The sequence below is a fragment of the Carcharodon carcharias genome, chromosome 7 (genome assembly GCF_017639515.1).
Source record: "Carcharodon carcharias isolate sCarCar2 chromosome 7, sCarCar2.pri, whole genome shotgun sequence".
NCBI classification, from domain to species: Eukaryota; Metazoa; Chordata; class Chondrichthyes; order Lamniformes; family Lamnidae; genus Carcharodon; species Carcharodon carcharias.
In genome coordinates, this window is record NC_054473.1 from 152865960 (window position 1) to 153084099 (window position 218140).

Sequence of the window (218140 nt, forward strand, 5' to 3'; positions counted from 1 at the left end):
GTTACAGTTACAAGAAAGGATCATTAGCCCTGCAACAATAACCTCCTCGCGAGGCCCTTAAGTGGGCATTAATTGCTGATTAAGGGCCTCAAATGGGCCACAGGTGGGCAGCCCACCAACCTAACACTTCCTCCATCGTGCACAAAATAATGTAGGGGCAAGTAGGCCGGTGGCAAACACGCTGACGATGGCATGGCACCCTATTTTAAAAGGTACCACTTGTCTGTTTCCCATCCCCAAATGGCCTGTAAAATCCAGCCTGTGGAGTTAGCAACACTTTTATTATATATCTATCCATGTATAGAAAGGCACTCACTTTCCCAGATTGAGCAGTAAAGAATCAGAATATTCATGTAACATTCAGGTTGTAAAAAGTTTTGCCCAGAAAGTTGCTGTAAGTGTGAGCTGTTAATGGTGCAGTGAGGGAAACAGAGGAACAGTGCATCTCCTTAACCAGTGAGATTAAAGAACTCAGAAATAAGAGTGGGTGAATTCAACGTCAAGTCAAATGTCAAATCAGAAAGTGGGAAAGAAAGCGTGGATTGAGAGAGAAAAAAGAGACAAAGGAAAACAATTAGTTTAAAATTTGACATTTTCAAAATCTAAATATTCACAATCTAAAGGAATGAGATACCGCACTTAAAATAGTACACTTTTTGGGCAAGAGAAGTTGATTGTCAAGTCATTAATAATTCTGATGTAATTATACTGTTAGTTACTAGACTTAACTGTGGTGAATTTCATGGGCAATTAATTTGCAGCAACTTCATGAAAATCATGGGGTGGTTAAACATGAGATCCTACGTTTGTAAAACTAATGGCGAAGTGTCATAAATTGTCAAGCAAGTTGTGGTGATTTTTAATTCATAAGGTATCTCTTCCTCACTGCAGGCTGTTGGCTGATTTATGCATTAATACTGCCTACATCATTCAGGTGCCTTATTTCAACTGCAAAATCTGGCCCATCATAATTAGCACCTACTTTAAAAACTTCTGTAGAATACTGCAGGATACCTCAGAATATTCTACTTCCATACCTACCATTAGGCAGAGTGACCAAAGGCTCAGTGATAGTATTCCAGCCCCACTCCAAATAACACCAGCAAGCAGGAAGATCAATTACCATTGTCAAAGAGGCAAATTTAAAATTATGTTCTTCAAAAAAAATTAATATACTAAAGCCAGCTCTACTTTTAAGATAATTCATTTCAGAAAATAAGCAAATGTTTGTTGACAATTTTATGTTTGCAGGCATTTGAAACAAACTTTAATTGATTTGATAACTGAAAAGTTTTGGAACAAATCAATTTCAACTGGTAAAGGTTTCACTTTCTGTGAATTCTCAAACATTCTCTGGAGAATTCACATATTTTTGATTTTTCAATTTTACTTGCTTTTGTGTAATTTATGATTTTTTTTTTAAATTCATTCATGGGATATGGGTGCCGCTGGCTAGGCCAGCATTTATTGCCCAACTCTAAGTGCCCTTGAGAACTGAGTGGCTTGTTAGGCGATTTCAGAAGGCATTTAAGAGTCAACCACATTACTGTGGGTCTGGAGTCACATGTAGGCCAGACCAGTTAAGGACAGCAGATTTCCTTCCCGAAAAGACATTAGTGAACCAGATGTTTTTTTTTTTAATGGCAATGGTTTCATGGTCATCATTAGACCTTTAATTCCAGATTTTTTTTTTATTGAATTAAAATTTCACCTTCTGCCATGCTGGGGTCCGAATCCGGGTCCCCAAAGCATTACCCTGGGTATCTGGATTACTAGTCCAGTGACAATACCACTATGCCAGGTGTAAAATATGCAGTACAAACATAATGTATAACATTTCCCAAATTGACTTATTAACCAGAAAAATGAAAACAAATGTCTCTCAAGTATTGAGCATGGACCTTTTTAATGACAGTAGTAATCAGTCAGTTCTTTGATTGCTGCTGTAGAGCCCTTTGAAAACCCCATGTAATTTAATAATGCAGATTCCATTGTAGCTTGGTAAAAAGGCTTTTGAGATTTTAGAATATCCAGATGAAGATGGAAGAATTGTTTTCGGGTTTCAAAATAGTCACGGTTATTTTCTTCGTCAAAATTATGTTTCTTTCTCCTCAGTCTCTCATGCCTAAGTTGAAAGATGTAGAACTAGTTTTAAACCCTAATGGACTAAATTAACCATATTATACTTTGGGCTTCTCCCAACCATCTTTATTCATACTGACAGTTTCCATAGGCAATCATGAAAAGTAATACTGTACTTAACCCACACTGGCACAGTAAATCATTTTCAAAATTGAAACTATTTGGGAAAACTTTTGTCCTTCTTAGAATTTCTTTTTCAGAGCCATCTAATTGTAACTTAGACGGTCATAATGTGGTTGCTTCAACTCCAAAGTTCAGCCTAAGAGACCATGGCTATAGTCTGTACCAATGAGTCCTAATGACAGTATCAGCATTGCTCAAGATCTGAAACAGATAATATATAAAGGTTTATAAAGGAAGTTATGATAAACCTGTAGAAAAAGCTTGGTAATTTTCAACTGGAGTATTGCGTTCAGTTCTGGGCACCACACTTTAGGAAGGATGCAAAAGCGTTAGAGAGAGTGCAGAAAAGATTCATGAGAATGATTCCAGGAATGAGGAAGTTCTGTTATGTGGATAGATTGGAGAAGCTACAGCTGTTCTCCTAGGAGAACAAAAGGTTCAGAGGAGATTTGATAGAGGCATTGATTGTGCCAAGAGAGAATTTCTATCACAGAATTGCACAATTAAAACGCATATTGAATCTTTAACATAGCTGCACTTCACAGAAGCAAAATCAACAAAGAATGAGCCAAAGAGAGATTAGGAAAGCTGACAAAAATCTTCATCAAAGAGGTGTATTTTAAGGTTATAAATGCTCAAGGGAAAGAGAGAAATACAGAAGCTGAGAAATTTAGTGAATTTTAGCAGGAGGATTCCAGAGTGTGGAATCTTTGGGGTGGTTGTAGGGCTAGAGGAGATTACAAGAGAGACATGGAGCCTTGTGGCTCTGAAGAAGGATGAAAATTTTCTAGGTGACTGGGATGAATATAGATTATAAAGGGCATTGGTGATGGCTGAGTGGAACTGTTGTAAGATGATATGGTATCAGAGTTCTGAGTAAGTTGAATGTTGGTATTTTTTTCCTCTTTCTCCAGTATTAAAACTGAAGAAAACTACTCTGCCAATTCTCTTCTTATCTATTACAATCTCACCAACATATATCTTTAATCACAGAATTGTTACGGTGCAGAAGGAGGCCTTTCAGCCCATTGTGTCTGCACCAGCTCTCCAAATGAGCATTATGACTTAGTGCCATTCTCCTGCCTTTTCCCTATACCCTTGCATATTATTTCTATTCAAATAATCATCTAATGCCCTCTTGAATGCCTCAATTTGACCTGCCTCCACTACACTTCCAGGCAGTGCATTTCAGACCTGAACCACTAGCTGTGTGAAAAAGTTTTTTCTGACATTGCATTTGTTTCTTTTGCAAATCACTTTAAATCTGTGCCCTCTTGTTCTTGATCCTTTTAAGAGCAGAAACAGTTTCTCCCTATCTACTCTAGCCAGCCCCCTCATTATTTTGAACACCTGTTATGACACAGCAGTTGGTAAAGGCTGAGTTATTTAAAATCCCAGAGGGAAATTTTAAACAACTGTCATAACCTATATTTTCAATTGGTATGTTCTGAGTTATAGCTGTAAATTCAGGAATAAGACCTGAAGCAGTCAGGTCCAGTTCTCGAGATGTTTTTATATCAAACTAAAGGAAACATTTATTAATTTACAACAAATTAAACACATACACATGGCTACAAATTACTACAGTCATAACTTTTAACAAATTCCCAAATTAATCTCCACTAAGGTAACAATAACCAATAGAATTTAAGCAGACACCAGGCAAAGCATTTTCATCTTACAAGTTCAAAATGAGGTTCCTTTCAATTTGGTTCCTTTGCAGACAGTTGTAAGCTTACAGGCTTAGATCTTACATGCCTCTGACCTGTACACACACAACTCCTTTCAGGTTATACCCAGCCTTCCACTTTGAATGTAAATTTTCATTGTATCACCCTTTGAACCTCTTTCATAGTACCAATTTTATTAGTAATATAAACATTGCTTGGTGTCTGCTAGGTGCAACATTTCACTCCCACTCTTGAATGCTGTATTCAACAAAATGCAAATGTACCTCTACCTTACTGTTTACTATTCAAGTAAACTACTCTAAACTACTTTACATCAAAGCACCCAGACTAGCTGGCTTTAATCCAGTTAACACACACATAGATGAAACGTCTATTTAAAAAAAAATAATTTCCAATAGCATTATATACATTAATATCTCTTCCTGACAATACCTCATCAAATCTCCTCTAGGCCTTCTCCAATCTATCTTCTTAACTGAAGCTTCTCGTCCCTTGAACCATTGTTGTAAACCTCTTCTGCAATCTCTCCGATGTGTTCACATTCTTCCTAAAGTGTGGCACCCAGAACTGTACACAATACTTCAGTTGAGGACTAACTAGTGTCTTAGACAAGTTCAGCATAACCTCCTTGCTCTTGTACTCTATGCCTCTATTAATAAAGCCTAGGATACTGTTTGATTTACTAACTGCTCTCTCCACTGTCGTGCCACCTTTAATGACTTATGCACATTTACACCCAGATCCCTCTGCTTCTGCACACCCTTTAGAGTTGAAGCCTTTATTTTATATTGTCTCTCTATGTTCTTCCTACCAAATGAGTCACCTCACACTTCTCTGCATTGAACTTTATCTGCCACCTATCTGCCACTCCACCAACTTGTCTATGTCCTTTTGAAGTTCCACACTGTCCTCCTCACTGTTTACAATGCTTCCAAGTTTTGTATCATTCGCAAATATTAAAATTGTCCCCTGCACACCAAGATCTCGATCAAAAATATATATCAGAAAAAGCAAGGGTCCCAATATCGACTCCTGGGGAGCTCTACTACAAACCTTCCTCCAGCCTGAAAATTATCCATTAACCATTACTTGCTGTTTCCTATTACTCAGTCAATTTTGTATCCATATTGCTACTATCTATTTTATTCCATGAACTATAACTTTACTCACAAGTCTGTTGGGTGGCATTGTATCGAATGCTTTTTGGAAGTCCATGTACACTACATCAACAGCATTGCCTTCATCAACCCTCTCTGTTACCACTTCAAAACACTCCAGCAAGTTAGTTAAACATGATTTTACCTTAAGAAATCCTTACCTTAAGAAGCTCTTCCTAATCAGCCCACATTTTTCCATGTGGCTATTAATTCTATACTTAATAATTGTTTCTAGAAGCCAGAAGGGTGGGAGGGTGAGCTGTGAGGAGGATGCAGAGATGCTTCAGTGTGATTTGGACAAGCTGAGTGAGTGGGCAAATGCATGGCAGATGCGGTATAATGTGGATAAATGAGGTTATCCACTTTGGTAGCAAAAACAGGAAGGCAGATTATCTGAATGGCTATAAATTGAGAGGGGAATGTGCAACAAGGCCTGGGCGTCCTCGTACACCAGTCGCTGAAGGTAAGCATGCAGGTGCAGCAGGCGGTAAAGAAGGCAAATGGTATGTTGGCCTTCATAGCGAGAGGATTAGAGTACAGGAGCAGTGATGCCTTGCTGCAATTATACAGGGCCTTGGTGAGACCACACTTGGAATATTGCGTGCAGTTTTGGTCTCCTTATCTGAGGAAGGATGTTCTTGCTATAGAGGGAGTGCAGCAAAGGTTTACCAGGCTGATTCCTGAGATGGCGGGACTGACATATGAGGAGAGATTGAGTCATTTAGGATTATATTCGTTGGAGTTCAGAAGAATGAGGGGGGATCTCTTACAAACCTATAACATTCTAATGGGACTAGACAGGGTAGATGCAGGAAGGATATTCCTGATGGTGGAGGAGTCCAGAACCAGGGGTCACAGTCTGAAGATACAGGGTAGACCATTTAGGACTGAGATGAGGAGAAATTTCTTCACCCAGAGTGATGAGCCTGTGGAATTTGCTACCACAGAAAGTAGTTGAGGCCAAAACATTGTATGTTTTCAAGGAGTTAGATATAGCTCTTGGAGCGAAAGGGATCAAAGGATATGGGGAGAAAGCAGGAGTAAGCCATTGAGTTGGATGATCAGCCATGATCATAATGAATGGCAGAGCTGGCTCAAATGGCCTACTCCTGCTCCTATTTTCTATGTACTCTCTAAAAGCGAGGAGTTTGTTCTTGTGCATGGTTTCAGTTTTGGTGTGCCCTCATTCCACATCAAACAGAAAGAGGTATTTGTTGAGATTGAACTCCTCTATCCCCAGCTATCCTGCCACAAACCAGCAGCCACTGAAGACATTGAATCCTTGAAAGCATGCCTAGCTGATCTGGCGCATACTTATTATGGGATTGCGAATGACTTGGCTGATTTTCACATGCATCGCAAATGTCTGGTAGTGTTGCAAGTCCTCAAGGCCAATCCAGACAGACATATTTGTAAACTCAACAAAGGGACTGGAATAGTCATCCTTAACAAGTGTGACTATGGCAACGATATGTACGCCATTCTTAATGATAGGTCCAAATTTGTACCCATTGGATCTGCCGCTCGCGTGTCCAGACAGCCTTGCTCGATAGCAAGCTTAAAAAAATGCTTATTCTGTTGAAGGGTCATGAGGACTCGAAACGTCAACTCCTTTCTTCTCCGCCAATGCTGCCAGATCTGCTGAGTTTTTCCAGGTAATTCTGTTTTTGTTTTAAAAAAAATGCTTGTTGGACTTGTCTAAGAGCAATGAGCTGCCAGTTCATATATGTGATAGGATTCGTCCTCTCAGTTCACTTCACCCACATATGTATGTGCTGCCCAAGACACACAAAAGTAATGTCCTTCTGCATCCTATCTTATCTATGACCAGTTCTGCACAACATGAATTGGCCAAATGGTTGGGTGAGTTGCTACAACCAGTTTTGAGCAAGTTTTCCACATACATGGTGAAGGATTCCTTCAAGTTTGCAAAGACCATACAGAACTTGCATATCAATAGCAATGCTGTGTCAATGCACTCATTTGACATTGCTAGCCTATTCACAATTGTACCACCCAAGGAAGCCATAGACTTTTGCATTGTGGCACTATATAGACTCTCCACCATTGCGTGAATCAGTAGTCATTGAACTTATGGACTCAACAATTCACATGGTTGAGTTCAGTTTTAACAACACCATTATCATGTATGCCCAAATACATGGTGTTGCCATGGGATCCCCTCTAGGCCCAGCTTTCACAAATATCTTTGTTGGTTCCACGAGAAACACATCTTTGGTGGAATGACACCTAACTTCCTACCCCTTGCATATTTCCGATATGTAGATGATACATTTACTACGCCCGTAACTTCTGGGCTCTGGGGGGTTGTAACGGGGTGGGGGGAGTGGGGTGGCTACCCAAAAGATGCACTGGGGAACCTCCCCAACCCCCCAGAAATCCCCAGGTAAATATTGCCTGGTAAGTGCAAACTTCTGTTGTGCAACTGCCCGACAATCGGAACCGTCCAAAAGTGAGATTTAAATCACAAACTCAGGATGGTTCCGACTGTCTTACAAGAATAGTTTCCCAGAAAAAGTTAGAAGAATTATAACTATTTCTAATTCTAATTCCTGGGTAACAATAGTAATGGCCCCTCCATGGGACATTCCCCACAACCCGCCCACTGAAACCCCTGACCACCTGACGCCCCCCGCCACTGACCAGCCCCCCTGGCCACCCAGACCCCACTAACAACCAACCCTCCCACTGACCGAGCAGCCGACACGACCCCGCCCCCACCAACTGAAACCAACCTCCAACCCAACGACCGAAGTTCAGACCCAATATTTCAATCCACAGCTGCATGTAAGAACTGCCTTACAAACCTTAATGGGTTCTCTTGATCTCCAGAGGGAGGACTTAGCAATGGAGAGGGAGAAGGAAAGAGACAGAAAGTATCAACTTAAAAGGCTGGACTTTAGAAAAGAGACCTCAGCTGCTGAGGGTGTTTCTGATGATGAAAAGACCTTCAACCTAAAACAGTGGGGAGATGTTTAAATTTGTGCAAGCTCTTCCAAAGTTTGAAGAAAGAGATGTAGAGGCGTTCTTTATTTCATTTGAGAAGATAGCTAAACAGATGAAATGGCCATAGAAAAGTAGAGCACATGAGAAGTGGATTATGATGCAGCAAAAAAAGGCTATTTTGAGTGCATATGAGTTGGTTCCTGAGGCATACAGGCAGAAATTTAGGAATATAAGGAAACAGCCTGGGCAAACTTATATTGAGTTTGAGCGAGTAAAACAAAGTGATTTTGACCTATGGGCATTAAAAGTAGAGGCAACATATGCAGCTCTTAGAGAAGTAAATATTTTGGAAGAATTTAAAGAGCCAATTCCTCCAGTCGTGAAAACTCATGTGGGGGAACAGAGAGTTAAAACGGTAAGACAAGTTGATAGCTGATGATTCTGAGTTAGCTCATAGATCTAAACATTTTTTTCATCACTCTTTTAAATGAGAAAAGGATAGAAAGTGGGAAGGTGAAAGGAAGGTAGGAGTGGGCGGATGTTCCCAGGAATTTTTTTTCTCAGACTAAAACTGAAGGTGCTGAGGGTAGAAGTGACACTCGAAAATTGAAGTGTTTTCATTGTAATAAAGTTGGGCACAAAAAGTCAAGGAGCAGAATTTTCTGGGTGACGTGTGGGAAGTGGGCCCCGCATGTCGGCGTGTAAAATGACGCACAGTGACATCAGGCGAGCATCCCGATGTCACCACGCGCCATCGCGATATTTTGTTCAACGCACACCTGCCATTAATTGAAACGGGCTAGTTAAGGCCCTTAACTCAGCAATCAATGCAGATTTTAAGGCGCCTGTACGATCTTTGGCTCGGCACATGGGCGCAACGGGCAGGCGGGTAAGTGGCTTTTTTAGTAAAACTCATCCACGGGCGGGATAAGAGGGCTCAGTGGGGTTGTCAATCTGGTTTGTGAAGTATTTATTGCAGAAAGTGTTTTCAACTTGCCTGTGTGATCTGTAGCAGTTCAGAACGAATTCCAGCAGCTTTCTGTCTACTTTGAACCTTCAGCTCAGCGCTCTGCAGTCAGGAATCTTTATCGGGCCTGCAGCTTTCCGAAGGCCTCCCTTTAGCCTGGGTATGGGTTCTGACATCTTCAATGGAGGCAGCTCCTCTGAAGAGGAAGGGAGGGCTAGAATAAGGAGGAGGCCAGGAGTGGACAATCTTTGGGAGCCATCTTTGGGAGTACAGGCGCAGGCACAAGGGGCGCTAGGTCAAGAGGTGGTCCAAGGTGGAAGGGGTCGCAGAAGACGCCTCTATCCTGCTCCCAGAGTATACAGTCGGAGAAGCAGCTACCTCAATATGATTGAGGTGCAGTGCCGAAGGAGGGTCCGACTACCAAGGGAGACAGTCAACTATATCTGTCAGATGATTTTGGCCCTGAGATCTCTCCTAACTGTGTGGATGGACACCCCATACCAGTGGCTCTGAAGGTCACAGTTGCCCTCAACTTCTATGCCTCTGGCTCCTTCCAGGGCTCGGTGGGTGATCATTGCGGTGTCTCCCAATCAGCTGTCCACACTTGTGTCAAGCAGGTCACAGACACTCTGTTCAGGTGTGCATTGACCTTCATCCACTTCCACTGCGACCAGGCAAGTCAGGCACAGCGCGCCAGAGGCTTCACGGACATTGCTGACTTCCCCTGTGTCCAGAGTGCAATAGACCGCACACATGGCCATCAAGGCACCAGCAAGTGAGCCCAGTGCCTTCGTCAACAAGAAGGGCTTCCACTCCATGAACGTGCAGATAGTGTGTGATCACAGGATGCTGATTCTACAAGTCTGTGCAAGGTACCCAGGCAGCTCCCACGACGCCTACATCCTCAGACACTCCCAGGTGCCGAGGCTCTTCAGTGCTCCAGCCCGGCTTGATGGATGGCTGCCCTCAGAAGGTGGCTCATGACGCCTCTCCACCATCCAAGAACAGAAGCTAAGCAGCGATACAATAGGAGCCATGGCTTCACAAGGGTTGTGGTGGAGAGAGCCATTGGTCTTCTTAAGATGCGCTTCCAGTGACCCCCAGCTCATGTCTCTGAGATAGTGGTAACATGCTGCGCTCTGCACAATCTTGCACTGGAAAAGGGGGATGCAGTGGATGCAGGTGCACACAATGACTCCAGCACTGATTCAGAGGATGAGGAAGCACAGGGGAATGATGAGGGGCTGAACGCTGACCCAGCACTACACCAAAGAGGCAGGGGCACCCAGGAGATTTTAATCCAATGAACCTTCAGCTAGCTCCACACAAATAGATCTGCAGGACCAGCATTGCCTGGCGCATCCATACGTGGCATTTAAGCGCTACATCTGCCACTTCATCAGCTGCAACTAAGGGCTTTGCACATAAACCTCATTGTTCACTCAAACACTTATGACATGTCTGTGAAACATACAAATACAGCACAAAGGAGCCACCTTCAGCCATGGTAACACATGTGGATTTTATTTTGATCCATCATATTGTCCAACAAAATGAATCCCAAACGTTTTTACAACTCCAAAAAATAATAATTCCCTAATCTAAGGCCAACACAAAAGCACCAGTGAGAAATCTGTGGTGTGCCTAAGGTGCTTTATGCTTACATTTCCCAGTGCTACGTCTTGGTGCCGTCCCATCGCTCGGAGTGGCTTCTGAGACAGCCTGCTGACTCTGCTGTCCTATTGGCCTCAATGACCCTGGCGGACATCCTCTGGCCCGTGGAGCCCGTGCTGGCCTCGCCTGGGAGGGAGTAGCCAGTTCCACCGCTGGCATCTCCTCAGTCGTTGCAGTCTCAACGGATGCAATGGTCACTGGCAAAAGGGCGGAGGAGCTGCTACCCTCATCCGGAGCGCCCTGAGAAGAGCCTGCCGAGATGACAGGCAGCTGCCGCACCAACATAAGGTTGCTTCGGACCTCCCTGCTCACCATAGATGGATGGGTTCCAAGCTGGGACACTTGGTGCCCAGACCATCTCCCACATTGCCAATGACCAGCTGTGGCCACTGGTGCTGTGAGGGTTTGCAGGTCCAACCATATCCAGGAGAAGCTGGTTGTTCTGCTGGAAGCCCCTCTCCAGGAGAGTCGCCACTCTCTCCATGGAGGAAGCATTACGCTCTGACATGAGGCTCATGGCATCACTCATGCTCCATATGGATTCCTCCACCATGGACACCAAGCAAAGCATGCTCGCATGCAACACTCCTAGATGCTCCCGCACACCCAGCCGCAATTCCTGCAGCTGCTGCGTCGCGGATGACTCCAGAGGCATATCATCACGGCCCATCTCAGCATATGCCTGGTCCCCTGCAGTCCTCCGGTTGCTGACGCCATTGGCACTCTCTGTCTCTGCCATCTCTTCCAGCAATTGTGAAGTGCCCTCTCCACCCTGCCCTGAGACATTAGCCAATGTTACAATTCCCACCGATGTGCTAGTCTCTGCGCTGATGCCTGCCTCAATGAAATGGTGTGACGCAGGTGACAGTTCAGGCCCCTCAGGTGTGAGAGGGGGCATCTGTAATGGAGCCTGGTCGGCAGCCTCTGATGATGAAAAAAACAACAAAGACAATGGATCAGTAAGCGTCCAAACAGTGACACACTTCATCCCTTTCCCCCAGGCTCATTATGCACTCAACCGAAGGAGACGAGCATTGGTGGGGTGGCAAATAGTCAGGAGGAGGCCCAAACATTACAGGTGGATACAGACAGGCTGGTCAGATGGCCTATGGAATGCCAAATGGAATGTTACATGGATAAATGTGAGGTGATGTACTTGGGCAGGACAAACAAGGTACGGAAATACACGAAGAATGATAGGACTGTGGAAAGTAAGGACAATTAGAGGAACTTTGCTGGGCATGTTGACAGGCCCGTTATGGTAGCGGGACAGATACATAAGGCATTTAAGAAGGTAAATGCCATACTTGCCTTTATTAGCCGAGGAATAGAATGTAGAAACAGGGAGGTCATGTTGCAAGTGCAGAAAATGCTGCCGAGGCCACAGCTACACTTCTGCATTCAGTTGTGATCAGCACTTCACGGGAGGGATGTGATTGGAGTGGAGTGCGCGCAGAGGTCGCTGACCAGGATGCATGCTGGTCCTGCTCCAGCCCACACCCTGCAGCCTGCCCTCCTCTGGCCTTCCGTCAACAATGGCCTGCTGTGCAGACCCCCTGTGGTGCCACCTGCAGCTGGCCGTAGTGAACAGCTTAAAGAAGGCTGCCAGGTCTTTTTTTAAACAGACCGCCAGTAGGCCATTGGACCCAGCAGTCTCTACATGCCCACCACACGCTTAAGACTCCCACTCTCCACGGGATTCGGAAATGCGCTGTGCAAAATGGTGGCATAGCGATCGGGTCCGCGGCTGCCTGCCTCAGCACCAGCTCTGCCTGCCTAACGGAAAATTTTGGCCAATGTGTTGGAAATTACAGGAAAAATCTGTTGCAATTATTGGGATGCAGATGCAGAAAAGTTCTGAAAGTAGAAGTACTGTGGGTTCTGAGGTTCAGACACAGGAAAAAACAGTGGTTTGTGTACAGGTAAAGCAGGAAGAATTAGTGATAGGTAAAGAAGTGTGAATGTGTTCACAATTTACCCAAGAGAATTCTGAGGGGCAGGTTGCAGAAATGTTTAAAGATTTTGTATGTAAAGGGGAAGTCTTTCCATCTGTACAGGGCAGAGCAGGTAAAGATATTAAAATTTTAAGAGACACAGGGGCTAGTCAATCTTTACTGTTATGGGATAGTGATATTTGTTGTCTAGAGGGCATATTGCAGGAGCAGTTGATAATAAGTGGGGTTCATGTAGATGCTAAACCTATTCCATTGTGGAATGTAAATTTAAAGAGTAAGTGGAAAACAGGTGAGATGATTATTAGAGTAGTGGAAAAATTGCCCATTGCAAGGGTTCAATTTATTTTAAGTAATGATATTACTGGGTCACAGATGTGGGTGATGCCTACGGTAGTTGAGCAGCCTGTAGAGGTGTTTTCAACAGAAAGAGAATCCTCGATTGTTTCCAAATTCAGTGGTAACAAGATCACAAGTTCACAGTTTGAAAGAGGAAGAAGAGAAAGTTAGGAGGCAGGGAAAAGGTGTCGAAGTTCAATTAGCTGACATTGTTAAGATTGTTCAGGAAGAAATAATGGAAGAGAATGCAGCTGAAGCGTTTAGTTCAAAGCAGTTGGTAGAGTTATAGCAAAAGGATCCATGAATAAAACAGTTATATCAGACAACTTGCTCAGAAACAGAGGCAGAGTATATTCCAGAATGTTATTACCTTAAGGGTAATGTGTTAATGAGAAAGTGGTGACCATATCAAGTTTTAGCAGATGAAAAATAAATGGAAGTGCATCAGATTGTTGAAAACAGCTCATGAAATTCCAATAGGGGGACATTTAGGAATTAGAAAAACACAGGCAAAAATACAAAAACACTTCTATTGGCCTGGATTCTATGGAGATATTGTCAAATTCTGTAGAGCGTTATACATGTCAGAAGATAGGAAAAATACAAGCAGTGATTAAGCCGGCACCTTTAATTCCAATTCAAGCATTTGAGGAACTTTTACTAGGATCATGATTGATTGTGTAAGGCCCCTCCCTAAGACTAAAAGTGGAAATCAGTACTTGCTGACAATAATGGATGCATCTACAAGATTTCCTGAAGTAATATCTTTGAGAAATAGTAGAACAAAGAGAAGTGTGGGAGGGTTGACTTATTATTTTGCAAGATATGGTTTAACAAAAGAAATACAATCAGATCAGTGTTCAAATTTCATGTCACAACTGTGTAAGGAATTAATGAACAGTTTGAGGATAAAACGGTTAAAGTCAACAGCTTATCATGCGGAGTCACAAGGAGCTTTGGAAAGGTGACATCAAACTTTAAAAACCATGATGAGAATGTATAGTCAGGACTATCCACAGAATTGTGATGGGGAATTCCATTCTTGTTATTTGCTATTAGGGATGCTCCTAACGCATCGGCTAGATTTGGTCTTTTTGAATTAGTTTATGGTTATGAGGTAAGGGAACCACTAAGGTTGATTCATGAGAAATTGGTGGGTCAAAATTCAGAAATCACTCTCCTGGATTATGTATCAAACTTCAGAGAAAGATTGAACAGAGCATGTGAGTTAGCTAGGGAACATTTAAAGATATCACTGCAAGTGATGACAGTGAAGGCAGATAGGAGAGCCACACCTTGCAGTTTTGTGCTGGGGAAAAAAGTGTTAGTTTTGTTATCAGTACTGGGTGACTCGTTAAAGACAAGTTTTAGTGAGCCTAACAGGTTTGAAAAGAAACTGAGTGAAGTAAATTATTTAATAAATACCCCAGATAGAAGAAAGAAGCAGAAGGTGTCTCATGTAAATATGCTTAAAAAGTACTTTGACAGGCAAGAGGACTAAAAGGAGGTGTTAGTAGTGGTAGATATAGAGAAAGAGGTAGAAATGAAGGATTCTGAAATTGACTTTCCTCTAATTAAATTTGGTAATGAGGGGGTACTTAAAAATTGACATGTAATATTGAGTTACCTTCCAGACAAGTGTCAAAGTGATTTGGAGAAGTTATTGCAGTCACACAAAGCTATTTGTGGGAATAAGCTGAGGAGGGTAAATTTAGCTACACATGATGTGAGTGTAGGAGGTTCATCTTCAATAAGGCAACATTCTTATAGATTAAGTCTAGCAAAGTTATCACAAGTACAGAAAGAAATTGAATTCATGCTTCAAAATGACATAATTGAGTCTAGTTGCAGTAACTAGAATTCGCCTGTTGTGATGGTATCGAAACTGGATGGAACACAAGGAGTGTGTGTGGGCTATCGAAAGGTGAATGCAATGACAAAAGTGGATTCATGTCCTATATGATGGTTAGAAGATTTCATTGAGAAAGTGGGACAATCAAAGTTTATTACAAAGATTGACTTGCTGAGGAGATATTGGTAAGTACCATTATTGGAGACAGCAAAGGAGCTATCGGCTTGTGTGACACCAGATGGACCTTATCAGTTTAAAGTCATGCCATTTGGTATGAAAAATGCACCAGCAACATTTCAACGACTGACAAGTAAGGTAACTGCAGGACTGAGTAATTGTGTTGTTTATATTGATGACTTGATTGTTTTCAGTCAAACGTGGGAAGAGCATTTACAACATCTGGAAGAATTATTTAATCAACCACAAGAAGCTAATTTGGTGATGAATTTAGCTAAAAGTAAATTTGCAAAAGTGCAAGTTACATATCTAGGCCATGCCATTGGACATAGTAAGGTGGCTCAGAGATGTGAAAGTCAAAGCTATCATGGGTTTCCCCATGCCCACAACAAAACAAGTTTTGAGATTTGAGATTTCTGGGCATGAGTGGGTTTTACCAGAAATTTGTACCAAATTTTAGCGAAGTGGTTGCTCCATTGACTGAACTATTAAAAAAAAAACAAGAGGTTTCAGTGGACACAGGAGTGTCAGAAGGCATTTGACAGTTTAAAAAATTGTATTGACCACGGCACCAGTGCCCAATTGTGCCAAGCAATTTAAGTTGGCCATTGACACAGGTGATACAGGCATTAGGGCTGTAATGTTGCAAGAAGATGAAACTGGAATTGAGGAACCGATAGGGTGTTTTTCACAGAAGTTGAATGTACAATAGAGAAAATATTCAACGATCGAAAAGAAGATTCTGAGTCTGGTGTTAGCATTGCAGCATTGCGAGGTTTATGTTGCAAACAATTTATCAGAAACAATTGGTTATCCTTTAACATTTCTGGACAGATTTCGAGACTGAAGTGCAAGGTTGTTCAGATGGAGTTCATTACTGCAACCATTTAATCTACAGATTATACATGTGGTTGGACGAGAAAATTGGACGTTTAAAACCTGGACACTGGACTGAAATGACCTCTGTTAATACCAAGAAAGTAGTGTTATTGTTATTATATAATGTTATTTTAATGCATGCATCTGGTAATGTAACAGTGTGGGTATATAGGTAAGTATAGTAGGTAGCGTAAGATGGGTTAAGAAATGAAGCTGTCTTTTTCAATTATGATGGTTCATTTTCTCATAAGGAGGGAGGTGTTATGGAAGTATAATTTTCATAATATTTTTCTGGTTTATTGTAAAGTAGGTTTATGGGGGGAGGGGTGTTTTATGTGTGTGTGATTTAATTACATTTTGTAGCCAAGCAGAATGCAAGTTGAAGTTATCAAAAGCAGTAAGGTGTAAAGGTACATGCTAAGTAGGTAAACATGGTTGGGGTCTTAGCATGTAACAGGAATTTGCATTTTTAGATAGATGAAGGGAGGTTTGAATTTCAAAGAGGTTAATGAGATTATTGGCAACATGAAAAGATTCATATTATGAGAAAAGTAAAGTTCCAAAGACATATGGAAACAATGGAATTTACATATTAAAAAGGGAGAAATATGTATAAAGGAGAATAAGGCTATGCATCAGGAAAAGACATTGTAAGATTCAACAGAAGTGTGTGAAGTCGCCTTAATGAAGCCTCCAGTATTTATGCATAAGCCTGCTATCTACAGAAACTGAAGCTGGAGAAAGTCATTTTGAGTTCCACTGCCCATGGTATTGTGTTAATTTGTTGGATCTCTTTAAAATCTAGGGTAGAATCTTCGGCTTGGCAAGCAGGGGTGGGGTATAAAATGACGCGGGGGTAACGTCAGGCATGCATCCCAACGTCACCACATGTCATTTAGATTTTCAGTTCAGCGGGCACGCAGCCGAGTCAGCTATGCACCCGCCGAACTGTCAAAGGCCTATTAAGGCCATTTAAAAAGCCACTTAAGCAATTACCTGAGCTGACCATCCAACCTTAAGGTTGGCGGGCAGGCAAAGAGCCCAAGCAGCCTTTGCATTTTTCATGGAACCTCATCCACAGGCAGGATGAGGTTTCATGAATGATTTTAAATTTTCACAAAAATTATTATTAAAATTAATGCATATGTCCCAGCTCATGTGACAGTTTCACATAAGGGAACATGTCATAAAATTTTTTTCATCACTTTATTAAACTGTTTAAACATGCGTGAAAGAGCGCACTCCCGATTCAGGCAACCCACCCCGCACAGGAAGCACACAGCGCTTCCGGGCACATGTCACGCTGGGTGGGCCTTAATTGGCCCACCCATGTAAAATGGTGGCGCCCATGTCCGCCTCTGCCCTTGAACAATCCCCCCTATGGGGAGAAAATTCTCCCCCTAGAATCTATTTTTGGACCATTGCCTTAAAGGGGGAGTCAGGTTAATTAGGGATTTTAGGAGTTATTATAGTAGTAATTTGTGGTTCTATGTATGTGCTTGAAATCTTCTCTTTTGTTAGTAAATATTTTAAATTAGTTTAAAAAAAATCTCTACAAGTCTTGGTGGACTTATTACTTCTGAATTCAGTGCACACATTCAAAATAAATACAAATTGCAAAACCATTGTGATAGTGTGATCAAGTTTCCCTCATGGATTTGATCTGCCTGGCACACATCATTTGCTGCATCATGATAGTGGGTTCTATTACAAGCCTACCTACAGTGGTCAATATACACATTGGGATTCCTACAGTTCCACGCATTGTAAGATTTGCCTTAGCAGCAACCACCTGAGCCATTTGCTCACCGTGCAAGCTTGATGCTGAAATAGGGCACATCAAAGCCATCCTGCAAACTAATGGCTACCCTGATCAGATCATCACTCACTGTATTTTGCACAAACTAATGAATGGGCCTACTTTTGGTCCTGAAAAGTGCCCCGTCTACCTCAGATTACCCTAGAATGGTAAGATGGCTCAAAAATTTGAGCAACAGGTGAAGTTAGCCTTTCATGCTGCTACCAAGCAGTAGTAACACAAGTGGCATTCACTACTAACAGGATGCTGCTGTCAAGCCAAAAAGATGTTCTGCCCATCACACCAATGAGTAATGTGGTAAATGAATTTCAGTGCCAGTGTGATGCTATGTCCCAAAGACTAGCAGATCATTTCAAAAGCATATCCCTTTGGCTGTTTGCAACAGGCAAAATACTGATCATACCCAACCAGCCCGTGCTTGCAAAACTCGATACATTGAGTCTAACATTAGATGTGATTCTGCGATTGAACAACATTTGTTAAACAATCCTGAGTGTGCTAAGAATTACACTTTCAACCTATTTAAGATTATCAGTTGGGCTCACAGTGTAACTCCTTACGCATGCTAGAAGCTACATATAATAATGCACAGGGTCCTGTCCTTTGAAGACAGAAAGGACACATACACACATTGTGCCTATTTCAACTAAACAAAATAGGTGACAGCCATTTCCTGATACATTCCCAAGGGCAACACCTTTACATTTGGAGTCAAATAGACTGCAAGTTTGAAATCAAAAGAAGCTAGGTGCTTGACATGCTAATGAGTAAACACAGATGCTGGCTTAGCATGTAAGGTGTGAAGAGATTTGGATTTCAAAAAGGATCTTAGTCTGTTTACAACTAGCCAGATAAGTAAGGCTGAGGAATGTGTTTATTTTTCCCCAAAGGTTACTGACAATATTGGCAACATGACATTTTTATATTTTGAGGAAGATACAGTTTCAAAGACATATGAAACAATAGAATTTACATATTAAAGAGAGAGAAACGTATTCAAAGGAGAATGTGTCAGAAGGCCATGTAACATCTAACAGGAATATGTGAAATAGCCTTAATGAAGTCTCCAGCATTTGTGCATCAGTCAGCCATATAACGAAACTGAAGTTGGGGAATTTGGAATTCTACCGTCAGGTGGATATTTTGTTAACTTGCTGATTCTATTTTAAATCTAAAATCTATTCTGGATTGTTGTCTTAAAGGGAGTGTAATTGGGAGTCAGGTTAATTAGGGATTTTAGGAGTTCTTATAGTAGTAAGTAATTGTAGTCTTATGTATGTGCTTGAAATCTGTTACAATTTGTTAATAAATATTTTAATTTAATTTTTAAAATCACTAAAGGTCTTGGTGGTCTTATAACTTCTGAATTCAGTGCACACACCTCATAATAAATACAAATTGCAAAACTGTTGAGATAGCAAGACCAAGTTTCCTGCGTGGATTTGGTCTGCCTGGCACACATCAGCTGCCACGTCATAACAGGTTTGAATTTAAACAAAGCTTGGCAGTTAACTGTAGGTTATCAGCTAACGGGTGAATTGTCCATGGCAATGCCTCTACAATCAGAGCCCATTTGCCAACCAATCAGCACCTTCTTCTCATGCAGTAAATAAATTGTTGTCCCTTTACAATTTGGTATTTTTGAGAATGTCCTGATGAGTGCAAGACAAAACACTTCAACAACATGGGTCTTCTTTCAGCAATACTCAAATTATGTGGAAAGACTGAAGAAGCTGGGGATCTCCTAGAGAAGAGATGAGTTAGAGGAGACTTGAAAGATGTTCAAAATCATGAGTTGTTTCGATATATTAAATAAAGAGAGGTGATTTCCAGGGGCAGAAGGGTTAGTAACCAGAAAACACAGATTAAAGGTGATTGGGAAAAGGACCAGAGAAGACATGATGAAACTTTTTTTACAAAACAAGTTGTTGCAATGTGATCTGGAAAGCATTGCCTGACAGGTTGGTGGAAGCAGACCTAATAGTAACATTCAAAAGACAGTTGGAAAAATACTTGAAAGAAAAAATATATAAAGCTGTGCAGAACAAGCAAAGAGGTGAGATTAATTGGCTAATTCCACAAAGAACCAGCACAGATGCAATGAGCTGCAATCATTCTATAATGTATACAGAGATAGAAGATGGGATTCTGGCCTGAAAATGCAAGGGTAGGGGTAGATTGTTTCAGTGGCAGATCGGCTGCAATAGGGACAGAGGAAGGTTCTATTATTTTGGAAGTAACTGGTCATTGTGTTGGAGAGAACGTGGGGGCAACAGCTCAGCTCGGGATCAATTAGGATGCCAAGGCTGCAAACTGTCTGGTTCAGCCTAAGACAATGGCAGAAGTGGGGGATTAGGTTGGCGACAAGAGGATGAAATTTCCAGCAAGGTCAAAGACAGTGGCTTTGGATTTTCCAATGTTTACTGGAGGAAGTTGTGGCTCATCCAATACTGGATGTCACACAAGCACTCTGACAACAGAGGCAGTGCAGGATTAAGCTGGTGAGGTAACGCTGGGTGTCATCAATGTCAATATGGAAGCTGACCTTATGTTTGTGGATGATGTCACCAAGGGTTATTCCAAGAATAATTAAGAGAAGCAGGCCCAGGATAGATCCTTGGTGGATTCTAAAGAAAATGGTGCCAAGGTGCAAAAACCATTGCTGTAGGTAGAGATGTCTAGGCATCAAGGAAGTAAGCACAAAATCCAACTTGACAGGGTACTTCTTCAGAGCGTACTTAACTTGGGGAATTTGATGAGTGGAGGAATTCTGAGGGAAGAGGTGTTGATCTGTTTTTTTTATGCAACAAGGGGGTAGGTGATTGGTTTTAAGGTTTTATTTCCTCTAAACTAGGGCAATAGTTTAAACTCAGACCAGGAAAATATAAATACTGTATTAACTTATAGCTTAACTAGTTATAACTACAAATATTGAGTAAAGACTTTACTTAAATGAATAAAGTAAGGCTAGTCTAAGATATGGCAGAGCAAGTTGTGTGTCTAGACTGCAAAATGTGGGAATTTGTGGACAGTGAGACTGTCCTGAGCAAACATATCTGCAGGAGATGTCTCCATATTGAATCGCTCTAGCTTCTGTAGTAACTGAAGGTTTGGTATCTCCTGCTATCTATTAGGGGTCAGGTGATATTCTGGGAGGCTCCCACCAATGAGCCCTAAGCACAGGCAATCTGGTGGGGCTTCCTGACGAAAGTCCTGATCGAGCATGTAGCACTTGAAAAGTTCTCTATTGGTTTCTTGTTGAAACCTGTCCATTCTGTCACATCATTATAGAGCCATTAAGCTGGAATGCAAGTTGAAGAGACTCCGACACACAAGGGAGATTAGACAATTTTCGCCAGAATACAGTCATACCCCAGAGGAAAACACAGGTTCAGGAGGGTGTGACTGTTGGGGAGTTGGGTAGCAGGGATTTGGCAGAGGTTGAGAAGGAGGCCCCTCAGACATTGGTCCAGTCCAACAGGTACCATATACTCATTACCTACGAGGACAAGGAGAAAGCAGGGAGGACAACCACAATTCAGACCACAGCACCATGACTCAGGAGGCTGTCCACTAGGAGAGAAGAGCAGAATAGAAAAGTGGTAGCAATAGGGGCTCTATAATTAGGAGGTTAGATTGCATCCTCTGCAGCCAAGAATAAGAATCCAGAAGGGTGTGTTGCCTACCAAGTGCCAAGGCAAGGGACATCCCACAGTGGCTGGAGAGGAACATGGAAAGGGAGGGGCTAAATCCAGTTTTTCTGGTCCCTGTTGGAGGAATGAGGAGGAGGTAATGCTAAAAGACCATCAGGAGTTAGGCTCTAAAAAAGCATACCTTCAGGTTAATAGTCTCTGGATTGTTGCCCAAACCATGTGCAAATTGGCATAAAAGCAAACAGATCAGGAGAATTATTATGCAACATAATAATTGTTGTGGCAAAAGGGGGGTTCTTTCCATTTTTCACTAGCACCAGATCTGGGACAGGGAATATCTGTACCGATGGGGTGAGCTCCACCTGAATTGGATTGGGATATGTGTCTTAGTGGGAAGAGTAAATTGGGAGGTGGCAAAGACTTTAAACTAGTAAAATGAAAGGAGAGATCCACAAGAAGTACAAGCAGTCTAAATGATGTTAACAAAACGGGGAAGGAGACCATAGGAAAGAATAAAGCAAGGGAGAATATTGATAGCAAGAGAATAAATAGAGTTATGGAACAGGAGTCTAAAAAGACAATTAAAGTGAGAGGAAATCCCATTAAAATGAATTGAACTATCTGAACAGCAATACACAATGTCCAGAATAAAGCTGGGACCTGGAGGCGATCATGCGTTGGGAGGAACCAGTTATCACAGAGATTACTGAGACATGGCTACAGAAAAATCAAAACTGGAAATCAAACATTTCAAGGTATAACATATTTTGGAAAGGTAGGGGAAAGGGGAGATGGAGTAGCTATACTTATTAAGGGTAACGATGCAGAAATGGCAGTAGAAAAGATGGACGCAGCTATTGACAGGACAAAAATAGAATCCATATGGATAGACAGAAAAGATAATAAAGTATCAATCACAATAATAGGTGAATTCTGCAAACCATCGTATAGTGGAAAGGGTCAAGGAAGAAATATGCAAATTATAGGAATTCAGGAAACAGCATTGAAGAAATAATAACCATGGCGAAGTTCAACTCCCCTGATATTACTTGGACAGAATAGATGGGTCAAGGGAATAAGGGAATGGAAATCCTATAATGTGTACAGCACTCCTTTCAAGCCCACTAACTCAAGATTTGCTCTTGGATCTAGGAATGGAGAATGAACCAGAGCAATAAGTGAAGTAAAGGTCGGGGGACATCTATGCAATAGTTGTTGGGAGGGTGTTGGTTTCAAAACTATGTGCCTTAAAGAAGTCCTTGTCATTTTCAGTAGGTTAACTTTAAGTCTTTATTAACTACTAGAACTATTTACACATGTACAGCAAAGGGTACAGGCTAGGAATTATCTCCATGTTTAGGCCTTTACATCTCTGCTCAACACCACACTGACCACTGGGTCCGGGTCATATGCCTTCTTATATCACTGTGTGGGCAGTACTGTACCCAGTCCCACATTAACCCTGTATGTGCCAGACCCTTATATTACACCTCCCTGCAAGTCTTTATCTAATGTGTATAGAGTTATCCTAGTTTACTTCATGTCTTACATTGTTATCAGCCTCAAGAATTTACATTGTTGTTACCACATTATTGCTATTACTACATTGTTGCTACTACTGTATTAGCATTATTACAGCATTCTCACTACCCCATCTCCCCCCTTCAGTTTACAGATCTGGCGGTCTGGAGGCCTTTTAACCCTTCCAAATCTCGGTTGCCATTCTGTCGGAGGAGTGGTAGGGACTGTTGTTTCTGGTTCTTCCTGTTGGCTTGGAGGTTGGACTGGCATTTGGGTACTCTTTCAATCTTTTCTTCCATTCTTTCATGTTGAACTGCACTTGGTCAGCTCGGCTGTTGCGTTGATCAGTGGTTGCTCCTGCTCTAAATACTTTCTTGCAGGCTCGACGAACGTTGTGCTCATCTCTGTGTCACTTCTTTCTTTTCCACTTTCTACGTGTAGGCCGTCTTGATGCCCTCTGTGGCTGAGGAAGAGCATTTCTGTGGCAAGAAGGTTTAGCAGTACACTTACCTCTGCTTTTTGTTATCGACCATGGGTGACTGCTACCAGGTTCCAGCATCTCTGGTAATCGTGGTGTGCTGGCTGGGAGTTGCAGTGTATGCACAGGGTTGCAGTGTTGACCAGATTACTGTCTTGGGGGTGGAGTTAGGGGCTTCTCAGACTGCTGATCACTCCCTTGTACCACTTCCACTGGAGGCATCATGGTTATCACATGGATGGTAGGCTGGTCTTACCACTGGGGGTTTTCTGAGACCTGCAATGAGAACGGACAAACCTGTTCCGCAAAGAGAGAAGAGAGTTCAGAGCTGAAGTTCAAGTCCGAGTCCGAGTAATCTTTAGTGTTTGCGTACTTGGGACCATGCAGTTCTCGTTGGCTAATGACAGTGGTTGCCTTGACATCCTCTGCCCATCTGAAGGAGGTCCAAGGCTACACAGGCATACTGCTCAGAAGAGAGAAAGGCTGGTTATGGATGACATATATCAGCATAAAGATCTGTTTGCCACTTTTGCCACTATAGTTCAATGGTTCGAGGATCATGTCAATGACTGGAAATCAGATTCCTCCTGCCCTGTAAAGTGGAGTGTCCACCATTTGAAGCCAGAAGTCTTTGAGACTCGGTTCCTTGACTGACAGGACTGTCATGCTGGCACCTGATTCCAACTTAAAATTTGTTAGAGACCATTGACAAAGATGTCTGCATTCCAGAATGTGAAACCACAATCTTTGACCTCACCCAAGAAGCATGGCTGTGTCTCTTCTGGGTTTTCGGCCTCAACCTCGTGGATCACTTTTAGGCCTTTTGTGAATTTCTGGGGTTTTGACTTGCACAGTATGCCATGGTGTCCAATTCTGTTTCAGTGGAACCATTGGACTGTAGTCACAGGACACTGATCTCTCCTGTGAGAGCACTTTGCACTGCAGCACTGGCAAGGTCGTTCTGCTGGTCAGTTCGGGAAATGCTTTCCTTGACTTGGAGTGTCTCAGCGTGTTTGTGACCTGATATGCTGGACTGAGGGCTGGCTTCTGTCCCATGTTTTAATCTCTCCCCTTAAGATTGTCCTGTGCTGCTCACAGAGTTCAGACAATCTAACTATCTGGATTGCTTCTCCAGTGTTAGATCTTCTTTAGCTTGTAGGAGGTCAGAAAGTCTATCATCCATTATATCCACCACTATTCTGAGAGACTTAAATAATTAACTCTTTTTTTCTTATCTTAGTGGCTCCATCTTAAGTGGGAGACCCCTTAATTTGAACCTGTGCCCCCTAGATCTAGAAATCCTCTCAGCACTGCCCCCACTTTTCATCACCTCTCATTCTTTTAAACTTAAATGAGTATAGGCCCAACCTGCTAACCTTTCCTCATAAGCCATCATCATCTCAGGAATCAGCCTAGGGAATCTTTGAACTGCCTTCAATGCAAGTTATAGCAAGACTTCACTACTTTTATACACCCTACCCCAGGCAATAAAAGGTGACTTTCCAATTGCCTTCTTAATTACTTGCTGTACTGACTTTTTGTGATTCGTGTACAAGGACACCCAGGTCCCTCTGTACTGCAAAATTCTGCAGTCTCTCCCCCATTTAAATAATACTCTGCTTTTCTATACTTCCTGCCAAAGTGGACAGCCCCACATTTTCCCACATGATACTCATCTGTCAAACTTTTGCCCATTTGCTTAACCTATCCATATCCCTTTGTAGATTCTTTGTATCATTCGCGCACATGCTTTCCTTCCTATCATCATATTGTCAGCAAATTTGGGTACAATAGTCAGTCCCCTCCTCCAAGTCATTCATATAGATCGCAAATAGTTGATACCCCAATATTGATCCCTGTGGCAATGCACTAGCTAGTTTGCCTACCTGAAAATGACCCATTTATCCCAACTCCCTATTTCCTGTTAACTAGCCAGTCCTTTATTCATGATAATATATCACCCCCAACACCATCAGCACTTATTTTCAGCAGTAACCTTTTATGTGGCACCTTATTGGATGCCTTTTGGAAATCCAAATACACTACATCCACTGGTTCCCTTTATGCATCCTGCTTGTTACATCCTCAAAGAACTCTATAATTTGTCAAACACAATTTCCTTTTCAAAAAACCTTGTAGACTCCGCTTGATTGTATTACGATTGTCTAACATCCTGCTAATAATGGATTCTTTAATAATGGATTCTAGCATTTTCCCAATGCAGAAGTTAGGCTAAATGGCCTATTATGTCCTGCTTTCTTTCTCACTCCTTTCTTGAACAAAGGTGTTACTTTTGTGGTTTTCCAATCCACTGGGACCTTTCGAGAATCTCGGGAATTTTGGAAGATTACAACCCATGCAGCAACTATCTCTGCAGCCACTTCTTTTAAGACCCTAGGATGCAGGCCATCAAGTCCAGGGGGACTTTTCAGGCTTAAGTTCCATTAGTATTCCCAATACTTTTTCTCTAATTATAGTGATTGTTCTAAGTTCTTCCCTCACTTTTGCCTCTAGATTTTCAACTCTTCTTGGAATGCTTTTTATGTTTTCTACTTTGAAGACTGGTACAAAATACTTGTCCAAATTCTCCGCCATTTCCTCGTTTCCTATTATTAATTCCCCAGTCTCGCCTTCTAGGGGATCAGTGCTCATTTTAGCTAGTCTTTTCCTATTTTATGTACTTGTAGAAGTCTGTTGCAAGAGGTCTTGCAGAAGTTTTACTGTCTGTTTTTATATTTCTTGCTAGTTTTCTCTTTACTATAAAATTTTAAATTAATCCTATCTCAATGCACATTACAAGGTCCAAAATAGCCTGACACCTGGTAGATCCCAGAACGTATTATTCTATCCCAAATGCACTCCATGAACTCGTCCTCCAGGTTACGTTTATCAATTTGATTTATCCAATTGAAGTGAAGTTTAAAGTCACCCACAAGTATTGCAGAGTCTTTCTTGCAGGCCCTGATTATTTCTTGATGCTATGCCCAATATCAGCCTAAAGATATTACAAACTTTAAGGCTATTCTTTTAAATGGACACAACAGCTTTTAAAATGACTGGAAAATTGTAGTGTGAATTGGCAATATCAGTTCCAGACAGACCTGAAACTCAAGCAAATACCTAATTAAAATATGGACATTCACAGTCACTTGTGAAATTCACAAGTCCCTTTGTTAAAGATAAATTATCAACAGAACAAGACTATTACACATTAGCCAACTCATCTTTCTACTTCACTCTGGACCATAAAAACATCGAAACTCAATGTCTTTCTGAAAGGCCTTCAAAAGGATAATTTAAATTGAATGGGGTCATTCAATTACAAAAACCATGGCTGTCTCAAAAGCTCTCAATATGTGAAAGGCCAAGACACGTGTGAAAAAAAACAAGTCACTACCTTTTTTTGGAAGAAGGACTTGAACTTGTAATTGGCCACATGATTTAGGAAGCCGTGTTGGTTACCTGTTCTTTCAAAAAAACAGCAGAAGCTGTTCAGTTCAGAAACATCAGAACCAATACCATCTGAAACACATTGAACCAGCTGGGAGACCAAGAGAATGGGTGTTTTTTTAAAATATTTTGGGGAATATTGTGCTATTCTGTAAAGAAGGCTGGGTGTCTGTGTGTATGTATGATTTAATTAAACTGGACAAGAGATTGATAGGAGGTTGTCTGGGGGGTTTGAAAACACGAAAAGGATAGATGTATTAAGTTTGAGGTACAAGCAAATAGGTTAGATATAACATTTACATTTTTAGATAAGTGGAGAGTTTGAATATCAAAGGGGAATCAGAGGTTGAAAGTAACATGTTTGTATCTTGCAGGAGTTTCATAGGTAAATAAGAACATAAGAAATACGAGCACGAGTAGGCCATTCGACTCCTCAAGCCTGCCCGCCATTCAATAAGATCATGGCTGATCTGCCCCAGGCCTCAACTCCTCTTTCGTGCCAGGTCCTCATAACCCCAACTCCCCGATATTTCAAAAATCTATCTACTTCCTTTTTAAATACTTTCAGTGATCCAACCTCCACAACTCTCTGGGTTAGAGAGTTCCAGACATTCACTACCTTCTGCGAGAAGAAATTCCTTTGCATCTCAGTTTTAAATGAGTGCCCCCTTATTCTGTAACTATGTCCCCAGTCCGAGATTCCCCCACTATCTCTTCAATGTCTACCCTGTCAAGCCCCCTCAGAATCTTGTACGTTTCAATAAAATCACTCCTCATTCTTCTAAACTCTAATGAATAAAGGCCTAATCTGTTTAGCCATTCTTGATAAGTCAACCTCTTCATCCCAGGAATCAGCCTAGTGAATCTGTTTTGAACTGCCTCCAATGCCAGTATATCCTTTCTTAAATACAGGGACCAAAACTGTACACAGTACTCCAGATGCAGCCTCACCAACACCCTGTACAGCTGTAACAAGACTTCCCTATTTTTAAACTCCAACCCCCTAGCAATACAGGCCAAAATTCCATTTGCCTTCTTAATTACTTGCTGCACCTGCATGATAACTTTTTGTGTTTCATGCGCAAGAATGCCCAGATCCCTCTGTGCTGCATTTTTTTGGAGTCTCTCTCCATTTAAATAATAGTCTGCCTTTTGATTTTTCCTACCAAAGTGCATGACCTCACACTTTCCTACATTGAATTTCATCTGCCAAGTTTTTGCCCACTCACTCAACCTGTCTATATATATCCCCTTGCAGATTCCTTATGTCCTTATCACAACATGCCCTCCCACCTATTTTTGTATTGTCAGCAAATTTGGATACATTACATTCTGCCCCCCTACCCCAAGTCATTAATATAGATAGTAAATAATTGAGACCCTAGGACTGATCCTTGTGGTACTCAACTAGTTAGGTTTTTCCAACCTGAAAAAGACCCATTAATCCTGACTCTGTCTTCTGTGTGTTAACCAATCCTCAATCCATGCTAATACATTACCCCCAATACCGTGAGCTCCTATCTTGTGTATTAACCTTCTATGTGGCACCTTATTGAATCCCTTCTGGAAATCCAAATACACTACATCTACCAGTTCCTATTTATAAACTCTGCTTGTTATATCCTCAAAGAGCTCTAGCAAATTTGTCAAACATGATTTCCTTTTCACAAAATAATATTGACTCTGTTTGATTGCATTTGATTTCTAAATGTCCTGCTATTTCTTCCTTAATAATGGACTCTAGTTTTTTCCCAATGACAGAAGTTAGGCTGACTGGCCTATAGTTTACTGCTTTTTGTCTCCCTCCCTTCTTGAACATTAATGGATTTCCAATCCGCTGGGACCCTCCCGGAATCCAGTGAGTTCTGGAATATTTCAACCAATGCCTCCACTATCTCTGCAGCCACTTCCTTTAAAACACTTGGACGCAGGCCATCAGGTCCTGGCGACTTGTCTACCTTTAGTCCCATTAGTTTGTCAAATACTTTGTCCCTCGTGATAGAGACTATTACAACATCTTTCCTCCCATTAGCTCCTTACTTATCTGATATCTTTGGAATGTTTATAGTGTCCTCCACCGTGAAGACCAATGCAAAATATTGGCTTAAATTATGTGCCTTTTCCCTAATCCCCATTATTAATTCTCCAGTTGCATCCTCTAAGGGTCCCACACTCACTTTAGCTACTCTCTTTCTTTATATATACTGTAGAAGCTCTTGCTGTTTGTTTTTATATTTCTTGCCAATTTACTTTCATAATCAATTTTCTCCCTCTTTATTAGCTTTTTAGACATGCTCTGCTGGTTCCTAAAAAATTCCCAATCTTCTGGCCTACCACTGGTTTTTGCTGCTTTGTATGCCTTAGTTTTTGATTGGGTACTCTCCTTGACCGTCTTTGTTAACCACGGGTGGTTCGTCCTTCTTTTTGACCAGGATAAATTTTTGCTGAGCGTTATGAAATATCTGCTTAAATGTCTGCCACTGCTCATCCACTGACCTTCCCCTTAGTCTATTTTCCTAGCCCACTTTGGACAGCTCTTTCTTCATACCTCTGTAATTGCCCTTATTTAAGATGAGAACAGTGGTTTGAGACCAGAGTTGCTTGCCCTCAAACTGAATTTGAAATTCTACCATGTTGTGATTACTACCCCCTAGAGGATCCTTAACTACAAGATCTCTTATTAATCCTACCTCATTACAGATTACTAGGTCTAAAATAGTATGTTCCCGATAGGTTTTGCAATGTATTGCTCTAAGAAACAATCCCTGATGCAGTCTACAAATTCGCCTTCCATGTTACCCTTGCCAATCTGATTTGTCCAATCAATATGCAGATTAAAATCACCCATGACAAATGTAGCATCCTTCTTACACACCTCCATTATTTCCTAATTTATACTTTGTCTTACAGTGAGGCAACACTTCGGGGGCCTATAGACAACTCCCATTTGTGACTTCTTCCCCTTGCTATTCCTTATTTCTACCCAAACCGATTCCACATCATGATCTATTGCACCTATATCACTATTCACCACCGCAGTGATAACTTCCTTTATTACCAAAGCTACCCCACCTCCTTTTCCTTATTGCCTATTTTTCCAGAACGTCGAATACCCTTGGATATTGATTTCCCAGTCTTGGTCACCCTGCAACCACGTCTCTGTAATAGCTATCAGATCATATCCATTTATTTCTATTTGTGCCATTAACTCATCTATCTTGTTACAAATGCTGCATACATTCAGATAAAGAACCATAAGCTTCAACTTATTACCATTATTACTCATTCTGGTTCTAATTTCTGCTGCACTCTTCTGCTTATATTTTCTGCCCCTTCCTGTCACACTTTGATTATCATTCACTTTTTCACTATCCTGCACCTCTGCTCTCTCATTTATTTTTGATTTTTTAAACTTTCCTTCAATTGAACCCTCCCCCCACCAAATAGTAGTGGGGCTATTATATTTTATTGATCCAAAAGCAAAGACAAGTTGGAAGCATGAAAGATCTTATATTTGGAAGGGTTTGAGTTTCAAAGAGGTGGGAGAACAATGGAACTGAGATGAAAGGGGAAAAATGGTATTTCAGAGTTGCTGTTGAGCTGGGGCTATAGAGATAGGTGGAGATAGCCGGAGCTCAGGGCTAGGAGAGGATGCAGTTTGAATCACCCAAGCAGTCAAGCCAGAAAGGTCTTGGGCTGCCCCAAGCAGTTTTATTCTGAAGTGGATTCCACCACAGAGTGGAAGAGGGCAGAGGTCATGTGGTATACCTTACTGAAGCTACAGTAGTTTGCCCTGTATAATATTACTAGATTTCATAGTAGACATCTAAAAGGGAATGCTGCCTGAAAGGTGTTTATTTGTGGGTTTGACCAAGTAGGGTATTTTTGGGGGAATGTTTTGTCAGACTAACCTTAATTATGTAACTAATCCTGAGTGCTTAAGTTTTCTTTTATTTTTGTAAACAAAACTTGTACTTTTAATTTTTAAAATCCCAAAAGTGCCATCGTACCTCTTATTGCTGAGATCAGCATGTATTTTTCTTGTTTTCAGAATACACAAACAAAAGGTTATGGCCAGTAAGCTAAGCTTCCCTCTGGGATTTGGTTTGCACAGCAATTAACACCGGCTGTGGTCATAACAAGACAAACACGCAGCCAAGGAAAAACAACTATACCTTGAAAGTGGGAGAAGGATTCTCCCCCAACCTGTTCTATCTTCCAGTTCACCTGAGAGGTGAACTGGCAATTTAATTACAGGGGCTTCACTGCTTACTGAGAATCCTCTACTTTACAATACCTCCACTCCAGCCAAGGCAATAATCCATCTATGAAGCTATAGGCCTGCTATGAAAGAGACTGAAATAATTATTACTTGTAATCATATTTTTTTTTCTTCATCTGTATGTCTTTGTGTACATTGTAGTGTGTCTGAGATGTTGCATTTTAAACCTTTATTTTAAATTCACAAAAAGCTTGGCAATTCTCGAAATATTTAAATTGGAAACACACTAACCTCACATGTATATCAAAAATATTTTGATCACAGACAATAAGAAAACACATACCCTCTATCCATGACAATGTATATTCTGTCCTATTGTATGAACTACTCCCACAAGTGACTTCTTTCCTTTGCTATTTCATATCTCCAGTCAAACTGATTCTACTCTGATCCAAGGTCATTTATCACGATTGTACTGATCTCATCCTTTATTAACACAGCTACCACACTTCCTTTTCCTTTTCTCCTGTCCTTCCGAAATGTCAAATAACTTTGAATATTCAGGTCCCCACCTTGGCCACATTGCAACCACGTCTCTATAATGGCTATTATATCATACTCATTCTCATACTCTATTTCTGCTATTGATTCCTCCATCATGTTGTGAATGCTGCAAGTATTCTGACAAAAAGCCTTTAATTCTGCCTTTTTACCGTTATTGCTTATTTGCTGGGGCAAACTTAGATATACACTCTATTCCTGTCTGTCACGCTCTGGTTACCATTAGCTATATCATTACCCTGCATTATTGCTTTATCCTTTTTCTTTGAGAACTTTCCAAATCTCGCTCACGTGAGCCCTCCTCCCCCACTATTTAGTTTCAAGCCCTCTCTGGAGTCCTAATTATACGATTTACCAAGACATTGGTCCCAACATGGTTCAGATGATGGCTGTCCCAACAGTACAGCTCCTTCTTTTCCCAGTATTGGTGCCAGTGCTTCATGAACTAAAATCCATTTCTCCCACGCCAGTCTTTGAGCCACATATTCAACTCTCTGATCTTATTTACCCTATGCCAAATTGCTAATGGCTCAGGTACTAATCCAGAGATGATTAACTTTGTGGTTCTACTTTTTAATTTAGCCCTAGATACTCATACAGCTGCATTTTCTGGTTGGCGAGTAGGGGGCGGGGCCCGCTCACCGACACATAAAATGACGTGGGGTGATATCAAGTGGAACTCCTGATGTCATCCCACGTCATTTACATTTTCAGGTCCGCAGGGGCGCAGCCGAGATGGGTGCGCGCCCGCTGACCTGTCAATGGCCTATTAATGCCATTAAAAAATTAATTGAAGTCATTAGTGCACCTGCCTGCCTAGCCTTAAAGTTGGCGGGCAGGCCGGGAGCCCTAGCGGGCTACTGAAAAAGCATGAAACCTCATCCACTGGTGGGATGAGGTTTCATGAGGGATTTTAAAATTTCAGCGTGTGTTAAAAAAGTTATGAGCATGTCCCAACTCATGTGACGTGCCACATGAGGGGACATGGCAGTGAAATTTTTCCTCATCTTTATTTAAAGTTTCAAGTCTGAGCCGATCTCTCTGAGGCAGCACTTTGCCTCAGGGAGATCTGTGCGCTCTTTTGTGCGCATGCACTTAGGGAATCCACCGCCACCACCAGCTACAGCTGAAATACATCACCTGCCCTGCCATTTTTATTGTATTTTATTTAATTAATTAAGTTCAGAAATATCTCTCAATTTTCTGTAATTATATCAAGTGTTTTAACTAGATAAGCTATAAATTTAAAGCAATACTTATATCTCCCCAGCACTCGTTTAAACTACTGCTGCCATTTAGAGAGAAATAAAACTTAAAGCTCACCAAACGCTCACCTATCTGCTCACCTAATTAATGCTTCCGGGCTTCAGCTCTCACATCCCATTCCTGGGGCAGAATTTAGCCCTTGGCTGGCGGGTGGGCCCCACTGGGTCGGAGGCGGGCGGGCAGCCGAACACCACTGCCGAAACAGGGCCCGCCACCATTTTGAGTGGGCGGCCTGCCCGACAGAAAGCGCTATGCGCTTCCTGTTCTGCGGGGGGGAAGAGAATCCCCAACTGTCAAAGAATCCCCAAAGTGCTCCCTGAGGCAAAGTCCTGTCTCAGGAATTTTAGTGAAAGGTAAGTAAAGTCAAAAAAAAGAGACGTTTTAAAATTAACATGTCCCCCTTGTGATAATGTCACATGAGATGAGACATTTGATAACAAACTCATAAAGTTTATTAAATTTTTATAAAAGGTTAATGAAACTTCATCCCGCCAGTGGATGAAGTTTCATTAATAATCTACAGGCCGCTGGGGCTCCTGGCCTGCCCGCCAACCTTAGGGTTGGCTGGGCAGGGCATTTAACTATCTTAATGAGCCTGTCAATGGCCTTAATTGGCCATTGACAGCTCAGCCGGCGGACAACTGATTTCGCTGTCCGCCCAGGAAGATATCGGGGATTCCTTCCTACATCATTCCGTGTCATTTTCCACTCGGCGAGCGGGCCCCGCCCCCAAATCGCCGAGGGGAAAATCCTGGCCCTGGTCTCCAGCTCCGTCTCTTGGACCATTCCTTTTGTATAAAAGGTCAGAACAGCACCTCCTCTCTCACTGCACTGAATTCCTCACTCACCAAATTCCCAAGCTCACACTCTGATTCAATTTGCACTTAGTCACAAGCTGCTATTTTTGTGTTTGCCTGCTTTGTGTGCTTAGCAAAATCACCTGTATTTATACTAGCTGAAATTCTACAGTGATCTGTCAGCACTACTGGCTAGAGAAACAAGTTCTAACTAGCTACCTAATGATCTAACTGTAGGTGCCCCTCCATTTGGAAGTTTGTTTACCCCTGACTAACACTGAAAGAAACTTAAATGCTAAATGCAAAAAGGTTAATGTTTAAAATTAACCCTTAAAATTCCCTTACTCGCCAGGTTCCCAAGCTCATACTCTGTCTCAAGCTGCACTCAGTGGTGAGCTGCTATCTTCATCCTTGCTTAGATATGCAGTAGATTTAATTTGTCTGGATTTTCAAAAGGTCTTTGATAAGGTATCCATAGTAGACTAATGCTCAAATGCTCACCTATCTGCTCACCTAATTAATGCTTCCAGGCTTCAGCTCTCACATCCCACTCCTGGGGCAGAATTTAGCCCTTGGCTGGCGGGCAGGCCCCACCTGCTCGGCAGCAGGCGGGCAGCCGAACCCCGCTACTGAAACAGGGCCCGCTGCCATTTTGAGTGGGTGGGCCAATTAAGGCCCGCCCAGCGGCCTGCCCGACAGGAAGCGCTATGCTGGAGTCAGGGAACAAGTGGCAGAACAGATTGCTGGCTGGCTTCAAGATGGAAAGCAGAGAGTGGGAGAAAAGGGTAGTTATTCAGAGCAGCAGATGGGAAGTGGTGTTTCACAAGAATCAGTGCTGTTCTCAATTTACATTAACAATTTGGACTTTGGAATCAAAAACACAATTTTAAATTTGCAGATGACACCGTATTAGGAGAACTGATTATTACTGAGAAGGACTGCAAAAAATTGCAGGAGTATATTAATATGTTAGCAGAATGGACAAATAATTGGCAAATGAAGTTCAACACAGATAAATGTGAGGTATTATATTTTGATAGGTAGAACAGAGAGATCACTTATTACTTGGAAGATGCAAGTGTAGTTGGGATAGGGGAAAAAAGGGATTTCAGAGTACAAATACCTGTACACTAATTACTAAAGGTTGTGCCACAGGTTAGCAAGGCCATAAAAAAACAAACCAAACTCGAGGCTTTATTCCTAGAGGGATATGAAAGTTACGCTAATCATGTATGAAACCTTGGTTAGGCCATTTATGAGTGCTGTGTACATTTCTGGTTACCAAATTTTAAAAGGATATAGAGGCGCTGGAGAGGATGCAGAGAAATTCACAATGATGATACCAGAAATGCGTGAGTACATATATCAGGAAAGGATTGACAGGCTGGGTCTCTTTTCTTTTGGGGAAAAAAAGGCTGAGGTGTGGCTTAATAGAGGTTTTTAAAATTGCTAAATGTTTTGATAGAGTGGATACAGTGAGAGTGTTTCCATTTGTGGGGAAAAGTATCATAACTAGAAGGCATCAAGAAATCCAATAAAGAAATCAGCAAAAACTTATTTACACAAAAATTGGTAAGAATGTGGAACTTGCTACCACAGGGAGTGTTTGAAGTGAACTGTATAAATGCGTTTAAGAGGAAACTAGACAAGTATATGAGGGAGAAATGAATTGAGGGTTACAATATTAAATTTAGATGAGGAGTGATGGCAAGTGGCTCAAGAGGAGTATAAAAGCTGGCATGGCCGAATGGTCTGTTTCTGCACCACAAATCCTATGTAATTCTATGCTAACTGGAAAAGTAATTGGAAACAGATGATATACTTGGGCATGTCAAAAGTTGCAGAGCTATCAAAGAGGATAGGAAGGATAACGTACCATGATCACAAACTCATAAGGAATTTGTGACTTTGGTTAGGGCCATTTTGTGAAACCTGATTGGATTAGGAAGTTCCACATGGACAGGCATGGATGTGGGAGGCGACAAAATATTCAACAGCTTTAGCAAGGAAAGGGAGATTGAACCTGAGATGGTCCTTTGCAAGGATGGTGAGACCGACAGTAAGTTTGGAGAAGGGGGTGATGACAACAGTTGTGAAAGAGAGGGGAACTGTTCCTGAGAGGAGTGAACTATTTGTGACATCAACTGTAATGGGAATGAGGAGAAGTGGTTTACTGGTAATAAGATAATATAAATAGGAGAAAGATTTCATAAGCTTGTAGAAGGCATTAGAGGAATTGAGATAGAAACTAGAAAGGAATCTGGGTTTGGAGCAAGGGGAAGGGAGGGGAACAGCAGATGCTGTAGAATGATTTGGTTTCAATATTACTGACATCAAAATCCATCAACTCTTGATATTTGTTGTAGGAAGTAAGGGAGGAAGGAAAGAAAGGAAAGAGGGATTTAATGAGACTGCTAATGGTGGAGAATGTAAAGCCAGAAGGGTTGTAAGATGTTGGGCGTAGTTTGGTAGGTCTTATTAAGATATTCGTAGTCTTAGGTGGTTCAATAGTAAGTATATATTAACTACTAGAAGCTATATACATAGGTACAGTAAAGATCCAAACTAGGATCTGTCTCCATGCTTGTTTCTAGACACGGCTCTGTCCAACACTACACTGACACCAAGGTGTGGGTCATGTGTTCTCTTACATCAGTATGTAGGTGGTATTGTACTCAGTCCCACGTTAACCCTTTATATGCCAGACCATTATAATACAAGAAGTAGCCCATTCAGACACTCATGCCTATTCCACCAATCACATCAAAGCTAATCAGTACTTCAATTACCCACCTTTTGACTCACATTCTTTGATGCCCTTAACCTACAAAAATTTATGGACTTCGGTCTCGAAAATTAAAGAAACTGGAAGTTATCTTGGATAATCCTGGAGTAGTGGGTAGTTGTGGAGGAGTCCTAAAAGAACTTGATGTAGTCCACCACAGATCTGGTGATGGATGGCTGAACCAATTGCATAGCAGATTTACTCAAATTTCTACTCGTCGGATTTGAGAGGGCATTGCTGTGGGCAACATCAGGCAAAATAATCAGGATTGCACAGAGTAAACTTTTTGCTGCGAATGAGAGCATGAAAGGTGGACATGAGGGAATGATTGAGTAAATTGACAACTGCAGGAGTATAATAGTGAACAAAGACAATGCAGTTGTGAAGAGTTGTTTTTCCAAAGGCATATGAAGAAAGAAATATGATTGTAAGGGGATATGGAGATGTGGATGAAGGAGGATCAAATCTGTGGTCGTCAGGGTGACCAACCGTTGAGGAAAAAAAAGGAACACTTGCAACATGCATGACAGCAGAGGGTGGGGGTGGGGGGGGGAATATGGGGATTGTGGAGGGAAGGGAGGAATATGGGTGCAAGGGGGGTCAGAAATGTGGGAGAAGGGAGGGATGTGTTCAGAGCATCCAGGTAGAATCAAGGCAACCTCGTGTGTCTGCTGCCATTCATCTCACAGAACATGTACAGTCCCGTTCCACACATTCCTTTTCCTCCTAGTGGCCAACAGCCACAGTGTGCATGCTCGAAGGAAAAACAAAAAGGTATGAGACTCCCAACTTCCCTGGAAAAATGGGACAAAAGGTGTCGCAGGGAGAAAATTTATGGGACATGGACAATTGGTAAAAATAAGGGACAATCACAAAATATGGGACGGTTGGTACTAAATGGCATTATCAGTGATCAAGACCACTAGAGCATAAAGACTCCAGGAAATGGCATGGCAAAGTATGGCCAAGAACGTAGAGGGAAAGCTTTAGGGAGGATGGGAATACAGTGAATTCAGAGGAGAGAGAGTGAGGGAACTGGCATGAAGATTGAAATCACAAAGATACTGCCAGGAGAGCCATGGGGTTGAATCTGAGAAGTAAGCAGTGAGGGTTTTCAAGGAGAGACAAGAGAAGCAGAACAAAGTGAACTCCTGAAAGGAGTAGTGGGTACCAGACTAAAGGTAGAAATCAAATGGCGCTTTGAGTTAGGTGGAAAATATAGCTGGGTAGAGAAGCTTCAATAAAGGGCAAGATGCTGTGATCAGTATACTGAGCTAAATCAAGCCCAGGATATCAATATAATCATCCACAATAAGATTGGGGATGCAAGGGCCATGTTCACAAGTGGACAGACATTTGGAGGGGATTGCTGAGAGGGGCAATGACTGTTGTGTTTTGGCTGATACCATTCTGAAGAAAGATCTGCATCCACATATACAGATCCGTGTGTTTCAGGCATTTTCTGCTTTGGTTTCAGAATTTTATACCTATTTTACTTTCTGTCAGCATGAGTGCGCGAACTCACAAATGCAAAAAAAATTTATTTCCAGAAATTAGTTAATAAAATCCAGTCTAAGTTTTTACATCTTGGTTCAATGAAGATTTTAGAGAATGTATATAGAAATATCTTGCAACCTGATGCAGGATTAAGCATGTCCAAAACAACCCACTTATCTGCTTAATATAAAATATTACATTACCTTTTCCCCATTCCTTTAAGTCCAAATGAAATGTTGCCATACTTATCAGAGTGGATTTTGCCCTTTTTATGTGACACAGACGATTTCTTGTTCCTCAGGAGAAATCATTCAGAAAAGATGCACCAATTTGAAATGTTAAATACAGTACTGAATTATTTTTCTTGTACTTGTTTAGAAAAGTATGAATTCTATGACAGCTCATTTACATTGTAATCTGGTGCTTTATGAACAGATAATTTGCAAATACTAATAATGCACACTATGCATTTATAAGTATATAGCAACAAATAGAAAGTCACAGCCATGTTCCTGGGGCATTAATAGTAACTGAAAAGGGTTCTATGGTTGTGTTAGTACGTTGTGTGGTACTTAATATAAGTATCACATTAATTAATAGATTCCCTGATCTATTAATAATGATGCAGTGTGTTAGCATTGCATCAATTAAGCAAGGCACAAAACTAGGGAAATAAATAAAATACATTTCCAGGGAGGTAAACTATATTTTGTCATAGGCCAGGATTTTACCGTCCTGTGGCATGTCCCCGGCAGATGCGGCAAGCTATTTAAATCTCCATTCAGTTCGGCGGGACCGTATATCCTGCAGGGTGGGAGGGGCCGTAAAATCGTGGCTGTAGTTTCACCATCACAGATGCTTAAGGTTAGTGCAATTCCAAAGAGTAGGTTTGTGGAGGTAAATTGCACCACTGTCTTTTTTAACGTATTACTAGCAACCTCTCTTAAAATAAAAGCAATCCAAGGGCCCTTGCCTCTAATGGAGAAGGACTTCAGAATGGTACTGATGCCATTTTCCACTGATTCTTTTCATACTTAAGCTTTTTACAATTTTAGAGAGAGGGGAAGGAAGAATGATCATTTAACTTCCACTAATTTGTTCTTTCTGGTGCTGCTAGGAAAGCATCATGTCATTATCAGAGATCACAATTAGCACTCATCATGGTTATAATATTGCAAACTGCCAGCTTCTTAATGTATATGGGATGTAGGAAAAATTTATAAAACACAGGTAAAAAAAGAGAATAGCCAGTCATCCTCCTGCTTAAAATATATTGCAATCTATACAATTCAAAGCCTTGCAGATTAAATATGTTGGAGCATAAAAGTTAATCTGGTGTATTTTCTGATTTGCTCAAATAAAAACTTTTAATTTAAGGGAATGATTTGCTCAAGTATAGACAGATGTGAAAAGATAGCAATTAAAAAACAAGGTATCCACATCAACCAATCAATTCAATTTTCTTCAAAATTACCATCTGGTGACATCAGCTACAAAGAGGACAAGAATAGAGGCGCAGTCAAGGAATCAAGAGAAGCAGCATTTACTGCTCAGGAGTACACCATCAAAGAAGCGCAAATGGCACCTTACATAGAGGCAAGGCTTTCTCAGGGCCATTTTTTCATTTCCCTAGTGCTAGAGTTGCTGATCTCTGGGAGCATTTGGATAACCTGATGTAAAGTGAGTTGGGTCACATATTAGTACAGATGGCACAATGGATAAAAATCATGTGGTTTGCAGGGTATATGAACATAGGGTAGGAGTAGGTCATTCAGCCCCTTGAGCTTGCTCGGCTGTTCATGGTTGATCTGTAACTCAACTCTATGGGCTGGATTTTACAGCCCCAGCCATATGAGTTGCAGGCAGGGGGCAGCTAAAATGTCCTGCCTACCCTCCCCACCACAATTTTACAGGCGCTGTGGGAGGTGCAGGTGGCTTGCCCATTGGCCAATTGAGGCCTTAAGTGGCCATTTTGCAAGTGGCGGGCTGAGGATGATGACAGGTCAGAAACCCAGCAGGTAACAATGCTCAAGCTTCAGATGAGAAAGGAGGGAGTCATGCAATCTTTATGGGCCCCTGCTTTAATTGGAGGCTGCCTCCAAGCTCCAGATATACCTACGTCCTCCTCGCCTCCCTCACCGGGGATAGTAATTACCCTGCTTCCCCAATTACCTTGCATCCAGCTCCAGCAACAAATGTTGTGACTGCACCATCCAATCGATTGGCCAGCAGCTCTTGGAGGCAGGATTTCCTTCCCCAGCTAGGGGTGGAAGTCTGGCCTCAAGGAAATTAACATCTCAACTTTATGACTTAGCGGTGGGATGGCTGCAACTGAGTTAAACTAGCATTTAAATATGATTTTTAAACCATTTTTAAATTCAATTTATATAATGTATTGAAATTCCTTTCCTTACCAGTTTTCCATTTGTTTAGTAAGAAGGTCTGGTGAGATGCTGTTGCATAAGGGAGAGAATTAGTGGTTAATTTACAAAGAAATACAACAGCTCTACAAATCAGAAATAGGCCATAAGGTTACACGGCCCAACTGGTGAATGCGGGAGTTTATGCTCCACGTGAGCCTCCTCCCATTTCCCTTCATCCACCCCAACTATCATATTATTCTATTTTCCTCTTACAATTTGAATACACGGAACTCACCTGATTGCTTCATGTGTTAAGTGTATTTGTGTAACATAGCAAGGAAAAATTCAGATCCTCAAATCTCAATGCCAGGGCTCAGCATATATATGTATTATTATATATGTATTATTATTCCTATCCTTTGAAAGGAGAAAGAAGCAGGGAAACCCTTGAAGAAAAGGGATAACCAAAGGATTTTTGAGATGGCTTTACCCTAATCACAAAGTGGCAATCAGACTCAAAGTTGGTGATCTGAACTGACTTTAGGTAATGCTGGCTAGCCTATATGTACACAAACTTCCAAGCTCAGAGACTGTAATCTATCCAGCCTGATATACAGAAGGTAAAATTTGGATTTTTCATTAATTTATTAAAATCATGATCTCATGAGTTTCAAGGGCTTCTTCTGAAACTAAAATGCCATTTTTTACAGTTTTACTCAATCCTGATGTGATTGATGCAGATGGATTGTAGTTAATCATGTAGCTTTTTCTGTTCTAATTCAGTTTGAATTAGTCTTAATACCTACTATTAAATCATACACTGAATGGTCAGTATGTTGGGCGGTGGCCTGCAATACATTCAGTTGCTAAACAAATCAGTGATGGAAAAAATAAGGAGCAGCAGTGTTGTTGCCCCAATCCTGCCCCAGTGCTGTATTCTGAAAAAGAAGCCAGGTCCTCAACTAGAATGGTAGCATCTCTTGAGATTCATGGAATGAGCAGTCATTTGTTATAATGTTAAGGGTGACAGAGAATTAGAAAAGCATGATAAAAGAGGGCACAAGAAATAAAATGGCAATGAGAGAGAGAGAAAACAGAGAGTGGGGGGACTTCATTTTAAAAAGGAGGTTTGCTAGTGCTGTTGGAGAGGTTTAAACTTGATTGGCAGTGGGGTGGGAACCTGAGCGGAAATTCAGAGGAAAGTAGAAAAACTGGCAGTAGGAAGTGGAGAAGTATTAACTGATAAGGAGGATATTTCAGAGAGTAGTGTTAAGGTAAATAGAATACTTGGAGAGTTTGATAGAACTAGAGTAGGCTATAGGACAAAAGTTAAAAAGCCTAAATCAGAATGCACGGAGTATGATTAATAAGATGGGTGAACTACAGGCACAGGTTGACAAATGTAACTGTGATATTAATGCTATAACAGAGACCTGGCTCAAAGAAGTGCAGGACTAGGCATTAAATATTCCTGGGTATAAGGTACTTAGGAAAGACAGGAAGGAAAGAAAAGGGGGGTGGGGTGGTAATGGCAGTTTTGATTAAAGATGGTATTACAGTATTGGAAAGATGATGCCACAGAGGGGTCAAGGACGGAATCTCTCTGGCTAGAGGTAAAGAATGAAAAAGGTGCAACAACATTGATCGGTAGTACATAGACCACCAGCTAGTGGAAGGGATGTAGAGAAACAAATTTGCAAAGAAACTACAGAGAGGTGCAAGAATTCTAGAACAATTATAATGGGGGACTTCAATTTTCTAAATATGGACTGGGATAGGAATTGTGCAAAGGGACAAGAAGGGTGAGAGTTCCTGGAGTGTGTTCAAGATAGTTTCCTGTATGCTTTCAGTCCTCACTAGAGGGCAGGCACTGGTTCTGGGGAATGAGTTGGCCCAAGTGGATCAAATAACAGTGAGATAGTATTTAAGGGACAGTGACCATTGTATCATAGGGCAGAATCTTCGGGTCAGCAGGTGGGGCAGGCCCTGCTCGCTGACGCGTAAAATGACCCGCGGTGATGTCAGGCGTGTTTCCAGACGTCACCGCGCATCATTCTGATCCTCAGTTCAGCGGGCACTCAGTAGAGTCGAACATCAAAGGCCTATTAAGGCCATTTCAAAACTAATTAAAGTAATTAATTGAGCTGCCTGTCCAATCTTAAGGTTGCTGGGCAGGCGAAGAGCCCAGGCGGCCTTTGCATTTCTCACGGAACCTCATCCATGGACGGGATGAGGTTTCATGAAGGGTTTATAAATAAAGTTCATTGGCGCTGGAAGTAGACCTCTTCATTACAGCAGGAACTGATTATCTTGTCACTGTAGACTACTATTCTGACTGCAGGGAGGTAGACCAGCTGACTTCAAGGATGACAGGAGAGATAGTATAATGCTTGGAAGCACACTTCAATTGCTACAGCATTCCAGACATTGTGATGAGTGACAATGGCCTACAGTTCACAAGTGAAGAATTCAGCAGCTTCACAAAGGATTGGAAAATTTAATGCTACATATCATCTCCGCACTATCCCCAGTCGAATGGAAAGGCTGAGGTGGAAGTGAAAGTTGGCAAAGGAATCATCAAGAAATCGAGCAAATCTAGCACAAGTGTACATGGCAATCCTCAGCTGGAGAAACACACCAACTGAAGGAATGGAAAGCAGTACAGTCCACGTGTACCATTAAGAGGCTGGTACAATTTACCGACCAAGTGTGCAATGCATGCATAGAGACTGAAGAGAATAACAAACGATTTGTTAATGTATGAGAACAGTTATAGCGTACACATGATACAGCATGCAAAGTTGTCAGTTCATTATTGAAATTAAATGTATGGGTTCTGAAATCCAATCATTACGAAATGTCTACCTGGCTTTCCATAGTCATGTGGCCTCTGCCATGAGGGAGTGTCTAGGGGCAGCCATGTTACATTCAGTTCAATAAAGACATTACACTGGAAAGACTGTAGTCTTTGAACTTGTAACAGAGTGGGATAGGAGAAGTTACAGTATAGTACAAGACCAAAGGATTTTGCCCTTTGGGTTGGGACCCAGGCATTGGGGTCAATTAGGGGTCACCACAGAGTTTTGAGCAAAATCTGAGCCCTGCCATTTTCAAAAAACTCTCTCCACAGCCATCAACAGATTTAGGGGGAATTAGTAGAAGCTCTGCTCCAGAGTCAGACAGCGAAGACCAGCAGTATCAGACCCAGAATCAGCAGGACTGTTCAAGCACTCTGGTAGACATGGGAGGCCAGGCAAAAAGATGAGGCCAAAGATAAATTTAAGGAAAAGTTTTTTTTGGAAAAGGATTTCCTTTGCAACAAAAACTACTTTAAAAAACTGTAAAAATATTATATAAAGTCACTGAAACCTCAAGAAGCAGAAGTGATGGTAATTCATTGCTAAGAAGAATATAGAGTTTGCTATAGCCACACCATGTAATCACAGGCAGACTCAAACAAAGCTTTTTAATCAGGAATTGTACATAACCATAGGCTCTTCTGACTGAAAAATGAGTGCTCTAAATAGGAAAACCTACAGGAGTCAAAGGAAATTAAGGAATGTTTACAGATGTCAAGAAAGATCAATTTCAATCATACATAAGTGGAATAGAAAAGATGAATCCAGAGCGCTGTTAAACCATGACTACAGGTTAATGACATTTAGGTAGTAAAGGGGAAAGCTTATGATGTATGTTGGTGAGCATTTCATCAGGAAAAGAGTGATTAATGCCTGTAAAATGTTCCAGGTTGGTTAGTGGATAAACGAACTTTAGGATTATTCAAGATGCAATAGCAACCAAGTATAATCAGGGAAAAAAAAGTAAAAACAGCTATCCAAGGAAACCAAATAATGCATAGAACATGCAGCAAAATATAATTATGCCCCTTTTGCCAGAAACTGAAACTGTCAACTCTCTTTCAGAAGGCACTTGAATAAACCAGGTTCCAGGACTCCATGTGCCCATTTTATTTGGGTGACATGCACACTTTTGTTTGGATCTTGTTTTAAATCACACAAGATTTGGCATGGAACTTGGTTAAATATTCAGCAAACTGAATGGGACCTTCCAATAATAGGGCTTGTTTTTTAACCCAAATCATTCAGTGCAAAATTTGGTGGGCACCAAATCAGGCATACAACATTGTGCATCCAATTTTCCATCTGCCACCAGCCAGGCTCTTACTTCCAATGGGGCATCATACAATTAGTCTCATTATCTCCTTGTCTGGGTCACTAAGGAGAAAAAACATATCAGAGTTTCTTTCTGGCAGGTTAGCTAAATAATAGCACCATGCCAAAATATAGAAACGGGAAGAAGAGATTAGTTGGACATGTGTGATCTCGTTTGACATCATGGGGGTGAAATTTCACATCAGTGGGCACTAGTGCGTGACCATTATACACCCTACAGACTTTACACCAAAGAAAAATTGGCGAGGTATACAACAGCCAATACTCATCAAAGTTGAATTTTAACCCCATTTCTATGATAAAGACAGATCATGTTCTTTACTCAAACTCTTGAATTTTATTTAGATTCAGTACATCTTAGATGTATGCTCTAATGTAATAAAATTCTTTACTTACTGGTCCATTTTGAAGGAAATATGTGGTTCAACAACTCGATTAGCAGTAATTCTACTCTTGTACTCATAACTGATCACCGAAGGCTGTGACAGACAGAATGAAAATAAGATCCTCCATCCTCACACCTTTTTATCCCCTTATTCCAATATTCATTTTTATTTTTTATCCACTTATTTTTACTTTTATTTATTTTCATTTTTATTCATTGTTTTATCCCCACCTTTTACTCTATTTTCGATCTTTTCTCCCACCACTGTCCCCTCCCCCCAACTCACCCCTACTAGGGCCATCTGTCACTGGTTCATGTTGTTCTTTCCAGAGTGCCTACCCTTGTCCAGCTACTGTCACATTCTGCTTTCTATCCTTAATGCCACCATCAGCACCTCCTTTAGTCAGTACCACCACATTAACACCCCTTTCACTTTTGTTTATGACAGCTTTGGCAATCTCTCCTTTGCGTCCACCTATCACTGACCTTCTATCCAGCTTCAACTGCTCCACTCTCCTTAAACAGTATAAATTTCATCACATTTTTACCTCTCTTTAACTCTGAAGAAAAGTCATACGGACTTAAAACATTAACTCTGTCTTTCTCTCCACAGATGCTGTTCGACCTGCTGAGTTTTTCCATCATTTTTTGTTTTTGTTTCAGATTTCCAGCATCCGCAGTATTTTGCCTTTATGAAAATAAAATGACTGCTGCTAACCCCAATATATTGTGTTTACAAATGTTTTCAGATCCTTTCTGTACTGAATATCTCCCATAAAAGGAGGGGGCTCATAATGAATATAAACTGTATCACATATCAACAGATACCTCTGCAATTCAAAATGTATCCTGAATAAATATTCTTAAATACCCAATGTTGCTGCTCAATCAAATTAGGGTTTTTTAAAATGCTTTTTGTATTGAATTTAAATATCTCGAAAAATCTTTTCAAATCAATAATCTGAAAGGTTAGGGTTACAAGTGTGTCCCCTTCCCCCATATAGAGTAAACAGCTTAAAACTCAATCATAAGATAGTATTGAGTACAAGCGGAACTCAATCATCTCACTAAACCATCCAAGTTCTAATTGCAGGTAATTTAACTAAGAAAATTGCAAACAATGGTTCAGTGCTGAACATTATTTTCAGCTGTGCAAATCTGAATCCATGAGCAAATCATTTTAAAACAGGCCTTAGGGTGAGGTATACGGACAAGCTTTCAATGGCCAGGGGGGCAGCGGGATGGGGGTGGGGGGTGGTGCACATAGTTCCATTGGCCAGATAGCTAGTGTGTGGCTTAAAATAATGCCATCAATACTGGTTTGATTCGCGTTCTAACTTGAGACATCCTTGCCATTCCCCCTGAGTGGCAATGGCAAACCAGCACTGCAAAAACTGCCAAGAAAGCAGCTCCATGGAAAAAGAGTTGTTGCTACCAGAAAGCTTCAAGTATGGCTCTTATATGAGTCCTTGCAGGCCATAACCACAGCCATGTAGAAGATGTCTGCTGCTTTAAACAGATGCTAGATAACATATTCATAGCCTCACAGTGTGTCACTAATCTCCACCAAGCTGGTCTGCAGCAGTGTGGTAGGAATGATGTGGTGCTAGCCCAGGAGAGGGATGATAATGAAAAGAACATGGAAGTGAGAACTCTATTCAAAGCGCTCCCATTTCTGGTCCATTGTCCCCTCATACCCCGTACCTGATACGTGATAGTTGAGTTTGCCCCTGCACAGATGCAGATGGAGCAGGGCTCTCAAGGGCTCCAAAACCCAGAGGGCATATGCCAAAAGCATCTTTAGCAGCCAGGGCAGGGATCTGAGCAGCCTACTTCTAGGCTCAATTGAACCTGCATGAGATGCATCATGTTGAAGTGATAGGAGACTAAAGGTTAACAAATTGTAATTCACCAAGGATATTCACCTTTTTGACAAAAGGTTATGTTGTTAAGTTTCCTGTTTTTATAAGCCCACATAAAATTTATTGATTTGAATTAATTCCATGTCTTGACCATTATAGCACCCAAGTAATAAATCGCTTTTTCCCTTGTTTCATGATGTACGTCAATAAATGACAGGACATCTCAGAGAGATGTGTAATGGGCAGAAGAGTGGATGAAGGATTGTTTCATGGAAAAAGGGGGAGGGGTAGGTGGTACTGGTGGTGGGAGCTGACCACAGGATTTAACTTATGTTTCATTATATGATTCAACACCAGGTGAGTTTTCACAGTATTAAGACATGCCTGGCATTCCAGGCATCAATGTAAGCAGCTGGTCTGGAGGTTTATCTTTCTCCTCTATGATCTCCTCACCTGAAGATAAATGATAAGCCCTTTTGTCCGCTTTTACCTACAATCGTCTCTGCTGTGCAACACCAAGCAGGATGCAGCATACTGCTATTATTCTGGTCACCTTCACTGGCAAGTGCTGAAGAACACCTCCAGACCTAACAGGCAGCTAAAGTGTATCTTTACACTTGGATGTCATGTGGATCTCTTTGTAATGCTCCTGCATGTCATTGGTGGGGTTCCATAGAGGTGTCATGGACCAAGTTTGAAGTGGGTATTCTCTATGAGCCAGGTCTTAAGTCTGCTTCCTGGAATAAAAAGGACTGGAATATTGGACTGCTACAGTATGAATGCATCATGATAGCTCACAGGGGTTCTGGCATACACCTGCATAAACAACTTCTTGTGGTTGCATATGAGCTGTGCTTTGATGGTCAGATATTAATTGCAGTTTGTAAGAACTCCTAGTGGTGCTTGGATTGTCACGTGTGTAATTTGTGATACCCTGTACCTGGGTCAATCCAATCAGAGAGACAAATCCAAGTGCCCTTTCATTCATGATAATTTTCATCACATGGGAAGATAACTTAATTCAAAGTCCTGGCAAAACCCATCCATCATCAGCCTTGTGCATTTATGTGCAGCAGGCTGAGAGATCCTCAAGTTGTCTCTAGTAGCACCCTGGAAGGAACCAGAGGCAAAAATATTGAGGCCAGTGGTGACTTTCACAATTGTCTGCTAGGTCTTCCTCTAAACAGCTGCAGATGTCTCCCACCATCTGACATGAAACCCTCTGCCTACAGAAGCACTGCTCTTCCAAAAAGGAAAACTGAGCCTCTATCTACAGACACTGTGACATGGGTACTGGATCCTAATTTCAACTGTGCATCTCCCTCCTGTGCAGTTTTCTCATTTACACCCTTGCTCTTGCATATCTTGCTCCTGTGTGTCTCTCCACATTGTACATGTTTCAGTCAGAAGGGAAAATCACACCCTCCTGACCTGCAACTTAATCTCATAATCTTTGCACTGGCCTAGGAAATACGTGTTGCAGTTTAAATTTAAATTCAAGTAAAATTCAATTTAACAATATCCAATTAACATTCCCTAAGGAAGTACTTGGTACATTGGGGAAAAACACTCTTGCTCTCTTTGTTGCCCCTGGCCCACAATCAGTGCTGTAAATACACTTACCTGAAGAATGCAGGTGCTCTCACCTCCCTTTATCTGCCAGTTTCCCAAGGCCTGGGAAACTCAGCCTTCAGATGTTAAAAATAAAACTTTACTTATAATGGAAGCACACAGCCACCTTAAAATATTTTATTGACCGACCGACCGACCGACCTCCTACTCAGAGTGGGCTAGTCAACTGTCCTAACATGTTTCCATTAAAACCGGAAGTGGGCAGGTTGGAGTTGGCCATATTTTTTATAATTAATCCCCTCCAGCCACTTCTTCCAAACTAACCACACCAAGGGTGTTAAAAATATAAGTAGTGGGAGTAGGGTTGATTTTAACCAAGGAAACAGGTTAAAATTAGAACCCATCTTGTATCCATATTGTTTTAGTCAATGTGCAGAAAGATGAATTATCCACCTTGGTAGTATCACCTTCGTTCTTTGACTTGACTGTAGCATTCTCCATATACATATTAGACTAATTACACAGTTTTGTCATGAAACTTACTAATGAAAGAGAACCCAATTTACTTGAGCATATACCTTTAATCACCTGCTCAATGCTCGTACACAAAACTATAGGTTCTGTTACAGTTTCTTGCTGGGTCTCAAAAGTACCACGAACTGTATTTTTGACTGTGAAATGGCAGTTCCTTGAACAGGTTTTCTGTGTTAGTTATAAACAAGTTCATCCACTTACCTCGGATAAGGAACTGTTTAACTCGGATTTGTCCAGGTATGGTGACAATAATCCCCATTTCTCTTTTATTTTGTTATTTCTGTAACTAACAAATAAAAGACGATTGATTATATGAACCATAGGTATACACTTACAGATTCGTGGCAAGTACAGTTAAAGACTGTGTACCAGAATGACCTCAAGGCAGTAATGCCTTGCTACAGCGTATAGAAAAATTAAAGCAACATGTTACATTCTCACCTCACCCCCATGGCAAAATAAAGTATTTTTTTATTTGCTCATCAATATTAACATTGATGGCAAGGCTTGCATTTATTGCCCATCCCACAGAATTTATCTCCCAAAGTGTTTTGTTTGAAGCTAGGAATTGAGGAAGTTTCCAGCAAGCAGAATAATTTAATTATCTTATAGATTAGACTCCCACAGGGCAACAAGGCAGCATGATTTTCAGGGCACTGACTCCTTTGAATTTGACAGGTGAGCTGCGGGTATCCCAATGCAGCACTTTAGTCCTCCGCCTCAGGAATATTGGCCAGCTGGGTGCTGGCGGAAGCCTACAGGTAGATCAATGGAGTGTGGGTGTTGTGTGAGGCGATGGGGTATGAGGCTAGGCCAACAATGGTATGTCAGTGAAGCCAGAATGAGCTACAAACCTTTTACATTTATCTCACTGTATCCTGAATGGAATGCCAGTGCATATGAGTGGAATGTCTGCATCGCATGTCTGCCCATGTGACCATTAAAATTGTAATCCAAATCCAAATTTGACACCATCTGTTACAGGCAAACGTTTCGGTCACCAATATTAGTCCCTGTGAATGTCACAGCAGGCCGATGTCGGGGTAAGCAGGGCAGTAAGGATACTGATTCCTTTCTTACACCCTTACTGCCCCATTAATGCTGATTTTCTCAAGTGAAAATTGTTCCTCCAGTTAGTGCACTAAATGTCAACATTCAGAAAAGGACTACAGCAATTCACCATTCAACAGTTATCACATGGGCTTGGAAGAGACAGATACAGCTTGAAAAATGTCAGAATATGTGCTGAAACAACTTGAAATAATGGCCTGAACAAGCTTTACTAATTCCAATATTCTTAAACAATGCTTTCTTTTCTTTCCCTTGAGGTTTTCTGCTTATTCCTTTCTGCCTCATGTAACTCGTTAAAGCAATACAGCTTGATGCAGAACAATGGCTTCCTTTACCCCATGGAGTGAATATTTATCATTTGTGAGCCTATATTGAGAGCTGATCTAGCATGGAGTTGCTCTTACATACTTTGTGCTGGATGTCCATATAGTATTGTTGCTAGGAAGCTGAGAGAGGATACTAACTACCTATGTCCAGGAAGTTATGCATGACACATGAAGGCTTCAACTTGGGTGAAGGGTGGAAAAGAAATGAAAAAAATTACTAAAAAGAGAGGTTACTTTAATATGCCAAACGAAAGTAAAATAAATAAAAATATTCACAGCACCCACCGTATGTGCTGTTTTGAATGCTTTCCAGATGAAACAACTTTTTTTTTCTCAGGCTTTGGTCCTGCAGTGTTATCTTCATCATTTTCTGCGGATGCGATCACAGAAGGAGAACTCCCCAAATCATCAGGTTCTGCAAAGTAAATGCATAAATTCATTAAATAGTCATTTTAAACATTGTAGGAGCATTAAGAATAGGGGTAAGCCATTCAGTCTCTCAAGCCTGCATTGCCTTTCAATTAAATCATGGTCGATCTGAGCCTTTGTTCCGTGTTCATGATACCCAAACAAAAACTTATCAATCTAATTCCTGAAAAGTCCAATTCTCTCAGCATTTCAGAACTCTTTTGGGCAGGGAGTGCTAGGTTCCAACCACCCTTTCTGTTGTAAAAGTGCTTTCTGATTTTGCTCCTGAATGGCCTAGCTCAGATTTTTAAATTATGTCCCTTATGTTCTTAGGTTCTTGATTCTCCTGGCCTGCCCTGCCTTGTTTAGCTCCTATAGCATTAAGTACCCCAAAGGCATTAAGACTGAGCCAGCATTCTGGTTGAAATTAATTGCGGCATTGGTTTGATCTTTCAGTCCCCAATCATTATATGTTTGTGTGCTCACCCCTTCATTTCGGTCTGGGTCATCCCCAGTAACTTATTACTAAGAAGCTCAACATCCATTAAACTTAATAACTCTGTGTCGATCCCAAGATAGTATGGAATTCCCTTAAGCTTCAGTAAATCTTCCCTTCTTATGTGCTTGAAATAATATGTCATATTAATTTACCTTATCAATTCCAATTTCGGAAACAAATGAAGAGGAAAAGCTAATGGAGGCCAGACTGAAGGTAAGTTCCAGCCACCTTCTTTAAAATAACAAACAGCATGATGAAAACACGGTAATTTTGCTGTGGGCTTTTTAATTTGATTCTCTTTTTTCTTATCTCTTAAATGACCAACCAAGTGCTTTTATGGAACATTTTTACAACATTTGTATGCTATTGAAAGCCTGATAGTAACTCTGTTGATATTAACTCCACATCCTCATGTACACTTTTCTGTCTGCCACTGACTGCCCTGTAAGTTGGCTGCTCTTATAGCTTGAAACTTCTTTATCTCTGGCCTCAGCCTCCTTCTCCAAACTTCTGAGTTTCCAGCATTAGACACAAAGCCACTAACACCTTGCTCCATTTATCACATTTGAACCAGACACTCTTCACCAAAAGTTGTCATGTCCATCTCCAAGCTCATGCCATTATTTTTGGGACTATCTTGTGGGGCGTCTCTTCCAAGGTTTAAGAAATGACTGCCCCTCAGTAAGAATACAGTGTGTCTCCTGCCAGCGCAAGATGGCCACACAAGATGGCTGCCAATACCCTTCTGCACCTGTTCTCTGATCCACGCGCACACAGAAATCCATTGATGTCACTCTGCTGCACCCAGCCTGCCAGTACCATTGCACATATGTCAATATACCACGCACATACACCATCTGCCTTTGTAACTACTTGGAATGAGAGAGAAAAAAGTGTTGGTCACCACATTCTTTGACCCCCTCCCCTTTTGTTCATTCTCATTTCAACAGTCCAGTTCTCCATTCTCTTTTTTTTATTCATTTACAGGATGTGGGCGTCACTGGCTAGATGGTGGACAGGCTTTGGGGATTCAGGAGGTGAGTTACTCTCCACAGAATTCCCAGCCTCTGACCTGCTCTTGTAGCCACAGTATTTATATGGCTAGTCCAATTCAGTTTCTGTTCAATGGTAGCTCCCAGGATGTTGATAGTGGGGGATTCAGCGATGGTAATGCCATTGAATGTCAAGGAGTGTTGGTCGGATTCTCTCTTGTTGGAGATGATCATTGCCTGGCACTTTTGTGGCATGAATGTTACTTGCTACTTAACAGCCCAAGCCTGAATGTTGTCCAGGGCTTGCTGCATAAGGACACAGACCGCTTCAGTATCTGAAAATTCGAAAGTGGTGCTGAACATTGTGCAATTATCAGCCATCATCCCCATTTCTGACCTTATGATGGAGGGAAGGTCAGTGATGAAGCAGCGTGAGATGGTTGGGCCTAAGCCAATACCCTGAGGAACTTCTGAAGTGATGTCCTGGACTGAGATTATTGACTTACAACAACCATCTTCCTTTGTGTTAGGTATGACTCCAACCAGTGGAGAATTCCCCCCGATTCTCATTGACTCCAGTTTTGCTAGGACTGCTTGATGCCACACTTGGTCAAATGCTGCCTTGGTGTCTGGAAAGGTTCCATCAAATTGGAACGTAGCAAATATAACCCCTCTATTCAAGATGGGAGGGAGGCAGAAAACAGGAAACAATAGGCCAGTTAGCTTGACGTCTGTCATGAGGAAGATGTTAGAATTAATCTTTAAGAGGTTAAAGCTGGTCACTTAGAGAAACTCAAGGTAATCGGGAAGAATCGGCATAGTTTTGTGAAAGGGAAATCATGTTTAACATCATGTAGATGTGCTGTACTTGGATTTCCAGAAGGCATTTGAAGTGTCAAAGGTTATTGCGGAAAAAAAAGCTCATGGTGTAGGGGGTAACATATTAGCATGAATAGGAGATTGGCTGGCTGGTAGAAAACAAAGAATATGCATAAATGAGTCTTTTTCTGATTGGCAGGATGTGATGAGTGAAGTCCTGCAGGGGTCTGTGCTGGGGCCTCAACTTTTTACAATTTATATCAATGACTTAAGTGAGGGGAGTGAAGGCATGGTAGCTAAATTTTCAGACAACACAAAGATAGGTAGGAAAGTATATTGTGAAGAGCACACATGGAGGTTGCAGGTGGATATAGATAAGTTGAGTAAGTGGGCAAAAATATGGCAGATGGAGTATAATGTGGGAAAATGTGAAGTTGTTCACTTTGGCAGGAAGAATAAAAAAGCAGAGTATTACTTAAACGGAGAATGGCTGCAGAATTCTGAGCTGCAGAGAAATCTAGGTGTTCTAGTGCATGAGCCAGAAAAGGTTAGTATGCAGGTATAACAAGTAATTAAAAAGGCTAATGGAATGCTATCCTTTATTACGAGAGGAATTAAACATAAAAGTAAGGATGTTATGCTTCAGTTATACAGGGCATTGGTGAGATCACATCTCAAATATTGTGTGCAGTTTTGATCTCCTTATTTAAGGATGTAAATGCATTGGAGGCAGTTCAGAGGAGGCTTACTAGATTGATACCTAGAATGAGCGAGTTGTCATGAGAAAAGGTTAGACAGGCTGAGCTTGTTTCCACTGGAATTTAGAAGAGTGCAGGGTGACTTGGTTGAAGAATACAGGATCCTGAATGGTATTGACAAAGGGGACATGGAAAGGATGTTTCCTCTTGTGGGTGAGTCCAGAACTAGGGCTACTATTTTAAAATTAGAGGTTGCCCTTTTAGGACAGAGATGAAGAGAATTTTTTTCTCTCAGGTGATTGTATGACTTTGGAACACTCTGCCTCAGAAGGTGGTGGAGGTGGGGTCATTGAATATTTTTAAGGCGGAGGCAGGTAGATTTTTGTCAGGCAAGGGATTCAAAAGGATATTGGGGGTAGATGGGAATATGGCATTTCAAACACAAACATATCAGCCATGATCTTAATGAATGATGGAGCAGGCTTGAGAGGCCGAATGACCTCCTTCTGCTCCTACTTCATATGTTCGTATATCAAGGGCAGTCACTCTCACCTCACCGCTTGAGTTCAGCTCTTTTGTCCATGCTTGGACTAAGGCTGAACTGAGGTCAGGAGCTGAGTGGCCTTGGCAGAACACAAACTGAGCGTCAGTGTGCAGGCCATTGCTCAGTAAGTGCCTTGGCTTGGCTTGCTGCATTGTTCCAGTGAAGCCCAACGCAAACTGGAGGAACAGCACCTCATCTTCCAACTAGGCACTTTACAGCCTTCCAGACTGAATATTGAATTCAACAAATTTAGATCTTGACCTCCCTTCTCCATCCCCACCCCCTTTCTGTTTCTGCCCCCTTCCTTTTGTTTTTTCCAATAATTTATATAGATATTTCTTTTCCCACCTATTTCCATTATTTTTAAATCTTTTAGGCCCCCCCACCCCAACTAGAGCTATACCTTGAGTGCCCTACTATCCATTCTTAATTAGCATATTTGTTTGGATAATATCACCAACTTCAACATCTCCGTGTTCTTTTGTTCTTTTGTCTGTGACATCTTTTGATTATCTGCTCCTATCACTGCTTGCTTGTCCCTACAACCACACCACCCCTCCACTTCTCTCCCCCAACCCAACACCCCCTCCCCACCACCTTAAACCAGCTTATATTTCACCCCTCTCCTTGGATTCACCCAGTTCTACTGAAGGGTCATGAGGACTCGAAGGAACAACTCTTTTCTTCTCCGCCAATGCTGCCAGACCTGCTGAGTTTTTCCAGGTAATTCTGTTTTTGTTTTGGATTTCCAGCACCTGCAGTTTTTTGTTTTTATCGCTGAGTAAGTGCTGTTTGATAGCACTGTTGACAACACTTTCCTTCACTTTGCTGATGTGATGGTGCAATATCAGAGTACTCGTAATCCTTTGAAGATTCCTTGGGCTCATCCCTCATCTCCTCCATAAGTATGGCCAATGCACCGGTGGGAGATGAAAGACATGAGTTAGTGCTGATCGTAAGTGAAATTGTGTTCCAAGTTAGCATACTGTAGACATTTAACTTATTGGTGACATTTGGTCTTCATTTCAGCCGAACTTGCAATGGCTTTAAAGGGGTGTGAACGTTAGCAGCAGCGATAAGATGTGGCAGAGTGACGTGCAATGAAGGACACCTTGACAGAGGATAAAGGCCAGATAACTACTATTAGGACTGGTCATAAGAAAACTTACTTACAATTACCAAATATTGACATCAATATCAAAATCATCTCAAGTTGGGCTGAATTTGAGCCTGCATCTTAAAGCTGAAGACTTTAATCCAGTCATCAACAAATTTGTAGTTCCAATTTGATATTTACTCAATACGTCTGTTGATCTGAACATACCTCGTTTGGCTGCAGTGGAACCATCTGCTTCTGAAGTGTTCCCAGACATGTCTGCCTTTGTATTTTCCTGTTCCCTTTTTCTTTGAACTATGCAGTTGCTGCAGGCTAGGACTAGCTAGTTGTATAGCTTCAGTTGCTACAAAAGACTTAGGTTGCCAAGGTTGTGATCTGTTTTCTGCTTTAGGGTGTTTGCACTTCTTTGTTTGTAGGGAAGCACCTTCTTTTACATCATCACGCTGACATAAGTCTTTATCTACATTGGAACTAGAGCTTGATGCTGTGCCTTTAACACTTTTTACATCTGTTTGATTTTGTGCAGCATTTTCTTGCTACAGGAAAAGAGAGAAAAATATTTACCATACAATTTGAGTTAGTGTCCAAACTTTGTGTCAACATTTAGGTAAATGTAGTTTTCTTAGAAAAGTCACAATTTTCTGTAACTATTATACTTATTTCATTATATATCCAATTGGAAAATATCTCACTAAGTATTCATTAGCAATAAAAATAATTTATTTCTCAAGTACTGGAGACAGATCTTTGTAAATATAAAGCTACAAAAGCATATTTCTAGAATATAATAAAAGAAAATCAAACAGCTTTTTCCCAAGATTAGAAAAAGTCTTTACACAGGTTTTGAAATGTAGCATTCTGCAGGAGTTCCTTAGGGCAGCATCCCAAATCCAGATTTTGTGCCAAACTTGAAGAACATTCTGTGCAACATGATAATGTATTCAAGGATTTCAGAGAGAGAGGGAAGATTAGAGATAAGTCCTTAGTTGGAGAAAAAGGAAGAGTTGAGAATTGTTTGCTTTTAGTGGGTGCCTGAAAGCATTGTTTTTGAAGGATATTAGAGGCATCCTGAAGGATAGGGACAGGTTGAGGATTGTCGTATGGCAGGGGCTAAGGAACAGAAACTTGGGCCAGGATTTTACGGCCCCACTGTGGTGTGTCACCACCCCACCCCACGCAACCCCCCCCCCCCCCCACCTAGCAGATGCGCCAAGCCATTTAAATCTCCTTTCAGTTTGGTGGGACTGTAATATCCCACCAGGCGAGAGGGGTCGTAAAATCCTGGCCTTGATGATCAGGAAGTGGGATAGGAGAGGATAGAGATAACAGGTGATGGATCTCAAGAATTAAATAGGTTTGGTGAGGTTGGAGGGGATATGTGAAAAAGAAAATGAGAGATGGACTTCTGAAGTTATTCCTATTCTCTGGATTAACTTAGAAAATACGAATCACTTCACTGGATGTGCTTTCAACTGATTAGGTCCTATGTTCTGGAATTCCCTCCCTATACCTCTCTATCTCTCTACCTTACGTTCATCCTTAATGTCACTTCTTAAAACTTATTACTTTGACCAAGTTTTAGTCACCTGCCCTAATAATTTTTTGTATTTGTTCATGGCATGTGAGGGTTGCTGGCAAAGCCAGTATTTATTGCCCATCCCGAATTGCCCTTGACAAGATAGTGGTGAGCTGCCTTCTTGAATTGCTGCAGCCCATGTGGTGTAAGTACATCCACAGTGGTGTTAGGGAGTTCCAGATATTGACCTAGAGCCAGTGAAGGAATGGTGATATATTTCCAAGTCAGAGTGGTGTGTGGCTTGATGGGGAACTCAATGGTGGTATTGTAATGCATCTGCTGCCCCTTTCTTTTAGGTGGTAGAGGGCAGGGATTTACAAGATGATGTTGAAGGTGCCTTTCTGAGTTGCTGCAATCGATTCTTTTAGATGGGACACACTGTTGCCACTGTACACTGGTGATGAAGGGATTGCATGTTTAAGCTGGTAGATGGAGTGCCAATCAAGTGGGCTGGTGTTGTTCTCGATGGTGTCAAGCTCCATGAGTGTTTTTGGAACTGAACACATCCAGGCAAGTGAAAAATATTCACTTGTGTCTTGTGTCCTGTAGATGGTGGACAGACTTTGGGGAGTCAGGAGGTGAGTTACTCAGAATTCCCAGCCTCTGACCTGCTCTTGTGGCCACAGTATTTATATGACTGATAAAGTTAAATTTCTGGTCAAGGGTAACAGCCTAGGTTGCTGATGATGGGGAATTCAGTGATGGTAATGCCATGGAGTATTGAGGGGGAAATGGTTAGATTCTCTCTTGTTGGAGATGGTCATTGCCAGGCACTTGTAGGGCATGGAAGTTATTTGTTAATTATCAGCCTAAGCCTGAATGTTATTCGAGTCTCATACTGCATGTGGACACAGATTACTTCATTATTCAAAGAGCTGCAAATGGTATTAAACACTGTTAAATCATGAGTGAACAAACCCACTTCTGAGCTTATGTTGTAGGGAAGGTCATTGATGAAGCAGTTGATAGTTGGGCTGAGGACACTATCTTGAGGAATTCCTGCTGTGATCTCCTGGGACTGAGGTGATTGACCTACAACAACCACGACAACCTTCCTTTATGCTAGGAATGACGCCAACTACAGGAGTGTTTTCACCCTGATTTTCATTGACTTCGATTTTGTTAGTGGTCTTTAATGTGACACTCAGTCAAATGTTGCCATGATCAGTCAAATGTTGCCATGATGTCAGCTGCAGTCACTCTTATCTCACCTCTGCAATTCAGGTCTTTTGTCTAAGTTTGACCAAGGCTGTAAAGAGGTCTGAAACTGAGAACCCAAACTAAGCATTGATGAGCAGGTTATTGCTGAGTAAGTGCCGCTTGATAGCACTGACAACCACTTTGCTGATGATTGAGAGAAGACTGATGGGGTGGTAATTAATTGGATTGAATTTGTGGGCTGGAGATACCTGGGCATCTGTCTATAGCATGCTGCTTCTGCGGTTTAGCATGTACGTATCCTGTGTTGTAGCTTAACATTGGCACCTCGTTTTTAGGTATGCCTAGTGCTGCTCCTGGCATGCTCTCCTACAATTCTCAGTGAATAAGTTAGTCCTCTGACTTGATGTTAATGGTAGAGTGTGGGATATGCCAAGCCATAGGTAAACAGATTGTGGTTGAATACAATTCTGTTACTGTGATGGCTCACAGTTCCTCAAGGTGCCCAGTTTTGAATTGTTAGATCAGTTCCTAATCTATCCCATTTAGCACAGTGATAATGTCACGCAACACCTTGGAGGGTGTTTCACTTTGAAAACGGGACTTCACCTCCACAAGGACTGTGTGGTGTTAATTTCTATAAATATTGTCATGGACTGATGCATCTGCAACAGGTAGGTTGGCATGGACAAGATCAAGTAGGTTTTTCCCTCTTGTTGGTTCTCTCCCCACCTGCCACAGGCCCAGTCTGGCAAAATTGTCTTTCAGGACTGCCTGCTTGGTCAGTGGGGGTGCTCCCGAGCCACTCATAGGCCTTGAAGACCTCACCAAGGGTACATTCTGTGCCCTTGCTGCCCTCAGTACTTTATGCAAATACTGTTCAACATGGAGGAGTATTGATTGTCAGCTAAGGGAGGGTGGTAATTAGCAAGAGGTTTCTTTGCCCATGTTTGACCTCATTCCATGAGACTACATGGGATCAGGAGTGAAAGTTGAAGTCTCCTAGGGCCACTCCCTCCCAACTACATATTTGTCGCCACCTCTGGTAGGCCTGTTCTGCTGAAGGCTGTTGCTCGACTAGTTTGTGGGACAGCTCTCATAATTTTAGCACAAATCTCCAAATATATTGCCGTTCTTTCACTTTGGGTCAAAATCCTGGAACTCCCTCCCTAATAGCACTGTGGGCATACCTACACCATATGGACGACAGCGGTTCAACAAGGCAGTTCACCACACCTTCTCAAGGGCAATTAGGGATGAACAATAAATGCTGGCCTAGTCAGCGATGCCCAAATCCCATAAATGAAGAAGAAAAAAAATTGATGGAAGGGGTCATCAACAGTGCCAACAAGCGGCACTTGATTAGCAATAACCTGCTCACTGATGCTCAGTTTGGGTTCTGCTAGGGTCACTCAGCTCATTACAGCCTTGGTTCAAATATGGACAAAAGAGCTGAATACCAGAGGTGAGGTGAGAGTGACTGCTTTTGACATCAAGGCAGCATTTGATTGAGTGTGGCATCAAGGAGCCCTAGCAAAACTGAAGTCAATGGGAATCAGGAGGAAAATTCTCCGCTGGTTGGAGTCATAACCAGCACAAAGTAAGATGATTGTAGTTGTTGGCAGTCAATCATCTCAGTTCCAGGACATCACTGCAAGAGTTCCTCAGCACGGAGTCCTAGGCCCAACCATCTTCAGCTGTTTCATCAATGACTTCCTTCCATCATAAAGTGAGAAGTGGGGATGTTCGCTGATGATTGTGCAATGTTCAACATCATTCACAACTCCTCAAATAGTAAAGCAGTCCATGTCCAAATGCAGCATGACCTGGACAATATCCAGGCTTAGGCTGACAAATGGCGAGTAACATTTGCATCACAAAAGTGCCAGGCAATGACCATCTCCAACAAGGTAAAATCTAACCATTGCCCGGCAGTCAGCGGCATTACCATCGCTGAATTCCCCACTATCAACATCCTGGGGGGTTACCATTGACCAGAAACTGAACTGGATTAGCCATATAAATACTGTAGCTACAAGAGCAGGTCAGAAGCTAGGGATCCTGTGGTGAGTAACTCACCTCCTGATTCTTCAAAGCCTGTCCACCACCTACAAGGCACAAGTCAGGAGTGTGAAGGAATACTCTCCACTTTCCTGGATGAGTGCAGCTCCAACAACACTCAAGAAGCTTGACATCATCTGCTTGACTGGCATCCCATCCACAAACATTCATTCCCTCCATCACCAATGCACAGTGGCAAACAGTGTGCACCATCTACATAATGCATATTTGGAACTCACCAAGGCTCCTTAAACAGCACCTTCTAAACCCATGACCGCTTCCATCTAGAAGGGCTAGGGCAGCAGACACAAGGGAACACCACCAGCTGGAAGTTCCCCTCCAAGCCACTCACCATCTGAACTTGGAAATATATTGCCATTCCTTCACTATCGAGGGGTCAAAATCCTGGAACTCCCTCCCTAACAGCATTGTGGTTGCACCTATACCACGTGGACTACAGTGGTTCAAGAAGACAGCTCACCACCACCTTAAGGGTAATTATGGATGGACAATAAACGTTGGCCTAGCCAGCGAAGCCCACATCCCATAAATGAATTTTTAAAATGTTAGTGAGGAGGACTTTGCAAAGTTGACTAGGCAGTGTATAGCTTTGACATTTCCAATGACTTCGTTGATGATAGGTAATCCAACTGGTTTTATGCTTATTCAACTTTTCTGTAGTGATTCAATACAATTGAATGGCTTGCTTAGTCACTTCAGAGGAAAGTTAAGAGTCAACCATGTTACTATGGGTTTGGAATCACATGTAGGCCAGACCATATAAGAAAGGCAGGTTTCCTTCCTTGAAGGATCGTTTTGAAAACTAGTAGTATCATTGCCATCGCTTTGAGACTTGCCTGTTATTCCACATTTAATAATAAATTGAAAATAAATTCCCCCAGCTGCCGTGGTGGAATTTGGACTTATTCTGGAGCATTAGTCCAGTAATATTACCATTATGCTACTGTTCAACATATCTTTTTATGCAGCTTAGTGTTATATTTTGTTTTTAATGCCTCTGTGACATTCATCCAACAGAGGGCGCTGGTAAGAAGCGACTGAAGCATTCTGGGAGAAGTTGCTGCAGACACCGCAACTCAGGAGGGAATCGAGAAGGACTCTTGCATCCAACAAAGGGCGCTGGTGAGAAGCGACTGAAGCATTCTGGGAGAAGTCGCTGCAGACACCACGACTCAGGATGGAATCAAGAAGGACTCTTGCACTCAACAGGAGGAACAGCATCCAACAGAGGGCGCTGGTGAGAAGTGACTGAAGCATTCTGGGAGAAGTCGCCGTAGACACCGCGACTCAGGAGGGCCCACTGTCAAAGAACGGAATAGTCCCAAACATTACATTGCTGTAGTATTTCCATCCCTCCCTCCTCCTCAAAGCTAAAAAAAAGAGGAAGAGGCAGTGCCTTCAGGAGTGCACCAGACCTAAGGGGCACATTCTTCTGAAAGTGGATTTTAAAGAAAAAGCAGCTGATTGGTGAGTAATCCAGGGAGCAGACTCGGAGGGAGGAGCACCGGAGTGGTGACCTCAGGGCACAGAGTAACTGAAGCCAAAACTGGAAAAGTGACAACACAGGAAAGCTGTGACCAGGAAATCATAACCAAATTTGAAAAAAAAACACTGCAAGTAATTTATAAAATAATTAACTAAGTCGAGATGACTGGGCAGGTGATATACTGTGGCTGTATGATGTGGGAGCTGGCAGATCCCATTGCGAGCCGCAGTGACCACATCTGCAGCAAGTGTTGGTTGCTGGAAGAACTCCGGCTCAGAATTGATGAGCTGGAGTCTGAGCTTTGGACACTGCGGCACATCTGGGAGGGGGAGAGTTACCTGGATGCTTTGTTTCAGGAGGCGGTCACACCCAGTAGATTAAGTACCTCAATTTCAGTCAGTGGTCAGGGTCAGCAGGGTATGACTGCAAGTGATGCAGATAGAGGGATACTGTGTTCAGGAACAGAGGAGCCTCAGCTCTTGACCTTGTCCAACAGGTACGAGGTACTTGCTCCCTGTGCGGATGAGGAACAGGGCTGTAGGGAGGATGAGCCAGCTGACCACGGCACTGTGGCACAGGAGGCCATTCAAGAGGGGGGAGCAAAAAGACAAGTGGTAGTTGTAGAGGATTCTATAATTAGGGGAATTGATAGCATCCTTTGTAAGCAGGATCGAGAGTCCCGCATGGTATGTTGCCTGCCCGGTGCCAGGGTGAGGGACATCTCTGACCCGGCTTGAAAGGATATTGGAGAGGGAGGGGGAGGATCCAATTGTTGTGGTCCATGTCGGGACAAATAACATAGGTAAGACTAGGAAAGAGGACCTGTTTGGGGATTATCAGGAACTAGGAACTAAATTAAAGAACAGGTCCTCAAGGGTTATAATCTCCAGATTACTACCCGAGGCACGTGCAAATTGGCATAGGGACGTGAGAATAAGGGAAGTAAACACGTGGCTAAAGGAGTGGTGCGGGAAAGAGGGGTTCCATTTCGTGGGGCACTGGCATCAGTATTGGAACAGGAGGGATCTGTACCATTGGGACAGTCTCCACCTGAACCGATCTGGGACCAATGTTCTAGCAAAAAGGGTAAATAGGGTGGTCAACAGGACTTTAAACTAGAAAGTTGGGGGGTAGTGGTGGTGGTGGTGGTGGTGGGTGGGGGGGTGGGGGGGTTGGTGGTGGTGGTGTGGTGGGTGGGAAGGGAAGGGTAAAACTCCAAGAAGTATGACTAAGTATGACAAAGCAGCAGTTTAGCGTGTGGGGGGAGTGGATTCAACTTCATGGAAAGTTATGAAAAAACTGAAAAGAAAGGAGAGCCCAGGAGAGGCTATTAAATTCTCCAGAACACAAAATAGGACAGTGTGTTTGGAAAGGGCTAGGAATCTAACTTCAAGCACATTAGATAAAGGGACGACAACGAGAAAGGGGACGGGAAATACAGGACTGAAGGTGTTGTATCTGAATATACGCAGTGTACAAAATAAGCTAAATGAGCTTGATTTAAATTGGCAGGTATGATGTGGTGGGCATCACGGAGACATGGCTGCAAGGGGATCAGGACTGGGAGCTAAATATCGAAGGATATATATCCTATCAAAAAGATAGGCAGGTTGGCAGATGGGGAGGGGTTGCTTTGTTAGTAAGAAATTAAATTAAATCAATAGCAAGAAACGAAGTAGGGTCAGATGATGTAGAATCTGTGTGGGTAGAGTTTAGGAATTGTAAAGGTAAAAAATCCATGATGGGAGTTATGTACAGGCCTCCGAACAGTAGGCAGGATGTGGGGCACAAGATACACCAGGAGACAGAAAAGGTGTGTAAGAAAGGCAAGGTTACAGTGATCATGGGGGATTTCAATATGCAGGTAGACTGGGAAAATCAGGTTGGTAGTGGATCCCAAGAAAAGAAATTTGTGGAATGTCTACGAGATGGCTTTTTTTTTAGCAGCTTGTGGTGGAGCCCACTAGGGAACAGGCAATTCTAGATTTATTGATGTGTAATGAGGCAGATTTGATAAGGGAGTTTAAGGTGAAGGAACCCTTAGGAGGAAGTGACCATAATATGATAGAATTTACCCTGCAATTTGAGAGGAAAAAGCTGGAATCAGATGTAACGGTATTACAGAGATAAAAGCAAAAAACTCAGCATTGCCGATGCTGCCAGAACTGCTGAGTTTTTCCAGGTAATTCTGTTTTTGTAATGGTATTACAGTTGAATAAAGGCAACTACAGAGGCATGAGGGAGGAGCTGGCCAGAATTGACTGGGAGATGAGCCTAGCAGGAAAGAAAGTGGAACAGCAATGGCAGGAGTTTCTGGGAGTAATTTGGGAGACACAGCAAAAATTCATCCCTAGGAAGAAGAAGCATACCAAAGGGAGGACGAGGCAACCATGGCTGACAAGGGACGTCAGGGGCAGCATAAAAGCTTAAGAGAAAGCATACAATGCGGCAAAGAGCAGTGGGAAACCAGGGGATTGGGAAGCCTACAAAAACCAACAGAGGACAACTAAAAAAGAAATAAGGAGGGAGAAGATTAAATATGAGGGTAAACTAGCCAGTAATATAAAATAAGATTGCAAGAGTTTTTTTTAGAGATATAAAGGTTAAGAAAGAGGCAAAAGTGGACATTGGGCCGCTGGAAAATGATGCTTGAGAAGTAGTAGTGGGGAACAAAGAAATGGCGGAGGAACTGAATAGAGATTTTGTGTCAGTCTTCACAATAGAAGACACGAATAACATCCCCATAGTTCAAGAGAGTCAGCGGGGCAGAGGTGAGTATGATGGCCATTACCAAGGAGAAGGTGCTAGGAAAACTGAAAGGTCTGAAGATGGATAAATCACCTGGACCAGATGGATTATACCCCAGAGTTCTGAAGGTGATAGCTGAAGAGATAGTGGAGGCATTACTGGTGATCCTTCAGGAATCACTGGAGTCAGGGAGGGTCCCAGAGGACTGGAAAATCGCTAATGTAACCCCCCCTGTTTAAGAAGGGAGTGAGGCAAAAAACAGGAAATTACAAGCTGATTAGCCTGACCTCGGTCGTTGGTAAGATTTTAGAATCCATTATTAAGGATGAGATTTCAGAATACTTGGAAATGCATTGTAAAATAGGTCAAAGTCAGCATGGTTTCATCAAGGGGAGGTCATGCCTGACAAATCTGTAGAATTCTTTGAGGAGGTAACAAGTAGGTTAGAAAAAGGAGAGCCAATGAATGTTATCTACTTGGACTTCCAGAAGGCCTTTGGCAAGGTGCTGCACAGGAGGCTGCTCAATAAGATAAGAACCCATGGTGTCAGAGGCAAGGTACTAGCATGGATAGAAGATTGGCTGTCTGGCAGGAGGCAGAGAGTGGGGATAAGGGGGTCCTTCTCAGGATGGCGGCCGGTGACTAGGGGAGTTCCGCGGGGGTCAGTGTTGGGAGCACAACTTTTCACTTTATACATTAATGATCTAGATGAAGGAACTGAGGGCGTTCTGCCTAAGTTTGCAGATGATACAAAGATAGGTGGAGGAACAGGTAGTTTGAGGAGGCTGGGAGGCTGCAGAAGGATTTGGACAGTTTAGGAGAATGGGCAAAGAAGTGGCAGATGGAATACAACGTGGGGAAATGTGAGGTCATGCACTTTGGTAGGAAGAATAGAGGCATAGACTATTTTCTAAATGGGGAGACAATTCAGAAATCTGGATGCAAAGGGACTTGGGAGTCCTAGTCCAGGATTCTCTTAAGGTTAACTTGCAGGTTGAGTCAGTAGTTAGGAAGGCAAATGCAATGTTGGCATTTATTTCGAGAGGACTAGAATATAAAAGCAGGGATGTGCTGCTGAGGCTTTATAAGGCTCTGGTCAAACCATATTTAGAATGTTGTGAGCAATTTTGGGCCCCGTATTTCAGGAAGGATGTGCTGGCCCTGGAGAGGGTCCAAAGGAGGTTCATGAGAATGATCCCAGGAATTAAAGGCTTAACATATGAGGAACGTTTGAAGACTCTGGGTCTATACTCGATGGAGTTTAGAAGGATAAGGGGGATCTGATTGAAACTTACAGAATACTGAAAGGCCTGGATAGAGTGGACGTGGGGAAGATGTTTCCATTAGTAGAAGAGACTAGGACCCAAGGGCACAGCCTCAGAGTAAAGGGAAGACCGTTTAGAACAGAGATGAGGAGAAACTTCTTTAGCCAGAGAGTGGTGAATCTATGGAATTCATTGCCACAGAAGGCTGTGGAGGCCAGGTCATTGAGTGTATTTAAGAACGAGATAGATAGGTTCTTGATTGGTAAGGGGATCAAAGATTATGGGGAGAAGGCGGGAGAAACTTATCAGCCATGATTGAATGGTGGAGCAGACTCGATGGGCCGAATGGCCTAATTTCTGCTCCGATGTCTTATATATAACATAATAAACCTACCAAAGACCATAAGTGCAAGTTGTTGCAGTTATTGTTGTCTGATGATTTGGCCATGGAAAGTGAGCAAATAATGTTAGAGCTTGATGAGGCCAAGCCTTGTTTGATGATGGACAACCAGAGTGGTTGCTTGGCAATTGTGCTGAAGCTTGCAACCTTTGGACCTGAGGCTACAGAGTGCCTGCTATGCCAGGGAGAATAGTGAACGTTAAGATAAAAGCAAAAAACTGCGGGTGCTGGAAATCCAAAACAAAAACAAAAATACCTGGAAAAACTCAGCAGGTCTGGCAGCATCTGCAGAGAGGAGCACAGTTAACGTTTCGAGTCCAAATGACCCTTAGAAGTGTCATTCGGACTCGAAACGTTAACTGTGCTCCTCTCTGCAGATGCTGCCAGCCCTGCTGAGTTTTTCCAGGTATTTTTGTTTTTGTTTTAGAATAGTGAATGTGATGGATTACCCATGATGATTGGGTCAAATGAAATGATTGTGGAGGGCATTGACAGAGGCACTGATTTCATCATGAGTAATAAATATGTCAGTTGAAGAGGTTGGAATACCAAAAGGCACAATGAATAACATATCAGAACAGGCTTACATAGTGAAATGATCTGCTTACTGGACAACCAAAACCAAGAAATGCTGAAATAAACTTTTCAAGAACAAATGAATTTAAACATTAGTCTAGATTGAGATTTGAATATGTCTTGGAGATCAAATATGTTTGTGAAATCAATATTTAACCCCTAGGGATAGTTTGTTACCTTTCAGAAAAATACTGAAATGGTACCTTCAATGTCACTTCAAATTTTCCATTAACAACCAGTCCTAAACTAGAGAAGTTTTAAGCATAGTCAACAACCAACCCTTTGGTTAAGATTTTGATATTGATAACATATTAAAACTATTGTTACAAGACACCTTGGTAGAATTTCAAATGTTATGATGAGTTTAGAAGATTATTTACAAAGTGTGCATCATTCAAACCTGGCAATCTGAAATTCTGGTTTTACTATTCTCCAATTCCTTCTCAAGAATCTCCATGTACTTGATTGCAGCAATTTTCTAGCATTTCATTAAAATTAGACATTGTAATCTTGTCTTGATTATTAATATTTCTCTTTTTCAAAATAATCTGATTCATCTTCAAACATTCTTTTAAAAAATTTTCAGCATGTCACTGCATTCATTTGTTTTGCCATGATGCTCATCACTGATTTCTGTTTCTTTTTCAATAGAATCTCTTTTACATCTGTATATTGTTCCACAATAATTTGTCAATATTTCCTTCAATTTAGATATTATAATTTGTTGCCAACTGGTAAAATGTACTATGTTTCCACCATATTCTGTTTTGCCTCCATACATTTCATAGATGATTTCCAGGACTTTATAAAATGTTTGTATTGTGCTTTGGTATTGATTTTCATCTGCTTTTGTGCATCTTTTTGAATGAGTTGTTGTTTCTACAGGTACATTGTTGTGATCAAAATGCTCATGCTCAGTCAAGCTGCTTGCACTCTCTGCCGTTGACCTATTGTTGTTTGATGTAATCTCATCATCTGTTGATAAGCTTTCACTCTGTTGATGGATTTTTACTATCTGCTAATGAGTAGAATTTAGCCATTTCCAATGTGCTTTAATCTTTCACTGCACTCTGATCTCAAGTTAGTTCATTTTCTCTTATACTGTGGGTCACAAGATCGGAAGTCAATTACAGCTGAGGACTGAAATTTGACCCATCCATCCAAAAACCATCTAAAGTTCCCCCATCCACCCCTCCCCATTATTGTGGCATATAATTTTCTTTTTACTATCTTATCTGAAACTTCATTCCAAACGTTGAGCATTCTCTGCGTGCACAGCTTCTCGATATTAGACTTAAACTTATCTTTCAGTTGTTCAAACTGGTCATTTTTGTTCTACTTTCTCAGGTGTCTCATTTCCAGGTTGAAAAGTCCAGGCTTCTCCAAACCTTCTTCGTATCTCTGGCACCAGAATTCCCCGCCCGGGGCAGGTTCCTCCGTGGCGGGGCCGGCGAGCCATTGAAATATCTGTACATATCGGCGGGAGCAGAAGATCCCGCCGACGTGAGGGGCTGGAAAATTCGGATCTTAGGGATCAGCTTTTTGGCTCTTTGCACTTCTAACACTTCAATGTTGCTCTTGTTTTTCTATGACCAGACTGAACGTATTTATGGTGTGGTCTGACTAAAGCACAGCACACTTTGATCACAGCTTCCTCTGACTTGTGTTTATTCTTTTGGCTTTATATTTCAAATTTTTTTGGCATTGTTGATTGCTGCTCTGCATTAATTAAATATATTGAGTCCATTGAGATTTTTAGCTTTCAACTTCATCCTTAACTATATTTCAACACAAGCAGAGTATGAATGTTACCCTTTTTCTTCCTAGAATGGTTCAGAATTTTACAGTAGTCCGCTTTTTAAATCTCACCTGTCATTGTTCTGCCTATTTACATATTATGTGCAACATATTTTTTTAATTTCTGAGCTGCTTCATTCAATTCTACTGCTCCTCTGAACCAACTGAACATTTAACCAATTTGAATTAAATTTCTGGCTCAGTTCAGTCAGTGATATAAATTAGAAACAATGCTAGTCCCAACACTGATCACTGGGTCACCTTATTCAAAACAGCATTCCCACTACCACCACCACCATCACCGGTGTGGTAGTCAAGGTGGGGGGACTTTGGCTACCAATCTGAAAACAGTTTCTCTAACGAATGCCCATTCACTTTTATCCTTGAGTGAACTTGTAGCCTTTGTGTGGAAACTTATCAAATGTCTCTTGGAAATCTAAGTACACAACATTCTAAGATTTAACATGGTCCATTTGACTTGTCACTTCTTCAAAGAAGTCAATTTTTTAGACAGGATCTTCTCTTTCTGAAACTGCAGTGACTATAATTTGTTAGGGTATTGTTGTACAAGATAATCTTAAAATTTACTCCTAACAACTGATTCCATTGAAATTTCAGATTAGGAAGAGCCATTTATTTACGTAGCCAAGATATCTTGCAGGGTTGTTCTATGTTAAGTTCATGAAGGGAATGCAATCTTGCTTTAAGAGGCAGCCTTGGGAGTCACACAGGAACCATTTCATAGTAAGTGGGCAGGGTGCCCAAATCCCAATGTGATTAGGAGAGCAGGCCATCTATCAATTGGAAATCTCTGGGAGTTAAAATTATCTGGACCTCAAGCTTGATGACATCAAGGGACTTCCCACTTGCCATGTCCGCATGCTTTGCACTTTGAGTTAAAATTTTTATATTTGATATTCCCTTCCATTTCCATTGTATATGAGCACTGATTGTCAATATTCCAGTCCGGCTATAGGGAGGATCCCCAGTTCAAATGATAAATAAGCTGTTTGTGTATTCCATGCAATTGGCGCACTGGGATGCACCACTGCATTGTGGTATTCTAAGAATAATGATTGCAAAGTGGGCCTCAGAGCCCCTTGGCTGAAACAGGTGCCTGCATCCAAAGCACAGCAGTACCTCAAATACCTGCCACCACTTTATCGACACGTGTATACCATACCTCAGCCACATTCTTCTGGCTTATGACACCATTTCAATATCTAGTCACACATAGCAAGACAATTTCTATGTAATTGAGGATAATATATAGGGCAGAATTTTGCCCTTAATGGGCGGGCGGGCAGCCGAACTCTGCCACTGAAATGGGGCCCGCCGCCATTTTGAGTGGGCGGGCCAATTAAGGCCCTCATCTCTCCAGTGCACGAGGTTACATGTTTTATCAGAAGCCCAAGTAAGGCCCGCCCTTCAGCCTGCCCAACAGGAAACGCTATGCGTTTCCTTAGCGGGGAGTGGAGGGATTCCCCATCTGTCAAAGTGTGCTCTTTCACGCATGCGTGCGAAAGAACGTACTGCTCCCTGAGACTAAGTGCTGTCTCAGGGAGATTAGTGACAGTCTAAAAAAACTTTAAAAATAGAAAAATTAAAAAGTTATTAACATGTCCCCCTCATGTGACAATGTCACATGAGATGGAACATTTTAATAAATATCACATAAAATTTATTAGTTTTTAAAAACAGACATGAAACCTCATCCCTCCAGTGCACGAGGTTTCATGTTTTATCAGAAGCACACTGGGGCTCCTGGCCTGCCCGCCAGCATTAAGTTTGGACGGGCAGGTCTTTAATTATCTTAATTACTCTGTCAATGGCCTCAGTTGGCCATTGACAGGTCGGTGGGTGGACAGCTGATTTTGCTGTCCGCCCGTCTTCCTAAAAATTTAAATGGACCAGGATGATGTCGGGGGTTCCTCCCGACGTCATCCCACGTCATTTTCCCGTCGGCGAGTGGGCCCCGCCCCCAAATTGCCGACGGGAAAATTCTGGCCATGGTCATCACTTCACACTTGCTTCAGTGTAGGGAGTGCTCCATTTTTACATACTGTTTAAAAAAAAACTGCTCATCCGACATCCAATACTAAGTGAGCAGAATCTTCCTCTAAATAAATATTGGGAAGACTGAAGCCATTGTTTTCAATCTTCACTCCAAAACCTGTTCCCTAACTACAGACTCCATCCCTCACCCTGGCCAAAATCTGAGATTAAGTCGATCTGATTGCAACCTTGGCGTCACATTTGATCCCGAGGTAAGCTTCCAAGCTCATATTCATGCCATCGCTAAGACCACCTACTTCCATCTCTGTAACATCGTCCAACTTATTTCGTGTCTCAGTTCACCTGTTGCTGAAATCCTCAGCAATGCCTTCATTACTTCTGGACTCAACTATTCCAATACACTCCTGGTTGTTCTCCCACATTCTACCCTCCGTAAACTTGGGGTCATCCAAAAATCTGCTGCCATATCTCACAGCAAGTCCCATTCTCCTATCACCCCTGTTCTCACTAAGCTACATTGGCTTCCAGTGAAGCAATGTCTTGATTTTAAAATTCTTATCCTTGTTTTCAAATTCCTCCATGGCCTTTCACCTGATCCCTATGTCTGTGATCCCCTCCAACCCACAACTCTCCAAGGTATCTGTGCTCCTCTAATTCTGGCCTCTTGTGCATTCCGAAAATTAATTGCCCCATCATTAGTCATCATGCCTTCAGTTGTCTTGATCCCAAGCTCTGAAATTCCCTCCCTACACCTCTCTACCTCACTTTCCTCCTTTAAGACACCTCTTAAAACCTACCTCTTTGACCAAACCTTTGGTCCTCTGACTTAATAACTTATATGGCTCGGTGTCATTCTTTGTTTTACTCCTGTGAAACACCTTGGGATGTCTGATTACTTTAAAGATGCTATATAAGTTGTTGTTTTTGACAATGCTCTATAAAAAAAGGACAGAAAAACATTCTGTCCAACAGAAAGAAAAAGGACAGAAAAATATTCTGACCAACAAAGTCATTTTCAATACATTTTTATCAACCCATCTCCATTTTAACTTACTATCATTTCAATTCCAACTTGAAACCTTAAAAAAACAAAAAAACTGCGGATGCTGGTAATTCTGTTTTTGTTTTGAAACCTTAAATGGTCTTCAAACCTTCATAAACAATGCACCAATACCACCCTTTCTGATTAAGTAATTGCATCAATTACTTTTTGAGTCAATACAATCTTACTGGCCTCAGGATAATTTTCTGCTTTACTTTTTTATCTGATTATTGTACCTTCTTAAGATTTACAACATTCATCTCATCAATTCCTCTTACAAATTTAAATACTTGTGTCACATAGTATCTCATATATCCTAATCAAATGCAATAAACAAAGCTTCCTCAATATCCTCCCATCGAACTTTGATCCTTAGTTCCAGACAATCTTAGTTGTTCTTTTTGCATCCTTTTAGACCATGTATATATTTCTGTCCAGAAGCCAAAAAGTACAATATTGCAAATTTACAGTAAGACATTGAAGGAGCTGGGGATATTACCTCAGTTGACTTGAGCTCAAGGTCCTTGTTATGTACTTCAAAACTGCATTTGCCTTTTTAAACAGTTGCATGATGCTGTCACAATGGTTACTCAGGTGTACATGATGTAACATATGGTGATTTAACATCAATTTCCAAAAGGTACAAAAGTGCAAAATACTTTTAACAAAAATGTAATAGTGATTATATATAATATGGAAAAAGGGCTTCCAACGGTACAATTTTAACAAGACCCTATGATCAAGCTAGCAAATACTGAACTCAGGTTTAAAATGAGCGTTTAGAATATTGTTTCCTCTATATTACAACCACTGGACTTCAAGATTTCAGACTATCCGTCAGCATACTTTTTAATGCAAGAGGTGTTTTACCAGATGGTTTACACTCCAACCCCTCTGAATTGGAACGGAGCCCGTACAGAGCCCAGAATAGAAATGCTAGCTCAAAAGAAAATCAACATTTATATTTTATTTAAGTTCTATGATTTTTAATCTCAGGCCAAACTATTCATGTGTTCAAATTAATCGCCAGATATGTCAGTTTGGCCCAGTTAGTAGCAGTCTTACCTCTTACCATAATTTAAGCTTTTTACTATATCAAATCAATAAGCACTCTGTCTGTGCGCGGCTTTGCATCCCGACAGTACTATGTTGTAAAATTTACTACCTTAAATCAAGGTCCCACCTGTCTATTCCAATAGTGACAACAGTTGGAAAAAGAACAATTTTAAGTTAATACCTATGCTATTAAGGAGTGGGAGTGAAGCCGGATCATTACAACGGCTGATTGGGGTAAAGGGAGAAGATAAGGGAGACCGGGGCTTGGACCAGGGCGCCGAAGGTCCTGGAAGCACCGACACCACAAGACATGAGGTACGGCTCGATGTATATATATAGCTCGGCCTGCAGCCGTCCATCGCCTTCCGGCGTCGCTCCTACTCCCGGTTACCATGGAGACACCAAACGAACCTCCGACCCGGAAATAGAAGCTGGCGGGACTGATTTTTCAAAATGTCGCTTGTGGAATTGCTGTTGGTGGACGTTCCGCTCTCAGTATTTGGTTCTCTGTGGTAGACGTGGGGGTGGGGGGAGGGTAAGAGATTTCATTTAGTTGAAGCCGTCGGGAGTGAGTCCAGCGAGTTTACCGGGCCTGGAATCCGCTGTCAGCCTTGCCTGCCTACCTGATGAGATGTTAATCCGAGGCCCCGTCCACCCTCCTAGATGGATGTAGAAGATCCCGTGGCACTATTTCGAAAAAGAACAAGGGGGGGTGGTTTCCGCAGTGTCTTGGCCAATATTCACCCCTCAATCAAAAACATAAAACAGATGATCTGACCATTATCACATTCTTCTTTCTGGGAGCTTGCTGTGCACAAATTGGCTGTCACATTTCCGACGATTGAAACAGTGACTATCTCACTGGCTGCAAACAGTACTGGAATTTTGTGTCAGGGCCGGGTGTGGGCGGATGGAACAGGAATCACTGGCCTTGGTTGTGACTGCACAAAAAGATGACATTTTCAGGGGTCCACACATTTGGCTCTGTATATCTGCCGCTAGCTTTCCTATCACTCCCGTTATTATCGGTGCCTTATTTTTACTGTCAATGAAGTAGGGTCACGAATAAAGATCCTAGATTCTTTGCAGCAATGGATGTTCACCTTGATACTAATCACTTCTTTATGCTTTTATCAGCACAAACACGCAAACGTGAAAAATATTGTAATTGTCAATGAAACTAACTTGATTACAATCAATGCTGATTTGAAATGGAAGATTGTATGTGTTGGACTATATAATCATTAATAATATTATCATCACTGTTCTCAGGGATCAGTAACCTTTAAGAAGCGGTGCAAGCTGAACCATGACGTTTTTGAAACGAAGAAAGACTACGAAAGGCACCGAAGAAAGACCAAAACAACAGGAAGATGAGCAGCCCAAAATAAAGCCAACAACTGGTAGGCTTTCCAGAAGCTTACAGTTTTTTTTATGAATGACTTGGAACCAGATTTTAGTAACTGTCTTTTAGTATGTCAGTTAATAAACAGAAGATCAATCAATCAATCACTAGCTTGGTTATAAAACCTCAAGGTGGCGCACTTCTCTCCTACTCAGATTCATTGATACAGGAAACAGTGAAAAGAAAACGGAATTTATTAACGTGTTTAGGGTTCTTTCCTCAAACAATATTTTAGTATAGCTGCAAGGGGAGAGGCGTTGCTAGATATAGTTAGAAATAATGAAATACGTCATATAGATGATTTAAATGTTGATGAGTGCCTTCGGAGTAATGACCATAAATTAAATAATCAGGTTTGAGGTGGGAAGAAAAAAGGGAAATTTATTGACAAGATTGGGCAGGTTTTAGAGATACAAGAAATGAGCTAATTGAGGTGAAATGTAATGGGAAATTTCCACTATACTGTAGATAAAAAATGAGACATAAAAAAGGAGACTATTTTAAATTTCAGAATGGCTTTGAATGAAAGAGGTTAGAAACAAATTGAAATTGAAGAAGCAATATACTGCAGATGCTGAACATCTGAAACAAAAACAGAAAACTCTGGAAACATTCAGCAGGTCTGGCAGCATCTGTGGAGGGAGAAATAGAGATAGTGTTTCAGGTCAATTCCCTTTCACAAGAAAGACCAAATTCTGATGAAAGATCTGAAATACTAACTGGGCTGGATTTTACAAGGGAGTGTCATATTGCTCACCCCCAAGCCCCCACCTTCCGACTGACTTAAAAACAGGCCGCCCTGCAACGATAACACATTGCCACGGCCTAAAGAAGCAGAGAGTGCAACTTCTACCCCTCAAATTGGGTGGCAGCTCTAGCAGTCCCAGCAATACCAGAACTCAGTAGTGGGCACTGCTGGGACTGCAAGCAGTTCTATGAGGAAGCAAGCAATGGATCAAGAAGGATATGGACTTAGGTAAGTCTGGGATTTTTGGCAGGGAGGGACTGGGCACCTGAGGGAGGGGAGTGGTTTTTGGGAGGCCTGATAGGGAGGCATAAAGGAGGTATCATTTTGGGGGTGGAGGGGTTGGGTGCCCCAATGCATACAGGGCACCCCAAAAGGATGTATACTCCTTGCTTTTTCACCTCAGATGGTGAAAAAGCAGACTCCCCACTTTCACCTGCCTGTCCATGCCAACCCGCGTTACGGCATGGGTTAGTGTAATATTCAGGTCAGTTGGTTTACTAATGAGCATAGCTGCCCTTTATGATTCATTTTTAAAATGGCAGGTGGGCTGTCGATTTCGGCGCATGCCTGCCTACTGTACTGTGGGAAACTGGCATGTTGACGTTGGATTCGCAACCTGACATCATTCCGCTGGATTTTATGCATGCATGGGACAACTGCAGTCCCAATTTGCAAACTTAAAATCCCAGGTCTCTGTTACTTTTTCCATAGATGCTTCCAGATCTACTGAATTTTTCCAGCATTTTCAATTTTCTTTAAAATTGAAGAAGCTGGCTTTTGGGGCTTACAGGTATGTGAAATAAGGACCTTGAGAAAATAAGGAAAGAGACTAAGAAAGGAATAAGGAAAGCACAAAAGGACTATAGAATCTCAAAATTTTAGAAAGAATAAAATATTCTACACACATACCAATAAAAAAGAGATACATATTGGATGAGATGTCAGGTAGCAAAGGATAGTCAATTAGTAAAGGTTAAGCATAAATTGGGGAAGTCTTGTGGTGCAGTGGGTAGCATCCATGCCTCTGAGTCAAAAGCTCTGGGTTTGAGTCTGATCCCAGTTCTTGATGGCCAAGGAAGATACGTCCAACCTGTAAATCTTTCCAATGCATGCCAATGGCAATCAGTAAATGTAGGAGAGATTACTGGTCAGCTGTGTGATAGAAAGAAAGTTGGAGCTTCTACTATCATTATCCGTAGCTTCAGACTGCAACATGCATGTAAAAGTGTATTGCTACAGGACTCCAAGTGATCTGTAACACACCACCACCACCAAGCAGAAATTGGCAGGGATATTTAACAGAGAAGAATAATGGGAAGATGGTAAATCCTTAATTGGTTGAAATGTGTGGAGAGATATAATAACTAAAAGGAAAATATAGTTCAGAATTCTATTGAAAATGAATGTGTGCCAGAGATCTGGAGATTGGTCGATGTAATATTCATTTTTTAAAAAGGGAGTCAAAAGTAACCTGAGTAATTATAGGCTAATTGGTTTAATAACTGTGTTGGGGAAAATTTAACTATCTTAAATTAACGATGAAATAAATAAATATGAAGAGAAAATTATTGGAAGCAGTCAATATGGATTTCAGTAAGAAAAGCCTGACAAACATCATTCAGACTAGTAACCCAATGCAGTACAGGTTTAAAGAGAGGTCTGTCAGACGGAACCCATGGAATTCTCAAACTGATAGCGAATTTACATATCACTTTGTCAGCTTTGCTGTGATTGAAAAAGAGATAAGTGATGATCATCACTGTTTACAAAAGCTTTATCATTGGATCCTAGATAGTATTGGAATAACACCAATTTTATTGGAATAGTTGAGGTGAATCGCATAGATGCACCAAAGGGCCAGCTAGATAAACAGATGAGGGAGAAAAGAATGGAAGAATACACTGATATGGTTAGATGACGTAGGCTTTGAAACATAAACACTGGCATGGGCTTGTTGGCCTGAATGACTTGATTCTGTGCTGTAAATTCTATGTAAGTGTATGTGCATCAGTATATTTCTACATTCATAAACTGACCTTATGTGCCTCGAGGTTTGTAGGCATTTTGCTCTTATATCCTTTATCTATGAATTTATCCATATAGTCTTGAGCTGCTTGCTAAATCTGTTGCTTTTTGGCATAAATAGCCAGACTCTAATGCAGTTAAGAAAATAATTCATGAATATAATTATTAGCATTTGGCCTGAAATTTCAACTGGAATAAATGTAAAACCCTAGTGTGGCTAGGATCAATTTTGTTTAACACTCCAAGTCATTTCTATTCTTACAATAACGCAATAAAAACACAAATGAATATTCTAACAAATAGGCTGTTGAACATACTTGTTTTATTTTTCTGTAATTTAGTATGTAATTCCATAGGTCCAGTGGCATTGAAGCATATAACCTTCCTCATTGGTGGACTTATGGCAATTTTCTTAGGACTTCTCACCTCAGTTTATGTCGCAACTTTGCATGAAAATGATCTGTGGTTTTCTACTATCCAGGTAAGAGGGCCAAATCAATAAATAATAATATTAATGAATGAACAAAAAAAATGTTGAAAGGATTGTCATTCATTTTTTTAAACAGTGATATTATCTGTTTTGATTTTGAATTTTTCTTCTCCCTGATTTATACACTAGTTAGTTATTTGGTTTAATCTTTAGCATTGAATATTCTATAGACTGGAAATTGTCTGTTATTAATGCATGCACTTGTATGTCTAATACTGTATTAAGTTTGTAACATTTCTGATTGGCCTATAGTGTCATGTAATATGGATTAATCCAAGCCCAACATTGATACCGGCTAACTTTGTGATGGCACAGAGCAACAAAAACACACATGGCAGTCTTTTTTATTTTCTACATTCTATTTTTCTAAAATTATTTTTAGCCATCTTCCTTGCTTTGTTTTTTTTTTACTCCTGTACAGCTAAAACTTGGTCCACTTAGACTCCTGGCTCTGCCTATGTTAATTGTGGATTCATTAATAATATTAATTGTGTTTAATTGTATGCAGGTGGTGGGCATGAACTGGGAATTCACTTGAGCCACTATAAATGAACACCGACTGAAACCTTGGTTGTTGGGTTAGGAGGGTGTATACTTGTCATATGTAACTAAATAAGTATAAGGATATGTAAAGATTGGCTCCAGCTCTATCCTTTATCTGGCTTCCTGGAGAAGAACATGGTAGCATAGAATGCCTAAAGGTGAAGGTTGGAAGCTAAGAACAAAACTCAGACAGAAAACTACATCCTAGTCGCCATTGTGAAAAATGGCAGAAAGCAACTGTATATTGTTGAGCTATGATTACTGTTTGATTATCTTAGTCTGAACCATATGACCAGTGTGACTGAAGCAGATATGTGGAAACAGGTTATGCCCCTTGATGATGTTGCTTCTTACCAGAAATAAAATACAAGGTAATGTATTTTGGGAGGCGGATGCTGATCAGTTGGATAGTGATGAAGGTCTGGGTCTTCTATTAGAGTTCTTGGATGAAATTTGCAAGAAAGATGATCTGTTAAATGCCAATGAGGCATGGTTAGCCTTTGATAGATTTCAGGAAAACAAATGGTCAATCTATAGAGGAATGGATTGGAATGGACGGAGATGAGTTTTTTTTTTCTCGGAGGGTCGTGAATCTTTGGAACTCTCTTCCCCAAAGATCAGTGGAGGCAGAGTCAGTGCATATTTTTAAGGCAGAGATAGATTGAGTCTCTTGTTAGTCAAGAATCTAAGGTTATCGAGGGCAGGTGGAATGTGGTGTTGAGGCCACAATCGGATCAGCCATGATCTTATTAAATGGTGGAGCAGGCTCGAGGGGCTGAAGGGCCTACTCTTGCTTCTAATTTATATGTTCATATGTTTGTATATATGTTCATATATCCTGGACTTCTATAAAAGATTGAAAAAATTCAATTTGGAGATCCCTGGATCAATACTAGCATTTTAAGTTGCTGGATTATTTCTAAGGTGTTTCATGGACAGGCTCCTGGTTCTAACTGGTGTTTGGTTCTCAGAGGGGGAGACCTTGTTGGATCAGATTTCTACTGCCTTGAAAAAACTCTACAGAAGCAGTAATTTCTTTCAGTCTTCATAGAACAAATGGGACATCCTCCATGACAGAAAACTCAATGATTGCCAGTTTTCAAAACGGTCTAGATACTGGGTGCAGGCATCAATACAATGGAAGGGTTAAAGACAGACAGAAAGAGGATGAAAGCGCCTTTAGCAGATCTGGCTATTACAGCAGAAGGCAAAATTGGAACAACAATAATAAACAAATGAATCCCAGGAATACCCAAGAAACAGTTAATAGATACTTCAGGCGTGACTTAAAACATCATTATGTGATGAACTGCCCAAACTGGAGAGGCAGGATCCTCAAAGAGACGCAAAACTCAGAGAATTCTGTGAATAGGATAAAGATAATGATGAATCCAAACAAATTATCTGGGCACAAGTTACTTTAGTCCTGTGTTGAATGGCTCATTTAACTATGAAGTGCTGGATTGTGCATGTATTTCATGTAGATAGGTTAAAATGTTACATTGATTCACTAAGTAATGAGAATAGGTACAAGGTTAAAGAATATAAAAATACTACTTTAGGTTTGGTAATGACATTGAGATCACTAAAGAAAGTTGTTATTTCATGTAAAAAAGCTGGACTAAACCATTTTATAAATACTGACTATAGGCTGTAGTGAGATACCTATACTGTTGAATAAACCTTCTATAAAAAAGGCAAGTGAAATTTAACATAGAGCATGATGAGGCAATTGTTTTTCAGAAGTCAGTGGATCTGCATTTTACCCAGTCAAACCATTAATGCATTCCTTTAACACAACCTGATGCTTCTTATCAGAGTATTAGACAAATATTAATGGCATTAGGTGATAAGATTCAGAGAGAGAAGAAAAAGCAAATTTGACTTAAAGTTACATAGACAAGTTGCTCACCCTACTTGTCAAAGGTTTCCCTCCTTTAGTTAGGATTTCATTATTTTTCCTACCACGGATCTTAAGCTGGCAGGTTTACAATTCCCTGGACATGTTCTGTTCCCCTTCTTAAATTACATTAACTATCCACCAGTCCCGTGACACTACTCACTTTTTCTAATGAATTATTAAGTCTGAGCAGTAATGTCTCTGCTAACTCTTTCCTGAGATTCTTTTAAAATAGATGGATGAATATATCTGGACCTGGGGCCTTATCCTCTTTGAGTTTGTTTAATTTATTCATTTCATCCTCTTATTTTATTTTAAATGCACTTATCTCATTGCTTATCTCATAATTCAATGCTATGTCTACCTGTTCTATCTCCCTGGTAGAAACTGAAGCAAAATTATTGTTTAATATTTCTGCCATCTCGCTATCATCACCTGTGGCATTACCCTGTCTATCCCTTAATGGTCCTATTCCCCTCCAAGCCTTCCTTTTTTTAATGACGAGCTTGTAAAATATTTCACTATTTTGTTTTATGTTTCTTGACACTTTAATTTCATAGTTCCTCTTTGCCTTCCTAATTGCTTTCTCGAGTACTCTCCAAATCTCTTCATATTTTCTCTTATCATGTATTCCTCTGCTATCTCTGTACTTAATGTACACCTCTTGTCTAACACTCAGATGTTCCCTCATGTCCCACTTCCCATAGAATCCCACTAGTGTTCAGTTTTTTCTTTCCATTTAGCAGAATATATTTTCCCTACATTCTGGACACTATTTTAATAGTTTCCCATTTTTGTTCTATATTGTTGTTTGCAAATATAGCTGCCCATTTTATTTTCTCAGCCCCTCAAAATCAACTTTTAGAGCAAAACCAGAAACATCAAAAATACATGGCCAATGAAATGCTGCATAAACTTTTAGCTGATCGCCAGACTGCAAATTAACAACCACCCTGTTATCATCAGTTCATACAAAAATATTCACTCTAAATGGTTGGAAGGTATGGGCGAAATCCCAAGTTGTGATCTCTGCTATGTGAAAGTTCTCCTACTCTAGAAGGTACTACAATTAGTTCCATTTTTTCCACACATTTGAATGCTTTACATGCTAGGCGATGTCGGAGGTCTTGACGGAAATTTGGACAACACTGAGGTGTCATAGAAGACCATCAGGGACAGGATTCATTGGATTATTAAAGTAAGGGTCATAGTGAATGTGAAAGCCCAGGTAAAGTAATAAGTTGTGATGGTAAGACAGTATTTATGAAACATGGTAAGCAAACTGATAAGGTTCATTCCTCATGATTATCAGAATTAAAGGCAACATCTTGGACTCTTACCAACTGATAGAAGTAAACCAAGCACCTTGTCTATCAACTGCTCATGTGTTTTGGGATGAAGGTCTTGAGGAACAGAATATAGTAAATCAATGGCTGGGTGATGGTACATGAGTGATCATGATACACAGGACAGAGGTATCACATCCAAAGGCCAATTACCCAGAGTGAGTACTCAGGTGACATAAATTCCAGAGAGGCCTAGTGAATGGTAGGATTCCACAATTGTGGGGCATGCAGATAAAGCTACTGGCAAGTTTAAATATTGGTTTAATGTTCAGGATGATAACCAAGAAGTGAGGTTCATGGACTGGCAGAATGGAGTGAAAGAGTGGCGAGGAAGAATGCACATTACAAGTACTGATAGTGGGTCTGGATGTGGCTCTTGCATCAGAAGACAATCACGTAGCAAAGAAAGTCTGAACAGTTGTGCAGGGGGGCAATATAACATCAGTAGTCCCAACACGCACAAAAGTGGAAGTAGAGGCCATAGCTTGAGTAGATTGCACAATGGAACAATCTCACAACAGTACTAGAAGAAGAAGAAGACCTCATTATCGTGAAGTTTTGGTGGCTGCCAATAAACTTGAAGATAAACAAATAAGAGAGGCAATGCAAGGGGAATTGGATAGTTGGAGAGAGTTTTGAGTGTATTCTGAGATGCCAGATAAGAGGCAACTAACTATGTCACATAGATGGCTTTGTACTGAAAAAGTCCTTGCAATGGAGCCTAAAGCAAGGCTAGCTGCTAGTAGACTGTGTGATACAAATGTTAAAGTGAACTCTCTCACTATGGAAAAGCAATATTGAATATCTGTTTAGTTCTTTTGGTGACACATTCATGGGAGGGTAGATCAATCAACATAAAAGCCACATTTCTGCAGGGCGATACTTTTCAGAGAGAAAAGAGGTAGACATGCAGAAGGAAAACTACGAAAACTAAAGAAATGCGTCTATGGCCTGAATGATGCTTCTAAGGTGTGGCATTTTTCATTGAGATCTGTTTTGCTAAAAATAGAATGCAAGATCTGCTTTTAGTTAAACAAAGTTTTATAGGTGGTATAAAGGAAAACTTTTAGGCACCTTCGTGGTGCATGTTGATTTCTTTTAGGGTGGTGCCATGGAATGTGTGGAATCTGTTAACAAAATTAGAGTAGAGATTAAAAATGGGAGTTGGGCTCTATGGGGTTTTAAATGTATCAGTTTCGATATTAACTAGAATAAGTCTGGAATAACTTTAAATTGACGGTCCTATTTATAAAGTGTTACTCCCATCATGGTAAATCATACTAGGTAATCACAGAAAGATGATGTCATATCTAAAAAAGAGATGGAACAATCGTGAAGCTTGATTGGTTAGTTGAACTGGTTATGCACTCAGACTAGAGCAGTTGCTAGCTTTGATGGATTGGAATTAAGTACTACAATGAAACACCCTAAAGTAGTGAATGTTTTAAGGCGAAATAATGCACTAAAAAGATTAAATCAGGAGAAATGCGTATTTGAGTTCCCGCCTTAGGTGACCCAAAGAAAATGAAACTAGTCATTTTATTGATCTTTCATATGCTAATCTTTCTGATGGTTATTCTAGCACAATTGATTTTATAAAATTTATTATGGACTTGGGAAGCTAAGGAAACAAAAACAGTTGTTGAAAGTACTTTAGCTGCTGAAACATTGGTCATATGGAGTCAGTGGACATGGGGTTCTATTTGACAAATATTTTGTGGTATTCTGTACAGGGGAAAGATATGTAGAATGTTATGTTGTTTGAATATTATGTAGATAATCGTTCACTGTAGGATAATTTATAGTTTATGAAAAGTATGAGTGAGAAAAGATTAGAGTGACTTCACTGCCTTGAATCAAATGCCGGAGAGAAAGGAAATCTCTAAAATTAAATAATTGGATGAAAGTCATCAATCATATGATTTTTGTAAAAAAAAAGACAAAGATGCATGTTCAAAGAAATTATTAGGGGTCCTAAAGGAAGGGTGTCTCGCAATACAATGCTTTATACTGAACATATTTTCTGGTTTAATTTGTTTTGAAATTTTGGTTGTGGACATTTAACTTTTTAGAATGGGTCGAGTTGTTCAGCCGCCGAATCCATAGAGAGTGCGGCCCTGGCGTTTCAGAGCGTACACCACATCCATGGCAGTGACCGTCTTGCGCTTGGTGTGTTCAGTGTAGGTGACCGCATCCCTGATCACATTCTCCAGGAAAACCTTCAGCACCCCGCGAGTCTCCTCATAGATCAAACCCGAGATCCGCTTGACACCGCCATGGCGAGCCAGGCGGCGGATTGCTGGTTTGGTGATGCCCTGGATATTATCACGAAGCACTTTGTGGTGCCGCTTTGCTCCGCCTTTACCCAGTCCTTTGCCTCCTTTCCTTCTGCCAGACATGATGATTCTTCACTCAGATCGCTAGAGCGAAGGGGATCTGTTAACTGCATATCAATTGTGTTTAATTGCTTGCAGGTGGTGGATTCACTTGAGCCTCTATAAAGAGACACAGTTTAAAACTGTTGTTGTTGGCTTATGAAGTGTATGCTTGTAATGTGTAACTCTGGAAATAAATATACAACTACAGATTGGCTCCAGTTCTAGCCTTCAGTTGTATGTTTAAGACAGAGATGAGGAGAAATTTTTTTCTCTGAGGATCCTGAGTCTATGGAACTCACTTCCTCAAAAGGCAGTGGAGCAGAGTCTTTGAATATTTTTAAGGCAGAGCTAAATAGATTCTTGATAAGCAAGGGAGGGGGGGGGGTGAAAAGGTTATCAGGGATAGGTAGGTATGTGGGGTTGAGGCTACAATCAGATCAACATGATCTTATTGCATAGCAGTGCAGGCTCGAGGGGCTGAGTGACCTACTCCTGCTTCTAATTTGTATGTTCATCAACTGGCTTTCTGGAGTATAACAGCCTAATCTAAATTTCCTTTCCTGTTTCATCCAAGCCCATTCGATCTCCAACAACAACTCGGCCATTCTGATCTCTTCTTCCCTACCCAACCTCTTTGCTCTGTCTTTTCTGACTCTCACTTGGATATGTGCCCTGGCTGACTTGACACTCGCTCACCCCAACTGACATCTTCCCAATCACCCAACCAGAAACAGTATATTATTGTTTCCACCGGCCCCCCCCTCCTTTCTCAACAGCCTTTCCTTCAAAACCTCCTCCTCATGCCTAGTATTCCCTGACACTCGGATTGTGAGCAGCAATGCAGGAGATCCTTTAGTTGTTATTAAAATTCAGATTCTAATGCATGCAGTTGATCAAATGTGCCACAGGATGGCAACAAAATTTATCATATAATTTCCCTTATGCCCCAACTTACTTAATTGGCATATTTTTACTTTTTATTTTGCTTTTGCTTTTGTATGCCCTTACCCCTTCCCTGTCTTTCCTCCTTCCCTTACCCTCTCCCTTTCTTCTCTTTCTGCCTTCCCCTCCCCTCTCTTTCCACCCTGCCCCCATTTCTTCTGACCCCCATTCCCCTATCTAGAAAGTTGCTAGAAAACTTATTTAATGAGAAATTGGCAGGAGCCTTTAGTAATTATTGTATATGCATCCTGCACAATGTCAGCATACAACAGTTGATTTCAAGCAAAAAACTAAGCTATTCAATAATTCCACAGTGATTAATTCTATAGATCCATCTTAGCCTGACCCTCTCCACGATTGCAGATGCAGTCTTCAGCCAATTTGACTCACCATACATGATGCCAAGAAATAGCTGAGTACACTAAATACAGCAAAGACTATGGGCCCCGACAACATCTTGGCTGTAGTGCTCTGAATTAGCCATGCCTCTATCCAAGCTGTTCCAGTACATCTACAACACTGACATCAATCCAACAATGTGGAAAATCGCCAAGGTATGTTTCATCCACAAAAAGCTGGACAAATTCAGTCTGACTAATTACCATCCTGTCAACTGATTCTCAATCATCAGCAAAGAGACAGAAGCTGTTATTGAAAGAGCTATCAAGCAGCACTTACTCACCAATGACTTGCTCACTGATGCTCAGTTTGGATTCCACCAGAACTCCAGACCTCATTGCTGCCTTGGTATAAACCTGAACAAAAGGAGCTGAATTCCAGAGGTGACATGAGAATGACTGCCCTTGACGTCAGGCAGCATTTGACAGGTGTGCCTTCAAGGTGCGCTAATAAAATTATGTCAATGGGAATCAGGAGGAAAGCTCTCCACTGGTTAGAGTCATCACTAGCATACAGGAAAACGGTTGCGGTGTTAGATAATCACCTCAGGACATTGTAGAAGGAGTCCCCCAAGATAATGTCTTAGGCTTCCATCCTTCTTCATCAATAATCTTCTCTCCATCATAAGATCATATGGTGCCAGGGTAAAGGACGTTATGGAAAGGGTGCAGTATATGCTGCAGGTGAAAGGGAGCGAGCCAGAAGTTGTGGCACATGTCAGTACCAAGGGCATACAGCAGGTATTGAGGTCCTATGTTCAGATTTTCAGCAGCTAGGGAAGAAATTAAAAAGTAAGAGCTCGAAGGTAGTAGTCTCTGGATTACTTCCAGTCCCAGGATCTTGGGACATTTGAAATGAAGATGGGGGGATCAATGTGTAGTTTGTGGCATGATGCAGGAGGGAGCGCTTCAGATTCTTGGGACAATGAAACCAGTTCTGAGGCAGGAGGCACCTAGTCAAAAGGGACAAGTTGTACCCCAACAGGCGTGGAATCAATGTCCTGATGGGGAGATTCACCATTGTGGTTGGGGTGGGTTTAAATTGGCAGAGGATGGGCACCGGAAAATTGAAGTAGAGAAGTGCATAAAGGAGTGACAGTGAGATAGTACTGGAGAAGCAAGTAGTACCATAGCAGATAGGAGCAGGACTTCGAAGAATACCAAGACAGGTTTAGAATGTACGTACGTAAATGTCCAAAGTGTGATGAATAAGATTGGTGAGTTACAAGCACAAATAGCCGTGCTTGAATATGATGTAATGGTAATAACAGATATGTGACTTAAAAATGTTGAGGACTGGGCGCATAATATTCAAGCATACAAAATGTTCAGAAATGATAGGGAAGGAAATAAATGGAGGTAGGGTGGAAGAAGTAATTAGGGAAGACGTTGTACTATTGGAAAGGGAGAGGCTATCCTTGATTCGAGGACAAAAGCCATTTGGTTAAAGTTGAGAAATGAGTAGGATATGTTCACACCACTGCAGGTATTCAATAAGCCTCCTAATTGTTAGAGGCAGATAGAGGAGCAAATCTGCAGGCAAATCACCGTGCAAAAACTGTAGAGGCATGATATTGGGGGAACTTTAATTGTCCAAATATCGATTGGGATAACGTTAAGAGTGAAGGGTAAGGAGAGGGAGGAATTTCTGAAATGCGTTTAGGAGAACGCCCTTGACCAATATGTTTGTAGTCCAACTAGGGAGGAAGCATTGCTGGATCACTCCAACAAGGTCAAAAAGTAAGGGAACCAAAGCCAGGGCTCTTTGGATGATGGAGACAGAGGATAAAATGAAATTTTTTAAAAGTGTATGATGCACGTCAGGTAAATTCTTCAAGCATGAACCAGGCCAAATACATAAATTGAGAGGAGAAGTGAAGAGGAAAATAAGACTGGCAAAGAGAGAATATGAGAATAGAATGGCAGTTAACACAAAAGGGAACTCAAAAATCTTCGACTGTTATATAAATAGTAAACAGACAATAAGAGGTGGGTGAATCCTATTAGGATCAAAGAGGATGATCTTTGCTTACAGACACAGGACTAGAATACTTAAGTCTAGTATTCTATTGGAATGCTTAATGAGTTCTTAGTATCGACGTTTCCTATGGAAGAGGATGCTGACAAAATATCAGTAGAAGTGGAAATGGCAGAGGTAATGGATGAGGTGAAAATCGATATGCAGGTTGTACTGGAAAGACTGGATAATCTTAGAGTGGATAAGTTGCCTGGTCCTGACATTTTGCATCCCAGTTTGCTAAAAGAATTGAGGGTGGAGATAGCAGAAAGGCTTGACGTAGCCTTCCAATGTTTGTGTTTTGGATTTTACGAAAGTGACAAAGTACCACAGAAAAGGCTAGGTGACAAAATTGATGCTCATGGAATAGGAGGTTCAGTGTCAGCTTAGATAAAAAATTGTGATTTAATTCAAAAGTGGCAGATTTCATCCTACCAACAGATTTACTTCTTGTAACTTTTACTTTAATTTATGTTGATTTTGATTTGCATTAAACATAATTGACAAGCAAAAGATTATTCAAATAAAAAGGTAAGTTTCACTTTAAATAATCAATACGTCAAAGATATCTTACAAAACCACAACCCTAACAACACTGGGTGTGTGCCTACATCACATGGACTTGGGAATGTGGATTTGCCAGTTCAAAGCTGTTCTAGGTGTAATGGGTTGCATTAAGTTTTTAAAACATGACCAGTAAGTTTGTAGATGACACAAAAATTGGTGGTATTGTAAATAGTGAGGAGGAAAGCCTTAGATTACAGGACAATATAGATGAGCTGGTAAGCTGGGCAGAGCAGTGGCAAATGGAATTTAATCCTGAGAAGTGTGAGGTGATGCATTTTGGAAGGACTAAATTGGCAAGGTAATACACAATGAAAGGTAGGACCCTAGAAAGTATAGAGGATCAGATTAGCCGAGGCATAGAATGTAAGAGCAGGGAGGTTATATAGGAGCTGTATAAAATGCTAGTTAGGCCACAGCCGGAGTACTGTGTGCAGTTTTGGGATGTTGCCTAGGCTGGACCGTTTCAGCTATGAAGAGAGACTGTATAGGCTAGGATTGATTTCCTTAGAGCAGAGAAGGCTGAGGGGGGACCTGATAGAGGTATACAAAATTATGAGGGGCATAGATAGGAAGAAACTTTTCCCCTTAGTGGAGGTGTCAAAAACCAGGGGACATAGATTTAAGTTAAAGGACAGGAGGTTTAGAGGGGATTTGAGGAAACTTTTTTTCATCCAGAGGGTGAATCTGGAATACTGCCTGAGGGGGTGGTAGAAGCAGGAGCCCTCAGAACATTTAAGAAGTATTTAGATGAACACTTGAAACGCCATAGCATACAGGGCTACGGGCCAAATGCTGGAAAATAGGATTAGAATAGATAGGTGCTTGATAGCGGCATGGACACAATCCTGTTTCTGTGCTGTATAACTCTATGACTCCAATTTGGACAACAACAATGCTTTCTACTTTACTGCTTTGGTATACTTCAGGTACTTTTTAATGCAGTGCTGCATTACATGACAAGTTGCTGGGTTACATTTCCAGTTTTCTTTGAACTCTACAGCTCAATATGCCTTCCTTGGTACTTGCCCACATAAATGATATATTCTTGCTTTCTCTGCTCACAGCATTTATATATTCTATATAAGTGTTCAAACATATTGCTGTAAAAAATCTAATTCAACCTGTGTAGTGAGTAACCGTGATAATTTTCAGTTGAATGGGTAACTGAGCAGGAAAAAATCTGAGAATTTTATGTTTATTTATCCTAATTTGGTATGCGATTCAATTTTCCAATTTACAAAAGCACCTTTTGCAATATTTCTGTTGAAAATCCTTTGAGAAAAAATTTTCAGAAGGGTATAGCATATGCTATTGGTTAAGTATTAGGAGTTTTAGAAATTTATTTGGAAACAGAAAAAAAGCAGATATTGCAAAGCTTCCTTTTAGCAGTTGCATTCTCTGTTAAATGTTGCGTACCTTGCAGTTTGGTGCATATTTGGTTAGGTACAGCTGTTACTTAGTTTAGGCACATACCTCTGCTATCCCTAAGCTTCTGCACAAACATAGTAGTATCCAGGGTGGGCCCAATCTGGTTACATCCTGGATGAAAATGTTAATAGCTGCAGCTAAGAAGCTGGTGCGTAATCAAAAATGTCTGAGTGAAAAGCAGTTGAGAAATGGGCATGATGCTGTCATTTGTTCTTTATTGGTCCTTGCTATTTGTCTTGGAGCACATCGGATCACCTCATAGAAGTTCGGTTGAAATAAATTTGCTGTTTTCCTTTTCCTACAGACATTGTATGCTACTCTGTCTGGATCTTTGAATGACAGCATTGTGCTCATGCCTGACCTGTTCTTACTGAGCCAATGGCAGGTGATCATTCCAAACACAGAAGAGGGTGCAAAGTCAAAACATTCTTCGCTACTGTGATTTGACATTTGCATCCAGGATGTAGACAAGCTGGATCTACCACAGAGTATAATATTATATTTGTGCAGAGACTTGGAGTTAATTATTTAAGCTAAGTAACAGCTGTATCCAATCAAAACTATTGGATCTGGAATAACTTAGTGCTTAGGAGTGTGACTTTTGGCTGCTATGAAAGCATGAGTTGAGAGAGACCAATAGAGTGTGAAGTCAGCTGAGTGAGTACAGATTGCCTGTACTAGAATTTCAGCACTGCAGCATAGCTGATTTGAAGTTACTTTAAGTTGAGTTTGAGTCCATTTCGTGCAGCAGAAAAATTGAAGTTGTGTGGAACTATAACTCTCGTTTATATGGTGACTTTAACATAGTAAAATGCAGGAGTGATTGTCAAATCAAATTTGATATGAGCCGCCAATATTAGAACAGGTGACCAAAAATTTGATAGAAGAGGTAGGTTTCGAGGAGTGCCTTAAAGGAGGAGAAAAAGGTGAAGATATTTTGTGAGGGAATTCTGGAGTTGGGATCCAGGCAGCTAAAAGCACAGTGGCCAGTGGTAAGCAAAAAAAAATTAGGATGCGCAAGAGACCAGAATTGAAGAAGCTAGATGATCTAGAAGGGTTGTAGGAATGGAGGAGCTTACATCAATAGAGTAGGACGAGGCCGTAATCGAGTTTGTAAGTCACGGGTGAAAGGACTGTTTCCAAATGAAATTCTTGGCAGTTGGAAAAAATTGCAGGAATGTGGAAAGAGCAGGGGTTGGGACTAAATGGACTGTTCTTTGAAAGAGCTAGTGCAAACTTGATGAGCTGAATGGCCTCCTGTGTTGTACTATTCTGTGGCTAAGTGCTGTGCAGTTGAGGAGCTGTAACTCTGTCGGTAACTCTACTTGTGTTTATTTTGGATAGGTTTAATTATTTTTTAAAATCTACAATATGTTCAATTGTTTAACATCCGCATAATCAAACTAAATAAGCTGGGGTCCCGAACTATTGTCTATGTATTAGATAGTATTGTGTTCTGCATTATTAGCATTGTCTACTCTGGATGGTAATAGAAGTTTATTTTAAGCGGATATTGCCAATCATTGAAGGAAATGAGATGATACTCCAGACTGAATGATTACAATTTATGACTCTAGCAAACTTCAGGATAACTCATAGCACCTCATTGTGTCTTGGATTTTTAGTGAAAACAGATGCTACATTGAGCAGAGCAGCACGCTAGATACTGTATTTGTGCTCTTGAGGCAAAAAGCGACTGAGATTTTTGTTATATCTAGTGGTATATCATCATGACGTTGAGGAAGAGGAAACAGCAATCTCAAATTGTCACTGATGTTTCACAACATAGTTTGGAAAGGAATCAGAAACAGATTGATGCACATGCTGACACTAATGGAAGTAGTAACGTGTCGTCTTGGGAGCTGCTGGAAGCAATTGGGATCTGGTTACCTGTATGGACAATGGAGATTATCCCACTGCTCGGTCTCTCACTGGGACTAATACTAGGATGCTTTCACTCCTGGTATGTTCAGTCCCTACATGAGAATTTCCTATGGTTTTCAAATATACAGGTGAGCATTTTGCTAATTGTCTTTCAAAGGGAAAGATTTCCAAGGCAGCAGCTGTGCTTTCAGCTGACATTCTAATAATATTGCAGTATTTCCGGTCCACCGTGGAGAGCTGAGTGAGATTAGTACCTCTTTGGCCTACTGAATGTATGTAGGAAACTGTGTATCTGAGCTTCATTTCAGTTAACTAAATCAGTTTAAGCCTATGATACTACTGGCATTAGTCTTGAAACATTTTGTTTGGCAAGCATGATAACTGTTGACTGTCTTATTTTTTAATCAGAATCAATTTTTTTTGTTCATGGATTACCTTTTCTCAAAAAATATCAAATGTAAGGCATTGTGCTTTATCTTGGAGCATTTCATTAACCTTTGAAAATAAATAAAATAAATTAAATCCTGAATATGTGTTTACATACTTAAGTAATGAATTAATTATTGCCTATTTTAAGAAGGTAATATCTTGTCTATTTATCTTCGTAGTTGCTGTGTTACAGCTATAGCTGATTTGAAAGGAACATTTATGAACATGAATATTCATATTTTCAAGTGCTATCCAAGAGTAAACGGCAATCTTCACTAACATCAGCATTTAACCAAATTTAAGAATGCCCTGCACACCATGCATTTAAGGTTTCTCCAAGCAAAGAGAAAAAGAAACATGAAATAAAAATGCAAAATTCTGGAAATAGTCAGCAGGCCTGGCAGCAGAAGCAATGCTGGAAGTGTATGCAGATCGGTGTAAACATTGCAGAAGCAAAACTTTACACTGTTCCAAAACAAAAGATCTAAATTCCTAGTAACTCTCAGTAACTTTCGATTATAAGTCCATAATAAAAGGCTTCACCTGAAAATGAATCTTCCTCCCTCTCTCTCCCTCTGTCTTTCTCTCTTTATATCTATGTGATTGATACCCCAGATGAAGCCCACATGGGTTAGTTTAGCCTGATTTGAAGAATCCAATAACTGGCCATGCTCTAGTGACTGCCTTTGGCTTTCTGCTAGGTGATTAAAAGTTCTGTGGTCCACAGTGAAGTATTACATTTTGCAAACTCACTGATTTATAGGAGGCAGAATTGAGATTGCCATTTACTTTTCTAATAGAATTACCAGTTCTCTGCATCTGTTGCTGAACAATGCATGCAGAAAACATTCCAGATTCTGAACGTTCCTGCTGTAAGCAGTTCGGACTGTACCTGCATCAGTGCAGGACTGAAATGTCAGCCTAGACTATGTGGTCAAGTCTCTGAAGTAGGACCTGAATCTATGATCTTCTGACTTGGAGATTAGAATACTACCACTGAAGCAAGGTCATCACTAGCCTTGTTAATAGTCCTAATATTTTTCTTTGGTGAATGTGAATATCTCATCTGCAGTTTGGACAACAAATTATTTAATTTCCCCTGACCTGAATGGATGCTTTTCCTGTGCTGCCTAGCCCCTATCTCTGCATTCGTCTCTAGATCCATTATCTTTCCACTCAAAATCTTTTTGACTCAGGAGGATTTTGTGCTTTTCAGCTGATAATTATGTGATCCCTAAGTACTGCGTTGGTAGCTTCTCGTAGCATTTTTGGGGACACTAGGGAAATCCTTCATTCTTCAATACACAATGTGAGATCTGGCTCAGTATCAGGTAGAATTTCTGATGTAAAGTTTAGTGCTGCCTTTTCTTCGCCAGTTATCAGATCAGCTATTTATTTCAAAGTTGAATCTGCTGACAAGATTTTAAAGCTACAGAATTTGATTAAAGTACTCAGCAGAGAATCCTGTCAGCTTTGCAAGATGATGCAGGAAAGTATGGAGAGCAGCTTAGAGTCTACATGTCAGCCATTGACAGAATCCCAAGACTTGCAGGCAGCAATGGTGAGTCATCAGAGAAGAAAGCACTCTTAGCCCATTTTTGTAGAATCTGGGTGTGGGAGGAATAGGCTAACTCAGTATTCCATGAGACCCCTAAGTTTTTGGATGTGGAGGCTTATCCTGGTTCAAGTAGTAATGGGAATGAAGCGATGTATAGACTGGCGAACTGTTTGTACTCACTGGGTTTGTACATTCCTGTCTGTGTGGTGATATTAATTTCAAAAATTAGCATCTGCTTCTAGAGTTTCTGCTTCAGGTTACCAGGCTGCTGAGCTGCATTGATTTGAATCAACTAATACAGTAGTATTCCTAAATGTTTGCAGAATATTGATGTATCCTTGAAAGCAAAATACTGTGGAGCTGGAAATCAGAAATAAAAACAAAAAATGCTGGAAAAACTCAGCAGGTCTGACAGCATCTGTGTACAGAGGAACAGAGTTAACATTTCGAGTGCATATGACTCTTCTTCAGAGTTTTTCCAGCATTTTTTGTTTTCATATTGATGTATCCTTACTACTTCCAATTAAATCAAACATTTTTTTAAAACTTGGAATTAATTGGAATCAACACTGTATAGCCAGTGTGGATTCTTGTTGTGTTCATGAACTTGCTACTTATAAATAGCATTAATGTTTTGGAAGATTACCAAGCATTTTAAAAAGCATGAGAGCAGTAAATGGCCCATTCCATGTGACAGCTTTATCAACCCAGTTAGCTGTACTAAATGATCTACACCCTGGTTCCACTATGGTAACTCTTTTAAGTCTTTACAGCTCTTGATGTGTTTTTATTCCCATTAATATCTTTTTTTTTAGAATGTAGCTTTCAAGTATATCTTTGTAATATTTGTATTACTGACAATTATATTCTGCTTGTTTAGTTGTAACGAACATGACTGTATTCTGTTTTACATGCAGGAGGTTGAGCGAGAAATCTCCTTCAGGACAGAATGTGGCCTATACTACTCATATTACAAGCAGATGCTGCAGGCCCCAACCATAGCCCAAGGTGATCACAAACTTCTGCTGTTCATGTTGACACTACTGTAAATTATATTTTATGCTGTTAATGTTAGGGTAGATTTTGTGAGTCCTCAACTGCAACTCTCATGTATCAGAAACATTACAAGTGGCGCTGCTTGCACCATAGATACAATTTTTGATGTGCACTGCGCTGGCCAATGACTGGGACAGTTTACTATTGTCAATTTTTCAAAGATCCAACCAGATTGATTTTGCTGTCAGTGGAAGTGAAACTGTCGTTCAAGATAAAACAATCTTGGTATGATAGCTTTGCACTCTTACTGATATTGTACTTTTGTAGATATTACAAAGTGCACTGTAAGACTTAATAGTTTGAAAAATACCCAGTTGTAATTTATAATTCTAGCATTTGCAGTACTAACTCCCTGCTTTGTTGAAGATACAACTCATCTACTTTCTGAGTCTCAGAAACATGGATAGTTTGTTGGTGTATCTGAAACCTGAATAATTTTTTTATCATTCATTCATGGGCTGTGGACATCGCTGGCTAGTCCAGCATTTATTGCCCACCCCTTGTTCAGAGGGCATTTAAGCGTCAACCACATTGCTGTGGGTCTGGAGTCATATGTAGGCCAGACCAGGTGAGGATGGCAGATTTCCTTTCCCTAAAGGACATTAGTGAATCAGATGGGTTTTTACGACAATTGGCAATGGTTTCGTGGTCATCATCAGACTCTTAATTCCAAATTTGTTTTTTATTGGATTCTAATTTCACCATCTACCGTGGTGGGATTTGAACCCGGGTCCCCAGAGACCCTGGGTCTTCCGGAATACTAGTCCATTGACTATGCCACTGCCTTATACTTCGACATATGCGTGAAACAATTAAACAGTTAAACTTTAGAAATTTGATTTTATCTCAAATTAGCTGCAATCTCAGGATTTTTAAAAAAAACTACCTAACCTGAATTTTACTGCCTGTCAAGGAAGACTAAAAATTATTTCTCTTAACCTGCTTTTGGAACCCAGAGAAGGATATTCTAGGGATGGGCAAAACCATATGCAGGGAAAGGGTTACGGTACTTTATGGCCCTTGGTCATAAAATAGCAGTTGTAAGTTTGTAGAATGTTGTGATATTTGTAAATTTGGAAACAAGTATCACATGCTGATGTATTCATATTTATCCTTAAGAGTCCAGTTCATTTTATTTATGTTGTGCTTTTTATGTAAAGGATTGAAGGAACTCGTATATGACAATAAAACTGAATCAAGGAGAACAATAAACCTCCTTAAGCGAATGAACATTTACCAAGAGGTTATCCTAAGCATTTTGTACAGAATTTTGTCTCTTCAGGTAAAAACATCAGCTTTTATAATAAAATGAATCTGTTTTTTTTTAATTCATTTATGCGATCTGAGTGTTGCTGGCTAGGCCAGTATTTATTGCCCACCCCTAATTGCCCTTAATAATGTGGTGGTGAGCTGCCTTCTTGAACCGCTGCAATCCATGTGGGGTAGGTATACCCACAGTGCTGTTAGGGAGGGAGTTCCAGGATTTTGACTCAGCGACAGTGAAGGAATATTTCCAAGTGAGGATGGTGTGTGGCTTGGAGGGGAACTTCCAGGTTGTGCTGTTCCCATGCATCTGCTTGCCCTTGTCCTTCTAGATGGTAGTGTCGTGGGTTTGGAAGGTACTGCTTAAGGAGTCTTGGTGAGTTTCTGCATTGCATCTTGTAGATGGTACACACTGCTGCAACTGTTTGTCGGTGATGGAGGGGGTGAATGCTTGTGGAGGGGGCACCAATCAAGCGGGCTGCTTTGTCCTGGATGGCGTTAAGCTTCTTGAGTATTGTTGGAGCTGCATACATCAGGCAAGGGGAGACTATTTCATCACACTCCTGACTTATGCCTTGTGGAAGATGGAAAGGCTTTGGAGAGCCAGGAGGTGAGTTACTCGTTGCACAATTCCTAGCCTCTGACCTGGTCTTGTAGACACAGTCTTTATATGGCTAGTCCAGTTTAGTTTCTGGTCAATGGTAACCCCCCAGAAAGTTGATAGTGGGGGATTCAGCAATGGTAATGCCATTGAACATCATGGGGCAATGGTTAGATCCTCTTTTGCTGAAAATGGTCATTGCCTGGCACTTGTGTGGCGCGACTGTTAGAATGTTACTTGCCACTTGTCAGCCTAAGTCTGGATATTGTCCAGGTCTTGTTGCATTTGGTTATGGACTGTTTCAGTATCTGAGGAGTCACAAAAGATGCTTAACCTTATGCAATCATCAGTGAACAACCCCACTTCTGAATTAATGATGGAAGGAAGATCATTGATGAAGCAGCTGAAGATGGTTGGGCCGATGGCACTACCTGAGAAACTCCTGCAGCGATGTCCTGGGACAGAGATGATTGACCTCCAACAACCACTACCATTTTCCTCTGTGCTAAGTGTGACTTCAACCGGCGGAGAGTTTCCCCCCTGGTTCCCATTGACTCCAGTTTTGCTAGGACTCCTTGATGCCATACTTGGACAAGTGTGGCTTTGATGTCAAGGGCAGTCACTCTGACCTCGCCTCTGGAGTTCAGCTCTTTTGTCCATGTTTGAACCAAGACTGTAATGAGGTCAGGAGCTGAGTGGTCCTGGCAGAACGCAAAGTGAGTGTTAGTGGGCAGGTTATTGTTAAGACTGCCGCTTGACAGCACCGTTGATGACCCCTACCATCAATTTACTGATGATCGAGAGTAGACTGATGGGGCAGTAATTGGCTGGGTGGGGTTTGTCCTGCTGTTTGTGTGCAGGACATATCTGGCCAATTTTCCACATTGCTAGGTAGATGCCAGTGTCGTAGGTGCACTGGAACAGCTTGGCTAGGGGCGCAGCAAGCTCTGGAGCACAAGTCTTCAGTACTGTTGCTGTAATATTTTGTCAGATCCCATAGCCTTTGCATTATAAAGTGCCTTCAACTGTTTCTTGATGTCAAGTAGAGTGAATTGAATTGGCTGAAGGCTGGCTTATGTGATGCTTGGGACGTCTGGAGGAAACTGAGATGGTTCATCCACTCGGCACATCTGGCTGAACATTGTTGCGAATGCTTCAGCCTTATCTTTTGTACTGATGTGCTGGGCTCCTCCATCATTGAGGACGGGGATATTTGTGGAACCTCCTCCTCCAGTGAGTTGTCTAATTGTCCACCACCTGTCATGACTGGATGTGGCAGGACTGCAGAGCTTAGATCTGACCCGAATGTTGTGGGATCATTTAGCTCTGTCTATGGCATGCTGCTGTACTGTTTGGTAGGCACATAGTCCTGATTTTTAGCTTCACCAGATTGACATTTCATTTTTAGGAATGCCTGGTGCTGCTCCTGGCATGCCCTTCTGCACACTTCATTGAACCAGGCAGGGTTGATCCCCTGGCTTGGTGGTAATGATAGAGTGGGGGATATGCTGGGTCATGTAGTTACAGATTGTGGTTGAGTACAATTCTGTTGCTGTCTACAGCACCCCATGGATGCCCAGTCTTGAGTTGCTAGATCTATTCGAAAATCTATCCCATTTAGCACGATGGTTGTGCCACACAACACGAGGAAAGTATCCTCAATGTGAAGACGAGACTTCTTCTGCACAAGGATTGTGCAGTGGTCACTCCTACCCCATATTGTCATGGACAGATGCACCTGTGGCAGGCAGATTGGTGAGGATGAGGTCAAGTATGTTTTTCCCTCTTGGTCTCCTCACCACCTGCTGCAGACCCAGTCTAGCAGCTATGTCCTTTACGACCCTGCCAACTCGGTCAGTAGTGATGCTACCGAGCCACTCTTGGTCATGGACATTGAAGTCCCCCACCCAGAGTACATTCAACATGGTGGGGTACTAACTCATCAGCTGCGGGAGTGTGGTACATAGTAATCAGCAGGAGGTTTCCTTGCCCATGTTTGACCTTATGCCATAAGACTTCATGGGGTCCGGAGTCGATGTTGAGGACTCCAAGACAACTTCCTCCCGACTGTATACCACTGTGCCTCCACCTCTGCACTGTCTGTCCTGCTAGTGGGACAGGACATACCCCAGGATGATGATGGTGGGGAATGATTTCGTCAGTATGACTGTCAGGCTGTTGCTTGTCTAGTCTGTGAGACAGCTCTCCCAATTTTGGCACAAGTCCCTAGGTATTAGTAAGGAGGACTTTGCAGGGTTGACAGTTTGTCGTGGTCATTTCCGCTTTCCAAGTCGATGCTGAGTGGTCCATCTGGTTCCATTCCTTATAGACTTCGTAGCAGAATGGCACAACTGAGTGGCTTGCTAGGCCATTTCAGAGGGCATTTAAGAGTCAACCACATTGCTGTGGGTGTGGAATCACTTGTAGGTCAGATCAGGTAACGATAGCGGATTTCTTGCGTTGAAGGGCAGATTTTTCTTGAATTCAAATTCCACTATCTGCCGTGGTGGGATTCGAACCCAGAGCATTACCCTCACCACCTGCCATCTGGATTACTAGTCCAGCAATAATACCTCTACACTACCATCTCCCCCATGAAAATATATATTTACATTTTTGTAGTTTATTCTAAACTTTTATAAATTACTGTTAGTTTACGTTGTAGTCAAGTATTGTGAAGAGAGTTATTTTCATCATGTTTTAAACAGCGATACCTGGAGCCAGTTTACTTCTACCTGTACACAGTATTTGGACTCCAGGCCCTCTATGTCATTTCAATATATATTACCAGCTGGTTATTAAGTGGTACCTGGATGTCAGGAGCACTGGCAGCTATATGGTACATCCTAAACAGGTAGGCATCAATACTTAGTAGTGTAGAAAAATTACATATTGTCTGTGCATTAAATCTACTGAGAGCAGGATCACCAACTGTTGATGTCTTTTATGTATCTTTTTATGAAGTTCATTCTTCATTTTTGCTCCTAATTCTGGCTGTAATTAATCTAAGATCATTTGTTTTGTTGTCAGACTCCAGATTATGTTGGTTATAATTTTATTTCAGAAGCTTTAAAATTAAATCTTATTAATCCCCTTTTTGTTTGTAAACTGACAGCTGGATGGCCCATTTCAGTAAATTTGGAAACAGTTTCGTTTCACTTTTCTTATAGAGCACCTATAGAAACTGTAAATATTGATCCATCTAGAGTAAACTCCTTTTGGTGTGTTGAATTTTTGTTTGCTCTTTACAGAATAGATACAACAAGGGTGGAGTTCACCATTCCGTTGAGGGAGAATTGGTCGCTTCCATTTTTTGCATTACAAATAATGGCAATCACATACTACCTCAGACCACAGCTCAAATCTCTTCAGGTGAGTATAGCAATTTGTTGTTGTAAAGCCAGTGGAGATTACTCAGTATGAAGGAGTGTATTATATTTGTAGGGGTGCTTCTACAGAGAGTTGGGGATAATATGGAGGTGGGGGAACTGTAACATTATTCACTTTGATAATAAGAATAGGAAAACTATTTTTTTTATTCATTCACAGGATGTGGGCATCGCTGGCTGGACCAGCATTTATTGCCCATCCCTAATTGCCCTTGAGAAGGCGGTGGTGAGCTACCTTCTTGAACTGTTGCAGTCCACAGTGCTGTTAGGAGTTCGTTCCTTTTTTGTGACTTTGTACCGTTTTTTTTTTACAACTGATGATACAACAGGACATGTAAAAGTCAACCACATTGCTGTGGGTTTGGAGTCACATGTAGGCCAGAGCATGTAAGGAAGGAAATCCTTCTGTGAAAAATCCATATGTGAACCAGATGGGTTTTTTGTGAACCTGATAGGTTTTTACAACAACCGACAATGGTTCCGTGGCTATCATTCAGCTTTTAATTCCAGATTTTTATTGAACTCAATTCAATTTTTTGGATTCAAATCCGGGTCTCTGGATTACTAGTCCAGCGACAATACCACTATGCCATCGCCTCCCCATATTAGGTGTGAAACTTGTAAATATTGATGTTCAGAGAGACATGGGTGTACTTGTACCAGGAACACTGAAACCTAGTATGTAGATACAGCAAGCAGTTAGGAAGGCAAATGACATGTTGGCCTTTATTGTGAGGGGATTGGAATACAAGAAAGCTTGCTACAGTTGTACAGGGCTTTGGTGAGACCACACCTGAAGTCTTTTGAACTGTTTTGGTCTTCATATTTAAAGAAGGACATTGTGATGAAACTCAAATACTGACCTTAATCTGAAGTCGGAGGCCAATTCCTGACGAGCCTCGTGTGTTTTGCACAAGTGCTGGCTGGGAAATGGTGGCACATGCACAGTTCATTTATTTTATCCTCTTCAGGCTGGGAATTGGTCCTGCGCAACTACACAGAAACAAGGAAGAGCAAACAGTGCAAAAAGCAGGTCAGGTGGCCTGAATCGGAGCGCCATTGCCAAGTAATGGCAATTACTGAGGGAGCAGGAATGGGAGGGGGACAGGGAGAAGGTCCCAAACCTGGGAGCAGGACAGGGTGAGGTCCCAGAAGGACGTCCCAGGTATAAGGGACAAAGACAGGGATCAGAAATAGATCCTGTTAAGTTTAGTTAAAAGAAAGGAGCAGAGAAATGGGCTCTGAGTTAAGGAAAGAGCTGCAGTGAGCAGACTTGAAGTGAAGTGGATTTGAGGGAAGCCCTGAAGATCTGAGAAGGCAGCCAATGGTTTATGACTCTGTCGTTGGGACAAAGATGCCCCTTTGAAGCAGTGATGGAATGCTTAGTATGGCCGAAGATCTGAAGTTATGTTTGGAAGGTGATGTTTGAGTGTACTTAGAAATCCAGGGGAAAGGAGACGCGGAAGGTGACATTGAAACCCTGCAAGGTGGGCCACTATTAAAATACCCGAGTGCGAGCAACTTACAGAAAGAATACCAAGGCAAGATCTTCAAATGTGGAAATTAGAAACACTCATGAGAAAGACAAAGTTTCAGTGAGATTGGTTGGCTCACAACGTGTCAAGTATCTGGTGTAATCTGCTTTGGTCTCATCTGTCATTGAGTGTTTAGTGTGTGTCAGAGGGAGAAGGCAGGGATTTTTAAGCTGCCTGAGAAGAAAAATTACAAGGCTCTTGGGACAGTAGTTAACTGAATAATCAATTATAAGACTCAGTAAAGTGATCAGTTTAGCAGAGTTTAGGGAATTTATTTGTTTGCTCTGCAGTTGAAGAAACAGTGAGTTTAGAGTATGGTTTTTTGTGTCTCGTGAAGAGATACGAGTTGGGTGCGAAGCATCAAGTGAATGCTCAGGAATTCACTGGAAGGAAACCGTTTGCAACTGTGCCAGTCCCAAGCGAGAAGTCTTTGTGTCAAGCCAGTGGTAACTGTTCGCTGGTTTATGTGTCTGGAAGGATATTGCTGGGGTAAAGCAATTGTGAGAATTTGAATTGTCATCTTATGATTGTGTTGAGATGTTTCCAAACTTTTGTTGAGTTAATATAGTTCACTTTTCTTGTTTTAATAAATATTTTATTCTTCGTATTAAAATTTCGTCAGCAGGCTCCTATGAATTTGTTCAGTAGCTTTCCACCACGGTTTCTACAAAAAAAGTTAGGATCTATCAAGCCAGGTTTCACTCTGGGATCTGACTTGTCCAATGTTAACATCAGCTGGGATCGTAACGATATACTTGCATTGGAAGCAGTATAGTGCAGACCTGATATATTAGTTCCTGGGATGAGAAGACTGTCCTAAAATGAGAGGCTGAGTACATTGGAGTTTAGATGAATGAGAGGTGATCAGTTTAAACATCAGAGGTTCTGAAGGGATTTGATAGGCTAGACATTGAGGGGTTAATTCCCCTGGCTGGGGAATATAGAACACAGAGGCACACAGGATAAGATGTTGATCGTTTAGGACTGCGATGAGGTGATATTGGTGGCCTTTAGCTGCGCTCTGAGCTCTGGAATTTCCTCCCTAAACCTCTCCACCTCTCTACTTCTCTTTCCTCCTTTAAGACAATCCTTAAAACCTACCTCTCCAAGTTTTTGATCATCTGCCCTAATATACTCTTATGCGGCTCAGTGATATATTTTGTTCTATAATGCCTCTGTGAAGCACCTTAGGCTGTTTAATTATGTTAAAGGTGTTATCTAAATACAAGTTGTAACTGTAAAACTTTCCAAATCTCACATGTATAATAACCAGGTTTCTTAAAATGATGTTTAGCAGACATGGTCCCCATTTCAAAAACAAATTTTAACAAGAGGCATCATCGGTAAGGGTGGCACATATTTGCCTATTCATTGTTGCCCTGAGGGCATGAAAAATAAACCATATTCTTCTTGTTGAACAGGGGTACAGACAGTGAAGCAGCAAGAGTTTATAATGTTTAATGCTCTAACTGTTAGTAGGTGTGTGAGGAACACTAGTCAATATTTGGTTCTCCAGATATTCAAAGTTATGAAGGTACAGGTGCTGTACTCAGAGTTAAATGTTCTGCTGTCCATATTTAAATTATAATTTATGTATCTTTAAGCTACAGTGGAAAGGTGAATATAGAATGTAACACTTTGAAGACTAATATGAATCTTTGGAAGGCAACTTTAATATTTTGAAAGCTGTCAAAGTAAATACACAAGTATTGCTTATGTATATGAAGAATACAAGTATATTTCTGACAACTAAATATTGTTAACTTTGTATTTAAGTTAATTATTGTTCAATAAAATTATTTGTTGGGAAGTAAAGTTGTTGCAGCAGCAAATATGTATGTACAAATGTTAAATTTGAATTTTTAAAAAGAGATGAGCAATTGATCTAACTCACTGTAGATAGGACTTTAAACTATATAGTGGGGAGGGGAAGGTTAACATAAGGGGAGATTTGGAAAGCATGAGAAAGCACAAGGTAATAGTGCAGAGTAGCAATATGGGTAATGACAACCAGAGTTTAATAGGAAGGCACAGAGTGTACAAATAGAAGAGTGAACTAGCAAATAAGGCCACAGAGTAGGGGAAAATGGTAAACAGACAGAATTAATAACTCTTTATCTGAATGCTTGCAGCGTGCATAGCAAAATGGATGAATGATTTGATAGCACAAAGAGAAATAACTGAGTATGGTATGACAACCATTACAGAGATGTGGTTACAAAGGCATCAAGGCTGAAACCTGAATATTCGAGAATATTTGATATTTCAGAAGGACAGTAAGGAAGGACTAGGAGGTGGGGTGGCTCTGTTAATGAAAGATGAGACCAGTCGAGGTAAATTATCTTGGCTCAGAAGATCAAGATATAGAATTAGTTTGGGTGGAGATAACAAATAGTAAAAGTGGGAGTAAAAATTGGCCCCCTAACAGTAGCTATACTGTAACAGAGTATAAATCAAGAAATAATGGGGGCTTGTAAGAAAGGAACAGTAATAATCATGGGAAATTTTAACCTTCATATAGATTGAATGAATCAAATTGGCATAGGCAGCCTAGAGATGAGTTCATAGTGTATTCGGGACAATTTATTTTTTTAACTTAATTTACAGGATGTGGGCGTTGCTGGCTAGGCCAGCATTTATTGCCCATCCCTAATTGGCCTTGTTCAGAGGGCATTTAAGAATCAAACAAGTTGCTGTGGCTCTGGAGTCACATGTAGGCCAGACCAAGTAAGGACAGCAGATTTCCTTCCCTGAAGGGCACTAGTGAACCAGATGGGTTTTTATAACAATCAACAATGGTTTCAGGGTTATCATTAGACTTTTAATTCCAAACTTTATTGAATTCAAATTCCACCATCTGACATGGCGGGATGCGAACCTTGGTCCCCAGTGCATTACCCTGGGTCTCTGGATCCCTAGTCCACAATACCACTACGCCATCACCTCCCCACATTCTTAGAACAATACATCCTGGAACCAACCAGGGAGCAGGCTATTTTAGTCCTGGTGATGTGTAATGAGGCAGGATTAATTAATGACGTCATTGTAAAGAATTCTGTAGGCAAGGGTGGTAATGTTATGTTAGAATTTCACATTCAGTTTGAGGATGAGAAGTGTGGATCTGTAACTACTGTCTTAAACTTAAATATAGACAATTACAAAGGTATGAAGACAGAGATAGCTAAACTGGACTGGGAAAATAGGTTAAAAGACAGTAGAGAAACAGTGGCAGACATTTAAGGAGATATTTCATAACTTATGTATTCATTTGCAGGATATGGACATCGCTGACTAGGCCACCGTTTATTGCCCATCCCTGATTGCCCTTGAGAAGGTGGTAGTGAGCTGCCTTCATGAACCACTGCAGGTCATGTGCCAAAGGTACAACCACAGTGCTGTTAGGAAGGGAGTTCCAGGATTTTGATCCTGCTACAGTGATGGAACAGTAATATAGTTCCAAGTCAGGATGGTATGTGGCTTGGAGGGGAACTTATAGGCAGTGCTGTCCTTGTCCTATTAGGTGGTAGAGTTCATAGGTTTGGAAGGTGCTGGCGAAGGAGCCTTGGTGAGTTGCTGCAATGCATCTTGTAGATAGTACACATTGATGGCACTATGGGTCAGTGGTGGAGGGAGTGAATGTTCAAGTTGGTGGATGAGGTACCAATCAAGCAAGCTGTTTTGTCCTGGATGGCATCGACCTTCTTGAGTGTGTTGGGACTGCACACATCCAGACAAGTGGAGAGTACTCCATCACACTCCTGACTTGTTCCTTGTCAAGTGGACAAGCTTTGGGGAGTTGGGAGGTGAGTTACTTATCACAGAATTCCCAGCCTCTGACCTGTTCCTGTGCCCACAGTATTTATATGGCTGGTCCAGTTCATTTTGTGGCCAATGGTAACCCCCGGGATGTTGATACTGGGGGAGGGATTCAGCGACGAGTAGGTCATGGGGAAATGGTTAGATTTTCTCTTGTTGGAGATGGTCATTGCCTGGCACTTGTAAGGCGCAAATGTTACCTTCAACAAATAACTCTCAAAAATGACATATTCCATTGAGAAAGAAATACTCTATGAGAAGGATGCACCATCCGTGACTAACTAAGGAAGTTAAGGATTGTGTCAAATTGAAAGAAAATACATACAATGTTGTGAAGGTTAGTGGTAAGGCAGAAGATTGGGAAAGTTTTAGAAACCAGCAAAGGATGAATTTAAAAAAAATAAAGAGGGAGAAATTAGAGTATGAGGGCAAATTAGCAAGAAATATAAAAATGGACAGTAAAAACTTCAAGTATATAAAAAGGGAAAAGATTTGGTCCTTTTAGCACAGGCTTGTCCAACCTGGGCCATTGCGACCCCTGTAGCTCCTCCATGTGGCCCCCGGAGTGTTTGTTGAAAATGCCAGTAGTGAGTCAGTGAGTTTGAAGATTTCTGCAGGGGACCTCTCCTCCAATTATAACCTATTTCGCTCCCACGTTTGCTGCTTATAGGTTCAATAGTGAGCCTATTGGCAGTGAACATGGAAGAGAAACAGGCTGTGATTGGAGGAACAGTGAACACTGGCAACCCTGGAGTGTACAAGGCCTTAGCTCACCATGCTTCCCACCCACCCCCGCAGCTTACAGTGCTCTGGCGTGGCTCCGGCCGCATTCTGCAATTCTCCCCACGTTCCCCCAGCTCCGGGCACATTCCTCGGCTCTCCCCACATTCCTCCAGCTCCTGGCTCATTCAATCAGCCCTCGGTGCTCCCCAGTTTTGGGCGGCTCCAGGCCTCAGGCCTTTCTCCAGATGACTCTTCTGCTCACATCCCACCTCCCCTGTCCCCACAGCTGATTTGATGAGTAAGGTTAAGCGAGTGTGAGTGAGGGTGCATGGGTCAGTGGGTCTGTTAGTGAGGGTGGGTCAGTCAGGATGGCTGAGAGGGGGGTGGGTGAGTGAGGGTGTGTTGATGAGTGAGGGTGTGTTGGTGAGTGAGGGTGTGTTGGTTGTCTAAGAGAGAGGGGGAGCGTGTGTGTATCTGACAGAGAGAAGTAGAGGGGGTGAATGTGTGTGTGAGAGAAAGGGGGGCGGTGAGTGTGTGAGAGAAAGGATGAGAGCGCTTGCGTGAGAGAAAGAGGGTGAGGGTACATGCGTGAGAGAAAGAGGATGAGGGTGGCTGCACGCGTGTGCGATGGGGAGTACGGCTGCACATGAGTGAGTACGTTTGTGTGAGAGAGGGTGAGGGCGAGTTTGTTCACGTGCGTGAAAGAGAGGGGGCGAGTGTGTGTGAGAGAGAGGTGAGGATATGTGTGTGAGAGAGACAGAAGGTGAGTGTGTGTGTGTGTATGTGAGAGAGAGGGGGGGAGGATGGTGAGACAGAGGGAAGAGTGTGACTGGCTCACTCCCGGTTACCCCAACACTCTAGGCACTTTCACCCACTCTCACAGGGACTGAGGGTGAGTGAGTGAGCACCCAGATAGGGAATGACCTGGACATGCAGACTCTCACCCTTTCACACTCGAATAGTGAGAAAAATTGAAATGTGCTCCCCCTCCCCACACAAAAAGGTTGGACAAAATGGGACTGGGGAATTGATAATGGGAAACATCTTAAAAGAAGTGGCTGCAGAGATAGTGGATGTATTGTTTGTAATCTTACAAAATTCCCTAGATTCTGTACACGTCCCGACAGATTGAAAAACCGCAAATGTAACTCCTATATTCCTATAAGGAGGGACGCAGAAAACTATGGGCCAGTTAGCCTAACGCCTGTCATTTGGGGAAAATGCTAGAATCCATTATTATGAGGATGTAATAGCTGGGCATTTAAAAAATCATGAGGAATCAAAATGGTTTTGTGAAAGAGAATCCATGTTTGACAGATTAATTGGAGTTTTTTGAGTATATAACAAGCAGGGTGGATAAAGGGAAACCAGTAAATGAGTGTATTTGGATTTCCAAAAGGCACCCGATAAGGCGTCACATAAATGGTTACTACGCAAGATAAGAGATTATCATGTTGGGGGTGATATATTAGCATGGATAGGGGATTGGCTAATTAACAGGAAACAGATGGAATAAATGGGTAATTTTCACCTTGTCAAACTGCAACAAGTGGAGTCCCACGGATCAGTGCTGGGCCCCCAACTATTTTTATGATCTATATGAATGACTTGGATGAAGGGACCAATTGTATTGTAGTGAAACTTGCTGACAGTACAAAGATAGGTAGGAAAGCAAGTTGTGAGCTGGATTTAAAGTGTCTGCAAAGGGATATAGATAGGTCAAGTGAGCAGGCAAAAATTTAGCAGATTAATTATAATATGGGAAAATGTGAAGTTGTCCATTTTTGAAGTTGGCAGGAAGAATAGAAAAGTAGAATATTATTTAAATGGAGTGAGACTGCAGAATGCTATGGTACAGAGGGATCTGGGTGCCCTTATACATGAATCACAAAAGGTTAGCATGCAGGTGCAGCAAATAATCAGAAAGACATATAGACTTTTGACCTTTATTGCAAGGGGTTGGAGTATAAAAGTAGGGATGTCTTGTTACAACTGTACAGAACATAGGTGTGATTACACCTAGAGTATTGTGTATATTTTTGGTCTCTTTACTTAAGGTGAGATTTGCTTGCATTGGAAGAGGTTCAGAGAAGGGTCACTAGATTGACTCCTGGGATAAAGGTGTTGTCTTATGAGGAAAAGTTGAACAGGTTGGGCCTATACCCATTGGAGTTTTGAAGAATGAGAGGTGATCTTATTGAAATATATAAGATTCTGAGAGAGCTTGACAGGATAGATGCTAAGAGGTCATTTCTCCTCGAGGGGGAATCTAGAACTGGGGAGACACAGTTTCAAAATAAGGAGTCTCTCATTTAAGACTGAGGAGGAAGAGAGATTTTTTCTCTGAGGGTCTTTAGTTTCTGGAACTCTCTTCCTCTGAGAGCACTGGAGACTGGATCATTGTCTAACTCAGCCTTGAATATATTCCAATTTTTGGTCAACAAGAGTGTTGAGGTTATGGGGAGGCAGGCAGCAAAGTGGAGTTAAGGTCAGAATGAGATCAGCCATGATCTTATTAAATGGTGGACAGGCTCAAGGGGCCGAGTGGCCTCTCCTGCCCCTATGTCTTATGATCCTGTGACTCTAGCATTTTTGGGTGCTTTTCATAATACAAAAATAAAATATATTCTGCAATAAAATTAGTAGCAATGTGCAAAGATTTACTAGTACTTTTTCAGCAATGGCACAACTAAAAACATAGTATGACAGTTTTGTTGTTTATCTTGTGATCTACTTTGTCAAATAAAGCCTCCAAGAAAAAGAGGGAAAATGCAGTTACAGAATTAAACTCTAATATTAATCATTAGTATATGCATAGTTTGCTGCTGTAACTGGAAGTTAAGGATTGAACTTTCCCAACTGTGTAGACAGATTTCGCACCTAATGCATTCAGGCTATTCGATTCTGCCTTTTCTGATGGCAATTTGACTAACGAAAAGAGTGGAATCACTAAAGAAGGTTAAAGCACAAGCACTTAAAAACAGGTATACTTCCTAGTTTATGACTTGTACTTAATTTGTTTATTTTTTTCTTTTATTTTAAGTGGTGGTCGTTCACATTGATCATGGCATCAACATTCCTTTTCTGCATTACCTGGCAGTTTAACCAGTTTATTTTATTAATACAAGCCCTGGTTTTCTTTACCTTGGACTGTTTAGATATGGTGCCTGCATCAAAGGTAATATGCAGTTAATACTGTGCAGTAAACCTGATATGTGTGTATGAGATTACATGGGAAATGCAGCACATGCTGTATCACAGAATAAAATATGGATTCACTAAACTTGCAAAGTACTAGTCTCAGCTGGATTGTTAGAGGTGATGAATGCAGCTGAGAAGATCGCAGGTTAATCCAACAACCTTATTTCAGAGTGTTGCAGTACTTGGGCAGAGATTGCTGTGCAATGTGTGGACACTGAAAGGATATATATAAAATTTTAAAGACAGAGGGGGTGGTGGTGGGCGGGCAGCATGAGTGCAGAAAGAAGATATCTGTAAGTAGCTCTAGGTTTCACAAGGGGGAAAATCTAATCAGTTTCAGTATAGGATCCTTGGTTTTAGTAAACCTCTTCAATGGGAATGCTTAATGGCTTTGCAAAAGATATTAGCTTTACAATGATGTTATGAGTATACTAGTCTGAATTCCATCATGATATCTATTTTTAAATTGATTTAGTCTTAGGGGAAGAAAGGATAAACTGGTCAGTAAAATTGTCCACTTCACTTGAGAAAGCCCCACTAGGCAATCAGGCAGAAATGCCTCAAATGCTGAACTCCCAAATTTAATGTGGATGCAGGAGACTAAATCATTGGGGAAGTGGGAAAACTGAGTAAATAGCAGCAAATCCTGTGTGATTTGGTAAATATATCCTAGATCTCCTATCTAACTTGTGTAACGAGAAGGTGACATTGTTTATCTGATTTTTTCCCAATCCTAATTCTCCTACTTCAGGAAACTTGCGGCCATCACTTGCATTTAGTTTAATTTAATGCTTTAAAAGTACTATTAAAGCACACCAAATTTATTTCAAAGCCAGATCTTTGCTGAGCTTTGAATTAAAAATAGCTGATTATTTTACTGCTTGGGAAGATATGTATTTACCTTAAAATTAGCTTGTCAGGCACTTCTGAAAATCATTGGCTAGTCACTGCTTAAAGTAAAACAAATGAGGAGAAAGGCTGAATGTCATTGTAAAGTAGATCACTGGTGCGACATCCGTGTAGTTTCTAAATTTTCCTTTGAAAAGGGCCCACTTAAATGTCTGTTTTTAACATATGGAAGAACATACTGAAAGCATTGTTATTTCTTTCAAAATCTTAGTGTGGAGTCTAAGCAAAGGTCAGAAGGTCAGACTGGTTTGCATTTATTTTGTATTTTTAGTATTAAGGAAATTATTTTTGTATGAGGAATTTTAATTGCATGGTTCACTTTTTGTGGATTGTGTTTCTAGAATGATTCAGTGATGACATATCTCTTCTTTTGCAGGTTACATCACTATATTTCGTACATGTTGCTTCTTTACTTCTTGTCTGGATCCTGCAGTTTAACAACTCTATGCTCCTGGGGTCATTGGTTCTAAGTTTCATTCTGTCTGCTTTGGTAGTACGGCACTTGCAGGTAGTAATGACAATAATATATGCAAACTTAAAATCTTTATAGTTATGACCCTACTTTTTTGAATTTCAGATAAGAAATATCTTAAGTTATAAAGATTATATGAGGAGAAATTTGTTGACTGCAGAAAATGTGTGGGGGTCTTGTTACCCATGCCTGTTCGTTGTGTTGCAGGCAATATGTTTAAATTGCTGCTGCCTGCTCTTTTATATGATTGCTTTTTGCAGCAAACACTATCCACACTGGTCATTGGCTGCATGCAGCCTGATATCATGAGCGGCTAGTGCTATTTAAAGGCACCACTTAAAAGGGAGGCACATCGTGACTGCAATAAGTGGTAGGAGTGTTTTCAAATGTCAGTCTATGTGATGACCTGAGCAATGGCTCAATGTGAGGGAGTAGTTTTTTTATTCATTCAAGGGAATGCGACTTTGCTGTCCAAGCCATTATTTAATGCCCATCCCTAACTGCCCTTGAGAAGGTGGTGACAACATGCCTTCTTGAATCGCTGCAGTCCCTGTGGTGTAGGTACACACAGGGTGCTGTTAGGGAGGGAGTGTCAGGATTTTGACGAAGCAACAGTGAAGGAATGGCAATATATTTCCAGGTCAGGATGGTGAGTGGCTTGGAGGAAAACTTCCAGGTGGAGGTGTTCCCATGTGTCTGCAACCCTTGTCCTTCTGGTTGGTAGTGGTCGTGGGTTTGGAAGGTGCTGAGTTTCTGAAGTGCATCTTATAGATGGTACACACTGCTGCTACTGTACGTTGGTAGTGGAGGGAGTGAATGTTTGTGGAAGGGTGCCAATCAAATGGGCTGCTTTGTCCTGGATGGTGTCAAGCTTCTTGAGTGTTATTGGAGATGCACTCATCCAGGCAAGAGGAGAGTATTCAATCACACTCCTGACTTGTGCCTTGTAGATTGTGGACAGGCTTTGGAGAGTCAGGAGGTGAGTTACTCGCCACAGGATTCCTAGCCTCTGACCTGCTCTTCTGGCCACAGTATTTAGTCCAGTTCAATTTCTGATCAATGGTAACCCCCAGGATGTTGACAGAGGGGGATTCAGCGATGGTAATGCCATTGAATGTCAAGGGGTGATGGTTAGATTGTCTCTTGTTGAAGATGGTCATTGCCTGGTATTTGTGTGGCATGAATGTTACTTGTCACTTATCAGCTCAAGGCTGGATTGTGTTTCGGTCTTGCTTCATTTGGACATGGACTGCTTCAGTATCTGAGGAATCACGAATACTGCTGAACATTGTGCAATCATCAGTGAACATCCCCACTCCTGACCTTATGATGGCAGGAAGGTCATTGATGCAGCAGCTGAAGATGGCTGGGCTTAGGATAGTACCCTGAGAAACTCCTGCAGTGATGACCTGGAACTGAGATGATTGTTCTCCAACATCCACAACCATCTTCCTTTGTGCTAGGTATGACTCCAACAAGTGGAGAGTTTTCCCCCTAATTCCCATTGACTCCATTTTTGCTAGGGCTCCTTGATTTTACACTCGATCAAATACAGCCTTGATGTCATGGGCAGTCACTCTCAGCTCATCTCTGGAGTTCAGCTCTTTTGACCATGTTTGAACCAAGGCTGTAATGAGGTCAGGAGTTGAGTGGTCCTGGCAGAACCCAAATTGAGCGTCAGTGAACAGGTTATTGCTGAGCAAGCACCACTTTATAGCCTGTTGATGACCCCTTCCATCACTTTACTGATGATCAAGAGTAGGCTGATGGAGCGGTAATTGGCCTGGTTGGATTTTTCTTGCTTTTTGTGTACAGGACATACCTGGGCAATTTTCCACAAAGCCGGGTAGATGCCAATATTGTTGCTGAACTGGAACAGCTTGGCTAGGGGCACGGCAAGTTCTGGAGCACAAGCCTTTAGTACTATTACTAGAATAATGTCAGGGCCCATAGCCTTTGCAGTATCGAGTGCCTTCAGCCATTTCTTGATATCATGTGGAATGAATCGAATTGGCTGAAGACTGGCATCTGCGATGCTGGGGACCTCTGGAGGAGACCAAGATGGATCATCCACTTGGCTGAAGATTGTAGTAAATGCTTCAGCCTTATCTTTTGCACTGATGTGCTGGGCTCCCCCATCATTTAGGACAGGAATATTTGTGGAGCCTTCCCCTCCAATGTGTTGGTTTAATTGTCTACCACCATTCACGGCTGGATGTGGCAGGACTGCACAGCTTAGAGCTGATCCGTTGGTTGTGGGATCGCTTAGATCTGTATATCACTTGCTGGTTATGCTGTTTGGCAGGCAAGTAGTCCTGTGTTGTAGCTTCACCAGGTTGACACTTCATTGTTTGGAATGCCTGGTGCTGCTCCTGGCATGCCCTCTTGCACTCTCCATTGAACCAGGGTTGATCCCCTGGCTTGACAGTGATGATAGAGTGGGGGATATGCTGGGCCATGAGGTTACAGATTGTGGTTGAGTATAATTCTGCTGCTGCTCGATGACCCACAGAGCCTCATGAGTTGCTAGATCTGTTTGAAATCTATCCCATTTAGCATGGTGGTCATGCCACACAACACGATGGAGGGTATCCTCAATGTGAAGATGGTACTTAGTTTCCACAAGGACTGTGCAGTGGTCATTGTCATGGACAGATGCATCTGCGGCAGATGGGTTGGTGAGAATGAGGTCAAGTATGTTATTCCCTCTTGTTGGTTCCCTCACCACCTGCCACAGACCCAGTTTAGAAGCTATGTCCTTTAGGATTCAATCAACTTGGTCAGTGGTGGAGCTACTGAGCCACTCTTGGTGATGGACATTGATGTCCTCACCCAGAGTACATTCTGTGCCCTTGTCACCTTCAGTGCTTCCTCCAAGTGGTGTTTAACATGAAGGGGTACTGATTCATCTGATGAAGGGGGAGTTCAGTACGTGGTAATCAGCAGGAAGTTTCCTTGCCCCTGTTTGATCTGATGCCATGAAACTTCATGTGGTCCGGAGTCGAAGTTGAGGACTCCTACGGCATCTCCCTCCTTACTGTATACCACTGTGCCGCCACCTCTGCTGTCCCAGGATAGACCCAGGGATGGTGATGGTGATGTCTGGGACATTGTCTATAAGGTATGATTCCATGAGGATGACTATGTCAGGCTGTTGCTTGACTAGTCTGTGAGACAGCTCTCCCAATTTTGGCACAAGCCCCCAGATGTTAGTAAGGAGGACTTTGCAGGATCGACAGGGCTGAGTTTACTGTTGTCGTTTCCAGTGCCAAGGTCAATGTCGGGTCGTCTGTCCGGTTTAATTCTTTTGAGGCTTTTTAGCAGTTCGATACAACTGAGTGGCTTGCTAGACTTTTTCAGAGGGCAGTTAAGAGTCAACCACATTGCTGCAAGACCAGGTAAGGGTGGCAGATTTCCTTTCCCTAAAGGACATTAGTGAACCAGATGGGTTTTTACGACAATCGACGATGGTTTCATGGTCATCATTAGACTTTTAATTCCAGATTTTAATTGAATTCACATTTCATCATCTGCCATGGTGGGATTCAAACCCAGGACCTCAGAGCATCATCCTGGGTCTCTGGATTACGAGTACAGCCACAATACCACTGTGCTGGGCTGGGGATCTTAGTGGGAGAGGTGAAAACAAGGAGAGATGTCACAAGGGGCAGGGTGCCATCCAGATACATGCTCAGGAAACGGTGGGAACAAGTACTAGCGGAGCTCAATGCCAGGAATGTTGCTGCAAGAACAGGGATGTAGTACAGGAAGAAATTTAATGGCCTGACATGACTTATCGAGGTGAGTGAATTAATCTTCAAATAGCACATTGTACCAACTGCATATGAGCCCCATCCACTGCTCAGTTCTCTACATTTCCATCACCCAGCTACCAACATTCTCTATCAATTAGTATTCAATGTGGTTTGCCACATCCTCACACACTTAGCACTGTTACAAGCCACATACCCACAACTCAGAGTTTGCACATACTGGCAGCTATTCCACCATGACAGCCACATCATTCAAACATATTGCAGGACACTCACTGGCACACATCTCTTTTTCTTGCCGTAAAATGTAGCACATCACAGCAGGTAACAGAATGGAACTGCAGGAAAATAAGTGCATCTGCATATTTTAACCCCATCAAGGAAATTGTGCTGACCACCCTGGGAAGGAACGTCACAGTAGCAATGTCCTCTGGCAGGGCCAAAGAGATCAATGATGAGGATATCTCCATATGTAACCCTCTTTCATATAAAAGCAGAAAATGCCGGAAATATTCAGCAGGTCAGACAGCATCTGTGGAGTTCTTCAGGTTGATGACTCCCTCTCTCATCCCACTTATCTCTCATTTTACATTCTCTCCCAAAGCTTGAGTTGTAGATAGTGTAAGCAAGCACTTTTTACTTTCTCCTCTCCCCTCAACATAACCCAATTCATCTCTTTTTCATTTTAGAAACCCAAGAACTGAAACCTTCCCAGTCAGTGACGAAAGAGGAAGGAGACAGTGAAGATTAAATGGCAATGTCATTCGATCTTAAGCTCCCAGCCCCCAGCTCAGACGCTGACAACTGCGTATATTTCTGAGGCAAGGGAGAGGAGGGGAGAGTGGGAAGAGACTAACACAAGAATTAGAGTAGGCCATTCGGACTTGAACCTGCTCCACCATTTGATAAGATCATTGGTGATCTGTTTGTGACCTGAACTTCTCATCCCTGTCTGCCCCGACCCCCTTTATCCTGGACTCCCTTGTCAATCAAAAATCCAGGCACAAGTAAACAGGAGTCAGGGCAGGAGGAGAGAATCATGCAGATGCCAACTAGTTGGAAAGCAAGGTTGCACACTGGTTCTGCTGCAGAAAAATCAGGTGAGGATATCAATAGGCCAGGATACAGAAGAAAGCTGATAGGTGTAAATAACACCTCTGCCACTCTGTTAGTGCCCTTACTGTTGGCTGTTGGCCAGCCAGCCCAGACCAAGACGTTGCAGTCTGATGATGGGCCTCCTAGAGTCAAAGCTGCTCAAGGTCAACCTCCAAAGCCATCTGCAGTCTCCTAATTTGGAGGTCAGCAGCCTTTTACCACCATTGCTGCAGCCACTGGGGAAGCCCCTCAACAGAGCACTAGGGGAGACAAGGACACATAGAAGACATAAAAACATAAGAAATAGAAGCAGGAGTAGGCCATTCAGCCCTTTGAAACTGCTCCACTATTCAGTGAAATCATGGCTGGTCTGCATCAACACCTTTTTCCTACACTATGCTCATATCCCTTGATATTTTTAATACCTAGAAACCTATCGATCTCAGTCTTGAACATGCTCAATGACTGAGCCTCCACAGCCCTCTGGGGTAGAGAAATCGGAAGATTCACCACCCTCGGTGTGAAGAAATTCCTCCCCGTCTTAATCCTAAGTGACCTGTCCTTTATTCTGCGACTGTGTCCCTTGGTTCTAGACCCCCCTGCAACCAAGGGAAACATCCTTCCTGCATCTACCCTGTCGAATCCTGTAAGAATTTTGCATGTTTGAATGACATCACCTCTCATTCTTCTAAACTCTTGAGAATTTAGACCCAATCTATTTAATCGCTCCTCATAGGACAATCCTTCCATCCCAGGAATTAATTTAGTGAACCTTTGTTGCATTCCCACTATGGCAAGTATACCTCTGCTTAGGTAAGGAGCCCAAAACTGCACACGATACTCCAGGTGAGGTCTTGCCAAGTCTCTATGTAGTTGCAGTAAGACATCTTTACTCCTATTCTCAAATCCTCTTGCAATAAAGGCCAACATACCGTTTGCCTTCTTAATTGTTTGCCGTACCTGCATGTTATCTTTCAGTGACTCATGAACAAGGATACCCAAGTCCCTTTGAAGTTCAACACATCCCAGCCTCTCACCATTTAAGAAATACTCTGTATTTCTGTTTTTCCTACCAAAGTGGATAACCTCACGTTTCTCCACGTTATATTTCATTTGCCAAATTTTTGCCCACTCGCTTAACCTCTCCAAATCCCCTTGAAGCATCTTTGCATCCTCCTTAAAACTCACACTTCCAACTAGTTTTGTGTCACCTGCATGCTTGGAAATATTACATTTAATCCCCCCAATCAAAATCACTGATATAGATTGTGAATAGCTGGGGCTAAAGCACTGATCCTTGAGGTACCCCACTAGTCACAGCCTGCCAACCTAAAAATGACCCATTTATTCCTACCGTATTTGATTTGTTAACCAGTTCTCAATCCATGCCAGTATACTTCCTCTAATCCCATGTGCTCTAATTTTGTTTATAATCTCTCGTGAGAGACCTTATTAAAAGCTTTCTGAAAATCTAAATATACCACATCCACCAGTTCTCCCTTATCTATTCTGCAAGTTATATCCTCAAAAAACTCCAACAGGTTTGTTAAACACGATTTCCCTTTTATAAATCCATGTTGACTGTGCCCAGTGCTATCATTATTTTCTTAGTGCCCTGTTACCACATCTTTTATAAGGATTCTAGCATTTTCCCTATTATCGACGTCAGGCTAACAGGACTTCAGTTTCCCATTTTCTCCCTCCCCGTTCCTTCTTAGATAGTGGGATTACATTTGCCACCTTCTAATCTGCAGGAACCATCCCAGAGTCCATAGAATTTTGAAAGATGGTCACCAATGCATTTACTATCTCTGTAGCCACCTCTTTCAACACTCTGGGATGTAGATCATCAGGTCTAGTGGATTTATCTATTTTTAAGTCCCATTAATTTGTCTAGTGCTTTTTTTTAAACACTGGTCCCTTGATTCTCCATTTATTCTAGGAGGTTTTTAGTATTTTCTTCTGTGAAGACAGACACAAAGTATTTATTTAGTTTCTCTGTCAGCTCCTTATTCCACATTATAAATTCTCCTGACTCCACTTATAATGAACTCACATTTGTTTTTGCTAATCTTTTCCTATTTACATACCTATAGAAACTTTTACAGTCCATTTTTATGTTTCTCACTAGTTTACTCACATTCTATTTTCCCTTTCTTAATCTTTTATTTGGTCCTCCTGTGCAGAATTCTAAAATGCTCCCAATTACCTTATTTTTTGGCAACTTTACACACCTTTTCTTTAGATCTAACACAATCCTTGATTTATTTCGTTAGCCATGGTTGGAACATTTGCCTTAGTATGTTTTTATGCATTAAAGGAATGTATTTTTATGGTAAACTATGTATTAGTTCTTTAGACGTTAGCCGTTGCCTGTCTACCATCATACATTTTAACGTAGTTTCCCAACCAGCTATAGTCAATTTTCCCTTCATACCTTCATAGTTTCCTTGGTTTAAATTTAAGACTCTAGTTTCTGATTGAACGGCATCAGTTTCAAACTTAATGTAAAATTCTGTCACACTATGGGGCAGGTTCTTCCGGTCGGCGAGCAGGGATGGGGCCTGCTCACGACACATAAAATTACGTGGGATGACGTCGGGTGGAACTCCCGAAATCATCCTGCGTCATTTCCATTTTCAGGTCAACGGGGGCGCAGCCAAGTCAGCTGCGCACCCGCCGACCAGTCAACGGCCTATTGAGGCCATTGAAAAATGAATTAAAGTCATTAATGGACCTGCCCATCCAACCTTATGGTTGGCGGGCAGGCCGGGAGCCCAAAACCTCATCCACGGGCAGGATGAGGTTTCATGAGGGTATTTAAATTTTAATTTAAGGTTTCAAGAAAAGTTATGGACATGTCCCAACTCATGTGACAGTGTCACATGAGGGGACATGTCAGGGAAATTTTTTTATCATTTGTATTACAAATTTTAATTCCAAGCTGATGTTCCTGAGGCAGCACTGAGCCTCAGGGAGATTTGTGCGCTCTTTCGTGCGCATGTGAGAAAGGGCACACTCCCGGCTAAGGGAATCCCCCGCCCCCACCCACACAGGGAACGCATAGCGCTTCAGAGCGGACGTCACACTTGGTGGGCCTTAATTGGCCCGCCCACGTAAAATGGCGGCACGCCCCCGATTGGGGACAACAATCGGTGGTGCGCCAGCTCCCACACTTCCCCCTGACGGGGGAGAATTTTTCCCATGGTCACTCTTTTGTAAAGGCTCCTTTATAATACTATTTATTAGCCCTTTTTCTTTGCACAATACTAGATCTAAAATAGCCCATTCATGATTCCTCAACATTGTGTTCTAAAAAATCGTCTTGCAAACATTCCAAGAATTTGTCCACCACAATATTAGTACTAATTAGGTTTACCCAATCTATGTATTATATATATATTATATATATAGAAATCCCCATGATTACTGTATTACCCATGTCACAGACAGCTCTAATTTCCTGATTTATACTGTGATTTACATTACCACTGCTATTTGGTAGCCTGTAAACAATTCCCACCAATGTGTTCTGACCCTTGCCGTTTCTTTGTTCCACCCAAACTGATTCTATACCTTGATCTTTAGAACTAATGTCACCTCTCATTATGATGCTAATGCCTTCTTTAATTAACAGAGCTATCCCGCCATCTTTTCCCAGCTTCATGTACTTCCTGAAAGTCACAAACTCTTGGATATTCAGGTCCCAGTTTTGGTCTCCTTGTAGACACATCTATGTAATGGCTATCAGGTCATGTGTATGAATTTCTATTTGAGCTGACAATTCATCTATATTATTGCGAAAGCTGCGGGCATTCAAATAAGCTCCCTTAATTCAGTTTTTTTTTAATTGTTTTTGTAAACTCTGACTTTATGCACTGGTACACTCTTAAGTTTGCAATCACTATCCCTTCCTGCCATATTCTGATTATCATTACCTTTATTGCTATCTTGATTTGTTGCCTCCTCATTTCCCTTTAATTTACTCAATCTTTCCCAACATGATCCCTTCCCCCCTTTATTTAGTTTAAAGCCCTCTCTACTTTCCTAGTTATACGGTTTGCTAGAACACTGGTCCCAACACGGTTCAGATGAAGTCTGTCCCAACGGTACAGCCCCCATATTCCCTAATACTGGTGCCAGTGACCCACAAACTGCAACACACTTCTCCCATGCATTCATCTCTTTATTTCTATTTAACCTATGCCAATTTGCACATGGCTCAGGTAATAATCCAGAGATTGTTACCTTTAAGGTTCTGATTTTTAATTTTGTGCCTAGCTCCTCCCACACCCTGCAGAACCTCTTTCCTACTTTTACCTATGTCATTGGTACCACAGGGACCATAGCAAAAGGTTCTCCCCCCCCCTCCCACTGCAGGTTCCCCCCCCCGCTCCCACTGCAGGTTCCCCCCCCCCCCACCCCACTCCCACTGCAGGTTTCTCCCCCCCCCCCCCCCCCCCCGCCTCCCCTTCCACTGCAGGTTTCCCCCCCCTCCCCTCCACTTCCCTCCCCTCCCCTCCCACTGCAGTTTCCCCCACCTCCCCTCCCCTCCCACTGCAGGACCCCCCCCCCCCCACCCCAGCCGCAGGTTCCCCCACTCCCACTGCAGGTTCTCTCTGCCCCCTGCAACTGCAGGTTCTTCCCCCCCCCCCCTTCCCTCCTCTCCCCTCCCACTGCAGTTTCCCCCACCTCCCCTCCCCTCTCACGACAGGTCTTCCCCCCCCCCCCTCCCACTGCAGGACCCCACCCCCACTGCAGGTCCCCCCCCCCCCACTGCAGGTTCCCCACCCCCCAGCCCTGAGCAGACATCCCAAACTCTGGCACTGAGCAGACAACACAGCCTTTTGTATTTTCATCCCAGCTGTTGAGAACAGTGTCCACCCCCTAAGCACATCGTCCCCACCACCACCACCAGACTCCCCAGCTCCCCCCAACTCCCCCCACTTGAATGCCCCACGCCACATTACCATGGCTAGCCCACTCATCCACACTGCAGTCCCAACTGCTGTCCACATGAGCTGCAAAAACCTCAAACTTGTTGCCCACTGTAAGGGCTCAGGTCCCTCCACTCCCATCCTCCCAATCCCCCCACCTGCCTGCCTCACAGCCATTCTCTTGTCCCCAACTACTGACCAAAGCAGATGACGCCAACCTAAGGGGTGTGACTGCTTTCTGTAACAAAGTGCCCAGGCCAAATACTTTTTCCCCCACCCTGATGCAGTGCAATATCTGCAGCTCAGCCCCCAGCTCATTAACTCCTCAAGCTGCAGACACTTACTGCAGATGTGGTTTCCATGGAGTGCATTGGCATTCAGGAGCTCCCACATGCTGCAGTCACTACACACCATCCATCCCCCATTTTTATTGTGTTAATTACATTTATTTTTCTTAATTTATAGTTCCCCTCTTCACCAAACTCCTGGATTCACACACTGTGCAGACAAGCAACACTGAGAAACCCCTATATTTATACTTTCTGAAAACAAATGAGCCAAGTTGTGCTAAAGCTCAAACTAGTTTAAGCTCGCCACCTAATTAACTAGCTACAGCTGCTCTCAGAGAGATTGTGTATCCCTGTTTAAGACTGAAATAAACTTAACTTACCTCTTAACTTAAACAGTAATTTTAGTTCATTACTAAATTAAAGAAAAAACTACACTTTAGAGAGAAATTGACCCTTAAAACTCCCTAATTAGCCAAACTCCTGGTTTCACACACTAAGATAATGCACAAGGGTTATTAAGTTTATTTTTGTATGCATTATGCCAAGATTGAAGTCATAAAATTGGATTGGGGTGTGCATTTTCTGTTTTTTTTCACATTTGTGTTGTCAGAGGTCAAAATGTGAAAGTCAGTGGTAGAGGAGAAGTAAGGAATATGGAACCCTTCTACCCTCACCCCTCTCCATGTTCTAACTGCATGGCCTCCCTTCTTTCTTCCATACTTGCTCAAATTCTCAGAGGAAGCCATTCCAAGCCACCAATGTTGGAAGCAACTTGTTTCATCATAAGCTTTTAAATCAACATACCACTCTCTGTAAACTATTCAAACTCTGGGCACAAATCGCAAAACTCCAAAACAAAAACATGCAATTGCACCCAGAAGCCAGAAGAAACAATTCAGCAACTAACCTGATGATCTCTTTAAATAACGATGGTGGGACATCTTTTTTTTAACATTGTGTTCAGTTGTACAAAATTAGAAGTATGCACACATCTTGGATTCCATTTTTGAGTGTTAGGAGGCTATATAAGCACCAAAAAAAAACAGGTGCTACATAGTCCAATTTCTCCTGCATAATGTTCTAAATTGTTTCAATCATAATGACGTAGATTTGATTGAAAATAATTGTTTTGATTTCTATGTAATCATGAGATTACACTGAAGAGTGTTATATTACAGGAATAACCAGACAATCTTAAAAATAAATCAATTGGGGTAAAAAAGATGTAAAATTGAAACTCTGTCCATATAGCCTGAGGCAAAGATCACATTGATTTTTTTATACCTGGTACATCTAATCCACAGAACAGGGCAGCAAATTTGCATTTTAAGAGGCATCTTTGTAATTTTACAATTGCCAAAACATGAAGAGTTGTGTTTTACATGTTGGAAAGTTCTTGATTACAAGGGAAATAATTAACAAATATACTTCTAATGGGAAGTGTGCCTGATGGCATCTTGGTAAAGGGGTTTCCATGTGCACACCTAATGACCGCCTGTGGTATGCAGAGCCTGGAGATGACATCGATCAGATGAAACACTTTAATCAGCTGGGGTGAGTGAAAAAGTGCAAGTGGAAACAGAACTTAGGGTTTTCATGAGGGGAAAAATTACTGGTAGAAGATATGTTAATTTTTTAAGGGACATAGGGCCTTCATGGAAGTAATTTTGATTTGCTCCAAAAATGTCAGTGTGACGCAATGATAAAGCAAATTAGAAACAAAAACAAAAATACTTGGAAGAACTCAGCAGGTCTGACAGCATCTGCGGAGAGGAATACAGTTAACGTTTCGAGTCCGTATGACTTGTCATTAGAATATTTTAGAAATTCAGAATTGTTGTCAGACCGCATTTTGATTTTGATCCTCTTTCTAGGCATTATATTTATAGTCATAGTTCATGTAAATACCTGGATTGTCCTGCATGGTTGATGAGATTGACTTTTATGGAAATGAAGAATCTAATATTGCCATCTTTCTTTTTTTTTTAGAGGAATTTAAAATCTGGCGGTTTTCTTATCAGAGTTTTGAAACTATTGCTGCATTTAGTTGTAGTATTCAGCTTAACAGTCCTAACAAATAATACAAGTAAGGTATGTGAATAAAGTTATTGAAAGTCTTCTTTGAGGAAACTCCACAAAATGAGTGGTTTGCAAATGAATGTAATTTTTTTTGGTAATGTGAAATAATATGCATTTTTCCTCTAGTTTATTTTGATCTATAAACGATCATAAATAAGTGTCTGGCCTCATCAATATACTTACATAGAATATACAACACAAACTAGCCATTTAATCCAACCAGTTTATGGTGGGTATATATATTCCATTTGAGCCTATATTTATGTCTTCTCAAGAAATAATAGATAGGTATAACATTCACAAACATCAAAACTGTTTATTGGAATTTATTTATTGTGACTAATAAATCTTGTCAGAAGCTTAAACTTTTCTTGTGGAAAATGAATTTCTAACAATCAGTAAGTAACATGTTCAATGAATTCACATTTCAAAATCTAATACAACTTTAGCCAATATTGGTTGAGTTATTTTCAATATACTTTCCTTGTTAAATCTTCAGGGCTTCTCTCATATATTACTTATTTATATTCCAAGATCTTTGATAGTAACTAATGAAAGAGTAACTCTTGGCAGAAGCAGTACTGAATGGAAACAATTTAATAGCAGGGCTATAAATTGCTGTTATAATCTCATCAATGTGTCCCTTTTTGTTGCAGAAAATTCTAGGGCTAGAATCCGATGAACACATTTTTAAATTCCTTAAAGCAAAGTTTGGATTTGGGGCGACAAGGTAAAAGTTTAATTTTATATATCACTCAAATATTAGTCCATTATATTACATTTCACAAGCTGTACAGAATATTGTTGGAGAATGACTCAAGTTGTGAGGATCTGTCCTCCATCCCTGAAATCAAAACTGAGGGTAAATATTTGCTTATAGTGTTGATGCAGAACATTCATACAGCAGATTGTTGTGGCAAGGTAGAATCATAGAATCTTACAGCACAGAAGGAAGCGAATTGGCCCATCATATCTGTGCTGCCTCTTTGAAAGAGCCATACAATTTAGTTCCACACCCCAACCTTATCCCCATAACCCTCCAAATTAGTCCTCTTCAAGTACGTGTTTAAAAGTTTCTATGGAATCTGATTCCACCACTCTATTTCAGGTAGTGTGTTTAGGTCATAACAATCCTCTGAAACAATTTCTCCTAATTTCCCCTCAAGTTCTTTTGCCAATTATTTAAAAACTATACCTCTGATTATCTTAGAACTTATTTGCCAGGGGAAATAGTTTCTCCCTACTTGCTGTATCTAAACCATGCATAATTTTGAATACAACCTTCTTTGCGCTAAGGAGAACAATCCCACCTTCTCCTATCTCTTTGCATAGCTGAAATTTGTCATCCCTTGTGCCACCCTGGTAAACCTTCTCCATGCTCTCTCCAGGGAATTGACATCCTTCCTGAAGTGTGGTGCATGGAATTATACACAATACTCCCACTGAGGTATAACCAGAAATTTGTAAAGATTTAGCATGATATCCTTGCTTTTATATTTAATGTCCTCCTACATTACAACAGTGGCAACACTTCAAAAGTATTTCATTGGCTGTAAAGTGCCAGTGGTCGTGAAAAGCAGGTCTTTCTTTTCTATTTCCATGGCCAAGTATCTCTTTTATACTTTCTTAACTGCCTTGTCAAGTTGTCAGCCACCTTGTGTCATTGAGATGTAAGGAAAGTTGAATCTAACTGGTCAAGCAATTCTTTGTTTAATTTCTGCATTCATTCCTTTTATAGAATCATAGCATTTAAGTCACGGGGGTGTGGGTGAGGTATTCGTAGAGTCATAGGACTGCATCTTCTGGTCGGCAAGCAGGGGACCGGGGCCCGCTTGTTGACATGTAAAATGACGCAGGATGACGTCAGGTGTGTGTCCCGACGTCACCCTGCGTCATTTAGATTTTCAGTTCGGCGGGCGCGCAGTCTAGTCAGCTGTGCACCCGCCAAACTGTCAAAGGCCACTAAAGGCCTTTAAAAAAGTAATTAAGCTAATTAAAGGACCTGCCCGTCCAACCTCAAGATTGGTAGGCAGGTGAGGAGGCCAGGCGGCCTTTAGAAGAAACATGAAACCTCATCCACGGGCAGGATGAGGTTTTGTGAGGGCTTTAAAATGTTTATGAAATGTTGAAATAAAAGAAGGTGACATGTCTCAGTTCATGCGCAAAAGACTGCACTCCCGGCTCAGGGAATCCCCCCTGCATAGCACTTCCGAGCGGATGTCACACTGGGCAGGTCTTAATTGGCCCGCCCACATAAAATGGCGGTGTGCCCCCAACTGGAGGTGCCAACCGGGAACCCGCCTGCTCATGCCCGCTCCCACACATCCCCCCCAGTGGGGGGAAAATGTTGCCCATAGTCATAGACATCTAGAGGACAGAAAAAGGCCCTTCGGCCCATCGAACCTACACCAGCCAAACAAATACCTAACTATTCTAATCCCATTTTCCAGCACTAGGCCCATAGCCTTGTATGCCATGGTATCACAAGTGAATATCCAAATACTTGTTAAATGTTATGAGGGTATCTGCCTCTACCACCCTTTCAGGCAGTGTGTTCCAGATTCCCACCACCCTCTGGATGAAAAAATTCTTCCTCACATCCCCTCTAAACCTCCTGCCCCTTACCATAAATCAATGCTCCCTGGTTAGTGATCCCTCCACCAAGGGGAAAAGTTCCTTCCTGTCTACCCTATCAATGCCCCTGATAATTTTATACACCTCAGTCATGTCCCCCCTCATTCTCCTCTGCTCCAGGGAAAATAACCCCAGTCTATCCAATCTCTCCTCATAACTAAAACTCTCCAGCCCAGGCAACATCCTGATAAATTTCCTCTGCACTCTCTCTAGTGCAATCACATCCTTCCTATAATGCTGATTCCAGAACTGCACGCAATACTCTAGCTGTGGCCTAACCAGGGTTTTATACAGCTGCAGCATAACCTCCTTGCTCTTATATTCTATGCCTCGACTAATAAAGGCAAGTATCCCACATGCCTTCTTAACCACCTTATCTACCTGTCCCGCTACATTAAGGGACCGGTGCACATGCACACCAAGGTCCCTCTGATCCTCGGTACTTCCCATGGTCCTATCATTCATCATGTATTCTCGTGCCTTGTTTATCCTGCCCAAGTGCATCACCTCACATATATCCGGATTAAATTCTATTTGCCTCTGATCAGCCCATCTGATCAGCCTGTCAATTCCCACCTGTAATCTAAGGCTGACATCCTCACTATTTACCACCCCAACAATTTTTGTGTCATCCGCGAACTTACTGATCAACCCTCTACATTCAAGCCTAACTCATTTATATATACCACAAACAGCAAGGGGCCCAACACCGATCCCTGTGGAACCCCACTGGACACAGGCAACCAGTCACAAATACACCCCTCAACCATCACCCTCTGCTTCCTGCCACTCAGCCAATTCTGGATCCAAATTGCCTTGGATCCCATAGGCTCTTACCTTGGTTATCAGTCTCCCATGCGGTTCTATTGTCCATTCAGTTCATTGAGTCTTTACCTGAACTGTTTAACCCCATTTTGTTGCCTTTTCCCTGTACCACTTTATATTCCTCCTTTTGAAACATTATCCAATCCCTTTTTAAGTGATAAAGTGTCTACCTTAATAGCTGCTTACAGTAATGTGGGCAGAAATTTAACTGCTAAAGGGGGCAGGTTCAAGTGCGTCATGGGGTTTTGGTGTGATTAAATCCCCTAAACGTACCATTGTGTCTGAAATCTGACATGATCCCACTCGCTTCCAGCTTTTACCAGGCCACATTTGTAGATGTTTGGGAAACCGCCATATAAATGTCAGATCTATGATTTATATATGTAAAGAGCCAATTAACGCAGACTTCAAGCCAGCATTATGGTTTTAACAACAAACACATGGGAGTCCTAAGTTGTGTGGAACTTGCCAGGGTTCAACAAGGCAAGAGCACAGTGGGAATTTCTTGCTCAATGAAATTGACTCTTGCACCTCCTTAAATATTTATTCCCTTCACTGCCAATGAACAGTGGCAGCAGTATGTACTATCTACAAAATGCACTACAGCAATTCACCAAGGCTCCTTCAACAGCACCTTCCAAATCCACAACCTAGAGGAACAAGGGAACCAGATGCATAGGAACACCACCACCTGCAAATTCCCCTCCAAGTCACACACCAACCTGACTTGGAATTGCCAAACCTTCACTGTCACTGGGTCAAAATCCTGGAACTTACTCCCTATCAGTGCTGTTGGTGTACCTACTATGCATGGACTGCAACTGTTCCAGAAGGTGGCTCACTACCACTTTCTCCAAGGGCATTTAGGGATAGGCAGTAAATACTGGCTTTACCAGTGACACTCGCATCCCAAAAACAAATAAAAAGCAAATTTAAAAATAAGATGAGTATTGCAAATATCTGATTCCATAATTCATGTATTTTAGGGATATAACTTATAGTTTTAGGAATTAAAGTGTTAAATATAGATAAATCAAAATGTTTGGTTGAGGAACTGATAAACAAACCTGGGATGGTTGCAGTTCAAAGGGTAATCTATGTTGATTTAATCAGGTTAGGATTGAAAGTGAAAAAACTTATGCAATGGATGACCCATCTTTGAGCTTTTGGTAGAGTCAGGAGGTCTACAGTTGTGTCAAGGGAGTTGGATTATTCATGTAGTTCCCAAATCAAAGAAGCTAAAAGTGCCTTTGTAAACAAAGGAGTTTCTGGGTGGAACCAGCAAATTTGGAGGAGAGGGTCATTAACGCCATTGGATATACAGATCATTCAGATGGGTCCCAGAATCAAAAGATTTGCTTTTGAATGTTAAAAAAATAGTTAATTTACATTTTTGTTTGCAACATCCCTCATATGCCTTGTTGCCATGGAGATGGGCAGTGGGCTTTAGGGATGTTCCTTTGTTTAATTTATCCATGTGTGGATTTTTGCTGATGGGAGCAGGCAGAAGCAGTTGAGCTGTGGTCTTCGGCAGTTTGCAGCTCACAGAATCAAGAGGGCCAAAAGAGATAAATGTTAGCCAGGCCTGCACCTTAAGTCCAGAAAATACTAACCCTATGATTCACCATGTGGAACGTAGGTGGGAGCTCGAGTTCAGTTTGGTTACAAAGTTTGTGAGGGGAAAAGAGGCTAGAAGATTTACTGGGTGTGAATCTGGAGCAAGAAATCTACAGGAACCCTCATAGTGAAAAGAAGCTGTCCCTTGGAGAGTCTGTCAGGAGCTGTGGCTGTCCAAAACCAAGACAATGAGCATAGAGGCCATTAGGAACCAGGGGTGTTCCTGCTTTATAAATCACTGAACATGAATGTAGTGAAGTTTAAGCGTCAGCTGAGAAGTCCACATTTATGGGATTTTGAAGAAATTGGTTCTTCAAGCTTCAGGAAGGTCAAGATTAAAGTGAGTCACAAGAATGCTGTCCTCCCATTCTCTGGTGCATCTCAGAAGTCATGCTGTATGTTATGCTGGAGTGAAGAGAAGTTTGCTTCCCATGGAGGGAGGAAGAGGTCAGCTTCTTAGAAAAAGCAGGTATATCTGGAACTGGCAAAAGCAGTGAGCAGCAGAAGCCCCTACAACTTGTTTTCAGTGCAGCTCAATGATCTCTTGAGGACAGGAAAGGTGACTTGGCTTAGCCAAAAGCTAATGGAGGATCCCCATAAAATCTTGCACCTCAGAGAACAACTGGAGCACTGAGAAAAAATTAAAGTGTATTCCAGAGAGCTGCGGCATACTTGATGATTTCTAAAAGGGAGAAATAAATGAATCTTCAAGATCGTGTAACGTATAGAAGGGCTCTTGGGTGGAATTAGGAAGTAAAAGGGGAGTTGGATTTATATTTTAAGCCCTGACGAACTATTGTAATGGCGCAGCGGATGGTAAATGCTAAGCTGCTCAAATGCCAGAGGGAAACTTGAAACAACTGCCACAACTGTTTTGCAGTTTGTATTTTTATTTCAAGGTGGTGCCTTGAATTCAGTAGTAATAAGTCCACTGAGTCTTAGAGGACTTTTTACAAAACTAAATTAATCATTTATTAATTTTAAAAAATAATTTTAAGCACATACATAGGTTTACAAGTTACTACTATGATAACTCCTAGTTCCCCTAATTAATCAGACACCCAGTTACACCCCAGTTAAGGCAACAGTAAAAGCAGAACAGATTTTAACAGACCCAGGCAAAGCACACGATACCCTGGACAGGGATATTCACAGTGAATTCTCTTAGCATCATTTCCTATAGACAGCAGCTTGATACGTAGAGGCTGGCGGCTTTTCACACTTATTAGGTCTTAGAATGCCTTCCTCCTACACATAGCCTTCTCTCCTTTATACATATTTTCCCCCTTGAATGCAAATTTCATTGTTTCAATATGTCTTTGGACTTTACCTTTCTAATAATAAAAATCTTTCATAGTACCAATTTTATCAGTGAGTTTGGGGGTAAAATAAACACACCGGCTTCTTCTGGCTAATTGTAACATTTCACCCTCTCTTTTGAAATTCAAATTACTCTGGTTTATCTAAAAATGTAAATTTTCCTTTACACCTCACATTCTAAAACTTCAGCCGTGTTTACTTATTTAGCATTTCAAACCTAGCTTCTCTTCTGGTGCATCAAAGCCTTCAGACCAGCTGTCTTTAATTCAGTTAATTCCCCCTCCCAACCACCCTCCCTCCCCCACATACACACACACACTCACACACAACCCAGACCCCACTATTCCCATTTTACAATAAATCCCAATAATATTATGAAAATTATTATATTTTCATGACACTATAGTGCTAAGTTTGTTGTTCTTGCTTTATTTTACTTTTATATGCAGTAAAGGTTGTTTTGTTTAAAAACATATACTGTGGCTTAATTTCTTTCTTTTAAACACTGCATGTTTGAATTTATCTTTAAACATTAATGGTCTCTGTGGGGATCATAACATGGAGGTGAGTGTGAGCATTGGCAGCTCAGATGGAAATGTAAGGAGATGCCTCAAGGGAAAGAAATGAATGGAGCTGCATGGCACATTAGTCTATAGAGTGCTGTGCAGAAGAGCTCTGGGGAAGTCAGAATATGGATAATGGCATTCGAAGGATGGATGCCACTCACCTTTCCTGACCTCAAGAGATCAATGAACTTCTTGCAGCACTGAAAACAGGTTCTAGGGGCTTCTGCTGCTCATTGCTTCCGCCAGTTCCAAATATGCCTGCTTGTTCTGAGAGGTTGGCCTTTTCCTCCCACCATGGAAAGCAAACTTCCCTGCACTCCCACATAACCTACAGTATGACTCTGAGAAGCACCAGAGAGTAGGGGAACAGAGTTCTTGCGACTCACTTCCAATCTTGACCTTTCTGGAGCTTGAAGAGCCAATGCAGGATGTACCCATTGTGGCATCTCCACCGCAAAAGCTGGTCAGCTTCATTTAAGGTCTAGCCATGTTCTTTGTTGTAATAATCCTGTATGTGAAACAGTTCATTTAACTTCCTTTCTTTGTGTTCTTGTGGTGATCTTAAATTTATATTCCCTTGTTACCAATTTGCCAGCCCATTCCAAAGTACTTTACAACCAATTAAATCTGTTAATTCTGTAGGAAGTCATTCTACATACCTATCCTTAGGAAGAAATAAATGTTTCAAAACCCATGATCACTCTGACTTTGCGAATAAATGAAAAACTATCTTTATATTTAAATGGGGGTCAGGAGAAATATGTGCAAGTAACCACCACATGGATTTTCGAATATCAAAATAATAAAGATGAATTGTTAGCATTTTTGTTGAAAAGGAACATATTCCCTTTTCCTCTTATTTGTTTATAGTGATGAAAGGGAAGCCTGGGTGTGATACCAGAAATTTAACTGCACTCTGCATATATTAAATTAATTCATCATTATTGGCTTTTCAGAAGTTGGTATTCCTTTCACACAATCACACCAGTGTTATGATTAAACTTTTCTGTAAAAACAGTTTGCTTTTTGCACTCCTTTTAAACTAGTTGTGAAGTTTTGTATTTACTAAATAAAAAGTTATGATGCTGTTGAAGTGAAAGTAAAAACCAGCATTGGCTGTAGAGAGAAATCCACAAAATCCTAATGTGCTGTGAAGGCAGGGAATTTGATGTTGAAGTCCTAATTCAGAATGATAGATATTGAATCTAAGAATCTAGCTAGAATAACTAGCAATTATGTAATGTTAAAATAACTAGTCCAGCATGTATACAATAGTGCCGAATTGAGTTAGTCAACACATCCTGTTTGCAAATATATTTAGTAGAAACATTTTCTTTGTCTTTCTCTTCATCTTTAGGGATTTTGATGCTAAGTTATACCTGTGTGAAGAAGCTTTTGGCCTACTGCCTTATGATACTTTCCAAAGACTTCTGCACACGCTGATTTTACCTTCATATCTTTTAATTCTGGTTACTACAGTGATCATTGCTATAACTGTTGCTGTTCGGAATCTCAGGTAAGTGTAGTTATCAAATAGTATTGGTAATTTTTTGCTGACACATTGTATTTTAGGGATCAGTATTTTTCAATTCAATTAGCAATTGTGCTCTGCATTGTTTAAAAATGACAAAGTTGATAGATTTGATTAGTTTTTCTATTTTTTTGAGCAGTTGTAACATCATAGACCAAATTATAGAGTGGTCATTTACAAAACAAACTATCTCCAAGGGCAGAATTTTCCCTCCAGAGGTGCCTCAGGGAGATTAGTTTATGGTTTAAGCATTTAAAGAAAGAAATTAAAAACTTTTAAAACATGTGCCTTCATGTGACATGTCAATTAATATTTTAAAAAATTTTTATTGAATTTTTAAACACTTCATGAAACTTGATCCTGCCCGTGGATGAAGTTCCATGAAAAATATGAAGGTTGCCTGGGTTCTAAGCCTGCGCGCCAACCTTAAGGTTGGACAGGCAGCTCATTTAATCATTTCAATTCGTTTTTAACAGGCCTTAATAGGCCTTTGACAGTTTGGCAGCCCGCCGAACTGAAAATCTAAATGACGCAGTGACATCAGGACGCCCGCCCAACGTCACTGTGCATCATTTTATACGTCGGCGAGCAGGCCCCGTCCCCACTCGCCAACCCAAAAATTCTATCCCAAATGTTTTGACCATTAAAGTCATCAATCATTGAAGTTTTTTTTAATTGCTGAGTTAAAGACCCATGGTGGCCTCATGAATTTCAAGAGTACTTTCATGAAGTGGGCAAGTAATGGAGAGGGGTGGGAATAGAGAGAACATGAAGACTTCAACAATAGAAATTTAGTGAAAATGATAAGTAGGCACAGATTGAAGAAGGTGCTAAATAAACTAATTGATATTTTCCACAAATAATAAAAACTTTAAAAGAAATCAAGCTAACTAAACCTAAAATGTAGAACTATCCAAATCTAAATGTGTCAGCAACACACGTCTCATGTGCGTCATCATTCTCAACAAAATTCTCAACAGTAACTCCGAAGAAATCAAAGATCACTTGTACCTGCTGATCAAAAATCTACAAGCCACACTCAGATATGCAGTAATAAAAACAGAAACTGCTAGTTATACTTAGCACACCTGGTAGCATCTGTGGATAGAGAATCAGAGTTAATGTTCAGGTCTGTGACCTTTCATCAGAACAGGGAGAACTTAGAAACGTAAAAGGTTTTGAGCAAATGAAAGGGGAGAGGGTGGGACAAAGAATAAAAGGGAAGGTTTGTGATAAAATAAAGGACATGAGAGATTAAATGACAAAAGGTTTCATGGCCAAAAGGACCAAAGGAACAAAAAAGGTTTCTAGAAGAGATATGAATGACAGGATAGCTGCCATCCGAACTCAAAGCAAAGAAAGTAAGAGAGAAATGAAAGTAAAATGCAAACCAGGAAAGAAACACAAAGCAAGATTGGAGGAGAGGGAACTCATTGAGTCTGGAAGGCTGTAGAGTGCTGAGTTTAAAGATGAGATGCTGTTCCTCAAGCTTGTGTTGAGCTCATTGGAACACTGTACTAATCATGGACAGAAAGGTCAAAGTGGGAGAATTAAAATGGCGACTGGAAGCTCAGAGTCATGCTTACAGACTGACTGAGGTTTTCCGAAAAGCAGTCAGTTTGCGTTTGATTTTCTCAGTGTAGAGGGGATCAGGTTGTGAGCATACATTACACTAATTTGAAAGAAGTACATGTAAATCATTGTTTCACTTGGAAGGAGTGTTTGGGGCCTTGGACAGTGAGAAGGGAGGAGATAAAATGGCAGATGTTGAAACTCCTGCGCTGCACGGAAAGTTGTTGAGGGAAGGGAATGGGTTTGTTGGGACGACTGAGGAGTGGACCAGGCTACCACAGAGGAAACGGTCCCTTCAGAATGCTGAAAGGGGAGGGGAGGTGAAGATATGTTTGGTTCTAACATCAAGCTGGAGGTTGCATAAATGGTGGAGAATGAACCGTTGAATACAGAGGCTGGTGAGGTGGAAGGTGAGAACAAGTGAATCGCTATTTTGCTTCTGGGAGCAAGGGGAAGGGATGACAGCAGAAGTATGTGAAATGGCACTGATACTGTCATCTATGTACTGGAAAAAGAGGCGAAAGAGGGGGCCTGAGTAGCACTGGAATAATGAATATTCCATGGCATAACTAGGACCCATGTGGGTACCCGGAGCAACCTTTCATTTGTATGAAGTGAGTGGAGTTGCAGGAGAAGTTGTTCAATGAGAACAGTGCAGCCAGATGGAGGAGTGTGGCAGTGAATGGAGACTGGTTTGGGCTGCGCTCAAGCAAGGAGTAACAAGCTCACCAAATATCCTGGTAGAGAATGGTGGTGTAGAGAGATTGGACATCCATGGTGAAAAGGAGATGGTGAGGACCAGGAAGCTGGAAACTGTAACAATGACAGAGAGTACCAGAAGGGTCACAGATGTAGGTGGAAAAAAACTGGACAAGGGGAGAAAAAAGTAGAGTTGCGACAGGAGGAAAACAGTTCAGTGGGACGGTACAGCAGAAATGATGGATCTATCAGGACAGTCCTGTTTATGGATTTTGAGGAAGAGCTGCATACAGGCTGTTTAGGGGCGGGGAACCATGAAGTTGGAGGCAGTTGGGGAAAGATTTCCAGGGGAGATGTGATTAATGACAGTCTTGGATACGATGGTTTGATGTTCAGCTTTGGGGTCATAATCCAGGAGAAGGTAGGAGGAAGCATGAGAGAGTTGGCATTCAGCTTCTGCAAGGCCGAGATCAGTACACAAGACAACAGCAGCACCATCCTTGTCAACTAGCTTTATAACAATGTTAGGGTCGGACCTGAGAGAATGAAGTGCTGTAAATTCAGATAGGTTAAAGTGATGAGGGGGGCAGAGAAAATTAGACGCTGATGTCATGCCTGCAGTTTTCATTGAAAAGATCTAGAAAGGGTAAGAGGCCAGAGGGAGAGATCCAAGCGGCGGGTGAATACTGGAGCCGGGTAAAAAGTTCTGCTGAGCAGGCAGAAGATTCATGGCCAAAAAGTAGGTGCAGAGGCAAAGGCAACAGAAGAAGAGCTCAACTTTGTGCCAACTTCAATTCATTGAGGGGCATAAGGGGATGAAGCTGAGGCCTTTGCTAAGGACAAATCGTTCAGGCCAGAGGATTTTTAAAATTTTAAAATAAGGTGAGAATTGTTTGTTACTGACAGCCTCCTGGCAGCTTTTCGGGGGTGCTATCCAAGACGGGGGTTCCACGGAGGAGCTGGGGGCCACTGGCAGCAAATGAAGCCCCGGTGCTGTTGGTGAGGCATTTTCCCTCTGTTTTCCGATCCCTGCCTGCTTAGCTCGCATAATTTATTTAATGCTCACCCTTCCATCCTTCACCCTCATAGGGCAGAATCTTCTGGCTGGCATGCGGGTGGCAGAGTCCACACGCCAGCGCTTAAAATGTCGCACGCTGACGTCGATGAGCATCCCGACGTCAGCGCGTGGCATCATGATATTTCGGTCGACGCGCCCGCCATTAATTAAAGGCCTTGTTAAGGCCGTTAACTCTCCAATCAACCAGGATTTTGAGGGGCCCGTGCAAACATCGGGTCAGCACATGAGCCCAACAGGCAGCCAGCTAAGTGATTTTTTTTACAAACCTCATCTGGTGGAGGGATGAGGTTTGTTATCGGGTTTAAATACTTGTAATAAAGTGTGTTCTTCACTAACATGTCCCATCTTGTGTGACATTTTCACATGAGGGGGACATGTTAATGATTTTTAAATTCTTCTATTTTTAGGGTTTCACGGAATTTCAGCGATCTCCCTGAAGCAGCATTTTGCCTCAGGGAGATGTGTACTCTTTCGTGTGCATGCGCAAAAGAGCGCACTCTGGCAGTTGGGGAATCCCCTCCCCGCCCGCACAGGAAGTGCATAGCGCCCACTTAAAATGGCGGCGGTGATCGGCTGCCCACCTGCTGCCAAATCAGTTGGGCCCGCCCACCCATCAAGGGCAAAATTCTGCCCATAATGGAGGCGCTGTCTGCCTGAGCAGCAGTCATTTCTGTTGGTGGCTCTGCTGGCCCTGTAGGCCTGCAACTTGAAGGACTGTCTGCCATCTTTAATTGTACACCTCTCCTGCCTGGTGTCACTTAGTTGCTTCCTTTTTGCAATATCGTGGATTAAGTTCTACCTCCCACCTGAACATGCTGGCCACCCAAAAACCACCCCAATGATGGGACCTCCACCGCTTTGGCAAAATCTTGCCCCAGACCTCACAGCTAGTGACAGCCCCAATATATTGTAAACCTGCCAGATGCCTAAGTTCTGTGTCCAGGATAAAGACTGTCACTGGTCTTGGCTAATGCAATCAGATTTAAATTGGCTCTGGGAGAACTGGAGAGATATTTGAGAGTGATTTTTAGCAGGACTGGTGCCTGGAAGATGAACTGCATAATCTTCCAATCCAATACTTTCCTATGTTCCTACACTTTTCTGTATGATTTGCTTCTGTGGTGCATTTTATTTGTACAGTATATATCTCGTACATTGTGTCCTACTCTCCTTGTGTGTTATGAACATATGCTTTCTGAAACTTGCAAACAACACAAACTTTTTTGGTATCTTTTCTAAAGGCATTAAGGTCAGATGTTAATGAAATAGAAGTAATTCAATATTTTGAGCTTGTATCATTGTTAGCAGAATGCTTATTTATCGAAAAACAGCTTGCTTCCTATTAATAACTGTAATTTTCTTCCCCGCTGCAGCAGTGGTTCATCTCTATTCCAGAGCACATCTATTAAAGAAGAGAACATGATTATGCTGAGACCAGATTTGGCTTACAATCTAATACACAATGTGTTATTTGGTCTGCTGGCTTTAAGCACAATGAGGTATTACAACCTATGGCATTGACCCAAATGCCTTATAGGCATTATTTATTGTTTCTGAAGGTTAATAGAGTTATAACTAGAAAACGTAAGTACAGCTAGATATATTAATAAATTAGTTGCACAAGAAATGTATTTTCCAAATTCATTTTAACATCCCAAATTCTGTAATCTCGGTGGTAAATTAACTCATTAATATGTTCATAAGTAGACTGATATATATGTATATGCAAATAATGATATGTAAATATATATATATGAGTAAACTTAGTATATGATCACTAGATTCACCTGTCCTGCACCTGTTACCGACCCTAGACATTAGTTGGTCAGTGCTCCAAATTGGCTCTACTGTCTGCAAGTCAACTTCATCCCTCCATGGGACCTCAGATTTTAGCTTTGGACTCTCTCTTACTGACTCCTCCCTGCCTTCTCTGCCCTCGCATTGGCTTGTCTGGTGCTGAAACCCTCATTCACGCTGTTGTTACTTCTAGATTTGACTATTCCAATCCTTGACTAGCCTCCCACCTTTCATCCTCCATAACCTTGAAATCAGCTAAATTTCTGCTGCCAGCATCCCAAGCTGCATCAGGTCCCATACACGTATCAACTCCATGCTCACTGAACTACAAGCTCTGGCTCTACCAATGACTCTTTTAAAATTCTATCCTCATGTTCAAGTTCTCCATACCCTTGCACTTCCCTATCTTGATAGCGTTCTGCAGCCGTAGAACCCTCCAAGAATTCTATGTTCCACCAATTCTGGGCTCTTGTGCATTTCCCTGCCCCCCGACTTTCGCCCCAACATTGGCAGCCATGCCTTCAGTCATCTAAGCAATAAATTCTCTGCCTCTTCATCTCTCTTCTCCATCAAGACACTCCTGAAAACCTACCTGACATACCAAGCTTTTAGTCGCTTAACACCTTCTTTGGCTCAGTGTCAATTGTGAAGTGCTTTGACATTTTATTATGTTAAAGGTGCTAAATAAATGTAAGCAGTTGTAATAGTAGTTACAATGAAGTTTCAATTAACTAAGTAGTCCTACATTATGAACTAATGCATGTTGTACATACTAAAATGTTAGAAAATTTCAGATTGGTATCCCTTTTTACTAAATTAGCACCCTAACAGTAAATTTTATAACTTTAATGGGTATGCCTACATAGTAATAGACTTGTGATTTTGAGAATATTAATTGGTCCAAAGTTTCAATTTTAACAGTATTGGAAAGACTCCACTTTTTAAGGGAAATAATACAAATAATGCCCATTAAAAATGGACTTTGATTCTAACTCGTTCTGTAATATGACTCCAAATTAAGTAAAAAGTTTCACTGAGAATATTGGCCGAATATCATTTATCCATAAATCTGAAAACTGAACGCATCCAAAAACCACACTTTTTTTTTAACCTTGTCGACCTTTAGTACGGGAAGTATGTGACCCAAGCCAACACGCCCCAAGCCGACATAAACCTCGCCAACTGCACCAAACTTTAGCGCAGGAAGTCTAGTTGTTTGTCTGCTCTGTTTACCTTGCGATTTTTGTCTGCACTATTTACCTTGTGAACCCTCTTCTACAAGCAGAATCGCAGATGGCGCCAAGGGTGGGAACTTATTACAGGTGCCCTGTATTTATTATTCACTGCTACATCTGACTTTCCTAGCCATTTTATTTATTTTAGATTATAGCTAGTCTAGGCTTCGGCCATTGTAATGTAAGTAGGTCTAGACCTATATGCGGTGTCCAAAAACTGACATTATCCGAAATCCGAAAAGCAGTTGGCCCTGAGGTTTTCAAATAAAGGATACTCAACCTGTATATATTTTCCTTCTCCATATTTTTTTTATTTTAATAGATATTTTTGGACTGCTGAGGTGTTTGACGCTACCATTTTACTGTTTAGATAATTGGCCCACATTTTCCTGTCAAAATACAAAGAAAGATTTGCATTTACATAGCTACCAACTGAGCCATGGCTGATGCACATATAATGCTGAGCTTAATGTTGAGCACCTTTATTTATGTGCAAATGCTACAGCAACTTCAGCAAGGGGCATTCATTGCCAACCGCTAATTGCCCTTAAGAAGGTGGTGGTGAGTTGCCTTCTTAAACTGCCACAGTGCATGTTGTGTAGGTATTCCCACAGTGCTATCGAATAGAAAGTTCCAGGATTTTGACCCATTGATGATGAAGAAACTGAAATATATTTCCAAGTTAGAATGGTGCATGACTTGGAGAGGAACTTCCAGGTGGTGGTGTTCCCATGTGCCTGCTGCTCTTGTCCTTCTAGGTAGTATATGTTGTGGGTTTAGAAGATGCTGCTGAAGGAGCCTTGGCAAGTCGCTAAAAGTGCCAGTGAGGATAGACAGGGTGAATGTTTAAGCTGAGGTGCCAATCAAGCAGGCTGCTTTGTCCTGTTGTTGGAGTTTCACTCATCCAGGGAAGCGGAGAGTATTCCATCACACTCCTAACCTGCCTTGTAGATGGTGGGCAAGCTCTGAGGAGTCAGGAATGCATTAAGTATTACAGTTTATATAATCAGAAACTATTTCTGCAACTTCTAAATCTTATCAATAGGGGGGATCTGTTTCAAAATGACTCATTGCTGTGATGAAAAGGTAATAGTTAAAAAATACTTTTTAGATTTGTATTATGGGGATTAATCAAAGTTCTCTTAGCTCAGTTGTTTTTTGTTACAGGATGAAATATCTGTGGACATCTCATATGTGTGTCTTTGCATCAGCAGCAATTTGCAGCAATCATTTGTGGAGTTTAAGTCTCAAAGCAATACGGCTGTATTCTCCTCAGTGGGTCAGTGCCATTAACAGACACAGCGCACCATTACTTTTGAATTAGAAGTTCAAGTTGATGTTTAATGTAATTTGTTTAACAAAATTCCCTATAGTGTTTTGATTTTTTAAGCCCATTGTTCTCCTTAATAAAGATAAATAGTATGTACTGGCTATTAAGAGTTATGTATAGACTTTCTTATTGAGGTGAAGTCACTTTTTGCACAATTTGTCCCACACCATCAAATTTGTTTGCTGCATAAATGAGATATCATCAGTTGTGGTTTCATCAACACATAGAATGACACATGTTGCATAATTATTTCATTAAACACAAGTTAAAATATTTTTTATGTTACCATTAGCATTTCTAAGTATTGAACATTCAAGTACTGCATTAATCCACAGCCATTGCATTGTTCGTATTTTTAATTGCTACAAAGACATGCAATTAATACAATTGACCAGACCATTTTGCATTCATTTATTTGGACCTCCTTTGTTGCCAAAGCTTAGGTGTTGTAAGCGATCTCATTTACAACTGACTTTCATTTCTTGCACGACATCAATTTTATTATTTCATTGAGAATGTAATTCAGAGCAGACTTTATCCAGGAACTGTGATTCTGCAATTATGTAATTTACCCAAAATCAGTGGCAGCAAAGAGCTGGCATGGTGACAGTGATTGGCTCAATATGTGGCCACAGCACACTATTTCTAACAAAGAAATAAAAGTGTTTCTCAGCTAGTAAAATTCACAGCAACTAAAAAGTGATATAGTGCAAGGAGTAACTTCATCATTGAGGTGTGACTAGTTATGTATTTTAAGATTGTATTATGTAGTCAACAATAGAGTTTATAAGTTAAGGAAATCTCTGTTAGTGTTAAGTTGTTTGGATTGTCAGCTTAAAACTGGAAAGTACATATATTTTGATCATTCTAATTATTTGAGTTTAAATAGTAATTACAACTTGCCACTAGGTGTCAGTGCTCTGACAGATAATCTTGTTTTTATAGAGAGTTGTATTTTTGCACATAAGAATTAATGCTGTATTTCAAACAGTGATTCCTTTCAGACCTTTTCCCAGCTCAATAATCTTATTATACTTTTCCAAATACAAATATTAACCATATACTAACTGGAATAGATTAAAAATAGAGTACCAGAAGTTTCAAAGAATGCACAATTTCAAGACTATATAAATAGCAACTCTATTGAATGGGCTATTGAGTAGCACAGTGGAATTCAACTGCCATTAATGTACCTGCTTATTTTCTCCAATTGATTCTGACTTTTATAAACTGCTCTATCAGAATCAATTGCCACTTTTATTTTAGTATCATCTGTAAATCTGACTTTTTGCATTGAATTTCTGAATTCAAGGCAATGGTGAAAATTAGAAACTGTAGTGATCACAATGTTGATCCTTGAGGAATCCTACCTTGATATAACTATTTAGAAAGTACTTGTTTAAAAAGGATCAATTTCCAAGATTTAACCTCAATATCCCAGAGCTGTGAGCTTAATTTATAGCATGTAAAATTAAAACATGTGGGATTGGGGGTAGTGTATTGAGATGGATAGAAAACTGGTTGGCAGACAGGAAACAAAGAGTAGAAATAAACAGGTCTTTTTCCGAATGGCAGGCAATGACTAGTGGGGTACCGCAGGGATCGGTGCTGGGACCCCAGCTATTCACAATATATAGTAACGATTTAGAAGAGGGTGCTAAATGTAATATCTCCAAATTTGCAGATGACACAAAGCTGGGTGGGAGGGTGAGCTGTGAGGAGGATGCAGAGATGCTTCAGGGTGATTTGGACAAGCTGAGTGAGTGGGCAAATGCATGGCAGATGCAGTATAATGTGGATAAATGTGAGGTTATCCACTTTGGTAGCAAAAACAGGAAGGCAGATTATAATCTGAATGGCTATAAATTGAGAGAGGAGAATGTGCATCGAGACTTGGATGTCCTCGTACACCAGTCGTTGAAGGTAAGCATGCAGATGCAGCAGGCGGTAAAGAAGGCAAATGGTATGTTGGCCTTCATAGCGAGAGGATTAGAGTACAGGAACAGGGATGTCTTGCTGCAATTATACAAGGCCTTGGTGAGACCACACCTGGAATATTGTGTGCAGTTTTGGTCTCCTTATCTGAGGAAGGATGTTCTTGCTATAGAGGGAGTGCAGCGAAGGTTTACCACACTGATTCCTGGGATATCGGGACTGACATATGAGGAGAGATTGAGTCGGTTAAGATTATATTCACCGGAGTTCAGAAGAATGAGGGGGGGATCCCATAGAAACCTATAAAATTCTAACAGGACTAGACAGAGTAGATGCAGGAAGGATGTTCCTGATGATGGGGGAGTCCAGAACCAAGGGTCACAGTCTGAGGATGCGGGGTAGACCATTTAGGACTGAGATTAGGAGAAATTTCTTCACCCAGAGAGTGGTGAGCCTGTGGAATTCGCTACCACAGAAAGTAGTTGAGGCCAAAATATTGTATGTTTTCAAGAAGGAGTTAGATATAGCTCTTGGGGTGAAAGGGATCAAAGGATATGGGGAGAAAGCAGGAGCAGGCTATTGAGTTGGATGATCATAATGAATGGCGGAGCAGGCTCGAAGGGGCAAATGGCCTACTCCTGCTCCTATTTTCTATGGTTTCTATGTCTTTCTTATGTAATTTTTTGGATGCCTTTTAAAATCTATATACACCAAGTTGTAAGCTTACCCTAGTACAGTTGGCATAACATTTTCCTCTCAAAGCCAGAGTGGGTGATCAAACAGGAGTTTTTTCTCTATGAATCCATATTGACTGCTGTTTACTAAGTTGTTTTAAAGATAACCCTAAACTTTATTGGATGTAATCAATACTATTGTTTTACACTATATTGAAGTAAAACTAATGGGTCAGTAGCCTATTATTGCTTTCTTTGTCCTTTTTGAAAATGAGTATATTGTTAATCTATTTCCAATCTACCTGTATTATTTAACCTTTAGGTGTCTTGTTTTTGCAGGTCCGTGTGATGAGGTTTGCAGTTCCTATATTAATCTTCATCTACCTTTACCATGAGGTAGGATTTATTCCACAATATATTTACTGTACCTGAGAAAGCACGAACATTTAGCTCATCCATGTCAAGTTTCAGATGTTTTAATTTAAGGCTATAAAAATTACTAAAGATGAATGATCAGAATCAGTTAGAGCCTGCAGATGATGTCCCATTCTTAGTAAACTAAAATCTTATGTCATGGACAATTTTAGGGTGTTATCTTTTATTCCCTGTGGTCAGAGGTATTTGTATAAAGATGTGTGTATCTTCTTACCCTTGGCATGATTGAATCAACTTGCATAACTCAGCATCAAGCTGTTGTGTATTAAATTTGAAGAAAGTTACTCAGTTTTTCACACACACTTGCCCTGCAGGTTAAGAAGGTTTATTACCTCACTCATACGAGTCACCCGCAATATCACACACACAAAAATTAGATACAGTTTAAGGTAAAACAGTAATTAAAATGGAATTTAACTCCATCTTTATTTTGTTGCGGGCCCAATGATTTTTGGTTGAGTTGATGTTTTGGCTGGACGTGAAGATCCTGAAAAGTAGGGATTTCTCCTTGGCTGCAAAAACTCTTGCAGCCGATCTGCCAGGGGTTGAGTTTTTTAAAGAGTCACAATATTGTCATGGCTGTACAGCTGTGACATTTATCATTTTGCTCCTTCCTTCTGTACATTTATGCTAACCTTTTATTTTGATGCCCTAAATTAGGAAGTATAGTTACTACTAAGGAAGAGAACACAAAAAATGCACAAAGTTGTTAACAAACTTGTGGAATTGGTGTGTAAATGTCAAATTAATTTCAGTATAGATGTCTGATGTGGTGCATTTTGGCAGGAAGAATAAGGAAACCAACTTCCCCTTTGAAAATAAGAACCTAAATGGGGTAGAAGCACAAAGGGTTTTTGGAGTACCGTACAAAAATCATTAAAAGTAGCAATCCTGGTTAAGAAAATTGTAAAGCGTGAAAAGCACTGAGGTTCATTTCTAGAGGAATAGAATTCAAAAGCAGAGAGTTATGTTAAGCTGTATAGATCCTTGGTTAAACCATGCTTAGAATGCCATGTATGGTTCTGATCCCCATATTACAAAAAGTATGTAGAACTTTAGAGAAAGTGTTGAAAATATTTTAAAGTATGATGCCAGAGCAATCATCATGAAAATCTGAATAGATTAGGGCTCTTTTCTCTAAAAAGTGAAGAATGAAAAGTGATCTGATAGAGGTCTTTAAAATATTGAAGGGGATCAATCAGGTGGAAGTAACAAAGATGGTTCCTGTTACCCAGATGGGGCAGCCCAAAGCTAACGGCTACGAAGATAAGATAGTTACTAATAAATTCAATAAGGAATTCAGGATAAACTCCTTTACCTAAAAGTGGTTAAAATATAGAGCTTGCTGGAGTTGTGGCAAATAACATAGCTGCATTTAACGGGAAGCCAGATTAGTGCATGAAGGAGAAAGGAATACACAGATATGTTGCTTGGGTGAGATGGGAGGAAGCTTGTGTGGAGTATAAACACTGACATTGACTGGTTGAGGGAATGGTCTACTTCTGTGTTGTAAATTCTTTGTAACCATGAAATTCTGGTGTATAAGGATGGGTTTGTGAGCTTCAATTTTTTTTATGATAACAAAGTTAGCATCCTAATGCACCATTGTGATGTAGGCCTGTAACTATGTTGAAGTGACAAAGCACAATCAACAGCAATAGCAACTTGTGTTTATGTAGGCCTTTTAACATAGAAAAATATCTCAGTGCACTTCGCAGAAGCATAATCAGACAAGAATTTATTCCTAGCCAAAGAAAGGTTTGGGACAGGTGTTTAAAAGCTTGATCAAAGAGGAGTATTTTAAGAATGAGCTTAGGAAAAGTTCAACAATACAATTTGGTAGACAAAGAGGAAATAGGAAATGAAAATGTGGAAGAATATAAAAAGAAATAGTAAAGTAAATCTATAGGCATCTCGGTAACAAATTGAGAATCAAGATAGATATAGAGAAAGTGCAGGAAAAAATTACATGATTATTACCTGAAGTGAGGTTGCAGGTATCAGGAAAGACTGACTGTTTTGTCTGTGAAACAGAAGACTAAGGAGATGACGTCTTCAAAATTATGAAAGGATTCAACAAGTTAGATATAGAGAAGCTGTTTCTACTAGTGGGTGAGTTCAGAACAAGGGGCATAAGTATAAGATCATCACTAACGGATCAAATGAAGTATTTAGGAGAATGCCTTTACTCAGTGTTACAGCCAGGTGAGAAGTGATAAAATGGCTCCCTTCTCTTTCCGTCTCTCGGCTGACCACAACGGTGTTTTCTAAAAGAATTTGCTTATCAATTTCATGAGTATTTATTTATTTCAGTGCTGTGACTGTAAAAGGCACACACGCACATGCACAGGTTTCCTTGTAAGTTTTAAAAGAAAAGGAAATAATGTTTATTGTCCTTAAAACCAATAGATAATAAAAATGCGCCAACACTCACTGAAAGACACACACGCACACACACAGAAATAGGTTACAAGGACAGAGGGTAGGTTAAATTGTTTAAGTGCCCTAAAGAAAGTCAGTCATAAATGGATCCTGTAGGTTGATGCATTGGATGGTTTCAGGCCATGTTTGGTGATTTTCTGGATTGTGCACAGAGATTATTTAACATCTTGAGGGACATCTGTCTTTTCCTCTGAAGTCAGCAGCTGTTTGGTTTATGTTGTAGATAAAAGCAAAATACTGTGGATGCTGGAAATCTGAAATAAAAACAGAAAATGCTGGAAAAACTCAGCAAGTCTGACAGCATCTGTGGAGAGAGAAACGGGTACCATTTCGAGTCAGCACGACTCCTCTTCTGAAGCTCTTAAAAAGCGTTGTGCTGACTCGAAACATTAATTCTGTTTCTATCTCCACAAATTTTTCCAGTATGGTCTGTTTTTATGTTGAAGATGCTGCCTGCCGTGTTTGGCTGGTCAGAGCAGAATGGCTGGAGAGGGAAAGATGAACCACGAGTTCTCTTCTCTCTGTTACCCACTAACGGTCTTTCTGACTCTAACCTTGGAAAAGCAATTTATTTTTCAACACAAAGGGCTAGCTTGCTATCACATGACCTCACTTCACAAACTAGCCAGTTACTAAATATAGTCACAGCAAGCCTGGAATCCTCACATCCATTGCTTAAAGTGATTAGATTGAATTGTCGGTGGAGCCCTCTTCTCAGCCGGGGTCCATTGTCCAAAGTGATTGAATTTAACGGATCAATCTGCACCCACCTGAATAAACAAATTATGTCTGGATCCCTGTGAGTGGTTCAGGGGATGGTTCATTCATACTCGTTTAAACTGATTGTCCTGATGGGCTACTTCCAAACAGCATGACTCCTTTCTGATAACTTCACCTTGCAAATTACAAAGCTATATAAATGTTTGGCCATTTAAGAACTGCTTTTTAGGTCACATAAGAATACTGTTGTCAGTTTTTTTAACTTATCCTGTGGCTTCCGCCCACTCGGTTAGCAAAGTCATTTTTAATATAAAACATGGTTTGAAACAACAGAGAGTGGTGAGAATTTGGAACTTGCTGCCACATGGAAGGTTGCAATAGAAAGCATTTTAAGGAGAGGTTTGATGCATATATGAGAGAAAATGGAATAAAGAAATAAAGGGGCAGAGTGGGAAGCGGTATTTAAAATGGTAAGGTACTTCTGTGGAATAAATACTTCAGCATAGATTTATTGGACCAAATGGCCTGTTTGCTAAAGATTCTATGTAATTGTCTAAATGGTTGATAATGGCTCTCAATTGTCATGTATTATAAACCCTCAGACTTCCACAGCTATCTGGATTATGCCTTCTCACATCTCTCTTCCTGTAAACACCATCTGTTTCACAGCAAATATCTCCATCACTCATATCTGCTCTGTTAGAATCAGAACTTCTAACATCCCTTTTACTTCAGCAGAAATCTTCCCTCAATAATGGTGGCTTCATCACTCATGTTTTTCTCTTTGACTAACAATAATGAGTACAAGGATTAAAGCAAAAAACTGCGGATGCTGGAAATCCAAACCAAAAATACCTGGAAAAATTCAGCAGGTCTGGCAGCATCTGTGGAGAGGAACACAGTTAACGTTTCAAGTCCGCATGACTCTTCAACAGAACTAAGGAAAAATAGAAAAGGGATGAAATATAAGTTGGTTTAAGGGGGGGGGGTGGGACAAGAAGAGCTGGATAAAGGGCCAGTGATAGGTGGAGATAACCAAAAGATGTCACAGACAAAAGGACAAAGAGGTGTTGAAGGTGGTGATATTATCTAAAGGAATGTGCTAATTAAGGGTAGAGCAAGGTACAGATAGCCCTAGTGGGGGTGGCGTGGGGTGAAGAAATCAAAAAAAGGCTAAAAGGTAGAGACAAAACAATGGATGGAAATACATTTAAAAATAATGGAAATAGGTGAGAAAAGAAAAATCTATATAAATTATTGGAAAAAACAAAAAGGAGGGGGAAAAATCGGAAAGGGGGTGGGGATGGAGGAGAGAGTTCATGATCTAAAGTTGTTGAACTCAGTTTTCAGTCCTGAAGGCTGTAAAGTGCCTTGTTGGAAGATGAGGTGCTGTTCCTCCAGTTTGCATTGAGCTTCACTGGAACAATGCAGCAAGCCAAGGACGGACATGTGGGCACGAGAGCAGGGTGGAGTGTTGAAATGGCAAGCGACAGGGAGGTCTGAGTAATGCTTGCAGACAGACCGAAGGTGTTCTGCAAAGCGGTCACCCAGTCTGCGTTTGGTCTCTCCAATGTAGAGGAAACCGCATTGGGGGCAAAGAATGCAGTAGATTAAGTTGAGGGAAGTGCAAGTGAAATGCTGCTTCACTTGAAATGAGTGTTTGGGCCCTTGGACGGTGAGGAGAGAGGAAGTAAAGGGGCAGGTGTTGCATCTTCTGCGGTTGCATGGGAAGGTGCCGTGGGAGGGAGTTGAGGTGTAGGGGGTGGTGGAGGAGTGGACCAGGGTGTCACAGAGGGAACGATCCCTACGGAATGCCACCGGAGGGGTGAAGGGAAGATGTGTTTGGTGGTGGCATCATGCTGGAGATGGCAGAAATGGTGGAGAATGATCCTTTGAATGCGGGGTGATAAGTGAGGACAAGGGGGACTCTATCATCTTTCTGGGAGGGAGAAGAAGGTGTGAGGGCGGATGCACGGGAGATGAGCCGGACACGGTTGAGGGCCCTGTCAACCACCGTGGGTGGAAAACCTCGGTTAAGGAAGAAGGAGGACATGTCAGAGGAACTGTTTTTGAAAGTGGCATCATCAGAACAGATGCGACGGAGGCGAAGGAACTGAGAGAATGGGATGGAGTCCTTACAGGAAGCGGGGTGTGAGGAGCTGTAGTCGAGGTAGCTGTGAGAGTCGGTAGGCTTGTAATGGATATTGGTGGACAGTCGATCACCAGAAATTGAGACAGAGAGATCAAGGAAGGGAAGGGAAGTGTCAGAGATGTGAAAATGATGGAGGGGTGGAAATTGGAACTAAAACTAATACATGTTTCCAGAACCAGGCGAGAGCATGAAGCAGCACCGAAGTAATCATGGATGTACTGGAGAAAGAGTTGTGGGAGGGGGCCGGAGTAGGACTGGAACAAGGAATGTTCCACATACCCCACAAAGAGACAGGCATAGCTGGGGCCTATGCGGGTACCCATAGCCACACCTTTTATTTGGAGGAAATGAGAGGAGTTTAAGGAGAAATTGTTCAGTGTGAGAACAAGTTCAGCCTGACGGAGGAGTGTGGTGGTAGATGGGGATTGTTCAGGCCTCTGTTCGAGTAAGAAGCGGAGAGCCATCAGACCATCCCAGTGGGGGATGGAGGTGTAGAGGGATTGGACATCCATGGTGAAGAGGAGGCGGTTGGGGCCAGGGAACTGGAAATTGTTGATATGATGTAGGGTGTCAGAGGAATCACGGATGTAGGTGGGAAGCGACTGGACAAGGGGAGAGAGAATGGAGTCAAGATAGCAAGAAATGAGTTCCGTGGGGCAGGAACAGGCTGACACGATCAGTCTGCCGAACAGTTCTGTTTGTGGATTTTGGGTAGGAGGTAGAAGCGGGCCCTCCGAGGTTGGTAGACTATCAGGTTGGAAGCTGTGGGAGGAAGATCTCCAGAGAAGATGAGGTCAGTAATAGTCCTGGAAACAATGGCTTGATGTTCAGTGGTGGGGTCATGGTCCAGGGAGAGGTAGGAGGAAGTGTCTGCGAGTTGACGCTCAGCCTCTGTGAGGTAGCGGTCAGTGCGCCAAACAACAACAGCACCACCCTTGTCAGCAGGTTTGATGACATTGTCAAGGTTGGACCTGAGAGAACGGAGTGCAGCAAGTTCAGAGAGAGACAGGTTAGAGTGGATGAGAGGAGCAGAGAAATTGAGATGACTAATGTCATGCCGACAGTTCTCAATGAAAAGATCAAGAGAAGGTAAGAATCCAGAGGGAGGGGTCCAGGTGGAGGGAGAATATTGGAGGTGGATAAAAGGATCCGATGAACGGGAAGAGGACTCCTGCCCAAAGAAGTGAGCACGGAGACGAAGGTGGCGGAAGAAGAGTTCAGCATCGTGCCGAGCCAGAAATTCATTGAGATGAGGGCGTAAGGGTATGAAACTAAGTCCTTTGCTGAGCACTGAACATTCAGTTAATAATGAGTGCAACCCTCATTGACGCTATGCACCAGTTGTGATGTTGGTTACTCTTCATTCGCCTGTTTTTGGGGATGGCAGACTACTCTGTTTCGTATTTCATTTCCGACCTTGTTCCCTTCTTGTCCCTTTTTACCATTTATTTTTTCTTATTCGTTCATGGGATGGGGCTTCGCTGGCTGGGCCAGCATTTATTGCCCATCCTTAGTTCCCCTTTATACATTCTAATGCACAAACCTTGGCTACCATCACCTCATCTGCCATTTCCATCAGTTACTGCATAATTCCCTCTCCTCTACATTTCACCACAACCACTCTAACTTCTGTCTACCCTTCTAGCATTTCCCATAAAGCCTCATGAGATACATCTCTCCATTCACTTCTTCCCATACTAATTCCCAAGCATTTCTTCAATGGGAAACAGCAACTTATATGTACTTTCTCTAAATAGTATACTATTTTTACTACTCATGGCATGGTTTTATCTACAAATGCAAATTAAGTGATCACTTTACCAATCTGTGGGAGAATTGGCAGAGTGAAAACAGGTAATTAGATGGTAAGGCACTTGTGTGGAATATACACTCCAGCATAGATAAATTGGGCCAGTGCCATTGATCACCTTGTCACATACCACTTTAACTTCTCGTATTTCCAGTCTGGTTTCTCCACCTTTGCCTCCTACACTGTTCCAACGAAGCCCGACAGTTTCAGAAGCAGCATCTCATCTTTCCCCCGGGAACTCTGCAGCATTTGTTTGAACTTTAATGTTAGTCATTTTAAAACTTAGCTGCAACCATTTTTCTTTCCTATAGTGGGTGCTGAAAGACTTTGTTGGGAGGAGAAATAGGTTAAGGCTTCAAGTGCAGGCCCTCCAACAGAATACAGCTGCGACATGGGGTTCTGCAAACGGATGTTGATTATTTTTTTCTATTTGGGGCTTGTAGGCCTACTGCATTTGTAGTGTTTCATTTCAGATCTTGTACCTTTCCCATTCTTTTTACTGTCTGAGTACACATTGTGTGGGATCCCACCCAAAGTGTGGTGGCGGGTGGGGAACGCAGCATTTTCCCTGCCGGCTACAATGGCATGCTTTTGCATCCAATTGTACGCTTCTCGGCTCTAAACAGGAATTAACAGGAAATATGTCGTATCACGGGTGGGCAGCCTGTGATTCACCCACCCTGCCATGACCTAAGCGGATAATTGCAGCAGGTACTATTTTAAATCACATGCACGCACAGCCGTCTCAATGTCTGCAGCCCAGGACTGCTGCAACAGAGAGATGGTCCCCAAAGGGAAGAAGACAGCAGCCCCCAAGTTTACCTTCATGATGCCTTCAAGGATTGTTGGCAGATGTTCTACCCACCGTGGCAGCAGAAAGAGGTCCAAATTCCTATCAACTGTGGCTTGGGAGGAGGTGGCCAGGGCAGTGAGTACCAATTCAGCCCAAAAGAGGTCAGCCATCCAGTGCAGGAAGAGGAAGAATGATCTCATCCGTTCTGCCAGGGTAAGTCGACCATCACGTCATTGTCAACTCATATTTTCACAAGCCCATCAGACGTTCACGGGATGAGTCTCCACATGGATCTCACACACTGCCAGCTCAGGAAACATCACCGCTCACTCTCTCGCACACACTTTGACTTCTCCATCTGGGCTCGTATCCTATGTAGCTAGCGTACTCATCCCGTGCATAGCTCCACTCAGCACCCACATAGCCAGGCATCCTTATCACCTGCCTTGGCATGTGTCCTGTTCACACTATTGCCATCTGTCTTTATACAGGACAAGTTTGCCCACAATAAGAGGGAGAGGTTCCAGACCAGTGGTGGGATGCCTGAGCTCAAGGCCCTCACTCCCTATGAGTTGAGCTGACTGGAGAGAATCGGAATCATGCCTGCAGCAACGATGAGGTCAGCAGCACAGACCCAAATAAGGACCCTTCACCAGCTGCTCCTTCAAACAGTGACACTGTGAATGCATTGTTATGTTTTGGAACCTGCTGCCAAGCACTAATTATCTCTACACTCTTTAATAGACACCACAGCCAAATGCCCCGGCAACACCAGGAGCCAGCCCCTCATCTCCAGCTCCGAAAACACCTCAGATGAGGATCCAGATGATGCTGTTGGAATATCCTCCACCAGCGCAGAGACACACACCTCTCTAGTGGGGCCTAGCTTTAGAGCAGGCTCATCATCACAATCTGGTGTGCACAATACTGATTCTGGTCCACAACAGGCATAGTCAGGCCAATCCAAGGTCACCGATGCTCAGGGGACTACCTGAGGCAAGGATTCTGCTGAGTCTTAGTCAGATGATGAGCCTGTGGACTCGGCCCTAACTCAAATGTTGGAGTTACAACGACAATCATGGGAATATCAGGTGGGGTTGTCAAATTCATTTCACAGATTGGACGCAGACGGACTCCTCCATCACACAATCTGAATTCATTGAGCCAGCATGCCAGCACACTGTCATGCCGAGAAGGCATGAAGAAAAAAAATCTTTAAAATTTGTTTTTCTCCCATATTCTCTTGTTTAAATTCTGTTTTTAAAAGTTGGCAAAGGCTAACTCATCAACCTCCTGGAATATGACACCCCTTGCATTATATTCCAGCCAAGCCAACACATAGGGCTAGTAAACAAGACGTCTGCACCAGCTCTGGACAAAGACAGGGATATTGTGAGTCTTCATCTCCAATGTTATGGTAATGGTTCCACAGTCATCTGCTCAAAATAAAATCGGTTTTAACGAGGGCCATTAAAGTCCATTGCTAGCTGAATGGCTCGACCTGAAACTACCCTGTCACATGACCAAAACTTGAGCTGTTTAAATTGTTTTAATTATACAGCTTTTGGATGCTGTGTTCAGTTGTTGTTAAACCTCAGAAGAGAAAAACAGGACTCCAGGGTAGCAGCCTGCCTCTGACCTCCATCTCCCTCTAAGTTCTGATCTCCAGAAAGAATCCTAATTTCATTTACAAAGTGAACTAATGCCCTGAATACAAGAATACTTTGCTGCATCTTCAAATCTTAAATTGCCTCAACTTACAACCAAGTTCCTAGGACAAAGCCATCTGAAAGAACCTTCATTGGACATTGACTTACTGGACTCTACTCATGCGAATTAATGCCAATACCTTTCTCTGTTTTTCTTCCTTGTATGCTTATGAGTGTGAATGTGTGTCGCGATCCTTTCCTCGGGTTTTGATTGTATTAATAAATCCTAGTTTTGTTTCACCTTAAAGAATTTGCTGTGGGGTTATTTTTAACATCGGACCTTATAAACTGGGGTTTATGGCCCAGTTCAACAAAGGAAACAAATTAAATTAGAAATTAAAACTACCACTGTCACGGACGGAAGAGGAGAGCAGTAATGATAATTCAATTCACCTCCCCCTCTTGTTCGTAATAGCACCAAGGTCAATACTGGTAGGATGGTGGCCGCCATGGAGACCTTGGTTCAGGACACAGCACCTGTGCTGCTGCAGGAGTTGCACTCCATCACAGACGGCATTAGTGGCATCTAGCAGCGGCTATATGAGAGGGGGCGAAGGAACCTCGATCTCACTCCAGGTGCCCCTTCTCCTCAAGGAGTCAGCCAGGAGCCCTCAGGCACCCATAGGGACGAGGACGAGCAGCTGGACACCCCAGGGCCATCCACCCAGATGACTCTGGAAGTGCCCAGCTGACCCCATACCCCTCTGCCTGTGACCCTATCAGTTGTAGCTCCATAGACCGAGAAGAGTGCACCTGAACCACAGCAGGAGACCCTCCAGGTCTGGGGCCTTCAGAGGTCGCCCGCCAAAGTCATCACAGAAAACGGGGCTTAGCAATCAGCAGGCTGCATCCACCTCTGCTGTGGATGTCGGGGATGCGCCAAGATGTAGCAGGAGGCTTAGGATTATCAAGAAATATTAGGAGCACAACAGTTGCACAGGTGTTCACCAGAAGTAAATAGAATTGCACCCATTCCACATCTCATCTTGTGTAGCCTCCTCTGTATGGTGAGCTGGTGGTGGTCAATCAGGTCTCACACCATGTCCCCTTCCCCCCCACTTATCGCAGATGTCACATCATGTAGCTCAGGTCGATGTTGTGTGCAGCCAGCCCATAACTGTGAGTGTCAGTTCTCAGCTTATTCCCGACATCAGTAAAGTGTCACTGTCAATGTGACGTGTGTTTGTGAAAGGCATCTCTAAGACATGCTTTGCAAGTTCAAGTGATGTTTGTTCCTAGTTGTGAAAGATGGAGACTCACGTAGTCCTCCGACTCGTCTGCATTGTGGAAAGGTAAAGGTGTAGTGTCGAAGGAGAGATGTAAATACAAATGGAGACAGGTAATCTTTCCTTGATCGCCATTAACTCTCAGTCAGTGATGAGGGTGTTCAATCTATTAGCCTACATTCTGAGCTCCTGTGTGCTCATGTCTGCCTTCATCATTGTCGACTCTCCAAGTGAAAATCTACATAGCTCCCAATGTTAGTGTGCACCTTCCCGCCTCAGTGTTCCTGAGCTTTGACCCTCACTGACACATTTTTGTCCTGGTGTTCAAAGCTACAGCATTAACAGCTTTGGAGTTGTCTGCAGTGCACCCAAAAGGCTATCGTGCACATGTAGGGACGCACACTGGGCCATAAGTCCTGATATGTGTCCCCTCACCTAAACCATCGGCAAGCTCTGTGATTCTAATTTCATATAATGATGTATTGGGATCACTTGAACTATTGAGCCTGATCTCGATGCGCATATGTTAGCTAGATGAGATGACAATGCTGAGGACAGAAATGGGATAGGAGCGAGGATGGAATGCAACAGATGTGTGCTGTTTATTATCAATGATGCTGAACCTTGAGAGCTGCATGGCCTGTCTACATTTTCAGACTAGCTAGGGCCATGGCTGGCCATCAGACAAAATTGATTGTGTTGAACAGGAGGCATATGTTTTTGTATGGCAGGCAGGTGTCTGAAGATGGATGCTGGAGACAATGTTATGAGGGTTGAAGTAACACTGAGGACTCAGTATGATTAACAGGCATGAGCACTTAGAGAACATCTTCGGCTGGCTTAGCCCAAATCTCACCTCGCATTTCCACCATCGAAGTCACACACAAGGTGTTGTCCTGTAGCTGGAGATTGCTCTCCTTGAGACGTCTTGTCAGACTGAAGGCCTTCAGCCACGAGCGCACTGAGGATTGCATTCCAGCTCCTGCCTCTTGTAGATGGCCATAGCAACTGGGATGCTCAAGAGATGCTTGAAGAGGCTGCACCATCTAACATGTGATGCTGGAAGGCCCTCCTGAAGTTAGTACCACATTTCAGCAACATGCTCCCAAGAGTTCATCATCCTTCAGAGGTTGAGGACATGGTGACCCTAACTCATTCTCAGATTGAAGTGAATGGTTAAAATGAGAAGGACAGCAATGCAGGCCCAGCATGGGGGCCAGTAACCCGAGAGCATAATCACTGCATCTCATCATCATCCTCCTAGAATCTGGTGGCTATTAGTACCTCATGTGCACACCTGCCTCGTCTGGCCCGTGTTATGGCCTCTTCACCTGCAGCCTCAGCTTCCTTGTCCTCATCCTTTGAGAATATGTGCAGCTCCTCCATCTCATCATCTGGAAAATCCTCTCCCCTTTGCACACCAAGTTGTGCAGGAAGCAGCAAGCCACGATGATCCATGAAACCCTCTGGGGAGTGTACTGGAGGGCGCCACCAAATCTGTTGAGACATCAGAATTGCATCTTCAGTTTGCCAAAAGTTTGCTCTACCGGTGACCTGAGCATCGTTGTACCTTTCCTCAGATGGAGTTTGTGGCCACCTGACCGCCATATCCTTTGCAGGTAGTCTTTGTCACTGAGGATCCAACCCTGGAATGTGGTTTGGCCCTCGAAGATGTCCAGAATCTACGATTTACTCACAGAAGTCATGCGGCTTCCTGGGTATTTCGCTCATACCTGCATGATATGTTTCTGGTGGTCACCGACCATCCGTACATTGAGTGAATGGAACCCTTTCCTGTTGATATATTGCATTGGCTCTTCTTCTAGCCATGTGAGTGCAGTCGATGTCACTCTGTACCTGTGGCACTCCTGAAGTAGCAACAAATCCTGGTGTTCGGGCTGCCTGGCTAGCTTGATCCCCAGTGAGGAGCATGTAGTTTTGCACCTTGGCAAAGATGGCATCTGATGGCATATTTCCTGTATGCACTTGTGAGTGGAAGCTTGAGATGCCACAGAGGTTCTCAATGGAGCCCTGGAAGAAGCCACTCACATAGGATTTAAGAGCTGTGGTGACTTTGAGAGCCACTGGTAATTGATGTCCTCCCAGTCGCCACAGTGTCAACTCTTGGAGAATGTGGCAGATGTGACCCACCAGATCCCTGGACATGCGGAAGCATTGACGACACTAATTTTCACTCATCTGGAGGAATGACATGCGTCTTCTGTACACCTTCAGTCTTGTGAGCAACATATGCCCAGCGGATCTGTGAGTTTCATCCTCTGGGTCCAGAGGGGTCCTGCTGCCCCTTGCTCATCAGGGTGATGCACCTCCCTTTGCCGAGCCTGGCACCAACATCACACTCTTCTCCACCTTTCCTCCTGCCTGTATGTGATGATGAAGGATACGTTAAATGCTCCATTCAACTTCCTCATATTCTCCTCTTTGCTGGAACATTAGAGGCTGATGCTTACTCATGCTTTGAAGAAAAACTCCTCTTCCTGTCTATGATCAGTGAGTGACTGTGGTTTCAAGAAGTTAGTTTCAGTCAAGGCACTTCATTGTCACAATATTCCTTGAAAGTGCAATGACAATTTTCAGGAACACAGTATGCACCTCTCCTTCCCCCACCACCCCGCTCCCCCCTCCCTATTCGAAGACCTAATGCTATGAGGTTTCTTTGGACAGGCACTTGGATGTGCTGTTTTATCCCAAGCACTGGAATCCTCATCCAGTGCACTCTATGACTACATCCTATAGAATCACAAGGGCAAACGTTCAGTGAGAGAATGAGATTAATTTAGGAGGGGTTGGGGTTTCGCATCTCTGAACCTGCCAGCTGCAAAGTTCGGAGGTGCAGTTTCCAGTGGCCTTCTGCAGTTTGTTCAGTAGCCCACTTGGTTTTGGATTTATTGTTGCATTTAGGAATTTCTACACTTGGGACAAGGGGTTATTGCAAGGAGATCAATTAGTGGCACAAATTGAACTAATATCACAATGCGCTTTACAAATTATGGCTCCTGATTGCATCTATTGTTACTAACATGCCCCTACCATGTCTCATTTGGGAATACAGATTTCAGTTGGGTGCCCCTTAAGTCAGCCCAGTGTAGTGATTAACTCCTCCCAGAAGCCCTAAGAGCCTCCCCACCAGAATGTTTCCAAAATTTCATTTTCTACTGCACCATAGGTTCAGGTTGCAAGATGGTGGTGCTGAGGATCCACCACCAGACCAGCTTGGACCCTCCCTGCATGACTGTGGAAATCACGCCCATCGTCCTGGAGGAGCATAATGTACAGGTTTCCATCTCTTCAGTAACTCTGTCCTCCCCCTGTGACCTTGATGCCATTGTCATTGTGGTAGATTTCCCTGTCTTATCCCCTGAGGTAGATGTGCCTATGCCCCATGTGGACCTTACTCCTCCCCATCTTAACGCCTATTACACAGTGACATATGGAGACACCTGCCCCCCCCCCCTCCCCAACTATGATATCATTGAGTGCCCGCCCCTATGCTACCTGTTCCCCATCTATAGGCCGCAGGTACACCCCGCCGCCACCCCCCCCCCCCCCCCCACCGGGACTGTGAATGTGCCATTTGCAGCCCAGTTTATGTCCAAAGCCCCCCTAACTGACGTGTTTGTGGTGTTGACCAGGCTTTGCACACCTTGCCTGGCATTACTGACTATGGACTGAGATGCCCTCCTCCTTAATGGACTGTGACAAGGACAGTCTTTGCAAGCTCAGCAATCTATCATAGAATCACACAGTGCAGAAGAGGCCCATCGGCCCATCGAGTCTGCACTGACACTTGAGAAACACCTGACCTACCTACCTAATTCCATTTATCAGCACTTGGCCCATAGCCTTGAATGTTATGACGTGCCAAGTGCTCATCCAGGTACTTTTTAAAGGATGTGAGGCAACCCGCCTCCACCACCCTCCCAGGCAGCGCATTCCAGACTGTCACCACCCTCTGGGTAAAAAAGTTTTCCCTCACATCCCCCCCTAAACCTCCTGCCCCTCACCTTGAACTTGCGTCCCCTCGTGACTGACCCTTCAAATAAGGGGAACAGCTGCTCCCTATCCACCCTGTCCATGCCCCTCATAATCTTGTACACCTCGATCAGGTCACTCCCTCAGTCTTCTCTGCTCCAACGAAACAAAGAACAAAGAAAAGTACAGCACAGGAACAGGCTGTTCAGCTCTCCAAGCCTGCGCTGATCATATTGCCTGTCAACTAGAACATTTTGCACTTCCGGGGTCCGTATCTCTCTATTCCCATCCTATTCATGTATTTGTCAAGCTGCCTCTTAAATATCACAATTGTACCTGCTTCCACCACCTCCTCTGGCAGCGAATTCCAGACGCTCACTACCCTCTGCGTAAAAACCTTGCCCCACACATCTCCACTATAGTTTTCTCCTCTCACCTAAAATCTATGTCCCTAGTAATTGACTCTTCCACCCTGGGAAAAAGCTTCTGACTATCTACTCTGTCCATACCACTCATAATTTTGTAAACTTCTATCAAGTCGCCCCTCAATCTCCGTCGCTCTAGCGAGAACAATCCGAGTTTCTCCAACCTCTCCTCATAGCTAATAACCTCCAGACCAGGCAGCATCCTGGTAAACCTCCTCTGCACCCTCTCCATATCCTCCTGGTACTGTGGCGACCAGAATTGCACGCAATGTTCCAAGTGTGGCCTAACCAAGGTTCCATACAGCTGCAGCATGACTTCCCAGCTTTTATACTCAATACCCCTGCCAATGAAGGCAAGCATGCCATACGCCTTCCTGACTATCTTATCCACCTGTGTTGCCACTTTCAGTGACCTGTGGACCTGTACACCCAGATCCCTCTGCCCGTCAATGCACTTAACGGTTCTGCCACTTACTGTATCCAAGTCTAACCAACCTCTCTTCATAACTTAAATGTTTCATCCCAGGCAACATCCTGGTGAATCTCCTCTGCACCCCCTCCAGTGCAATCACATCCTTCCTATAATGTGGCGACACAGTACTCCAGCTGTGGCCTCACCAAGGTTTTATACAACTCCAACATGACCTCCCTACTTCTGTAATCTATGCCTCGATTGATAAAGACAAACTGAAGGGCTTATTTACTCGGCTTACTACCCCTTCTGGCCCCATTCGCATTTGGGCTTTAGCCCTAGACTCACTTCCCTGTCTGACACCCCCCCCCCCCCCCCCGCCACAAGCCCAATCATGTATCTGAGTGCACCCTTACCCAGTATTTCACCTGCCGCCTTCGCAATCAGGCCTCTCCCTTCCCTTGCCTCTGTCCTCTCTTCCCGCCCAATCAAGCCTTTGCCCTCCAGCTTATTTCAACCCCCCCCCCCAACCTTACCGTTGGTCTGGTATGTAGAGCCTTGGCTCTGAAATCATGTTGTTGCCTGCTTGACCTGGCGTGGAGTCGGAGGAGCCACGAGCGATGCATGATGTAAAGTAGGCTTGCATACCTCAAAGTCGCAAGTGAAGCGCAGTTCATCAGGTGCATGTCCCTTATATCTGATCATGACTGACACTGGTCTAATTAGATGCTGGCTTGGCCTTTTGATCCAGCGTGGGGGAGTGATTACAGTGAGCTGACTTCATAATGAGCACTCATGATATTCAAATGTATTCAAATGCCGTTCCCGAAATGGCGCAGTGGGAAACACGTCATCGCACACTCGCGCAATGGTTTGGTTGACAGGCGTGCAAGAGAGTTGGCAGCACACCTGTCGACAATTAAGAGGCTTATTGAAGCCCTTAAGCAGAATTTGTATTTTTCGCTGTCCGTCCAACTTTACGGTTGGTGGGCAGGCGAATAGGCCAGGCAGCCTTTGCATTTTTACGAAAACTTATCCACAGGTGGGATGAGGTTTCCAACAATAAATGAAAAAGCAATAAAATATTTTTAATATCATTTTTAACATGTCCCTCACATGTTTATATCATTTGTAAAATCTTTATTTTTGTGTGCACAATTCTTCAGCTCCCTGAGGCAGCTCTGTGCCCTCAGGGAGCTTTCAGCATGTCCTCCCCCCAGCTCATATGCAGACTTTAGCGCTCACCCTCCTCCCACCCCACCCCAGCAACACTGAGCTGTTCAGTACGCCTTTCACGCTGGCTGGCTATTAATTGGCCAACCAGCATGAATTCGCGGCCGGGGGTCCGATCGCGGGCAGCGGAGCTTTTCCCGGCCGCTTCTGGTCCCACCCACCGCGCCAGCCTAATGAAGAGAAAATCCTGCCCTATATGTCGGGGTACAAACTTTCTGAACTTTAGAGCCGCATACAGTAATCTTCAGACATTCGAGAGCTGCAAGAATTTTCCATTCTGGAGTCTAAGTCTGATGATGGGCAGGAAAAACGGCTTGATTCCTGCTAGGTGGCAGGGTGAGTGAACATGTGCAATCTTTCACTTTTCAGTTCATTAATTATACATCCATGAGGAACTCGATGGATCTTGTGGCGGGGCAGGTAGAAAGTCACCCGCCTTGCTGTTACCTCATTGGGTTGCAGGTCCTGGCACCTTACTTAAAGGGCACCCAGACAGACATTCACTCATTACAGGCCAGGAGCTTCACACTACTTCTACAGAATCCTTGCGGCCGCAGCTTGTACTGGAGAAGTTGGCAGATGTGAGAAACCACATCCCAGGACATACGAGTGCGCATCCAACATTGACTTTCTCTCATCTCTGGATAAGAGCACTGCAGTATTTCATGTTTTCCAGCCTCGTCACCTTATAGGTGCCCTGCTGTCTCTTGCTGATCAAGCCCATGCTTCTCCTGGTCTTGTACCACCCTGTGATGAGCTCTCCTCCTCATCTGGAAAAGAGCCATTACCATCATCGATGCTTCAGTGGATTTTTGAGCAAATTGAAGTGATACATTAAGTAAGCATGTCCTTTACAGATTTCCCTCCATCTCAAAGCCAGCAGGCAAGTGCTATAGGCCCTTCAGCTCGTCTCCATTTAGATATGGCATCCCCACCCCACTCCTTCCATGTAAAGGACATCCTGGAAAATTAGAAATGGGTGTTCCTTCCGTTCATACATGAATGTGTATGGAGACATTGCTCCTTGACCAGGGTAATGAGAGCCATGAGCAAGAGGCCTCAAGCAGACACTTTTCTGCTTGCTTCCATGACCCTCGAAACCCTGTAGAGAGAAAATTCCCTTGGCAGTATGAAAAAACTAACTGCGTGATCCTTTGTCAGCCATGACCATTCACCCTCCACCAGCCATGCCCCTTCAAGGCATTCCACCCAGTGCATCCCACTCCCCCTCTGACTGTGACTGTTCCCTCCTATCACCAGTCCTTGAGTTCTCACATCAGGTCTTCACCATTGACACCACCGATCTCACCCTCTAAAACACTCCCCACCCCTCCTCCTTTCCTGGACACATTTACCCCACCTTTCCCTGAACATTCTCCACGCCCCTCCACTTCCCCAGACATACCCCCTTCCCTGGTCACTCTCCCCACCCTTCCCCCGTAAGCCTGCCTCCCCGTCCCGTCTTCGCTCCACCCTTCCACCCCCCTCCTACTTCCAGCCTTTGCCTGCCTCCTTTGTCCAGCCTCAGTGTTTGTTAACAGCAGTCAATATGAGTGATGTTTTGCAAGGTCCCCAAGAAAGAGAAAGCAAAATCAATAGACCTTAAAGTCATGAAGAGGTGAAGCCCACCTGGTGCATGCCACTTTTATATGCAGTCGTAAAACTGAATGTTTTAAATATTCGCTGGCGGGGAGCTTAATTCCAGCGAGGTGGCCTTTTAATGAAGACACCTGAGATGCAAATGTGTGCAAACAGAGTTTCCGACATTGTTTGTCAGGAAGCTCAACCCACCTTTAACCTGTCAGGAGAACAGAATTCCAACAGTTTATCTCGCCATTGGGAAACAATTTGGTGGAAGGCAAAAAAATCTAAGTGACCCCACCCACCATGATTCCCACTGCTGGCGGGAGCAGAAGGCTCCGCCCCGGCCAACTTTTGCAGACTTTTTTATTACTATTCTTGCACACACTTTTGTGAGGAAAACCTTATAAAACTATTACAATAGCAATATCCCTTAAGTCAGGTGAAACCTAGTTATCAGGACTAGTCATTGTTAGAGATAGAGGCCTTGTGAGTCTCCAACCTGGATACAAATCTTTGAAAATCCAGCTGATATGTTGTCTCACACAATCCAAATAGTGGCAAAAACAAATCTGCTTCACTAAGACTCTTCAGAGTTAGCACATGCTCACTGCTTAACTGACTTTGGCGGCCTTGCTCTTCCAATGTGGAAAATCAGTCCAGAGGTTAAAAAGGAGGATTGATCATACTTGGAAAAAAAGAGTTGTACCCATCTACTGAACAACAAATTTGAATCAGAGTACCTGTGTCTCAATACAGAAGATCCTTACATTCCTCTTCTGTAGCAATCTGTTTCCTCCCTTTCCCGGACAGATGACACAAGTCTGAAGGTCAGCAGCAAGATGGTGGGTTAGGGACCGGAGAGGCTGTTCCAAAATGGTGTTGATCATGCAGGTCACACAGCACCTAAGTTAGACCAGCAGGAAACTCCTCCCCGTACTGCTGCCTGCCAATTCTCTCCTGTGGAGCAGCTATTCGTGACCGTTTTTGAGCAGCCAATGTTTCCTCATAATTCAACCATTCTATGTTTAGAAATTAGCCTTGTACCGTTTTCTGGACACCCTCAAAAATCTCAGAACAGAACTAACAAAAACGTCAAGGCTGTAAATCAGGTGGTAGCCTACTAGCTGCCTGTTGAGCCACGCTCTATGTTTAAAATAACTGCAGGCAGCTCACAAGCCATGGTATGGCCACTACTGTTATATGTTATCTCTTTTCCTCCCCACTACCTTTTTTCTATCTTCAACATGTTACAAAGCCTTACTTATTTTTCACTTTCCAGTTTTGATGAAGGATGCCCACCTGAATTGTTATATTTTATCTTTACAGAAGCTGATGGACCTGCTGTCTATTTTCTGTTTTTACTTAAGAATTGCAGGGTTTTTTTTAAGCTTGTTTGTCTTTTTCAATTTGGACTAATTTTTATTCATTCGTGGGATGAGAATGTCACTGTCAATGCCAGAATTATTGCCTATCCCCAATCACCTTGAGATGGTAATATGCTGCCATCTTAAACCACTGCAGTTCATGTGGTGTATTCTGATTTGATTTTTCTTTGACACAACTGAGCAGCTTCCTTGGCCATATCAGAGGGCTGTTAAGTGTCAGCCACATTACTGTGGGTCTGGAGTCACACGTAGGCCAGACTGGGTAAAGAATGCCAGGTTTCCTTCCCTGAAGAATATCAGTAAACCGGATGGGTTTTTACAACAATCGGATAGTTGCAAAATCAAGATTACTGAGATTGGTTTTTCATTAAAAAAATTTAATCCACTGTGGTGTGTTTACTGGTCCAGTAACATTACCACTGTGCTACTGTTCCTGCATGATTGTTACTCAAAATTATTGCTCTATGGGACATTTTTAAGAAATATATCAATTTTTACTTCTTAGTTTTCTTATTTTCATATCCATTCTTTTAGTTCCATTGATATTGTTACAGGACTCTTTTCAAAGCAATGCACATATTGTAAAACTTTTTTTAATATTAGTGAGTTACAGTTTCTGCAAATGTCAAAGCTAAGTCTGAGATAATATGGAAATATTCATTGGCGACATGAAGATGAAATTGCATTCATTTGCAATTTCGTAACTATCGAACTTAGAGCCTGTGTGCATATACCATAGATTTCTGAATAAGATAATGAAAATACTTTGTAAATGATTATCTTTTTTCTCTTGCGTTATGGAGGTCATTTTGCATACTGTACCTTTCCTGGCCAGTGGATGCTGATTTCAACCTACTCTAACCAACAGAAACAGGGCAGCTGCATAGTTAAAATTGCCTCCTTAAACTAACATAGGCCTCTTCTCACTCTATTCCCATCCACCATCCCTAGCTCAGCTAATGGGCGGGATTTTCGGCACCCGCCCGCTGCCGGGATCTTCCGCTGCCACCGCCAGCCAATGGACTTCTGGCTGGGGCACTGCCTCACCCATGGCGAGACCCGCCCGCGACAGGGTCAGAAAATCTCAGCCACTGTTTTTCTTTTAGGCTGGCGGAAAGCTTCAGCTTTCTCTGGCAACGAGCATCATTTGCAAATGGTGCTTCAATGTGTCGCTATGTCCCCACTTTACAAGTCCAGTGGCATGGTGGTTATTTCACTGAGCTGGCAATCTAGAAGCCTAGACAAATGAGCCAGTGACATGAGTTCAAATCCCACCATGACAGCTGGGCAAGTTAAGTTCAGTTAATTGCATAAATCTAGAATAAAAAGCTAGTATCAGTTACGGTACTTGTAACTATTAGATTGTCAAAAAACCCATCTGATTCACTAATGGCCTTTAGGAAAGGAAATCTGCCTCCTTACCTGTTCTGGCCTACATGTGACTCCAGCCCCATAGCAATGTGATTGATCATTAGCTGTTCTCTGAATTGGCCTAATAAGACACTCAGTTTTATTCAAGAAAGTAGCTTACCCACCACCTTCTCAAGGATCATTAAGGATGGGCAGTAAACAAAGGCCTTTCCAGTGACACTCTCATCCCATGAACAATTACTGTAAAAAAAAAAAAATCTGCCAGGGAAGAGGTAAAGGCCCAAAAACATGAGTTTCATTATCTTTATCTGGCCTGCTAACCAGGTTTTGTCCCATCTACTTTCCCACTATGATATTCTGTTGAAACCATGCCTCATACCAGAATGCCACCAGTGGCCACCTGATCTGCCTGTGGGCAGCCAACCAGCTGCCTATTTATATAAGATAAAAGCTAAATACTGTGGATGCTGGAAATCTGAAACAAAAACAAAAACAAAAATAGCTGGAAAAACTCAGCAGGTCTGACAGCATCTGCGGAGAGGAACACAGTTGAAGTTTCGAGTCCATATGACTCTGATGTGTTCCTCTCCACAGATGCTGTCAGCTGCCTATTTATACTGGTTTAATTGGGCAGGTGACCGATTGGATGTAAATGAGTCCCGGGTTTTAAAATAGCTCTCATGTCAAAGCCATGCCATCAAGAATGTTTGACCATAGCCTGCTCAAGCTCTGACCCCACCCTCAAATAAACCCAGGTAAAATCCTCCCAGCCCACCTCTCCTGCTGGTGCATCTGTTTGTATTTCTGTCTTATGAGATATTCTACATATGTAAATTTTAATCATATTGGTAGTTTTGCATTTTGCTGTGGCAGAGAACGTAAGTGGGCAGAAGGTAAAAGATGTCAGAATGTCATAGTCTGTTGAGACATTAGTATCTGTGAGAAGAGATCACATGAAGAGTGCTTTCTCAGATGTCCCTGCATTTCCTCATCAATATGTTTATCTCATCGGACTAAAAAGATTTTGTTTGTGCTGTTCTGCAGACAAAGTTAAGTGACTCTAGTTTCAGCAACTGCATATGATTATGTTTTATGAGGCGTGTTTATCAGCTGTTGGTTACTGTTTGCACTGAGTGTCTTCAGGGGAATATTTTATGGTGTCAAACAGAAGTAATGCTGATTAGGTGTAGAACTTAACAAGCAGAGTAACAGTTCCAAACGTATGTTAATTGTTGTCAAAAACAATATCCCATTCCTGATCCATTCTTTGTGTGACTATAGGGACAGCATAAGTGTGTTTTGCTCAATGTTAATTCTGAAATGGATTAAATGTTATAATTTTTCTTAATGGGAAAATAAATTGCATAATTTACACCATCAATCTTACAAACAGTAAAATTTATATATGGATCACACTGTTTGAACATGTAATTTTTAATTTTTTAACCTTCATGTGTAGAGTTTCTTAATGAACCAAAGTTCACCTTTTGGTTTGTGTAAAGACTTATTGAGTATATTGTGTTTATAATTGTTTTAATGTGTAATTATGCAGTTGATGCCCACATTCAAACTCTTGTAAATGTTGATTTGTTCATCTGCAGTTTCAGGTCTGTTTTATCTAAGTAAATTGTAAGCATGTTACTGAGTGATCTACTACAAGCTTATGACACTGCATTTTCTGAATTAAATTTGTTATATTACCTTGTATTAGGTGGAATTTTCTTATTTCTTATTTATATAGTGTGTATATATGCATGTGTGTAGTAGAAGTACTTAAAAGAATTCACACCCAGCAGAAAAGGTATGTTACCAATGTAGTGCACTCAAATCAAATCAGCTGAAGTGACATTTGTGTTTGGGTTTTCCCACATTGTAAATGGGTGCTGGGTCATTGTTGCAGCAGCCAGTAGAGGCAATGTTTATGAATACATTGCAGTGGTTTGTTTCACCTTGATCAAGCCCTCTAACAACCCTTATCCGCCCTCACGCCTTCTCCTCCCTCCCAGAAACATGATAGGGTCCCCCTTGTCCTCACTTATCACCCCACCAGCCTCCGCAAATACAGCCTTCCGGACTGAATATTGAATTCAGCAACTTTAGGTCGTGAGCTCCCTCCCCCATCCCCATCCCCACCCCCTTTCTGTTTCCCCCTTCCTTTTTTTTCCAATAAATTATATAGATTTTTCTTTTCCCACCTATTTCCATTATTTTTAAATATCTTAAAATCTTTTATGCTCTCCCCACCCCCACTAGAGCTATACCTTGAGTGCCCTACCATCCATTCTTAATTAGCACATTTGTTTAGATAATATCACCAACTTTAACACCTATGTGTTCTATTATTGTTGACATCTTTTGATGATCTGCTTCTATCACTGCTTGTTTGTCCCTACAACCACACCCCCCCCTCCACTTCTCTCTCCCTCTCCGCAACCCCCCCCCCCCCACACACACACACACACACACACACCTTAAACCAGCTTATATTTCAACGCTTTCTTGGACTCGAACTCAAGTTCTGTCAAAGGGTCATGAGGACTCGAAACGTCAACTCTTTTCTTCTCCGCCGATGCTGCCAGACCTGCTGAGTTTTTCCAGGTAATTCTGTTTTTGTTTTGGATTTCCAGCATCCGCAGTTTTTTTTGTTTTTTTGTCCTTATCCCTATGAGCTTGTCAGTTAGTGACATTCCCAGAGGCCACCTTTGGTTACCACGACTGCTTTTTTTCAGCTGGAGTTCTAGGATATCTGACCTCAGGCTAGTAAGGTGCAAAACGTGAACAGAAACATTATATTTGTTCAACATTTGGTCTCTTGTTATTGTAGTTCTGGCCAAAGATAATGACTGAACTCTCAGATCTGAGGGAATTTTATGATCCTGATACAGTTGAATTAATGAACTGGATCAAGTAAGTTGAATAATTTTCTACCTATAAAATGGCATTTGAATTTTTAACTTTAAAATTGTGCAATAAGTTCTTATCAAAACAATCATAACTTGTGTTTTTGCTTTTAAATTTGGGCTTTTACAGAGTATTGGTTTGAATTTTCCAGATTAAGACAACACTCCATGAAATACTGTCTAGAAGTAGCAGACACTGTAGCTAGCAGTGTGGTGTACTCCACTGCATTTTTAGGAAAATCTGAGAATTTTTGTGCAGTGATATGAGTCGACTATGTTTTGTTATGAATGTGAGATTTTGTTTTGGACTGTCTCTTTAATTCACAGTAAAATAGAGTAATGAAGAGAGTCATGTGATTTGCTATAAATTCTGCCTGACGACAAGCCAGTGTGGCTTGCTTACTATGGAGACAGGGACCTAGGTTGAGACTTACTAAGTGTAAGGTGCAAAATGTTCACACCTGCAAAAGGAGGCAGGAGCAGCTAGCCTGACTGTGGGCAGACTTTGTCTTGAGTTTTTGGACAGGAAGAGAGAGACGTCACAGAGGCAAAAGGCTGCAGTTGGTTTGGTCAGCAGAGAGGAGGAGGCTGTGGTCCTCTGTGAGCTACTGGGCAGAATGAGGGCGGGCGAACAGTCTCTGGTAAAAGAGACAAATCCCATAGCACTCTAAAGACTCTGGAAGATTTGCCTTGGTGAGGCCAGGAGGATAAATCACCGGAACAAACCTTACTGCTGGTGGTCAGTTTGGGAATTCTCCCAAAACTGAGGGAAGCACTTTTCGACAATCACTCAAGGTTATGACTCGGCGAAATGGGGATAAGTGAACCCATTGGAGCTGAGAGTGACTGTCAGCTGTTTCCTATAAAGACTGCAATCCAGTGGAAAGCATGTTGTAATGTATATCTATGCAGCAAAGAATTATCGTCATGTTAGGTCATGAATGAGAGTTATTGTTTCCGTAGCTACCTACCAAGAAATGTTAAGAGTCTTAAAACTTGAAATCTTGTTGTACAATTTCTTTAAATTGGTCACTGGGAATTCAAATCACTTGCTTAAAGTTATTGGTCTCTACAAGAATTGTAACGATTTGTTGTTAGGAATAGCAATTTCTCCCATCAGTTGAGTTTGCAGACTTACGGCCGGACTTAAAAGTTGTCCTGGAGACTAGAGGGTTGCCAATAGAGGACATACAAGAAGGAACAAAGGGATAAACAGGGTAGCTTGTCAGCCTAACATGCTTCAGTACTGGGTAAGCTTCGAGAATATGGGTTTATTAAGAACAGCCAGCACCAATTTGTAAAACACTTAACTTTGACAACATTTGTATTTCATTCAGAAAACCTATGGAGTATATTAATTAAGGAAAAATGCATATTGTGTTTATGAATTTTCAAAAATGTTTGATGAAATTCCATTTAGCAAGCTTGTTGATAAAAGGAGGATGCATTATATTAGAGGGAACATGGAAGTAATGAAACCAAAGATGAGTAAAGACAAAAACAGAATTAAGTTTATTGGACGGTACTTCATTATCTTAGAGAGAGTATAGAAGAGTTTTATTAAGGTAATACATGAAAAAGGAAGCTTTACTTATTAGGTTGTTTTCTTATTGTTACACTCCACTTCTGAAGAATAGCACAAAGTAATTTGCAGTCTGAAGGGCCATGATGCTTCTATGGCTGTAAGAATCATTGTATCAGCCAATAGGATGGTTGCTCCTATACGACAGGAAGTTTCCAAGGCCTCCTGTGGATGGAGGGCCACCGACAATTACCCAACATGGATGAATGTCTGGATATTGACCCAGAATTCAGAGCCACTTACTAGTGCAGGATATGAACGATGCATCTTCTCAGGTGGGAATGCCATCATTCACCCAGTTATCAGGTGCAAAAGAAGAACTGGACTCATTGCTAGAACAAAGAAGATTGAGATAAGATAGAGGTGTTCTAAGTTATGGTGGGATTTGATAGGTAAATAATGAGAAACCTTTTCACTGTTGTCAGTAACTAGAAAGAATAAATTTAAACAAAGGGTCATGAGTAAATTAAGGATATTGCTGGAAAAAGAAACATCTCAAAGCTTTTCGTCTTACATTCATCAGGACACTTGGCAAGAATACCAATATAAGGGGAAAACTGCAATTTATACTGTATGTGAAAAGAGTGCTGATTATTTGCCAAGTGGACTCTAGTAGAGGCATTGCCATGGAGAATGCATCACTGATGGTGACTAACAGTTAACTGCCAAGCATTGTTGAAATTTAAACCAGGCAGCTTGACCCTAATTGGTCAAGGCATTTGCCCTGAGGAATGAGTCAGTGAATGGCTGTCACTTATTTTGTTTAGCTGAAACAGGTGCAATGTGTGTACATGTTCTTTATGCCTGCAAAGAACAGCAATCCTGACTTCCCAAAACATGTCCACCATCTACAAGGCACAAGTCAGGAGTGTGATAGAATATTCTTCCCTTGCCTGGATGAGTGCAGCCCCAACAACATTCAAGAAGCTTGATACCATCCAGGCAAAGCAACCCGCTTGATTGGCACCCCTTCCACAAACATTCACTCCCTCCACCATCGATTCACGATGGCTGTCGTGTCTATCATCTACAAGATGTACTGCAGGAACTCACCAACGCTTCTTCAACAGCACCATCCAAACCCACGACTGCTACCATCTAGAACGACAAGGCAGCAGACATTTGGGAACAGCACCACCTGGAAGTTCCCCTCCAAGCCACTCACCATCCTGACTTAGAAATATTTTGCCATTCCTCCACAGTTGCTGGGTCAAAATCCTGCAATTCTGTCCCTAACAACACTGTGGGTGTGCTTACACCACATGGACTACAACGGTTCAAGAAGGCAGCTCATCACCGCCTTCTCAAGGGCAATTAGGGATGGGCAATAAATGCTGGCATAGCCAACATCCAATGAATTAATTTAAAAAAGGAGCTTAACTTAATTATGCTATTATGCTGTTCATTTTTAAATAAAGCTAGCAAAGAATATTGATTTATAAAGAAACCTGTATATCAGTGTTCAGTATATTGTTGGATGTTTTCCTTTCTTTTCCCAAAGGTCAAAAACTTCTAAAAATGCAGTGTTTGCTGGAAGTATGCAGCTATTAGCAGGGGTCAAGTTGTGTACTGGGAGAACCATAACTAATCACCCTCATTATGAAGACAAAAAGTTAAGAGAAAGAACAAAACAGGTACATATCTCACAGACAATGGATTAGATTGTATCCTCATAACAACAGAGGGTTTAATTCCTGGAGTGGTTTCTGTTTCCTTATTTCAAATCCATTATTTGGCCTCTGCTGTAATCCAAACTGATTTAGGCTATGGGTGAGCCTATATGTATACTGGAATAGCTATTTTGATTTCATTAGGAGCCTCTATTTGGAACCAATCTGTTGCCAACTTAGAGATGCCTGATTTTGGAATAATTATTACTTATAACTTGGGCCCCTGCTGCTTGGGAAAAATGCAGTTTGAAATAATGTGTGAATGCCCTTGAATCCAAAAAATATTATGCAAATGTGAGAATATCTCCTAAAAGATGAGTGAAGAACTGTCCACTTTTAATCAGAATTGTCACTGCAGTTTCAGCAATGGTGTAAATGAAATTTACTAATTATACCCACTTGAACTATGAAAAATAGACAACAGTGCAAAAATAGTTCATTTTCCTTCCTAGTATCTAGAATGGGCAGTTTAAACTTTATAGTAATATGGTGAAGTAGTGGTTACACATCTGTCACTAATGATGTAAGTAATTTGAAACAGTGAGGATGATTTTCAACTACTGCACATACTCAACATTTTGAAATGGTAGACAAACAAAGGCTGCCCTTGCACTACCCAGTGATGCCCTGTAAATGGACATCTGGCATTACAGATATCTGGCCACCCATGACGCCTGCACTTGTTCAGGACTGTTTTTGAAATTCCCAAGTCCAAATGAGTGGAGTGGTACTCATTGTGCCTGGTTGAGTGACCTCACCAGTGGTGCTGAAAGGAATTGCAAGAAGCCACTGCAAAAATAGCCTGGAATATTTTGGGACGAAATTTTTATGGGTCCAGGAGGAGCAGCAACAGCATTACAGTGGCTTGCTACCAATTGCTGTGTAAGCTCCCTTGCCCCAATGCACCTCCATTTTTTTTTTAGTGCATGGCTCTATCAGTTTGTTCACGGAGCCACTATATTTTCAGTCCCTGGTTTGGCAAGCTGCATACAAGCACTCAGAGTGCACTTGGGAGCCCAGTAGCTGTATTGTAATGAGGTTCAATTCTGAAACTGGTTCAGGCGTCCTGCTGAAAAGTTTAGCTGAGTGCAGCAGATGTAATACTGACTTTGTGCCCATTTTGGGTGTATGTTTAAAATTTCCCCCAAAGGGTTTGGTGCACTGCACAGTATAATGGCTTGGTAGAGATTTTTCTAATGTAGCATTTGGCATCACTGAATACGTATTCAATATGTATGGTGACTAAAGTAGGATGAGGAATGCCCAATGAATTTACTTGCATTTCTCAAAGGCATTTGATGAAGTTTTACATCTGGACTTTTAACAAAAATGTATATGGAATAGGTGATAAATTAACCAGACAAAAAATCATATTGGCACCAGAAATCAGGTGATGATAAGAGGCCTAAGAGATAATGGGAGCAATTTTCCAGTCCCACTAGCAGAGGGAATCGTGGCAGGCGGGGGCACATAATTTGGGGGGAGGCAAGAAATCTGTTTCCCGATAGCAGGGTGAACCATTGGAAAGTTGTTCGCCCAACTTTCAAGGCGGTTCAAAGTGGGTCGAGCTTCCCGACAAACAATGTTGGGAATCACGTTTGCATGCAATAGCATCTCATGCATGCTCATTAAAAGGCCACCTCACCAGAATTAAGATCGCCCTCCAAATTAAGTTCCCCACCAGTGAGAATTTAGAACGTTCAGTTTTACAATCGTATATAAGTGGCGTGCACCTGGAGAGTCTTACTTCTTCCACAACTTTGAGGTCCACAGATGTTGCTTGCTCTTTCTTGGGGACCTCACATAACTTCACTTGAGTGCTATTAGCAAACACTGCACCAAGGCTGGCGCGAAAGACAGGCAAATGCTGGAAGGGAGTGGAGGAATGTCTGGGGAAGGGGTGGGGTGTGGGCCACAAGTGTTTTAGAAGGTGGAGTCGGTGGGGTCATTGGTGGGTTCCTGGGGTAGGAATTCAGGGTATTGGTGATAGGAAGAAATAGTCACAGTTGTTAATAGTATGTTAATTTTATTGTTGATACCCAGGTGAAGAGCATTGTTAAGTAATTTGATCACTATTAACTATTTGATAAATAGGGGACAAGCAGTCCTGTACAACTGTTGGCTACGATGGTTCACGGACTCCCAGGCCGCCTGTATTTTCCGTGGCCTTGAGTCTGTGTTCCATGCTTACACAGAGTTCACAAGATTGCAGCCCCTCTTTAGTTTTTTGAAGGAGCTGCTCCTCAAGTTCTGGTTGCACTTCAGCCCCATGCTCCTGATCTTTGGCCACCCAGTGCGGGGAAGGGGAAGTGGGGGGGGCAGGCAAGGAGGTGGATCTCCTTGTAAGCCTGCTCCTGGACCTGACCAAGCTGGCCATTAACAGGTTCAGGCAGCGGGCGGTCAAGGGGGTCATCCGGCCCAACTATCTGCCCCTCTTCCGCAGCTACATTTGTGGCCAGGTGCCCTTGGAGAGGGAGCATGCATCCACTGCCACATGTGAGGGCTTCCACAAGCAGTAGGCAGGGGCTGGAGTTCATCATTGGCCCCCAAAACAACGACATTTTGATTTCAGCAGATAAGTTTCCTTTGTAGTTTAGTTTCTGTTACAGTGCCGTTTAAAAGGCTATTTCTTTAATTTGATTTGTTAATTTGCTCATTTGCTTTAGGTTTATACCCAAAAGAGTATAAATAGGGGACAACTACTCCCATGCAATAGGAGATTAAGATGGTTTACAGATCCCTAGGCCACCTGTATTTCTGTAGCCTTGAGGAGTCAGTGTTTCATGTCTATATAGATTGCCAGAAGTTGCAGCCCTTTTCGACTGTTTGAAGGGACTGCTCCTCAAATTTTGGTTGCACCTCAGCCCCATGCTCCTGATCTCTGGTCACCCAGTGTAGAGGGATGCTCCTTGTAAGCCTGCTTCTGGGCCTGGCTAGGGTGGCCATTAACAGGTCCAAGCAGTGGGCAGTCAGGATAGTCATTCAGCCTGACTGTCTGCCCCTCTTCTGCAGCTACATTCACACCTGGGTGTCCCTGGAGAGGGGGCACGCAGTGTCCACTGATAAACTTGAGGCCTGCCATGACTGGTGGGTCATGCAGGGGCTAGAGTTCATCTTCAGCCCCAGGAATGAAATTTTAATTTAATTACATAAGTTTCCTCTAAAGTTGTGTTTTTGTTACAGTGCCCCTTCAGGGCTGACACCCCTTTTATTATTTTATTGATTTGTGTTTTCTTTCAAAAGAGCATATAAATAGGGGGCAGCTGGGACATATGGAGTTGGAAGAGAGGTATGAGACTGAATAAAGTTAAGAAGTTCTCTTGGTAAAGAAAAGCTCTAGATTTTGACTTCAAACGGATTCTATTAACAACCGTCAGAGGGTCAGTGGGATGTGGTAGGGTGCCACGTCCTGGATGAGAGTCTGATAGGTGAAGGTCTCATCGGATGGGTCACAGAAGGGGACAAGACAGGTGGGTCGAATAACGGACGGAGGTAGGGTCAGGGTGGCATAGGAATGGTAAAGGGCATTGGCTCTGAGGAGCGGAAAGGCATCTGGAGATGGATCCAGGGTGACACGGAGAGGTTCAAGTGTGACAGAGGGGAGAGGAATGGTGATATTGGGTGAGTCTGTGGTGATGGGGGCAAATTGATGGGTGACAGGGAGGGTAGTAGGTGGTGGAGCGAGTTTGAAAGGTAATGCGCACCATTTTGCCAAACTGACCCTGGCCACACAGTTAGTTAGTGAGATTCCTCACTGGAAGAGTGTCTTTTCAGGTGGATGAAGTTCAAGATCAGCACAAGCAGCTAACCAAAGGGACACCCTAATAATTATGAGGCAACTGGATGTAAAGATGCTCACTTGTGTTCTCTCTATGGTGAAGCCTGCATTGCAGCAGGTTTGTTCCTGATTCATGGGTCTCATAACATAGAGATGCTAGCAAGGTGTGGAGCTGCCATTCATTCTGTGCGATTTGCCATCCACTGCAGTCAGAGGCAGGGATGAAGGGAGGTGGAATGCCTCCAAGGGGCACAGCTGGTGAAGGGCAGCCAACTCACAACTCCAAACCTCCATCCTCCCAGGTGAATGGTCATGGTTGACGAGGGTTCTTACGGTTAGTCTTTCTATGCTGCCAAGGCGTTGGTCTCCTATAGAGTTTTGAGGGTAGTGGAGGCAAGCATAAAAATGCCCACGTGAGGCTTCTTGCACATAGCTCTTATCACCCTGGTCAAAGAGCAATGTCTCTTTATGCATTCATTTATGAATGGGAGGAAAACCCATTTCTGGTCTTCCAGGATGTCCTTTACCTGGAAGGAGTGGGGTGGGGATGCCTTGACTAGACAGAAGCCAGGTGAAGGGCTTAGCACTTGCCTACTGGCTTTGAGATGGAGGGAAACCTATAATGGACATGCTCACTTAATGTATTACTTCAATTCATTCTCACATCCACTGAGGCATCCCTGCTTTGGTAATAGCTCACTTCCAGATGAGGAGAAGGAGGGCCTGTCACCGGTTAACACAGGGCCATGAGGACCAAGGGCCTGAACAGCAAGAGGCAGCAGGGCCTCTATAAGGTCAAAATCCTGGATAACATGGATCACTGCAACAGTGAGCATTGGCCCAACCATTGGCATATTGCCAGTAATACTCTTATCTAGAGATGAACGAACAGCATTGATGCCCTTGTATGTCCTGGGATGTGGTTGCTCACACCTGTGAGTTTCTCCAATATGAGCAGCAGCTGCAAGGACTCTGGAGAAGTAGTGCAGAGCTCCTGGCCTGCAATGAATGAATGTCCGTCCGATGCCCTTTAAATATGATGCCAGGATCTTCAACCCCATGAGTTAAGTGTGGGATGGGCGACTTCTTGCCCACCCTGCCACAAGATCCATCGAGCTCCTCGCTGATGCATAATTAATGAGCTGAAAAGTGGGAGATTCCATTTGTTCACCCACCCCGCCGCCCAGTGGGAATCACACCAACTTTCCTGCCCACCTCCAGACTTAGTCCCCTGAATGGAAAATTCTGCCCAGTGGCAATTCATATTCTGCAAAGATCTATGCTGGAACACTTTCTGATTATACTATTGATAAACCATTGATAACTAGAGATAAGTTCTGGTAAGGCTATAACATTGGTTTTTGACGCTTAGCTGTGTAGCTAGATCAATAATGTTGGGCAAATTGACAGCTTTCAGGTTAAATTAAGTGGATAGAATGAAAAAACAGTAGACGGAATGTACTGTGGTTAAATGTAAGGAAATGTGAAATATTTGTACATGTGGACGACATGCACTTTGGCAAAGGTAGAAAATGGATAAAGATTTGCATATGGTTGCTTACTGAAAGTATCTGGTTAATTAAAGCATAGAAACAGAAAATAGAAGCAGGAGTAGGTCATTCGGCCCTTTGAGCCTTTTCTGCCATTCAATATGATCATGGCTGATCCTCTATCCCAAGCCATACTACCGCTCTCTCCCCGTTCCCCTTGATGCCTTTAGAATCTAGAAATCTATCTATTTCTTTCTTAAATATATGTAGTGACTTGGCCTTCACAGCCCTCTGCGGTAGAGAATTCCACAGGTTCACCACCCTCTGAGTGAAGAGGTTTCTCCTCATCTCAGTCTTAAATGGCCTACCCCGTATCCTAAGATTATGGCCCCTTGTTCTAGAGCCCCAAGCCAGAGGTAACATCATCTCTGCATCCAGTCTGTCCAGCCCTGTCAGAATTTTATACATTTCAATGAGATCCCCTCTCATTCTTCAAAACTCCGATGAATACAAGCCTAGTCGGCCCAATTTGTCCTCATACAACAATCCTGCCATCCCAGGAATCAGTCTGGTGAACCTGTGCTGCACACCCTCTATGGCAAGTATACCTTTTCTTAGGTAAGGAGGCCAAAACTGCACACAATACTCCAGGTGTGGTCTCACTAAGGCCCTGTACAGATGCAGTAAGACATCCTTGCTCCTGCACTCAAGCCCTCTTGCAACAAAGGCCAACATACCAATTGCCTTCTTAACTACTTGCTGCACCTGCATGCTTGCTTTCAGTGATTGGTGTACAAGGACACCCAGGTCCCTTCGTACATCAATATTTCCCAATCTACAACTATTTAAATAATACTCTGCATTATTAAGAAATAAGGCAAATAAGCTATTGGAGGCCGTGCACCTCAAAGTTATTCAATTTTAAGCAAGGAAATGTTATCTCCCTTATATACCCACTGTTGTCAATGCTAAAATATTGGATGATCTTTCTGTGCTGTGTGTACCTTGAAAGAACAACATTCGGAGAAGAGCAGATATTTTGGAGGGTTGGGAAGCAAGATGAGATTACAGAGATCGAGAGGGCCAATACCATGGAAGGATTTGAAAGCAAGGATGAAAATTTTAAATCAAGGCATTGCTTAACCCAGAGCCAGTGTACTTCAGTGAGCACAGGAGTGACAGATGAACATAACTTGGCACGAGTTAAGATGCAGGCAGCAGGGTTTTCAATGAATTCAAATTTACAAATGTAGAAAATGGGAGACCAGCCAGGAGTGTGATGGAATACTCAAGACCAGAGATAGCAAAGTCTGGTTCATAGACTCATGGATGTTCCAGCACAGAACACAGATGTTTGGCCCATCATGTTCACGCCAGTCAACAAAGATCTGATTACACTGATCCTATTTTCCAGCACTTGGCCCATAGCCTAGAGGCTATGGCAACACGAGTGAATATCTAAAAACTTCTTAAATGTTACAAGAGCTTCTGACTCAACCACCCTTTCAGGCAGTGAGTTCCAGACTCCCACTGCCCTCTGAGTGAAAAAATTTCTCTTCAACTCCCCTCTTAGCCTTCTACCTCTTACCTTAAATCTATGCCCCCTGGTTATTGACCTCTCTACTAATGGAAAAAGTGCCTCCCTAACAACCCTATCTATGCTTCTCATAATCTTATACACCTCTATCAGGTCCCCTCTCAACCTTCGTTCAGCCTCAGACAGTTGCCAGGGAGAGGGATGGAGTTAGTGGCTAGGCAACAGAGTTTGTGGCGGGGACAGAAGGTAATAGCTTCAGTCCTCCCAATGTTTAGATGGAGGAGATTTTTGCTCATACGTACTGGATGTCAGACAAGGAACCTAACAACTTAGACTCAGTGGAGGCGTTGAGGGAGGTGCTGGTGACATAGAGGCGCAGCTAAGTATTATCAATGTACATTTGGAAACTGACACTATTTTTGGATGACATCTCAGAGGCAGCATTTAGATGAGATAGTGGAAGCTGGTGAAACATAGATCCGTATGAGATGCTGCTTAAGAGGGATAACAGTGTGTGAGCGAGGTAGAGAAGTTATTGCAGGTAATTCTCTGGCTACAACTGGATAAATAAGAATGGATCCAAGCGGGTGCAGTCCCACCCAGCTGCACTCCAGCGGAGAGAATGAGGATGACATGATCAACCACATTAAAGGTTGAGAAGGAAGAAGGATTGTTTACCTTTGTTGCAGTTACATAGAATGTCTTTTGTAAGAGCTGTTTCGGTACTGTGGCAGGGGAAGAAATCGGATTGGAAGCATTCAAAAAAGGAGTTCCAGGAAAGATGTTCACAGATTGGGGAAGCAACAGTACGTTTAAGGACTTTAAAGTGGAAAGGGAGATTCTAAATGGTCAGGAGTTTGCAAAGACTAATGGGTCAATGGTTTTTTTTTTGATGGGATGATGATAGCAGATTTGAAAGAGAGAAGGATGTTAGGCAATCAACAGTTTCAAAGGAAAGGGTTCGCAGGAGGAGGTGGCAGGTCTCATGGACAAGATAAACTTGGAGAGGGCACGAGGGTTGATTGTCTAGTTCCTCTTCTAAGTTGTGAGTTCAGAACTAGAACAGGCGGAAACCTTGGAGAAATTGGCCCAATAGATTAGATGAAGTAAGGGAAGCAATAGAAGTAACTGAGCAGATCTTCTCAATCTTAGTGACAAATATGTCCATGAGCTCCTTGCAGTTGTTGTTGTTGGAGGTGAGGGTGGAGGAGATGGGATAAGGGTTTAAGAAGATGGTTTGCAGAAGTAAAAAAAAGGTTATCTTATACAGGTATGAATATGTGATTAGTGCTTTGGGATCATCTCAAATAATCATGTGGGAATTTAAGTTTATTCAGCTCTTTCATTAAATTAAGTAAGACAGGAAGAATCCCTGATGGTATATACTGAGTGCAGTTAGTTAGAAGTAGCCAAATTGCCTTAAATAATTTTGTATTTTAAGTTTCAGTTGAGTTGACACTGCTTGTGTTGTCCTTCTCTAAAGATCTATCAGATTTACTCCAGGAGTTCCCCAGAAGAGGTGTACAGTATCCTAAGATTGTATGGAACAGACTACATTCTCCTCGAGGATAGTATTTGTTATGAAAGAAGGCACAACAGAGGCTGTCGTCTGAGAGACCTGCTTGATATCGCAAATGGTCATGTAAGTAGCATTTGTTCAGTTTTGCCAGCTAAAAGGCCCTTTTCAAAAATTTGACATGGTTTGATATTTTTCAATTAGTAGCTTTAAATAATATCTAGCAAATCCTACTTGATAACTCAATGAAACACGTTAAGGATAATTTCACATTATGGTGGTAGATCAGCTTGTCATTCTTGGCAATCCCTGGGATTTTCTACTTCAAAGCTCCAAGGCTGGGTTTCTGGCCTGGAGCCTGAAGTATACACGTAATTGACCTCACAATTTGAAGTGGCAACATTACCTGGATTTGCACACTCAGTACTTGAGCTGTGCTTTAAAGGGACAGTTCAAATTAACAGTTAATTACCACAACCATGTCAAGACTTTAAACTGTTTGGCACATAGATGGCAATTATTAGCAAATTTCATATTGTATGTTTCAAGAGGTAGTTTCTTCTGAAATATTAAAACTCCAAACAGTGATTGCCCTCTTTTATCAGTGTTTTATTCTTCCTATTGCCAGGCCAGTTTTCTATTTAGCCAGCTAATTTGTCATTAAGGATTAATGTTCAGTGAATTAAAGTCCACACTTCTGGTTTCCTGAAAATCGAAATAAATTGTATCAGGTAGATTCTCACCATTCATTAGTTCATTATCCCCCCAGAACTTGTTGATAACACAAGAGCAGGTTTAATAGCCTGAGAATATAAGGACCACAGTCAGTTATATCATCATTGAAGGTGACAGGACAGGTTGTGAGAACAGTTAATAAAGCATTAAAGCATCTGGGGCTTTATAAATAGTGGCATAGAGTACAAAAGCAAGGAATTTATGTTAAACCTGTGTATGATTCTGGTTTGGCCTCAACTGGAGTATTGCATCCAGTTCTAGGCACCAAACTTTAGGAAGGATGTGAAGGCATTAGTGAGGGTGAAGAAAAGATTCACAAGAATCATTCCAGGGTTGAGGAACCTGGAGAAGCTGAGACTGTCCTCCTCGGAGAAGAGAAGTTTGAGAGGAGATTTGATAGCGGTATTTAAAATCATGAGGGGTCTGGACAGAGTAGTTAGGAAGAAACTGTTCCATTGGTGGAAGGATTAAGAACAAGAGGCACAGATTAAAGATAATTAGCAAAAGAAAAAATGATGACATGAGGTAGAACTTGTTAATGCAGTGAGAGTTAGGGTCTGGAATGCAGCACCTGAGAGTGTGCTGGAGGTAAGTTCAGTTGAGGCATTCAAAAGGGAATTGGATCATTATCTGAAAACGAAAAATGTGACAAGCTACAGGGAAAAGGCATGGGAATGCCATTAGATGAATTGCTCCTCCAGAGGCCCAGCAGAATATTGAAGTGCATTGTATGAAGGCTCGACCACAAAGAGCTGGAGTTCTGTCTGTGATCGAAGCAGATAGGGTATCAGTAAATTTAAAAAACCAATAGGAAGTGGAAGATGGTCATTGCACGTGAGAGAAACTTATCTTTCAAACAAGTGAAAGATTTTATTTTGCCTATCTAAGAGCATGGAGATCAAAGTTTAGTGGTGTACCCATTTTACTGAAAAATGAATGGGAATTGTATGCTTTAAGAATGTGCAAACTGAAGAAAGCTGACAAATGTAGAATGAAATTATCAGCAAAAGAGAGGAATAGTAGCACTAGAAAAAGGAAGCCATGAGTTGATGGAAGAAGAGCCAGGGGGGTGACCCATGAACTAGATTACATGTAAAGAAAGCCCATGTAATGGTAACTTAATTAGAAGTTTATGGTATGAAGATGTCCAAGGCAAATAAATGACTAAAATGTCTTAAAAGCAAATTTTTAAGGGTGAATAATGTAGGCATTATGGTCAAGTTGAGAGCCCAAACAACCAATGATAACTTGGACCAGAACCTTCAAGTTGATGGATCATTTCAGAGTTAATTGCAGCTTTTATAACTTTGGAAAGTACCAACGTAAGGACAAAATAGTAACTGGAAAGGCACCCCGCTCATAGGGATTCCATGAACTCATGCAAATTTCTAAAGAGAAGGAAAGATGGTTCGGGATTAAAAAACTGAATAGATGGCAAAGGGCAGGCCAAGTTTGGGATGCACAATTTGAGCACGTACTCATCATTCATAGTACGGAACATCCAACAAACATTGCAGTGATAAAAGTAAAGGTTAATTGTAAAACAGAACAGAATAGAAGGATTACTTACACAACAAAAACAGAATTACCTGGAAAAGCTCAGCAGGTCCGGCAGCATCGGCAGAGAAGAAAAGAGTTGACGTTTCGAGTCCTCGTGACCCTTCAGCAGAACTGGATTACTTTTCCGGATGATTGAAATTAAAATTATAGAGGATGACCTAAAAAGATCAGTTTACTCTATACAAGAGCTGGTATTTGAACCATTAAATCAGAAGAGGGTGGAATAGACGATTCAAAAAAGTTTTGAGAAATAGTCTTAATAAGTAACTACTGGGGAATAGGGAGGACTATAGATAAATAACCACAAAGGTCATGTTCCACATTTCTTTCTTATATAGCCATACTTGTAGTACAAGCAGTGTCCATAGAATCTTAAGCAGCATGTAGCTGAAACACGTTGTCTTTATGGATATGGTAATGTGTTTGATGTATCTTTCTTCTTCCTTGTAAAAATAAATTCATTCAACTTATCCGTAGTTAGTAACAGAACTGCCCCTAAATGAAATTTACAACATATGGACCGACCATACTTTAATTTCAGGTACTGGAGAAACTTGATTTAGGCAAACTGTTTATATAGTAATGAGACTTTAGGGTCATGTGTAATAAGTAATTGTACAAGACTTGGTTCTGACTAGAATATCTTGAATAATCACTATCAATCTTATGTGAACATTAAGAATGTTTATTTTGAAGGTCTTTTATATTCTTGTGCTGTGAAAATATATGTTTTTGGGAATATGACTTTAACTGTAATTATACACTTTGCAGGTGATGGATGGTCCTGGAGCAAATGATCCTGATTTGAAGCCTTCTCCTTATCCACGCTTTTGTGATGAAATCAAATCGAATAAACCTCCCTATACCATTTATTTCTCTCGTGTGTTTAAAAACAAAACATTCCATGTTTACAAACTAAAGAAAAAGAGGGATGTACCTTATTAGAAGTACATTTCCGCAACTATTCACTATTACGTTGCAAAAAATAGGTGTTGGTTTTAACAGTACAAAATACAAAGCTATATTTATGAAAAACTCTAGTCTTGTATTTGGGATTGAAAGCTTTATTCCTGCTGAATGCCAGACTTAGTTATCATAGCTCATGTTTCAATCCAAAATGTAATACCCAGTTAAAGTCCTATCTCATTTGAATGTTTTACTAGTTCAAGCAGTGTACTTTTCTTTTACACTTCTATACATTTCACTTAATTTGTTGAAACAAGATTTTTACTTCACACATACAAACTGATTTTTTTATATCATATCCTAGAAATTGAATATTTATAGATCAAACATCACCCCATAATTTATTTTAATCAAAAATTTTTCTTGTCATCCTGTCTTAGAACTCATGGCAGGATTTATTTGAATTGCTAATACAGACTGCCATTGGAGACACAGTTCTTACAGTATTAATTTTTTTTAAGAGATTATCTGCATAATCACATACTTGTATGCATCGTGTGTCTTATGTAATACGATACAGTTTTATTTTGCTTTCATTTATGTTACCGTTCATATGGAACAAACTATGCTTTCAGTTAGAGGCTGTGATTAGCAGATTATTGATATTATAAATTATCTTAAAATTACAAGTAACATGTTGATACCTCTACTTAAATAGTGCCAAATTAGATGATTAGATTTATTGGACAGTATTACAGTGAATGAAATATTTTTATTATGGTGCTGTTCCACCGTTCTGGGCCTGTTTGTGTATTTTAAAATCACTGAATTAATGGACCACTTCAACTGACAATTGAGGGAAATTTTAGTCTACAAAGCTATGTCTCATTACAGTTTACACAAATGTGTCTATACATTGGCAAGTCTCTGAACTGGTGGCTGAAGGTCATTGTGTTGCCCATTTCAGTGAAACACAGTGTTGCATTCAAGTTTTATTTGGACTGAATGTAAAATTGAGAAGATTTTCTGGATACAGTAATTGTAGTCTTTTGCATGATTAATATTTTTGCATGTAACTGAATACAGGCAATAACTAAGAATAACACTACTGAAATGTGGATGTACAATGTTGCTAGTGCTGCTGGAAGCTGTAGCGGTAACTAGTTTTTTTTTTTCATTTTTGTGTCTTCTGCCATTCCTCATAATCAACCAGTTAAGCCCTGATCCTATGCTGTCCTTTTCCATCACGAGGGCAGAATAACCCAGTGTATTATTCTGTTGATGTTGTACCTCTATTAGCACAAGACAAGTCACACACTGAACATTACTGGGCTTAAAACCCTCTTTATCTAGTCAAGAGTCTGCCCCTTTAAGGTTATAGATATTATGTTGCAATAACACTTAAAATATTCCAATTGGTAATTGGCTCTTTGTACTGAAAAAATTACAATTAGTATTTTTTATTAAAATAGTGGTAGATTTTTGTTACTAGAAACAAATTGACTTTCTATGGCAACATTGCAATTTAACAATGCTACAAGTATCACTACTGAATTTTGCATTTTTAAAAATGTTTAATTTCTGTATCCACTTTGTACAGCAGATATATAGATTTCAAAATGGACCTTCTATGGGTTCAGCTGTTACATTCCATTACGTTGTTTGGCAGAATTTTTAGGAAATAAACCATCATTCAATTAATATATTCATATGGATGTTGTCATTTGTTCACAAAATGTAGCTTTTATTACAAATACTTTAATCAGTTTTCTAAAATTAAAATTGTAAAGTAGTCAAACATGAAATTTCTTGGATTTTGTATTCCTTTTAACGGAATCTTTAGACATCATTCACATAGACAAACCTCTGTGCCCAGAGTTCCAGTCTTACTGCTGTCATGTGGAAATATTGATGAAGTAAGTGAATTAAATATGAGCCATTTTTACAAAGCCTGTGTGCTAAGAAAGCTTACATCACAGAATTGGAGGCTATTCGGTCTATCGCATCTGTACCAACCCTCCTAATTAGCAATTCACCAAGTACCATTCTCCCGCATTCTCACTGTAAACCTGTGCATTCTTCCTTTTCAGATAACAGTCCAATATCCTTTTGAATGCTTCGATTGAACCTGCCTCCACCACACTCTGGCAGCACATTCCATTTCTTAGCCACTTGCTGTATGAAAAATTTCTCATGTCACCATTGCTTTTTTTGCCAATTACCTATGCACTTTCGTTCTTGATCCTTCTACCAGTGGGAAGAGTTTTTCCCTATCCACTCTGCCTGACTCCTCATGATTTTGAATACCTCTGTCAAATCTCAGCCTTCTCCAAGGAAAATGGTTCCAACTTTTCCAATCTGTCTATGTAACTTCATACCATTGGTGTTAATTTTGCCAGCAGATCTCCCAGCGAGTCAACTATTGCAGATAATTTTATTTGTGTTGATAATAATTATTTACAGTGACAGGCTAGAGTTATGACCTTCCAAAGTTTTCCTTTTTGAGGAAAAATAGTTTCTGCTGTAAGTATGAAAGTAGATTATAGTGTTGTATGTTCATTGTCATTATTTAATGAACTTGCTCTAATATTAGATCAAGATCTTATCCGATGTTCTATTATTTATCTAGGCTCTCCTAGAGATAGATCTATGGAAGCTTAAAGATAATTGAAAGACCAGGGTTTTCCTTTTGTTATCCTGGCCATATTACCAAAGTAGCACTTTACAAGATAGTACTGTACAACATTTTAAGACACTCCTAAAAAGAACAAGGACTCTTGTAGGAGAGCGATCTAATACACAGGAACCCAAAAAGAAATCTATGCTGAAATAATCCAAAAATGTAATGCCAAAGTGCATCTCAAGCCTTACAGCATTAATTGAATTTGCACAACCCCCAAAACATTGAATACCATCACAATTTTCATCAGAAATGAAAATTGACGAGACAAATAGATTGTAAAATATTTTATTATTTCTCTTTACCCAGTATTATTAGGTTTGCCAGATCTCTCTGTGGTATCTAGTGGATAAAAAGATGGCAATTTCTGTTTTCATTAATGCAGCATGGAATGAGTTGCAGGGAGTCATTTCCATTATTTAAGGCAAAATTGGAACCTTTTGCCTACCAAACATGAGAGTTTTCATTGCTGTACTAATAAACATAAGGAAGACAGTAATAATAGGCAAAAACTGCAGTTGCTGGAAATGTGTAATAAAGAAGAGTATTGGCCTAATATTCTGTGTTGCACTGTTTGGTTTTAGTAAAATCCCAACAACCATACTTTACTGATGACACTTCTGTCAGAAATACACAAAGTCAACCGTCATCACTTTTCAATGGTGAAAGTTGGCTGTTTTTCTCAAGTTGGAAAAAGCATTGCTAAAATAACAACAATGTAGCTATTACCAAACAAAAACTCCTGTTTGCAATCTGCAACCAATGGGATTGTCAAAGGCAGCATAATTTTTCAGTAATCCAAAGTGCCAGTTTCAAAAAATGCAGTGAAACATTTAAGGGACCCTGTAATTGTTCAGATCACAACACTAGCAATTATAACAAGACCTGGCAAACTTTCCATCCTTTACAAGACAGCCTTGAACTTGCAATAAATTAGCAGGACATAAGAAATAGGAGCAGGAGTAGGCCATTCGACCACTAGAGTCTGCTCAGCCATTGAATAAGATCATGGCAGATCTGATTGTGGCCTTAACTACATTTTCTTACCTACCCCCATAACCCTTGACTCAGTTGTCAATCAAATTCTGTCCAACAACTCGACCTTAAATACATTCAATGACCCAGCCTCCACTGCTAGTTTGGGAAGAGAATTCCAAATGCTAATGACCCTCGGAGAAGAAATTCCTCCTTCTCTCCACCTTAAATTGGAGCCCCCTTATTTTGAAACCATGTCTCCTAGTTCTAGATCCCTGCACAAGGGGAAGTATCCTCTCATTCTTCTGAACTCCAATGAGTATAGGTTCAACCTTTCCTCATACGCCAAACTCTTATCCCAGGAATCAGCCCAATCAACGTTCTCTCGACTGTTTCCAATGCAAGTTTGTCCATCCATAAGTAAGGTGCCCTAAGGAATTTTGCAACCAAAATATTTAAAAACTCACATTCAGGCACTGGGCAGTTTACTTGAGTAGTGCATTAAAAACTGAAAGTGCTAAAAGCTGCACAGATGCTGCCAGATCCATTGAGTTTTTCCAGCACTTTGTTTTTATTTCAGATTTCCAGTATCTGCAGTATTTTGCTTTTTTAGGCTTTGATTAGTGCAATGTTTGTCTCACCTTTTAGAATCTAGGTTTTAATCAAGTCAAATGGGAATGTTTTTTTTCTCCCCGTTGACTGAAAGGGTCCTATAAAACGCAACTTTCAATTACAACAGCTTCACCAACTTGCATTTATATAGTATCTTTATTATGACATAGCCGATGATAAATCCCAGAGCAAAGCTTGAAACAACTGTCATAACCAATTTTTTTTTGCAATTTGAATGTTTTGAGATGCAGGCTTTGAATTCAGTAGTAATAAGACCACCAAGTCTTTTTTTAATTCATTCACAGGATGTGGGCTTTGCTGGCTGAGCCAGCATTTATTGCCCATCCCTAGTTGCCCCAGATGTATCTGCGGCAGGCCGGTTGGTGAGAATGAGGTCAAGTATGTTTTTCCCTCTTGTTGCTTCCCTGCACACCTGCCACAGACCCAGTCTAGCAGCTATGTCATTTAGGACTCAGCCAGCTCGGTCAGCAATGGTGCTACCGAGCCAGTCTTGGTGATGGACATTGAAGTCCCCACACAGAGTACATTCTGCACCCTTGACACCTTCACTGCTTCCTCCAAGTGGTGTTCAACATGAAGGAGCACTGGTTCACCAGCTGATGGAGGGCAGTATGTGATAATCAGCAGGAGGTTTCCTTGCCCATGTTTGGCCTGATGCCATGAGACTTCATGGGATCCAGAGTCGATGTTTAGGACTCCCAGGACAACTCAGTCCCAACTATATACACTGTGCCACCACCTCTGTTGGACCTGTCCTGCCAGTGGGACAGGACATTCCCAGAGATGGTGATGGTGGTGTCTGGGACATTATTTGTAAGATATGATCCTGTGAGGGTGACTAGTCTGTGAGACAGCTCTCCCAATTTTGGCACTAGCCCCCAGAGGTTACTAAGGGCTTTGCAGGGTCAACAGGGCTGAGATTGCCGTTGTCGATGCCTAGGTCATTGCCAGGTGGTCGGTTTGATTTCATTCCTTTTTTGTTACTTTGTAGCTGTTTGTTACAATTGAGTGGCTTGTGAGGCCATTTAAGAGTCAACCACACTGCTGTGGGTCTGAAGTCACGTGGTAGGCCAGACCCAGACCAAGTAAGAATGACAGATTTCCTTGTGAACCAGATGGCTTTTTACAACATCATTACACTTTTAATTCCAGATTTTTATTGAATTCAAATTCCACCATCTGCCATGGCGGGATTCAAACCCAGATCTCCAGAGCATTACCCTGGATCTCTGGATTATTAGTCCAGTGACAATACCACTGTGCCATCGCAGTGGTTTAAATTAAACATTTATTAAAACAAGAAAGATTGTTAGCATCTATATACTACTATAATAAATACAAAAATCCCCTAATTCAGTTAAACCTTAAGGCAACAGTAAAACATACAAATTTAAACAGACCCCTGGCAAAGCACACCCTGGACAGTCACATTCAAAATTAGTTTATTTCAGCTCAAATTGTCCTTGCAGACAGACTTGAGGCTTACAGGTTGGAGGCTTCAGATCTTAGAATCTCTCCTCCTTTTACCAACAGCCTTCTCTTCCTTTAAACATATTTTTCTCTTTGAATGCAAATTCTCATTGTCACTAGGTCATTTTTTTAAACTTTAAATCTGCGAACAATAAAACCCTTTCACAATACACACTTTATCTGTAAGCTGTGAAAAAAATAAAGACAATGGGCAGAATTATCTGCTTGACATGCAGGGGGCGGGCCCCACACATCAGCGCATAAAATGACGCGTGGTGATGTTGGGCGAGCGTCCTGATGTCACTGCGCGCCATTGCGATATTTCATTGGGCAGGCACATGATGAAGTGCAATGCGCGCCTGCCATTAATTAAAAGGCTAGTTAAGGCCCTTGGCAATCAATGCTGATTTTCAGGCGTATGATCTTCGGCTCACCACACAGGCGCAACGAGCAGCCGGGGAAGTGACTTTTTAACAAAACTCATCCACGGATGGGATATGAGGGCTCCTGTGGGGTTTCAATCTGTTTTGTGAAGTATTTATTGTAGAAAGTGTGATCTGCAGCAGTTCAGAACGAATTCCAGCAGCTTTCTGTGTACTTTGAACCTTCAGCTCAGCGCTCTGCAGTCAGGAATCTTTATCAGGCCTGCAGCTTTCCAGAGGCCTCCCTTTAGCCTGGGTATGGGTTCTGACACCTCCACTGGAGGCAGCTCCTCTGAGGAGGAAGGGAAGGATAGAATAAGGAGGAGGCCAGGGGTGGACAATCAGCCTCCAGGGTAGTCACCTTTGGGAGGCCAGACGCAGGGCCAAGAGGTAGTCCAAGGTGGAAGGGGCTGAAGAAGACGCCACTATCCTGCTGCCAGGGTATACAGTCGAAGAAGCAGCTACCTCAATATGACTGAGATGCAGTGCCAAAGGAGGCTCTGACTGTCAAGGGAGACAGTCAACTACATCTATCAGATGATTGGCTCTGAGATCTCTCCTAACTGTGCAGGTGGACACCCCATGCCTTTGGCTCTGAAGGTCACAGCTGCCCTCAACTTCTATGTCTGTGGCTCCTTCCAGGGCTCAGTGGGTGATCTTTGCGGTGTCTCCCAATCAGCTGTACACACTTGTGTCAAGCAGGTTACAGACGCTCTGTTCAGGCAGGCATTGATCTTCATCCACTTCCGCCACGACCAGGCAAGTCAGGCACATGAGCCAGAGGCTTCACGGCCATTGCTGGCTTCCCCCATGTCCAGGGTGCAATAGACTGCACACATGTGGCCATCAAGGCGCCAGCGGGTGAGCCCGGTGCCTTCGTCAACAGGAAGGGTTTCCACTCCATGAACGTGCAGATAGTGTGTGATCACAGGATGCAGATTCTACAAGTCAGTGCAAGGTACCCAGGCAGCTCCCACGATGCCTACATCCTCAGACACTCCCAGGTGCCGGGGCTCTTCAGTGGTCCAGCTTGGCTTGATGGATGGCTGCTGGGTGACAAGGGTTATCCCCTCAGAAGGTGGCTCATAACGCCTCTCCACCATACAAGAACAGAAGCTGAGCAGCGGTATAATAAGAGCCACACCTCCACAAGGGCTGTGGTGGAGAGAGTCATCTGTCTTCTCAAGATGCGCTTTCGATGCCTGGACTGGTCAGGGCGTACTCCAGTACTCCAGTCGTGTCTCTGTGATAGTGGTAACATGCTGCGCTCCACACAATCTTGCGCTGGAAAAGGGGGACGCAGTAGACGATAAAGACCTTGACATAGTGGATGCGGCTGCACACGATGACTCCAGCAATAGTTCGGGGGATGAGGAAGCACAGGGCAATGATGAGGGGCTGAACGCTGACCCGGAACTACAGCAAGGAGGCAGGGACACCCGGGAGACAACGAACCTTTAGCAAGCTCCACACAAATGGATCTGGAGGACCAGCATTGCCTGGCACATCCATACATGGCATGTAAGTGCTACATCTGCCACTTCATCAGCTGCAACTAAGGGCTTTGGTCATAAACTTCAATGTCCACTCAAACACTCACATGTCTGTGAAACATACAAATGCAACACAAAGGAGGCACCCTCAGCCATGGTAACATGTGGATTTTATTTTGATCCATCATATGGTCTAACAAAATTAATTCCAAATGTTGTTACAACGTCAAAAAATTAAAATTCCCTAATCTAGGGCCAACACAAAAGCACCAGTGAGAAACCCATGGTGGGTCTAAGGTGCCTGATGCTTACGTTTACAGGTGCTACATCTGGGTGCCACCCCATCGCTTGGAGTGGTATCTGAGACAGCCTGCTGACTCTGCTGTCCTGTTGGCCTCGATGACCTTGGCAGATGTCCTCTGGCCTATGGAGCCAGTGCTGGCCCCGCCTGGGAGGGAATGGCCAATTTCACAGCTGGCATCTTCCCAGTTGTTGCAGCCTCAACGGATGCAACAGTCACTGGCAGAGGGACGGAGGAGCTGCTGCCCTCATCTGGAGTGCCCTGAGAGGAGCCCACAGAGATGACAGGCAGCTGTTGCTTCGGACCTCCCTGCTCACCGTAGATGGATGGGCACCGAGCTGGGACACATTGCCAATGACCAGCTGTGGCCACTGGCACTGTGAAGGCTTGCAGGTCCGAACGTATCCCCAGGAGAAGCTGGTTGGTCTGATGGAAGGCCTTCTCCAGGAGAGTCGCCATTATCTTCATGGAGGAAGCATGACGCTCTGACATGAGGATCATGGCATCGCTGACGCTCCACATGGATTCTTCCACCACGGAGACCAAGCGAAGCATACTCTCATGCAACACTCCCAGATGCTCCTGCATACCCGGCTGCATTTCCTGCAGCTGCTGCGTGGCAGAGACTCTAGAGGCACATCATCACAGCGCCATCAGCACTCTCCGTCTGTGCCATCTCCTCCAGCGATTGTGAAGTGTCCTCTCCACTACGCCCCGGGACACTAGCCAATGTAACAATTCCCACCGATGTGCTAGTCTCTGTGCTGGTGCCTGCCTCACTGAAATGATGTGACGCAGGTGACATTTTAGGCCCCTCAGGTGTGAGTGGGGGCATCTGTAATGGAGCTGAAAATAACAACAAGGACAGTGGATCAGTTAGCATCCACACAGTGACACACTTCATCCCTTTCCCCCAGGCTCATTATGCACTCAACCTTCCAGAACCGAAGGAGACGAACATTGGTGAGGTGGCAACTAGTCAGGAGGAGGCCCAAACATTACAGATGGATACAGACGGGCTGGTCAGATGGCCTAAGGAATGCCAAATGGAATGTTATCTGGATAAGTGTGAGGTGATGTACTTGGGCAGGACAAACAAGGTACGGGAACACACAAAGAATGGTAGGACCGTGGAAAGTAAGAACAATTAGAGGGACCTTGCTGGGCATGCCGACAGGCCCATTAAGGTAGCGGGACAGGTACATAAGGTGTTTAAGAAGGTAAAAGCCATACTTGCCTTTATTAGCTGAGGAATAGAATTTAGGAACAGGGAGGTCACGTTGCAAGTGCAGAAAATGCTGTCAAGGCCACAGCTACACTTCTGCATTCAGTTGTGATCAGCACTTCATGGGAGGGATGTGATTGGAGTGGAGAGAGTGCAGAGGTTCATGACCGGGATGCATGCTGGCCTGGAAAGTTGGAGTTATGAGGAAACATAGCATACACTGGTGAAATTTGCCATGGAGCACAGGAGATTGAGGGGTGCCATTATTGAGCTTCATAACATTATGAGGGGCATAGATCGAGTGGACAGAAAGCAACATTTCCCCTTGGAAGAGGGATGACTAACCTGGTGGCATTTATTTAAGGAGAGGGGCATGAGGTTGAGAGGTGAGGTGTTGAGGAACGTTTGGACAGAGTAATGTTGGACGCACTGGCTGAAAGGGTCGTGGAGGCAGAAACCCTCCTAACATGTAATAAGCATTTGGATGTGCAGTAGCGATGTCATGGCGTACAAGGCCATGGGGATAGTGGTCAGAAATGGGATAAGGTGACTTTGGAAGGTGCTTGACACACGCATCTTCAAAGGGCCAAGGGACCTTTTTCTATGACCCACACGTCTCACTCTATCAGTCTATGAATGAGCAGTGTTGCTGCATTAACGATTCCGGCAATCATCTGTGCTTTGGATGGTGGGAAGACAGAGCGGATGGGACTGTGAACCTCAAATACCTGGCCACTCCACCCCAGCCTCACCGACACCTGTGGACCTGGGCGCATGGCGCGTTTCTAGCTCCAGGTCAAAACGGGTCAAGATGACGAGCTGGGCCTGGCCACCTCCAGTGCACAAACGTTCATGCGTGTTATGCGCATTTTTCTCCTGCAAAACAGAGACGACCATTTATTGGGACTGATCGCTCATGCACTCTGCACGCGTACACTGCTCCCCAACCACAGTGGCCCATCTGAAGCCTCCAGTGCCTCCTGTCCACGCTATTGCTGATCAGTCACAAAAATATAGTATGGCTGCTCCCAACCACCCCCCCATCACTTTCCATCACTTTCAGAAACACATGGTCTTAGCTCCCATAGCAAGGAGGCACAACTAGGTGTGGCACCGAGGGCACCAGATGGCTCTTGGCCATGAGACCTTGAGGCTCCCCTTCCACCATCTCATCACTGTGAATAGGACACGTGTTGGAGTCATGAGTATGCACCTAGCTGCATCTCCTGCAGGTTGCCCCCAGACTACTCATGTGCAACTAAGACCAACACATGGTACGGGGAGAACCCAGCTTCTGATGAACCACTGAGGCTGATGTAAGCATGGTCACTATCTGCTTGACCAACCAGCGTGCGACAAATGCCCAACATGAGTCAATGTAGTCATGACAGTAAGACTTTGGGGGGGGTGCCCTCAAAGGCTAAGGCTACCTGCTGGGTTAAATGCCCAAGGGCAACATATTACTCACTCTTCTAGAGCAGAACAAATTGTTGAACCGCTTAAGGCACTGGATCCAGGTGCGCCACACCACGTTCCGGGAGCTCACCACCTCCGCCACCTCCTCCCAAGCACGCTTCGTCATGTGGGAGGCCCTCCTCACGGGGTGCTGCCACCTGCTCCACAAGGGCGGCAAGGCAGTCATCGGAAAATCGAAGGGCACATTGGCCCCCTGCTGGCCTACCCTGCAGCCTGTCCTGCTCCTGGCCCACACCCTGTAGCCTGCCCTCCTCTGGCCTTCCCTCTACATTGGCCTGCTGTGCAGACCTCTGTGGTACCACCTGCAGCTGACCATTGTGAACAGCCTAAAGGAGGCTGACTGGCATTTTTTTATACAGACTGCCGGGTCACCATTGGACCCGGCGGTCTGTACACGCCCGCCACAAACTTAAGACTCCTGCTCTCCACGGGAGTCAGAAATGCACAGTGCGGACCTTAATTGGCCCACCTGTGCAAAAAGGCGGCGCAGCAGCGATTGGGTCTGCAGCCGCCTGCATCAGCATTAGCTCCGCCTGCCCACCTAATAGAAGATTTAGGCCTTTGCTTCTGAGCTTCACCTGGTCAGGTGTAATGTTTCACCCACTATTCTGAATGGTCCATTTAGAAATGTAAATTTCCCCTTTATACCTAACCTTCTATTTCTCTATTTTACTCTTTTTTACTTAGTTCTGTTGAAGAGTCATATGGACTCGAAACATTAACTGTGTTCCTCTCCGCAGGTGCTGCCAGACCTGCTGAGTTTTTCCAGGTATTTTTATTTTTGTTTTCTATTTCCCTATGTTTATCTAATTACCATTTCAAACCTACTTCTCTCCTATACATCAAAGCCTTTAGACCAGCTGGCTTTAATTCAATTAAGACACAGACACATAAACACGGACACCACTAATCTCTATTTTGAAATAATTTCCAATAACATTATAGACATTATTATATCGTCTTGACAATCTAAAGTAGAAAAAGACCCAAGGTATTTCACAGAAAAAAAAATGGATGCTATGCAAACAAAAATGACGTGGCCTAAAGTATGGTCAAAGAGTTGGGTTTTAAGGAGGGTCATAAAGGAGATGCAAGAATGTGGGGAGGGAATTCCAGAGCATAGGGCCTAGGTAGCTGAAACCACGATTGTCAATGATGGAGTGAAGAGAGGGAGGAATGCACATGAGGCCACAATTGGAGAAGCACCGAGTTCTGTGCCGGCTATTGTTGTGGGTGTAGAGCTGGATGAGGTATAGAGATAGGGAGGATTGAGGCCATGGAGGGATTTAAACACAAGACTTGAGAATTTTAAATTGGAAGTGTTGAATGACCAGGAACCTACATAGGTTAATGAGCACTGGATTGGAGGCAAGTGTGTATGGATATCAGATATGGCAAAATTGTACTCAACTGGAATGTCCCCTGCAGGACAACACTCCACATGAACAATGGTCAAGACTGTGAGGAACAAGTTAGAAATTATCCTCAACAAAAACTCTGCCTTTAGGGTACAGGAGGAGAGAAATGCTGAAAAATTACTTTAAAACTGCATAAATGTTTTATTTTTCTCAATTTAATGAATGCAAAACAGCAGTAAAAAGTGTCTTCAGCTTTTGTTGTAATTTTATACAAAAAGAATAAATAAGTGTTTATATACTGTAGAAGCACTGAACTTATACTCCTTGTAATAAAGTTGAGCTGAGGCAAGGTATTTCCCTAAAGGGACTAAGAAACTGAATTGGATGAACCATATAAATACTGTGGCTACAACAGCAGGTCAGAGGCTAGGAATCGTGCAACGAGTAAGTCACCTCTTGACTCCCCAAAGCCTGTCCATCATTTACAGGGCACAAGTCAGGAGTGTGATGGAATACTACCTACTTGCCTGGATGAGTGCAGCACCCACAACACTGAAGAAGCTGGATAACATCCAGGACAAAGCAGCCCACTTAATTGGCACCACATCCACAAATATTCACTCCCTCCACCACCAACGGACAGTAGCAGCAGTGTGTACCATCTACAAGATGCACTGCAGGAATTCACCAAGGCTCCTTAGACAACACCTTCCAAATCCACAACCACTATCACCTAGAAGGACAAGGGCAGCAGATACATGGGAACACCACCACCTGGAGGTTCCCCTCCAAGTAACTCACCTTCCTGAATTGGAAATATATCACTGTTCCTTCACTGTCGCTGGGTCAAAATCCTGGAACTCCTCTCTTAACAGCACTGTGGATGTACCTATACCATATGGACCGCAGCGGTTCAAGAAGGCAGCTCACCACCACCTTCTCAAGGGCAATGAGGGATGGGCAATAAATGCTGGCCTAGCCAGTGACACCCACATCCCGTGAATGAATTTTTTAAAAGTATGAACCTAGAGAAGGGGATCAGATTGAAGACTTAAAAGATTATGAATGAAGATTTGGAGAAAGTGAATAGTTTCAAGTGCTGGCACAAGACAGAAGTATAGTCAGTGCTGGCACAAGACAGAAGTACAGAAATGGAAATTAAGCAATGGATTAGCTCTGGTTGGAGTAATTGGAAGAAGTGCAGTGGAGTGTTACATGGTAGAAAAGTATCGCTGACACTGGAAGGAAGAATCTACAAGACAATTGTGAGACCAACCTTGTTATATGTGCAGAAACTTGGGCAACACCAGGAGAGGAACAACAACTGGATACTAATGAGATGCAGAGACTGAGATGGATGTATGGAGTAACAAGAAAGGACAACATCAGGAACCAGCATATCAGGGGGCCAGTGAAGATTGTGGGAGCATTGAAGAAAGTAGCTGAGAAGAGATTGAAATTGTATTGTAATTTGTTGCAAAGAGAGAGAGGAAATGTGGTGAGGCAAGTGATGGAGCTGGGACTGCCAGGAAGGAGAAGAGGAAGGCCTAAGACCACATGGAAATATGTAGCGGCTGAGACTTAAATGCAGGGATTGGAAGAGGAATGGGTGATTGACAGGAGGAGATAGAGAAGTGTGATCAACCAGCATTTGTGGCGACCTCAAGTAAAATGGGGGAAGCCAAAAGAAGGATTGGAGTAGATTTTCAACTTATTGCTTGGGCGTAAAACTGGATTTCCGAATCAGTCTCCCATCTTAATTTCCATTGAAATTAAGTGAAAATTGGCTGATTTCTATAACGGGTAGTGAATCTGCAATGATAGTGGGCTATTATTTCTCAAATAAATTGTCCAAAATGTGTTGGACAATGTTGTAATGCCTAACGGAAATGGTTGTTATAAGACATTGGCAAGTTCTCCCTCTCAATGTAATGTCCGCATTATTTGGTTTGTCTTGGGAGCGAGACTTCCTTGATACTCATACAATCTGGTCTTTATGGAAATACAGTTTTTATAATATCTAACCTGTATTCCAAACATCTCACATCTGAAGTAAATTCACTCTTTGAGAAAAACATATGTGCTTAAATGAACACTGTAGCTTTCTGTGAATTAAAAACTCTGTTGTTCCTAAAGATCGATAGGACGCTGCCATCAATCCAAAAAGACATTCTGCCTACCACACAATTGAGCAATATCATGTATGAATTTCATTGCTGGTGCAGGTAATTAGGCCATATTTCCCAGCAATTGTCTGATCAAATCAAACCGCATGCTCCTTAAGTTGTTCCTAATAGGCAGAGTACAGATTGTACTTAACCAGCCCACGCTTGCAAAACCCAAAACAAAATGTCTACAGTTAGTTGTGATTCCAGCACTTGCTGAACAATCTCGAGTGTAGCTAATAGCTACACTAACAACTAATTTAAGATGATCAGTCGAGCTTGTAACATGACTCATTTACACTTGTTGGAAGCAACATACATTGATATACAAGATCGCATAATCTGCAAACAAAATGAATATGTTCAAGCCTTAAGTCTTTTTTGAATTACCCAGGAGCTTGGGGAGTCTATAGTTAGTTCCCTGTTGTTTTCTTCATGGCAACAACTCGGCCAATCAACCACCGCCATTTTCTCCTGTGGTATAAATGATTGTGATTGTTTGAAATTCGGCATTCCTGTATTTGTCCTGATGAATGCAAGACAAAAAACTTCAGCAACAAGATTTTATTTTACAATTTAAGATGTATACATTAATGTAGATTAACTTAATAACCTATACAGGAGCAAGATTCATACATATTCAAGATAATGAGAATGAAAATTGTTTAAGTAGTTTAAATGGACAGAAAACAGACAAATTCTGAGTGTGATCCACTTGTGAAAATGTAATGCACAATGGAAAATAGAAAAAGTATGAGAGACAGTGACAGACATCTACAGGATTTTAATCAAAACTTATTGGCCAAAACACTTTTGATCTGACCTTATCACTATCAATAACATACCCATAAAAATAGCTTTCAACTTCCAATGTGTCAAATGGGTGCAATTTTGGTTGACATTTTGGGAGTGCAGTTTTCTGCAGCACCAATAAATGAAACGATTTTCGGGAGACTTTCACACCATTGCAGTTTTTCTTAGTGGCACTAATGTCGGCACACCTCAATCAAAATGGGAAAGTTGAGAGGCTTTCTGTAAGGCAAGAGATTTACTGATCTAGTTCAATAGTTTCCGAAGCAATGTAATTTATGTCTGTTCACTTCAAGGCTGTTAAATAAATACAAGACACTATCAGCTTCCAAAAACTTGCTCATACTTTTAACAAAAATATATTGTTTTAATATTTTCAGAAATACAAACTGTACAAAATCTTTGTCAGAAAATGCATGAACAACCACATTGCAAAATTTAGGCTTTGGTTTAAAATGGACTTAACCAGAACAAAAGCAGCAAGAAGGCATTTCCAAATATAAAACCTTTGATGCAGATTCTTATGAATATTTACAAGTGAATTTACTGAATTACATGAAGTAAAAAAGGCTTCCCATACTAATAACTCAAGTTATGTAGAGTCAGATAAGGTGTAAATTCAGCCATGTTTTCAATTATTAATCATAAACTGAGGAATATTGAAGAAGGAGGCCAAGGTGAATTACCATGTAAATTTGGAAATTAACAGGAAATGCTGCAGATCTACACAACAAACTCACAATGATAAAGTTATCAGGAAAATCTGAAATATTTAAAAAGTTGAGCTCTTTATATATGCACATATATTTTGACAATATTTTGTACTTATATGGATGAGAAAGTTAAAACCTTTTCAAGCGACAGAATCTTCCTTGCTGTTCAATTTTACAGTATTAAAAGCTACATAATGAAATCTCCACTCAGACATTTTTAAAGCTACAATATCCCTTTACACAGGCTTTATGGACCAATTAAGTAAAGTGCAGTTGGGGTAATTTTGACCTTGTGTGATGCTGTAAAACAGGAGATACCGAATCTGGCATGAATTACAATTACACACAAACATGTTGGGTGATTTGTGAGAGTTTACAAATTTACTCATTGACCATGTCATAAAATTTAGCCATCAAAAAATCTGTGTCAAGTGTGTCATTTGATTCAGGCTGTTAGGCCTACATTTTCGCAACAATGGCATTGCAAAAATGGTGGAGGAGGCAGAAATCCAGGAGTTCTGTCCCTGAACACTGCACCTACCATTTTTCTGGGGGCAGGAATGGGGGGAGGAGTTCAGGATTTATGCACGCGCATTTCACGGAGGCAGCTGCCCATATGAAATAGTAGCTGCCTCCATTCATGTCTGATTTTCGTGAGCCAGGTGTCGGAAAAACGTGTGCAGATTAGACCTGATAGGAGCAGGTCTAAATTTTTGCAGAGTCCTTTGGAGACGTGGTGTACCCCATTGGAAATGGTCTCAGGACACCTTTGAGGGAGGTCAGGTGCCCTTTGGGAGACTTAAGATGCCTTTTGGGATTATTAAAAGTGGATATGAATATGTATAAAGAGTGAATACACTGATTGGAACCATCCAGATAGCTTTCAAAAGCAACTGTCAAAAATGTCAAAAGCAATTGTCACAATCAACAGGCAAAAACAATTGTCAAGGTATTTAAAACTTAAGTCTTTGAAAAAACTATGTGGAGTGGTAAAAAAATTGTTTGCTATTTCACTCTGTGAGATAAGCCTGAGGGTTACTATTACTGGATTAGTGCTGCATGACTGGTTTCGCAACTGTCCATTATCACAGTGGGGTACCTGCCATTTCAAATTTTGATTGACAGCTACAAGTGGTTTAAAGTGGGACTATGAATTCCAATGTTTTGTTTTTATAAGGGATTAAACATTTGAATGAAATGTTTTTTATGAAAACATTTTATAAGGAATGTAAATATAGTGAATGGTTTTTTATGAATTAGTCTTTCAATGAAGTCTGCAATAGATACTTAGAACTTTATCTTATTTAATCTCAGCATGGGTCCTGAGGTCTTCCCATGTCGATACTGGGTGGATTGGCATGGTTGGTGTAAGGGAGAAGCTTGTGGGGAGCATAGGTTATGAATTGGTACTAAGTTGGCATAAAGGTTATGAGGGGCTAAGGGGATGTGTAGAGGGCATAGGTTGACATGGAGGGTATGAGGGATCATGAGAAGTGGGTAGAGAGCATGAGGTGGCATGGGTTTGCATGGATGGGGCATGGGGATGTGTGTGGGGGTGAGGGCTAGAGAGCTTTTTCTTGTTTTATTGCTCGTTTTAAAATCTTTGACAAAGTGCCCGTGCACTGAGGCAGGCCTTCTGCCCAGCTCGTCTCTGCATCCGGCAGCCTCCACACTCATTCCAGTGTCGCTTAGCCTGACTCCCATTTCACCTCACCAGCCCGGAATGAAAATCCCAAACTCTGGGGAACTTTTTCCCGGATTGAGTTTGTGGAGCTGGAAAATGTCTCAACTCTTTGCTCTTCACACGAGAGTGAAAATTCAAGCCTCACTTACTATTCCTGAAATAAAAAGAAATAAAACAAATGGAATTTAAGGGTTCTCATTTTCAAATGACTAAAGTGTAGCATTTGGCCATTTTGCTCATTTGTTTCATTCATTTATTTTGTTAGATAAGACACGTTCACTATGCTTCAGCAATGGTATAGATAAATAGATTTGCAATTGTCTTACTGGGAGGCTCAAGTACAGTTTGTAGTGTTATGACATAGCAGGTGATGTGCGCCAGGCAGACCAAATCCACAAGGGAAACTTGGCCATGCTATCACAATTGTTTTGCAATTTGTATTTATTATGAGAAGATTTGTACACTGAATTCAGAGGTAATGAGTCCACTAACACCCTTAGAGATTTTAGAAACTGAATTAAAACATTTATTAACAAAAGAAAAGGTTTCATGCACACACATAAGATTAGAGTTACTTAATACTATAACAAATCCCAAAATCTCTAATTAACCTGACTCCCAACTAAACACTTCCTTTAAGGCAACAGTTCCAAAATAGATTTTAAATTTAAATAGGTAAGTAAGCCACAGCACCCACTAGACAACGGAATTCCAAAGGCTTTCCTCCACCTTTGGTTATAGGACACAACTGACTTCTGCAAAAGTGGCTGGAGGCTTCCCCAAGGCTGTTTTACACGGTTCTTTCAGATCCTACATGGTGCCACAACATTCTTCATCTTTATATATGCTTCTCTCTCTTTAATCTGTAAATTCCATTGTTCCATATGTCTTTGGAAATTTACTTTTCCCATAATAGAAAAACCTTTCATATTGCCAATATGGTCAGTACCTTTGGGAAAAATAAACATACTGCTTGGCCTTGCTTATCTTGTTAGTTGTAAACATCCCATGATCCCTTTGAAACCCAGACAACCCCTTCACTTATCTAAAAATGCAAATTTCCTTCAGATCCGCATGTTGCCCTCATCCATGTTTACTCACCAGCATTTCAAATGCCTTTTACCCCTAACTTCTTTTGATAACTTCAAGCCTGCAGTCTATCTGACTCTAATTCAAATAAATGTCACAGACAGAACCAGCTACACTTACACCCATAAACTTACTTTACAATAAACCACAATAATATAATGAAAAAATGTTAGTTTCATGACAGTAGTTGATTGATTCCTAAACTGAGGAACTTAAAGGACATGCACCTATGCAAACATGTCTGTGCATTGTATTATCCTTGTGCATCAGTCAGGGTGGAAGTCCTGACAGAAGCACAATAACAAGTCAAGCTGTGCTCACCCAATGCAATGCTTTGAGCTGGCATTTTCCTTTGGTCGCAGCATTGACTATCCACTCTTCTGTGTCAATGATAACATCACTTACGTTAACAGTTTAGAATTGGAGGCGCTAAAATGCACAGTCCAGCGGTTCCAACACATAAGAAAACTTATATACTAACTTCAAAGCACCACTTCACGGAGACATAGGTCAAAAAAAAATGAATGCTGAGTCAAAGAAGGAGATATTAGGAGGGTTGACCAAGGCCACAGGTTGCCCTGGGATCAAGGTGCTTTTTTTCTAAAGCATTTTGCAACGTATGAAAAGCTTTGATTGAATGGGTTCCCTTGAGCCTATCAGGTCAGGAACTGAGTGAAATGTTGTTGGGAAGCCCAAGAACTCCTCCAGCCATGGCTCCTCTATGTGAGGTGTTGTAATCCAGCACCTTCACAAACATTTACTATTAATCGTGCACAAACATATGGCACAATCGACACCATGCTCGTCATTTGGCAGCTATATCTCAAATGTTGTACCTGCCATCGACACATTTTCTGTTACCAGAATGTGTCATTTCTCAAAAGAAATCTTAAGACTACATTCACTGAAATCCAACAATTTTACTTTCCTGCTGATATCTGGTTAGGTGTTGCTGCTGGTTTGCTGTCAATGTTCCATTGTGGTGACTGGAAAAATATATCTACCACCTAACCTAGTGCTCCTTTGAATTGCTGGTGTAGCAAAATTAAGTATGGTGACAGCCTGCTGCTAAATCAATGAGGGCTTCAGGGGATGATTATGAAACAGCGCCAGGTATAAATTATGAAGCCACCTAAGATGAAAATGTGTCCAAAAATGAGGGCTAATTTGGTTTACTTCAGTGATGATTCTTCAAAATAAGATGGACTCATAGAACAATTATGGAGACGGAAAGTCTTAAAAAGGTTTACCTTTTATCTTCTTCCATTAAGTATCATGCAAACCTTCAGACCCACAGCAATGTGGTTGAGTTTTTCCTAATTTAGTTTAATTGGTTTAATCAATGTGGGGATTCCCTTTAATCACATTTTGGTTTAATGTTTATAAGGTTCTTTGAACGTTTGACTTCTAGTTTGCAGTGTCCCTTTAAGAGGCTGCGTCTTGTTTTGTCCCTTGTTTTTCCTATTTTAGTTTAATTGGTTTAATCAAAAGAAAAGCAACGTTGTTGACTCTTAACTCCCCTGCTTTTGTAACCACAATATTTATATGGCTGGTCCAGTTCAGTTTCTGGTCAATGGTAACCCCAAGATGTTGATAGTGGGGGATTAAGTAATGATAATATCATTGAGTATCGAGGGGAGATGGTTGAATTCATCAATTTAACAAATGTTGAATATCAGCTGTGGATCAGTTAACACTTTTGCCTCTGAGTCACAAGATTCTAGGTTCAAGTCCCACTCCAGGGATTGAGTCCAAGAACAAAGGTTGACACTCTAGTGCAGTACTGAGAGATGCTGTATTTCAGGCAAAATCTTAAATTGAAGCCCCACCTGTCTGCTTGGATGAATGTAAAAGATTCCATGGCACTATTTTGAAAAACAGCAGGGAAGTTATCCACACCCTGATCAAAATTTATCCTTCAACCAACATCACTCAATAAATTGAGCCTTAACTTCCGCAGACTGATAATCATAGTCGGATTGCCACTCCGCTCCTGCTTTCTTACCTTGAAAGCCTTTCACTCCTTTCTCGCACAACCTTCCAGCTCAGGCCAGGCAAGAACTGTGTAGTGCAGCATGCTCCTGAGGCCATCTGTCAAGGGCTGTAGAGTCAGATGCAAGGAAGCCATGCCCCCTTTTATATGGCAGTAGTTGATGTAAATCAGGTAAGTTTAAAGGTCCAGTGACTTACAAGCCAGGGAGATGGTAGGTTTGTAAATGGATCGAATTTTTACAGGTGTTCGGTAGTCCGGGGAGGGTGTATGGGGGCTGATTGTCAGGTGATGGGGGGGTTGTGGGGTAGTTGGGGGTCTCATGGGAGGTCGGGAGGTATAGTCAGAGATCCCATGAGGAGGTTAGTACAATAGTTACCCAGAAGCTAGAAGTGGTTTTAATTCTAACTTTTTTTTTGGGTAACTATTGCTGTAAGCCAGTTGGAGCCATCTGAAGTTTGTGATTTAAATTGCATTTTCGGATGGTTCCCATTGCAGGGTAATTCCCATCAGAAGTTTGAACTTCCCAGACAATGGCCATGCATCCTTACCTGGGAACTTCCAGGTGGGGGTTCCCAGCATATCTTTGGGGTGCCCCCCCCCCAGATACACTGCCCTGGAGCTCGAAAGTTATGGGCCGTTATCTGATCGTTATCACATTACTGTTTGTAGGAGGCTCCTGCTTATTTCTAATTTGTTCATGGGATGTGGACGTCGCTGGCTAGGCCAGCATTTATTGCCCATCCCCAATTGCCCTTGAGAAGGCTGGTGGTGAGCTGCCTTCTTGAACTGCTGCGTTTCCTATATTTCAGCATTGCCTACATTTCAAAAGTAATTAGTTGGCTGTAAAGTGTTTTGAGAGAGCTGGTGGTTCTGAAGCACACTTTATAAATGCAAGCCTGTCTTTTCACAGAATTACCTGGAAAAACTCAGCAGGTCTGCCAGTATCGGCAGAGAAGAAAAGAGTTGACGTTTCGAGTCCTCATGACCCTTCAACAGAACTGAGTGAATCTAACAAAACTTCTTCAAGGTAAAAACAAAAAAACTGCGGATGCTGGAAATCCAAAACAAAAACAGAATTACCTGGAAAAACTCAGCAGGTCTGGCAGCATCGGCGGAGAAGAAAAGAGTTGACGTTTCGAGTCCTCATGACCCTTCGACAGAACTTGAGTTCGAGTCCAGGAAAGAGCTGAAATATAAGCTGGTTTAAGGTGTGTGTGTGGGGGGCGGAGAGATAGAGACACAGAGAGGTGGTGTGGTTGTAGGGACAAACAAGCAGTGATAGAAGCAGATCATCAAAAGATGTCAATGACAATAGTACAGTAGAACACATAGGTGTTGAAGTTAAAGTTGGTGATATTATCTAAACGAATGTGCTAATTAAGAATGGATGGTAGGGCACTCAAGGTATAGCTCTAGTGGGGTTTTTTTTAATAATGGAAATAGATGGGAAAAGGAAAATCTTTATAATTTATTGGAAAAAAGGCATTCCTTGAAGAGGAGTGGCAGTCAATTGAACAAAGAGATAAAAACAAAAAACTGCGGATGCTTGAAGAAGTTTTGTTCCTCTGCGACAAGATTTCACCCCTCTCCTTAGATTCACTCAGTTCTGTTGAAGGGTCATGAGGACTCGAAACGTCAACTCTTTTCTTCTCCGCCGATGCTGCCAGACCTGCTGAGTTTTTCCAGGTAATTCCGTTTTTGTTTTGGATTTCCAGCATCCGCAGTTGTTTGTTTTTATCATTTAGCAGTACAGTACAATGCCTGCTGCGGGTAAAGGGCAGTTTAGTTGAGGCTAGACAGTTCCCGCTGGCGGCGCTGTCAGCTGAGGGCGATGCGGTTCCATTAGTTCCCGCTGTTGCCGGAAGGCGGTGCTGTTCTCCAACTTCCCGCTGGCGACGCTGTCAGCGGAGGGCTGTGTGGTTCAATTAATTCCCGCTGGCGGCGCTGTCGGCGGAGGGCTGTGTGGTTCAAGTAATTCCCGCTGGCGGCGCTGTCGGCGGAGGGGCTGTGTGGTTCAATTAATTCCCGCTGTCGGCGGAGGGACTGTGCCGTTCATTTAATTCCCGCTGGCGGCGCTGCGGGTTTATTGGTGTTAGGTGTGTTTCTGCATTTTTAACCGGACGGAGGCCTTTCCGCGATGGAGGATCAGGAATTGGAGTCGATTCGGCGCCAGAGACTCGCTGAGTTGCGGGCTCAGCGCGGGGTAAGGCCGCGCACCTGAAGAGAGCGGGGCTGTGGTGGCCGCAGTGGAGGGAGGGAGGGCCGGCCGGCCTGGCTCAATAATAGGCCGATCGGCGTGACCAGAGCCTGGAGACCCCCGGGGAGGGGTGGGGTGGGGAGGTGGGCGGACGGCCAGACTGACTGTTAAGCTGGCCGCTGCAGCGAGCCTCGCACCGCTTCACTTCAGTCCGGGCTGTGGAGAATAGAGAGGCGAGGGAAGTGAGCCGGAGCTCCCTGATTTACAGAGGGCCTGTAGCCCCCATCACATCCAGGCTGGCTGCATATTTGTCAGTTAAATTTCATTCAGCCACGTTTCTCTTTGATTTGATTTTAACTCCTTCCTGGGCTATAAGTCCATTGACACCGTCCCACTACGTCGCCCGTAGCCATCCATCCTTGATATGCGAGTTTGCTATTCGGGAGGGGGAGGGGTATCCCATTCATGTTCCAGGAAACTGGCTGGGAGAGTGGTTGTAGTTCGTTTGCTGCACGCTGTAGAAACTCTGCATGTTTTCACCTTAACACCACAGCCAGGAAATATTCCAGCTGTCATATATCTGCACGTTGACTGCTCAAAAATATATTTTATGGCCAGTTTGTTGGAATGCTTGCAATGGATGCACAGTTAGAAAAAAATCCCTTTTCAGAAGTGCAACCCAGAATTTTTGGTAAATTTAGCATTGTTTATGGCCCTTGTTTTGCTGTCCAAAATATGTTTAACAGGGCCCACCAATTAATGTGTAAACTATTCAGCAACTTGGAGTGAGCAAGAGATACCTGGTGAAATGCAAATTGCAGTTTGCTGGACCATTTGCTCCATCACTTGCCTCGCAAAAACTCACCATGGAAAGTAAAGGCCTCGACTAAACAGCACAAGTATGCTTTTTGATGGTCAGATGTATGTTGCTGCAATGCCAGTCATTCTCTAGCCCAGAAAGTGAACAATTTAAACCGTGATGCCTCATTCCTACCTGTAGGAGCAGTCAGGCACTTCTGTCGGCAAAATAAAAATAGAAAATGCTGGAAACAGCACGTCCAGCAGCATTTGTAGAGAGAATTAACATTTCAGGTCGATGACCTTTCATCAGAACCACTTGGCTATGAGTTGAAATGGAAGATTGATGTAAATGGTGTGATTGCCAGTTGTCGTAGACAAGAAATTATTTATGGATTGGGTTGGTGGTAAAATTAGAGAAAGCTGGGGATGGAGGTGGATCATCTGTCCTGCCATCTCTGAGCTGCAAAGTAAAATCATTAAACTCTGAATAAGGCTGAGTTTAAATGTAATGCTGAGGCACTAGCTGAAGTATATTAAAACAGTGTGTAATCTGGGTCAGTCTTAAGCAGAAGTTGAAATTAGCATTCCAAAAGGAACAAGCGAAGAGGGCACACAGCATGCCTTTGCCATACTGTATTAACTCAACATTATTACAATTACGCAGCTATATTTATCCCTGCCTGGTTGATGCCCTGTTAGTAATAGGGGGAGGTGGTGGCGTAGTGGTATTGTCATTTGACTAGTAATCCAGAGACCCACGCTAATGCTCTGGGGACTGGGGTTTGAATCCCACCACGGCAGATGGTGGAATTTGAATTCAATAAAAATTTGGAATTAAAAGCTAATGATGACCACGATGGTAAAAACTCATCTGGTTCACTAATATTCTTTAATGAAATCTGCAGTCCCTACCTGCCAATAGTAATGTCCTTACGTGCCCCCTGAAATAGCCTAGCAAGCTACGATTATTACAAAGCGGACAGACTACTCGGCATTGACTTACGCACCGGAAACTACAACGGCTAACTCAGTCCTATTGACCCTGCAAAGCCCTGCTTACTAACATCTAGGGGCTAGTGGCAAAATTGGGAGAGCTGTCTCACAGACTAGTCAAGCAACAGTTTGACATAGTCATACTCACAGAATCATACTTTACAGATAATGTCCCAGACGCCAGCATCATCAGTGGTATACAGGTGGGAGGGAGTTGCCTTGTGAGTCTCATGGCATCATGGGCAAGGAAACCCCCTGCTGATTAGCAGATGCCTCCCACCCCCAGCTGATGAATCAGTGCTCCTCCATGTTGAACACTACTTGGAGGAAGCACGAGAGTGGTAACGGTGCAGAATGTACTCTGGGTAGGGGATTTCAATGTCTTTCACCAACAGTGGCTTGATAGCACCGCCACTGACAGAGCTGGCCAAGTCCAAAATGACATAGCTGCTAGACTGGGTCTGTGGGAGGTGGTGAGAGAACCAACAAGAGTGCGCAACATACTTGACCTCATCCTCACCAATCTGCCTGCCGCAGATGTACCTGTCCATCCCAGCATCAGTAGGAGTCCTTGTGGAGATGAAGTCCCACCTTCACATTGAGGATGCTCTCCATTATATCGTGTGGCACTACCACCGTGCTGAGTTGATGGATTTTGAACAGATCTAGCAACTTGAGATTGGGCACCCATGAGGCTCTGTGGGCTATCAGCAGCAGAATTATACTCAACCACAATCTGTAACCTCATGGCCTGATATATCCTCCACTCTACCATTATCACCAAGTCAGGGAACCAACCCTGGTTCAATGAAGAGACCAGGAGGGCATTCCAGGAGCAGCACTAGGCATAAAATGAGGTGTCAACCTGGTGAAGCTGCAACTCAGGACTACTTGTGTGCCAAACAATGTAAGCAGCATGCAATAGACAGAGCTAAGCAATCCCACAACCAATGGATTAGATCTAAGCTATGCAGTCCTGCCACATCCAGTCGTGAATGGTGATGGAAAATTTAATAATTAACTGGAGGAGCGGGCTCCACAAATATCCCCATCCTCATTGATGAGGGAGCCCAGCACATCACTGCAAAAGATAAGGCTGAAACATTTGCTACAATCTTCAGCCGGAAATGCTGAGTGGATGATCCATCTCGGCCTCCTCCGGAGGTCCCTAGCATCACAGATGTCAGTCTTCAGCCAATTCAATTCCCTCCATGTGATATCAAGAAACAACTAAGGGCACTGGATCCTGCAAAGGCTATGGGCCTTGATATTCCAGCAATTGTACTGAAGACTTACCATGCCCCTAGCCCAGCTGTTTCAGTACAGCTACAACACTGACATCTACCTGGCAATGTGGAAAAATTGCTCGGGTATGTCCTGTCCCATAAAGTGACAGGGTTATCAACAGTGCTATCAAGCGGCACTTAGAAATAATCTGCTCACTGATGCACAGTTTGGGTTCTGTCAGGGCCATTCTGCTCCTGGCCTCATTACAGCCTTGGTTTAAACATGGACAAAAGAGCTGAACTCCAGAGGTGAGGTGAGAGTGACAGCCCTTGACATCAAGGCAGCATTTGACCGAGTGTGACATCAAGGAGCCCTAACAAAACTGGAGTCAATGGGAATCGGGGAAAACTCTCTGCTGGTTGGAGTCATACCTAGCACAAAGGAAGATGGTTGTGGCTGTTGGAGGTCAGTCATCTCAGTTCCAGGACTTCAATGTAGGAGTTCCTCAGGTTGTATCCCCGGCCCCATCACCTTCAGCTGCTTCATCAATGATCTCCCTTCCATCAAAGGGTCAGAAGAGGGGATGTTCACTGATGATTGATCCAACAGAGGGCGTTGGTGAGAAGTGACTGAAGTATTCTGGAAGAAGTCATCGCAGCCACCGCGACTCAGGAGGGAACCAAGGAGAAGGACTCTTGCACGCAACAGGAGGAGGGGCATCCAACAGAGGGTGCTGGTGAGAAGTGACTGAAGCATTCTGGGAGAAATCATCGCAGCCACCGCAACTCAGGAGGGAACCGAGGAGGACTCTTGCACTCAACAGGAGGAAGGGCATCCAACAGAGGGCGCTGGTGAGAAGTGACTGAAGCATTCTGGGAGAAGTCATCGCAGCCACCGCAACTCAGGAGGGAATCGAGGAGGACCCACTCAAAGAACAGAATAGCCCCGAACATTACATTGCTGTAGTGTTTCCATCTCTCCCTCCCTCCCTCAAACCTAAAAAAAAGAGAGAGAGAGGAAGAGGCAGTGCCTTCAGGAGTGCACCAGACCTGCAAGGAACACTCTTCTGAAAGTGGATTTTAAAGAAAAGGTAGCTGATTGGTGAGTAATCCTGGGAGCAGACTTGGAGGGAGGAGCACCAGAGCGGTGACCTCAGGGCACAGAGTAACTGAAGCCAAAACTGAAAAAGGGATATCACAGGAAAGCTGTGACTTGATTGGTTGGTAGGAAATCTGCACCAAATTTGAAAAAAAAAAACACTGCCCAGGAGGCCATTCAAGAGGGGGGAGCAAAAAGACAAGTGGTAGTTGTAGGGAATTCTATAGGGGAATTGACAGCTTCCTTTGTAAGCAGGATTGAGAGTCCCACATGGTATGTTGCCTGCCCGGTGCAAGGGTGAGGGACATTGCTGACAGGCTTGAAAGGATATCAGAGAAGGAGGGGGAGGATCCAGTTGTTGTGGTCCACGTCGGGGCAAATAACATAGGTAAGACTAGGAAAGAGGACCTGTTTGAGGATTATCAGGAACTAGGAACTAAATTAAAGAACAGGTCCTCAAGGGTTATAATCTCTGGATTACTACCCAAGCCATATGCAAATTGGCATAGGGACATGAGAATAAGGGAAGTAAACACCTGGTGTGGGAAAGAGGGGTTTCATTTCGTGGGTCACTGGCATCAGTATTAGAACAGGAGGGATCTGTACTGTTGGGACGGTCTCCACCTGAACCGATCTGGGACCAATGTTCTAGCGAAAAGGGTAAATAGAGTGATCAACAAGACTTTAAACTAGAAAGTGTGGGGGAGGGAAGGATAAAACTCCAAGAAGCATGACTAATGGGAAACAAAGCAGCAGGTTAGCATGTGGCGGGGTGGATTCAACTTCATGGGAAATTATGAAAAAACTGAAAAGAAAGGAGAGCCCAGGAGAGGCTATTAAAGTCTCCAGAACACAAAATAGGAAAGAGTGTTTGGAAAGGACTAGGAATCTAACTTCATGCACATCAGATAAAGGGATGACAGTGAGAAAGGGTCAGGAAATACAGGACTGAAGGTGTTGTATCTGAATGCACGCAGTATATGAAATAAACTAAATGAGCTTGTGGTGCAGATTGAAATTGGCAGGTATGATGTGGTGGGCATTACGGAGACATGGCTGTAAGGGGATCAGGACTGGGACCTAAATATCCAAGGATATACATCCTATCGAAAAGATAGGCATGTTGGCAGAGGGGGTGGGGTTGCTTCGTTAGTAAGAAATGAAATTAAATCGATATCAAGAAATGATGTAGGGTCAGATGATGTAGAATATGTGTGGGTAGAGTTGAGGAACTGCAAAGGTAAAAAAACCATAATGGAAGTTATGTACAGGCCTCCGAACAGTAGTCAAGATGTGGGGCACAAGATACCCCAGGAGATAGAAAATGTGTGTAAGAAAGGCAAGGTTACAGTGATCATGGGGGATTTCAATGTACAGGTAGACTGGGAAAATCAGGTTGGTAGTGGATCCCAAGAAACGGAATTTGTGGAATGTTTACGAAATGGCTTTTTGGAGCAGCTTGTGGTGGAGCCCACTAGGGAACAGGCAATTCTAGATTTAGTGATGTGTAATGAGGCAGATTTGATAAGGGAGCTTAAGGTGAAGGAACCCTTAATATGACCATAATATGATCAAATTTACCCTGCAATTTGAGAGGAAAAAGCTGGAATCAGATATAACGGTATTACAGTTGAATAAAAGTAACTACAGAGGCATGAGGGAGGAGCTGGCCAGAATTGACTTGGAGATGAGCCTAGCAGGAAAGACAGTGGAACAGCAATGGCAGGAGTTTCTGGGAGTAATTTGGGAGACACAGCAAAAATTCATCTCTAGGAAGAAGAAGCATAATAAAAGGGAGGACAAGGCAACCATGGCTGACAAGGGAAGTCAGGGACAGCATAAAAGCTAAAGAGAAAGCATACAATGCGGCGAAGAGCAGTGGGAAACCAGGGGATTGGGAAGCCTACAAAGACCAACAGAGGACAACTAAAAAAGAAATAAGGAGGGAGAAGATTAAATATGAGGGTAAACTAGCCAGTAATATAAAAGAAGATTGCAAGAGTTTTTTTTAGATATATAAAGGGTAAGAGAGAGGCAAAAGTGTACATTGGGCCGCTGGAAAATGACGCTGGAGAAGTAGTGGGGAACAAAGAAATGGCGGAGGAATTGAATAGGTACTTTGTGTCAGTCTTCGCGGTAGAAGACACAAGTAACATCCCTATAGTTCAAGAGTGGCCATTACCAAGGAGGAGGTGCTAGGAGAACTGAAAGGTCTGAAGGTGGATAAATCACCTGGACCAGATGGATTGCACCCCAGAGTTCTGAAGGAGATAGCTGAAGAGATAGTGGAGGCGTTAGTGGTGATCTTTCAGGAATCACTGGAGTCAGGGAGGGTCCCAGAGGACAGGAAAATCGTTAATATAACCCCACTGTTTAAGAAGGGAGTGAGGCAAAAGACGGGAAATTACAGGCCAATTAGTCTGACCTTGGTCATTGGTAAGATTTTAGAGTCCGTTATTAAGGATGAGATTTCAGAATACTTGGAAGTGCATGGTAAAATCGGGCAAAGTCAGCATGTTTTCATCAAGGGGAGGTCATGCCTGACAAATCTGTTAGAATTTTTTTGAGGAGGTAATGAGTAGGTTAGACAAAGGAGAGCCAATGGATGTTATCTACTTGGACTTCCAGGAGACCTTTGACAAGAGGCTGCTCGGTAAAATATGAGCCCATGGCGTTAGAGTCAAGGTATTAGCATGGATAGAAGATTGGCTGTCCGGCAGGAGGCAGAGAGTGAGGATAAGGGGTCCTTCTCAGGATGGCGGCCGGTGACTAGTGGAGTTCCGCAGAGGTCAGTGTTGGGACCACAACTTTTCACTTTATACATTAATGTTCTTGATGAAGGAACTGACGGCATCCTGGCTAAGTTTGCAGATGATACAAAGATAGGTGAAGGGACAGGTGGTATTGAGGAGGCGGGGAGGCTGCAGAAGGACAGGTTAGGAGAATGGGCAAAGAAGTGGCAGATGGAATACAACGTGGGGAAGTGTGAGGTCATGCACTTTGGTAGGAAGAATAGAGGCATAGACTATTTTCTAAATGGGGAGAGAATTCAGAAATCTGGAGTGGAAAGGGACTTGGGAGTCCTAGTCCAGGATTCTCTTAAGATTAACTTGCAAGTTGAGTCAGTAGTTAGGAAGGCAAATGCAATGTTGGTATTTATTTCGACAGGACTAGAATATAAAAGCAGGGATGTGCTGCTGAGGCTTTCTAAGGCTCTGGTCAGACCACATTTAGAATATTGTGAGCAGTTTTGAGCCCCGTATCTCAGGAAGGATGTGCTGGCCCTGGAGAGGGACCAGAGGAGGTTCACGAGAACAATCCCAGGAATGAAAGGCTTAACATATGAGGAACGCTTGAGGACTCTGGGTCTGTACTTGGAGTTTAGAAGGATGAGGGGGGATCTGATTGAAACTTACAGTATACTGAAAGGCCTGGATAGAGTGGACGTGAGGAAGGTGTTTCCATTAGTAGGAGAGACTAGGACCCGAGGGCACAGCCTCAGAGTAAAGGGAAGACCTTTTAGAACAGAGATGAGGGGAAACTTCTTTAGCCAGAGAGTGGTGAATCTATGGAATTCATTGCCACAGAAGGCTGTGGAGGCCAGGTCATTGAGTGTATTTAAGACCAAGATAGATAGGTTCTTGATTGGTAAGGGGATCAAAGGCTACGGGGAGAAAGTGGGAGAATGGGGTTGAGAAACTTCTCAGCCATGATTGAATGGCGGAGCAGACTCGATGGGATGATTGGCCTAATTTCTGCTCCTATGTCTTATGGACTGCACAATGTTCAGCACCATTCACGACTCCTCAGATACTGAAGCAGTCCATGTCCAAATGCAGCAAGGCCTGGTCAATATCCAGGCTTGGGCTGACAGGTGGCAAGTAACATTCGTGCCACACAAATGCCAGGCAATGACATCTCCAAAAAGAGAGAATCTAACCATTGCCCCATGACATTCAACGGCATTACCATCGTTGAACCCCCTACTATCAACATCCTGGGAATTACCATTGACCAGAAACTGAACCAGACTAGCTTTACAAATACTGTGGCTACAAGAGCAGGTCCGAAGCTAGGAATCCTGCGGCAAGTAACTCACCTCCTGAATCCCCAAACCATGTCCACCGCCTACATGGCACAAGTCAGGAGTGTGATGAAATACTCTCTACTTGCCTGGATGAGTCCAGCTCCAACAACAGTCAAAGCTCAACACCATCCAGGCCAAAGTGGCCCGCTTGATTGGCACCCATCCACAAACATTCACTCCCTCCACTACCAAAGTACAGTGGCAGCAGTGTGTACCATGTACAAGATGCACTGCAGGAACTCTCTAAGGCTCTTTAGACAGCACCTTCCAAACTCATGACCGCCACCATCTAGAAGGACAAGAACAGACCACCTGTAAGTTCCCCTCCAAGCCATTCACCATCCCGACCTGGAACTATATCGCTGTTCCTTCACTGTTGCTGGGTCAAAATCCTGGAACTCCTTCCCTAGCAGCACTGTGGATATACCTACATGGATTGCAGCTGTTCAAGAAGGCATCTCACCACACCTTTTCGAGGGCAATTAGGGATGTGCAATAAATGCTGGGCTAGCCAGTCACTCCCACATCCCATGAATTAATTATAAAAAAGTACAAAGATGAAAATAAATCTTTTTATGAAGAATTTTCATCTCACTAAGGCAGTGAATCAGGCCAATCTGCATCTAACAACCTGCTCTGAAAACTCTGCTCATGTTGACAACTGTGACAAATTGCATCACAGCAGCTGAGACAATCCACAATATTCTAAAACAGAACATTCTAAATAAAACAACCCACACCATTCTAAAAATTCACCCTATTCCCCATTGCTAATGGACTGTTAAAAAATCCCAGGATCCAGATCTACATCTTCATTAAAATCTAATCTGTTTTTACTTGGGTCATATCCTATTGATTAACAAGTTTTATTGAGATCTGTCCATTAGTTTTCAAGATACATTGTTTACAGACTAACAGGCGAAAACATTACCACTACCCACCTTCAGTAGCAAAGGTAATCACCTTTAATAGACTAAGATTACTTTTCAGTTAAATCTGTTACCTACGCTACCTAATGTATAGTAGTTTTCCACAGATTGAGTAACTCTCTGCTTACTTTTTTGGCCAGTGATCATTTGAAGTTATGCAGGGTTTTAAAATACATTTGTCACTTATCAATACTGATTGTTGCCATTTACAATTCATTTGATAGATGAAAACAGTCAATTTGTATAACAGACCTGTGTTATGTCATGACACAATCGTGGAATTGAAGGATTGCAAGGTTACTGAGTAATCATGTTTTAAATCAGCTAGCATTTGTAAACAAATGTCATAATCTGCTAAATTTACTTATCTTACCTACATTCAGGATGCACCCGATGATCAGCAGAACCAGCAAGAGGCGAAACAGCGGTAAGGATGCCAACTATTCTAAAATAAAACTTATCGCATTATTTACTGTTTGCCATTTGCCACTCTCAACAGAAGTTTATCAATTGTCTATTTGTAAATGGCTACTGTGGAGGAAAGAAGGGTGTGTAAGTAAAAGGGGATGGCATGCCCTCTGCATTTGTATTTCCTCCAAGTAGAAAACTTCTTGGTCTGATAGATTTGGCAATTCGACACTGCCAAGTGTGAAAATGCTGTAAGTTGTTCCCTGGTGTATTAATACCATTGTATTATCCTATATTTGAATTTGTTTCTTTGAGAATTTACAGCAGAACATGTCAGTAATTCAGATTATTTTGACTACTTTAAGTACACGTTTTGATCCTTGTACAGAAAAACTGCTGCAGTCCTTCTTAAGTAACATTGATGTTATTTTCTTACTTTTGACTTTATTGGAAGCAATGCAATACTGCTTATTCTTATTTATGCCTCATTAATGTGAGCAAATTGTGATTGCAGGGAATCAGAAATGAGGAACAGTATTCTTGCTCAGGTTTTAGATCAATCTGCTCGTGCCAGATGTGAGTAACAGAAAACTACATTCCAACTCTAATTAGAAACAAGGTAGAAAGTCACTTAATGGATTGTAAGATCTTTAAACTAATTGGCATTGATGAAAGAAAATGATTACCATGTACTAAATAAAGTGTATTGATTAAAGTATTATGTTGGTCAAAATTCGCTAGAAGCAGGAGTAACATAAACTCTATAGGAAAGAACCACACCCTCAGTTTCTCATCAAGATATCCTCCTCCTTTCCTCCCTCATCCTGCTCTGACAACTCATCCTCAGTCTCTGCTCCCTTGCCTTCTCTTCTGATTTCACTTCTCTAAACCATCTCTTTATAAATTTTCTTATTATATTCACAGCTACCCCCTCAATCTTCTCATCTCACATGGCCTCTTTACCATTTCCTTGTATTCCTTATTCACATCTCCCTACCTTCTTTCAACTCCACTTGCTTCTGTATTCACCTTTTGAGGAATAAACTCTCCCATCCCACTTATAGCTGTACTTCAAAGGCTAACAGTTGGTAGTTTGACCCTGCATTCAACACAATACTTATACAGCCATTAATCAGATCAGTCACTCCCTCACCTCCACCTTTGAAACCCTTGTGCCCAACAACTGTTATTCTTGCCCATCCTGGACTTTCACTTTGGTAGGATGCTCATCTTCACTCCCTCAAGTTTAAGGGTGCAGACTTCAGTGTATCTGGAGCTGAATTGATTTAGCCGTCCGTTGCATGGATCTGACTGGACCAGTTCAAGCTCTGCATACCCTAATCTTCCTCCTATCATGCATCATTGGAGGATCACCTAGAATACAAAGACAACTCCAGACTTTTTATCAGACACTGCAAGCAGTTTTGTCTCCTTAGGTACTATACCCTCCTTTTCAAATCAGCCATAATCAAAAGCAAAACATCTTTTGACCTTCTCACACAAACTACTGCAGCGACTTCAACCTCCCTTTCCTCTCAAGTCCTTGAATGTGTTTTTGTCTCCATTTTGTCTGCCTTTCTTGCATCTCTATGTTTGAGTCCTTCCATTCAGGTTGCCATCCACAACACTAACTTAAATCACAAATTACATTCTTTCTGTGCTTTTTCCTTCTCATCCTCCTCAACCTCTTTGTAGCCTTTGCCATAGTTGACCACAACATTTTTCTTTAATGCTTCTCTTCTGTTGTTGTTCTTCTGTTGTCCAGCTTAGTAGACTGTCCTTGCCTATTTCCATTTTTATTAATCTGAGCATTTCCAGTAGGGACCTCTCTTCTGGCTACTACACCATTACCTCGGGAGTTCCCTAAGGAACCTTTGCCTCCTCTTGTTTGTCTGCATCTTTGGCAACATCGTCTAAAGATATAGGGTTGGGTTCCACGTGTAAGCTGACCAGCAAATTTAACCTTTCAAAAACTTCTTTACCACCCTCTGTGTTGTCAGGTGGCTTGTCCCTGTCCAGTTATGGATAGCCCACAATTTCCTCCATTTAAACATTGGGAAGACAGAAGCCTTTGCTTTTGAAGGTTGCCACAAATTCTGTACCATTGTCACCAATTTGACTGATCCTCCAGCCTTTATCTCAAGCTGTTTGCATCCTCAGTGACACTATTTGACCCAAATCTGAACTTCTGGCTCCATTATCTCTCTTTCGCAAATGCCACCCACTCTGCCCACCTTTCTCCCTGCCTCAGCCCATCTGCTGCTGAAACATGCATCTATGCCTTTGTCACTTATAGATTCAACTCTTCAAAATCTCCCTGGTCAGTTCACCACCATCTGGAAATATCAGTTCAACTAAAACTCTGCTGCCCATATCCTTTCCTACACCATGTCCTGCCCTTGCAGCACCCCTACGCTCAATGAACTGCACTGGATTCCTGTACCCAAAAATTCTTGTTAAAATTCTTCTTATCGCTCAGCATTGCATAAATGCTAATAATGATGGATATATTTGGTGATTGCCATGACAACATGTTTAAATAATGGCTCTAGAAGTTAATTCATTTTATTACCAATGTCACTGTAATCCAGTTTTTTGCACTAGATCACAGCTGCTGGTGAACAAACACCATTGAATAGGTGTTTGGTAATGAAGCAAAATCTTACTGATGCTGGAAATCTGAAACAAATGCTGGAAATATTCAGCAGGTCAGGCAGCAGAGAGAAATAGAGTTAATACTTCAAGTTGATGACCTTTCCTTGGAACTGGAACTGGAAAAAGTTGGAGATGTAACAGGTTTTAAGTAAGTATAGGTGCAGGGAAGGAAAGAACAAGAGGAAGGGTTGGTGATAGGATGGAAACCAAGAGGGATTAAATGACAAAATGATGATAATTCAAGTCAAAAGGAGATGGTAATGGAACAAATAAAGAAACAAAGGATCTTTAAATGGGAATAGCAGAATTGCTGTTCCCCCCCAAAAAAATGGGAGCAGAGACAATGATATTGAATGTGGTGTTGAGCCCAGAAGTGTAAAATATCCAACTGAGAAATGAAGTGCTGTTCCTTGTGCTTATTTGAGCTTCATTGAAAGAAGGACAGAAAGGTCAGAGTGGGAGTGGCAGAAATGAAAATGTCAGGTGACCCAAAGCTCAGAGTCATATTTATGGTCTGAACAGAGGTGCATTGTACAAAATGAATAAAAGTACAAGCAAATTGCTACTTCACCTGGAAGGAGGTTTTAGGACCCTGGAATGTGGGTAGGGAGAAGGTGAAAGGGCAGGTGTTGCATCTTCTGCATTTGCTTAGGAAGGGAGGGTGTATTGGGAGTGATTAAGGAGCAGACCAGAGTATTGCAGAGTGAATGATCCCTTCAGAACGCTGAAAGAGACAGGGAAGATGTGTTTGGTGGTAATCACACTAGAGGTGATGGAAATGACGGAGAATAATGCATTAAATCTGGAGGTTGTGTAAGGGAACCCTATCATGGTTCTCGGAACGGAGGGGAACGGGTGAGCGGAAATGCGAGATATGGTATGGACACGGTCAAGACCCATCAACCACACTGGAGAGGAATCCAAGTTGAGGTAAAAGGAAGACATATCAGAAACTCTAGGTCCCCACCTCAATGAACTTCAAGCTCGGAATGGTGCTGAGGCCTCCGTCTGTCACTTTGCCTCCACACCCACTCTGACCACTATCATGCAGAGCAGAGCCTTTTCTCCCATCTTCACAATTCCCCTTCTTCTGGGCCTCTTATGCTCTCTAGATCTTTTCTTTGGGAACTGCCACATGGTATCAGCAGTCTCAAATTCTCTGTTCCCCTCACTCACTCTAATCAATCGCTCTCTGAGCTGCCAACACCATATTCTCTGAGGTCCACTTCAGATGATGTCATTAAACCTGTTGACAAGGATGGCACTGTACCCAGCAAAGACTGAATGGCAACTGTCTAAAAACTCTTCCTACCTCCCCCAGGACTATGACCCCACCACTGAACGATCAAGCCGTTGTCTCCAGGTCTATCATTAATTTAATCTACTCTGGAAGTCTTCCCTCCACACCCTTCAACCTCGTAGGCCCCAACCTGACACAGCCCACTTCCACCTCCTTCCCAGGAACTACAAATGGAGTTGCTCTGCTGGACCCATTGTTTCAGCCTGTTCTTGTCCTACAGAAATTATTTCTTCGTATCTAGATTCTACTTGTTCTGTCCTTGACCAGTCTGTTCCCACCTACATCTCTTCTGACACCCACTGGCATTTTAACAGTTTCCAGTATCCTTGGCCCTAATCATCTCCTTTTCACCATAGTCACTCTACACTTTCACTCCCCACTGGGACGGTCTGAAGGCCCTCCACTTCTTTCTTAAACAAAGACCAACCAGTCCCCGTCCACCACCACCCTCCTCGGTCTGGCTGAACTTGTTCTTGCATTGAGCAACTTGTCCAATGATTCCTCTCACTTCCTCCAAACCAACGGTGTTGTTATTGGAAACTTGTATGGTTCCTAACTATGCCTGCCTTGGCGTGGGATCCAGTCTTTGTTCCAGTCCTATTCAGGTGCTCTTCCTCACCTTTTTCCAGTACATTGATGACTGTGTTGGTGCTGTTCCCTGCAGTTGCCCAGAAATGGAAAATTTAATCAACTTTGCATCCAATTTCACCCCTCCCTCTCCCCTCACATGACCCATCTTTGACTCTTTCCTTCCTTTCCGCAACTTCTCTTTCTCCATGTCTGGGTGTTTGCTATCAACCAGCATCAGCTATGAAGGACAAAGCAGTCCGCTTGATTGGCACCCCATCCACAAACATTCACTCCCTCCACCACTGACGAACAGTGGCAGCAGTGTGTACCATTTACAAGATGCATTGCAGAAACTCACCAAGGCTCCTTAGGCAGCATCTTCCAAACACAAGACCACTGCCATGTAGAAGGACAAGGGCAGCAAATACTTGGGAACGCCACCACCTGGAAGTTCCCCTCCAAGCCACCCACCATCCTGACTTGGAAATATATCACCGTTCTTTCACTGTTACTTGGTCAAAATCCTGGAACTCCCTCCCTAACAGTACTGTGGATGTATCTACACCACATGGACTGCAGTAGTTCAAGAAGGCAGCTCACCCAACCTTCTCAAGGACAATTGGGGATGGGCAATAAATGCTGGCCTAGCCAGCAACACTCACATCCTGTAAATGAATAAAAGAAAAATAAACCCACTGACCCCAACTGTTCCTTAACTAGTCTTCCTTTCTCTCTCTCTCTCTCCCCCCCCCCCCCCATTTCTTGGAAGGACTCTACCCTCTTCTTCTTATTTCTCCTTCCTGATTGGACAATTCCACCTTCCATACCAGTACTGCCTTTGTGTCTTCCTTTTTCCTCAAATCGAGGATTCCCCTCCAGCGTGATTGGCAGGGTTCTCAACAATGTCAATTCCATTTGTTGTACTTCTGCTGTCACCCACTCACGCCAACCTAGAGCCAGAAAAGTGTTCTCCTTGTCCTCATCTTCCACCCACCAGCCTCCACATTCAACATTATCATCCTGCACAATTTTTCCACCACCTCTAGCATGATGCCACCACCAAACTCATCTTCCCTCCCCTGTGTCCTTTTAGCATTTGAAAGAAACCATTCCCTCAGTCACACTGCGGTTCACTTCTCAGTCACCCCTTCCAAGGCACCTTTCCATGCAAGTGCAGGAGATGCAACACTTGCCATTTTGCCTCCTCCCTTCCATCAACCATGGTCTCAAATACACTTTCCAGATGAAACTACAGTTTACTTGTCCTTTCAATTTAGTGTACTGTAGTGTGCGGCCTCCTCTACACTGGGCACAGGTGCAGATTGGCTGATGTTTTTGTGGAACACCTCCATTCAGTCCACAAGCGTGACTCTGAGCTCGTCATCTACCATATTAATTTTCTATTCCATTCCCACTCATCTCAGTGCCCTACACTGTTTCAGTGAAGCTCAATGTAAGCT

At 42.1% G+C, this 218140-nt stretch overlaps 2 protein-coding genes across 7 annotated transcripts in view; both read left to right on the top strand.

The window, feature by feature from the left end:
• The first annotated feature begins 73009 nt into the window (after nt 1–73009).
• On the top strand, nt 73010–181629 carry dpy19l3 (dpy-19 like C-mannosyltransferase 3). 6 transcript variants are annotated; one of them, XM_041192433.1, is made up of 20 exons: nt 73037–73089; nt 73827–73957; nt 77089–77213; nt 90460–90753; nt 93530–93620; nt 94829–94950; nt 98241–98386; nt 98784–98904; nt 108039–108173; nt 109482–109613; nt 121662–121763; nt 122408–122481; nt 130071–130229; nt 134967–135092; nt 137793–137904; nt 140904–140960; nt 165079–165161; nt 168238–168370; nt 176695–176853; nt 179794–181629. In XM_041192433.1, exons 2-20 carry the CDS (start codon nt 73864–73866, stop codon nt 179965–179967), a joined length of 2439 nt encoding a protein of 812 aa, XP_041048367.1. In that variant the 5' UTR covers nt 73037–73089; nt 73827–73863; the 3' UTR covers nt 179968–181629. The 6 variants fall into 6 exon arrangements, with proteins under 6 accessions (XP_041048370.1, XP_041048367.1, XP_041048368.1 ...); XM_041192432.1 differs by having other exon boundaries at nt 73051–73718; XM_041192436.1 differs by lacking the exons at nt 73037–73089; nt 90460–90753 and adding an exon at nt 73010–73027.
• Nucleotides 181630–202442: 20813 nt separating this feature from the next.
• pdcd5 (programmed cell death 5) overlaps nt 202443–218140 on the top strand; it is a 20103-nt gene continuing 4405 nt past the window's right edge. Inside the window, exons 1-3 of the mRNA XM_041192725.1 lie at nt 202443–202618; nt 212131–212174; nt 212670–212731. Coding sequence (XP_041048659.1) covers nt 202553–202618; nt 212131–212174; nt 212670–212731 — 172 coding nt within the window. The 5' untranslated portion in view covers nt 202443–202552. The remainder of the gene's footprint in view (nt 202619–212130; nt 212175–212669; nt 212732–218140) is intronic.

Bases quoted from the DNA above. Each gene is read 5' to 3' on its own strand.
- dpy19l3 (XM_041192433.1), top strand. From the start codon at position 73,864: ATGACGTTTTTGAAACGAAGAAAGACTACGAAAGGCACCGAAGAAAGA. The intron at 98,905-108,038 runs GTGAGTATAGCA...TTTTATTTTAAG, and splicing joins CACAGCTCAAATCTCTTCAG to TGGTGGTCGTTCACATTGAT. The intron at 168,371-176,694 runs GTACATATCTCA...CCTTCTCTAAAG, and splicing joins TAAGAGAAAGAACAAAACAG to ATCTATCAGATTTACTCCAG.